The sequence below is a fragment of the Medicago truncatula genome, chromosome 4 (assembly GCF_003473485.1).
Source record: "Medicago truncatula cultivar Jemalong A17 chromosome 4, MtrunA17r5.0-ANR, whole genome shotgun sequence".
Lineage (NCBI taxonomy): Eukaryota > Viridiplantae > Streptophyta > Magnoliopsida > Fabales > Fabaceae > Medicago > Medicago truncatula.
This window is the reverse complement of record NC_053045.1, coordinates 30,384,385-30,672,742: the sequence shown is the minus strand read 5'-3', so window position 1 is coordinate 30,672,742 and position 288,358 is coordinate 30,384,385. Positions and strand designations below refer to the sequence as shown.

Genomic DNA, 288,358 nt, shown 5'->3' with positions numbered 1-288,358 from the left:
CACACTAATCTTTCATTTTTCCCACCAAGTTTTTGTTTGCATGCTATATCCTTATATTTCAATAGTTATATTTGTTTTTGTTTTTCGTATAGTCTAAAATACAGACTATAAGCAAATTAACCTTTTTTTTTTTTTATTTTCTTTTAGAGGAAATTAATTTTATTTTATGTTGAGGACAAATGAAACCAACTGTTATAATAAGTCAGATATTGATTTGTCTCCTGTATACAAGTATAAAGACAGATTTAATTATTATTTTTATTGATGAATAAATTGGACATTCAAAAATTGTGAGATATCAAATTGAATTTCACCGCTCTTTTCTATACTCAATTACTATTACCATTTACCAGCACATTACACATAGAGTGAGTATACCAGCACAGGGAGCTTTTTCTGCTCAAACTCTGCCGTTTGACTAAGACTCAAGAAAGCTAATGAAACCAAAACCTAAACGACAGAAGGCTAATGAAGAAAAAGACTGAAGAAAAGAAGCTAGATAAAGAAAAATTGGTGGGTGACATGCCATGGTTCACTAGAAAAAAGGAGCAAATGATGAAGCCAAATCAAGCCACTCTATCTTTTATCAAAGTACCTCATGTTGTACCTATGCGTTGGTAATATTGATTTGAATGCAAACAACGATCGCAACTTCAAATAACAATGAACCAGATTCTACAAGACGAACCAGAAAGTAAACTTGTAAAATTGAATACGTTAGTATTAACATGAGGCGTCACGAGGACTGTCTTTGGAATTTATCCGCCTCAGTGTGCGGAAACTCCCCAGGATTCAACAGGTCCTTCTCCTAATTATGGAGGTAACAAAACATCAAGAATTATAAATTTATCAAGCAGATGTTTATCTCAGGAAGAAAAATAAATGGAGGAGAAGAAAACAAATTTTCTTTTTTCTTTGTGAGGTATGTGTATTTTCTTTTCATGTATCTTGTATTATTGACTGCAAGAATATATAGTCATGACCATTTTATCTGAAGAGAAAATTAAGGATGACAAGTTACTTGATGAGTTAGTGGCAGTTTCTGCTTTTAAACATGAAAGGCATGTGTATAATATATTATAGACGTTAATAAATGCCACGCAATTCTTTGATCAAGTAAGCAAGTTAATCCTTGAGTTTAATAGTTTCATATGGTCACAAAAATACTTTTGAAATATAAATTATCTCAAAAATTACAACACCTCATCATATCATAACAAGAAAGATGAAACCCAATTTTTTTCTTCTTCCGGATATCTTAAAAAAACTTCCATTTAATTTTTCTTTTGCATAAGCTCTTGAGTAAGTTTCAGCTTACGTAAAGTCTTTGAAGAAGTGTATGAAAAAAGAAATTGAAATTGAAGGAAGAAATTGTTTCTTTGACAAATAAAGCTCTCACCTAAATTATTCTTCATGCCCTTGTCCATGAAGAATAATTTAGGGGTTTAATGTTTGAAACCTATTGGAATATGTCTTAAACTAGCTGATCGATACATGAAAATTCAGTATGGCATTGTTGAGGATGTTTTAGTGAAAGTGGGTAAATTGATCTTCCTCATTGATTTTGTGGTGCTTGATAAGTGACAAATTTATTTAATTTCTAATATACTTTTAGGTCCCTTATTAACTTGTATTGTTAAAAAATATATGAATCTCCCAAAGTTATTGTATATATTACGTATTTAAATTTTATAGATAAGAATGATTACATTACATCTTTTCCATTTTGATTTTTAGGTTTGGATGATAAAGCTTTTCAGTGTAGAATGAAATGGTTTTGTGAGATGGCATATAGGGTTCTCAAAACTAGGGTAAAATATGGAACTTAATGGATAAGTAAGAGTGTACTTTATAGTTATGAATTCCTCCTAGTTATGAATTTACGGTTTCAAACTGACACATCTCTAACATAAACCATCAAATCACTTCCAAAAACACTTAATTAAACACTTTTACTACCAAAGAATCCCTAAAAGTCTAATAATGATCAACTCAAAAAAGACTTTAGTCCAAGCTAATTTCTAAAGTTTAATAATATTATTCCTGTTTGATAGAAACTAACCAAACAAGTGTCAAGTAATTTCTATTTGGATTCCTATTAATTAAGGATAAAAAAGTTTGATTAACCATGACAAAACAAGCGTCCATAACACAATTAACCTAAATCCGAATTTTATCAAACATATAATTATGCATTATAGACTTCATCAATTTCTATTCAACTAACCTAAACAAACGATAAATCAGTTGAGCAATATCAGTTACAATTACACTAAACAAAATTATGTATGATCTAGCAATATCAAAGAAAGAAATAAAACATAAAACAAAATTGGCATTTAGAGTTAAACCTCAAAAATCCGTTACAAAGTACCCTCTCAACATAGTTTGATCATAGGTGTTTACCCTTCCATTACAAAGGATTGTCATATTTGAATTCGGTAAAATGGCGGCTCCAAGATCCTTCCGGCTCAAACAAACAACCTTATTTATACTGCTCAAATATGAAAACCTAATTTCGAATTTGTATGAACAAGAGTTGGCCCAATAGGCGTTAATCGGCCCATTGCAATAAAAGATCAAGTGGCCTAAACTCATATTTAACTTCAATCCTCTAGACAGTGGCGGAGCCACATGTGGACTGGGATTGGCCATAACCTACCCATTTATTTTGTGAAAAGACTATAATACCCATGAGTTAATTTTAATATTACTGTCATGCCATTTACCAACTATCCCACTCCCATTTTGTTTTTCTTTCTGAAACGCGTACATCTTCTCTCCGCCCCCATCACTGCTCGCAACTCCCTCCATCTTCAATCTCTTTGTCGACCCTCTCATTTGCAACTCTCGCGCACTTCACTCATCTTCTCTACGTGTCTATCTCTCTCTATGTTCATTACTACATAGCCATAAACCCTAACTGTAAGTTATATTTTCAATCTCCTCGTTAGATTTTCCTTTTTCCCTTAGGCTTTGTTTGAGAGTTGGATTTTGGAGGGGAGGGGAAGGGAAGGAAAGACTTATGGAGTGGTAACCCTTGTTTGCGAGTTTTAAAAAAACAAGGGAAAGGTTTTGGGGGGTTTTGAAGGGCTTCATTTGTCCAATTTTAAAGTTCCCCCAAATTGGGGGGTTTTGGGGGGTTAAACATACAAATTGACAATTTTGCCCTCTTAATAAATCTAAATTCCAATTTTAGACATTACTAAAATTATTACAATCTTTTTTCAAAACAACTTATTTATACAAAACAGCTTATTACGACCTCATTTACAAAAACCGCTTATTCAAAACAACTTATTTATACAAAACAGCTTATTACGACCTCATTTTCAAAAACGGCTTATTCAAAACAGCTTATTTATGCAAAACAATTTATTACGACCTCATTTTCAAAAACAGCTTATTTATGCAAAACAGCTTAATACGATCTCTTTTCCAAAAACAGCTTATTCAAAACACCTTATTTATGCAAAACAACTTAATACGATATCTTTTTCAAAAACAGCTTATTCAAAACAGCTTATTAATCCAAAACAGCTTATTACGACCTCATTTTCAAAAATCGCTTATTCAAAACAACTTATTTATACAAAACAGCTTATTACGACCACATTTTCAAAAACAGCTTATTCAAAACAACTTATTTATGCAAAATACAACTTATTCAAAACAGCTTATTTATGCAAAACAACTTAATACGATCTCTTTTTCAAAAACAGCTTATTCAAGACAGCTTATTTATACCAAACAGCTTATTACGACCTCATTTTCGAAAATCGCTTATTCAAAACAACTTATTTATACAAAACAGCTTAATATGACTTCATTTTAAAAAACTGCTTATTCAAAACAACTTATTTATGCAAAACAGCTTAATACGATCTCTTTTTCAAAAACAGCTTATTCAAAACAGCTTATTATGAGCTCATTTTCAAAAACCGCTTATTCAAAACAACTTATTTATACAAAACAGCTTATTATGACCTCATTTTCAAAAACCGCTTAGTCAAAAATCGCTTAATACAATCTATTTTTCAAAAACAACTTATTCTAAACAGCTTATTTATCCAAATCAGCTTATTATCCCCTCTTTTCAAAAAACAGCTTATTTATGCAAAACAACTTATTACGACCTCTTTTCAAAAAACAGCTTATTCAAAACAACTTATTTTTACAAAAAAGTTTTGGATAAATAAGTTGTTTTTGAAAAAGAGATCGTAATAAGTTGTTTTGCATAAATAAGTTTTTTTTTAAAAAAAGAGATCGTAATAAGCGGTTTTGCATAAATAAGCTGTTTTGAATAAGTTATTTTTTTGAAAAGAGGACATAATAAGTTGTTTTGCATAAATAAATTGTTTTGAATAAGAGGTTTTTGAAAATAAGGTCGTAGTAAACAGTTTTGTATAAATAAGTTGTTTTGAATAAGCGATTTTTGAAAATGAGGTCGTAATAAGCTGTTTTCTATAAATAAGTTGTTTTGAATAAGCGGTTTTTGAAAATGATGTCGTATTAAGCTTTTTTGTATAAATAAGTTGTTTTGAATAAGCTGTTTTTGAAAAAGAGATCGTATTAAGCTATTTTGTATAAATAAGCTGTTTTGAATAAGCTGTTTTTGAAAAAGAGATCGTATTAAGCTATTTTGCATAAATAAGTTGTTTTTGAAAAAGAGGTCGTAATAAGCTGTTTTGTATAAATAAGTTGTTTTGAATAAGCGGTTTTTGAAAATGAGATCATAATAAGCTGTTTTATATAAATAAGCTGTTTTGAATAAGTTGTTTTTGTAAAAGAGATTGTATTAAGCTGTTTTGCATAATAAGTTGTTTTGAATAAGCTGTATTTTGAAAATGAGGTCATATTAAGCTGTTTTGTATAAATAAGTTGTTTTGAATAAGCGATTTTTGAAAATGAGTTCATAATAAGCTGTTTTGTATAAATAAGTTGTTTTGAATAAGCGGTTTTTGAAAATGAGGTTGTAATAAGCTGTTTTGTATAAATAAGTTGTTTTGAATAAGCTGTTTTTGAAAATTCTGTCGTAATAAGCTGTTTTGTATAATAAGTTGTTTTGAATAAGCGGTTTTTGAAAATGAGGTCGTAATAAGCTGTTTTGCATAAATAAGCTGTTTTGAATAAGTTGTTTTTGAAAAAGAGATTGTAATAAGTTGTTTTGTGTAAATAAGCTATTTTGAACAAGTTGTTTTTTGAAAAGAGGTCGTAATAAGCTGTTTTGTATAGATAAATTGTTTTGGATAAGTTGTTTTTTAAAAAAAGATCGTAATAATTTGTTTTTCATAAGATAAGCTATTTTTTAAAAAGAGGCTGTAATAAGTTGTTTTGTATAAGTAAGTTGTTTTTAAAAAGTGATTGTAATAAGTTTTTTTTTTTTATAAATAAGTTGTTTTTTAAAAATAGATCTTAATAATTTGTTTTTCATGTGATAAGTTGTTTTGAATAAATTAGAAGTTAAATTACGAAGTATAACAATGTATTGATTTTAAGAGGAAAAAGGGTAAAATAGTAAAATTATAACATAAGTCCTCAATCTCCTTTCCTTATTGGCTTTTTAACTCCCAAACAAGGGGAAGGTTTTCCCTCCTTTCTCCCTTCCCTCCCTTTCCTTCCCTTCACCTCCTTAACCTTTCCTTTCCTTCCCCTCGAAACTCGCAAACAAAGCCTTAAGGTTCTTAGCTGTTATCATTGTTTGGTGATGAACTTGAGTGAGTTTTTGATTTGGTTTCACCTTCAATTTCTCCATAACCTAATCAAACCCTTTTGAAATAACCAAACCTGTTTTCCTCTGATTGAATTATTATTTGAGGTTGAAACTATATTGATTGAAGGAATATGACAAAAATGCAGGTCTATACATACAAGAGGGAGAAACTATGGTTGTTTGATTATGTGATAATTGATAAAAAAAAATAATATTATTGATTCAGTTAAAGAGAAGGCTTCTCGATAAAAATCAAAGAGAATAACATTTTGTAAATTTTTTAGGATTTATATATTTTCTTTTCCCATAGTTTGTTCATCAGAGCATTGATTTTATTGTTCAGCACTATGAAGAGGCTTTAGTACATCAAACATAATAAGAAGTGTCTTAATTACTCATCACTGTTGCTGAAATTGATTTTTCTAATAAAAATTCATTATCATCTCTATTTAAGATTATTTTCTCAATTACTTCTCGTTGTTACATGTTATTGAAGAGTCTCATTCATCATTTTAGCGGCCATTCCAAACTTTTTGGTCTAGCTCCGCCACTGCCTCTAGAGATATGTAATTTTGACCATAAGGACGTTCGAACTGGGCTTTAGGTTCAACATGAAAGTTGTAGCTATGTTCCTTAGATTTTAAACTCAAATTTGCACTCCTCAATTGCATAATTGCAACTAAAGTTATGATCGGTGTTGTGAACAGGGATCATTATACATTAAATATGAAAATTAATCAATATATGATAGGCACGAAAAGCTCTCAAAATGCAAGACTATAAAGGATGTGCCAAAATGACTGATCAATTGGGCAAGGCAGATTGATTTGTAAATTGAAGGAATCTTTTTATGGTCTAAAACAGTCCCCAAGGAAGTCGTACACACACTTTGATTCCTGCATGCTTCAGATTGGCTAGAACATATTTGAGTATTACTATTGTATTTATTTTAGGTGACTTGGTGATGGTTATTTTATATTTCTACTATTGTGTCAAATACATATTGATTGTTGCTAATAATTTAAATGACATAACTAAAATAAAAATCATATTTGGAAATGAATAAAAATCATATTGGGAAATGAATTTGACATGAAGGACTTAGGTGTTGTTAAGAAGATTTTCGAGATGGTTATTGATAAGGATACGAGTGTTAGAAAATTATGGCTCTCTCAGAAAATCTATTTTGAAAATGTGACAACATATTGACAAGAATAATGTTAAAGTCGTGAGTACTCCATTGGTGAATCACTTATTAAGCTCTTATTGAGGCAGTGTTTAAACATAGATACAAAAGTTTAGTATATGTCAAAGGTTCCTTATTTCAATGTTACAGATTGTTTAATGTCAAAAGTTCATTGTATAATATAAAATCTTAATCTTTCATTGATAAGATAATGAAATTGTAGTTGCTTTGGAGTCGAAGACAAAATTAGTCGTACTTTTTTTTTCTTTCAAAAAATTAGTCATACTTCGTCAACAAATAGCATGTGTTCTTTGTTTGTGCATATGTTTTTTTAATCTTTTAAACTAAATATTGTTGCTCTAACATATACATTAGGAGGGCCGACCCTAAGCAGGTGCAACATGACCATTTGCACAGGGCCTGATCTAAAAATTTGAAAAAAAAAAACTTAAATCTATAGATAAAATCCGTCATCAAATATCAATTTTTTGTAGATAAAAATCTAAAATACAATAATTTTATTGTCAATTATGCGTTATCTATAGATAAATATTTATTTATTTGTCTATAGGTAAAAGTCCTATTTAAACTATTGCTTATGTATTTAACGATAACTTAGTTGTCTATCAGTATTGATGATGATTGATTTTGTTTCCAATACTTTTTAAATGAGAACTGCTAAGATTTTAATGGGCCTCTGAATTCGATCTTGTAAGATTAGTTTTTTTTTTTTTTTTTTTACTGTGTAGTTTTATCATTCAAAAGGAGATACACAAATCAAAAGAATATGAATATTTGCTTGCTTTGCTTGTGAATTACTTTAATACGTTTATAAATTTCGATAGCGTTGATACATTCTCTTGTATTGTTGATGAAATGCAGTGAGATTATACCCGAAATGATTTAATATTTTATCCATCTGAATTTCGTACTCCTTTTCGCATGAATATCGTAAATTGATAATATCGACTCTGACACAAAAGTCTAATATTCATCAAGTCTCATTCAAACAACTTTTCCATTTACTATGCCATCGACCCGTTAACGCATGGGTCATATGGAAGGTAATATTTGACGGTAATAAGTAATAAAATAGTTTAAATGAATGTCATAATTGTCATATAGTATTTCATAACATTAAGAAGCATAGACGTTGGTACTGTACCATAACATAATTTTCCATGACAACGTCCTTGATATCGTAACATAACATTATAGGTTAAGTACAGGGACGGAGCTAGGTACTAATGAAAAGGGGCAGCCGCCACCCATAAAATATATAGGACCTCTATATGACTCATGTGCAGATTAACCGTTCGCCACCCATGCTTTCATATCTACTTGGTTCATTTATACTAAATTTTTTTTTTTTTAATTAAAGGTCCACTCATATTCTCTTTTTTCTTATCATCCACTCATATTTTTTATAATAATAAATATAGCATATTGAATTGATCAGTCTATTAAGTTTTATTCCCATTTCCAAGTAGAAGCCAACAACGTTTGGGAAATTAGGGGTGATAGAGATACCCTAAATCATACATTCAAGAACAATTATATTCTAAAGTTTCAATTTCTAAAAATTTCAAGTACCGCCACACCTCAAGATTTAGTAGTAGATATTTGTTATTGTTTATCTTATTTATCATGTCTTATATTTTAACCGCCCTCGATAAATTTTTCTGGCTCCGTCCCTGGTTAAGTATAGCAAGGCGGGTTATCATTTATAAGTAAGAGATTAGGTTAAGTATAGCGAGATGGGTTAACGGTTATTCCTTTCCAAAAAAAAAGCATATAATTAGGAACATAATTTTATTTTACTTTAGATAAACATTAAATGCAAAAGTGTGGGAAAAAAATTAGGTTAAGTATAGCAAGACGAATTAACATTTATAAGTAACGTAACATAATAGGTTAAGTATAGTGAGACATGTTAAGATTTATAAGTAAGAGATTAGGTTAAGTATAGCGAGACGAGTTAACGATTATTCATTTCCAAAAAAGCAGCTTATAATTAGGAACATAATTTTATTTTACTTTAGATAAACATTAAATGCAAAAGTGTGGAGGAAAAAATTAGATTAAAATTATAGATGACTTTTTGCATAAATTGAACCTAGGGTTAATATAGTAACGTTACGCGAAAAGATTAGGTTAAATTTAGGGTTAATATTGCATCACGGGTTAACATTTAGAAATAATAGATGACATTTTGCATAAATTAAATCTAGGGTTAATATATATTTTGCATAAATTAAATCTAGGGTTAATATAGTAAAATCATATTAAAAAATTAGGTTAAATCTAGGGTTAATGCGATGCGTTTATTTTGCTTTGCATGACAATAGGAGATTTCCTTAACAAAATAAGATTTTGATTAAATTAACTAAATTCAATAGGTTTAATTAAACAGGGGTAGTACAGTAAAAGTAAGCATAAAATTTAGGTTAAAATTAGGACAACAGTTAACGTTCGGTTAACTTTAATAAATAAGAGATGTTTGCGTTAGAGGTCGACAAAAAACTAAATAACGCATCTACGAAAAACTACTCTAAAATTACATTGATTGCATTTACTATAAAGTACGGTACCGTTTAGCATGCACCCATGGATGTATTGGTCCAGATTGGACCAAGATTTATGACCATTAGATTATACAAGTTTATAGATCCTATAATGCATTCACCACGCTACATTTTAATTAGTTCTACTAGTTAGAATAATTTTTTATTTCCCTTTCTCTCTCCTTTAGGAAATTTATTGCTGGAAACCCCTTCTCCTCCTCCACTTTCTCCCTCCATCCTTCTTGCTATTAATGGAGTTCCATACAGTGGGATAACCCTTGCTCTTTTCTTTTAGACTACTTAGCCAAACACAAATATATTTTCCTTTCTCATATCGTTATACCCTCCCTTTTCCTTTTCTTTTTAAATTCTAGATCTCAATTTCCATCTTTTAATTTTTGCATTATCTATGTACAAACAAATAATATCAATTCCTTAGGCTTTGTTTGTGAGTTGGGTTTTGGAGGGAAGGGAAAGGGAAGGGAAGAAAAGGTTTATGGAGTGGTAAATCCTTGTTTGCGAGTTTTAAAAAAACAAGGGGAAGGTTTTGGGGGGTTTTGAAGGGTTTCATTTGTCTAGTTTTAAAGTTTCCCCAAATTGGAGGGTTTTGGGGGGTTAAACATACAAATTGACAATTTTGTCCTCTTAATAATTCAAAATTCCAATTTTAGACATTACAAAAATTATTACAATCTTTTTTAAAAACAACTTCTTCAAAACAACTTATTTATACAAAACAGCTTATTACGATCTCATTTTCAAAAACTGCTTATTCAAAACAACTTATTTATACAAAACAGCTTATTACGACCTCATTTTCAAAAACCGCTTATTCTAAACAACTTATTTATACAAAACTGCTTAATACTACCTCATTTTCAAAAACCGCTTAGTCAAAACAGCTTATTTACACAAAACAACTTATTACGACCTCATTTTCAAAAACCGCTTATTCAAAACAACTTATTTATACAAAACAGCTTATTACGACCTCCTTTTCAAAAAATCGCTTATTCAAAACAACTTATTTATGCAAAACAGCTTAATACGATCTCTTTTTCAAAAACAGCTTATTCAAAACAGCTTATTTATACAAAACTGCTTATTACGACCTCATTTTCAAAAACCGCTTATTCAAAACAACTTATTTATGCAAAACAGCTTAATACTATCTCTTTTTCAAAAACAACTTATTTATACAAAACAACTTATTACAACCTCATTTTCAAAAACCGCTTATTCAAAACAACTTATTTATACAAAACAGCTTATTACGACCTCCTTTTCAAAAAATCGCTTATTCAAAACAACTTATTTATACAAAACTACTTATTACTACCTCATTTTCAAAAACCGCTTAGTCAAAAATCGCTTAATATAGTCTATTTTTCAAAAACAACATATTCAAAACAGCTTATTTATCCAAAACAGCTTATAATCACCTCTTTTCAAAAAACAACTTATTCAAAACAGCTTATTTATGCAAAACAACTTAGGGCTAATGGTATTTTACCCCCCAGTAAAATATATTTTTTGATTTACCCCCTGTAATTTTTTTTTTTAATACCCCCATAATAGGTCATAAAAAAACGACTTTATTTTTATTTTTTTGCAAAATTTTTTCGTTTTTTTATAACCTATTAGGGGGGTATTCCAAAAAAAAAAAAATTATTTTATAGGGGGTAAATAAAAAAAAATTATTTTACAGGGGGAAAACAAAAAATGACCTATATTACAGGGGGTAAAACACCATTAACCCAACAACTTATTACGACATCTTTTCAAAAAACAGCTTATTCAAAACAACTTATTTATAAAAAACAGTTTTGGATAAATAAGTTGTTTTTGAAAAAGAGGTCGTAATAAGTTGTTTTGCATAAATAAGTTGTTTTGAATAAGCGGTTTTTGAAAATGAGGTCGTAATAAGCTGTTTTGTATAAATAAGTTGTTTTGAATAAGCGGTTTTTGAAAATGAGGTTGTAATAAGCTGTTTTGTATAAATAAGCTGTTTTGAATAAGTTGTTTTTGAAATAGAGGTCCTATGAATCTGTTTTGCATAAATAAGTTGTTTTGAATAAGCAATTTTTGAAAATGAGGTCGTAATAAGCTGTTTTTTTGCATAAATAAGCTGTTTTGAATAAGTTGTTTTTGAAAAAGAGATTGTAAAAAGTTTTTTTGTATAAATAAGTTGTTTTGAACAAGTTGTTTTTTGAAAAGAGGTCGTAATAAGTTGTTTTGTATACATAAGCTGTTTTGGATAAGTTGTTTTTGAAAAAGAGATCGTATTAAGCTGTTTTGAATAAGCTGTTTTTTTAAAAGATGTCATAATAAGCTGTTTTGTATAAATAACCTGTTTTGAATAAGTTGTTTTTTAAAAGAAGATCGTAATAATTTGTTTTTCATAAGATAAGTTGTTTTTTAAAAAGAGATCGTAATAAGTTGTTTTTAAAAAGTGATTGTAATAAGTTTTTTTTTTTTTATAAATAAGTTGTTTTTTAAAAATAGATCGTAATAATTTATTTTTCATGAGATAAGTTGTTTTGAATAAATTAGAAGTTAAATTACAAAGTATAACAATGTATTGATTTTAATAGGAAAAAAGATAAAATAGTAAAATTATAACATAAGCCCTCCATCTCCTTTTCTTATTGGTTTTTTAACTCCCAAATAAGGGGAAGGTTTTCCCTCCTTTCTCCCTTCCCTCCCTTTCCTTTCCTTCCCTTCCCCTCCTTAGCCTTTTCTTTCTTTTCCCTCAAAACTCGCAAACAAAACCTTAGTAGACTGAAATCACAAGCAAAAGTAAGGAGTTTGACGACTGAATTTTTATTTATTTGAGATTTTGGTTATAGTAATGGTAGCTGAGATATATATTGTACTATTGTAGTAATGGTAGTGCTGTCTTGGCCTTCACTGTCCTTGTTACCGGTGCCACACTGGCTTTTTCAACACCCAAATGTTAATCATTTTGAAGAGTTGTGGTGACAACACCATGTCCGTTTCAACTGCCATTGTTTCTCGAAACAAGGAAGAGAATAAATAAAAATAGAAGGAGATGAAAATATATAGGGAAGAGGAACAAAGGATTAAAAAAGAATTTCAGAAGAAAATTGTGAGACCTATGGCCATAATAATTGCTCGGTTGAGAGCAGAGAACAATCAATTTTTTGTTTTGTTTAAGAGAGAGGTAAATTAATGAACATTGAGGATTATGTGGAACGATCAAATTGAAGAAAAGAAAACAAGGTAAGTGGGGGAGATAGTATATCGATGGTGCAAAGTATTATTGTGAGGGATAAAACAATCTATGAGTAAAAATTTATGGTCCATTATGGACCAATTTTCCCACAGGTCCATTTTATACGGAACCATAAAGTACTACACTCTATCTATCTTCAACTATGAGTAATACTTCATCTGGTCTCAAATATAAGAAAAAATTCTCTTTTTAGATTCATTAAATAATTAATATATTTATTTTACAATGTAGACCAGATACATTAACAACTTAATGAACCTAAAAAAAAGAATCTTTTCTTATTTTTAAGATCGGAGGAAGTGCACATTATTTACTATAAAATACTGCACTCTATCTTTAAAGATAATTTGTTGTACGTCACTCATTGTGGGTAAATTGGATAAATTAACTTTTTAATTATAAGATTATACCTTAATTGTTTTCAGTTTTAGAGGAACTACAATTGATTCTACAAATGTAACATGAGAACAAAAGCATGGGTAGCTACAATTTTATATATCAAAGATTCCTTACACATGAATAGAGGACAATCGAATAACAAACTGCGTCCTTAAATCTTTTTAGATGACAAAATCAATCTCGTAAACACAACATTCATGGATCTATAAGATATGACATTGCTATAAAATTTAAAGTTATGAATTATTGCTTTTGTACCTAAAAAAGATTTGATTTTAGATTAATTTTTAATTTAAATTTATTGTTGAACTCATTTTATCCAAACACATACTTTATATTTAACTCGCATATATATTTTTTATAAAAAAAAACATTCAACTAATTTTTAAACAAAATCATTTTATAAAATTAGTTCAATTAAATCAATATAATTTTCGTTAACACAAAACTAAACATAAACCTACAATATCACACCATCTAGGTTACAAAAATATAATTTTTTAAATGAGAAAAAAGTTATTTAAAAAAATATCTTTGAACCAACCAACCAAACCCGCCCCAAGTGACAGCAATTCAAAATCCAAAAACAAGGTTATTTAAGTCATTTCCTTAATTAAATAAACACAAAACTCTCTACGCGTTTACCAAGCTCCTAAATTAAGTAATCAATCAAAATAAATACAAACACCACCAACTCTTCATCTATAAATCTCAAGTCACATTCATCACTCAATCATAAACTCTAGCAAAAAAAAAAAAACTATAGCCAAAGAGATTCAGCTACCAAAAAAAAAAAAAATGAGAACAAGTAACCACTTAATTGGTGTACTTAACTTCTTAACCTTCTTACTATCAATCCCCATCCTAGGAGGTGGAATATGGCTAAGCAGTAGAGCAAACAACACAGACTGTCTCAAATTTCTTCAATGGCCATTAATCATAATAGGAGTTTCCATCATGGTTGTTTCGCTAGCCGGTTTTGCAGGGGCGTGTTACCGTAACACTTTCTTGTTACGTTTTTATCTTGTTGTCATGTTCTTTGTCATTGGTGTGCTTATTGGATTTATAATATTTGCATATGTTGTAACGGATAAAGGGTCTGGAAGAAGGGTTATGAATAGAGGGTATTTGGATTATTATTTGGAGGATTATTCTGGTTGGTTGGAAGAGAGAGTGGCTAGTGATGAGTATTGGGGGAAGATTAGTTCTTGTATAAGGGATTCTAAAGCTTGTAGGAAGTTGGCTAGAAATTTTAATGATGTTCCTGAGACTGCTGATATGTTCTTTGAAAGAAAACTCAATCCTATTCAGGTATGTTCTTATATCTGGATCTATTTCTTGTTTTTATGTTTAATCAATGATATTTTTTTTGTGATGGTTGAAGTTTGAACCTTGAATCTTGCATATATTACGCATTGTTCTTATCAATTGAGTTAAACTCACGAGAACAATATTTTTTTTTTTTATTTAGAAGAAACTAGGAAGTAATGAAGGTGTTTAGGAATTTTTGGGATTTTAGGAGAGTAGTTTTTCTAGGAACTAGTGTAATTAGGGTCTTTAGCATGTAGCAAACACTAAAAGTTATTTGCTACTAAATGAAATATAAGAAAAAACAAATTAGAAGTCTAACGTAATTGATCTTAATTTTATACTAAATACATTTTACTTTTTAAATTGCTTTTACTGTTATAATCAATATTTTAAAAATTAGATTAGATCAACCCGGTAAGATATATGAATTATGGTTTATTTGATTCATTAAGTTCAACCATGAACCATGGTTGAAATGATTGAACCATATGTTAAATTAAATAAAGAAAATTGAAAAGTAAAAAATAATAAATAAATAAAATGCCAAAAATAAAATCGATTGAACTAACAAACAATTCAAATGGTTTAACTCGACTCAATATAAGTTTAATCAAATTATAGTACAACGTCCGAGATCAAATCAACCGGTGAACTAAATTTTTTGCTCAACTAAACGATTGATTTAATCCCATTTTTTAAAATATTAATTTTAACCAATTGAGCTACACTACCAGCTAGGAATTTATGTCTTTATCAATGAGTTAGTTCAGTGAACATCTCAAAAACAAATTAGATTCTTTATACATAAAATTTCAAAAATATCTACTTGGCCACTTTAAGTCCTATAAGATTAAATTTATGTAGTTTCATACAAGTAAACAAGTGTACTATATCTATATTGGGTGATATGATTTTTTTTTTTAATTTGAAATATTATATATTAAAGTTTGTTTGAATTTTTTGTTACATCTAGTTTTTAAAGAAAAGTATGGGTTGTTGCTTTGGAGAGAAACAAATTGAATAGCATGAATTGCATTTGTTTCATTAAATTGGTAGATCTGACTCTTGCAGTATGGAACCCTGCAGCATGTGGGGATGATGGGTCTTGACTCATCAATCTCCTAAATTTGTGGTTCTTTATTTCTCTAATTTATTGCAACCCCCATGTTAACTTAACGGTGTATCAAATAAAACTAATAGAAAGAAAAAAGAAAAAAAAAACGACTTTGACAAAAATGGCATAACAAACAATAATGTAGGTTTGATAATTGAAAATTGATATTATGGTGGCATCACTGTTGATACCAAAGGTGTCATCATCATATATGTGATATGTCTTGCTATATATATGTCAATAGTTTACATCATAATGATAAAAAAGAATAATAAAAAAGAATGATATTTTAACGATGATATAATATAAGATATTATGGGAATTGCTTGAGACAATGAAAGTGATGGAATGAGGTAGGGCCATATGGGACGGTGGCCACGTTTCTACATATAATGAATTGTTATGAGATTTGAAGCTAGTGATAAAACATAACTATGATTGCAAATATTTTTTTCTATTACCTAAGATAGTAGAATTACTTTAACTTGAAACAAGAAGATATGGTGATGGAGGCATGCGATTATAATTAAAGTTTAATATTGTACAATTACTTTCTTAAATTTGATTTGAAATTATGTGTTTACGTATGGGATTAGAAAATACTAGTATAAGTTTTGAAACTTGATCCCAAAGTTTTATTTGAGACCGAATTTGAAACATCAATTGTAGAATTCGATAAACTTCTCTCTTTTCTAGCATTAAGTTTTATTTTAATATTCTTACAACAAAAATAAACAATTTATTTTCATATTGTTTTTATCCATAACACCGACCTTTTTTCTTTATTGGTAATTAACTATTGTGTTATCAACTTTACGTATGCAATTAGACTATTATTGACTTAATTTTAATTTTTTTGGTTTATGTTTTGGCATTTACACCTATCTTTATGATTTTGGTTGGCAAACATGATGTGTATATCTAACCTAAAAGTTTGTCTCCTTATGCTTTTTGCAAGCTCCCCCAACTCACATAACATAAGAATGTTCTATGTTCTATAGGATACAAATTATTTTCTGCCAGAATATTTTCTCCCTTTTTTGGTCTTCTAAAGTAGAAATAGTTATGAATGGGGCCGCAAGGACAAAATTATAAAGTTTGTTAAATTGTATAGTATCATGGTGAAAATAATGAAAATGTACATATTCATGATTTTAGTAAAAGTATTTAGTAGTAGTAACTATTTAGTAAAATTGATTTGCCTTCACACATCCTTCTTCTAACTGAAAGTGACAAAATAATATTTTTGTTTTAGTCTAAAAAAATTTGTACTAACTACTATCAATATATACTCTAATAGTCACTTTTTTGGACGTGTATCAATATTATATATATTTGTAAAATATTTGTAATAGCTAGATACGTAAATAAAACACTAAACTCTTGATTGACAATATGATCAATATATTTATGATGATGGCCCTGACTTATTAAATTGGTCATAATAATGCTTTAAGTCCTTCTTAAGGGATATCACACGTTTTCATATTTTGGATGACTTGAAAGTGTTCTTATCCTATAAAGTTTTCTGCCAATTTGGTCCTTTGATTATGTGAGTGGGCAGGCCATGTCGGCATGTAATCCATGCCACAAAACAAGGCCGCTTTTGATGGAGCGCCATAACATTTTTCTATAGTTATTGTCTAATAGTGACAGAGCACGTGAGATAAATACAAACACAAAAATCATTTATTTTTTTCCAAAGCAATTGCAGTTTAATAGTATATATTAACACACCCTATTTAATATAGGACTCTTAACACACCTCTCACGATGAGCGTTATTAGGTTTGGTTCGTGGATACAAACGGTGGGTGTTCCTATAGCAAAAATCTGATAGCAGGTGGTTCAATGGATCTTTTTTCAAAGCAATTGCAGTTTAATAGTATATATTAATAATACTAAAATAACACTATAGGAGCACTTAACACACTCTATTTGATGTGAGATTCTTCGCACACCCTCTCACGACGAGGACTATTGAGTTTGGTTCGTGGACATAAACGGTGGGTAGTCCGATAGTGTAATCCTAATAGTAGGTGGCTCAATGGATCTTGAAGAGGCTCTGATACCATCTTAGAATTTGTGGTTGGGTCTAACACAACCCCACAAAACCGACTTGTAGGGTGAGGATTGCCCCCCACTAATAAACACATTAATGTCAGATCATCTCCTATCAGATATGAGACTCTTAACATATACGTTTGTGAGAAATAGAAATAAAGAAGTTTTTTAATTCGTTGTTTGATTCTAAATTTAGGAGTGGAGCAAAATTTATTATTCAACTTTGCCAACATAGTGTAACATAAGTCGTAGATACTTGAGTCCTTTAATATTTGGTTTAAGATTGGATCTCTGACTTGTATGTATGAAAAATATTTGTTGAGTGATTTCAACTCTTTAAATGTATATTGTATACACATATGTAGGAAAAAACCATACATGTCTAATGTTGTCCTCTTTTTATTTATCTACAGTCTGGTTGTTGCAAACCTCCAACAGATTGTGGCTATTTGTATCAAAACGAGACAGTATGGATTCAAGGAGCAGGACTAGTGGGAACAAACCCTGACTGCAACAAATGGAACAATGACCAACAACAACTTTGTTATGACTGTGATTCTTGCAAAGCTGGTGTACTTGGTAGTCTCAAGAAGAGTTGGAGGAAAGTATCAGTGATCAATATTGTTGTTATGATCATCCTTGTAATTGTTTACATAGTTGCTTATTATGCTTATAGAAACAACAAAAAGATGGATAATGATGAACCTTATGGTGAAGCAAGGATGACAAAGTCACAACCTAGTGCTTTTCATCTTTAATTAATTAATTAATTAATTGTACTATGTAGCTTTAAGCTATTTATGTTAGGGTTTTGGAGATTGGCTTTGTTTTGTATCAAACCGTTGTAGTATGTATGACTTTGGATTTAATCTTGCAAGGTGAAAGGGTTGATGTATTTATTAAATTTGGTTACAGTTTGGAGTATTAGCCTTTTTGATTTTGGTTTGAAGATACTCATTTTGTATATTTATTGGAATTATGTATTGATATCTCTTTGTAAATTAATTAGAAGAAGTATCTTACATCTAATCAAAATAAATAAACGGTCGTGGTTAAATTCTAATCTCATCTATAAAACATTTAATTTAATAGGTTTCCATCCCAGATCTTATTTGAGCATTGTACACACTAAATGCGAACAACTCTACTAATCAAAATTTGAAACTTAACTCCCAAAGTTATGAAATTCTATTTGTATGGTTAAGGTTTCCATTCCAGATCTTTTTTCTCTTATATTTTCAAGACAAATATTCTATTTGTAGAATTCTTAATCATTGTCTTGAGGGTATTCGTTAGCGAGACTCATACTTTATTAATATTTTCAAAGTTGATTTTAATACTATACACACACACGCAGTTTTGTCAATAGTTTTTTTTCTTCTTTCTTTCAAGTAGTCTAGCGGCCAGAGAAAATGTGAATAAGTGGGATGTCCAGGTTCAAACCTCGGTCCTTAAAAGTGAGCTGAGGTCACATGGACATGTTATTAGTTTGGAGATATGTGTTAAGATGGTTCACATAAATTAAATTTTTAAAACCAAGCAATTCTCTCTCCCTCTCTCTAAGGGTCCGGTTGGTTCAACGAAGGGGAGGGGAGGGGAGGGGTTTTAATGGAGGGGAGGGAAAGGGAGGGAAGGGAAAGGGAGATATTTCAATTAAATATATGTTTGGTTCAAATGATGGAAGGGGAGGGGAGGGGAGGGATTTTAATCAAATATATGTTTGGTTCACGAGGGGAGGGGAGGGATTTTAAAACTAAATTACTTTTTTATCCCTATAATATTAAAATAGTATTACAATTTTTAAATTATTCACTTCATAAAAAATTAAACATAAAAACTCAGTAACCGAAAACTCCATAAATAATCATACACAAAACTTCTGACAAGATAGTGAGTATTCATAAATATTAGAGCACTGACTTATAAAATAATGTAGGAAAATATAAAAATATTTATAAAAAAATTATTGTTAGAACTGATTTATAAAATATATTTATAAAAAATCCAGCACAAAATTTGTTGATAAAGTTTTAATATATAATACTATTAAAAAAATATTAAATAAAAAAAATGAGAACAACGTTAGTACAAAAAAACTTCTCGTAAAAAAAAATATTAGAAGAGAAGAATATGTGGTTCTACTTAAAAAAAGAAGAAGAAAAGGATGAGATAGGCACAATAAGAAAAAAAGGGTAATAAGCAATATATTGAAAACACTAAATTTTTAATAAGGACGATTTTGTTATTTAAAAATAAATATGAGGATAATTATGTCAACGTAATTAAAATTGCATTAACTCATTTATCTTTCCCTCCCCTCCCCTCCAAAAAACTCCAATTTGAGGGGGAGCAATAAATGAGCTTTTGAGGGATTTTGCTCACCTTCCTCTCCCTCCCATCCCCTTCTAAAAATTGAACCAAACACAACAAATTTAAAATATTCCCTTCCCTCCCCTCCCCTCCCCATCAAAACCCCCGAACCAAACGGATAGTAAGACCCTCTTTGGGAGTCTGGAAGGGAGGGAAGGAGAGAGAAAAATAATTTTTATTTTTGTTATCCCTTCGATTCTTTGAAGAAAGGAACCATATATGATAATTGAAAGTGTGTTTTTGGTTAGAGTATTTTAACAGCATTTTAATAAAAAAATATGCACACTAAAGTTTGGTTGGATATGTACCATGTAGCTAAAATTAATTTAAAATTTAAATTTATTTTAAAATAACTATAAATAAAATAATGGGTTAAATAATTTTTTGATCCTTATAAAAAATATTACTTTCCTTTTTACCACTTTAAATTTTTTTTAGGAAGTTTCAATCTTCAAATGTTTTCCGTCATAACTTTTAACCCCTGCTTTTAAATAAACTCATGTGTATCCTTCAAATTTTTTATTTTGTTTTTACATTAATGTTTAGTACGTTAAAATCTTTCTTGCGAAAGTTTATATGTTTAGCACGGGATAATTAAATATGAATTTTATTAAATTTTTAGTGTTTAAAAATTCATATTTAAAAATTTTGTTAGAGATACTGTTATAATATTTTAAACATCTTGTAAAAAATGTCATTAAAGAACGGGAAAAGTACACATATTGAATTTTTTGTAAGAGATATTGTTACAATATTTTAAACATCTCTGTAAAAAAAAAAAAAAAAAAAGTCATTAAAAATGGGAAAAGTACACATGAGTTGTGGCTTAAAAACAAAAACCAAAGTTTGTGCATTTGAGATTTTTATGGGGACCTAAAAATATTGAATGAAACAAAACTCCATGGTATCACCTAAAAAAACTTACTACTTATTATTTGCCATAATAATTTTACACCTAACAATCAAATGGTGCAAATTGGACCACCTCCCCAATGCATCAATGTTAGTAGAATATCTTGAGAGAAGCCATTGGTATTTTGTGAAAAAGGCGATGAGAATATCTTAATCTAATCTAATCCATAATAACAACAATGTCTCTCAAAATATCAACACTTTATCTCCTTGCTTACAACTCTTTTCAAGCAATTGGATGGTTTGTTTCGTTAATCAACATTTTGTACAATCTTCTCTCCACTTCCTCCATCACTGGAACTTATGCTTCTGCTGGCACCTTAATTAGTCAGTACTATATGATTATGATAATTATTATTTACTATTCACCTTACTCATACACTCCTAATCATTAATTCAACAATATTTTGTTTGTTCAAGGTTTTCTGCAATGTGCTGCATTCTTGGAAGTTATACACGGTGCCATTGGTAGGTTTTACACTATCATTCATTGAATTACCTTCTAACTGTTATATGATTTATTTATTGTTGTTGAAATTTTTGTCACTACTCATGAAATGAATTTCAGGACTAGTGCCAAGCGGAGCGTTGCTTCCTTTGATGCAATGGGGAGGAAGGACTCACTTTGTCCTTGCCATTGTTAATGGAATTCATGAGGTTCTATTTTATTCTATGGATATTGCCATTAGTTTAGATTATTGAATTGATTGACGTTAATCTTGACACATCTCGATGACATAGGAAATAATTATAGATTAATGTCAAAATTTATAGATATGATTATTCATACGATAACGATAGTAATTTTGAATCCAAAATACTTATCTGGTAGGATATTACTGAATGAGTGTAATTGTTAGTGTAACTCCTCCGATGTAATTCGATCCCATCTCTAACTCAGGTCTTTGGCTGTGTGCTTTCTCCAGGTCCAGGAGTTACCTCCCGTTTTTATCACTTTTCTTGCGTGGAGCATAGGCGAGGTAATTTATTTACTTTTTATTCGATTGAATTAGATGTAGTTCATTTATGGTTGAGCATAGCATTGCATAATTGAAAACACGGCTTTGTACTCTATATCTCTAACCACTGGATAATTGAAAAACTACATCAGACACTATATTGTTGGAGACGTAGGCACAATTGGTCGAATTCCATGATCAATCGTTTATATTCCTGTCTGCGTTTTTTTATATCTGTGTTTTTAGAGTTGGAGTGTTCTTAGAATTTAGTTATTACCTTGACCTTGCTTTCTGTTTAAACTGTTATTAGTTATAAGAATACTTAAAGCAGTTTATGATAAGCAGTGTTGGTGTTAGGTACTCGTATTCATCAAGGAGAAAAAAGGACATTATTTTATCATCTAGATGATATGATTTGTTTTAGTAGACTAACAATAAGAAAATTAATTCATAACAACACGCGAAAAAATTGGTTTCTCTGTTAGTGATGTGCTTACAGATTTCTTTTCCTTTACAACCCCTTCCATTGTTTTTAGAGAATGTCAGGTGTTTAGCTCATGTTTTGTACTGTAGCCTTTTTCTTTTTCTTTTTTGCTTATACCCTATGAAACACGGATACAGACACGACATGGACACTGATACATCGACACCGTTAATAATTTGAGAAAATCACATAATTCAGTGTAATTATATGTGACGTGTCCGACACTAGGACACGCCTAATCCGAGGAGTGTCCGTGCTTCATTTATACCTAACTCATGTTCATGGTATACTATGTTTACAATCCAAATCCATAAATATTGTGTTATAGAGGAATATAACATGACTTCAATGATGATTTTGCTTCAATCTTTGGATATGCAGATCATTAGATATTCACATTATGCTTTCAGTTGCTTGGGAAACTGTCCTTCTTGGATCACCTATATCAGGCATTTTTCTATCTTACTATTCTATATTCTCCATAGGGATGAAGATATGAGGTTAACAAGTTAGATTACTACAATATTGTTTTGAAGTATATGCTTGCCTCTTTATCTTTTGATTATTAGGTACACCGCGTTTATTGTGATTTATCCTGTGGGAGTGTTTCCTGGAGAACGTGAGTTCATATAATTATATCTTCCTCTTATCGTTAAGTTTTGTTTATCAATGAATTTTAAATTGAGTTCTCGCTCATTTCATTCTTATGCAAGTATCATCAACATTTTCATAAACTAGTGCAACTGATTAGTCAATACAATGCAGTATGGTTGATGTACCAGTCGCTTCCAATTATAAAGGAGAAGAATATCTATGCTGATTCCTTTTCAAGCCTCCCATTTAGTTATTATGATTTCCTTAAGGTAAATTTTTATGTGTAACCTATAACCTCAAAAGGAGTTGATAGTTACCATCAATTAGTCATGGTGTTTTTTGGTCTTCAATAAGCTTAGTCTTGGAAATCGGCTCATATAGCGCGTAGAAATTCGTTCAGTTTCACTGTGATATGAAATGTTATTTTGTTCCCTTTCAATTTTGTTTGATTTTGTTCTGATCTGTACCTATAAATTGTTTATTCTTACAATGCTGCTTCATTTCTGTCAATCAGGTCGTAATCGTAGTTTATCCATTCCTTTGGTTCAAACTATACTTGCATCTGTTCAAGCAGCGGCGTTCAAAACTTTATAAACGCCGTGACAAGAAAAGAGCATAAGGAGCATTATTCTTGGTTTTTGTTAGAAGACTTGTAGACGACAACTTTCTGTTCCACCGGAGAACTGATTCTGAAATTTATTTGCATCTAAAATATTTCCTTTGATTGGATAACAATTGTACGAAATAATGGAATTGTTGTTGTCAGTAACGATTAAGATTTTAGGAACTGGAAGATTTGTAACAGTGCCTGCATTATTCTGCACAGATTTCTACCTTATGGATTTTGATAGGACTCTAGGGCCTAGTAACAATGTCACCCTAAGCCTGTATTTAAAGAGTTTATTTCATTGTAGTATATATGTATGCCTTTGGTTTTACTCTTGCAAGTTGAAAGGTTTAATGTATTTATTATATTTGTTTACAGTTTGTCAGCCTCTTGTTTTTGCTTTGAAGATACTACTCACTGTATTTTTGTTGGAATTAAGTATTAAAGTAGCTTTGAGAATTAGGAGAAATACCTTATATTTAGGGTAGCAATGGATTTGTTTGAGGAAGTGTTCTCCCCTCTCACAAGCATAACTAATCAGCTATGCTATTTGGACACACGATTTTCGACGTAGTATCTGGACACCGTATACTACTGAGTGTGTGGACATAGAACCCGAGGTGAGAGAACAAGCAACTGATGTGAGAGAGTAAATAATATAGAACTCGGAAACCCTTTAAACATATGGTGTCTGCTTCCGGAAAATATTTCTCATAATATGGTTGCAATTTCAGAACAAACGGAACAATTTTATGTTTGTATCTTTCATGTGTTTATATAGGGAAACAGAAGAGTAGATTGAAAGTTCCTCTTAACACTTTCATTTTGTGCTCATGAAAATATCAAAATACTCCGGAGGTGCTTGGTATTTTTGCAGTGCTTGTGAACAAAAATGACAGCGAGAAGAGCAATTTTCAAGTAGATTGACTTGGGATCCTATGGGCCCTCAATGACATTGGGTAGAAAATTGCTTTTTTGACAAAGGAATGTTCCTATTGACACAAGTAAAATACATAAATACCCCCAGCGGTAGTTAACTATCGTTAGGAAAGGCGCCGGCAGTTAACAACCGTTGGCCTTCCAGCGGCAGTTAACTGCGGTTGTGTTCGTGATATGAACAAGACAGCATAGAAGTTTCCAAAACTCCATTGTTACGTTTTTTGCTTCCATAGGTGCGAATTTCACAAACCATAAGCCATTCAAAGACAATTTCAAGCACAAAATCAAGTAAGTTTTTTGAATCCTATTGTGTTGCTATTTGTGATTGATTTGATAGTTTTTTTTGGTTAAATTGTGATTATAGAGGTTTATTGATTTTATGATGTTATGATAGTTTAGGTTGTTTGAATTGTTAGGTTTATGTTAGAATTGTTTAGATTGTTAGAATTGTAGAATTGTTATGAAATTATGGTAGAATTTTTAGGATTAGATGAATTGTTGTATAATCGTTGCGATTAGTTTAGGTTTGTTATGAAATTTTGTTGTTATGAATTTGTGATAGAATTGTTACGATTAATTACGGTATAATTTTTAGGATTAGTTTAGGTTTTGATGAATTATTGTAGAATTGTTCCGACATGATGTAGGTTTTGATCGCCGATTTTTTTTATGTAGATATGTCTCAGAATCAGGGAAACGTTGAGTTGAACAAGAAGAAGGAGGGTGACGGCAAGAAGAAAGAAAAATCGTCGATGACATGGCATGGAATCACATGTGATGGATCCGTCAAAAAGAAGGATTCGAAAAGTCGCGTTTTGAATAATTGCGTATTCGAATAAAAACTAATTAAATATAACGTGAATTCAACTAATTAAAATTGCGTAATGAATAAATAAATTCGAAAAGTGAATAAATAAGATAATTATTGTTCCATTCAAAACAAAATATATGTTATCACATTACATTACATTCCGGAATGTACCTTCCAACTGCAACAATTATCTTACCACTGAATGGAGCAAATTCAAACTTGCTAAACAGCAGGACTCCAGCCTCCGATGAGCATCTTGAATGATGGTATTCAAGTGTCAAAAGAATGAGGTGCATTCCTTGACACTTGAATACCATTGTTCAAGATGCTCATCGCATGCTGGATTCCTGTCGTTTAACAAGTTTGAATTACCCAATTCAGATGAAGACAATTGTTGCAGTTGGACGTTTGTACCTCCCAACTACAACAATTGTGTTACCTTTGAATGGGGTAAATTCAAACTTGCCAAGCAGCAGGACTCCAATATTCGACCGGCATTCCCATTGTTCCATTCAAAAGATTAAATTCTTGTTAGGCTGGGATTAAATGACGGTATTCAAATGACAAAAGAATGAGGTCCATTCGTTGACACTTCAATACCTTCATTTAAACCAGCCTAACAAGAATTTAATCTTTTGACAAGAACAATGGGAATGCCGGTCGAATATTGGAGACCTGCCGTTTGGCAAGTTTGAATTACCCCATTTGAAGGAAGACAATTGTTGTAGCTAAAAGGTGCATTCATTCCGTACCTAATGACGATCTTCCGGCGGAATCAAACTTTTGATGATATCTTCAGTTGATCTCAGCAACGTCACCCGCATATCGATCCACTGGAACATGTTGTGCTCCCAAAACATGCTCGTCACGTTTTCATCGTTCGTTAATTCCACCCAAGTGAATGATACTCTCCCCTCGTCGAGCGTTGGACGTTTATACCGAACGTGTTCCACCCTCCTTGTGTCTCTGGGGTTGACTCCTTGGTTGAATTCAGTCAGTTCATCCTTGAGACCTCTTAACGTTATACCAAGGCATCGAACCTTCAACATCTGAAGTTCTCCGCCGTTAAATTGTGCATGAACGTCACCCGACCATTATTTCAAATCTACACAATTAGAATTTAAAAATAATCAATGAAAAACTCATTCAAACACTTGTAGTGAAAATTTGACATAAACCCTAAAAATCCTAAACAAACCCTAAAAAGTTTATAAAAATTTGAAAAAAAATATAAATTTAAGCAATATAACTTCATTATAACAGTTATTCATAATATATGTTAATAGCATTTTAGATCTACAACATAACTATATTAAAAACAAAAATTCAAACCCTAAAAAATTTATAAAATTCGAAAAAAAAAATTATAAATTTAAGCAATATAACTTCATTATAACAGGTATTCATAATATATGTTAATAGCATTTCAGATCTACAACATAACTATATTAAAAACAAAAATTCAAAATTTAATAATTAAACAACAACTAAAATTATAAACATATAAACACATATACTAACTAAAATGTATGACAATAACATAAGTGATAACTTACTTGTGATTTAGTGGAAGAAATTATGGATGATTTGGTAGAGTTTTTTTAGAGAGAGTGAGTGAAAATTTGAGAGAAAGATGGTGAAGATGATGGAGTGAGTGAGTGTCTGGCTACTGACTTGAATATATCACGAACACAACGGCAGTTAACTGCCGCTTGAAGGTCAGCGATTGTTAACTGCCGGCGCATAGTCTAACGGCAGTTAACTGCCGCTGGAGGCATTTAAGTATTTTACTTGTGTCGATTGGAACTTTTCAATGTCAGAAAAGCAATTTTTCATTGGGTATTCATCTTACGAGGTCCCAACTTGCTATTGGGCCATGCATGCTGTGGCATGGTAATGCTTGAAAATTGTTGAGTGTACCCCCAACAATCTTTTATTACCCTACAGTTTTTAATTGTCAAAATACTACTATCAAATTTTATCCTTATTTTTTCTCTTCAATATTTTTGCTTTCATGTAAAGGTACAAATTACTGCAAAGATGACCTTTACAACATACAATTTTGTCTATATAAAAATCATTACCATAAAGATGACTTTTAACAGTTTATGGTGAACGAAAAATATGAACCATAAAGGCAACCTTTATTGTTGCCACTGTGAAGATAAATTTTAAGGTGAAGAAAAATATAAACCATAAAAATGACTTTTATGATACTGAAATGTAGATCAAATCAACAAAAATATAAAATATTTCATCTTCATTATATTCAAGGAACTCAACTTAAGAGCGTTCTCTTTTCCTCATTTTCTACTTTGAAGTTACTTGCTTACTCTAATGTTGATTGAGCGGGTAGCACTTGGGTGACATTGGGGTGCCAATGTTATGCGACATTGACCAACCACAATGTCACAAGTGTACAAAAAAAACAAAAAATCTTTGTGAGAGAGAGAAGAAAGCCACTTGTGACATTGTGGTTTGCCAATGTCACATGACATTGGCACCCCAATATCACCCAAGTGCTATCCTGATTGAACTGGTGACTCCACTAGTATTAGTTCTATCATATAATTTTCCTTTTTTTAGATTCTCTATTTTCTTGACAGAGTATAAAAAAGATGTTTTCTTTCTCTCTTCTATATAAGTTGAGTATTGTGCTATGACATTCACATACCTTACAATGGTTTGGTCATGTTGATTACTTTCTTATATGAGAGGCTCATTCTTTGACCAAAACCTATGTATTGTGGTAACATGCGTGATATTCTAATCAATCGCAATGCAATTCTTTACTACCACACAAAGTATGATGATATTGATCGTCATTTCAATGGCCATAACTTTCAACATGACACTATCACAATTTACCTTTTGTCTCTTCGTCCATATGCAAATTGCTAATTTGTTTACAAAGTGATATTCCACTTGATGTTTTATGCAGGATGTTAAGATGTGTAATTTATTTATTTGACTTGTTAAGGGGTAGTTAAATCCTTTTCATTGTGATATATGTATATACACACACATCCTTTACTCATCTTGTAAGGTTGATTAATGGTATAAACAACCTAACCACTATGGCTATGAAGGACATACTTTAAGACAGAAATCAGACACGACACAAACAATGACAGATCTAAAAAATTTAGGTTTAATTACATTTTTGGTCCTCGTGTTTTGGCCTACTCACGAAACTGGTCCTGCCATTTTAAACAGAACAAAACGGTCATTCAATTATCATTTTTGTTGCATTTTTCGTCCTACCCCCATTTTATTCTCCAAAAACGCAGAGAAATGACAGTTTTAGACCTACCCCCTATGCTCAACCATGAAATAAACAAGGAATAAAGCATGTGGGTACAAAGAATCCACTTTATTCAACATTAACAAAAAAAAAACCTAATTTCTAAGATATGTTTCAAATTAAGTTTTTTTTTGTTAGCGTGCTGAATATAATAGATTCCTCGTGCCCACATGTTTTATTCCTTGTTGATTTCATGGTTGAGCATAGGGGTAGGTCTAAAACCGCCTAAAACTGTCATTTCTCTGCGTTTCTGGAGTTTGAAAATAGGAGGTAGGACGAAAAATACAACAAAAATGATAATTGAAGGACCGTTTTGTTCTGTTTTAAAAGGGCAGGACCAGTTTCGTGAGTATGCCAAAACACGAGGACCAAAAGTGTAATTAAGCCAAAAATTTAATAAATGGGGTCAAGTTGTACCATAAAAATTTATATAAAACTTTAGTGCGAAAACTATACAATTTATATTTATAATTACCCTAAAATGTTGATTTGTTTAAAATATTTGTCCATTTCTAATAGAGTATAAAAAATGTAACCATAATTAATTATTTTTTTACCACCAACGTAGCGTAGTCACAACCTTTTTCAACAAATATAACAATAATTTATATTATAATGGTAGTTTTATGGTCTTGCCAACGATATGCTCGAAGATAATTGGTTAAAGATTTCATAAAAGAAAATTTTATCCTAAAAATAAGCGTTATATGTATCGATATAATAATTATAACAACTTTTTATTAAAAAAAACTATTTTTGATTTATTAACTAGTGCTCTTAGAACACTCATTAGAATCCTTCTTAGTTTTGTAATTTTTTGTAGTGTAATAAATAGACTAGGTGAAAACAATAATACTATTAAAGAGGGGTTAAACTATATATATATATATAATTTTGGGTTAAAAATACAATAAACAGGTGGAGGCAAGTGGGGTCGCTTGACCCCATTGCCCCCACATGGTATCCGTGCCTGGACACAAACCCTTACACGTGCTATTGTCAAAAATAGAGGAGATCAACACATATATTGATTACTAAATTAATTTAAAGATACTAATAGTGAAAATTTATTGTGCATCTAAAATGAACGATTTGTTTTGTTATAAAACTAGATATGCTATATTCTTGTCAGATTTGCTCAGTTGATAGGAACATTGCATAATATATGAAGGGGTCAGAGTTCGAACCTCAAACATTCCACTTATTCTTAAGAGACTTTCTAGTCATTAGGCTACATGATAAAAAAAAAAAAAAATGATATGCTATCCTTTCACCTTTTTTCTTTCATCTGCTACTAAAAAGCAAAAAATAATGTAATCAAACTTTAGATATTTAACCATCTTTGATCATCATCCTTAAGTACTTCAGAAGATACAGATATTTCTATGTAAAAAGATGTGCATACAAGAAGAAAAAAAAAAGTTTGTCGAAATAAAAAAAAAAATGTCTTTTTAGACACTTGACTGGATCGTTCAAAATATGTTAAACGAGCATCATACGATTTTCAAATACAAACGCATGTCTGATACCAAAACACACTCTTCCTACTTCATATAGCAATATGGTCTTCAATCCTATCTTCTTCTCTAACGATAGCGAATAGTCAAATATTATACATATATGAAGTACTTATCAAACAAAAGCTTGGAAATTTCGGTCAAGTCATGAGAATGTTTTTAATCACGGTCATCTTCCCACCTAGCTGAGTGCCCTATGCCACACGACTTAGATTTTCCCTCATAATTGATCAAAGAACAACCTAATAAACTCTATCTTGAACTTAATTTTCATTTATTAAGCCTACAACTGAACGCAGACCACATTTTCATTGTTGAATTTGCTAATTAATTGAACAAGAAAGGATGAGAATGACAACAATGCCATTAAGAATATGCTGACACATGTTATAATTTTATATATGGTACGACCATTCAACATGATTTCTAGATACATGGCAGGACAAGTGATTATGACCAAAAGCAAAATTAGTCTCAAGGGAATGGGACCCCTTCCTTCAATATGAAGTTTCAATTTTGACCGGTTAATTTCATATGCAACATTTTATTTAGAGAAAACTCAAACAATTTGATATCGAAATTCGACAATATTTTAGATGTGTGGTTAATCGTGTTTAGTAGATGATTAATGAATATCGTCTGCATCACAACTCATTAATCGTCCAATGGACATAACAAACTAAAATTTTGAACATTATTAATTATGATACCTTGTTTTATTCGTTAATCATATGCTGAATATAAGTAGCCATATATTTGAACCATGTTAACGATCTAAGTTGTTATTGTTGAATTTTAATGTCAATTTTATGTCAAAGTAACACAATTTTTTTATAGAAAATGTTAGCTTGTGTTCTTAGGACACATGTTAAGAAACCAAATATAAAAATATAATCTTAAAAATTGTGAATTCAATATTTTTGTTTGACAAAAATAAACTTTTTCATTTCATTTAAAATAATATTTTGGATACAAATAGACGAAGAAGTAATTAGTCGATAATCCCTTTGTTTCTGTAGAAGTTTCATATTTAAAATATTTTTCAATTTTAAATTATTTCTCACTTTAAAAGATCAATACAACATTTATTAACTTATTTAATAATATAAAAAAATTAGAAACATCCAGCCGCCTTTCTATCTCAATCAACCAAATATTCATCTCTTCGTTCTTCATCCATCGGAGGAGTTGGATTTTATTTTTTCCTTCTGTTGCCCAAATGCACCCCTCCACACTGTTTCTTCTTCTTTTTCTTTTATTTAAATAATCGGTTTCCACGTATACTTAATTTTTCTTTCTATTTTTTCATGATTTTGTCTAATGAGTATGATATTCTTTTGTTCGTCGTCCAAGTGCAACATTGTTTGATTTTCTATCTTGTTGCAGTATTTGTTTGATTCAAATTGATATATCAATTTCGATCCATTACATATTCAATCAACAACTTAGGCTCTGTTTGGTAAAAATAGCGGATAGCTTATAAGCTAGCTGATAGTTGATAGCTGATGACTTATAGCTGATAAGCTAGTTGAAGTGTTTGGTAAAATTAGTGGTTCAACTAACTTATAAATATAAAATGACATAAAAGAACATTCTTATTTCATAGTAATATTTATATTAATTAATATTTAAGTGTTATAATTTATTAATTTAATATATTTTTTATGCATTATCATTGGAAAAATATAAAAAGTATCTACTCAGAAAAAAATATAAAGAGTAAAAGATTTGGACAAAACAAAAAAAAGTATATTTCTTTAAAAAATAAAATAAGCATGTCAATAAAGTATAAAGAGTTTAGTGATTTAAGCCTAGAAAAAGTATTAAAATATGATTATTTTAACTAGGGTTTTAAATGATTTAGACGTAAAAAAATGTAGACGTGAAATGATATATGAAAAATAGCTTAAGCCTAACACCCTTCATAAAAACAATTTAAGCCTAACAAAAAGAATTTAAACGTAACCAAAAAAAATTAAATGTGTCCTTTTTATGAAAAAAAAAACTTAATTCATAAAAAATATTTATTTAAACTGAAGCCAATGGTCATTTTATGTATGAAAAAAAAAAAATATTGCACTGGAGCTATATTGCAGTTGCACCGAGAATACAAGAGAATGCAATAGATCAAAACGAGTAATTCTAAGGTAAGGCTATGGATGTTTATAAGGTAATTATATCTATTAGTTATATTATAATAAATTATAAAGGGTAAAAGGGGATTTTAGATAAAATAGTAAGGGCAAAAGTGGAAGAAAAAACAATAAGCTATAAGCTATAAGCTCAAACGCTACTTGGAATAGCATCTGAAAAATAGCTTATAAGCTCGTGAAATAAGCTATAAGCTCGTGGTGAAAAACCATTATCAAATAGAGCTTTTTTTATCGAACGAGCTTATAAGCTATAAGCTAACTGTGTGGCCTTACCAAACAGAGCCTTAGACGTCAATAATATTGATCTTGATATACTTCACAAATTTAAATAAATAAATATCGTTTCTTTTAGTAGAACAATGCATACAATCTCTTAAGTTAATATTTGATATCATAGCAAATTTAACAAAACTACGGTGATCCGATGTGATTGTGACAACTCGTTATGACGCAAAACATGTACTCAATTGACACTTATAATGAGAGACAGAGTAGTAGACTAGTTTTAATTATCTTGTGAGACCAATCCAAGACATTGATGAAAAGTCAAGCTTTCAAGGAGAATGATAGTACATCACTACTATCACATTTATTGGAGAACTCCATTGCATAAAGATCAATAAACCCTATAGCCCTATCTCCTTCCACACTCAATCAAGATATTTTACCTAGCAGCCTTCTATGAACTACAACCAAATTGTTCAGTGTCTACACTAGCCACTACTTCAATAACTATATGAAGTATGAACATGCCTATTTTAAAGTTAGGAAGACAAAAACATGACTTAGTTATAGTGGGAGTAAACCGTAAAGTAGAGTTGTCTAATGTTCTTCTTTTCTTAAGGTCCACACGCTAAGACTCTTTGAGAGGTTAGAGAGCACACAAGGAAGAAAAAATGTTATAAACAAATTACAAAGGTCTAACTGCTTCCACCTCAAAGTTGAAACTTAGGTTTAAAATTTTCTAAGCCGTGGAAAAATACAAAGTCACCACTTGAAGTCTTGAAGATAAGCTAGAATCTTACATTTTCAAATCATATACTTATTTAATTAAGAACTTCAAATCAAAAAATATTTGTATATTAGCATTGAAGAATGGAAAATTAAAACCATACTAGTAGTACTAACTTTATACAAATGTAGTAATTCTTGATATTTGGAATTGAATTTTTTAAGAAGCTAAATTATTCTACTCAAATTGACATCGAAGATAATCGAATCTGAAACTTTTTGAGAATGAGCACACTCTTAGGTCTCAAGTCAATACCACCAGATCAACTTAAATGAGTTAATATTTTGAATTGGTTAATTACAAAGATTCTCTTTTCTTATGAGAAGATGGTTGTGTCCAAAGAGAAAGAGGTGAACGACCATTCACCAACCTTGCCCCCCAACATTAATTTTGGCCAATTAAGTCCCTTGCACACACACACATGTAGACACATACTATAGTACACACGCACGCCCACATATTATGCAAAAAGACACTAGTTATAAGAGACTATTGTCTTTATTTTAATTAATTTTTAAATAATAAGAGACTAAATCTTTGATGATGGATGAATTAGTATAGTCTTGGTAGATAGGCTTGTCTCTGTCGTGGTAGCAATGTATCCTACTCCCAACTGATTTCTACTAAATGAGCCACTTGGCACAATAACATACTCACTTTATCTCATTATTATTATTATTATAATAAAATAATTAAATCTCATGTTTAGTCTCTACCCAAAAAAATCTCATGTTTAGAATATTTCAAAATTTAAAATTATTTGTCACTTTATATTAAGATTATTTTAGGAGATTTATAATAAGGTTGCATTTCATTTTCATCATAGGATGTGTTTTTGAGAGAAAAGTTTAGTTAATAGTATCAATTTGTTAATTAAATAGTTAATGAATTGATAAACCAAAGATTTTTCAAACAGGGAATAGGAGAACATATGTTTATTTTTTCTTTGTCCTCTGAGGCTGCTCTATCGTGTTGTCTACTTGATATGATTTAAGGGCAATTGAAAAAAAAATCAAAAACAAACAAAATTATGAAGAATAATGCCATGATATGTCTAATCTATCTAATGTACATTTGGAATAACATAACATGCTTCTTTTATACGTAAAATAATATTAGAGTATAATTTTTCTTTTTTGGACTATGAATTTTAGAGATGGAAATTTAAGCATGGTAATAGTATTTAAGCTTGTATTTATTTATTTATTTTTGTTTTTTTATGAAAGGAAATTTCCATGTTACCGGGCAAGTTAGGCAAACCACAAAGATATTTCTTGAAAATGCAAAATCTGTTTGTATATGGAAATAAATTACTTGTGGTGATTATTATAATTTTTTTTTTAATTGGTCATAAAAGTAGAAGTTGAAAGAAAAAAAAAACACAATGAGATTATTGTGGTGTATGGAAATGGTTTTCAAACATGTAGAAAGAGTTTTCATACAATGAGCCAAAATCCAAACACCTAACAAAGAAGTGGGAAACCAAGAGCAGCCACGTTGGTTAACTAATTTCAATTTTCAACAATGACATCACTTATTTAATTCATGACGTTTATGTTATCTTCAAATTTTCCTTTATAAATCCACAACCTTATTCCATTACTTCAAATACACATACAAACATATAGAAAAAAAACAAAGGGGAGTGTTATTAGTAACATGGAGAGTGCTACTAGTGACACTTTCACTGCTCCTACTTCTTCATCTACTCAAGCTGTTGTTATGAGTCCTTGTGCTGCTTGCAAGATTTTGAGGAGAAGATGTGCTGCTGATAAATGTGTTTTGGCACCTTATTTTCCTCCTACTGACCCTGCCAAGTTTACCATTGCTCATAGAGTTTTTGGTGCTAGCAACATCATCAAATTCTTACAGGTACTTAATTATACTTGAAAATGTTGAAATATTGGCGTAAATTTAGAGACGAGAAAATGAGAAAACTCTCTTTAATTTAGTCTGTGTTATTAGAGACACAAAATTGAATCAAAAGTTTTTATTTCCTGACTCTAATTTTCGTCGTTATTTCAAGTTTTTCTGATTCAATTATTTGTTTATAAGTTTTCAAAATCTTTGTTGAATTACTTATTTCATTGTCTTAATTCTACTTGAGAGTTTGTTTCTAAATGTTTGTGCTATTTAAGTGAACATTAGAGAAACAAAACTATGAAGTGAATCTTGAAGATGTGTTCAGATTTTTTGCACATATCTTTATATAAGCATTAAATTTGTGCAACTTTAGTATTGATTTGTAAGATTGTATAGAGTTCAACGTTTTTCTTTTATTTGAATCAATGATGAAAGATAAAATAACAATATATGTATTTTTTAAGAAATTGTTGTGATCTAAGTGGCAAGAGGATAGAGTCTTTTAATATGTAATCAGAAGTTTGATTTCTAACTCATACATATCAAGATTTACTTTTTTGAGGGACAAGCTCACATTCAACATTCTCAAAGGAATTTATCTTGAGTTAGATTTACAAGCCTCTAGAAAAGCATAAAATAATAACACAAAATAGAAACAAAACAAAAAAATTTAGGAGTGAAACTTGATAAGGAAGCACATGGTTGAGATTTTGTTGAGGTGCCCTTTTTTATTATGGTCCATGGATATGGAGCCCCCGTACTTTCCGTTATAATGTCTCAAATAAATGCATTGTCAACCATATAATAATTCTAACAAATACCTAATGGTGGGCCTCCTTATAGTCATACATAACACTTCAAAATTCCAAATCTTGACCTAAAAATAGAAGCTAAAGAATAGGAGAAATGAAAAAAAAAACATTTTCTTTAATGTGAATATCATCAATTAAAACAAAACTAAGTGCAAACGAAGTGGCTAATGAACTTTGATTAGAAACGAATCGATCAGAGTATTCAAGTTAAAATCTTGACAACGACCATTGATTAGATTTTACTTATCTTTTAACCGAATTCTGAATTATGGATTTTATCATCTAAACTTTTTGTTGTTTCAAAATAGGAACTTCCAGAAGATCAAAGAGCTGATGCAGTGACAAGCATGGTTTATGAGGCTAGTGCAAGAGTTAGAGACCCAGTTTATGGTTGTGCAGGAGCAATTTGCCAACTCCAAAAGCAAGTCAATGAGCTTCAAGCACAACTAGCCAAATCACAAGCTGAGGTTGTAAACATGAAACTCCAACAAACCAATCTTGTTGCTCTATTTTTGGAAATTTCACAAAGTCCTCAAGAATCACCACAACAAATATCAGTTGATGATTTCATTCAAAGTCCTTCCCATAGCGACGGACATCATATTGGTTTGAACTTTCTTGATGACAACACTGGCCTATGCTCAGGGTGGGATACACTTTGGACATGAACAAGGACAATTATATTAAATATGATAGCATTACAAATAGGAATTTAATCAAGTGTTTCCTTCACCGATTTGGTTTGTGTGCACCGGCAATCTGGCACATCGTCTGGTAAAGATTAAGCGGTTTAAATTTGAATGTAGATGTTTTAACTTCTTTTGGAGTTAAAATTTGCATTAAAATTTAAATTGTTTGATCTTGATCAACGACCATCGATGAGACTGACTGCGTGCAGTCACACAATTGTAAATGCACACAATTCAAATTTGATGACTATCTCCGAAGGAGAAATGGAAGAAATCAAGCAATTATATATAACTAATAAAAGTAAGGTAGTAGAGCTAGGATTAATTTCTTGTAGGTTATTTTTCTTTCTTGAGGAAAAATGGATGTACTACTAAAAAAGTTGGACTGCCCACATCAATTAGAAATGAAAAAAAATGAAATTAATCTTTAAATCATTGTTTAAGGAAAAAAAAATATTTTACATACTTTAATAACAGAAATGTTTGACTTATATTTTCACATGGATCCTCGTTTGTGAAATTGACATCCCTAGCTTGGTGAATGTTATTTCCTTTTCAAATTAGTAACAGCTTTTAAGTTTTGGTCCTTTTTTGGCTTTGGATTCTTTATAGGGTTCCATAAGACAAATGTTTGTGTCAATCAATAGGGAACACTAGGCAATGCTGGCCAATCCATACAGAAAACAGTACAACCACCGAGTAGTTAGCTAAGTTTCATTATAGTGCAGTTTAATGATGAGCAAAAGGCAAGAGTGGTTAATTTAATTGATTAATTAAACTCATATATAGGGATAAACTTTCTTCTAATTGATTTTGTCCACCCTCCCTGTTTGTATTTTTGGTGGCTTATGCTTTAATCAACGATCAAGAACATATTTGGTGAAGGAATAAGTCTCGTCATAGTGTCAATGGTGCTTGAGTCGTATGGACGATTGAGGTTTTAGTGTGTTTGTTGTTGAAGCGATAACTTTAAGAATGAAATAATGTTAAATCTTTTTGAGAGATTAAGTGATTGTGTTTGTCACTTATTGTGGTTATATCCAACTCAAAAGATCAGTTTCTGTATTTACCGCAAAGGATATCGATTCAAAATAAATAGATAAACGGAAACTATAATTTTGTTACACAGAAAAGGAAAAAAAAAAACTAAAACTTGGGGAAATATGTCTAGGCCCTAAAGAATTCGCACGACAAAAATGTTACACAAAAATTTGTTGTTTAGCCCCCCTAAGAGCATCCACAATAGTGAGGTCTTCACCATTTAAGACCTGATATCTAATAGGTACCCCCATTGTGGATTATTTTTTTTGAGGTCTTAAAAGATCCAAGGTCTAAGTTAGACCCCATTATTAAGTGGGCCCACATAACTTTTTATTAAAATAATAATTCTCATGGCTTTTAATCAATTTAATATTATAAAATAGATATAATGTTTTAAACAAATAATATTGTTAGAGGGTCTGTGTTGGAGTGGTTGAGTACCTATTAGGTACTATTATTAAAAAATTATCAAAAAGTGATGTGTCCATGTGGAACCTATTTAAGACCTCAAAGTTGAAGGTCTCCATTGTGGATGCTCTCTAATATGCTCATAGACCCTTTGGGATTTTCAAGAAAACCTTGTATCGTAGATATGCATCAGAAGTAGGGTTAGAAATGAGTCTCGTCAGAGCTCGACTCAATAAGAATTTGTTTAGTTTAAAACTCAACTCGAGTTTGATACAAATTATTTTTTTAGCTTGAGCTTGACTCGTATAAAGTTTATGAACAACTCGATTCAGTTCGTTAAGTTCAGCTCGTTTGTTTGAATCACATAATTTTTAAAAAAATGTCAAAAAAAGTTAAATTCCAATTTTTTAAACCTTTTTTAAAAAAGACGAAGATTGAATTAAATAAAAGTTATTTCAAACATAAAGTGTTTAATAGATATACAAAAATATAAAGTTTAGACCTACAAAAAGATGTATATAAATATAGAAAACAAAAATCATAAACGGCTACAAAGACTTCAAAAGAAGAATACAAAACTACATCAAAACTATTACAATCTCTAAAACCCTCCACCTCCTGCCAATTCTCAAACTCAATGGCTTTGTTCATATTTTTGTGGAAAATTTCTTGAAGCCATTTGAAGGTTGCATGATCCCCTTTCGGTCTGTCACACTCGACCATGGCATCATCCAGGTCTACTCTAAGGAACTTATCCATTAATTCAAACCTTCATCTTTGGCATTTGTAGGAGATGGTTAAGTAGCTTAGTATTGATAAATTTTGAAACATCATCAATACATCATCCAAGGAACCTATATATCAGTGCAAATAATTTTGAAATTTATCACTTTATAGAGTATCGTGGATCTTGCTAAAGTATAGTTTCTTGGTTTCTCCCATATACAATAGTGAAGTCTCTTTAAGGTTAAGGTTTATCCCTATCATAAACATCCTCACCTCATGGCTCATAGCCCATTACCAATCATTAATCATTATCTTGTTTTATAAAATTTTAAGATGAGGGAATGGTGGTGTCTCGGTCATGGCTGTTCCTATGAAATAGGAGTCTCGGTTCTATTTTTAAAATAGGTCTCAGTAAAATAAATTTTTTTTAGCTAAACTTCATCAAAAAAATCAGAATCAGAACTTTTAAACATGAAACAAAACAAAATAAAATTAAGTGAAACAGAGGTGAAATTTATCTAACGGTGTCGTTTGGAATGTCACTCCTATGTCGTATGAAATGGAAAAACGAATGATTTATGTGGAAAAAATAAATAATTGTTTTGATTCTTTCAATAAAATAGTTTTTCAAATTGATTGATTAAGTGATCATACAAATTGATGGTGGTTTGATAGCATCAAATTTATGTCCAGAAAGTAGAACTAGAGTCTAGAAAAAACTCATACGTGTACCAAAGAAAAAAAAGTAACATATAATTTTTTAATATAAGTGGGGGTGGGTATTATAATTTTTTTTCGGCCCATAGTTTTTAGAGCCCGGTTCGGTAGAGCTTTTTGTACTCCCCAAGGTCCGCCCCTGGTCCCGGTCCAAAGCAGGGAAGACCTTCGAACACAAAGAACACTTACAAAAGTATTTACATTTACCTCCCTCCAAAGGTACTAACCGGGCTCGAATCCGAGATCTCTCAGATTCATCTTTTTACCACTTGACCAAACATTTGGAGTTGCCACCAATTATTATCTAACTCAAGGAAATAAACCTAGTATAAAAACAAAAAACAATAAAATCAAAAATGATTTAAAAAAATTTCCTATAAATATACCAACTTTTCGTTTTAGTTCCTCTAAAATTTTCCTTTAACTTTTAATCTCTAAAAAAATTTCTATTTTCACTTTTGGTCCCTCTTGGTCTGTTTGGTTGAAGAGAAATAAGGAAGAGAGAAGAGAGAAAGAGGGAAGAGAGAACAACTTTCTCTTGTTTGGAATGAAGAGAAATAGGGAAGAGAGATTAAAAAGTAGTGGGAACCATCACTTTTTGGTTTCTCCTCACAATAGAGAAGAAAGGGGAGAGAGAAGACTATTCACTTTGTTGTTCCATTATTGCCCTTGCATTAAAATATTATATTCTCAATCTATTCACTTTATTGTATGGGCATCTTGGTACTTTTGTAAATAAACAACACTTCTTTCTCTTCTATTTCGCTCATCTCTCTCTTACAACAAACAATTCATCAAATCTACTCTATTTCTCACATATTTCTCTCTTCTCACTCTCTCTCTCTCACCTATTTCTCTCTTCACAACTTTTCTTCCAAACCAAACACACCCTTAAAGTAAACTCATATGTAGAATTCATATTTTTGAATAACAAAACATGAATTTTTTAACAAAACATGAATTTAATATGAATTTTTATATTTTTGATGGTTAAAAATTCATATTTAATTTATATTTTGTTAAAAAATTCTAACCGTTTTTTGGGAATTTTTTTTACAATATTCTACACATTAATGCACAATTTCGTTAAAAAATATAAAAATTAACTTAAATATAGGGACCAAAAGTAGTAATTGAAAATTTTAGAGGGACTAAAAGTTGAAGGAAAATTTTAGAGGAACTAAAGCAAAAAGGTTAATATATTTATAGGGACTAAAAACATGTTTAACCTTAAAACAAATAATTTTTTTTAGTCAACAAGAAAAAATAATTATAAAATCCATTTAGGAAAAGCTATATATATAGCATAACAACACACTCACTCCTTACGGGGGGAACAATTTCCATGGACTCAACCCAAGAACAAGAAGACTTTCACTTCTTGTTAACGGCGCAACGCCACGAACTCACGGTGGCGGAATCCATGGAATCCGATCTCGATTTCGCTTACAATCTCCAGCTCCAAGAAGCCCTCTCCGCTTCCCTCACCGACCAACCTTCCTCCTCCACCGCCGTCTTTCTCGAAGACCCATCCATCTCCGACTCCGTTTTCAACGCTAACTCTCTCCAGCTACAAGAGCTCGAAAAAATGGCAATCGAGATGAACGACAGATTACAAAGCGAGAGAGCAATGCGTGAAGCGAGAGACGATCTCAACCGTCGGATTCATGATCAGAAAATGGCGTCGGAGATTTTCAACATGCCGGTGAAGGATTGGGATGAATGGGGAGATAATTTCGAGAAACCGTTTGGTGAAGGGAGTTCTTCGGGTTCGACGATGCGGAACAATGAAGGTCCGGTTGTTAGGGTTTATTTTAAGGGTTTAGTGAGTGAGGAGAGTGTGAGAGGTGAGAGTGTTTCTTTGGCTGGGATTGGTGTTGCTGTTTGTGATGATGAGGATAATTTGATATTGGAAATTTCTAAGACTGTTGATGGGAATGAGAGTCGTAAAATTGCTGTGGAGCTTATGGCTTTGATTGAAGGTTTCAATGCTGTTATTGCTTTGGATTTGAAGCGTGTTATTTATTTTGGTGATTATTATACACTTTTTCAACATGTGAGTTCTTCTTACTCTCTCTAAATGGTTGTTGATTAAGATAATAGTACTTGATTTCATTATGCATGCACCCTTGTCTAATTGTAGAATATATTTTAGTGTTGTAGTTTAATACATTGGTATGCTAAACTAGGATAAGCTTAATGTCAGAGGTTTTCGTGCTTCGAATGCCCCTCTGTGTGTGTTTATTTGAGTATGTATGGTCATTTGGCCAATTGGAAAGAAAAAAAAAAATGTAATGTTTTGTTGTGTTTGGAAGAAGATTGGTATGTGAGTATTATGATAATTTATAATGCATGTTTAATCATAAGTCAGAGATGTAAACCATTGAATTCAAGCTGGGTGGTTGAAATGGAAAAGGGTATCGCTTTTTTTATATGATATGAAAGTACCACTAAAGTTGAAGGGTAATTTTTATCAGACAACTGTAAGACCGACGATGTTATATGGAACAAGAGTGTCGGGATGTCAAGATCCAACATGAAAATAAATTAAGCATAGTAGAGATAAGGATGTTGCGTTGGATGTGTAGAGAGACTAGACGAGATAATATTAGAAATGGTAGAGAGGGAGTTGGAGTAGCAACTGTAGTGGAAAAGATGGTGGAAGCTAGGCTTAGGTGATTTGGACATGTAGAGAGAAGATCTGAAGATTTTGTAATAAGAAGAGTAGATAAGATGGAGAATATTCAAATCACTAGAGGCAAGGGAAGATTTAGAAAAACTATAAGAAACTATAAGAAAGATCTAGAGATTAATGAGTTGGATAGAGATATGGTAAATGATAGAGCATTATGGCGTTGTTTGATCTATGTAGTTGACCCCACTTAGTGGGATAAGGCTTGGTTGTTGTTGTTTAATCATAAGTCGAGATTCAAATCATGAATTGGAAGACAATGTATTTTGAATTAGAATTGTGGATCGATCTTATTAATTATTATGAATCATAATATGTATGGTCATTCAAGCATGATATTTAAGTCAAAGCAAGTTGTGTGTATGCAAAAGCATAAGCTTTGTATGTTATATAAGAAACTCAATATATTTGATTATCAAAATGACAAAAGATAATTGGATGGTTATACAAAGTTGACAAAAAAATAAGTGATTGGCTACAGAAAGTTCAGGTGTGAAAGTTGGAGAAATCTGCAATTCGTGATAATGAATTGAGATTCATGTCTGAAAATAGTTATACACAGTGATTTGTGTTGATTGGGTTTAATTCTGTTTTGAATCGAGAAATGACTCACATCTATCATAAGATAATGATAACCATGTACATAATTCGAACCGGTAACTGCTATAATATGGAAATTTGACTTTTGTCACTTTTATTATGTCCATTTTATTTTTTAGGACGGTTTTTGTTTTAACTTTTAATGTGGCTTGCTTGATTTCATTCGAAACTTTATAATTCTTCTTGGAGAATTTGTTGTTAATAGAAACTGTAATTTTTGAAATTTATAACGCGTATTGATAAGTTAGGAGCATGTGTTCTTCGAATGCCACTTGGCTTGAATTGTACTTCGATTGATGCGTGTTTAAGATGATGGGAATGAATAACTATGTGATAATGTTGTCTTTTTTGTGGAGGATTTTAACATTTTGTTTTATTGGTCAGTTGAGTGGAAAATGGGCTTCGAAACAGCCGAAGGTCGCTGCACTACTTAATGAGGTGAATATGCTTCAAAGAAAATTTGCATACTGCAGTCCAAGGCTTGTGGCGAGGCATGATCTGAAATTTGCATTTAAGCTTGCAAGAGATGCAATTGTTTCTCAATCCATGAGGCCTGCTGAATCTAGCGGTGTAAAGAGTCTGAATGAAACTTGTGTCATTTGTTTGGAGGATAGTGATGTTAGTCAATTTTTTTCAGTTGATGGCTGTCAACACAGGTATTGCTTTTCTTGCATGAGGCAACATGTGGAGGTGAAGTTGCTCCATGGAATGGTGCCAATATGCCCTCATGAGGGATGCAAGAATGAACTTCTAGTTGACAGTTGCCGGAAATTCTTGACTTCTAAATTAGTTGAAACCATGCAGCAACGAAATTTGGAAGCATCAATTCCACATACTGAGAAAATTTACTGTCCTTATCCAAGATGCTCTGCATTGATGTCAAAAACTGAAGTTTTAGATTACTCCAAAAGTCTTATGGGCTCTGTACAATCAATGCCCAAGAAATGCGTAAAATGTCATGGTCTTTTCTGTTTCAGCTGCAAGGTCCCGTGGCATAGTGGTATGACATGTTATACCTACAAAAGGTTGAATCCTAACCCTCCATCAGAAGATGTGAAGTTGAAGTCTCTGGCATCAAGGAGTCTTTGGAAGCAGTGCGTGAAGTGTAACCATATGATTGAACTTGCTGAAGGTTGCTACCACATGACATGCAGGTACTCTAATATTTTTGCTTTGTATTAAATTGTGTTATAATCATTCTTTAGAAATCTCCTTTTTTATTTCTTTTTTCGTAAAAGTAAAAAGTCAGGGAGCGTGCATAGTTCTCTCTAGACATATTTTTTATCAAGTTATCTGGCACCGAGTCATGATGTGATGAGCAAGTATTGTTTGGAATTTAATTTGCTTACTGGAGCTTCTTATAAACAGGGGGAGCCAGGGAAGTCTCACGTTTTCTATTAACGATTATCATATATGCATATTATTATAGCATCCACGTTATGTTGTACATGTTCACTGTTTCATATATATTACCATAAACTCACAGAGCGACCCTTGCTCGATCATTTTTATGCAAGTCAGATCATGCGATTGGATCCTGAATGATATTTTTCTTTTGCATTTCCATTGCACACATAACTATAAGGAAAAGTTGCTCTCAAAATAACAAAACATCTCTTTTCGAAATGGAACACAGGATGCCTTGTTTCCAAGAAGATTTTTACCACCATGCCCAGTATTCAATGGTTAACAATCAACAATATGGCCTATACTTTATGTGTATATATTAGTTATTGCAATTGAAGGATTCTACGGTTGACCAACACTTAAAAATCACTCGAAATACCAATGATGATCAATTTCACCCTTGGAAGAAGTTCAATGTCACCCCTTGTTTTGATGAGTGAGACGGTGATTTGATTGGTGCCAATGCGAAAAAAGGAAAGCAAAACAAATGAGTCGAGTGTTGAGGCACTTGTGTTTATTTTCACTTATTTTTTCTAATTGATACTGATCAGGTCATCATCTCACTTATTAGGTCAAGGAGTACCGTGAGCTTTTACTTTTGGTGGGTACCTTGAATTGTCGTTGGAGTTTCAGGATATTTTAAAGTTCTGGCCCACCTATCAAAGTGGTCCGCCGCCGAAGAATTTGCTGCCAAAATCATGTATCCCTTTAAACTTTGAGTGTATTATTTAATTATTTTGGCCCCTTCAAAGAAATCGGTCCAGCTCCGCTAGTGTTTATACTATATAGAACTAAGATTTATGACAGTGTTAATGTTATTTTGAAATTTTATGTGCATTGTGAGAGGAAGAGGTTGCTATAGTTACGGATGGAAATTAAGGACATTATTTGACAAGGAAAATATGTCTAGTTGCCAGCCTTACGAATAATATTCTCTTCATTTACGGTAGTAGTTTACAGATTTTCATGAATGGCAAAGCAAATTACTGGTGTTTAATCACAACATTTGGCTTGTTGCTAATTTCATTTGTGGTCCATGTTATCATTATATATGGTTTACCTTGCTCATATGTTGATTGCAGATGCGGGTTCGAATTTTGCTATAAATGTGGAGCTGAGTGGAAGGATAAAAAAGCAACATGTTCTTGTCCACTTTGGGAAGAGGACAATATTTGGTTACAAGATCGTGATGATGAAGAGGACGACAGTTCTGATGATGATTTTTAGTATATGTAACTGGCAACTTGGCTAGCTTGACCTAGGTTTGGATCATTACTAGTAGATTTTTTTTTTTCACAATGGAAAAGTTTTATTTTTTGCAATGGAAAAGTTAGTTTATATGATGATTAATACTTTAATAGGCAAATGGTAATATGATAAAATATTTTATTAATAATTTTTTTCGAGGCAACACAAGTTTGAGGGATCGTGATTGCACAATGTACAAGTTGGTTAATAGGATTTTATAATTTTGAATCCAAGGGTCGGGATTTAGTTTTTTGCTACCAGTCAAAGAAATCTTGCATAGACACAGGCACAACATGTCATGTTTGGGCACAACAAAAATAGAATGATAGCACATGATGAAAAATAAAAATAAAAACAATTGTAAAATACAACTGAATCTCATCTTCCTCTCATCTTTGATTTTTCCTCTTCTGATTTTAACTTTATTTTGACGCCAAATGGTGAAAAAAAAAAAGACTTGGCAGCAGAACTGCTCTTGCCGAGAGAGAAAATTTGAGTAATGAAAGAATCTCATTGAGCTTGGCAGTCAAGACAGCGCAATCTATCATTGGTGCCTCCAGCATCACCGTGATTATTTGTGTCGTCGAGTGCACTTGATGGACCTTTTCTCAAACCGATACTCTCTCCAACGAGATCTTGAATGACATGTAGACCTTGCGAGCCGGGCCTTTTTGTCTCAGGTCTTTCTCTTCTTAGCGTGAACTGTGAAGGAATGAAATTGATTTGTTTGCATGTGCTTCTGGTAGCGTATTTTGACTAATTTCTGGTAAAATACACTACCTAGAAGCATGCTATCCTACGCTTTGAGGGGTAGACCGAGAAACTGGGAACAATTATGCTTACACCAAAAACCATTAGCCCTCTAACGCATTATCATACGAACAACCTCGTTTCAAAATCAAATGATAAACTTCAACAAATATCAAATAGCAAGACTACACGAAAATGAAGCATTGTAGCATATGACTGAACGAAAAATAACATAGCTAAATCAGATTGATGACAATCATATATCAATTCACACAACTTTTTGAATCATCTTCCACACCACCTTCCCTAACTTTACCAAAATTAAATTCTCAAACACTCGCCCACAGAATGAAACCTTATTTCTCTTCTTCCACAGAACGCATGCTAGCAAACCAAATAATTTGAACCTTTCCATCATTAACCGCCCCCGCAGCAAGTCCTTATAATTGGTTAGAACTTTCCCGAACCTTGTTATTACTACTCCAAGTTAAACTCTTAGAAAATAATGTCATGATCATGATTTAGAAAAATAAAGTTGACAGCGATCACAGTCTTGGCACAAAGACATGAATGGAGGCCAAAAATCGCTCGTCCCAAAATGCTCATTACCCAGAAACAACATCATACAAGTTTAACATGCGTATCTTCTCTCACGCTAGAGATTAATACAAAAGCTGTCATTATCATAAATTACTTAAGTTGTAAACACAAAAGGTTGGACTTGCAACAAATTATCGAGCTGCAATGCCAAAAAAGCTCCTCACTAACTATGCACTTTCTTGAGTTAATGTCTTCCATTCATCACACATCAATAATCCTTCCTGTAATTCAAAGTGTATTAGCATAACATTGTAATTAAAACACATGCATTAATCATATTGAAGAACATGCAATTTCTTGAAAAAGATGCATTATCAACATAAATACATGGTGTACATTACATTATAAAGTTAAATACAGACCTTCCCATTGTTTCTGATCCCCTCTTGCGTTTATTTTATGAGTTTTCCACCATTAACTGTATTCCCTCTTGCAAAGTTGCTCTCCTGTTCTCATCATAGTTCCATATATGGTGCTTTACCAATGCTTCTTTTAAGCTCATTCAGTCTTTTATCCCCATCATCAATAATTTCCTAGTATGAAAAATGCATATATCTAAGTGCAAGCACTAAAAGTTTAAAACTGAATTTCAAACCGTTTTACAAATATTTACATTAGAAATAAATTGACACAAAAGTATTGTGTTTGTATAAAAGGAAGATAAGTTAAATAAAAACACACTCTCGTTTCACCAATGGATGCCATGTTGAGTCCTTTATATAGTGTTCCCACAATGAACACATATTTGCAGCTTTTACTTCAGCTTCATTCTCCTTGTATTTTTTCTTCATAGAAACAGCCCACCATCAAATTCCCCTATTCTCTTCACAGCAACGTGGCTTGAAACTGATATCTCTTCAATGCCATAGGAAAATAACATTGTTATTAAATCTTCCATACAAGAAATGTTGTACACTAAAATGTACAACAATGCTTTAATCATTAGACAAAATTTCAAAAAATGATGTACATGACAAAATCAATTAGGCAAGATAGATATGATGAGATTTTGATTTTACTATAGACGCCTTTTTAACCTATGAATGATGAGATATGATGAGAGTGTTGCCTCTCAATCCGAGATTGGTTAATATTCAAACCTACGACATACCGACTAATTTTTTATTTTAAGGTTGCTAACTAACTTTTATGAAAGTTTTTTTTTAAATGGCAATTGTTAGTATTTTATCTTATGTCAGGATTTGAACTCCAAATATTTAACTTTTAACTCCTTTAAACTTTTAACTCAACCAAGTGAATCCCCCAACTTTTATAAAAGCTAACCTAGAACCCCGTCACCAATTCGAATAAACAAACATAAAAGACATGAATCTCATTAAATCAACCAATGTCTCATTCACAATATTTGTGTGTCCAAGTCATGTCATTTCAAATGATCATACAAGTGCAAGTTAACACGGTAGTAGGTGATGGGTAAAAAAAACACAGATATAAAATGAAGTGCTTTGGAGTTAATCGTATACCATACTTACATAACAAATTAAATCTATAGAAAACATAATTATGAAGAAAACAACTTATGTTATTGTCTTTGTAGTTGTTATGCTTATGGCAATTCATGTTTCTGCTACAGGAAGAGGTCTTCTTGACCAACCTGTGAAACCAGACACATGTTTGCTATGTTGTATTTTTGGTGATTGTACCAAAAACTAACAAGTTGGTGCTAATGTTGCCTCTCCTCCTACTACTCTGCCTGCTTCTCATACAACTCCAGATCGGTAGATCTAGTAGGATGCAAAAATGTTAAGTTATGCAATATCTATCTATATAATGTTCGACACTGTTTAAATAAAACTTATATTATAAATCATATTAATTAAATACAACTTTATGTTTTGTGGCACTTTTTCTATATCTTCATTATTATGTCCTCAAATTAATATTATCATCTACCATGTTTCTTATCATATAATCACACCAACGTTTCAATACAAATTTCTAAGAGTTTCAACTCTACGTGACAAATATTGAAATCACTTGTATTTTATTTATAAAAAAGAAAGGAAAAATGAAAAAGTTTAACATACGACTCTTCATTCTTTTTGTTATTGATAAAGATTTGATTATTCTTTCTAATCGCAACCATGAACCCATATTCAATAATATGACACTTTTGGTTGGTTGATTGATTAATTAATAAAACTGGCATATCATAGTTAATAGATTAATTAATTTAATCGGTGTAAATCAATTTCACAATGACATCTAATATTCCAATAGAACTTCATTAACATGACATGCAACCAAATTAGAATTTCATAGTATAAAATTCAAACACTGATTGTATCATCGATGTATTGCAGTTGAACAGACTCCAAAGACTTATATGCCTATAAAAAAATAGGAAGTTTTTACGGTACATCCTTAAATTAAGATGTACCGGTACACCTATTTCATAAATCAATAAGTTAATGATTATTTTTATGTAATAAAGAGATATTTGTTGACTTTTATATTTTAAAAAATATTATTTCATAAGAAAAAACATCATTTCAATCTTTTTAAGAATCATACAATTTTTTTAAAATTTTATCGAAAAAATAATCAATATTCACTATATTATGAGTAATAAAAATAAAAAAAAATTGAATTTTGATTTGCGGACACTTTTGAGAAATAAAATATAATTATTATAATTATAATTGATAGAAAATATATATTTTTTCTAATAAATAATTCATTAAACTATTAATTTAATATGTAGGTGTACCGGTGCACTCAATTTTGTTGAGTGTACCGTAGAAATTGTCAAAAAAATAAGTCATTTAATAGATTTAAATTATAAAACAGGTATAAGTACAAAAAAAAAAAATTATAATTTGAAAGAGTTATTTCAAATAATTATCATATAAAACTAAAGTCTCAAATATTTGTTTACCTCTTGATCATCTTCCATCAAGAGATCACTGAGACTGAGATTTCCCAAAAACTACACAATAATAAATTAAAAAAATAAAAGTAAAAAAACAAATTACAAAACCCAAATAGAAAATAAAAGTTAAAATCATAAACTTCAACAGAAGATAGACTGACAACATATAACAAAAAAAAAATGATATTTTTCTTCTTTTCATCTTTGTTATCCTTGGACAACTCAAAACGATGCATGTTAAAATCAATCTTAGTCGTCGTCTCAACATCTATCTCCTTTTTATTTGCCTAAAACAGTAATTATCATAATTAAATTAAATAAAAAAACCTAAACACTTGTTGATGATAAACTCATTGCTCATATACATACCACTGTTATGGCATTCTAAACAAATTGCTCAGTCTGTTTGATTTGTTATAACTCATGTTCCTTTTGTTATAGTTTCCATGATCTATATAAAAAATAAAAAAATAAACATATAAAAATATAAAAAATAACCAGAAAGTTGCAACACAGAGGAAATTCAATAAAAAGATTGCAGTTGTTTCAATATTGTGATTTTATCAAAAAGATAAAAAGAATCGAAAATGAAGAAGCATTATGAGTTTCAATCAATTATAAGATTGACATACCTCGTCAGGGTTCACCGTGCTTACGAAAAAATCCCTTTGCGGCAAGTTTCTACACAAAAGTCAATGATATTAGCTAAACACATATATGTTCCTTTAAGCAATATATTGCTTCAGTTACAGTTAACATAGAAATTAAAAATTTAATTCATATGATTAAATTAAAGTTCCCACACAATATATTATTTCCTGCAGTTTAATTATTTTTGTATGCACTAATTATAGAAACAAACATGAAATCAAATATAATAGTTGAATATCGGGAACATAGAAAATTAAAAAAACAGATCTAACATGAAATTAAAAAAAATGATGTAGAAGGGGGCAAAGACAAACATGCAAATCGATTTTTAAGAATTAATACAAAGAAGTTATTATTCTTTGGGTACTAGCGGTGGCCATGATTGTTTGTGGTCCCAAATCGCACATTGTAGAAGAGGAAAGAAGAAACACGTTTGGATGAGTGAATGAGATGTGGGTTCAAAGTGATAGATAGAGGATTTGGTAACGACTTATGGTGGTTTAATCTCAGCCACACATGTGTATTGTCATGATAAAACATCAGCCACACATTTGGGTCTTATTGTTTGGGCTCGAAACATAGTAGAAACAAATCAGGCCCAACAATTATATTATAGACTTTGAAATTCTGAATTGTATTTTGTGATTATTACTACTATAAGTCTACATAAATCTGAATTATAATAATTCATTATATGATAAATTGGAATATTTTATATAAATGATCAATAATATATTAGTTACATGATTTTTGTTTACTTTTACGTTTATTTGAAATATACTAAATTATTATGTTGGTCAATTTTCATATTAAGTACCATCATAAGCCTAACTTTGATCTTAGAAAGTTATTTGTTCATGAAAGCAAAGAATTATTGTAGGTTGCCCAATATTTTGTTTAAAAGAATACTACCATATTTGTAATCATTTATAATGTAATAATTCTTTTTTGGTGGTGGCTAGAGTTTGAACCCCGAACCTTACATATATTATGCATTGTCCATACCAACTGAGCTATGCTCATGAGGAGGACATAATTATAATAATGGGGAAAACAATCAATTAATATACTTTAAGTCATAGAGTGTCGTAGAATAATGACTATTATTTATTAAAAAATAAATGACATTTACAAAGAACTTGATTACTTTACAACCTTTGTACAATAAAACTATGTAACCTAGTTGACTACAACAATAAAACCATTAAGGTTGATGTAGATTGACTTGAAGTAGCCTGAGGTCTCCATTTCTTTGTATATTCTTCCCAATAATCAAGTCTCTCATCAAGTAATTAAACTAATGGTCATTATCAATTCAAAAAAAATAAAATAATGTCTCAAACAAAAAACATATAACACAAATAAATAGACTTGAACATCCATACCTTGTGCAGAATCCAAGTTATTGCATATCTCCTTTAGCAATAAGTCCAGCTATAGTTCCTTGGAAAATCTGAAAAAACATGGAATCTCTGTTAGTATAAGTATAAAAGTCCAATATCCAAATAAATATATATAAAATAATGAGCAATACATTATTAAATAATATTTCTATCCCTACTAATGATAATAAAATGCAACTTAATGAAAAATAACAATAAACATAATGAATGATTAAGATAGATAAAGTCAAAGTGATATTTAATATTACATCCCCATTACAATACCAAAATAAAATATTGCTAAAGTGCCGAAGCATTACAACTTAACCAAAAAACATCAAGACTTTTGTCACTTAAGATATATTAGACCAATAGTTCTTGAATTCAAAATACAACACCTAAAGGGAACTAATTATTTATTGAGAAGATCTTCTAAATCTTCTCAATCTTGATACTCCTCCTAAGCAGCTTCTTAAAAGGAACATTCATGTCATCATCCTCATTGGTGAGAGATGCCCTTTTGTTGGATGAAGTTGTAGCAGCTGAGGGGGTTATCTCTTGGCAATCAGACAATTAGGTCTAAATTTAACTCTAAAAAAGACTACAAAATGCACATGTTTGACAACATCGGAAGCAGATTCAACAACCTTAGCAAGCTTTAGTTGGATCTTCTGAACAAGTTCAGTTAATTGGATTGAATCCTAAGGTATATTAGGTATACAGGACATCAGAACATCAATCAAGTGCTTATAATGTAAAAGAAGAACAATTTTCAAACCCTCACCTGAGATAAAAGACTGAATTCTCCAATGTGCATCTTTTACTTGCCCTTATCCATCAACACACTTGATGAGACACTTTCCTGATCAATACAAACACATAAAATCATCTATAAGAGTAGGAAACCAATTTATTTACTACAAATAAAAAAAATTAGTGAAAATATGTCCTGGTATGGGAAAAAGCATATATCATCGTACATTAGTTAGTTTGGAGAATGAATCATCTTCCTTGTCCCACTTTGAGCTGAATTCGTTGATGATAGCGGGGTCAATGCATATTTTACGCACACGAAAAGACTACTCAAAATGTGGACTAAACTCTGCCTTGGTTTCCACTTTGAATAGAAATGTTTTCCCCATAAGTGCAGCAAGTTCATGTGCCATTTGACCCTCCTGGATAGCCTACCAAACAAACATACCATATAATTATAAAGCAGTCATGCATAATTAATAACAAAACTACAACTGTAAAGTCCATTAAAACTTAATAATTATCATTCCATGCTCAGCAAGGAGATCAACACAACTCTTATTAAAGAGTGAAGAGCATTCTCTGTTAAAGATTATCAGGTTGCACAATCGCTATGGTCAATTTCTCTGACACTCAAGCAGTACCTAAAACCTAAAACAAAATTTTAAAATGAGTTATAGATTATGCCTACATTATGCATATCTAATGTGAAACAAAATTAAACACAAAAAATTAAGATTATGCAAAATTACCTAGGAAACACCTTTTTAACGTGCTTATCACTTTTCACAGAAGAACATAGATAAATCTGATATGACAGCCTTGGAACACACACATGCAGTGTACCAAAAGTTTTCCTTGTTGACAACTCTCTTGATGGTACCAAGAACAACAAAGACAGAATCCTACTAATAAAAAATTATTACTTATTAATTTTAAATGGGACTTGACTATGATTTAAACATAAAAGTCATTCACTTATAACCAAATAATGAAACTGGTTAAAGTCTTAAATAAAATGCTCATTTGAAGTTCAGTTGTTTATAAACAAAAACACAATAAGAAATGGCAGATATCATTGTTAAACCACATATGATTGTCTATAAATTATATTTTAAAAACTAAACTGATAGCAATAAGTTAAGGGAAATGTTAACTTGTGCCCTTAGGGCACATGTTAAGAATTCTACTAATAGAAATCATGTATTGGAAATTGTGTTAATTTATTGCTTAAAATGTTTAATATTAATTTTTTTCATTAAATTCTTACCATTAATGGAATGAAATTAATGTTTAACATGTGCATTAAGGGCACAAGTTAACATGACCTATAAGTTTATAACTCACAATAGAGTCATCCTTAAGGCTTTGCATGTTAGTTCTAGGAGTATTATATAAAAACCCGTCATTTGGGTCAACTTAGGGTTATGTAGCAGCTGTGTTAGAGTTAGTGGTAAGGATGTGTCATCTATTTCAGCCAGCCTAAGACAAAACATTAAATCTTATTAAAAATTACATCAATAAATGTAACTTATCGCAAACAACAAACAGATTTAATGAAATAAAAATTCACAGTCAAACTTAAGTATCATCATGCTTACACCATCAGCACATGTTGGGTTGAACATAACTCGTGTACAATTCAAACAATTCTGGACATGAAGCTTATCTATAATGATAAGGAAATGAATGATATCAACTTAAAGTGTTCATATTAAAAGTTTAAAAAAAAAAAAACATTGACAAAAATACATTGTTAGCTTTAACAATGAAATAACATTTATATTATGACTCTTACCTTGAAAGTGTTTAGCTTTAACAAGTAGAATAATGACAATGGCATTCTGGATATCCCCACTTGCAATGAAATTGTTCAAATCATCGACATAATTATCAAACAAAGTACATTGAACCTTATTCCTTATATAAAAAAACATCTTATATAAGTAACATAACCATAACTTCAACAAAAAAAAAAAAAAAAAGAGTTAGAACATTACCCTAGTAATTCCAACTCAATGACATTGAGCATGCAAGTGTTACACCCCTTTTGTATTTCCCTTCACTACCAACACCAGTCAAGATTCCACATAGATCTGAAATAAACATCAACCAAACAGTACTTAAAAAAACATAAAACACTATAAAATCAAAACACTCGTGATACTTCATAGAAATAGTGATGAAAAACTCATTGCTCATATACATAGCCCTGTTATGGTATTCTAAACAAATTGCTCAGATTGTTCGATTTGGTTATAACTCATGTTCCTTTTGTTATAGACGTCATGATCTATATAAAAAATAAAAAAAACATATAAAAAATAACCAGAAAATGCCAACACAGAGGAAATTCAATAAAAAGATTGTAGTTGTTTCAATAAAAAGATAAAGAGAATCGAAAATGAAGAAGCACCACCAATCAAAAACAAAAATATAAAAAGAATTAAAATTTTGGATATATATTGTTTTGTTACAACTTACAAAACATTAGTCCAAACAAATGGAAAAGTTTCTCGATCGGAAAACAACTTCATTGTTTTGTTTTGTTACGAATAAATGGAAATGTTTTGATTTATCTTAGAAAAATTGTTTCATTTAAATGTTATAAACTACAAAATCTTCACAATAAATTCATACAGATTAAAGTCACATTCAACCAAGGGTCCCATTTTTCCCAAATTTTTTTATTTCTAAAGGTTCAATTTAACTATAATAATTCAAGCAAATATATAGAAACTATAACAATGTTAAATAAAATAATATTTCAATTCAATTTCAATGTAATTTAGATGTATATTGATTTGTTACAACTTACGAAACATTATTTCAAACAAATGGACAGTTTCTCAATTATAAAACAACTTTATTGTTTTGTTTTGTTACATTTTATGAAAACTTTAAAGTTGATGAAGATCTTGAAGAAATCTAAACAAATTGAAAAAGTTTCTCAATTAAAAAACAACTTTGAAGTTTGGTTTCTCTCTTTTTTAGTATCCATTCTCTTCTGATTTTACATGTATATATAGTCTAAATTTAAGGCTAAGGATGGAAAAATACCAATTGTGTGATTAATACAGCTAACCAAACTTGTTGGTGTAATGGAGAACTTGTGTTTGTTTTGTAACATAAATGGATAAAAAAAATTTGTAAAGTAAGGTGGATTGATGCATCTACGTTCATCCATGTATCATTTTACGCAATCATATATCTTTCATTACGTCTTAAAGCAAAATCAATATCAAGGATTTGCTCCATATTTGTTACAATGCGGTTTTTCTACTATGTGTATGAGAAGTTACCTCACGGATAGAAATGAGGAGAAAGAGACGCGTGACGTGTTATTTATTACTCTCATAATAGTAGAGAAAGACAAAAAAAAATTGAATTACAATGAATTCATTATTGATAGATTTATCTGTACAAGAGTGAAGAAACTCAACTATGCTATTATTTAACACTAGTGTGTTTACCCCGCACGGGAAGAATTCTTTTTGAATCAAATTAAAAAACTATTGTATATTTCATATTTTTAAAATGTGTAAAATTTGACGTAAAATTTTAAGAGTATACAATATACATGATAAAGAAGACATAAAAACTAATGTTCATACTAATCTCCTCTTTTTACTTGTTACAACTTACGAAACACTATCTCAAACAAATGGAAAGTTTCTCAATTAAAAAACAACCTTATTGTTTTATTTTGTTACATTTTATGAAAACTTTAAAGTTTGAGGTTGATGAAGATCTTGGAGAAATCTACATAAATTAGAAAAGTTTCTCAATTAAAAAACAACTTTAAAGTCTGATTTCTCTCTTTTTCAGTATCCATTCTCTTATGATTTTACTTTTATATATAGTCCAAACTTAAGGTTAAGGATCGAAAAAAATATCAATTGTGTGATTAACACAGCTAACCAAATTTGTTGGTGTAATGGAGAACTTGTGTTTGTTTTGTAACATTAATGGATTAAAAAAATATAAGAAGTTGGAAAATAAGGTGGATTGATGCATCTACGTTCATCCATGTATCATTTTACGCAATCATATATCTTTCATTACGTCTTAAAGCAAATATTTTCAAAATTGTAGACAATTAATACATCATATATATATATATATATATATATATATATATATATATGATGTATCAAGATTTAGAGGACTTTTATTGTGAGAGATGAGAGGGTTAAATCTTGTCCATTAGATTAATATCAACGGTCAGTAGGAATTTATAACATTTGTGGTCCTTTTGTATGTGAGCATTTTTCTTCCCCCCTTATTCCAGTTCCCCTTCGTCTCTTTTCACGACAGAACACTTTCCCCTTCTTCTTCTTCTTCTCTCTGTAAGAGAAAATACACAATTTAATGAAGAACCCAAAATTATTTTACTCTCACAAATGATCCAACTACCTTTGTTTTTCAAATAATTTTATGTCTCATTTGCTCTCTACTTGTTTCATGTTTTGATTGATGATAATTTGATAATGAATGGTGAATTTTAAAGTTAAATAATGAACAATAAAAAAACATCATCACATCTTCTCTGGATTGATTGAAAACGAGTGGTTCATTCTTAAATACTGAAAAATTAGAGAAAGATTATAGTATGTATCATTTCTCAAGAACTGGAAAAATCTAATTGAAAAGAAAAAAAAAAAAGACTACATTAAATCATCACGGGAGGTAGAAGAAGAAAGACATATTTTTTATTTTATTTTTTTACATAATGAAGAAAGGAAACGACACAAAAGAAAGAGGGCCAGAAAAGATTAAGCTGCAGTTATTAAAATTAAATATCATGGAAAGGATTTATCCAATGGTCAAGATTTAACCCTCTCATCTCTTATTATTAAAATGTCCTCTCACTTGATACACCATATATATAGTGAGAATGAGTTTGTTATATGAGAATGTGAGAATGATTTATCAACTCTTCGATTAAAATGAATGGTCAAGATTAAAATTTCTAATCTAAATAACACATGTATCTTTTCACACTCAATCACCGAAACCTATCGTGTTGGTGGGTTGGGGAAGAAGGTTTGTTGGAGAAGAAGAGACATTGGACAAGTTTAGGAGATAGGGTATGAAGAAGCACATTGTTATTTTAATTAAGACATTTAATCTGGACCATTCAGTTTAATCTAATAGTTGATAAATCATTCTCACATAATAAACTCATTTTCACTAGATATGTCATATATATATATATATATATATATAGAGAGAGAGAGAGAGAGAGAGAGAGAGAGAGAGAGAGAGAGATCCATTGACTTCAAGAGTAAGTCTAAATACTTACTCCAAATCTTGACCATTCATTTTAATAATAATTAATGGTTGTGATTAATTCATAATAATTGTTATAGTGGGATGTTTTTAACTCATTTCAAGTCCACTGCAATCCTGACAAATTACAATAATCGTTTCTTTATTCTTCTCTCTCTCAACCCTAATATATTATTAATGTGGTTCCATTCCATTGGATACACTCCAAATTGGGTGGAATGGAAAATTGAAGGAATGATTGGTATTGGATGGAATGAGTTCCATCACACTCCATTCCATTCCATCCTTTTTTTACAAAACCAAACAATGGAATGTGGCTCCATCCCACTGCATTCTATTTCATTCCATTCCACCATTCACCACCAATCCAAATATAGCCTAAAGATTAAGGACAATGACAACGTGGAAATTGTAGGTAATGACAAAACGGTTGAGAAAAAGAATAGACTATTCCTCAATGGTAGAAGGTCTCCATCACCAAAACCCATTCTTATTCTCATTTTTTCTTCACTCACTCACCACCTTTTCTACTACTCCATTTTCTTTTGGTCCCATTTCTTAATTTCTTTGTCCCTATTTCAAATTTACACCCCAACACACAACCACTCAATTTTCAAAACAAAAACACAATTTTCTCTTTCTCCAACTCATAAAATAAAAATCACAACTTTCCTCAACCTAAATCTACACTTGTCTCTTTCTACTTCTTCACATTCTTCAATCATTCCTCATTAAAAAAATGTGTACTATATTTCTGTGATCCCAACAAGTTCCAGAAAATTCAACTTCATCATGAATCAAAGAGAGTTGATACGTTTCAAGATATGTGTAAGAGAGTTCATGATTGGGGTTTCGGAATTAACTGTGGAATTCTTAAAAGGTTGCAGAGACATAGTGAAACAAAGCTTAGTCAATGAAGATTCAATCATTGTTAAGAAATTTGGAAAGATTGGGAAGAGAGTAAGAAAACCTTGTGAGAAATTGTTGAACAAATTGAGTTACTTTAATGAGTATTTGCCAGAAGATAAAGACCCACTTCATGCTTGGTTTGTCATTTTGTTCGTTTCTTTACTTGCTTTCTCAGGTTAATTTCAATGACCCATGTTTCTTTTTTTGGGTGTTTATAGTTAAATATCATAAAAATTTAATCTTTTTACTTTTTTTCAAGTTGTGGATTCTTAATTTATGTTATAATTGAGTTCAATTTGCATTTCTTGATGATGGGTTTTTGTGTTAGGAATAGGTTAATGTATGTATGGTTTTAAATTGTGGTTGTTGTTATGCTGCATATCTTGATATTGTCACAAAATGGGGTTGCGATTGCGGTTGCGTTGTGGCTGCAATTGCAGACTGTAGTGTAGAACTAAGAATGTAGGTTATAAATTGACGTCGTAATCGTATTCCTATGTTTAACTTCAATGCCACACATGTTTCCTTTTTAGAGGGGTTTATGAATAAATTTCATAAAAAATTAATCTTTTAATTTTTTTAAAGTTGTGGATTTGTAATTAATGTTATGCTTGAATTCAATTTACCTACCCTGATGTTGAGGGATTGTACTAGGAATAGGTCAATGTAGGCATGGTTCTAAATTGCGGCCGTGGTTGCAATTATGCTGCAAATTAGAGCAAAATGCAGATAAATGAGGCCCAAATTGTAGTTGTGATGCCGTAGTGAAGACCTCCAAAAAATTTATATTGCAGCCACAGTTGCAGTCGCAGACTGTAATTTAAAACTGTGAATGTACGTTTTAAATTGAGGCTGCCCCGCCCCTGTCTGACTTTAGTGGTTGATCTAGCTTCAATTGCATTCACGTTGTGGTCGTGGAGACATTACAAATAGAGTCAGTCTAGGTTGTCGTAGACCATTTTCTGAAAGCCTAACTCTCAGTGTTTTATGCTGGAATGCTAGAAAGATTTCTTGTATTGTAGTTTTTAGGTGGTTTGATCGTTTATGTTGTATGTGTTATAGTTGGTCTGCTCAATACCTGGTTGATATGATTTGATTGATTTATTTGCAGCTTTGTATGTAAACTTTGAGCATGATCAATCTGCCCCACTTGAGAAGAAAGTATTTTTACATCCTGTTAGTGCTACCCGCATTATGCTTCCGGATGGAAGATACATGGCATACAAGGAGCAAGGTGTTTCGGCTGACAGAGCTAGATTTTCGATTATTGCTCCTCATACTTTCCTTTCCTCTCGGCTTGCAGGTTGTTTGAACTTTAAAGCTTCAATTGTATGCTTTAAAGTTTTTGTTTTCACTCTTACTTTGAACTTTGAAGCATTGTTGAATATTTTGATTTTGAATTTGTGTTTGAAATTAGGAATTCCTGGTGTTAAAGATTCACTGATGGAAGAGTTTGGCATTCACTTGATTACTTATGATCTGCCTGGTTTTGGTGAGAGCGATCCTCATCCCAAACGAAATCTGGAATCGTCAGCAGTAGATATGTCGTTTTTAGCTGATGCTCTTGGTGTTGACAAGTTTTGGATCATTGGTTACTCAAGTGGAAGCAAGCATGCTTGGGCTGCACTTAGATACATACCTGATAGACTTGCAGGTATTAATAGTTCTTTTTTCGTCTTATAACTATATTTTGTTTTTTATTTACTTACATGCAACTTTTAACTTGACAAAATTTGGAACTTTCATAGTCACTCTTCTGTTCACTTACCTTTTGAATAACATCTATAATGCTCATATGTTTTAGTGTACTTCATTAAATTTAGTTTAGGACTTCTGCTCTTTTTTCGTAACTAAAACACACGTATAACATGTTTAGAGTGTGTTAACGGTAAGTATGTATATAAATGTTGAATAGTATATATGTCTCACATCAATAGAACAGGTTTTTTCAGTGAGAATAAGCATGTGTCTGGTGTTTGACACATGCCAGTGTCTGACACTAACACGACACCGACACATGTGGTTACATTCAATCACTTCTATTTTCTCAATTTATTACCGGTCTCTACATGTCAGTATCGTGTCGTGTCTGGTGTCCGTGTATATTTCAGTGCTTCATACATGCTAGTGTGCCAAACAACATATAATTGATCTGTCAGATGTTGTGCATTAACTTTCAGGTGCTGCCATGTTTGCCCCCATGGTGAACCCATATGATCCTTTGATGACAAACGAAGAGAGACGAAGAACCTGGAACAAATGGACGCGAAAAAGAAAATTGATGTACTTCTTAGCTCGAAGCTTTCCTAGACTTCTTGCTTTCTTCTATCAGCAAAGTTTCTTATCAGGGAAGCATGGTCAGATTGACAGGTGGCTGTCTTTATCTCTTGGAAAGAGGGTAAGGAAGCCTTGCTTATCTCTTTATTGTCTTAGTCAACACGTCCATATATGGCTTCTACCATTCTGCATTTCTATCTATGTACACTTCATGTCTATCGCGATTAACCCTGGTTAGATGGATGCTGATAAGAATATATGGAAGATAAATGCCTAATGCCGAACAATTTTTTTGGCATACTCAGATATGATTCATCTCTGCTCCGGCTTTGCTCAAATATCAAATTTAAAAGCATAAATTATTGTTACTATTATTGAACTTATTGTTATCAGCAATAAGACATTTTAAACATGCATTGAAATTACAGAACCCAACTCACTGGTTTAGCTAATTACGAGTAATGTAAAATCTGTGTTTCCAAAAGTTGGTTCGAAGGGCATAGGCTATCCCAAGAGTTTTAAATATTTTACTTGTACATCGTCTCATGGAAGATCCCGTTGCCTTTTTCAGGACAAAGCACTGATGGAAGATCCAATCTATGAGGATTTCTGGCAAAGGGATGTGGAAGAATCAATTAGGCAAGGAAATGCAAAACCCTTTGTGGAGGAAGCTGCTTTGCAGGTCTCGAATTGGGGTTTCAGCCTTTTAGACCTCAAGTTGCAGAAACGAAAATACAAAAGGAATGTGCTTAATTGGCTTAAGGCAATGTTCACTGAAACTCAGGAGTATACAGGCTTTCTCGGTCCAATACACATATGGCAAGTGAGTGCATCTCTGTTTTGATCCTTCTGCATGCATTTTCATAACCTAACCAATTTTAACACAAATCAGCAATGACAATGTGCTAAATTGCAAATATGAAAATATTAGCTTTTATAGGGTATACTGTAAGTAATTTGCATAAAATCGTTACTGATATACATATAGAACTTACTAGACAAATACTACACTACATTCCTTGAGTTACTTTTTTGCAACTCCAATTTTTAAACTCGTTTTAGACCTATCATATTTCTCTCTTCTTATTCCATAAATTCGCTCATTACCATCTCCTTCCCCTTCCCTCAGCGGTGTAAAATTATTTTAAGTTCTCGTAGGTAAGTAAGAAGCATACAGCTCAATTGAGGATCTCGATTCTCTGCTGTCAGGGAATCCCTGGTCACGCCGTTAGCAAGCCTGGACAGTCCTATTAAGATTGGACGGTTAAAATTTTGACTTAATTCTTTATTAAATATCTTCAAATCTGATTTACCGAGCTTAAATCAGACGGTCTACATTTGGTGTCAACGTGACTATTAAGATTTCTTTACTACAAAGAATCTGGAACCCTCTATAGCTCACGCACATGAAAGAAAACATCGAGCAGTTGAATACAGTTAAACCAATAAACAAGATGGTCTAGATTTGCTGTCTACGTGACTATACAGATTTCGTGATCGTAAAGAATCTGGATCCCTCTATGTTTGTTTGTATGCTCTAATTCAATTTGCTTTCTGGGATTGAAAATATAAACTTATTGCAGTACAATTGTTGACAGGGAATGGACGACAAAGTGGTTCCCCCATCAATGACTGATTTTGTGCATCGCGTACTACCTGGAGCTGCAGTACACAAACTCCCATATGAAGGCCACTTCACATATATCTACTTTTGTGATGAATGCCACAGACAGATATTTACTACACTTTTCGGAACCCCGCAAGGCCCTCTCAGCCTCGACATTTCTTTAGAAGTAGATCCAATTACCCTAGAAGCCAATGTTGAACTTGAACAGCAAGAAGTAGTAGCAAGTAGTGGTGATTATGCCACTGATTAGAAGTACACACAACATGATAAAATGCTATTTGTTTTTCCCGTTTTTCTGGCCAACATCATCACAAATTATATGATGTGTATATACAAATATAGTCAAAGCTTCATCTCTAACGGAGCCTCAAATGAAAGAAAATAAAATTGATGTTTCTTCCCCTATTTTTGGGCTTTTGAACTAGTCTGATATGATACAACAATTGGGGTTCATATGAGATTCTGAACCATTTGATTAAAAAATGATTTAGTGCATATATTTTTGTTTTCTTTGTTATGATGAGAATTGAGAGAAATTGTGTAGTTAATGTAGGATTTTTGTTCTTGGAGCTATGACTGTAGCAATTGTTACAGCAGAGTTATCATTATGACTGCAATGAATAATATCATGATACCCCCCATGCTTGTTTTGTTGCACACATTTTCTCTGGTTTGCTCTTGGAGTATTGACCACTTGCAAGTATCATGATGGACTTGTCATCATTTTTCTTCACACACCTGAGAGCAGAATAATTGCCTTAATAACTCCTCTTATCTATTTGAATGGTAAGAAAAGAAGGCTTGAAATGTAGAGAAAGTCTGCCTCCATTCTCTTATTTTTACTAAATTCTTGTAGGAAATGCTTACAAAAATGCTTACAAGCGCCTTTAGGGCACTGTCTAAGGAATAAAATAAAAGTAATTTTTGCATTGAAAATGATGTTCTTATTACTTTAAAACGTATTTTCAAGACAACATTTTCATTTATGTATTCTTTAAAAAATGTCTTTTGAGCATTTGTTAGCATGATGAAAGAACTGACTAATTTTACAACAACAATGAAAGTCTACCTTCATTCTAAAACCTAGCAGTTAATTTTTTTTTATCTGATGCTACAAGTTCTTCACATTAGTTTAGCTATCGCTCGATAGTGTTGGCGAACAAGCCATATTTTAATCGAAGAAAGAGATAACTAACACAAAATATAATAGATGTATGTGTGATTGAAAATTTAGAACACGTAGTATATTTTTGTGTTGGCAAGGTCATGTGGAAAGGTACTGCTATGGTGCTCGTGTTGAGTTTTGACCAAGCTCACGTATATGCAAACTTGAATTTTTCTGTATGAGGCAGAAAATCATAGGGATTGAACAAAATTTCAGATAAAAAATGGGAGGATTAACTTTACTTTGAAAGAAATTATGTGAGGATTTACTTTTAGAGGTAAAGGGGTATCATAAAAACAACTAAATTTAGGATAACACTGACATTTATTTTTTCCACAATGATCAAGCCTCAGTCCAAATAAACAATTTTTTGGTTGATATGAAAATACATTTTTTTTAAAGAATGAAAAACATAAAAAGGATACAATTTGCTTCAATAATGTTGCTGTGAATTGATTCAATACTTGCTTACAATAATTCACAGAGAAAATTTTCATCAAATTATACACATTCAAGCATAAATAACTCCCCATTAGAGTGAAGGACATTGGAAGAAACGAACCCTCAACTCATAAACCCGTTTCATTTTTCCTTGGATTTTTTTTCACTCTTTTGTTTCTATTTCAAATTAACTGACAAGTCTTATCAAAAAAAAAATAAAAATTAACTGACAAGCTTGACATAAATTCTCATGAAAAAAACTTATCACTCCAATTTTCAGGGGAAAAAGCTTGGGTGATCCTGACATTCGCTAGGAGGTAAGAAAAACATGCAAAGCAGTATTATTCAAAATAGATACCAAACTTGTGATCGATAATTTAATTTTGAACTTTTTTTAAAATTGGTGATTTTAAGTTATAAATTTAAGTGTTACAAATATTAATTAATTAAATAGAATATAAAAACAGAATTGATGTATTATTAATTTTAAATTAAAAATTCAATTTTGAAAATTAGATAAATCACACACCATTGATTTTCTCTCATTCTCATTAATTAAATATGATTTTTGAACTCATGCATTTCAATCATAAAGAGCAACACCAATTACATACACTATGCCACCAATATATTTCGCAAAAAATATCTATTGTTTATATTCTTCATGTATTAAATATGTCTCTTGAAGTCATGTTTATTGTGTGAGAATGAATATTATATATGTTAAAAATATAAAGTGAGCGTAAATTTTAACCCTGTTATATATATCAAATAACTAACATTTTGAAATAATTGCATAAATATTTTATTTGTAACACTATATTATATATATTATATGATGGATGAATTATAAATTATATTAGTTACCATTTTGAACGTAGACGAAGAGCGTCATCAATATTATTTATTTGTTTGATCTTTTATTTGTCTTCATGTATTCTTTAAAAAAAAAAGTATTCTTTTGTATTTTTTCTTTTCATTTTTTTATTCTTCTTACATACCACTACTACGTAAAAATAAAAGATACTTTTAAGAATGCCTAGTTACCACAAATTATAAGCTATCTAAATATTAATATTTATTGAAGCTAATTACAGTTTTAGTTCCCCTATTTTGACGCACCTACGTAATTTTTCCCTCCATTTTAAAATCATTCGGTTTTAGTCCTCTATTAAATTTTTGAACTTAAAAATAGTGGTATATCATATTTAATTTGAAGTTTTTATGGACTTTTCAGGCAATTTCTTGGGTATTGATCACTTCACATCATCATATTGTATGTCATGTCATTTAAAATATGTCATATTATCTTTTTTTTAGTCAAATAATAATAGGATAAATGGACCAAAATTAAGTGATTTTGTAACGGGAGGCCAATTTCGTGAGTGAGTAAAATTATGGAGACCGAAACTGCAATCAAGTATATTATAAATTTTTTAGCACACCTCTAAATATATACATGTATTACTAAAAAAGAAGTTTAATGTCCATTAATTATGGACACCTAGGTGGTTGTTTATTAAGGGTCGTTTGAATTGATTTATTTTAGAGCTTATACAAATAAATAAATATTAATGTATTATTTATAAGTCTGTTAAGGTAGTTTATGAAAAAACAACTTATGAATATACAATTTTCGTTAGTAAGATCTTATGAATTAACTTAAAAGCTTAATTATTTGCGTAAACTCTTTTTCATAAGTTCAATCCGAACATTTATGAAACTTGTGTGTCGCAAAGGTAACTTTATTTGCGATTGATTGTGATAACATGTACGCTATATTTATTCATATTTTTTATCTTAAACATGGTACATTGGTTTTGCACGACAAAATAAATATATATATCATCTAGGTGTTAATAAAATATACCAATAGCATCAATTGACAATCATATTATAAAGTATATTATTTCAAAAAAATAATATTTATAAAATATATATTTTTGTTATTTTAATACGGAAAGAGTTTTTCAACAAAAATCATCACATGATATTAAATATATAGCATGAATAACAAAATTTAATTACATCAATTGTGTGGATTACAAATGAAAATGTGATTTTGAGTTGATAAAATGTAAATGAATTAAAAAATAATAAATTGCATTAAAAATAATATTTCCAATCATAATTTTTACATTTACCAGCAACGAATTCTTATCTTGTATTTCTTTTTCTATATTTATTGGTGATAAATATTTCTCTCTGTTTTTTCTTTCTTACAAAAAACACGCAAAATTGTTACAACTTGAATTCTAAACTCAGATAGATTCACAATACAATTGAATGATTTTAATGATCAAATTTCAACAATAATGAACAAAACAAAAAGAACAAAAATACAAAAATGAAAATAACAACAAAATTTAAATTTGACAAACTTGGTTCAAGGATACTCTTAAAACAAACATTTTAATTCCTGATATCTACTTTTTTTTTTTCATCTTTATCATCATCACCGATTCTTCTTTCGATGACCCTTATGATTGTTTTCCTTTATATTTGTTGCCGACAATGATGTTCCAAATTGAGAAATATTTTCTTTTGTGGTGTGGGTGGAATCAGTGGTGTTTTTCTCTCTCCTTATAGTCATTCTCTAATTCTTATTCTATCTCTTTAGAAACTAATGATACCTAAATAAAACAACGAAGATAACAACTCTCAAGATGTTCCCACAACAACAGTCGTGAACGTGCGACTTCGACGGTTAGATAAATGAGGCGATCAACCTAACAATCAGCCATCACACATGTGATCGGAATCAAGCGGGGAGGAAAGTATGGATGCTTTAGATAAAACAAAAGACTTCGATTCAAAGGGTGTAGGTGTAGACTTTTGAAATAAGAAGAAATTCCGAAATCAAACTCTAGAAGCATGCCCGTTGCGACTCCCATATCAACAAAAAATCATGAATCTTTGAATTCATGTTACCTAAAATCATATAATTGAAAAATAATAAATTGAAATAATTAATGTTGTTTTTCTATTATACTCATAACTATTTATTACTTTATCTTCTTTCAATCCTTTAATTTATCTTTCTTATATTATTTTCACAAATGAGCAACTTTTACCCTTGCTAGATCATCCTGATTTTTCCTGCAAATGAGTAAATCTACCTTTGCTTTTATACACTTGTTATCAACAAGCTTTACAACCCAATAAGAAATAACTTTTTACTTGGATCAAAATAAAATAATTGTGTTTTACTAAAAGAGCTCAAAACAAAAGAGCAATTTTAGTATTCTAAAATGAAGAACAAAAAGAGAGCTTTTGGAGTATTTGATATTGTATGCTTTGCTTGTCTAAAAATGTGGTGATGGGTTGAAGTGTGCTTGATATGAAGAGACAAATATGCTTCCACAAAAAAAGTGGGTTATGTTGAAAAATAGTCTCTTGAGATCTTTGCTTGCAGAAACTCAAATCTAGTTTGAGAAGCAAAGTAAAATCAACTCAACTTACTCAAGAATGTAGTAATTCAGTTATGAGATTTATAAGAGCTTGAGTGTGAGTGATGAAAGAAGAGTTTTGAGACTTGTAGAGAAAAACAAGTGATTGTTGATTTTTTAGCTTGAACTCTTGTGTCTTCTTTGTTGTTGGAGCCTTGTATTTATAGAAGCAAATGTCTTCATAATTGCATAAAAATAATATTATCTTCTCTGTTAAACTTGGAGTGCAAGACATTATGTAGAAATCAAGTTCAAGTTGGTTTCTGTTTGATGAGATCAATCTCTACTTGAAGCTGATGCCTTTTCCTTTTGCCTTTGTAAATGTCACGTGTGGTATTGGTTATAGACAACCCATAAAGATATATTCTTGCTGTAATATTGAAGCTTGTACACAAAGTAATCCCGTTTTTGTTGTACTTTCGTATTTTAGTGATGGGACTAAGAGTGGATTTGTTTCCTAAAGCTTTGCCAAAACCGTGGGCAGCTTTCTTCTCATGTGTAGAAAGACTTTTGCTGCCATTAGAAGCTTGCACACAAAGTAAACCATTTTGGCAAAATTGTAAGTACTTTTTGTCTTGTAGTGATATGACAAAAAGTAAAATATATCTAAAAAAAACATTTCCAAAAACGTGGACCATTTCCATCCTTCTTCTCATGTGTTGTTATCTTCCTATTGGTTCAAAACTTATGTAGAAAACTATTGGCACATAGCTAGATTATGCCAAGCCTTTGTTTTATTGTAGGAAGTCAATCTCTTAATTTTGAGATCATTCTCTAACTAAATGTATATCGTTTTTCTTTAATTAAAAGTGAGTTGCTTGATTCCTTTTGATCCAAAATTAATATTGAAATGTGTTGCAACTCCTTGGATCATGATATGAAATATTCTTTGATCATTGTCTAACTGAATGTATATCGTTTTTCTTTAATTAAAAGTGAGTTGCTTGATTCCTTTTGATCCAAAACTAATATTGAAATGTGTTGCAACTCCTTGGATCATGATATGAAATATTCTTTGATCATTGTCCAAACATTTTGCCACCAGTAAATAAATCATCAAAAGATTTATTCTTTAAAGTTGATTCTTCTCACTTTGGTGAATATATATATATATATATATATATATATATATATATATATATATATATATGAATATACTTTTGAGTGCAATGAATATTCTCATCATGGTGTATGCACTATTTTCTTTGTTGATCAAACAATCTTTAAATACTTGTCGCTAACCTTATGATAATGTGAAAGACTCCATTAATTATGAAGTTCATCTTTTTGCTTGAACCTTCGACCAAACCTCTATTGATTAAAACAATAGTCTTTCAATATCTTCACGAAGCTTGTGATATACAAATGTGGTAGTACTTTGAAGCTACTTCGATATTTTCATCCTTGAGTATAAATAATGCACTTGTTGATGTAAGTGGAATCCAGTTTGTCCACCTCTTGATTTTTATCCTTTCAGCAAAAGCTCAAGTGCAAACATCAGTAGATTAACATTCATAAAACTTATCAGTTTATTTCACAAGGTTTGTTATCATCAAAACATCAATTAAGGATTTTTAGATTTTATCTCAACATGTTGTCTATAATATGAATCACATACATCATTAATTAAATGAACATAAAAAGCCAAATTTGCTTAAAATTAGCAACGGAGAGAATAAACGTCTTATAATTTAGACATAGGGAGTATCATATAGTCGTATGTCTCTAAAATCTAAACAACCGGAAGAATGGCTGCCAGGGTTTCCTAGTGGCTGCCGCTTCATAATTCCAATCCAAACAACAACGTGAATCATTTGGATTGAATTCTTGTTATCAATTTTAATTGTTCCTGAACGTGCATCAATCGCTGTTGTTTTCTCTCTTATTCTTTGTTGCTAGAAGCATTCAATTCAACGTGTTTCTTTCAATTAATCAACTAGTAATTCAACAGTCTGCTTGCCTGGTCATGTTTGACTGGCAGGCGGAGCTTGCACCTCCTGCCATACCTGCTGTGATCGTGATATCCGGTAACAGTACTGCTGTTGCGATTGTCTCTGACTTGACACATAGTGTTTCATCTGCACCAATTGCTACTCATGTGCCGACTGCTGTTGTAAAACCAACTGTTGAATCTCTTCCATTGCCCTTTATTCGCAGAGATACGCTGTCCATCTCTGTCTCCACTACTGCTTACTCCCGAGGGTTGGATTACTGTAAAGCTAACCTTCGAGGTCGATTGGTACTGAACAAAGGGGACAAACCCTATGCAACCAAAGATATCACCGCCAAATTACATCAATTATGGAAAACCAAAGGACCATGGCAAATGGCATCCCTTGGCCGAGGTTTTTACGAATTCTTCTTTGCCTCATAAGAAGACATGCACACTATTTGGGCAGCTGGTACCATAAACTTGAAACCAGGTGTGCTCCGACTGTTTGAATGGACAAAGGATTTTAATTTGCACACCAGCGTCAAACTCACACACAAGTTTGGATTAGGTTGTGGGAACTCCCGCAAGAATATTGGATGGAGAGGACATTGTATGAAATTGCAGGTGCGGTTGGGACGCCGTTAACGATCGACAATGTCACAAGGAATCGATTGTATGGACATTATGCACGGATACTTGTGGATTTGGATCTTTCAAGGAATATTTTTTATGAGGCGATGGTCGAATGGGAGGGTTTTGCATTCCCCGTCGCTATTGAATACGAGGGTCTTCCAGATTTATGCACTCACTATCATAGTATCGGTCACACTATTAATTTTTGTCGTCGATTACATCCCCGACGAGAGAAGACTATGCAGCCAAATGACTACGAAAAGCAGCCTACTGATAAAGGAAAGCAGCCAGTCCATTCACAAAAATCAAAACAAACTTGGAAGCCGAAGGATAACCCGGAGGGAATTGGCTCCTCAAAGGATTTTGCTACTGTCGAAACCACTCAACAGGAGGAATCCATGCCTGTGCCTGACTTGTTGGCTAATGCTAATGTTGTTCCCACGCAGCAACATGTTAGACGCACAAAATCTCCAGACTTGGCAGTTCAACATCATGAAGACAGTGAGGTATTGGCACATGCTACAGATGTCACAATTCAGAACCAGGAAATGCCAGATGACGCGATATCGTTGGCTACATCACGACTAGTTGACAAGGATATAAATGATGTACCTTTCACAATTGAGGTACAAACTGATGTTGCTACAGTTCGCAATGACCGGCTGCCTCACAATTCAACACATGTGCTTGAAGAGATCACTGCTGCAGCGTACGGTGACATGCAATCTGTTGAACATGATGACAAGTAAGATACCAATGCTTTTGATTTGGAACAGGTTGCTCCTTCAATAGTACTAATAGCACACCACGCAGCAAACCATGATGCTTCACATGTGACAATTACTTCTCAGCCACACACTAGCAAGAACGTACATAATGATTTGGATTTATGAGCCAGAATCAAGGAATACGATCAACGGACCTCAAATGAAGGATTTACGCAAGTTCTCTAAAAAAAGCAGCAGCTAAATATGAAAAAGCAAGTCCTCGAAAAGCCGCATTATCAGACCCGTGCAAAGGGTCCTCCTCCTCCATCTTCCAAATGATGGTTTATTGGAATGTCCGAGGGTCAGGATATTCAGGGTACTGTTTGGTTAGACACGCTTCCTGCTAAGTTGCATTTCGACTTCTACCGAGACAGAATTGGCTCACCCAATTATAGATTTTTGTAGGCTTTATTTTTTATTGTTTCCTTTGGTTTTTTCAGTGAGGGTTTTGGTCTGGTCTCTCCTCTCCTTGTATATATATATTTTCTTTTTCCATTTTTTAATAAAATTTAGAGATTGGCTGGCATAGGACGGAGGCGTCCCAGGGTGCCAACCTGGTTGGAATTTCGGTATTGCTTCCTGATGTCTGTCTGTCTCCATGCTTAGAAAAAAAATCTAAACAACCACACACAACACTTATCTCTCAGCGATTTCATTTTCCAAATAGAGAGAGAACAAATATAATTTTTCTTTTATTACAAAAAGTCAAGTGAACTGGTCTATAAATTCACTGAAACACTTATAAATCACTAACAAAAACTCCTTATGCTAACACCAAGAGTCAAAAACCTTGCAGACATATCAACATTCTATCCTTTAAACTAACAACTATGATTAAAAAAGATAGTGAGTTTTCATATTTGTTTTATTTTTCACTCAATGGTAAGATTAATCGAATGGTTGACATTCAACGCTGCAGAGTGAAGAAGAGGATCGACATTCCATCATACACATCATATCACATGACATTTAATTTAAGTCAATATTCCCATATCATGACATCAACATCTCATAAAACAAACAACTAGTCACCATTTACCAGGTCACCTTTGTGCAACACAGCACAGTGGACACACACTCGCCGTGTGCGTGCTCTCTCTATTTATAACCGTCTATCACCCCTTGAATGTCTACACCGCATCGATTTCTCTTCAATCTCACTACCTTCAATTCCAGAACCTTCTTTTTCCTTCCATTTTCGCACTCTCACTTCACCCTAACAATGCCTCGCAATCAGGTACACTCTTTCTTTTTCTTCAATCCGATTATTGTTCATCATAGATTTTGTTTCAACTGATTTTTTGTGTGAATTCGTTCTCCATAACCGTTCATCGGTGCTACTTTTGCAATTCAAAATGCGATACTGTTCAAATTGATGATGAATGCTGAATTCGTTCAAATTGTTTTGTGATTTTCATTACTATTTCATCATTCTCTTAGGAATTAATATTGTTGGAACTGGGATTTCAGAATTTGTTTACGATGTAATTGTTATATTCCAATGATCGATGCTACTTTTGCAATTCAAAATGCTATATTGTTCCATTTCATGAATACATAATATTAGACATATAATAGTTGGTTAGAAATTAGTTACACTTGTTAGGTTAGGAGTTAGTTTTAGTGCATTCCATTCCCTAAATTTATTTTCAGTTTGAGTAGTTTTTCTCTTCCATGGCCTCATCAAGATTCCTAACACATAATATTTTTTCTTTGTTTTGCAGCGAAGCAGCGGCCTTCATGGAGAACAAAGATGGAAAGAGAAACCAAAAACCGAACCACAAGTATCAGCTATTGGAGATGCTGAAACGGTTACTAACAAGCTTTCTGCACTTCATATCGGTGAAAATAGTGCGCAAACGAAGGTTCAAAATGTTAATAAGGTGGTTAATTCTCAAGGTTCAACGGCGATTTGGAAACCTAAATCGTACGGAACTGTTAGTGGAGGAGCCAATGTAACTGAAGTTGAAAGTACACCGGTTAGTAAAGCGAAGGTTGATGGTTTAGGTGGTGTTGCTGTGGCTTCGACTCAGAAAATTAGTAGTGGTAGTGTTGCTTTGAGCAAGTTATTTAGCGGTAATTTGTTGGAGAATTTTACTGTGGATAGCTCAACTTACGCTCAAGCGCGAATCAGAGCAACTTTCTATCCTAAATTTGAAAATGAAAAGTCAGATCAAGAGGTATATGATTCTTGTCTTGGTTTTTTCTGTTTTGGTTTCGTGATTTGAGGTTATATTGTTGAATTTTGCCATGTAAATATTTGAAGAATTTTTCAACTTTATAGCTTTTTTCTTTTATTTGTGTTGGATATTATCTTAGACAATCAAACACAATTTTTATGGAAGTTTATGTAGTGTAATAGTCTAGAGTGTTGTGACGTGTATAAAGTCATGATACTGAAGATTGTTTGTGAGAAAATTGTGATAAACGATTCTGAATCGCTTTTGCATTCACAGTTAGTTCTACAAGTATTTATAGAGTTTGGCATGGGTTAACTAACCGAGTCCCAGATATGGCCAACTAGCTGAAGTGTATAACTTTCTACTATAACTGTAATGACTAACTAATAGCTGTCAGGAGGTAAACAACTAGGACTTAACATCGATGCTATGCTACTGCATATAGGGTAATAGTAGGACGAAATCAACAATTCTAGAAAGGAACATTTATCTCTTGAAGTTGACATCATTAGTAATTTATGAAAATGGAAGCAATTGAATGTAATCAGATGTGTCAGTGCTTGACACGGACATGTGTCTGACATTGAACTCGACTTCCATCCGAAGTGTTGGTGCTACGTGTTGAAAGGAGTTATTTTTGTCATCAAGGATGTTAGCTGCAAAATATCCTTCCAAAATCTTTGCACATTAGCTAGCACCGGAAGTTCTCTCATGGATGAAGGAATTAGAGTTTTCAAGTGAAGACTCGAAGAGAATGATTCAGTAGACTCTAAGTGAATGATCTCAACAACTGCTTGGTCTATTGTTATACAAGATCTTAACTTCTTATATACAATATTAGAGTATATATATTTTTTTTACTTGGATGTATGAATTTGCTTTGTAGGGTTTTTGACTGAGAATTGCATTCTTCTGGATAAAGAAATCATTTTCTCTTTCCCGCATTTACCTATGTTTTGTAGTTTTGAAACATTACTTATCAGTATTCTATGTTTCTGCAGACAAGGTCAAGGATGATTGAGCTGGTATCAAAAGGTTTACTTACTTTAGAGGTATGGTGGTTGTAGTGTTGTATTTGCATACAATTTTGTAAGTTTTTTTTTTTTTTTTTTTGTGCTTAATAGATTACTAGTTGGATGATATTTGATTGGACCGATTTTCTGTGGTGGACTTGATTTTATTGACTTGTGTGTGCAGGTTTCACTTAAACACTCTGGTTCTCTTTTTATGTATGCGGGTCATGAGGGTGGAGCTTATGCAAAAAACAGCTTTGGAAATATGTATGCTCACAAGAGATTACGTCTTTCCTTATGTTCCCCCTTTTTATTTAGTGTGCACATGTTTTCTTTCCCCACTTTGTTGCAATTGATTGGTCAAGAGCAAATGGCAAATAGAATAAAATTATCAGAATGTTTTTTTGCTAGGAATATGATTGTTTTAGTGATCCATTTCTGAATGCATTTACTTTGTTATTCAAGTTAACTACTTTTTGTTGAATGCTGATCATACCATTTTTTTTCTGTGTAGATATACTGCTGTTGGCGTATTTGTTCTTGGGCGGATGTTTCATGAGGCTTGGGGAACCGAAGCTTCAAAAAAGCAGGCTGAATTTAATGATTTTCTTGAGGTGAAATTTAATAGCATCTTAGGTTCTGTGGTAGTGTAATCAAATGCATCTTACACTCGATTTAGTTCATGTGGCTGTTATTTGCATTCAATGTATAACTATAAATTGATATACTATAGTATTCTGTTGCTATTTTCATTTAACTTTGTTATTAGTTTTGTTCAAGCTGAAGAAATGAATATTAATAATATCTTTTATTTCAGAAAAACCATATGTGCATATCAATGGAATTAGTAACTGCTGTTCTTGGAGACCATGGACAGCGTCCCCTTGAAGATTATGGTAAAATTGTTTTACTTTTTGGTTCAGAAAAGTTCTTGTTATTTTAAACAGTATAATGTTTTTAGATTCAGTTGAAAACATGGCCCAAGGTGGAAAATATAATTCAAATTATTATCTTCGAAAGGATGCATTTACTTTATTACAACATAATTAGCCCAAACTTAGGTATAAAATAGACTTAAATATGTTTCTGGTCTCTATAATATACCTCTTTTTTTGTAGTCCTTTTGATTTTCTTGAACACACACCTATTATATATATTTTACTCATTTTGATCCTTGTCTTTAGCATTATGCCTGTGTCTGATGCATCATAAAACATCACTTTATACAACTTTTATTTTAGTCCTTGTCTCACTATTTCCTTCTCCCTTTGCCTTTCCCTTCCCATTCCGGCAGCCTCCCCCTCGCCCTTCCTAGATACAATGAAGTAAGACCGGCACAATAATGAAACACATAATAAAATAATAATTCCCCTATATTTCTTAAACAACGCCCTAACATTCCAAAACTGCTAGAAGCAGCAGCAAAAGTGACTAGGGCTAAAGAGAGAAAGAGGAAGGTATTGAGGGTGAGAAGGAAGAAGGGTTACCGTAAGGGGAACGGGATGCATAACTTCTGGTTCCACCCTAAACAGAGGGGAAATTGAGGGGATTTTTATGGTGGAAGAAAAAGAGAAACAGGTAGGAGACGAGAGAAGCGCACACTTAGCGTGTTTCTGCAAAACAGAGGTGGTTGAGAGCAAAAAAGAGGAAGGGCAGCCTGTGGTGATGGTGGTGCCATGATATCTAGAAGAAGCACACAGAGGGGAAGGTAGGTCAACCATGTGTTACCCTGGAAGATTGGTTAGTGGCTGCTGCAGTGGGCCATTTCAACCGCAATGGTTGTTTGCAAGTACCTATAATTTTGATGGTGTTGAAATGGGGTTTTAGTGGTGGTGAGGTCCGTAGTGGTCAAGAGCACGAAGCAACAAAAGAAGAAAGGGAGAGGGAGGAGAAAGATTGGGAAGGGGGTTGGGGGCCGACGTGGAAAAAATTAAGTGTCAATTGACATGTCATTTAGCTATCGGCCATGGGCCGTGATGATTTGGCCTTCCATGAGCCACCTCAGCAGTTAACAATATCATGCTAATGATAAGGACCAAAAGGAATAAAAAAAATATAACAGGGACAAGTTTGAAAAAAATGTTTGAAAATGACTAAAACGAAAAATGAGGAATGTTATAGGGACCAAGAACATTTTTAAGCCTATAAAATATTTAATAAAGGTCAAAGTATCTGCTTTTGGCTATTTTACATTTTAGTTTTGAATTGTAAGGAATATTATACAGATGTAAATTCCAGGTGTATGTGTGTTGTTATAGCTATGACTACGGATTTGTCATGTAGCGTGTCTTTGCTATAGTGTCTACATCTGCCTTAGATATTTCAGCAAATGCTGTATCTTATTCTTTCTGATGCACAATGTTCAATGTTAGAGTAATTGATAGAGCCATGGTTCACAGTTTTCTTCAGGACAGTGAGTTTAAAGTGGAATGGGTTTTTACCTAACCGTCCGAGTTATTTCTGATATATACTTATCTACTGATGTAGGAAGCCAAGAATGCTTCCAACTTCCTGTTATTTCTGTTCAAAGAGTGTTTCATTTAGAGTTTTGCATAGCATTATTTCCTATCATATATTCATTGGTATTTCTTGCTCTGAGCAGTGGTGGTTACAGCAGTCACTGAATTAGGCAATGGAAAGCCAAAGTTCTATTCAACTCCTGAGATAATCGCTTTTTGCAGAAAATGGCGATTACCAACAAATCATGTGTGGTTGTTCTCAACAAGGTGAACATTTAGTATATTTGTATGATATAAAAAAAAAATAGATGATATTTATCACTCAAGTCTCAACTTATAATAAATAACTCAAATATGATATTATTTCTTTTAGATCTGGTTTTTTCAGAGAATGTTGCTATACTGAAATGATCAGTGTTGTATTTGAAGCACTGGATGCTTATGATGCAGCACTAGTTTTGCTTTCAATATGAATACGTTTGGTTTATGAAATGTGGAATTTTATGTGATTAAAATCTGATGTGTTGGTATTATATTTCTTAAGTTCTTAGAGATTTGTGGTCTGTGACATCAGCTTTTCTTTTTATAATATATAAATATCATAGCGAAACTTTTTTACTGACAGTTTTTGGTTCAATTATTTGGTTGGTCTAGCCATCATACAAACCTGAGGCTTATTGCTATAAGGAATGTCAGTAACATGCTTCAATTAGATTTCCAATGACCATATAATAAATTTCTTTTGAGCTAGTTATTTATTATTTTATTGAAAGTGTTTGTCTTTGGCTATTTTATTTCAACGTTAACATTTTGACTTGGACTTTTATCATAGAGATCATCTGCTTAAAGTCTTAAGAATGTAAACTAAATTTGGTTTCATTTTCGCACCCTTATGTAAATGCAGAAAATCAGCCTCTTCCTTCTTTGCTGCCTATGACGCCTTATGCGAGGAAGGTACTGCAACTTCTGTATGCAAGACTCTAGATGAAATAGCAGACATATCTGTCCCAGGTATGAATGTTAAGGTAGCATTATTCATTTAATTTTACTTTGTGTCACATGCCCCATATATCTGAAGAAATGGTATTCGACAGAAAATGTTTTATTTTCTATTTTTATATAAGAAAATAGGGAGGGGGAATATTATTATTTATTTAGGGAGAGTGTGGAGGCACTTTACCATGCAGTCCCCAGTGGGTATTGAACTTTGTCCCTATGGGTTTCAAAGCTAGGCAGCTCTAACACCCACGGGATGATCGAAAATGGTTTAAAATGATGAATACGAGAAGAATATGTTATGAAAGACTCTAAAATGCATGTAGGGATATGGTGAATTTATATTACTTTTAGTAGTTTTATGCCTAGAGTCAAATCGTTTCGTAGGTCTTCTGCTCTCACTCCCACTTTCACTGCCACTGGGGGCTCAAGGGGATTGAGAGGGCAACTCGTGATTCGTGAACCTGATCAACATAAATTTAGCTGAACTGAAATGGGTTTGGTCTGTGTAGTTGATTCAGATGGAAAGGAAATGAAACTGGTCTAGGGTGGGTCAGGTGTTAGCTTAGGAAAGTTGAAATGTAATCAACTATCAACATGACCCAGTACATCTTTATTTTCAATAAGATTTTTTGTTTTACATTCTCTTTATATATCTTTTTGAAATTGAAGTTTTTGAATAAAATATAACCTGATGATTTGACCGGAATGAACTCAAACATGACCAAGTCTCCCTCCCCAAAAATAAAAAACCACTGAACTGAAGCTGGTCCAAACTGAAGGTTCTTGATTGGTTTTGATACATTCCCTCAAACCCGACCTGATTTTACTACTAACTTCCACCATGGACAAGCAATATTTTTCTGAAGTCGACTTCTGATTGTCTGGATATAATGCATTGTTTTGAAATTAAGTAGGTTTGTAGTTGTTGATTTCTTCTAGTTTTAGTTTCGTCTCACATGTTATAGTTTCAAATTTCAAAATTTAATTTGTGTCTATTTCTTGTCTCATTTATGCATTTAATTATCTTTGCATGCACTTTTTGTCAAATTCACGGCATATTTACATGTATTTTCATAACTGCAGGTTCAAAAGATCATGTGAAAGCCCAAGGTGAAATTTTAGAGGGTCTCGTGGCTCGTTTAGTGAACCACGAGAGTTCAAAGCAGATAGAGAAAATTTTAATGGAATTTCCCCCTCCACCTGCTGATGGAGGTATGCTTATTGATTCTCTAAATACTATGTTCTAGGCTCTGCTGTCTACTCTGATTTTCTTAGTTGATGCTTTGATGTTCATTACTATTTATTTATCAACATATTCATTTTATTATATGCTATGTCATCTGTACAAATATGTAAACTCCGTGTGTCTATGATGAGACCACACACCTTGTATTTATAATGGTTGTAGAATAAATACATTGAATGCTTAATTAATAAGCACAAGCTTAGGAAATTGTATACTATAGGAATAATAACAATCAATCTAAGAAGTTGTACAAGGAATATCTAAAGATTCTTAATTTTAACACTATGTTAGTTATCTTAGATAAGATTAGGTATGCCAAACCTTGGCATCTTTGAACAATTGTTTAGTTCAATGTTCCTGAAAATCCAACTTAAATTATAATTGCAAGTTGCAACCCATTATTTAGTTTAAGGTTCCTGAAAATCCAATTATAATTACACATAAATAGGACTATACTTTCCTGATACTCTGAAATGGTAGTCAAGATGCATATTGCAATTTAAATTTAAAATAATATACAATTTTTCCTTTCTATTTCAGCTGCCCTTGATTTTGGATCAAGTCTAAGGGAAATTTGTGCTGCAAATAGATCTGATGAAAAACAGGTACTGGGTGAACTATATTACCATGATCTAGAGTTGCGATATTGCAATTCTTGATGTGGATATGGACTCTCAATTTAGCTTATATTGCCATCTTGTCAAAATCTAGGAGAGACAGTGACTTAGAGACAACAGTGAAACCCTTTATAGCAGGAAGTTTGGGTCGCCCAATCCCTCTGTCTAGGGTGTTGTGTCTATCTGTTTCTCCAGTACAATGAAAAGATCATTTAGAAACAAAATTGGGTGGATCTGAATCCAGATGAACTTAAAGTAATTCAATATTGTGATTTGGAATGTTTCTGCAGCAAATGAAAGCACTTCTTGAGGGCGTTGGTAGCTCTTTTTGTCCTGATTATGCAGATTGGTTTGGGACTGATGCTGCTGATATACAATCAAGAAATGCGGACAAATCTGTTCTTTCAAAATTTTTACAAGCCCATCCCGCAGATTATTCGACCAAAAAATTGCAGGTTAGTCTAGACCATCATATATATAACCTTAATCATGGAAATATTTTAAATTCAAATCCTGTGTACTAAATTTTATTCATGTTTAAGTTTGTAATGTCCTTGGCTGGCATTTATTATATGACCAAATTACATATTTCATTTCTTCCTTTCCGATGAATTATTTCCCTGTAATATGAAATAGTATACTGGTAGTCTTTTCTTTCTAGATATTGATAGCTTCGAGTTACTATTATTTTCCTCATCACATGATTCAAAGGGTCTCCCAATTCTCAAGAAGCATCAGCAGTTTCATTTAAATTTACCTTGCATTTTAGTGTCCACTTCTTTTTTCCAAATGCTTTACTGTCTTTTAATCAGTTCATAGTTATAGCTTTGATTTGGTTTTGGATCAGGAACTCGTTCGGTTGGTGAGGGAAAAGCGCTACCCTGCGGCATTCAAATGTTATCATAACTTCCACAAAGTTGATGCCATATCAAATGACGACCTTTTCTATAAAATGGTCATTCATGTGCACAGTGATTCCACTTTCCGGAGATACCAAAAAGAGATGAGGTTTACTTTCCATATCATTTTTAACCTGAATAATCAGCTTGTTTAATTTTTTGAAGAAATCTTTAAGAACATATTCATTATTTTACATCATGCATTTCTTTGATACCATTTGAGTTATGACGTGTTTGGTACTTTCAGGAATAGACCAGGATTATGGCCACTTTATCGAGGTAAATATTATATCTCCTTCAATTTTATAGTATCCAGTTCCTTAGGCTGAAAATTGTAAGCTAGTGTTGTTTTTTTTTTTCCCTAGGTGACCATATATGTTGTTATCTACATGTAGTGGTCTCCCTTGCTATGTTTTCAGGGGTTAAGTAATTGAATTTGAGAGATGTAAATGGTTGTAGTTGTATTCAAAATGTGATTAAACAATTTAAACCTCTTCATGGAATACAGAGCACGTGTTTAAAAATTGAGGTTACATAGTGAGCAGGGAAATATTTTTTGACAATTAAAAAGTTCTTTAGACTAGGCAAGTTTCATATATTTCTTTGTCTGTGTGTGTGTGTTGTGGGGGTGGGGTGGGATCAGAGAAAAAGAATGTAACATATTTCTAAACCAGAAACAATCAACCTCTTGTTTAGTCCATATAGCTTGATACCTGAGTCATGGGTTTTGACTAGCCCAAAGTTTATTGGAAGTTACTCTGAGCTCAACTTGTGCAAATGTAATGAATACCTTAGTAATTTGCTCTTTGAAGCTCCAACAGAAAAGCGGGAATATGAGTTATTAATCCTGTGGATAATTTTCATAAACATAGGCATATTATATCCTTGGATGCTTGATTTGCAAGAACACTTAAAATTTTTGTTTCGAAGTTAAATTCCGAGGAATTTTGGGGACATGGAGTCTGTTATGTTTCATCCAACTATTACTCAAGTAGTTGTTTACGGTATGCTAGCTTGTGAAGTTGATTAGAATAATTTTTTTTAAACATGGCCAACTCATACAGTTATGTTGATAATACTGTATGCAAAACATATATGTTCTGCTCATTATTCTTTTTGATTCATACAAGTTTCTGTTACCTTAATACATTTCCAGGATTTTTCGTTGATATCAATTTATTCAAGGCAGACAAAGAGAAAGTCGCAGAAATTTCTAAGAACAGTGTAAATGAACGTGGTAGCAGTGGTACTGAAAAAGATGACTTTGCTGACGAAGATGCAAATTTAATGGTCAAATTGAAGTTTCTTACATATAAGGTATAATACATCCATGTTTGAAATCTCTAAGAAATTGCATTGTTAAAGTAGTTATGTATTTGTATGGCAATATACTACCTGTAGTGCATATATCACTTGTACTTTTTGTGATTATTCTGTCTTTGTTCTTTTCTGTGATTTTGAGTCACTTTTCCCAATACTTTTGTATCAAGTAAATCACCATTTTGATCCTCAAATTATAGTAAGGATCTGATAATTTAGTCCCATAAATATATGAAATGGAAAATCATCCCTAATTTTAAAAATTGCGAGTTAGTCAATTTAGTCATTTCTAGATTTTCATCAGCAGGATTATCAGTTGGGTTTGGGTGCAAGAGTGATGCTTTTCATGACGGGGGGACTAAATTGACCAACGATTTTCAATTTAAGGGATGATATTTCCATCTCATAAATTTAGGGAACTGAATCACTTGATCCTTACAATTTCGATGTGAAGTTATAGAATTGCTTTGAAATGTTTTAAAATGCCATCTTATTTCTCTTTTGTTACTAGGAAAGACTCTTGAATCAGTAATTATGTCAAATATTTGATACGGTTTATTTGTTCTTATTAATTTAATTCTTAGTGTTGTTCTTAATTGGATGTTTGTCCCAGTTGCGAACCTTTCTCATTCGAAATGGCTTGTCAGTTCTGTTTAAAGAAGGTCCAGGTGCTTACAAGGCTTATTACCTGAGGTAAGTTTCCTGTCTTGCACTTGATATCTGAAGTCTAGTTTCTAGAGGATGAGGTGTGTTATAGTTATAGAGTATTGGTTAGCTGCATATAATAATTTCATATATATTTTCCAGTTACAATTTCATGGTTGTTAGAATTTAAGAATGCAACAAAGTGAGAGAATTTGAGAGAAAACTAACTGTCCGAATATTCTCATTCTCATTATAATTGTTAAATGAATTCACGGATAGTTAACTGTAATTATACTTGATATATTTCCAGCCAGATTTGGCAAGCTGCTGTCAGAAGCTATCTACGTCTAACAGAAAGACGAGCTGTCATTTGACAGCTGTTATGACTAACAGAAGCTAAGTTGTAACTAACTAAAGCCATCTCTAACAACTGTTAATATGTAAGCAATTTATTCATTAACAGTTGTGCTGGATGGGTATGTTTGCCACAAAGCTTTTCAATTAGGTTTACAAAAGTTGTTAGTCTTGAATAGTGGTTACATCAAGAAAGAATGATTATTTTTTGATAGAAAGGCTTCTTGAATTTTGAACATTCCACAACTCTACCAAATTCATATGAAGAATATTAGAAGTCTATTTCTTAATTTGATTTGGCATTATTTTTGGTCTTAATTATTCAAAAGACATCACTAAAACACTAACCCTATATGATATTCCTAGACCCTTAATTACACAAGGAAACTAATCATGATAATTACTAGACTTCTAATCCTATCATCCTAATTAAATAAGAAAACAAATTATGAAATATGAAAACTAATTATAAGAGATAAAAAGCTGGTTCATTGAACCTGGCTCCCACCAGGGGTGGGTGGGTAGATGTACGTAGCTTTACCCTCACAAATGGAGAGTCTAATTCTAGGATTTGAGCCCAGGACCCCCAGATGACAAGGCGGGAACTTTACTGTTGCACCAAGGCTTGCCCTTATAAAATTAGTTTTAAGAGATAGTATAATATATTCAAAAGTTTTCTAAGATACAACCCAAATATTTTAAGATGTTTATATATTTTAAGAACATTGAAGTACTTTATGATGTACTCCAGTCCCTACTTTTGATAACAGTTTTATAAGTCATAAAAGTCAAGCCTACATTAATCTTAAATCTATGGCATATGGTAGGTATGTCCAATGGGATGGTTTCTGTTAGTTGAGGGAGTTAGTTACTGTTAGTTAGAGAAAAGGCTGTCAATAGCGGTAGCGGGACACAGAGCATGTAGTGGCATCCCACAATGTGCTATACCACTATCCAAGTTTTGGGGTCGGCCACACTGCTATCTAGGATTGAGAATCTAGGTTAGACATTGAACGGAAGTGCCTAGACAAGTCACAAAGTGAAAGGGAGAATATTAGGGGTATTTTGTCGCAACGTGAAAGGGAGAGAGTAATAGGGATATTTTGTCTAGCTGGTGAATGATTTTGGTGGAAAGTCTTAGGCTTTTGAAAAGCCGAGAGGAACAGCAACTTCTTGTATTAATTCTTCTTAACCTGGGTTCATCATTGATCCAAGGCTAATGTAAGGGAAGACTCACTCGTAAAGTTCCTTTTCTTGTTTCATTCTTTGATCTCTGAACCAGTATCTATCAGCATAATTTAGTATTTAGCGGCATAACTTGTTCTTGGCGTTGCCAATTTCGATATATTTGAAATTGCAATATATACTTATATGTGCTTGTCATCCAAGGTTGTAATCCAAACTATTTTTTCTTGCTTTGTTTCAATGTCACAGACAAATGAAAATATGGGGAACCTCTCCAGGAAAGCAGAAAGAACTTAGCAAGATGCTTGATGAATGGTAGTTCCTGAATCATTCTTCTGGATGTCTGCTAATTATTGTTTACTTCTCTGCTTATAGTCCTTGTTCTTCCTCCTCTCCGCTTGCAGGGCTGTGTATATAAGAAGAAAGTGTGGAAATAAGCAACTTTCATCATCAATATATCTTAGTGAAGCTGAACCTTTCCTTGAACAGTTTGCAAAACGTAGTCCACAGAACCAAGCTCTAATAGGTTCTGCGGGTAGTTTAGTTAGGACTGAAGATTTCTTGGCCATTGTTGAGGGAGGCCAGGATGAAGAAGGTGACCTTGCATCAGAGCGGGTAGCACCATCAGAGCCTAATATCTCAGTCAAAGACACAGTTCCAAAAGATGAAGGGATGATTGTATTCTTTCCCGGTAATTCTTTCACCCTTCTTTTGACATTCTCAACATTTATATTTGCTGGATCGTCATCTTAAAAAAAAAATAATGATCAAGAAATGTTCAATTACGTAAGTAGAATAGGAGAAATTGAAGCAAAATAGCTATTAAACGATTTTTTTAGTTTACTAGAAACATCAACATATTTATTAAGCTCGACGGAAATTTTATTCTTTTCCTAAAGATTCTCTCAAATAGAAATAGAGAACGAAGTAACTAGAAAAAAGCAGATTGTTCTAATACTCCTCTTCTAGAGGGATCATCTAAAAAGCAACGTGTTTTAAATGTATTCATACCGAAAGGCTGACATAGATGTTATGGGTCATTTTTTTTTTCATGTATTCCATCTATCTCTTAAATTATTCTGTAAAGGAGCTGAATGAAACAAAAGTTTCACGTTCAGTTTTGAATTAGAGACGTTCATTCATGAACGTCGACTATAAGTATAGACAATATATTAAGTGTGATCGTTAAGAATAGGTTTCCACTTATAACGTGGCAGGTGAAGCATTATCGAATATGCCTGCAAATTGATTGCTTGACTGCCTTTGTCTCTTGTGATGTTCAAGTGAACTGGAAACAATTTCCAGTTACTGTTTGATGAAATTAATTGAGTCAGGACTGGAGTAATTGATTGTCTCAGTCAAATGGGTCATTTTTTCCCTTCATGTATTCCATATATCTCTTAAATTATTCTGTAAAGGAGCTGACTGAAACAAATGTTTCATGTTCGGTTTTGAATTAGAGACGTTCATTCATGGACGTCGACTATAACCCTTAGCCTTCCAAGCTAATGATGCGGGTTTGATTCCTGCTACTCGCTTATAAGTTATATCCTATTTCTCTATATATTCTATTCGAATATATCTTTTTCTATTATAATATAGAATTCATTTTCTTACTAAATTAGTTCATTTTTTTATTTAGTTTTCGTTATTATAGAATTCCTATTTCTCTATTAGTTTTTGTTTGAGCAAAAAAGAGGTGCAACACGGGTACTTCCAGGAGGTCACCCATCCTAGTACTACCTATTTCTCTATTAGTTCATTTTAGTTTACTAGAGACATCAACATATTTATTAAGCTCGACGGAAATTTTATTCTTTTCTCCTTCCCGTGCCCCATGTGGAACAAGGTTTTGTAGTTAATTTACAGTTTCCAGCTGATTAGGTGACTATGTTTGTATCAATCAAATTTAAAGCTAGAACATATACTAATAGAAAATATAAGGGCTGTAAGTAGGTTATTGTGTTTGTAACAATCAAATTTAAGGAAGAACATATACTAATAGAAATTATGACTTGCTGGTGTCGCCTCATGTTTTAATGAGGCTTATGAAGGAGGTTTTGCATTAGTCTTTTTGGTGAACGATTGTTGGTGTGATTTAGTCATAGTTCTTTGTTTTTGATGTGAGCATTTCCTTTTCGGATGTTTTGTTTAGCTTTTATTGTGTGTGTCTAAAACTCATATCGAAGGGATTTTACCTTCTTCCAGGAATACCGGGTTGTGCAAAGTCTGCCCTTTGTAAAGAACTGCTAAATGCACAAGGTGGACTACTAGGAGATGATCGACCAGTTCATAGTCTCATGGGTGATCTGATTAAAGGTAAAATTTCTACCAACAAAGTTATAAATTGTTAAAGGACCCTAAATTGATCCAAATCAATATTATGCATCTCATTCTCCATTGTTCTTATGTACGAAAGTTGTAAAGATTGCTTGAATTATTATCTGTTGGTTTAATTTTTAAGCAGGGAAACCTTAAAATTGGGTTTCATAATGCCAATATTCTTGAATGAATATATATGTATACCAATAACTAATGTGTCGTTGTGTGGAATATCGACAGGAAAATATTGGCAGAAAGTTGCTGAAGAGCGCAAAAAGAAACCGAAGTCTATAATGCTCGCTGACAAGAATGCCCCAAATGAAGAAGTATGGAGACAGGTCAGTGCTCTAAATAATTTTTCTATGGCCTTTGGAATTTATTTTTTCCATCCCCCTCCGTTTTCCTTCTGTCTTGTTCCCCTTTCTTTTCATTTATGTATATTTTTCCCTGATTCATTTTACATAAAGTTTTTTAAAATAAAAATTTTTGTAAATTTTTGACTAGTAAATACTGATTATTAATTAATAATAGGGAAATGCTAAAGAGTGCCCTTAGGGCATTGGTTAAGAGAATTAAAATAGAAAAAATGTATTGGGAAATGGTGAAAAGTTGCGAATTTATCTTTTTAAAAGTAAAAAAATTGTTGATTGTAAACCTACTATTTTTGGTTTCCTTAACAAGTGCCCTTAGGGCGCATTTTAAGGGCACTTGTTAGCATAACCCATAATAATAATACTATATAAATAAATAATAATAATAATAATAATAATAGTCGTGTCAAAAAAAAAAAATTACTAATGATAAAGTCTATTATAAGTGATTATAACAATACTACGTAGTATAGTAGACAACCTGGGATAGCAGTGTGGAGCAGGGGCGAATGCTTGTTAAAGAGAGGGGTAGCTATGGCTACCCCAAAAAAAAAAAATTATTGAATTTGTAGGTATATTTTTATGTTTAGCTACCCCTAATAATATATATTTGGCTACCCCAGGTTCGATTTTAGATGTAGTCATTTTTTTATGACTTTGGTTACTTTCGGGTGGCCACCTCATAAAATTATTGCTAGCTTCGCCGCTGGTGTGGAGTGACGAGTGACAGACACAAAAAAGGAAGAAACCACTACCGAAGATAATAGATACAAAACGACTCGCATAAAAACTAAAGAAACTTAGGCATATCCATCCGTCCTTAATAATAATATATTGTAGTCATAACTCACAGAGGATGGGGCGCACAGAAGAACGAGGTACTGCAGCAGGAAAAGGGAAAGAAATTACAGTAATGAAAATTAAATAAGAACAGCAGCAGAACATAACACAACCATAGATGAGAAGATCAAACTGGAGAGGGTGAAATAGCGGGATTGGCTGGAATACCCCTAGGTTGCCTAAAAACAGCAGGGTTTATCAACAAAATGGCGGACTGCCTAAAACTGGAGCATTCTCTGTGAAGCTCTCAAAAGGGACTTTCACTGAAATTTGCAAAGTGTGATGGTTACTAAACCGTAATGGCCTTTTGATGTCAAAAGAATAGGGAATCACAAGGTTATCCCCCAAAAAATGTGGGAGAACACACCAATGGGAAAATGTAGGTTTTTGTACCATACTAAAGTACAGCTGTGGTTTCAAGCCATGTGACCTCATCAGCAAACAAGTACATGACTAAATTTCTGTATAAGGAATTGTCAATTCATTTTCCAAGTGTCCAGTATGAATAGATTAGTTTTAGTGTGCGTGCACGCATGTGCATGGTAGAGTGAAAAAGAATTGGGGAAAGGAAGATTGTGCCATTTCAAGGTCAGGGCATGTTCCTGTTACAGCGTATGGTGGTGTTAGGAATTTTCCTTCAGAAATAATAAGATCCTAACGAATGTACTGATGGAGCAGGAAAAGGAGAGAAAAGAAGAGATATCTGGAATATTTAATTGTCAACGGAAAAAACAGCAGGAAAGAACAATGGTAACCGAGTAAGGAAGGGAATATGCCAAAGAAACACTCCTTTTTATACTAGAGAAATCTCTAGTCAATACAATGATTTCTCCACCCACTTTGTACAAAAGAGCCTCTCTATTTATAAGCTGCTAACTAACTATTAACAGAAAACTAACTTACTAGGGTGTGTTTTCGGCCCCAGTAGTATTCCTCTTTTTTCTATAATATTCCCTCACAAAACACAAATCCAGCATGTGGCTCCACCTGCCTAACCGGTGGTATTTATGAAACTTAAATTATACTCTGATTTAAGAGAAATCACTTGCTTTTTTGTATTTGGTTTATTAATCTACTGTAAAATCTTTCTTGTCTCTCTATTATCTTCGGTTCATCTACTTATTAAAATTGTTATACATTAAAAATACTTGTTATATATGCAGATAGAAGACATGTGTCGCAGAACCAGGGCATCTGCTGTCCCAGTTGTGCCTGAATCTGAAGGTTAACTTTGTTACCAATCCTGAAAATGTTTTGTCTTAAGTATATAGTTTATGTCATTGTTTTATTAGCTAAGGAGTCTTTTCTTCACTACATTAAAATCAAATTCGAAGAATCTGAATTTCTGAATGCACTGTTTGCTTAACTCGAGTGAATTTAGTGTTTATTTTGTTTAGAAGCGTGAAGCAGATCTTGCTTGGGTTACACTAAGAAGTGACAGCTGTAGCATGCTATCTTTTTTTTCAAGGAAGGAATTGTCTAATTTTAGCTTCATTATCATCTCAAGTTTTCCTCTTTTTTGTTTTATTGTGCAGGAACTGATTCAAATCCATTTTCCCTTGATGCATTAGCTGTTTTCGTGTATCGTGTGCTTCAACGAGTCAATCATCCAGTATATATACTTTGTTTTTCTTAAACATGATCCCCAATCTTGAATTTTTTTTTTATTACTTTTCACTAACTTCATTTGAACTTGTCAATATTTTGAAGGGGAGTCTTGACAAGGCATCTCCAAATGCTGGCTATGTGCTGCTAATGTTTTATCATCTTTATGATGGCAAGGTATTATGCTTCCTTTTTTGCTACTTAATTTTTTATTTTATTATTTTCTAAACTAGTTTTTCCAATGCTTTTCAGAGCCGCAAAGAGTTCGAGGGTGAATTAATTGACCGTTTTGGGTCACTTGTGAAGATGCCCTTGTTGAAAAATGATAGGTACTTTCATCATTTCATGCCATCACCAGCTCAGTGTTTTCATTTTATTTTATTTTCTTTCGTTTAATGTTTGAAAAACAGCCTGGTAGTATTTACACTGTATTTATCTATATTTTAGTATTGTTTCATTCACCATAAGTATCCAATGGAATTTATCCCTCCCAGATCCAAATGTTTTTTTTTGGAACACCCAGATCCAAATGTTATCCTTGTACAATATGGACAATCCTCATTACTTGAGCTAACTTTTTGGGTAATATTACTTACTTTTTTGTGCTTCTTCCACTGTGCAGGAATCCTCTTCCTGAGGCAGTGCAGTGCATTTTGGAGGAAGGAATTGATCTATATAAGCTTCACACTAAGAGACATGGAAGGTCAGTTTTATGGAATTTACTCGTGCAAAGTGAATATTATTATGTTATATTTTTTGTTTTGAATTGTATTTACTGTTCAGTGTGTAGCGAACTTTTAACTGTTATGACTACAACTGCAGCAATAGGATTTGTGATTTTTGCATCTCTATCTCTATTTATTACATATAAAGCATATGCTGTCCCACCATATACTGCACCCTTGACTGACAATGAGAGAGAGTCTTGAACATACAGTTACAACTTGAAGACAGCAAAATGCCACCAAATAAAACTGATAGTAAAAGTGCCAGAACCTAGCTGCAGATCACCCACCAGTACTTCAGAAATTTCAAACGAGTTCTGACAACTGTCTTTCAAACTTCAGTGTGTGATATATTCTTCCTTATGTTTTTAAGTCAGAAAGGCAGCCGTATATAATTCAATTATTGGTCAAATCTTGTTTTGAAGTGTTGAGATTTCCTCTGTCGATTATGAGAAAGTCCAAATCTCTGATGCTGTATGAAGTATAGCTTTACCCACCCCAAAACACTGCTTACAATCCACTAAAATATTCCATCCAATGGTGGTCATGTATTCATAATTGTTGTATGAGTGACATGTAATATCTATTGTATGGATGACAACTACATGGAAACTAGCTTTGTTTATTTTAGCCTCCTTGCCTTTGAGATTTTTGGTGTGAAGTGAAAACTAAGAAGTTGACAATCTTAAATTTGGCATTATTGTTATAGGTTGGAATCTACCAAGGGTACATACGCAAAGGAATGGATGAAATGGGAGAAACAATTGCGGGATATTCTTTCTGGAAATGCTGATTATTTTAATTCAGTTCAGGTTAATATATCTAGCATTGTTTTTCACCATAGTTTTCCCCCCTCTCTTTTATCAGCCATGTTCATTTAACAATTGAATAACATAGGTTTTGGCTAGGTAATGCTAGTGATTATTTTTAAAATCCTCAATTATGTTATTGACTTCTTTTCTTTGGTCTCAAAACATCTTCAGGTTCCATTTGAGTTCGCTGTCAAGCAAGTGTTGGAGCAATTGAGAAACATTGCTAAGGGAGATTACACGCCTCCAGATACTGAAAAGAGGACGTTTGGTACCATTGTTTTTGCTGCTCTCAGTATTCCAGTTATAGACATTCAAGGTGTCCTAAACAATGTAAGTGAAAGTTATGCTTTTGCGCTTGCATTCTGTTCTCTATTACTCAATATGGTAGTTGAAAACCTTACTATTGCCCAGATGTAATTGACTAGTTTTTAGTTACGGACAGTCATAATGGCTTGGCGAAACAAATTAAAAGTAGACAAGCATATATAATCCAAATTTTTAGAGAAGCTTTCAAATAAAATGTTATGCTAAGTGGTTTAGTGGTTTCACAAGCCTATAACCGGTCATGTCTTTGAGAGACTTGTCTGTATGAGCAATTTTGCTATGTAAAAGTTGGTTGAGTTATGCAGTGTAGGCTGCAGGATGGAAGCAATGAGAATGCTTCTTAATTAGTGTTGCCTTTCAGCAAACATTTTATTGTCTTTTACTACTATTGTTTTGGGAAGAGGCTTTGTTACTCTGTTCAGTACTTTCGAAACATGCCATGAGATTACCCGTGCACACGAGGTGCGCACACACACACACACACACAAGAAGGGTTCTACACGTACATCACCCTTGATTTTCCTTGTTCACAACTCCCCCAAATATCTTTTTTCCCACTTGTATATCCAAAATGGGTTTTCATATCCGTATAGCCTAGGATTTATTTAACAGTATGTAATGCAATATTATGTTTACAGTTGGCCAAGAATAATCCGAAGATTGATGAATTTTTTAAAGACAAGAATTTAGATAAGCTTAATCGAGCTCACTTGACTCTTGCACACAAGAGAAGTCATGGCATAAAAGCTGTCGCTGATTATGGTCTGTGGCTGCATAAAAAGGCACCAGTGGAGTTGACGGCACTGCTCTTCTCAGATAAAATGGCTGCATTTGAAGCTTTTCCTGGCTCAGTGGAAGGAGAGAAGATAGTTCCAAAAAATGCGTTTCCCCATATCACCTTGTGGACTAGTCAAGGGGTTTCAGCCAAGGACGCCAACATGTTAACACAGTTGTTTGCAGAGGGAAAAGCAAATCGGATTGACTTCAATCCTCCTATCAATGTATCTGGCACAGTTGAATTTTATTGAGTTACTTTGGCTGCTCATCCTTCTAAAATATTACAAGATTGCATGCTTTACTCATAAAGATTAGTGTAGTAACAAGAGAAAATAATGGCGAAAGTTTTTTTTAGGAGCCAACATTTTCTCCTGAGGAGGAATATTGTATATAAGCTGTTTAGAAAGCCGAGTATGATTTAACACCTATCATGACCTGGTTTTTACCATGAGGTCCATATGTTCACAAACATTAAATAAAATCATTAGATATTATAGTTTTCAATGAAACAATTCAAATTCCTTACCGATAACTGGCTAACAAGTAACAAATAGTCCTTCTGAAAGACTAACCATGTAACTAAAATTGGTTGGAATTGTTTTGCATAATCATCAATTTATTTCACTTTAAATTGAACCAAACTAACTCATTCTATCTTAATCTATATCTGTTGGTTTTATCTTTCACATTCTCATTCTGAATTATATTGAATAGCAGAATGTGGTTGTGGTACGTAACATTTTTCTTTTTTTGAAAAGGTACACAATTCGTTCTATCTCAACTACAGAATGTTCTCTGTTTGCTTTTTAATGTGACAGATATGTGTTGGGGTGCAAGTTTGACATGTCATTCCCCACATTTAAAACGTGCTGTGGTGTGGATTTGAACATGTCATTTCCTCCACAGTTAAAATGTGTGATTTTCGCCATTAGGCTATTTAAATTGTAATATTCTCTTATTCGTTTATTTATGATTTTACTTAATCGGTGTAAAAGAAAGCTTACAAGACTCTATTCTAATCAACTGGTTTTAACTAATGCGAAGGATCTCCTTGAAAATAATCAAAATTGTTAAAAATTGATTATAATTGAGATGGGAAGAGAGGAGTATGTTGTTACTTTTCCATAAAAATATTGTAACATGAGTATGGTATTGATGGTTGCTGCTGATAGCTCTCCCTGGTCCCTGAGATGTGAAAATCAGCACATAACATTATACGTGCCCGTTTCTTATGGATTTTTTTGGAAAAATAATCTATTTTTTTTAACAGTGTTTGTTTTAGACTTTTAGAAATGTAACCTCACTTTATTATTATATTTCGATTTTACATTCGTACAACAAATTCTTGTTCCACTTATTTTTGCACGTGCTTTGTTCTTATGTACAAGTCTGTGTAGGCATGATCTCTAATTATCACCTGCTACTTTTTCATGCGAGATTTTATTTGAATTTTGATTCTCCATCTAAGTACCACTCATCACAACCATCTTTGCCTGTACCTTTGATAGTATTTAATACAAATTTTACACTGATGACCCAAAAACGAACTTTATACATGATGATAATAGAATATCTAATAACAATTGGCATGCGGCTACAACAACAATGCATTGGATAAATGAATAAAACAATGCTTACAGTAAACCTAATAGGCCTATAAGTTATAACAAGCAAGATCTTGCGGTCTTGCATGGATCTGGAAGAAACGGCGGGAAAAGAGATGTGAAATTTCACCGCTTGTCATCAGAAGACTCTTTATTCTTTATTGGAATAAATAGACAATCTGGTTGAAAGGTCATGCTTTTTCTTGTTTTAGCCGTTATTGAGACAGTTAACGGTGGCTAAAGTGAATCAGCATTCCGATATCTAGACTTCTTTGGCTTTTGAATCATTGCTTGTATTGGCATCTATTCCCTTACTTTCAGTGTATGCAGGACAGACGGGTGCATATTGACAGAATCGACATTTCCAGCGCTCCTCCTCGTGAACATAAGCGGCTTCTCGCTCTCCAAGCCAAAACTCAATACAAGAACGGATTTGATTCTTTAGCCACACAGCATCATATGCAAATTTATCTTCACAAAGCAATGAATGATCTTTCTGATACTCATATCTGTCAACAAAGCAAACAAAACCATGTTTTCAGTGAAAGCTCGATAAGAGAAAATTAATTAAAAATTACAATTTTGCACGGAAAATTCTGAGCTTACCTCAGCAAAAGCTGATCATTAGCAGGGGACAACATCATGTATGTATTTCTGTAATATCTCACCACATCATCAAGGGTCTGGATTTGCAAATAAAGAAAAATAAAAACGTTTAGAAGGTATGCTTCAGTAATTAATCAACAAAATATTGTCAGAAGAATATTTTCATATCTTAAAGTTCTACACTGATTGTAGATAAAATTAAATCCTCCATGAATGCATTTAAGAGAAACACCATAGTAAACGAAATACATTAAAATCATGCAGAAAATTGTGTAATGCAACATCTTGTGTAATGCAAAATCACATAATTCCAGAAACAGAAAAGAATTTGATGACAACAACAAAGAGGAAGAAACACAGTCTCCTCTACTTACCGTAGCAGAAAATCCAGAGTCAGCACTTAGCACTCTCAGATCTTCACAGAGAATACTTTGAGGGTTTAAGCCAAAATAAGTAAAAAAGTCTTTAGAAGGAAAGTTATCAGCAACTAAATTGTCCCACATATACTTGTAGCACATCAATTGAAGCCTGCCAAAAGGAAGAGCACCAGAAGAATTCAATTGAACGCATTAACATGCAATTCCACATCAGCAGAATGAAATAGATGGCAAAAGAATAAGTATACCTTCCGTTTCTTCGTTGTGGTTCAGCGGGGAGCGTGTCTCGAGCACGAGTCTTTGTGTCAATTAGTATAGGATTATGATCATTTTCGGTTAATGGCATCCGAACCTCATCAATTATTCCCACCATCCATATATCTTCTGCAAAGCCTATTCTGATATCAGAAGAATAGTTCATCATGATATAAAACTACCCCAAATCCCACCATCATAGACATGTAAATTTCAACTTGAGTCTATGATTTTTCTGAAATCTAGTATGTTACTAGTAAAATCAAAAGCTTAATCACTACATGATATTAGACTTTTACCATAAATCAATAACTAAAAAATTTCAATTAAGAACTTATTTTTTGTCGCTTATGCTACATTTGAACTACACTTTCACAACCTGATTTCTAGCGTTATGTTATCAAAACCTATATAACTCATGCCAAGCTGAGGATTGGCTAATGAGATGTCATAACTTACATCGGCAGTTCCCGAGTTAATCCTTCAAATAACAATTGATTCACACCAGCTATAAAATTAAGAAACTTCAGGGCCATGCGATCTTCTTGTGATTGGACCTTCACTTCCATTCGTGTTATAACCTGCATATCAGCACTATCATCACTCATTTGAACAACAACTTAAATGATAGAAAACTTGATAAAATAGGATGCAGAAACCTTCAAATGATCATAAAAGCATACAATCTGTTATCAAGAGAACAAGAAAACAAATAAAGATAATCTGCAACTATCTAACCAACAACGAGAAACTTCTATCAGCAAGCTATATTGTGCTATCACTTAAGAGATTTTAATTCATTGGACGATTTATTGCAGCTCTGAATGTGGCCATGTTCGACACTTAAAAGAAGGAAAATCAAGTAATCAGGAATTAAGTAGTACCTCTGCTTCAAGTTTTGCATGTCGAGCAATGCCAGCTTTCATAAATTGATTGACCTTTCTGCCTCCAAGAAGGAGTGTAAATTCCATTTGTTTTGGGCACCATTCCTATCATAAAATTTGACAAATAGAGTTAAGTTGGTTGTGATCTTATTCCCACAAAATGGAAACATAACATGTTTGGTTGAGGGGAAAAGTTTTAGTGCGTTTGGAAAATATCATAATCACACAGAAGCTACATATTGCAGCTTCTAAAAATCATGGTAAGAAAGGTCTTAAGTTTAAATTCACGGAGGCGGCCGGCCACCGGTCAACCAAAGACATGGAAGCAAAATGTATTTTGAAGTTTAAACCCTTATCTAACATTTAATGTAAGGATATTTTAGTTGACTCCTCTAAGGTTTTATAACACATCTTTGCTTCCTCTGAAGAATCATAGGATCATAGTGCCATAGATACTCGCAGGAGAGAAAAGGAGCATAGGAATACTCATGAGGTAAAAACTCATAAGATATCATATTTGGCTGATAAAAGATAGTAATTTGTGTACATGAAAGTCTTATTTACAGACTCCAACTAAACTAACTAATTAACTAACTCATAACTAGTTCTAACTAACTCTAACTGTCTTAAGTCTTAACAATTCCCTTCAAATCCGTCTATTTTTAAAGGGCTGCTAAAATTGATTCTGTAGTGAATAGTGATTTTACTCCCTTCTCTTCTCTCAATTCCCACCCAATCATACCGAAAAAATAGCACTAATGGAGCTTTGTCTCTCTAAATGAATCCATTCAAATCAACAACTAAACCGAGGTTAGTAAAATGCAACACAGATATCAGAACTCAAAAGCCTTGAGCAATTTTTTTTTTATTGAATGTTCATAATTGATGAGATGTTATGGAATAAAATGAACAATGTGTTGTTTCCATTCCATCTCAATCGCAAGGGGTCGGCTTGGGACCTTGGAGTGTGAGCTTTCCTCTGATTACAATTGGACCCCGTTAATAGACTGTGAAATTGATCCCCATATTAGTCATCTTTGGCCGGATATCGAGTTTAAAAAAGAAAATGAAAATTGGATCCCAAAAAATTGTTATTTCACCAAAAAATTTAATCTTTCCAGCAAATAAAAAAAGTGATTTTATTTCATTCTACTTAATTTCATACAAATAACTCATCCATTTCTCAGCCTAACAAATAAATAAAGAAGATTAAAAAAAGAGAATGATATGTACCGTGGATGTAAGATCAGTGACGGACAAAGCACGTTTTTTTCTAAAACGACGGAGAAATGAATCAGAAATATTGGGTTTCTTCTGTGAAGAAGAATTAACAACAGTATCTTCAATGTCACCAGCACATGATGATGAAGATGAAGATGAAGATAGTCTTCGTTTAGATACAAGAGTAATTGAGTTAATGGAAATTGCATTGTTGTGAAGAAGACGAGTAGGAGAAGAAGAAGAAGAACAACGAGAGAGAATAGAAGAAGAAGAAGATGAAGAGACAGAAGCATAAGCTGCTTCTATGAACGCCATTTCTTCTTCGCTAACAATTTCAATTGGAATATTATTAACGTTGTTGGATGAGGATGTTTCGGCCATGTTTGTGTTCTTTCCTTTGACCAAAACAAAAAATACAATCTTGTTGAAGTAAAAAATGACCGTTGAAAATGGCGTGTATTTTTGGGTTTCAAATTGATTGTTATTCACTTCACCGCACGGAAGGGACACTCAATGCTTCAACCTTTTTCTTTGTTCAAGTAAAAAGAAGAAAGAACCAAGCTTCTCCTGTAAACAATCAAACATGGCCACGAGTTATTGATTTTTTAGAGGGTTAAATATGCTTTTCATCTCTATAAATATACAACTTTTCTAATTTTTCAGGACTTTATCTCTGTCTACATAGAAAAATGATCCATTTTTATTTATTTCAGTCTCTCAATTAATGTTATTTAAAAAATTGAGCAAAAACATTGCCACATCATAAAAAATATCACGCGGCAGTAACCATATGGCAAGATTCACTACCGCGTGAGCTTCTCATTTGAGTTTGGGTTGCTTCAAGATGAAAATAAGAAAAATCTTAAATTAAAGGTGTTAAATCTGTAAATTATTTTTACATGAATATTTTTCATACTTTATGTATATTTCAGAGGCAATTTAAAAAATTAACCCAAAAAAAGAAAAATTAAGAGTTGTTAAAATTTGTTTATACTCCACAAAAGTTATCTTTGTTTTTGGAGAAATCAAAGTTTATTTTTTTGTTGTTTATATGTAAGATTGAATAAAATACTTTCATCAAACATCTTAAGTTTTTACTTCTAATCTTAATAATTTTAAGAAGACTAGAGATCTATGGTGTTCAAGTGAAGTAAATGTTATAACATACACCATTTTATTTTCACTCACGTAGAAAATGAACAAATTTATCATTGAATTAAATAAAATATGACGAAACTTATTAATCTAATGATATATCATATAAGTGCAATACTGTTTACTATTTACATGTGTAACATATTAATTAGTCATGAAGAAGGGCTACTTTTATATATATATAAAGTCGTCTTCCATCCTTTGGAGCACTCCAAGAATGAGACTTGAAAAATCCATTAAATCAAATCTTCTTAAAATATTTTTTGTTCAAAGATTAATGATGTGTCATATTTTTAATGACATGAAAATCATTTTGATGATGTGGTACATCCATGTGGGAAATTGTAATATTTTATAATGTTAAATTATAAATAAAATATCAATTATTTAATAAAAAAAAAACTTTTTCGGTATTAATTAACATTGATACCAAGTTAGTCCTAAGAGTTTTAATGTTGTTACATGTCCAAAAATGCATTTGAATACATAATTTTAATTAAATTAGAAGAGATCTATGTTATCTCAACTAAATTAGAAGAGATCCATTTGAATCCAAAAATGCATTTTAATGTTGTATGAATTTTATTGGTGTTTGCTATTTCATCTAAAAAAAATGGTTGAAATTCAACTGCTTTATCATTCCATCGTTCAACTTTTCCACGACAGCCACCAAACCATCTTTACATCACAATATTTTTTTTCTTCCTCTTTTGCAATGAGTAGTGATACATAAATCAACTTAGGTGGCATATACCACTTATACACCCATATACAATTGTGATATGTGTCCATGTGGTCCCCTAACACACAAGAAACTCACTTTTATACACTCTCACATGGGAGTGGTACATAATATGTATGGAGAAAAGGGTGTTCATGAAACATTATCCTTTGCAATAGATTGATTTCACAATTCACATGCAACCACTTTCGAAACACCGCATATAATCATTTAATTATTATATTTTTTTTTTCTTCATATTTATCCATCTACACTTGCTATTTTCATAACACCAATGAGACATAAACATCTATAAATTTCATACGTTAATTTTACACTTCATTTTATCTTCTTATCATGTCATTTTACTTATGATATTCATTATTTGGACAACAATTTACATGATAATTTACAAGACAATTGTAAATTTACAAAGAAAATAAGTATTAACCCACATGCAAACTAAAACAGTGAAAATAAAATAAAATAAAATAAAAATATAATATAAATATGAGAGAGAAAATGTTCAGAAAATGATCTTAAAAATTTCATTTTTCTTTCATCAATCGTATCATTTGAATTTACTCCTTTTTCAATATATAAATATACACCAAACATTATTCATTTCATAAATCCTTCCAACTAAATATCATTGTTTTTGAACGGATAAGACAATGTGTGTGTAAGTGTGTCATTGAAACATGTTTTCTCATTTCTCACTAACAAACTTGTCTACAAACTACATCGCCAGCAAAACCTCCCATGTTCTACATGCACGACACGTGCCACACTATACTCTCTTCACATTCCCTTCATAAACCACCTTCATCATCACACCGCTCAAATCATCAAACACCATGGCAAAAACCATAACCACCCTTTTGTTCTTCCTCCTTCTTGGAGGAGTGACCATAACAATGTGTGAAGATGAAGAAAGAGAAGAAGGGTCATCATCAAACTTATTCTTGATGCAAAACTCAAAGAGTGTTGTCAAAACTCATGCAGGAGAATTGAGGTTGTTTAAAAACAATGATGATAGGTTTTTGGATAGGCACATGCACATTGGTTTGCTTAATATGGAACCAAGATCCTTGTTCATTCCTCAGTATCTTGACTCCAATTTGATCATATTTGTCCGTAGAGGTATTAGATTACTATCTTTCATAACTAAGCTTTTCCTCTCTTTGTTTATATTAGTTAATCATGCCTATGAAACACTGACACAACAAGCCGACACAACTAATTTGAGAAAATTACATTAAAGTGTTGGTGTTGTGTCGGTGCCTGGACACACTTAATCCGAGGAGTCTCTGTTCTTCATAGAACTAGAGAATACAAGGAACTAGGCCTAAAGTATGAAGAGTTAATATGCATTTTTGTGTGACTCAATTTAGGCCCTTAAATTGAATAGTGTGACTCAATTTAGTATTTTTTTACTTCTCAAAATTTAACATCACAATTTTAAAGCTTCTATTGCCTTGAAGCAACAAGTGAACATCAAGTCATTAGAGAAATTTAGAGTGAAATTTTCAACTTGGATGCAGGGGTAGCAAAGTTGGGATTCATATATGGAGATGAACTAGAGGAAAGGAGAATAAAGACAGGGGATTTGTATGTAATTCCAGCAGGTACTGTATTTTATTTAGTGAATATAGGTGAAGGTCAGAGACTTCATGTCATATGCAGTTTTGACCCCTCTACAAGTTTAGGTGATACTTTTCAGGTACATATATGCTTCTATAATTTCACATGTTTCACTCACATATTATCCACTTTATGTTATCTTGTTACCATGTTTTTCTAACATTCTTCAATTTTATGTAGCCTTTCTATATTGGTGGAGGAGATAATCAACAATCTGTGCTTGCTGGATTCGGACCGACAATTCTTGAAACTGCATTTAATGTAAGCTATTGCCTAATGTAGCAATATTACAATATATCAAGTGGGTCTAAATTGTGTATTATTGTTAATTACCACTTATAGGAATCAAGAACAAAGATAGAGAGAATCTTCACCAAGAAACAAGATGGTCCAATTGTGTTCATTGATGATGATTCTCATTCTCCTAGTCTATGGACCAAATTCCTTGAACTGAAGAAGAATGACAAAGTGCAACACCTTAAGACATTGGTACAAAGACAAGAAGAAGAGGAAGAGGAGAAGCAAACAAGTTGGTCATGGAGGAAGCTCATGAAAAATGTATTAGGAAAAGAGAAGAAGAAGATAGAGAATAAAGACAGAGCTGATTCCCCTGACTCTTACAATCTCTATGATAGAAAACCTGATTTCCGAAATGCATATGGTTGGAGCAGTGCATTGGATGGTGGCGATTATTCTCCGCTCAAAATACCTGATATCGGTGTTTTTCACGTCAATCTCACCGCGGTATGCAAACAAACAAGACCTTACATATTTTAACCATGATATTGCTGCTGGGTTCTTATTCATCTTTTCTATTTCATGCATTGTGTATGTTAGGGATCAATGATGGCACCACATGTGAATCCAAGTGCAACAGAGTATACCATAGTATTAAGAGGTTATGGAAGAATTCAGATACTATTTCCAAACGGAAGCAATGCAATGGAAGCAGAAATCAAAGTAGGAGACATATTCTACATACCAAGATACTTTCCTTTCTGTCAAATAGCTGCAAGAAATGGACCCTTAGAGTTCTTTGGATTCACAACCTCATCAAAAAAGAGCTATCCACAGTTTCTAGCAGGTGCTGCATCACTTCTTAAGACCATTTTGGGACCTGAACTTGCAGCTGCATTTGGTGTGAGTGAGGGCACTATGAAGGACGTCGTCGATGCTCAACGTGAAGCTGTAATACTTCCTTCAACATGGGCTGCTCCTGGTGGTGGTGGTGGAGGGAAAAAGGATGAAGATGTTCAAACAAAGGGTGTTAAAGGGTTTGTTAATGATGTGATTATGGATGTTTTTGAATAGGTTGTTTAATTGTGGTGGAACAGTTACTAGAGTTGTTGGTAGTGTTTGTACCATGTTTATTTTTTGTCTTTTCTTTGGTTCTTATGTCTTGTGTTATTTAGTTGTGAACAAAATGTAATTTTCTTGTTCATGGAATTCTGTTGAGAATCCCACAATGTGACCTAATTCACCTTGCAAGTCAGTTTTCACTGTAAGCCATTTTTGTAGGTTCAGGTATGTCTTGATTGACTTGCTAAATTTGTTTACTGCCATTAATACTGATGTCGTTGTTTTGGGAGGTGTCTTAAACATTTTAATTGTTAGTAAAATTGGGATCCAAATTTACGAAAAACCAATGTTTCCAAAAATGTCTAACTTCAATTTAATTACTCCATCCATTAAGTGGTACTGTTAGAATCGTTTGTGTCACACTTGATGCCTGCCAAACTCAACAAGGACATAAGATTTTTTCAAGAAGGGACCAACACAACTGTGTTTATTGAACTTCTAACCTCTGCGGATGTTAAAAGGGGTCCTTATGCTGTCTCTTTTCCATATCTCGTCGGTAGTCCAGTCCCCTTCAACATGGCGGGGTGGCTAGCTTGTCCAGTAAAAGATCCAATTAAGTTATGGGTCGAATCAAACTTTCTCTAATATCATAAAAAGATTCAATTGAGGAAGTGTCTAACTCAATCACTTCATTTGAATTATATTGACTAAATATAAAGAATGTGGTTTTTATGTTGTAGTAATTTTAGAGTTTCATCTGGATGAACCAAACACGTTCATCTGAGTTAATCGACAGATTACAATTCTCAATATTATTCATCCTTCTTGCCTCTCCATGGTTGAGACAACCTTTTGTATCATCGCAAATCGGGTCAGTTTCCCTTCATGTTTATAGGTGTAGTGTGTTTCGAATATGAGTTCATTATTATTCTTATCCCATTTAGGGGTTGCTTGCCACACTTCTGCCCGCTCATATGATTCAACCTTCGCCTTTTCTGGTTTGACTTTTGATTGTTTTGAGAAACTGGGTTTTGGTCAGTTATGGTTGAACGACCAAAAGGTAGAAAAAAGATGGAGAAGTAGAAAAGGTAGAAGGCAGATGGAATGACTTTGTGCCTTCAATGACGACAACATGGAGGCGACGATAGGGAAAGACGTGGATATGTGACGACAACACCGACATCCCACTAACCTGCAATGACATCGATGTTGGTAGTGGCACTCTCATTCATCATCATTTGGAGTGGTCATCTATCACTGTTTCTGACTTGTTGGTTACACCCCAAAAACAACGGAATATGGAGTAAATTAATGCTTTTTTGGACAATACTACTGCTAGAAATATTTTTAATACTTTGTTATTCTCTTCGATAACTCAAGATGTGCCTGTTTGGAAGTTCGAGAGGGATGGTGCTTATTCAGTTAAAAATGCTTACAAGGATATTCTAAATCATGAGGTGGAAGTTGTACAACACGTGTGTCGGGTAACTGGAATTATATTTGGAGTTTAAAATTGCCCCCGAAGGTCAAGAATTTCTTATGGAGAGCTTGTCATAATTGTTAACCCATAAGAATATGATTGCAATCAAAAGGAGTTCAGAGTACTGATAGGTGTGCAGTGTGTGATGATTTTGGTGAGGATAGTACCCATATGTTCTTTATGTGTGATAAAAGCAAGATTTGTTGGCAACGGAGTGGATTATGGAGTCTTTTGATGGCAACTTTTGATATTGATGCAACCTTTCCAACCAATGTGTTTGCTATCTTACAACACCGAGACCAGTAACAAAAGCAAGTTTTCAGTGTGATCCTCTGGAGTATATGGAAGCATCGAAACAATAAAGTATGAAACAATGTTACTGAAACAACTCAAGCTATTTGTGCTCATGCAAGATCTCTTCCTACTAATGCTCAGTCTATTCGTCATCCTATCCCTCAACATCCCGCTACGCCGAATGACTTGAAGTGGATTAAACAAAGTCCCGACAGATTTAAATGTAATGTTGATGCCTCCTTTTCTCAAGCTCGGAATCAGGTTGGCATTGGTGTGTGCATTCGAGATGATAAAGATTGTTATGTTTTGGCCAAGAATGAATGGATGTCTCGCTCCTTTATGTGGGTCTGGGTGAGACTTTAGGTTTATTATCAGCCATGTACTGGATTCGTGATTTGTAACTAGGTATTGTGGACTTTGAGTTTGATTTCAAAACTGTGGTATATAGTCTTTATAACAGTAAAAGTGACGTCTCTAATTTTAGCACAGTAATCAATTATTGTCGATGCCTGTTAGCTTCTGATTTAGTAATCTCTGATGTTTGTTTATTCGAATACAAGCCAACGAAGTCACTCATAGTTTTGCTTTAGTGGCTTTGTGTCATGCTAGTTTCCATATTCATATTAAGATTCCATCTTGTATCTCTACTATTATTATGAATGAAATGCAATAAGTTTGTTCTTTGTAAAAAAAAAAGAGTAAAATCATTGGGTCTCAAGCAACCTCTTCATATCATTTATGATGGCCTTGAAATATTTCATGCTTTCTTTGCGGATGATGTTCTCCTGTTGCGAAGGCTAAAACTTCTCAAGCACACTTCATTGCTAACCTTTTGTATAGTCTCTGCTTTTCTTTAGGTATCAAAGTCAGCCTAGATAAATCAAGAGATTGTGCCTCTAAAGGTGTTAGCATAGCCACTAAAGATGAGCTTGAACAACTCACCAATATCAAATTTACCAATCAATTAGAGAAATATTTGTCATTTAAAATTAAGTATGGGCACACAAGGAAAGATGACTTAATGGAAATATGTGTTAATGTATATCAGGATTATGGTTCTGACTGTCACTGGAATTGGATATGGAAGCTACCTCTTGCGGCCCATGTTCAATTTTTTATTTGGAAGATTTGTTATAAATCACTTTAAACTAAGTCTATTCTGCAACATCAAGGTGTCAACATTTCTCCTATGTTCCCTTATTGTGTTGAGAAAATCGAAACTATTAATCACTGCTCACTAATTTGCCTATGAGTCGTGTCTATTTGGCGTGCATGCGGATTTTCGGATATCTCCACAAGGTTTCTTGAAGATTACAATGTGAGATTTTTAAATGTTATGCTAAATATGGTTATCAAGGTAGGAACCACAGTTCCTTTGATCATGTGGAACATTTGGTGTACAAGGGAATAAACTTCTCTTTGAAGGGGCATATATAGTTCGTGACTACGTCTACTATTGATTCTGTTTCTTTCCCAATTCAACATATCACATCGAGTGTTTGATAGCTTGAATTCCCCTTCCTCAACATAGACATTGAGGGCAGTGTGTTGGTAGCATGGCGACAATGATATTTTGGTCCTAAATGTTGGTGGTATTATGCCTAACTCTGATGACCAATTTTTGTTTTGTTTCTATGGTAGTGTAGGCGTGTCAAACATTTTACATGCATAAATCAAAGCTATATATATTTATAGGAATCACTCTTTGTTAGGAAGCGAGCTTGAAGAAAATTATGTGTTTTTCTGACTCCCTCCATGTAATTCAGTTAGTGGCGAAGGAGAAATTGAGATTTCATCATTATGCCAACCTTCTGGAGTTAATTCCAAGTTATCTTGTTTAAGGATTGTGACATCTCCATCCATTACATTCTCAGAGAAGGAAACTCTTGCGTATATATTCTTGTCAAGATAGAAGCTAATCATAGGGGACATCTTGTGAGGGTGCATTAGCAATTTTCTTGTCTCTATATAGTTGCTTTCTTTTTTCTCTCATGTGACAAAAAAAAAGTACAGTCACCCACCAATGAAAGTTACACGGAAGGCTAAATGAATGGACTTCCACCGATCATTATATTCATAACATAACATCTATTGAACTCAAGATATCTGTTTCAATTCCAGAAGCTTCAACTGCTGATATTCCACTGAGATTGACAAGGGGAGACTTTTATTAATTAAAGTGCCTCTAACACTCCTTGTACGACAGTCGCTCCCGAAAATATTTGAACTTTATAGCTTGAGATTATAAGCTAAACTCTTACCATTGATATAATGATGGTCAGATTAGGTAAGTGTACTAAATCATTTACCAAGTAATAAAGTGATAAGTAAAGTACTATCGTATCCACATGGATTGTCGTTTCATTTAAACAGTTCGTGTTACTTATTTAAAGTTGACGATATAAAAAATAAGAGATAAGAGTTAGAGATTGCAATTTTTATTTGTTTGCAATATAGCAAGTTACTTGTTTTTGATTGCAGAAAAGGAAGCATCGTTTAGGACTTTTTGAATCCCCCCTATTTATTTTGTTGGATAATAAATAAAATCCATGTCGCGTTTAGTTATCTTAAATAGAATATACAAGTGATGAGATTGTTGAGACATTCTAACCTAGTCGGTTGTCAAGCTGCACCTGTTGATCGCACGGTGATCCTTACGTGCGGGGTCTATACTATCTCGACTGGTCTAGGTCTATCCCTCTGATGGCTAAATCCACTGTTGATCGCATGATGATCCTTACGTGCGGGGTCTTTGTAATTCAAAGGTAATTGACACATAGAATTAAATTGGCGTTCCAAGATTTCCAAAACCAATGAAGGTCAATGTTCTTGTAGGTCGGCCCATCTATGAATCTTGGGACACTCATAGCACACTCTGTAACGCTCCTATTTCTATTAAAGCAATTAAACATGCGAATAGTACATTTATTCAAGAAATAGAGGTTACGTCTTATTCAAAATTCAAAAACCGATAGACATGTATGTAAACCTCAACAGTTTTAGCGGAATACAAATCAGAGTGATCAAATATATACATGCCATGAGCAAATAAATCATGTCTCAAAGATAAATCTCAAAACCCAAACATACGGGTAGTCATCAACAAAATCATAATCCAACGGAAGATACAAATAACCTAATCTAGACCGACACGACAAGCCTAGATCAGAGCCGACAAGACCCGATATCGGAGAAAGCTCCCGATATCCCACGCAAAGACTCACCGAGCACTACTCCTGCACAACGTCTACTCACCCATACAGGCAAGTAGGCGGTCCATAACAGATCCACTGGGGGTAAGTATTACATTATCATAATCCAAATAACAGTTAACAATAATATTTCAATTAACATCATGCATTTGATCAATAAAAATACTCACATAACAATACTTGCATCAAGACCCCAATATCTCACATCAATAATCACCAATCATATGTGTCATGAACAAATATCAATTCACAGTTATTCATACACGATCACCAATCATATACATCATGAACAATCACCAATCATAAGCCATGAACAATCATTAATCATATTTCATGAACAATCATTAATCACATTTCATGAACAATCACCGATCATGTTCCATGAACATTCATTAATCACATTTCATGGACAATCATCAATCACATGTGTCAAACATCAATTCACAATTATTCACACATAATCACCAATCACCAATCACATTTTCAAATATGACTCATGTCATGATATGCACTTATTGACAAATAAATGCATGTGGTACCAAATCTCAACAAGGTCGTCACCTTTCGATGCCACTTGCACATCGAATGTAAGGGCTCACACCTGCCTTACAATAATCTCGAAGTAAAAGAGTCATCCCTTTTACAGCAACAACGACTATGATGCATGGACATGTATAAGGACTCGATAATGCGACAACAGTTCACAATCTCAACTCAATATATAGGACAACACCCAATTATATTGGTTATCTCCACAACATTGCATTATCAAGAAAACATGCCCATACACAATTAAATCATAGTATTCACCATCACACTTCAACATGATTATCAATATTCAACAATGTCATTCAACATCAACTATATCATATAGTTTCACCATTTCAAGCATTCTCATATTCCAAGTAATAGAGAAAACAACATCTCATGATAAATATCATATTCAACATATAACCATTAAACATCAACTATCACATATAGTTTCACCATCTAAGCATTCCTTACATTCTAAGTAAGATAACATACATATCTCGTGATAAACATCATATCCAAAATATAATCACTCATTCATACAACTTCACTTAATCATACAAGAATAATCACAATAACTCACAAGGCAATTTGCTAAAGAAACATTTCCGACAAAAATCCAAATCCTGTGGCAAACGGCCAACATTGATAATTTTCAAGCTAGGCAACTTATTCAAGTGTGAAATCCTACAATTCAATCTTAATCAATCATGTAGTCAAGGACTTAAGCCACTTGCAAATATTAGAAATTAGTTCAAAGGATAACTTAAGTTCGTATGAGAAATTCCAAGACAAAACAACATTTAGCTCAAAACCCGTTTTCACCGATTCAAATCCGCCCAAAATATTTCTTAAACCATCGACACATTCACATTCCCAAATACATAAATGAATACTCAATTATTCACTCTAAGTACTTCATTAAACCCAATATCAAGTTTGGAAAGGTTCCACGGCTCAAAGAAAAAGTTATGATAAGTTTTCACAAAAATTCACATGACCCATGTGTAGTAATTTAATCATATCTCAAGTTCTAAAAATCATTTGGACGTCAAACCAAAGCCATTAGAAAGCTAACAAAATTATCTACAACTTTCATGTTTACACCAAAGTCAAAATCAAAACAGAAATATGCGAAAACTGTGACGCCCTCTTTGAATTATTTGATTTATTTGAATTTATTAAGAAGAGTTTAGAATATATTATATGATTATATGATTTATTAGGTGGTTTATTATATTATTTAATAGAATAAGATTTAAAAATAAAATAAATATTGAGATGTGGGGCTGTTTAGGAATTTAGAAGAGTTTAGTGGAAATAGAGGAAATAAGATAAAGTGGATTGAGGAGAGATAAATAGGAGAAACTAGGTTTAGAATTATTTTCACGTACGATCAGTTTTGGAGAAAAAGCCAAGAGAAGGGAGACTCACCGAGAGGGCTGCGATTTCACTTTATAAGGTAAGGGTGGGACTAACATTCAATCTTCTTAAGCCTATGATTCTGAAATTGGATTTAACATGTAGTTTTGGGAATTTGGGAAATTAGGGTTAGAGGTTGTAATTCGTTGATTAGATGTTGGAGACCCGTTGAATTAATGAAGAAATAGTGTTCATACCTTAGATTGTTCATAGTACAATGATTAGAACCAGTTTTGGATTTGGGTTGATGAAAACTGGAATTTTCGCTTGAAGATTCGGTGTCTAAACGTTTTGCAAATAAGTGATTATGTGAGGTTTTGGAAACCGATTTTTGGGTGGTTTAAACTTGAATTTTTCTATAGATTATGATAGGGCTAAGTGTCAGGAGCGTTTAGGCGAAAACGGCATCGAAAACGGGTTAACGGTTTGGTTTTTAAGAGCGAAAACGTGAAGGTTGAAAATCTGAAGTCGTCTGTCGAATCTGGAAAAATCGTGCCACGATGGGAGACCAACGTGCCACGATTTTGTCATCCAAGAAACCCTAAAATGCAATTTTCTTCACTCCAAATGCTTCCAAACTTCTTCCTAAGTGTGGGGACTTTATCCTAACCATCTAGAGATGTTTTTAGGAAGGAAATAACCTTGTATAAAGGGTCTAATGAGTTTATGAGTTGAACCTTGGGGTAGTTACGAATATTATATATAATATTAATGATGATCTGTGAAACTGATTTATGATGATTTATTGTTGTTATATTGTGATATAATTGTATATGCATTACTTGAATTATATGTGAATAATTGAGACGTTGTTGAATTGTAATTGATATTGTTATGTCATGTTGTTGCTACAATCTGCCTATGCTGCTGTTGTTATTTACCTAAGCTGCATGAGTCGGTCTAAGATGTTGAATATGATGATATTCCCAAATTATTCGATTAATATAAGAGGGTCAAATTAAGATGTTTTAAGAGGTCGAGTCCATGCATTAGCATTCAGTGATTGGGGCTTGATGCTTCGGAAGTATAATAATACTCAAATAGCGATTGGGGCTTGATGCTCCGGAAGTATAATAATACTCAAATAGTGATTGGGGCTTGATGCTCTGGAAGTATAATAATACTCAAATAGCGATTGGGGCTTGATGCTCCGTATTGGTACCACATGCATGATTAAGAGGTTGTAGTTGCATTTTTGTCAAGATGGTCTAAGATGAATAAGAGGTCTAAGATGCATTGTTAAGTTGAAGTTGTGTCGTTGTGATTAAGTTGTTATTTAACCTTGAGTTGTTGATGAAAGATTATTTGATGTTGTGATGATTATGATGTTTTATGATAATTAAGTATGATGTTGTATATGAGGTTGTTATGATGTGTTGTTATATTATTATAAGATGTTAAATACGTGTTGTCATATTATGATGAGATGATGAATTATATGCCTATTAAGATGATGTTACGTTGTTTATGATAATGATTAAGATGATGTTATGATGCTTTATGATAATGATTAAGATGATGTTATGTGGTTATGATATAGTTATATGTAATGTGATATGTTGTTGTTTATGTTATTGAAAAAGGTGAATATGTGTTAAATATGTTACTATAGGATATGATGATCAAGTTGTTGCTATATTATTATATATGATGAAATGTTATGTTGTTAAATATAATTGTTGAATTATATGCTTAATATTATTGTTTTGTGAAATCTCACCCCTTCTGCTTGGAAATGTTGCTCTTCCTATGAGTAACTTGCAGGTGATCGTTAGTAGGTTGCTGCTATTGCTGTCGTGAGTGACTTATTCCTCACTGAGTCTTAGGATGCTCTGATACGTAACGGGATGGGATCTTTTGTGGCTATTTTCTATTCCTTTACGTATTGCTTACGCTTTAATAAGGCCTGCGTGCCAAGAACTTGTCTATGTTAAAGAATTTAATCCGCTGCAAAGTTTGAATTAATATGTTGATGAATTTTTGGAAAGATAATTAGTTAATTATCTCATTTATTATATTTTAGCAATGTGACATTCCGTTATGTGTTGATTACTCTGATAATATGTTTGAAATTTTTAAGTTGGGAAAACGGGGTGTTACAAAAACGATGCAAGAGCGCGAAACAGGGGAAGCTGTCACTGGGATGCTCGCCTCGCGAGTAGGGTTACTCGCCATGGCGAGCAATTCCAGTGGCTACTCGCCACCAACTCGCCTCCAGCTAGCCTCGCGAGTGACGACAGTTTGCAGAAAATTCTGTTTTCGTGAAAAATCCATTTTCACCCCAAAATCCCAATTTTTGACCTCCCAATACCCAAATTGATTCCAAAGGTTTACCCAAATGTTTTTAGACATGAAAAGATACTCAAATTCATATACAAACTTGAATCAAACATCATTTTAAACAAACTCACCATTTGACCCATTTTCTCAAAACAACAACAACATCTCATTTCTCATCATCAATCCATAATTAAGTATACCCAAGTTATAATTCACTCACAACAACATGTTTTGTCAACAACAACATCCATTGAAACTTGTTTCTCACCTCAATTCAACACAACTTAGGCAAAATTTCACAACTTGACATTTATACATACATTGAACCATGTAATTTCATCCACAAACATACCATAATCATCAATTCATGTATAAGAAACAGCAACATAACAAGAGCATGAATTTGACATGAATTGTTCATCAACCCATTTTCATACAACATGAGAAGATGTAAAATTTGAAATTGATTATGATAATAACTAACCCCCTTACCTTAGAAGAAGATTAACCCAAACTCTTGCTTCAATTCAGCTCCTAAGTCACCCACTTGATTCCTAAAGCTCTTCTCTCCAAAACCCTTTTGCTCTTCTCTTCACCTCTTTCTCTCTCTACCTCTCTCTAGAAATATTTTTGTGAAATGAATGAATTGATCCTTCTAACACAACCCTAGTGTTATCTCCACTAATGGGCTTAACTTAGTTTCTAGTGGGCTTAACCCATTTCTATTCAAACCAAAAATATTACTACACTCCAAACGATATTTTAATTAATAACGGTAAAATGTAACCAACGGTCACTAACGGTAAAAACTAATCACTACACTAGTAACTTAGTAAAATAAGGGTTCTCACCAATTATTAAAATAATTCTCACCAAAATTACCATTTTACCCTTACCCGCCAAATGACTAAAATACCCTTCTAATACGGTAATCCACGTAAATGCACCCGATGACAATTAAATACACACAAGCACAAATAATCACACACAAACACATAATAAAAGTAATTAAAATAAATCTAGCTAAAAATCGGGCTGTTACACACTCTCCTTCCCCCCTAAGTAATTCTACAAACGGACAACCTTATCAACATCTACCTTACCTAGAGGTTGAGGATAATGGTCTACCTAGGTTTATTCCCTTGGTGATTGTTTCCCTAAGTAATAAACTAGTTACATCATAGGTTCAACTTATTTTAATAAATATTAGTAATGTCACCTCCTAAGTACTTACTATTAGGGTCAACTCGCTTTTGATATCTTTCGTCTAGTTTACTAATCACGTACTTCTTAGACAAGTAGTTACTAGTATAAGGATATAAATATCAAGATATAAGCATCCAAATAAAAATAACAATATTATGTTCTGTCGCAACCTAAGTACCTAATCTAAGGTTGCACTTCACCACAATAAACTAATCCTAATAAAATTTAATCACGAACAGAAAATAAACTAAAATATAAATAACATTAAATTAATTAATTATCCAACAAAAATAAACAGACGTTCATCTTAGAACCCTAACCTATGGATATCTAGTTACACATGATAACTAAGACAAAAATACTAAAAGATAAAAACATACCCTAGAAAAGATAGGAGAAGATATAACTCCTCCTTGGCTTCCTAGAATCTCCTTCCTCTTGAACTGCTCCAGTTCTGAACGAGAAAGTGTGAATGAGGAAGATTGGTATTTATAGGGAAAGTTTCCACCTAACTTGGGCAAAAAAGTCACAAAAAGTGACCTTTTCGCAAGTCACGGGGCGCCTTGCGCCAGAGGGCATGCGCCATGCGCTTTAGTGTATCACTTAGGGGCGCCTCGCGCCTCCTGTTGTGCGTCAGACGCTTTAGTTTATTACTTTCTTGTTTTCCTGTATTCTTCGTCTATTGAGGTGTTTTTTTCGTAGTTAAGTTGTCTTGGAACTTGGGAACAAAGTTCCTCCCTTTGTAAAGTATTATGAGGCCTCTTGAACGTTCATTCTTCGTCTTCCCAAGGCCCAATAATCTTCGGAGGCCTTGCTTTGCCTGATTTACTTGATTTGTTCGCTAATTACTTCAAGAACCCATAAAATTGCTATGTTTCGGAAAAAATAGAATTACAGACTCAAATATAAAATAAATTACAAATGTCCCGAAATGATAGACAATTGATCTAATACTCTTCTGGTTTGCTGGTAAAACCTACTAAAATAAACTGAAAAACATGCTAAGAATAATGTAAGATGATTTGTCATCACATAACACCCCACATATAATTTTTTAATATATAATAATATAGAATAAAATAATTTAATTAAATTTAAAACTACTCACACACTACCTCATGTACACTTGTATACCAGTTAAAATCCTACCTTCGACAATCTTTGCTTAATTTTTAACACTGTTTTTGCCACAGATCGTAGGTCTTGCCTTTGTGTATGTGGTGTGTAGGGTTATATGGATGAGAATAGTTCAGGTCGGCCTACTGGGGCCTACGATTCAACCTACAACAGGTCCGGTTAAGCCAGACTTTTTTTTAAATAGAGAAGGCCTGAGCTTTTTTTTTACAAGCCTAGCTTAAAAGACAGGGTCACAAGCCATTCAAAAAACCTCTTATAAGCCTTATAACCCTTGCAAAGTCTAACTCGATCTAACCTATTCCGACGGTTATGAAGGAATTGAATGAGATTAAGGCTGACTAGTTAACCCCATATATAAAAGATATTTTGTCTCCTTGCTTCCTCATAAGATTTAGGTTTTCTTAATCCTCATTATTCTCCTAGGGAAGGCCCTTCCTTGATCATTGAGTTATGAGTTGATAGGGCTCATACACTGGATTGTGTGGCTCGTCTATTGGTATTGAGTGACAATTAGGATATATCAAACTGCTATTCGAGTCCAAACACAAACAATTTTTTATATACTCCATCCATTCTTTTTTAAATGTCATTTTAAAATATTGACACCAGATTATCGAAGTGTATTTTTGCCTTTATGTTTTATTATACCCTTATTTTAATCTACCAATATATTTCTATTTGTTCACACATTTTCTCTTTTCAATAAATTAAATATGTTATCTTTCTCTCGTAAAAACAATTGTTAGTTACTATCTATTTCCACATTTCATATGTTATAACATTAATTAAAATTTTGTTAACAAAAAAAATCCTATGATATATTTCATATGTTCCAACATTCATTACTATTAGTTCTCTTTTGGGGTTTTTCCCCATATCTATTACGCATGTTTTTTTTTTTTACTAAATCAAGAGATATGTGATGCATTAAGGTGAGTCTGAAGGTTATATACCTCTATCTTATACCGTCTATTCTTAATATATTATTAAAAAAAGGGAAAAAAAAAATATACCTGGAGCAAACCAAAACCATCAAAAAATATATTACCAATGGCTAAAAGATAAAAAAATAAATAAAAAATAATGAACTTTCATGATCATCAAAGATTTTTATATGAGATCTTAACTAAGATTAAGGTATCAATCAAATGAGGTCAAGAGATAAACACAACATATTGATTAGAGTCGTTTTATGTAATTTTATAAATGGCTTCTTGCAACTCCTAAATGTTAAAATAATTTAATCCAAGTTAATAAAATATAAAATTTTTAATTATAAAAGGATCAAATATTTGTTTATTTATTACATGTAAATGAGAAAAGATATGGCTCGAATTTCCTTGTTTGTTTATGCTTTGATCATCTTTTTTTCTTTATTTTTTGTTTTAACCAATGGTGGTATGTCATTTGTCATACTATTTCGTAATTTTTCTAATTTATCTTATACACAGTATTTTATCATGTTTTAATAACATTCTTTTTTCTTATTTGACATTGCAGAACTTGAAATTCGATGTGTCAGTGACGCTGATTGTCCTTTGTTTCCTCTCCCTCTACATAATAGGTGCATTGACGATGTTTGTCATTTGTTTACCTCATAATATTATTTGTATATCATAATATTTTTATTTTCATAATTTACCTTAAAGTTTGAGATTTATGTTTTTCTTGTATCAAAAACAACAATGTCCTTGCTTGATTATAGCTACTAATAAATAAAGATAATATATGGTTATGTAAATTATCTATTTATTTTAGTTCTATATTGACTGTTTTTTTACTAGAGCATTTTTTTCAATGTCAATAAAATGAGCTCGACTTAAACTTTTATGTAATAAATTTTTAAAAATACTTTTATACTCATTAAATAATGTTACAGTAGACATAAGATGTCATAATATATTAAAAACTAATATATAATTAGTTTTATATTAAAATTTATACTTATTTTACACATGCATTCAATGATATGTTGTTACACAACTGATGAATATGACAACTCATATGTTTTCATATTCATTAACTGATGTGGAAAGACTTCATTAAATACAGGTACAAAGTAATTGTACATACCAATTAAGTTTCTTTATATTACCCTAAAAACATAAGTATTTCAATAAGCGAAATATAACAAATATCATCTCTAAGGACACTTGTTAAAAAGTCCAAAAAAAAAACTTTATCTTAAAAATTATGTATTTAATACATTGAAACTTTAAAAATAATTTTTTTTTTTACATAAAATTTTAAATTTTTCCTCTTTTAAATCTTTAACAAATAACTAATTAGCATGATGCTTTAATATAGTGGTCAAAATATATCATCCATACCGTAACAAAAAAAAAAAAAATCATCTATATGTTTTGGTGTTGTCAGAATACCTTTATTACTTTTAAAGTATAATAATGACTATATTGATGATCATAACATTTTTGTTTAAAAAACAATTGGCGAAATGTAGTGGTATTGCCGTTAGATTATAAAAATAAATAAATAAATAATTGGCTAAATGTAGTGTTGCCATTAGATTATTGTGAGAAAAGAAATATAATGAGTTCTAATTTTAAAAAGAGCCAAGTTATTTGACTAGAAAACACTTGTTTGGTAATAGTTGTTTTCTCATCAGTTTATAACTTTTTGTTTTAGTTTATGATATTTTTTAATAAGTTAATCCAAGTAGCTTGTAGCTTAAAACTTATAACTTATCATATTTTATTTTAATAATACTCATGTGATATTATGTCATTTTATATTTATAAGTTAGTTTAACTGTTTCCTTCAAAAAAAAAAGTTAGTTTAACTGTTAATTTTATTAAATACTACAAATTCAATCAGTTAACTTATCTACTGTAAGATGGTTTATCAACTATCCATTATTTTTTACTTAACAAAGCCAAAAATACGATTTTATTTGTATTTGGAGTGTAGAAGATTCTAAGTTTGTGATTAGCAGCGATGTTACCTTTGACAAAAAAGTTATGATGCCTAATGATGATGATGTTGAAATTTAAAATAATCAAGTAGTTAAGATAGAATCTAAAGACCAACCAGATTCTAGTCTTGTTTAGGTGGAGCATCACTCAACATGATGACGAGAATGAGGTTGATCATGAGGATGTTCAACATGGAAAATGCACATACATTACAACAACATCAACATGAATTTTTAGATGCCACAACCCAAAAAAGAATTATAAAATAGTTCGGAAGTTTGGGTCAGACAAACCTTTGACGCATTATGGGTTTGTAAATTTAGTTGAATATGCATTCTCAATAGAAGATGATGAGCCAATTACCTTCAAGAAAACTATCAGATGCAAATATGGAGACATACAACTAGGCTAATGGCTAAGGGGTTCACACATAAGAAACCATGCAAAGAAGATAAAACCATGCAAAAGTACGGGTCAACACAAGAAAAATTGAAAGAAGAAAAAAATTAAGAACTAAAAACATAAAAAAAATTGGTCTCTTAAAAAATATGTATCTATCTCGAAAAATGAATGATAAATAGTTCTACTTAATACTCGTCTTGTTTTGTTTTATTAGCTTACTTTTTTAAATATATCTCACCTTAACTTAAGCCATGTTATAATCTTGAAAGACCTCAAAATGTGTATATAGTATGATCTTGAATGTTTGTTTATATTTGTCTCAAATTTACAGCAAGGTACATTCATGTGACAACCAGAGTGGACAAATGTCGTGACCAGCACTATTGCTTTAGGTGATACATACATATATCCTAGAAAAGATTGTGTATGAGAGTATGAGCTATCTTTTGTAAAATTGTACCGGTTGCATGGAAGTGGTAAGTTAGTCAAGTATGTAAATGGGACGAGATGATGATCCGAGCAACCTCTTCGAAACTGTATGTTTTCGTAAAAAATATGCAAATATTGAAATTTATATTCTTTCATTACTTGAGGATAAGCAACAATTTAAGTTTCGGGTTGTGATGACAAGTCATCTTACGTTATTCTTAGCATATTTTTTTTTAGTAGTTTTTATTTAGTTTTGATCCAAAATAGAGAAGTTTTAAAACTACTGTTCATGGTTTTCAGGATATTTTTTAATGTTTCTATTTGAGTCATGTAATTCTAGTTTCCCTAAAATATAGCAAATTCAAGGTGTTATGATGTAATTCAAGAAGAAATCATGCAAATTGGCAATACAAAACATCTTGAAGACTTGTGAAGATCTTAGGAAGACCATGCATGAAGATTCAAGAGGCCTCATAAGACATTACAAAGGGAGGAATTTTGTTCCCATGTTCCAAGATATATTATAAGGAAGAAAGAACCTAAAGGATGAAGAAATAGGCGATTATGCGCGGGAAAATAGCACCCATGCGCCCCAGACATGATCAATGCGCCTAAGGCATGATGAGTGCGGGTCAGAGCTGCTTTTTACTGCTTTTTACTACTTTTAAGTGGAAAAAGCTCAGTTTTCAAGCCCAAACCCATGTGGAAACAAAACCTATAAATACAAATCACTCAGAACGAGGGAACCTTTAAGACCATTGAGAATTTCAGAAACCTAATTTAAATCTTTGTTTCAATTACCTCTGAGAGAGTAAGAACCACATGTACCACTACTCGCGAAGGTGTGTCGCCTATAGGATTGAGGACCCTAAGCATTGACCCACGTAGAAACTCATGTGTAAGGTTGCAACTCAACATCTAGAGGGGAATAAACCCAAACCTTTGAGAAAGTAAGGCCCCACACTACAAACGAATGTGATCAGCAGGTGCAACTCAATAGCTGGTAAGAAATAAAACTCCATGAACTCATCACTTAAATAGAAGACGTAAATCCAATATCTGAGCTATCCCTGACCATTAATTTATTGCAACAAATAAATAGTGGGGATTGGAAGAACTCTAACCGCCGCGAACTTTCGTCAATCAATACATGTTGCTCCTAAACTCTTGCACTGTGCAAATAAAATAAATTGCAAAACCCCCTTTAGCTTTTATTTTATTTTATTGTTTTAATTTACTACTTTCTGTTCCCAAATAAGTAACACGAATTTCCATTGGAACGACAATCCATGTGGATACGATACTCTACATACTCTTTATTACTTGATAAATGATTAGGTGCATTTGCCTAAATCCGACCTTCAGGCGCCAAAAACTTGATGGACAAATTGGCAAGTGTACCAATCGTAACAAGTAATAAAGTAAGTTATCGTTTCCACAGAGATTTTCGTTCAACTTAGAAATTTACTAAACTTATTGATTAAGCGGAAAAGAGTTAATGGTTTTTCAAGTTTGAATTGTTTGCACAATAAGAATAGTTGTTTGATTACAGAAAATTAAAGAATTTGATTCTAATGTTTAACGGCAATTAAGATTCTACTAATCCGCTCTATATTCTTTTGTTGGACTAATCAAATTACCCATTAATTAACACCTAAGAATTACATGAACAATGGTTCGTTCGTAGGTTTTTTCAAAAAAACATTCATAGGAAGAATATTCTCATCCCTACAAATATCAGATTGCTCCATAACCTCCATAACAAAATTATGAAAGTCATGGACATATCATTCGACCTCAACATCTCATGCGCCTCCTGAATTGTTATCTAAAGGACTTACACTCCAAGAAGGTCTCTAACCCTCATACCCTAATGATCCGTAATAAATGAAAGACTCTTGACCAAAAGTTATATGTAACCATTCGGTTAAAGCATAAGACTTAGTCTATGACCTCTAACCTATATTGTAAGAGAATTAAGGGAGAAACACATGAAAAATACATGTTACTCAAATAATAATGATTGAATAAACAAATAGAGGTTCATCTTAGAACTCTAGTCTCAAATGTTTAGTTACTCATGGTAACCAACATCATAAGAAAACAAAGGAAAAACATTCCCTAGAGAATAAAAGGAGGAAACCCTTCCTTGAAGCTCTGGATGCTTGACCCTTGCCTTATATACCGCCAAATTTCTGAATGAAAATAACTGTATGCAAGAGTCTCTATTTATAGACATCATTACTTATAGTTTAAGAGACGAGAACTTGTTTTTTCCTCCGATCCAGGTTGTAAAACAAGCTGAAAGTGCAATTTACCAGCAGAAAAGCGGAAGGGTCCATGTGAGCATGCATAGGGGTACATGAGGCAGTCCCTGGATTATAAAAAAACGCATGAGCACTTTTTCCGTGTGTAGGGGCGCATTGGAAAGCTCCCAAGGTGCAAATTATATGCAGTTTTTCATCCTTTTTTAGCATTCTTCCGTCTTGAAATGGATTGGAACTTGAGATGAATTTTTCCCTACTTGTATTTTCTTCAAAAAACTTATAAGTACCATTGGTCTTCATTCTTTAAATCCCTTAGTTCTCCATGAAATGTCTTATTTTATCGAATTAAATGATTTATCATGAAAATGACTCAATAAAAAATGTTCTACAAACCATGAATAACCTCTTTTTTATTTTTTTTATTTTTTTGTGTGAATACCATGAATAACCTCTTATTTATCTTCAAATAGTATCTAAAAAAATAGCCTAAACATTATATAATGTTGCATCATCACGGTCTTTTTTATAGCTTGTTGGGTCAAATACCCCCTATACTTATCCCCATTTTGGTGAGTCAAGTACTAATTGTACGGATATCACCTGTGTACCATAATGGTATATATCATTGTTCAATTAGAATGTGTCATGTGGCACATCCTTTAAAATAATATATCAAATAAAGCATTTATAAAGTAACATTGATAGATGACACACTCTAATTGGTCAATGATATATACCATTGATACCTTAATGGTACACAAGTGGAATTTAATTGTACCTTTCTCATTACAATCTATGTAGTTCGTAATTCCGTTAAAAATAGAAAAATGAGTGTATTTTGGTGTAGCGTCTTGATGCATTATACCATATTTGTTAGGAAGTTGTACAACCTTTAATAGAAAGCGAGTAAATTCTAATTTTGTCCGACTCCCGCTAATAAAATAAAATTGCTTATAAAAAAATACTACTTGTAAATTTATTTTGTCATAAAATAATTTCTTTATTGGGAAGGAGGTTGGGTAACTCAACTAATTTGAGTTAGGAGAAGAAAAACAATATTTAATTAAAAAAATCATAAGTTATAGTTTTTCTTTTTCTTTTAAGTAGCTATAGTTATGAAGTACATTGTTATTTTTTATATAACACTCTATGACCAAACAATGTAAGAATACATTCATGTATAAATGTTCTTATTTCGATACATTTTTTTAGTCCATAGATTTTGATACATTCTAATAAAAGTACAAACAAATAAAAGTATATGCTTAGTCGAAAATGGATTTTGGATTGATCCTAAACAAAAAAAATTGGATTGAGTGTAGTTGACTGCATCCATTCAGTTACATAGATTTGGACAGTCAGATCAAGATATGGCAGACAAGATTTTAAGTTCGGATTTTCATTATTTTTAAATTTGAAATTCAAGCTTAAAATACGGGTTGTCCGATTAAGATTAGACATATCATATTTGCCTAACCGCAAGTCAACTATATCCTCTCGACTGCACACAAATTCGGTCCATCGAAAAACAACTCACATGAATAGGTAATGCACCTCATATATAGAGGAAGACGCATAACTGGACAATCACCGTTAGTAACGCATGGAATGCGATCTGCAATATTGTCAAAAAAAAGAAAAGAAATGTAACTATAGTTATAAATGTTGTGTTTGAGTTAAATTAAAAAATGGTGTGAATAATGAAATGACATACCACCATTGGTTATAACAGGAAATAGAGAGAAAAAGATGATCAAAGTGTAACCAAACATTGGAATTTGATTCATAGTTTCCCTCTTTTGAATGTACTAAATAAATAAATAATTATTTGATCCCTTTATAAGCTAAAATTTCATATTTTATTAACTGCAATAGATCTATTTTAGCCGTTTCGAGATGCAAGAAGTCATTTATAAAATTGGAATTAATGTTAAATGTCTTAGTAATTCACTCAATTGGTCACTTAAATTTAGTAAAGATCTCAAACAAAAGTATTTGGAGATCATGAAAATTCATTATTTATTTTTATTAAACTTCATTCTATTTGTTTATTCATCTTTTGGCCTTTCATAATAGATAAAGATATTAGAGCTAAAATAAAAATATATCGATAACGGTATAGAGAGTGTGAGTTTAGGTTCCCATGAACTTAAATCATTTGGTAAAAGATAATGCACAATATGTGTAGGGGTTGGGGTTCAAATCCCAAACACCCCACTTGTTCATCTTAAAGGTGAATTTCTCTAACCGCTAGGCTACTTGACAAAAAAAAAAAGTGTGAGTTTAGTTAGTATAATTACTGCAGCAACCCAATTTTCGATAAACTGAATTTTTATAATTTAGTACGTCAGTCGTCTCATATTTGGTGTTCCATTTGAGTTTTACATAGTTATTTAAAAAATATTAATAATATTGATTTTAATGGAAAGTTATATTTTATTTACTAAAATGTATTTATTAATGAGGGGAATATTTTGACTCCAAGAGTAAGTGTAATAACTTACTCCAAATTTTGACCTTTAATTGCAATATTGATTAATGACTTAGATTAATTTATATGGTAGATTTTAATTTTATTTTCTATTGTAATCAACACTTATCATCACAAAATAACAAAACAATAAATATTATTCAATTGATTGATTTTTTTTTTTTTTTTCACGTTAAAAGAATTTGTGAGAGTTAATGGTAAAATAAGCATCAAAGTTTTTTTTTTTGGGTCAAGAGCATCAAAGTTTTTTATTTGACCACAATTTTTTTATGTAGAAAAAGAAGGATTGTAACGACAAATTAAAATGCTTATTTTACCATTGATCCTCAAAAACTCTTTTAAGGTGAAAACCATTGGAGGGAGAGTGCGGTTTGGTGAGGGAGTAGGGTCGATTTGGTGGCGTCAGTTAAACCATATTAGAGCTGGTGTGGGTTTGGCGGAGCCTACTTGGTTGGTTGATAACATAGTTAGGAAGGTAGGAGATGGGAGTAATACCTTGTTTTGGGAGGATGCTTGGTTGTTAGATGTTCCGTTAGCAGTGTCGTTTTCTAGACTTTTTGAGTTGTCGGAAAACAAAAATGTCACAGTAAGGGAGATGTGTCTGTTGGGGTGGGAAGCCGATGGGGGTGCGTGGAGGTGGAGGCGGAGATTATTTGCTTGGGAGGAGGAATTGGTGGGGGAGTGTGTGGAGAGGCTGGCTAACTTTGTTTTGCAGGTAGACATATCTGATCGGTGGGTATGGAGACTCCATTCGTCACAATTATATACGGTGCATTCAACTTATTCTTATTTAACAACGGTGGACATCAATATCACTGCAGTGTTTGATCAATTTTTATGGCTTAAAGCGGTTCCCTTAAAAGTTAACATTTTTGTTTGGCGTCTCTTTCTAAATAGACTTGCTACAAAGGACAACCTTCGCAAGAGGAATGTCCTTCAGGCTACAGATACTTCTTGTGTGGCCTTGTGTGGTAAGGAGGAGGAAAGAGATCATTTGTTTTTTCAATGTGATTATTATGGTCGATTATGGCTCTTGGTTTCGAATTGGTTTGGTTTTGTTACGGTGTTTCATGGCAATTTATATCCTCATGCTAATCAGTTTTGTGCTCTTGGAGGTTTTTCAAAGAATTCTATGAAAGCTTTGTCTATTATTTGGATTTTGGTTTTATTTGTTATATGGAAAGATCGCAATTTGAAGATTTTCCAAAACAATATGGATCATCTTGAAGCTCTTCTTGAAAAGGTTAAACTTCAAACTTTTTGGTGGATGAAAGCAAACTTCATCACATTCAGTTTTGATTATCCCTTTTGGAGACAAAATCCTTTATGTTGTTTACAGACTGCCATGTAATGTATGTTGTTGTTTTTGTTTTTTGGCTGTTCTAGCCTTACTGTATTGTAACTAACTGTTTTCAGTCCCTTTTGACACACCTTGTGCTTTGAGGGACTGTTTGCGTTTTAATATATTATTCTTAGTTTCTTAAAAAAAAAAAAAAAAGTGAAAACCAAAAACAAACAATGGGAAAAGAACCAAAAAAAAAAATCAATGAATTAAATGACATTTATTGTTTTGTTATCTTGTAGTGATAAGTGTTGACTACAATAGAAAATGGAATTAAAGTCTACCATAACAATTAATCTAAATCATTAATCCAAATTGTAATTAAAGATCAAGATTTGGAGTGAGTTATTACACTTACTCTTGGAGTCAAAATATCCCCCCTCTTTATTAATTATAGTTAGTGAAATAATTATAGATGATTGAAATGCAATAAATAAGGATATGTAAAGGAAAAAAATAATAATAAATATTTTATTGATATTACAAAAAAGATAAATAATTTGAGACAAGAAAAAATAGAAAAGCGAACACCTAATATGAGACGGGAGTATATATTATTTTAAATGAATTTACATGTATAAGTGTGTTTTTAGATAAAGCAAGGGTATGAACTTGCATCAAAATGGTGATAACACTTAAGATGTATTACCATTTTAGCTCGATTTACACATGTTTTGATCTCGATTTTATAGATCCTTGCAAAGTTATGCTGATTTTGTATGTCTATTTGATGAAAAAGTGCGAAAAAAAGGAAGAAAATACAAATCCCAGCTTGTCTTGACGCGGCCACCCCCACCTCCACCCCAGCACGACGGGCGTCATGCTCCCTGCCGACAGCACCAAGTGAACAAATCAGAGAAGCAAGTCAACAACAGGCTGACGGGCAGACCGTCACCCCTTGACGCCCGTTATGCGTCCGTCAACTCAACTATCCAGCTTTCCCTTAACCTTAACAGATTAATTGTGATCCAACTGCCTTGCACACATATTCTCCATGATTTTGGGAGTTTTCTGCTGACAATTTAAGCTATAAAATGCAACCAAACACTCAGTTTGGTGTACCCTAGCTACAACAATACATTATAAGTTTCATATTATTTTCTTTTAAGTTCCATCAATGTTTTTTTGCTTGTACCAATCAATTTATCCTACTTAATTTTCTGCTATACGGTTGCTGCCTCAATCTATTCTGATTAATATTATGCACGTGCTGTTCTTTTTACTTAAAGTCACCGTCAATTGCCAGGTTTAATTCTCTTTACTCCTTTTTAATATAAATTCATCTTCAAAAGCGCTTGTGCTTAGCATTCCTCTTCATCAAAAGCATGTTTAGAGTATTATTTTACATTGCTTGAGTAGTTTTCATTTAGTCTGGAATGTGATGACTGTGGTACCAATGATACATTAATGAATTGTATGTTATATAATTGAAACAAGATGTATACTTTTAGTACGAAAATTCTACTTTTCAAATTAAAAGTTTACTATGAAAGTAAAAACACCGTGATACCTGTTTCGCATCGAAAGAGTGAAAAACAAAAGAAAAGTATCAGATTCTAGAAAATTCGGAAATAAATATAGCGAAAGAGCTTTTTAAATTAATTTAGAAAATACACATTTTCAAAAAGAGATTTTAGAATTATAATCGTACACGCGAAAACCGGCTTTACTTTCTACTAAAAATGACCTTGTCCAAGTAAGAATCAATTATTTTTCAAAACAGGATTTCGAAGTTGTAATTCCTACCACACAAAGGTAGACAATTACAAGGTTCAACTTCTAGCACCGCGTGCGTTAGAATAAGCAGTGTCTTTAACTCATATTTTTTCCGCAAAGAAAATTATCTTGTTTTGATTGTAAAAATACTATTTTGTTTTCTTTGAAATAATATTTTCATAAAAAATTAGGGTTGTAATTTATTTTATTAATTCAGGTGGCACTAAGTCATTTTCCGGTTGCCCCCAACAAGATTCTAACTCAACACCTTGAGATTAGCTTACAACTTAACTAGCACCTCAAATGTAAAATATGAACATTGTAATTCATCTCTTGAAAGAATGGATGAGATAAGTTACAATGAATCTCCATTCTCCAAGCCTCCCTCTTAAGCAATGGCAAGTTAGGGGTTAGCAAGACTTTGCAAAATGGGGACCTGCTTTGGGATCTTCTTTGTTTGTGTTTGGAAAAAAAAAATTTAATTTAGAAGCATAATTTTTTTCCAGAAGGTTTAAATTAAACTCATCGACAATAAGAAAGTAAGAAACTGAAGAGTTGATTAATTTGGATTTAATAAAGGTTCCTGGTTGGGTAATTATTAAACTTACGAATATTGATTTTGGAAGATCAATTGTTGATTCTTGACTTTTTCTACTCATACCAATTTTGTGGAGCTGCTAATTTTGCTTTTAAAGGAACATAAGCATTGTGCAATGCTGGACATCTACGTAGCTATGAACTTGTATCAGAGGTAATAGTAAATTCCATGGCCTTGACTATTACAAAAGAGTAAATCAAATTTTTCAAAGATAATATGTTATATTAGGTGGTCTTTAGCATGTTAAAGTAATAAACTCCCCACTATTGTCAAGTTGATTTTTAACATGAACATAGTTTTATCAGAGACTTTTAAATGCTAGATTTTTTTGCCACAACTGAAATATATAACTTATGTATTATAAATATATTAGAGATTTAAATTATATACATTATTGTTGGATTATGAGAGGAGCTTTGAAGGGACGATTCACTTTTATCCAAAACTTTAAAGACAATGAATTTATAGGTCATCTCAGTTATAAAGTGTTCAACCTCTATTACTTTTTGAAGTCATGTTGAACTTCTAATTCACAGTTGCTACACAACAATCATATGTGCATTGTCATGTTGAGGAGAAAGTATAAGAGAGTTAATGTGGTTGATGAGAGGTCAAAGGATATTGTGTAACTTATTGCAAGGGTATGGGAGTCTTGGTCTCCTCTCAAGGTAAATGTCTTCTCCTGGCAGCTGCTTGAGGATAGGATTCCAACTCGTCAAAATCTCTTTTCAAGGAGAATTATAGTTGATCCTGGTGGTATTTCTTGTGCTTTTTGTAATGAGAATGTAGAGTCGGCTTGTCACATTTTTGTTAGATGTCTTTTTTTAGTCCAGGTTTAGTAATCATGTGTTTAGATGGTTGGGATGGGAGTTAGTTTTACCTTCAGATCTAGCAAGTCTTCTTAGTTTTATGTTCGATTTAGGTAGGAAAAAGGAGAGGTTAGGGTACATATTAATCTGGCAATTTGTCATCTGGTCTATGTGGAGATCCTGAAATGCTCGCATTTTTTCGAGAAAGGAGATGTATGTGCTCCAGTTGGTGGATATGGTTAAGTTCACCTATTGGAAGTGGATTTTAGAAAAACATTATAATCACGTCTGTTCCTTCTATGAGCGGGATCATGAACCCACTCTATGTTGGCATCATTAGTGTCTTGTGGCAGATTTGTCTACGGGTTGGTTGACTGAGGGGTTCTGCTCATGGTCTTTCTCATGTTCGCCTGTCCTTGGGTGTTCCTGTTAGGAGTTATGTGTTTTTCTTGTGGTTTTAGTTTTTGCTCTTCTTTTATGTGGATGGTTTCTTTGATTTTGTTATCGCTTGACTTGAATACTTCTTGTACTCAAATTTGTATCTATGTTTGGACTTTTGTAGGAGATTTCTTCCTTTTATATTTTATATATAATATATATATTTGCCATTAAAAAAAAAAAGACTTCAAAGAACCGACACCTGGGAAAAAATGCATATCAAATGTTACGGTAAAAAAAATTACACAAGGACATTGTTGTATTATTTATTAAAGTAGCTATAATTATGCAAGGTTGTTTTTGATACATGAGAAACATAAATCAGTAGTTCAGGTAAAGTATAAAAATACAAACATTAGGACGCAGAAATAAAATTATATATATACTTAGGACAAAAACAACGTACAAAATCCATCAATGCACCTCGCATAAAGAGATGGACTATAATATGGACATTCAGCGTCACTCTCACAAGGAGTTTCAGGAATTTCAACTGCAATGTCAAATAAGAAAATAAATGTTACTAAAACCAAAAGATGATAAAATATCGTGAATAAGATTAATTAGAAAATGGTGTGAAAAATAACATACCACTATTAGTTACAATAAGAAGTAGAGAAAGAAAGCTAATCAAAACATGAACAAATAAGAGAATTTGAGTCATATTTTTTCGCCTTTACATGTTATAAATTTGATCCCTATATAACTAAATATTTCATGTTTTATTAATTTCAATTAAATTTATTTTAACTCTTAGGATTTACTACCAGCCATTTATAAAATTGAAATTAATGTTAAATGTCTCTAATATATTGTGTTTATCTCTTTACCTTACTGATAACTCAATCTTCCTAAAGATCTCAATTAAAATCTTTGATAATTATGAAAACATATCTAGTTGTGTTATACAACGCATCTAAGATGTGAAAAATCATTTATTATAAATTAAACTAATATCAGAGAATGATTCTTTTTAGGTAAAATTACACGATTCGTCTATTAATTTAATTTTAGGTAACAATTTCGTGATTTATATAGTTATCCTTTTTTATCAAAAAATAATCAAAAACTCCAAAAAAAATCATTAAACTCACAAACAAACCCAAATCTTCATCATACAAACCTAGAAAATCAGATTTCATTGAAAAAATTCATAAAAAATGAGAAGATATTGTCATTTTATAACGTAAAGGAATAAATCGGAACACAAAAAGATAAAAGACGAAAGTGTTACCTGAAATTAAGTTAAGGGAGAACTGTGTAATTTTGCCTACTAAGAATTGAAATCCCCACAACTCGGAACTCTGGAGTAAATAGCCACCACAAGATCGAAATCCAAATCTAGATCTACCACCACAAACCATCCGGCCAGCACCATTAAAACCACCACGAACCACCATGAACTACCCCAAGAACCACCACAAAAAACTAGCACCAGCACCACCACAAAACCCCTTTGAAAACAATCACAAACCCCCACAAAAAAATGCAGCAAAGCAACACCATCATGAACGCTAGCGATGAAGAAAACGATTGTCAAGAGAAAATGGTGGTCGAGTGATGCGGACGGCCAAAGCATGTCGTCACACCACCAACGATTATATCTACATCACGGAGGATATAGGTTGGATTGGGAGGGAGGAGGGCGACGGTGGAGATCTAGAGAGAGGTCAGATAAATGTTTTTATTGGTAATTTCGTAATAAACTTTGACGTGGGAACATCAATTTTCAAGCTAATTTGGTAAAACCCTAATAAAATAGAAGCCCAGCCCAATTGTCATTAAAAACCCTAATATTCCTATACTCCCTCCCTCCCACACCTTGTCTTATTTTCTTTTTCTTTTTCTCTACCAGCGTATTCCTTCTATCTTTCTGTCCCGTTTCTTGTTTCCTTTTTTTGTTTTCTCCATCAAACAACACCAACCGACTTCTCTCTAAGATTTAATTAACTCCGACCACCACAAACCAATTATAAAATCACCATTCCACTACAAGAAATATTGGATTTTCCTAGGGAAATATTCCTCGGAAAACACACTTTTTTCGTAGGAAAACACGGATTTTCGAGAAATTACCGAGGAAACAAGTTGTAGGAAATTTTAGATCTATTCCTACGAGAGTTCCTAGGAACTTCCGAGGAAATACTTTTTTCGACAGAATTACCGAGGAAATTTTAGTAGGAAAGCATTTTGCAGTCTGCCACCACTGACACACGCTTTCCGACGAAAATTTCGTAGGAAACAATAATAATTAAAAATTGCAGACTGACACACGCTTTCCTACGAAACTTTCCTAGGAAACAATTATATTTAAAAAATAGAAATTAGATCCAAATTTTGATATCGAAAAAGGCGCCAAATAATTCAAATGAGGTGCCAAAATATTTGGCGCCAAAATTTCATAAAAAATCAAATTTAAATAAAAAAAAACGAAAAATAAAAAAAGTGCGCCAAAATTTGAAAATAACCCAAATTTTTTGATAATTTGTTTCCTACAAAACATGTCATGTTGATAAATAATTACATAAAACAAAATTCATAAATGCAATTTAAATTTTCTTTGACAGTAACCACTTAAAACACCCCAAAAGTTCCCAAAACCAGTCCCTAACCAAAAAACAGCAACTGAAACTTGGTAAAAACAACATTGAAATACACAACAAGAATATAAATTACTCGTTATGATCATCATCCCTCTCCTCGTCCTCGTCCTCATCATCATCATCATCATCATTGTCGTCGTCATGTGTTCGGTCTTCTTGAACCGACGGTGATGATTGACTCGATGGCGACGATGATTCCGATGTTTTCCTACTCTTCATGCCACCCATCCTTTTTGTAACCATCCTTTTGAGTTTTCTCATTTCCTCTGCCTGTTTGGCCAGCAATTCCCTTAACTCATTCTCCGATTCTTCTTTCTTTGCCAACACCTCCTTTTGAGATTGCAACTCCTGGTTCATTCGTTGTATCATTGCTTGCCTCTCAAGAGGCAGCTCTATAGAACGAGATGAGGACTCTGGTGGAGGAGGAACATAGAACAAATCTCCATGTACCACATTGCCGGCTAATGGCCCAAGACCGTACATTCTACCCTTTCTTTCTTTTCCTCCATCCGGTCTTCCTTTTTCTGCAGCCTTCGCCCATAATTGAAGTTTAACGGGGAAGGGAATTTCTGGATATGATGGAATCTCAAGATTCTCCTTCAAAAACTCCGCTGCATTCGTGCGATAAGCTGCCTATAAAGTAAAGTAATCAATAATAAAGTCAAAAAAAAAAAAAAAAACAAACAAACACACAGCAGCAGCAAGCTATCAACACCAAAACAGAAAAGCCACATACAGAAAATGGATCACCTAAAAAACTCACTCCCTAACCATTGTCAGTAACAGAACAGCATGCCATTGATATCGTGTTCGTCTTTCGGCTAGTACACGTAATAACAGTCATTTCCTTTTTTCATAAACCATTGATATCGGCATGAAATGCAAATAATTTTGATAACTAACATACTTGTAGGCTCTTCTTAGCAAGTAGGTACTTTGGCATCGTTAGCATGATACTATATATGTAACAGAAGCTGTAGAAAACCTTTTGATGTATAAACTAAAGCCTTTTGATGTATAAACTAAAGATCCAGCTAGTACAATTCAATTTACTAAAGATCAAGCTATAAACTATTGATATCGTGTTCGTCTTTCGGCTAGTACACGTAATAATAGTCATTTCCTTTTGGTTGAAATCTTTGTAAGCCTTTCATGCCTTTCATGTAGTTTCAAATATATTGTTGATGCATTCTTTGATTGTAGGTGAAAATGTGAAATGTATCATAAGATATAAATTGTCTATAATTTCTTATGTTTTCAAGATTCACTTACAGAATTAGATAATTTTTATTTTTGCTGAAAAGTAAATTGATTGTATTACAAAGCCATTTATCTCTTTGATGACTATTCCAAAACTAAAGACTTTATCATAATTCAGTTTCTTATTTATACGGAATTCCAAGTACTCTCATATAGTCTAACATGTTAAGTTAAATATCAATTGTTAAAATATATTAGAGTCTTCAACTCTAAAACACCCGCGTGATAGCGCGGGTCAAGAGTCTAGTTACACTCAAATCAACATAAACACAAACAACCAATCAAGAGTAAAACTCTATTAAGGTGCTGGTATAGCAAACAGAGTTAGCAAACAGAAATGTGTAAAACCCCACTACAACTAAAAGAGTAAAACCCCACTACAGGGATTGCAGATTTCCCCATTTCAAAAGCTCAATAACCCACAACTATTGAAATGTCGCATAAACACACAAAGTTGGGGTTTTTTTTTTTATTTAAAAAAAAAACTTATATGTCAAAACGTATATGTCGCATAAACACACAAAAAAAATTGGGGTTTTTTTTTTTCTTTTGTCAAGCAAGATGCTATGAATAATCACAAACCCTAAAAATTAAGAAAAGAAACAGAAAAACCCAACAAAGAGAGAAAAATAAGGATTCAGATACGATACCATTAGAGAAGATGATAGAGGAGTTGAGAGAGAAAAGAAAGATACCGATTGGTGCATCAAACGATGGAAGTAGCGATTGGTGATGGAAGCAGCAAACGGAAAGAAGATGATGAACAATGAAGGTGCTTCGATTTATGCCATGAGTGAGGAACCGATTGAGTGAATATTTGGTTAGTGAGATTGAGCCATTAGGGTTAGTGAGATTGAAATTTAGGTTTCAGATTTGGGGGGAAAGTGAGATTGAGGAAGTATTTTCGTTTTAGGGTTTTGGAGATGATGGAGGGAGATTGAAATTCGGGAAAAGAGGTGGGAGGGAGAAGAATGAAATTGGTAAAGAGGGAGTGTGAAAACCGATCCTTTCCTCTCATTTTGACAGTATTTAATTTTCTTTTATTTTACAATATCTTATACATAATTTTTTAATATATTAGTTAGATAATAAATGATATAAAAATACATTAGATAGATAACTAATATGATAAAATCATTATATTAAACATAAATATTTCATTATTATAATAAAATAATTACATTAAAGACATCATGTGTTTTATGAACGGTTATTCATCATCGTCATAATAAAAATCATCCACATTGTTGTCAGGGTTATTTGCATCTTCCCCATTGTCTCTAGAGTTACTTGACTCCTCCCCACTATCAGTGTCAATAAGTAACATTCGAGCTAACGTTTCAGCATCAAGTTGTTGACCGTCAACATCTCTGTCAACCAAATTTGTAACATGATCGACTTCAATCACATCTGGAACATGTGATATTTCATCATCTTGGTAAGGTATTTCTTTATCTGGAACTTCTGTCTCAAATTAACCTCTTGGTTTACACTTGATAGCAGCACACCATCCATGTTTGCGCCGGTGATGAGAAGGATAGGGTACATAATACACTTGACTAACTTTACTTGCCAAAATGAAAGGGTCAAATGCATTATACATCCGGTTCATTCGCACATCAACAGTTTTATGCTTTGGATCAATTTTCATCCCATTTGCAGGGTCAAACCAGTCACAATAAAACAATACAACTTTGTTAGGTTCATCCACATATAGGTAAGTTACTTCAAATATGTGTTTGATCACACCATAGAAGTCATCTTCACCTCCATCACTGATTCCTTTGACGTAAACACCACTGTTAATTGTTTTTTTGCCCACTGACCGTGATTGAGTATGAAATTTAAACCCATTGACAAAGTAAGTGTCCCATTGTTTGAATTTTCTTCCCGGACCTTCGGCTAATCCCCTCAAATGATATATTTGTGTAGTCGGATGAGAATTTAACAATTGATGCTTAAACCATCCTTGAAAACTTGTATATATGTTACTGATATTTAATCCTTGAAATATCTCAATGTATGGTCCAACTTCGCTACAATTAATCATCACATGAATTGTCGCTGACTGCAACTCTGCGTCGTTCATCCAAGAATATTTCCCTGGATGACAAGGACGTCCTTGGTGACGAAAAAACTGATAAGGCAGACTGAAACCCTTCACTTTCAACAATAACTTCATTTCGTATATTTCTTGGGTTCAACATCAACGGGTTGAAGTAATGAGAGATGAAATAGTTTGTTTCCCGACGCACATAAGCTGCAACTATTGATCCCTCAACCCTTGCTTTATTTCTCACCATTCGCTTTGCATAACCCATGAACCTTTCAAAAGGATACATCCACCTTTATTGAACAGGTCCACCGAGCCAAGCTTCGTATGTGAGATGCACAGGAAGATGTTCCATAGAATCAAAGAAACTCGGGGGAAAAACTTGCTCTAGTTTACAAAGAGTGATAGGCATATTTTGATCCATTTTAACAAGTTCATCCATCCTCAAGGTTGAAGCGCACAAGTCTTTAAAAAAAAGGCTAACTTCAGTCAAGGGGTTTAAGACATTATTTGGCAATGAACTAAACGCAATTGGAAGTAAGCGTTCCAGGAAAATGTGGGAATCATGACTTTTCATTCTATGCAATCTTCCTGAGTTGACGTCGGCACACCTTGACAAGTTAGAACAATATCCGTCTGACATCCTCAATTCTTTCAACCATTGACAAACAGATTTTGCTTCATCAGCAGTAAGACTATAAATAGCCTTGGGTTTTAGATATTTTCCATTTTGAAGAAGTTGTAGCTCCATTTCTGGTCTCTTACATTGCAATGACAAGTCCATTCTAGCCTTCTCATTATCTTTTGATTTACCAGAGACATTCATCACCGTGTGAATTATATTGTCACAAAAGTTCTTTTCAATGTGCATAACATCAAGATTATGTCTCAATAAATTATCTTTCTAGTAAGGGAGATCCCAGAAAATACTTCTTTTGGTCCAATGGTGCTCATTACCGTATTGTAGGTGTCTGACTCTTTTGCCAACATTTGTGAATTTCAAAAGTCCTAGTTCATTGACTCTACGGTATACTTCCTCTGATGATGTCCTAGGAGGCGGGCCATCTTTTTATGTTTTTCCTTTAGTAAACAAATTCCTCTTACAAAATTCATGTGTCTTTGGTAAAAACGGACGATGACAGTCAAACCACGAATGCTTTCTTCCGTGATGCAACCATATGGCCTTTGTGTGTTCCATGCAATGTGGACAAGCCAATCTTCCATGAGTCGACCATCCAGACAACATTCCATATGCAGGAAAGTCGTTAATAGTCCACATCAAAGCTGCCCTCATTCTAAAATTCTTCTTCCTTGCAATATCATATGTCGATGCACCGTTCCACAATCTATTCAAATCATGAATTAAGGGTTGTAGATACACATCTATACCATCTAAGGGGCTCGTAGGTCCTGGTACAATACAACTCAAAAATAAATAAGGCTTTGACATGCACATCTCAGGAGGAAGATTATACGGGGTAAGAAGAATTGGCCAACAAGAATAAGGCGTTGCTGATGCTTGGATATACGGAATAAATCCATCAGAGCATAATCCAATCCTCACATTACGTGGATCTTCTGCAAAATCACGATGTACTTGATCAAAGTGCTTCCATGCCACCCCGTCACAAGGATGTCGCATCACACCTGAATTTGTTTTATTGTAATAATGCCACGTCATTTTTTCGGCCGTGTGAGTTGATGCAAACAATCTCTGCAATCTTGGTATTATTGGCAGATAAAACATTGACTTGACTGAGACTCGTTTCTTCTTCTGAGAATCAGCATCATCACATACTTCATACCTCGGTGCATTGCAAAATTTACACGCCACCAACGCCCCATCATTTTTACCAAATTCGTTGTCGTAAAACAACATGCACCCATTAACGCAACAGTCAATAGTTTTAACTTCCAATCCCAACTTCTCCACCAACTTTTGAGCCTCATAAAAACTCAAGGGCAAATTGTCCTTTACAGGAGTTGCGTCCCTCATGATATCTGTATAACACTCTGAGCCTTCTTCGGCTACACTCCAATCTGACGCGGCAGCTAAAAGCCTCACACTCATGGATAACTTAGAATCAGACGACCCTTCAAACAATGGCTTGTTTACTTCTTGCATCATCTTGTAAAACTTCAACGCTTTCTCATTCGGGATTGTTTCCTCTTCACCACCCTCGGTGTAAGACAGGTTCACCCCAAGAGCATCACCGACCATATCTTCCATCACACCAAAGTTTTAACACTCCATACGCGCCTCACTGCTTGAAGCGTGCATATTAACATTAGACTCGGTATTATTTGTCGGCTCTTGTTCACCGTGATAAATCCACAAATAATAATTCTCCATAAAACCAATGTCCTTTAAATGGTTTAGAACATCTTTTGGGCTCCGAATCAACCTACACGTACATTTAACACACGGACATCTTATCCCTCCCTCCAATTGAAAGGCATCTTGCGCCATGGCGTAAGCAACAAAATCACGAACTCCATCCACAAAAGCCGCCTTAAGTTTCCTTTTCCCCGGATATTTTCTATCGTACATCCAACTACGATGGAAAATATGTTGATCCATTTTTCGCGCCGCTGCAGTTGACTGAAATTAGTTCCATTTTTTATACGTAAATATTTCTTTTAATATAAATAACAATTTTTTTCTAATCACCTAAATATTTAGAAATTTGTACAAAATGAACATGCTATCGCATAAAAATTATATAATATTTTATATTTTATGACTAAAATATATAACATTTTCTAATCTATATCACATTTTCTAAAATTTGTATGAAATAAACATTGTGTGCACATACAAAATACGAACCACAAATAAATGTTAAGTGCGGACGCCAAAATTGATTCCCACAAAATAATTCACATATGTCATATTAATTAACTTCATAATTTTTTTTACTAATTTACATTATTTTTCTAACAAACTTAATTATACATATTTCTTTACTAACTTAATGTTTTTTTAAAGAACTACGATAACATATTCACTAACTACATTTATTTTAAGTAAAACAAATTTGATCTAAATAACATATTTACTACAATTTAATTTTACTAACTATGTTTCTAATATCTAATATTTTTAATATTAATCCATTGAATAAATTTTAAATAAATAAAAGATACTAACCTCAAATAACAAGCCAACGAACAAGTGGATCCAAAAAGAAAAGAAGCAATAACCAGCCAGCAGCAACACCAACCTTAAAATGGATCGAAAACAAGGAAACTACAAAAAATAATACAACATATTTTAATAACTAAATTAACAATATATATAAATACACACATTTTTAAAAGTAAAATTTTTTAACTAAACTACAAGTTTTTCTACAAGCTAACACTTTTTTTATTATACTCTCTCTAACACTAATAAGTGGAAATTTAATTTAATCCCACTAAATATTTTTTTAAAGAAGTTAATCCGACTAACATTTTTTTATAGAAAAATCCCGCTAACGTTTTTATTAATTACAATATAATAATTTTAGTAACTATTTTTCTAATAATTAATATTTAGTACTAATACCATTGTAGCAATAGTTAGAAATGTACCAACCTCAAATAATAAGTCAACGAACTAAGCGGAGGCAGCAAAATCAACGGCAACGAACAACAACACCAACCTCAAAATGAATCAGAACCAACATAACTATATAAAAAAAAATGTAACTTATTTTAAAATATAACGATATTAAATATTTATAAATTCAAACACATGTAAAATTGAAATCAATTATAAGAAAATATCAATAATTACCTTTGTTAGAAACTTCAACAATGATAATAACATTATGGAGAATAAAATTTGAGTGAGAATAGAGTGAAAATTGTAAGGAAGAAAATAGAGTGAAGAAAATGTGAGTGAAGAGTTGTATATTTATAATGCTGCAACGGTAACAAACGGCTAGTTAGAATGTGGGTCCCGTGTTTTTCTAGGAAATTTTCGTAGGTAATGTCCACCTATATCCATCGGCTTCCTGCATGTGGGGGGATCGCAGCTTTTCTAGGAAAATATTCGTCGGTAACGTAGGCCAATCACATGCTCCCATGCGCCCTTTTTCTGCATGTGGGGCCGCCGCTTTCCTAGGAAAGTATTCCTCGGTAAAAGCAGCCAATCACAAGCTGCCACGCCCCACTTTTCTGGTCCTTTTTTACTGACATGTGCTTTCCTACGAAAATTTCGTCGGAAATCTTTGTAGGAAAATTCAATATTTCTTGTAGTGAAATTCTTATCCTTCCAATCTCCCTTACAGCATCACGGCGGCCGCAGCCCTCTCGTTCACCAGGTTGCCAATATAATTGGGGTTTTTTTTTTTATCTGTTGCTGAATTCTATGCGAATCTGCGACTATATGATCTATTTATATAACATTCTTTAGTGTTTTTATTCAATGTTTTTGTAAAACTAAACACTGTTTTTTGTATTTCTTTAGAGAAAGAACTGGAAAGAAAAACAATGGCCTATCTTGTCAAATCAGTGGGTTACCTTGCTCAATGGAAATTGAATGTCAACAACTTGGATCAGAATGAACCCAAACACATATCCGATACATTCAAAATTGATATGTGGCAGTGGTATATATTATCTCTCTCTCTCTGTCTCTTTTTATCTGTGTTTTTATTTTGCATGCATCAACTAATCAGCCAATTTTGTTTTCTTTTTTTTTATTCCACCAGGAGAATAATGATATCTCGCTCGTGGGGTGCTTCTAATATCTCATTGTATCCCAATTATAAAATTGTGGGTGGTTTAAATCCCCCCATTGCATCTTTTCAAATTAGGGTTTTGGACAATATCGGAAAACAAAGTCGAATTCTAGCCATGTCAGGTGATTAAATTAATTATAAATAATAGTGCAAAACAACTTGTTTGTAATTTACAAGTTTGTTTAAAGATTTTAAATTCCGATATAAGTGGGACGGGTTTGGGTAGGGACCAATTTCCCCATTAACCGCCCCCACCCCGTCTTTTGAAATTATGGAAAATCCTAATCCAATCAACTCTGATTTTCCCCATCAAATTGGGGCGGGTTGGAATGTGTACCCGCGGTTATGGGCCATGCCTACCTTAACAGTTGTCCTATCATGTGTTTTTTGTCTAGTATTTTGCATATCAAATAGATCCATAAAATATACTAATATATCTTGTCTTTTCTACATTAATGTAGAAGAAGTTAGAGACTGGCAATTCAACTTAAGCTTAGAACGAGGCACTTTTACTTGGATGTGTGATATTGAGCTGCCTGAAGCATACTACATTGAGGTATAGTTCTCAAGTTTGCAATCTCCAAACACAGCTGTAAGTACACATATTTATATTGTTTCAACTGATGGAGACATAACATAACTTAGTTACATACTGAGTTGTTATTTACTATTTTCGTTTAAAATTTTGAATGAAGAATGGAGAATCTTTCCGCGCTAATGGATTTAAGCGATATAAATTATCATCCGATGATCCATTGATTCGAGGAGATAAAGACACAAAAATCTATATTGATGCATCTAAACAAACTATTATGGCCCATAAGTATGCTCTTGGTTCAAAGTCAAGTGCTTTTAACCAAATGTTCAAGGAGGATTCTGTTGATAGTATTACCATCTCAGATATGACAACTATACCATGTCAAATATTTATAGATTACTTCTACGATATCGTGAGAGACGAGGATCTTCTGAATTATAGTCAAGAGTTATTAGAAGCTGCAAAGAAATATGATGTAATTGATTTGATAAAGGATATTGAGAAAAGGCTCATAAGAGATATCACTACACAGAATGTAGTTGAGAGGATGAAGATAACATACCGCTATGACTTGAAGACTTTGAGGAATCAGTGTGCTCGTTTACTTGTGGAGTTTAAAAAATTGCACACCCTTCGGACAGAAATTCGTGCTTACCGTAGAACTGTTGATATGGATACAATTAGCAAAATGTTTTCTGATTTTTGTACCTTTGCTACCGAGTGATTTTAATACATTTTTCTAATCATGCTACTTAGAAAACTTTTACTATAATTCTTATGATCATTTTTGTTTATAGGGTTAATAGTGTTTTTTACTCTTGTAATATATGTCATTTTCGGTTTTCGCCCTTATAAAATTTTTGGTTTGATTTGCACCCTCGTAATTTTTTTCTTTCCGGAAAACACCCTTAATAGGCCATTCAAAAACCAAAATTTCTTGAAAAAAAAATTCTGAAAATGGCCTATTAGGGGTGTTTTCCAAAAAATAAATTTTTTTCGAGGATGCAAATCAAACCGAAAATTTTATAGGAACGAAAACCGAAAATGACATATATTACAGGGGTGAAAAGCACTATTAACCCTTGTTTATATGATCTTGGTAATAAAAAAAAAAAAGAAACAAAAAGAACCAAGTGTCCTTGGAGCATTTTTAGCATTATCCAAAAAATAATGTTTTATTGGCTTTTACAATTTTTTTTTTAAGTAATAATTGGCTTTTTACATCTTACACTAAAATATAGTAACATTCATTCATTTAAATTAGAAGAGTGGATCGAACAACACAAAATAAATATTGCTAAAATAAAAAAGATAAATTTACAAACAAAATCGTAGACACTTATATTAACATCATAAAAGTCAAAAATCCAATAAATATGATGAAATTAAAGTGTTTGGGATATCTATGATTTATGATCTACTGTTAGCGGCGCCAATAAATCGTCTATTGAACAATATTGGATAGAATCGAACAAAACCACAATGAGACACAACAAAAAAGTGCTGCATTAAGAAGAAGAAGAACGACAAAACAATGTCTCAATCAAACGACGAAATTATGAAAGAAAAACAATCACTTATTTAAAGAAAAAGGAAGGAATGATGATTTAGATGAGCAATTTTGAATGAAAAATTAGTCTTAAATCATCTTTCTCACGTGGATGAAGTAGAAAAGATGAAAAGAAAACAGACGAGGGGTTAGGTTAGAGAGAGGATTTTCTTTATTTTTTACTACCTTTTTTATAATTTCTTTAGTATTCATTCTACTTGCTATCTCACAATAATCTACCAGCTACACCATTTTAACGGGTATATCTTTACATTCAGCCCACCGTAATAGATAAAAACATTCAATCAATTATAAATAAGGAAAATGTTAACGAGATATCTGAGACACTCTTTAAATAAATGTTTTTTTTTTCACCCACAATAAAAGTTATAACAATATTGAACAATATTAAGGAAGGAGGTAGGTGGTCGTATTAAGGAAGGGGGTAGAAATGCGTCTAGGTGGTGGAGGATGATATGCAACGTAAGGGAAGGGAGCGGATCGGCAGTAGTAAGTTGGTTTGATAACAATATTAGGCGGGCGGTAGGTAATGAGTGTAACACTTTCTTTTGGACTGATATTTGGTTGGGTGGAGTTCCCTTAAAACTTCAGTTCAGTCGCCTTTATGAGTTATTAGTGCATAAGGATTGTTTGGTGGAGGAAATGGCGAGAGTGGGGTGGGAGGAAGGCGGGAATGGGTGGGTTTGGAGGCGTCGTTTGATGGCGTGGGAGGAAGATAGTGTGAGGGAGTGTGCTACTCTTTAAATAACGTTGTTTTGCAGGAAAGCATTCAGGACCATTGGCGGTGGTTGCTTGATCTGATTCATGGCTATTAGGTTAGTGGGACTTATCGTTTCCTAACCACTATAGATGAACAGGTGGCTGATGGTTTGGTTAATAATGTGTGGCACAAACTAGTTCCTACAAAAGTATCTTTGTTTGATTGGCGTCTCCTTCAAGATAGAATTCCAACAAGATCAAATTTGGTGCGTCGACATGTTTTCCAACCTATCGACAACTTATGTGTTGGTGGATGTGATTTCTCTGAGACGGCGGATCATCTCTTCATTGGGTGCGACTTGTTTACGAGCGCCTGGAATTTAGTCTGTCATTGGCTTGGTGTCCCTTGTGTCTTTCCAGACTCGGTAACGAACCATTACTTTCAGTTTATTCATTTGGCGGGACTCTCGCGACCTTTTCATTTTTATCTTAAAGTTATTTGGCTTGCTTGTATTTGGGCAATTTGGAAGGAGAGAAACAATTATGTCTTCAAAAATGCGGTTATTGATCCTCTCGGTATTGTTGAAAAAGTGAAGTTGAATTCCTTTTTATGGCTCTCTTCGAATTTTGTACCAATTTCGTTTGGTTTTCACGATTGGTGGAGACACCCACTCCTTTGTATGGGTATCATGTAATTTTCCTTATTTATTTCTTTGGTGGTGGCATCTTTGTTAGGTGCATGTTGTTTGTAACCGACTTTGAGTGATTCATCATTTTTAGCACACCTTATGCGGGATGAATCACTTTGCTTTTGAACAATTTATTCCATTTTGATTTGTTAAAAAAAATATAGTCATCATTACTTTTTCTTTTTTCTTTTCGGTGATTCATCATTTTGTTGAAAGCAAAGAATGTATTCTTTCAAAACTCAAAACCAAAACCTATTTTTTAAGGACAAAACCAAAACAAATGGATAGATATATTAAAATTAATTTACTAAATATTATATTCTACAATAATTAAAATATTAGACATAAATTAACTTTTTAATAGAATCATTAACATATTAGACAAAGTTGTTTTTGATACGAGAGAAACATAAATCAAACTTTGAGATAAATTATAAAAATACAAACATTATGAAATACAAATAAAATTATATACTTAGATGGAAAGCATCTTACAAAATCCATCAACACACTTCGAATATAGAGGGCAAGGCAAAGTTGGACAATCAGTGTCTTTAACACACGGAATTTTTACTGCAATGTCAAATAAGAAAAATGAATGTTATTAAAAAGTATAGTATATAGGATGAATTAACAAATTAGAAAATGGTATGAAAAATGACATACCACCATTGGTTACAACAAGAAATAAAGAAATAGAGATGATGAAAACATAAGCAAACAAGAGAATTTGAGCCATATTTTTTCTCCTTTGCATGTAATAAGATAGTCAAAATTTGATCCCTTTATAAGTGAAAATTTCATGTCTTATTGACTTCATTTAAATTCATTTTAGAATTTAGGGGTTCCAAGAAGCCATTTATAAAATTTGAATTAATTTTAAATTTCTCTATAAACATGCCGTCTTTATCTATTTACCTCACTCAATTGACTACTTAATCTTAGTAATGATCTCAAATAAATATATGCGGCGATCATGAAAGTGAAATATATTCTACCTTTTAGCCTTTCTTAATAGATACTCCTTCCGTTTCAAAATACATGTCCATTTTGGAGAAATTGCACTAACCAAGAAACCAAATAAATTTTGTTATTTTTTATGAAAATATGTGTGTGTTTTCTATAATACCCTTAATCATTTATTATTTCATTTTATTTTTTCTCTCTCTACAATAAATATGCAAGGGTATTATTGACAAGACAATAATTAATGTTGCATTGAAACTTGAAAGTGACAAGTATTGTGAAACAAAATTATTCTCTAAAATAGACAAGTATTATGAAACGGAGGGAGTATTGATTTGAGAAAAATCTCAAAACAGAACCAAATTAAGAGTAATGAATGAGAAAATTATTAGTTGTATAAATAACTCCGCAAAGATGTGAAAAATTATTTATTATAGTTTAAAAGTATCATATGATGATTTTTTTTTTTAAATTATGATTTCTTATTTTTAAACAAAATTTTAGATTAAAATTATAAGATTCGAAACTAGGAGAAAGTCCAAACACACTAAAAAATTATAAGATTAAAAATTTTGAACTTTTGTAAACAAAGGTGGTATTTTTAAAATTATGATTTCTTATTTTTAAACAAAATTTTAGATTAAATTACACAAGTTTTACTTATCTTGTCAAAGAAAAGAAAATGATTTGAAACAAAAATAAAAGAATCTCTTAGAATTTATTTTTTATGAATCAAAGCATAAAGGTTGAATCTCATTGGGTCCTTACTTCTAGGAGAAACTTCTACTCCCTCCGTTCCGAATTGTATAACATTTTGACCATTTCACACGTATTAAAAAATGTAATTAATATTGTGTGGGGAAGAGAAATTATGAATTGTTTTACAAAATTATCCATAATAAATGGTATGGAAAAGATAAATGAAATAATTGAAAGAAGAGAGAGTAATTAATAGTTAAGGATATAATAGGAAAAGTAACATTAATATTTCATTGGTATTGTAAAGCGACATATAATTTGGGACAAATTTTTTTTTCCAAAGCGACATACAATTTGGGACAGAGGGAGTAAAATTGAAGCAACGACTTCAAATTCAAGAATAACAATAACAACCACAACAACATCAGCAACAATAGCTACAACAACCAACACTAGTAGCCAGGGATGGGAATAGACCAGGTCGGCTTATAGGGGCCTATGGCCTAGCCTACGACAGGTCAGGCCAGGCCAGACTTTTTTTTAAATAGAGAAGGCCTAGGCTTTTTTCGAAGCTTATTTAGCTTAAAAGGCTAGGCCGGAGGCCATTCAAAAAGTCTCTTAGGCCTATTAGGCCGGCCTATTTAAGTAAATACGGATAATTATATTTATTATTATATTATATTTTGTACTTTGAATTAAAATAAAAATATGTTAATTGTTTCAGTAATTTAAGCATATTAGTCTACATTAATTTTTTGCATATTTATATATATTACTATAAACTAGAATTGAAATCTGATACAATATATAGTCAAATTTTCTAAAAATTCATGTTGATTATCAAAAAAGAGTTTAATCAAATTGATATATTAGTTTGCTAGTCTATTTAAACTTATATCACGTTGTTTATTTAAACATATTCATATGAAATATGCTTTTAAACAGGTTAGCAGGCCGTATCAGGCTTTCAGAAGGTCAGACTCAGGCCTAAAAAGTAAGCCTATGACAGGCAACATGCCAGACTTAGGCCTTCAAAAAAATTGACAAACTAAACTCAGACCTTGCAAAGCCTAACTCAACCTAACCTATTCCCATCCCTACTAGCAGCAACGACAACAATAACAACACCACAACAACAATAAATGAGCTTCATTATACTCCAAAGATGTTATTGGAAAATAAAAGAGGTTTTCCAAAACTTGTACGGCCAGACAAATAAATAAAAGAAAATAAAATAGTGCAGTATTTGAGAATGCCTCTCAAACACCGTAATGGAAAATCTCATAATTTGTGAGTCTAAACTAGCCCAATTAGGAGGAACAAATATAGCATCATTGTGCCATCTTCTCCATCCCTTATCTTGTGTCATATTCACTATCCCTTATCTTCATTATTTGATAGTTCATAAACAAACACATTCATCAAAACTCTTCAAGTACAAATTCATTTTGATGCATTCTTTAGATTAGTAAATCTAGATCGCTTCTCAAAGTTGAGAAGTATCCAAAATTTTAAAGGTTGCAATTTAACACACACCCGTGATTGATATCTTTATGTCATTATTATGAAAGGTAGGTATATATATATATATAAAATTTAATATAAAAATAATGGGTCGCAAAAAAATATGTTTTGTGATGGTTTTACTTGATTAAGTTATCTATTGAGTTAACTAAACGGGTACACGCAACATAATGCTTAGAGAAATTTAATATTATTTCTAATTTTATAAATGTCTTCTTGTTAGTCTAAAGTTCTAAAAACCATTTAATTGAAGTTAACAAAGAATGAAATTTTCACATATAAAGAAATAAAAAAAAATACATTTATTACATTCAGAGTAACAAAATTATGGCTAAAGTTTACATGTTTGTTTATGCTTTGATTATCTTTGTTTCTCCGTTTCTTCTTGCAACCTTCAGAAGTATGTCATTTTTTTTAGCATTCTCAAATTTTCCTTTCCAACTTAAACACACATCACCTTTTAATAACAATATTTTTTTTCTCTTTTTTAACAATACAGCTCGCCTTCCTTGTGAAAAAGATGATGATTGTCCAGAGGCATTTTTACCTCCAGTTATGAAGTGTGTTAATCGTTTTTGTCAGTACGAGATACTTGAATAATTAAGTTTAAAAATAATTGTATTACCACTAAAAGTATCGTTTTAATTTGTATTTATATGTCATAATGTTTGTACCTTTACTATATACCTCAAAATTTAATCTATGTTTTTCTGCCCTTCAATTTTTATGACAAGCTCAGAAGTGTATTATTATATAGGTCATGTTAACTTGTGCCTTAAGGGTACGTTTGGTTTGCAAAACAGTAAGTACTGGACAGAAGAGTACAATGCAGAACAGCACAACACAAGACATAACAACACATGACAAATTTTTATGATATTGAATAATTTCTTGTTTTATATGATTTTTGGATGACAAAATGTTATTTTGGTGTTTTAGACAACTTCTACGTAAGACAAAAAGTTGTGTTGTGGTTTGGTGAGGGACAAAAATTTCAAATTTTGTCCTGTCTCTTGCCTTCAGTTTGTTCTGTCCCTAAAACAGTTTTACAAATCAAACACTAGACAGCTGGGGTTGTTCTGTCATGTCCTTCATTTTTTAACAAATCAAACGCACCCTAAGAATATAAGTTAAGGAACTTAAAATAGAATTAACAAATAAATTTTATATTTAAATGATAACTTTTGAAACTTTCAAAGCATTAAATGCACAACTTTTAAAAAAAAGTTTCTACATTTGGTTCCTTAACTTATGCCCCAAGAGCACAAATTAACATTTCCCATAATGCAAATATTTTTACCTTAATTTGATCATAGAGAATATTGAAAACAACAATTAAATAGTACTTTAGATTAAATTTATATATTTCATGCCCCTAAAAAAATCAAGGGTTATCACGACTCTAATGTGGTGTTACAGAACCATATAAAATGATGCTTTTAAAGTTATGAAGACGGTTTTTGGTGTTGTAATCATACATCTAATGTGTTTTGTCTTTATTTTTCACTATTCTTTTATTGAAGATGTCTCCTACTCTTTCAACCTTGATCAACGATACTGCAACAATTGAGACTTTTTTACGAAGATTCCACTATTTTTTCCTCATTCTCTTGGTTTATCCTATTTATTTGAAATAAAATAAAAAAACATAGAAAATTCTTCTAATAACATAAATAAAAATACTAATTTATTTAATAAATCTAAACAAAATATGGGGTAAAATGTCATGTCATCAAACTGCTCCATACTTGAACCATAACTGAAAGTGAGAAAAACATAAGAATGGGGTTTAATTATGTTGCCTTTTTATGTTTTTTTTTCTGAGTGTTAAGACTTGATCAGAATATGAGGTATACAGATTTTGATATAGAGTCTGAATGCAGCGGATTAAGTACAGAACACAAAGATAAAGAGACGAAACGAGAGAAAGTAGACACAAAACAATTTTATACTGGTTCCTCCTACAATCCAGGAGTAGTCCAGTCTCATTGCACTTCCAAGGGATTTCACTATAATCACTCTGGATTACAAATTGCTCAAGGACACTTCCAGGACACTTCTCTTTGCTCAAGTACAGTTGTAAGAGACTTCTATGCTTAAGCACAACTTCTTAAGAATTCCTGCTCTAGGACACTATCCAAAGTCTTCTGCTCAAGGACAACTCCAAGAGACTTCCCTTTGCGTAAGCGCAACTACTTAAGACTTTCTCTTGCTCAAGGACAACTCCAAGAGACTTCCAAGGTGCTCAAGGTTTGCACAACTGCAAAACAAGTTAATTTGTTATTACACTTGATTTAATAATGGTAGTGTAAACTAAACAAATGAATAGACTCCTTAGGATTTCTAAGATATAAACTTGAAAAATAAAACCTAAGTATTTTGTGCTATTTGATTTGACAGAGTATTGACACAGAAAAATAGCAGAGTCTTTTTACTTCTTCTTCATGTCTTCAGCTCCTTTATAGGCAGTGATTTGAGAGACGTTAGAGAAAAGTGCTAGCGTAAATAGAGTTGTTGAGAAGCTTTGATAAAGAATGTCGACCCTTTGTTTGATATGGATAATCCCGTTTGAATTTCTTTTGTTGAAAGAAGAATTATATGTTGCATTCTCTTTGTTCTTGAGGTCTTTTGTCTGGTTGCACACGTACATAGAAGAAGACAAAAGAACTGCTCTATCAGTTACTATGATAGAGACAACTCACAGAATAAGACAAAAGCTTACGTGGATTCTGGGTCTCTCATATTCAAGTAAGCTTGTCGCCTTATGTGTCTGATGTCCTACACGTAATCTATTGAGATAACTCTCCAGGTTCTGCAAGGCATCCTTCTTCTAAGGACGTTGACTTCTGGTTGACCTTCCTTTAGATCTTTTAACATAGTCTTCTAAGCTTCTCTTGTTCCTTCTGATGCTCTTCATATGTTCTTTCTTCAAGATAGATATATTCTTAGATCTGCACACTTGAACATATGTTAGTATTCCAATTGTTCTTCAATACTTTGTTATCATCAAAATCCTAGAGGACTTGTACGAACCATTCTTGTTCTAACAATTTCTTGACCTAAAGCAATTTTCTTAGGTAGGAAGTAGTAGAACCAGCAAACATCAAGATCAATAAGAAAAGTTCAAAAATCAAGGGTTCATCAACCGAAGTTACAAGTTAGAATCTTCGGCTCCATAAGTTGCAAGTCCTCAATAAATTGGGAACTCACATCACAAGGTCACTCATTTGTGTACAAGGTGATTTAGTTCCACTCAATTATTTCTCAAACTCCAAATAATACCATAAACTTGACTTTAAACACATAAGTAAGTATAAATAAGAATACTTTTCAAGTTCAATCCCACTTATGTTTCCAAAACCCCCAAGAAAATATGTCACATCAGCTAGTTGCAGTCGAGGTAAGACATCATGTATCATAAATGTTGTATATCAACCTCATAGCTGATACAATTAAGAGGTATTTTGGGATACAACTGAAACATGTGGATATGACTATATGCAGGCTCGGCCCTTAGGGGGTGCAAACAGCTCAATGGAGCTGGACCTCCCCAAGGTATGAGCCTCATAAAAAAAATTATAGCCCAGTTAACAAATATTAAATATATAGAGCGAGTGTTAAACATCATATTTGTGGAAGTGGCCTAGTGGTATAGTTGCAAGTTGGTATTGCCTAGGTCTCTAGTTCAACATTCAGGTTCTATGTTTTCTTATTTACTTTTCCTTTTTGCTTCTTTAATTAATATTTTTAGTATGAGAGAGCTTTGATTTAGACATCATTTTTTTTTATAGATTTGAGGTTCATCTATCCTCTCATCAATTTAGCCAAATTCTCTTCAACATATTGGATTATATATTTACAAATGAAAACATAATACAAATTTTTTTCTTCTTATTTTGTTAGAACACTTGTAATTTTTAGCTCATACTTATTCTATAAGATAGTTAAACTCAACAAATATTATACAATAAATTATTCGCTTAAATTGTATTTTTATTTTATTGATTAGAATATTGATCTTTTATGTGTTAATTGCAATAAACACTTTTTTCTTAATCTTGATGGATTTTATTTTCAATTTAAATAGATAATTACTCTTTTAAAAAAAATATCTTTTTTATTTTGTTAGGGGCCTTTTTTTATATGAGAGCCGAGCCTCCAATTATCTAGGGACGGCCCTAACTATGTGTATGAAGCCATGTCCAAAATGAACCAAAAAATTGGTGCATTTGCCAATAGGTTATCAAACTCTATGCTTTGCTTCATTCTTAAGGGAAGATGGAAAATCAACTATGGAGCACATCAGAAGGTTTACTGAACAGTGCGGTAAGGGAAACCATAATGAGCTCCACAAGTTATAGATGTTCATTTTTGTGTTATAGGAACAACATTCTTGTGGTATTAATTCCTTCCACCAAACTCAACCCAAACATGGGAAAACATGGAAAGGTGTTTCATGACAAGTTCTATAGGTTCTACAAGCTCTCGTATTTGTTCCCACGTACTTCAGTTGCTTCTTCTTTTCTTCTTTTTTTCCATTTGTTCTACAAGTTTTTGTCACTCAAAAATTTCTTGTCGTGATTTTCAACAATTCTTCTTGAAAATCATTTTGCTAACAAGGTGCTCCAGCCACAACGATTTTGTGTTACGTCTTGCTTAACGCGGTGACAATAGAGAAGAGGAAGAGCGACAATGTCTAGTTAATGGTTAAATCCAACATCAGCATATCATTACAAGTTCCTCTCTGGTTGATCATACTCACGTCATCCATTACATCTAAATCTTGTCGCTACATTAATTTGCAACCTCAATTACTGAATCAACTTCCAAGTGAGACCCCTCCAAAGTCACCATGGCATCTTTGTGTTTTGGCCACTCCAACATTGTTTGGTTTTAGATTTGATGTCTTTGTTGGTGGTTTTATGATATTATTGTTATGTTTATTTTCTTTTCTTTTTTATGTTATTTTTAGTTTGTTTTAGGTTTGTACCGTAAGTGTTCACTGAAATGCCTTAGAATGACCTGTTTTGTTGATTCTATATTTTGAGTAAGGAGCTTACGACGACCATCACCAAATTCAGTATCATGCTAACCTCACAAATAGTTTGTCAAGATAAACCTTAACTTGTCATGTCAGAGACACCTATAGTCGATCTGAGCGAACACTAGCAAACATATTTTTTCTCCAATAAGTGAGATTAAAAAATGTGAATCTTGACCATTTGCCATATGTGGGAAACATTTGTTTGGTTTTTAGGATTAAGGTTTTGGTTTTTTTATTTTGTATTTACTTTTAAAATGTTGATGTGTATTTCCTTTAAACGAATAGTTACTCTAAGGACATAACTACAATTTATCCCGAGTTTTATCATAATTTGCATACTATGTTTTATCCCGAATTTAGGAATTCATTGAGATCATAGTATCTCATCCCACTCTGTTGAATATTTTTCAGGTATAACTTATAAAGTATATTGGAGTCAATTGGATATCGGATCACAAGTGTTTATAGTCTAGATTCCCAGTTATAGTTTTAACTTTTCCCTCTTTGTAAAATGTGGCTGATTTTGTATTTAAAGTTCTATTTTAGTTCTCAAACTTTGTATTTCATACGTCTGTTGTGTAAGGATTTTAATGAAAAAATATTACAATTATTTTCATTTTCCGCTGTGAAAGAATTTTATTGGACACTTTACAATTTCTTATATATTTAAAATTTCTTATAATTTTGGATATCTATTAATTTTGAATATATCTTATAATTTCTTAAATATCTTATATATATTATACATCTGAAAATTTATTTTTTCTTCACTAACTTCAGGGATGGCAATGGGTAGGGTACTACAATGCCCATCCCCATATCCGCATTTTAAAAAATTACCTGTACCCGTGCCCGTACCCTCATGGGAAACAACTTTAGTGTCCTTCCCCATATCCTATGGGTATCTAAGTGTCCATACCCGCACTCATTATCCGCACTTTAACTATGAAAAAACAATAAAAACATCACAATTGAAATAAAATTATGATCAAAATCTTTTAAAATTAACTAATAAAATAATATGAATCGTAGTATTTAGTCAAATTCAAAAATTCAAAATATCTCTAAAAAATTGTACACCGGCAGAATGGAGTTGTTACTGTATCAAGTAGTTTATTGGTTTATGTTTTAGTTTAGGCTTAAATAGCTAAATTAATTATTTAATTATACACTAAAAATAAATAAATTACTTATGATATTAAATAAATATGTATATGCGGGGTTGCGGGGCTGGACGGTATAGTACCCTTACCCGTGTCCATACCCATTTAAATTCGTGGGTATTACCCAGACCCATGATAGCGGAATTTTACCCTACCCATTGTGGATATTTTATGCGGGTATCCATTAGGCCTGGATCCAATTATCATCCCTAAGTAACTTATACTTTCAACTTGGTCCTCATAAGCTAAATTTCTGACTTCATCCTTGGTCATAACACTTAATAAAAATCATTTAGATACATACGAAAATATATATCATTCTATTATTTAATTCTTATATCATTTTATTATTTATTTATTTATTTGTGCGTCTAAATAATTTAACAAAATATAATAGAAAAGGAAAGGAAAGCACCAATAATTTCCCGGTCCCCAAAAATAAAAATAAAGAAATGACATATTTTACCCTAAATAATTTTACTACATGACTTGACTTTATCACCCTTATGGCATAAATGCTCAGTGGATAGGACAATAGAAAGAAAGAACAGTACTATCTACTATCTCTTTTTCCTCCTTTATTTCCCATTCTTTTTTCCTTTACCTAGAAAAAACAAAACAAACCAAAATGCAGTCCATGTTAAACCTTCGTGCTACTCATGGAGTTCCTCTCTGTCTTTCTGGAATCACCAACCCTCTTGCTCTTTCCAAAGAGTAAATTAATTAATTTATTATTTAACACCTCTTTTGATCTATGATCTCACTTGTTCTCTTCTTTTTCTATTTTTTTTTAATTTATTGATAATTATATACTCTTATTTTGATATATGTTTGAATTTGATGGTGTAGGATGGCAGATCATGACCGTAGAAGAAAAGATATGAGAAAGCAAAGATCAGTGCATGCAAATCAAGAAAAAGGTGCACAAAGTCAAAGAAAGAATGATTTTGTGGAGATGAAAGGTGATGATGATCTTGAAGATCTGGATGAAATCTTGCATCAACTTTCCTTTACTTATCTTACAGGTTTATCAGCAAAAGCTGCTTAGTTAGATTTGGTTAGATTCTTATCATCTAAATCACTTTCATTTTCTGGATTATGTTGTTGATCTTCTGTTATATTGTTATTAATTAAAAGTTGTTGTAACATGTAAAAACAAGATCTTATAGATTAACATTACAGTAAGTTTAGATGGTAAAAGACTGATGTGACCAATTAATATGGTGAAACTTCGAACCCGCTATCAAAATTTGTAGTTCCTCTCTGAGCCTATATCAGATATACATATTTTGGAGAAATGATTTTTTTAGGTGATGGAGAAATAGCACAAGCAAAGATAAAATGCATTAAAACGCAAATAAATGTACTTATAATTTAATAAAGGTTAGATATGTATCTCTTCGTCAACTTATCTTAGTTGGTAAGAATATTAAAGGATACATGTAAGACTCGGGGTTTAGACCACAAACATCACACCTATTTATCTTAAAAATGTGAATTTCTAGCAACTACATTACTCGATTAAAAAGATGTTATATATGTTTTTATTTTTATAAAATTTTCAAATTTCATTTTTAATTACTCAAAGTTTTCTTCATATTTTAGTCACCAAATAAATTTCGTCACCACCTTTGTTACCCTTTTAAGTCAACTTGTGTGTATTATTCAAAGAAATATAATTTATTTTTGCAATCATGTATAATTAATTATATAATCCTCTTTTGCAAAAGTTTAGAATTTTTTAACAAGACCGCGCTGCCTACGTTTTGATTCCTCTCTCTCACTAAAAAGTACTCTCTCTGACTTCTCTCTAGGTTTGCACTGCGCCGCCTTCCTTCTCAATCCAAATCTTCGTTGTTCAAGATGTAGATGACGGTGGATGGTGGTGTGACGATGGTTTAGCTGTCCACACCGCCTCTCAGCCCCGATCCTTCGTCGGTGGTTTGTCGGAAGTTTGGGGTTCTCTGGTTCGTTCTTAGAATTCAGTTTCAATCTGAATATGTTTTCTAGAAACCACTGTCGGCACCGCTGCGGTGGTCGGATTATTTTGATTTTTCAAATTGTCGCTACCTGCCTTCTGGTGGTGGTGGTGGTGATCTTTTCGCACATGTAGCTTTTGAACTGTCGTCACGGTTCTACGGTGGTTGTGATGGTTGCTGTAAAAATGGCCGCTACTCTTCTGTAGGTGGTGACAGTTCTGGTGGTTCTAGAAAAGTTGGTTGTGTCTTGTTGTTCTATTGCTCCATATTGCATTCACTTCGCTGGTCTTGTTTTAGCTCGAAAGAGCATGGCCTTTCTTCTGGATGGTTAATTTAGGCGGCCGTTGAGAGTTAATGTTGTCGCGGTGAGTGGTGGACTGATGAATCTGAAACCGTGTTGGCGGGCGGATTTAATGTCCAGTTTCAAAGCTTGGGATCAGTTTTAATGAAGATATTTCTTGCTTGGTTTGGACTCGAAAGCGTCAGTATAGCTGCTGCTTTCGTTGCAGGGGATTTTGGTTCTTGAATCTCTCTGTGTTGACAGTCGATTCATACACCATTCTCGGGTATACCAGTCTTCTTGTTGACTGACATGGGACTATATGGACTCGAAAGAGTTGCCAATGCTTGATGTCGCTGTTGCGAGAGTTGATGGTACGTGATCCGATTCATGTTAACGATTGATTCATTCGCTAAACTTTAGACCCGCGCTTAATTGTTAGAATTTTTTAGGGTTGAATCCACTTTGTGGATCTTTTTTTTTTGTTTTGCCCGTTAAGGTTATTGACTGGGTCAGGTTTTATGTCCCCCTGTTTTTATGTAATTATAATATTTATGAGCAATTGACAACAAATAAGAGTATAGTTCCAACTTAGTTGGACACTATTCATTTCTATGTCATTTTGCTATTGGCTTATAAAAAAGTGCTTATGTTTTTTTTCCTAATTAACTTGTATTTTAGTCCCCAAGAGCTTATTATTTCTTAATTAAATTTTTTTTATATAGATTCTTATAAAATTTTAAATTTTCATGCAAATGTTCATTTAAAAATCTGAAGGGAACACATGATTTGACTTCAAAGAAAAGACCAAAAGTAGCGAGGAAAAATATTTGAATCATCAAAAAAATATTGAAAATTTTTAAAGGGACAAAATATAAAGTTTGAAAATTTTGTAGGGATCAAAAACTTATTTAAACCTATTTAAAATAACATATTATGTAAGTTTTTTTTTCTTTTACCTTTTATCATTTGTGTGTGTGTCAAAATAAAAATTATTTGGAGTTGTGACCATGTAAATGTTCCTCCACCTCCACATGTAAGGTTGATACCCACAGGCGGACCCAAGACTAAACTTTTGGTGTGTCGAAAATAACAGTGTTAAAATTTGTCTAGTAAATTAAAGGTTAAATAAGTTTTTAATCATTATAAATACAGTAAATTTCATTTCTATAGTCCTCATAATTTTTTTTACATGTTTTGGTTCCTATAAAAAATTTCATCATGTAGTTTTAGTCATTGTTAAATTAAAATTTGTTTAATTATGTTTAAACTTTTACTTTTTTGAATGATTTTTAAAGACTTGTTCAAATCATTATAAAAAGTTTCTCCGCAAAAAATTAACTCAAAATTTGATTTTTAGGTTAAAGTTTTTATTAGTTTTAGGCTTAAATGTTCTTTTGGTCTCTTAACTATTTCATTGGTATCGTTTTGGTCCCTTAACTAAAAAAAAGATTGTTTGAAGATTTTAAGTTTTTTTTTAGTCTCGTTTTGGTCCCTTCTGTTAGGTTTCTGTTAGTTTTAATAAAAAAAAACGTTGAGTGTGGACACGTGTCATCTTGTCATTGGCTCTGAGATTTTTTTTTTTTTTTTGTAAAAAAAAATATATTTTTTAATATATATATATTTAATTTTTTTGTAAAAAAATCCCAGAATTAATGACAAGGTGACACGTGTCACTTTGTCATTGGCTTTGGGATTTTTTTTTTTTAAATTTAAATATGTAAATGGTCCCTGTAAGTTCGCGTGTTTTTGGTTTTAGTCCCTGTATCTTTTTTTATTCTAAAACAACCCCTGTAAGTTATAAGCATTTTGGTTTTAGTCCGTGCCGTCATAATCAGTTACAAAAACGTCTATGTGGCAAACGGAGGATGACATGGCGACGTGTGACGTGGCAGATGTCGCTGATGTATCATTCCATTTGCTGAGTCGCAAATTTAGAGGGACCAAAATCAAAAAACAAAATTTGCAGAGGGACCAAATCCAAAAATTCATAGAAAACTTCATCTTCTTCCTTCCTTTCCTCTTCTTCATCATCTTCAACACATCTTCATCAAAGTTCATAGAAACCCATAAATTTATCAACAAACATCAACATCACTACACTAGAAATTCAACAAAAATTTCTTTGAAAACCCCCTTTAACTTAACTAAAAGTAAAATCAATCAACATCTTCATCAAAACAGAGGATAACAAAATATAGTTTCATAATAGAATGTAACAGAATTTAGTTTCATCTATAACAGATTATGTTTCTGATTTCCTTGAATATATAGGCACAACAATTACAAAGGGATATGAACCTCTACAAACATGAAAATGTCTTGTATACTAAAATTTGCTGAAGATTTCTATGATACAGACATATGGATCTTTCTGAAACAACAATCCAATATCTTTCAAAGCATCAAACGAAAGGTGCTAAAATCAGTGGCCACAAATCTGTCATCTTAATATAAGATCTAACTTGTTAGAAGCCACCGAAAATGATACAAATGAGAAAAAAATATCAAACAATAGATGTAATAATTAGGTTGGACAAAGTGACCCATCAACATAGAAAATGATAGTATTGTTCTGCACAAAGTGTGATACTATATGCTTTAATTTCTTCCTTTTGTAAAACCAAGTATGAAATTACCATTCCATAACGGGGACTAAGGTGTGTTTTTGAAAGGACCACATGAAAGTATGGCTCTCTTGATAGCGGCTTAATTCCACCCAATTGCATAGAATTTTTTGATGAAGTTTGATTGATTTCATGTAGTTTGATGAATATTTTGATTGATTTTACTTTTAGTTAACCTAAAAAGGGTTTTCAAATAAATTTTTGATGGATTTCCAGTGCAGTGATGTTGACGTTTGTTAATGAATTTATGGGCTTTCTATGAAGTTTGATAATGGTGTGTTGAAGATGATGAAGAAGAGGAAGGAAGGAAGAAGATGAAGTTTTATATGAATTTTTGGGTTTGGTCCCTTTGCGAATTTGGTTTTTTTATTTAGGTCCTTTTAACTTTGTGACTCAGCATATAGAACGACACATCAGTGTTATTTGCCACGTCACACGTCGTTAAGTCATCCTCTGTTTGCCACATAGACGTTTTTGTAACAGATTATGACGGCAGGGACTAAAACCAAAATGCTTATAACTTACAAGGGTTGTTTTAGAACAAAAAACGATACAGGGACTAAAACCAAAAACATGCGAACTTACAGGGACCTTTTGCATATTTAAGCCTATATATTTTAAAATAATAATAATTTTTTTTTGTAAAAAAAAAACTCAGAGCCAATGACAAGGTGACACGTGTTCAGGAGTTAAATTTTTTTTAAAACCCTAACAGAAACCTAACAGAAGGGACCAAAACGAGACTAAAAAAAACTTAAAATCCTCAAACAATCTTTTTTTTAGTTAAAGGACCAAAGCAATACCAATTAAATAGTTAATGGACCAAAATAACATTTAAGCCTTAGTTTTATCTAACACAACAGATCTCACAAATCTGAAAAGGATCATAATCTAGAGGCAAGAAACAACCAAACAGAGGATATCGAACAACCATGTCCTCTCGGGTTTCAACCAAACCAATAGATTGTGGTGAAGACATCACTAAACTGAACGACCCCACTGAAACCAACTACCGGAGAAATATCAAAGCACCAATTTTGTTTGAAAAGCAACACGTCAACCCGTGAGGGTGAAGGTGACAAAACACCATCAACGGCAGCTCAACACCGACGGCTAAGAAAAAGCGGTATGACCTTGAAAGGAGTCACACCACCCACACCAAAGTTACATCCTGCATCTGCCCCATTCTTAAGTTTCAAAACTACCATATTAAATTATGAATTCAATATAATAGTCGAAGTTGATGTCTTGCGGTTGACTATCTTTGTTGATATGGAGTTAGGGATGGCAATGTGTAGGGTACTATAGTACTCATTCTCATACCCGCGTTTGTAAAAAATATCCGTATTCGAACCCGTACCCTCGTGGGCAACAACTTTAGTGCCCTTCCTCATACCTTATGGGCACTTAGGTGCCCATACCCGCACCAATTACCCGCATTTTAACTATGAAAAGATAATAAAAAAAAACCCACAATTGAAATAAAATTATGATCCAAAAAATTTCAAATCAACCCATAAAATAATGAGTCGTAGTATTTAGCCAAATAAAAAACAATATGTATCATAGTATTTTGCAGGTACCCATCAGACTTGGATCAAATTGTCATCCCTTTAGAAGTATAAGATTCAAGAAATAGTTACCTGGAAGCAGAAGAGATGGATAACAAAAAACAACGAAATGCAGGCAGGCGGAAGAGATTCAACGCAGCAGAAGGCTAGGTTTAGGTTACTATAATAAGCAATTTTTAGGTTTAGATTTAAGCTTAAATAGTTAAGTAAGTTAATTAATTAATATATAAATTATTTATTATATTATATAAATACATATGTGCGGGTTGCGGGGATGGGTAGTATAGTGTCCATACCCGTGTCCGTACCCTTTTAAGTTTGCGGGTAATTACTCGGACTCATGCCCATACCCATGAAAGCGGGGATTTACCCTACCCATTGCAGGTAATTTTTGCGGATACCCATCGGGCCTGGGTCTAATTGTCATCCCTATATGGAGTATATATCATCTTCATTTCTTTATAAAAGATATGATATCTAAATTACTATAGTTTTGGTCTTTTGGATATAAACTTTGTCTAAGTTGGTGCTCTTGGGGCACTAGTTAATAAGTCAAATATAGTAACATTTGCATTAAATACTTAAATGATCTAAAAGAGTAATATTTACATTCAAAGTTGAAATCAATGCATTAAATACTTAAAAAATATTATTTTTTACTTAAAATTTTTTCTTTTGGCTTCCTTAACCAATGCTCAGGACACCGGTTAGCATTATCCATATATTAAAAATCTAAATTACAAACATCCTATGTGTAATAAATTATTTGTAAGAACTTTTGACATTTTAGTTTAACCATGACTATATACCATTCTTGACTAGTCTAGTGAGAGAAACTATATTTTCTCTTTAAGTTCTCTTTTTCCTTCACTCATTAAAGAGATGTGGTTTTAAGTTATTTTCTGAGCTAGAATCACCTATTTGCACTTCTTTTTTCCCCCATTTTTTACAATCTAAATAAGTGGTTTCTAAATATAACAAGTTTTTTCTTGTCTTTTTTCGTTATTTCATAGTTGAGTATGACATTGCGTTGTTCGTCATCTTATGTGGTGTTATTTGATTTCGTTTCTTGTTGCTATGTTCGATCAATCATTTGAGTATCAACGTTGCAAATTGTAAAATATGAGTATTTTGATGACTTAGATTTTATCATATTATTTGTAGGTATTTTGTCGTTGTATGCTATTAACTTGAATGTCTTGAGTTTTGTTTGAATATTCATCATCTACGTTTTAGCAATGTTATACATGTTATTGTATCTAACGTACTATATCAATTTAAATAAATGAATATCATTTTATTTTTATAAAAAGAAAAATTTTAACTCGGCTCTTTCAATGGATCTCTCGATTCATACAAAACGTAAAAGCACAAAAAATATTTATTAAACTAGCATATACAATGACTTTAAAAAAAAAAAAAAAACTAACATATACAATGATGTTATCATGAAAATTGAAAGGTAGGAGAATATAAATCGAATCTTGAACTAAGCTATAAGTGTTAAAAAAAAATATTGACACATAGTTCCATGATAACATCATTATATAAATTAACTAATACAATAATTATCAATTTAAATAAATGAATGATTAAACAAGTTTGATTTTGGCAGAAACTAAAACTACAGGTATAAATTTACTTAACAAATTGAGAAAACTATTAATATTAAAGATTAAACTTAGAAAGTCTCCATTTTATAGAAACAAAAACATATTTGACCTTTATTTTCTTTTCGAATAGTATTAGCAACACTCTCTTTTTTGAATATTCTTTTTAATATTCACTCGGTTAAATTATTATGAGTCTACACTTTGAAAATAGAACCAATATAAAGTGTTAGTACATTAAGAAAGTATTCAAAAGTGAGTGACACTAACATTCTTCTTTTCAAAATTAACTAATACAATATCCGGTATGCACATAAACCTTCGATGCACTCGCGATAATGATGTGCAACCCACGGACAATCATCGAAAGAATGACATGAAGTATCAGCTTCTGCATCTTCATATAAGAAAGAAGAAATGTTAATTAACAAGTGATAAAATATTATGTAAGATAAGTTTAAAAGGAACCAATTTTAATGGGTAAGTTTGATTTTTTCAAAAAAGTAAATAAATTAAAAGAAATAAAAAAAAAATTTGTAAAATGACATACTTATGCCGGTTACAACAAGAATTAGAGAAATAAAAAGGATCAAATCATAAACAAACATGATAACTTGAGCCTTATTTTTATTTTTCTTCCTATGAATGTAATAAACAAAATGTTTTTATCCTTTTATAAGTAAAAATTTCATACTTTGTTAATTTCAACTAAATAGTTTTTAACATTTAGGAGTTACAAGAAGTCATAAAAAAATAAAAATAAATGTTAAATGTCTCTAATAAATATACACTATATATCCTTTAGCGTACTCAATTGATCCCTTTAGCCTTTGTAAAATATCAAACATAAAAATCTTGATAATCATCAAAAAAAAAAAAAAAAAATTTTTTTATAGTTTAGCCTTTCATTATATACAAGGGTCAATGTCAATACCTTTGTAAGTGCTCTTTGAGCCCGAAGGTCTTCCCTACCTTGGACTGGGGCACCATCCTCTCACCCTAAAATTTTGTAAACAAAAAAAAATATACAAGGGTCAAAACTCAGGAGGAACAGCCGTTATGAATGATGAAAAATAATGAACCGAAACATTAGAGCCATTGAAAGCCAATAATAGATTGCACATTTTGCCTATTAATTTAACCATTATTTTTCATCAAGTCATTAGTTTTAAAGAGTCCAAAATCACGGTTCCAATACCATAAGCAATTCAAACAAAGTCTTGGTTGATAAGCCATCAAATACACATTTTTATCACGAAATAAAAATATTGATTCTAGGTAGACTTTGTATATATTGAGTACAAATTCCTTTCAATAAAAAAAATAAAATAAAAAAAAAAAGCTAAAGGGATAATTGTTGGAAGAATATATTTCTTGTTTCCATTATAATTTAGTGGTTATATGGTTTAGCTTGAAAAGAAAATGGATCTCCCTCTTGAAGCCTACTTTTTATTATGAATGGATTTTTTTTCCATTTTCCTCCTTATTAATATTTTAGATCGGGTTTAAGTAATAATATATCCTAAAGAAAAATTTGATTCTGAGTATTTTCAAAATTTTGATGATCTTGGAAAAGTGTCAAAGTGTTATTTTATTTACATGGATATTCTTATATTGAGAAGATCTACTAATGTATTGATTTGGTTTTTTTGACAAAAAATAATAATTTTGGTGTAGTTTTCGTATTAGCCGAACCAAAAAGGGTAAAATGGTTAGTTTTTGTGTGTCTTCATGCTGATATGATCTGATCAATGGATTCACCTCATTGAAATCTTCGAAATGGCCCTATGGTACATGGTATTTAGACGTGAATTCATTAAGTTATGATTTTTGCTTAAAGGTTTTAAACCTCGTTTGATTTGAGCTTATGTAAATATATAAGTTTTTATTTTAATTTATAAACTTTCACTAATGAAAATTGTATCTTCATAAATGGTTTTTTCATAAACTACGTAAAAAATTTATAAATAATACATAAAAACTTATTTATTTGCATAAACTGTTTTATAAAAGCTCTAAAATAAGCTAATTCAAACAGGCCCTTAGAATCGAACTCGAAATGTGACTGACGACAAAATTTATGTTAATTGTCTTGAGTTATTGAATGCACTAATTAATTTTAAATCAAATTTGTACATGGTGACCGAGTCTATAGCTCTTTTAAATGTTGTATGAACAATGGAAACTTTCTCAAATTTTTGAGAGAAACAAATTATATGTTGTCGTTTTGAACATGTTTTTAGAAAATTATGAAAACATTTTGAAAACAAGAATATTCATATGAACATCATTTGTTCTAGAAGTGTTTTAAGATCATTTCTACCTTTAAAATGTCTTGAGAACAGTATGTTCTAAGGAAAAATTTCTTGGCTAAATGTCAGAAAATGTTTTGAGCAGAAAAATTGTTAGAAAGAAAAGTCTCTAATGAATAAGAATTTCTTCAGAGTTACTTTTGTCGTGTTTAAGGTCATTAGAGGACTTAACACATTTTGAAAGATGTTAAGATGAAATTCTAGAGGAGTCACATTTTGTCCGGGATACCCTTATGTAGAGAGCTACCCCAATTTTGTACGACTCTCTACATAGTGGTTAATTCATGAACCATATGCATGTGAAATACCTAGGATTGGCGTCACTCTCATGTGAAAAACCTTCTATTTACCATGTCATCTATGCTTGCATGCATGTTGTGTTTTTGTACGTATGTTGTTTTTAGATCATGACCATCTATTTTACATGTGAAAATCTGGATGCTCTAGACTTTCTTAGTATCTTAGTTGTGGAAATAGTGATGATGTTGAACACATGGAAGGGAGGTGACTGCATTGGTGGTTGGAGAAAGTTTGTCTTGATGCCATTGGTGGATCTCACACCCTGTTATCTCAATTTAGGGTTTAAAATCAGCTTTGAAGTTTTGGTTGTAGAGTCTTACTTGTTTATTTTCTCTACTTTATAATGTGTACTACTGTAAATGATATTGCCCTAAGAAATGAATGCTTGTACATTGTTTCATGTTTTACAAAGTGTATGATTTGATTAGAAAACTCATTATAGGAAAGTAATTTATAAAATGAGGCATTGATTCAGATCCTTATTTTTGGAAAATGCTTTCAAAACATAATATATATACTCTAATTTTAGAATAAAGACGATCGTCAATATTTTAATTCAAAATCTTTGGTTGTTTAAAAGAAGAAAAAAAAATACACTTTCACCGTTGAAAATCGACAAATCCAATCAATATAGATTGACTAGTGAGTTTTTCTAATCACACCCTGTTTAATCCTGGTTGCACCCCAAAATAACAAAATTACCCTTTCATAAAATTTAATTTTAAAAAGCCTCTTCCTTCTTCTCGGTACACCCCAAAACCCCTCTTCAGTTTAAGTAAGTCATGTTAGGTCATGTAAACTGAGTTTAAGTGTACATACTTAAACTTAGTTTAAGTAGGTCATGTAAACTTAGTTTAACTAGGTCATGTAAACTTAGTTTAAGTGTACATACTTAAACTCGGTTTAAGTAGGTCATGTAAAATCAGTTTAAGTAGGTCATGTAAACTTAGTTTAAGTATATCATGTAAACTGAGTTTAAGTGTACTTACTTAAACTTAGTTTAAATATGTCATGTAAACTCAGTTTAAGTAAGTCATGTAAACTGAGTTTAAGTGTACATCTAAAAGTTCAACCTTGTTCAATGATTCTGCGTAATCTCAGTTAAAGTATGTACATGTAAACTTAGTTTAAGTCGGTTATGTAAACTAAGTTTAAGTAAGTTACGTAAACTAAGTTTACATGAACCTACTTAAACTGAATTTAAGTTAACCTCAACAATGTAAAATTGAAATTGTCGTATAGTGCAGTTGAACAAGAAGAAGAAAATTGAAACTAGCATTATTGAAAAAGAAGAAGAAATTCACAGTCGATTATGGATGAAAGATGTTTTGATTCACTCTTTAATGAGATTGATTGAACATCATGATTGTTTGATCATTACACTGTCGTAAAGGATGAATCTGCGAACAAACTCACAACATCCAAGTTAATAGCATATAGCGGCAAAATACCTATGAAAAAATATAATGAAATCTAAATCACCAAAATACTCATGATTTCGGATCTGCAACGTCGGCGTCCAAATCATCGATTGAATCTGTGATTGACTAAAGCTGATCTTTCAAGATGAGCTAAACAAACACCGCAACAGGACGCGAAATCAAACAACGCCGCACAAGACGACGAACAACACAACGTCGCACACAGACGACGAAATCACGAAAAAAGTACAAAAGAAAGCACTTGATATACGTGAAAATCACTTATTTAAATTGAAAGAAAAGAGAAAAAGGATGCAAAGGGGTGATTTTAGGTCAAAAAATGACCTAAAACCACTCCTCCTCGACGAGTGAAAGAGAAATAAAATTTAGAGAGAAGTTGGAGTTTCTCTCTCTAAAAAACTAGGGCCGGATATGACCCAACAAACATTATGATGTAAAAATAAAAAAAAATTCACTTGGAGGTAACATATTTATTTTTTAGAATTAATTAAGTAAATAGTCCTTATAAATATCTAAAAATTTGTTTTTAGTCCTTACGAAAAAATCATAATTTATTGTCCTTCAAAAAGTCAGCATTTATAGTTCATGTACAAAATTTCATCGGCATTTTGAGTCCATTTAAAAACTTCTATTAGCATTTTTTATCCCTACAAATACTATAGCAAAATGTTATAGGGACTAAAAGTAAGATTCTTTTTATAAGAACTAAAAATAGAATTTTACATATTTTTAGAGTTCATTTACTTAATTAACCCTTATTTTTAAAATTTACTAATTCAATCTTATGTATGCGCAAAAATCTTCAATGCACTCACAGAAATGATATTCAAGTCGCGGACAATCATAGTAAAAACGGCAGCGAATATCAGTTTCTGCATTGTAAAAAAAAATAAAAAATGTTACTAATAGGTGATAAAATATTCTATAAAATAAATTAGGAAAGTTAAAAAATGGTGTAAAATGTGACATACTTCTAGTGGTTATAACAATAAATAGATAAATACAGATAATCAAATCATGAACAAACATGACAACTTGAGCCTTTTTTTTCCTCCTTTGCATGTTTTAAACAAAATGTTTTTCTTCCTTTTATAAATAAAAATGTCATGTTTTATTAACTTCAATTAAATAATTTTTAGAACTTAAGAGTTGCAAGAAGCCATTTAAAAAGTTGAAATTAATGTTAAATATCTCTAATCAACATGTCATGTGAGCATTCCACCTTAGTAAATATTCTCACATCAAAATCTCGATGACCATCAAAGTTTATATTATTATTTATATTTTATGCTTTCGTTATATATAAGGGACAAATCCCAAAAGACGAATTATAGTTCTGAATGATGAAAAATTATGAAACGAATAAGAAGCATTATATCCATTATTTTGCAAACCAATAACAGGTTGCACATTTTTCCTATTAGGAGAACCATTATTTTTTCACCAAGTTATGATGTGGTAATTCCTCAACATTAGTTTCTAGTCCTTGTTTAGTTGGTTTTGCGGTTTGATTTCCAACAAAATCCCCTTGAATATTTTTTTGTCCAATTTTATTTCTTGACAACCTCTTGATGTTGGTAGAATGACAAATTGACTTGTAAGGATCACAAAATGCAGGTAGTTTCTCATAAACAACCCTTAACATAAAAAGCAAAGGGAAAGGATCTTCTCATCATATGACAAAAAAATTCAACTCAATGTACCAAATATGCAATTTTATACAGTCAGCGTGTCATCCCAAGTTATGTGCACAGTCATATTAGTTCAAGGTTGAAAAGGAGAGAATCTTGAAATGATAAGGGAAACCTCTGAAGAAGAAAACAAACAATTTTCGCTCAAATGGTAAAAAGGAGGGCGTATGAGGATCGAACACACACCCTCGGCTACCAAGGAAGATATGTCGCTGCCCATATATAAGCTTTAGTTTTGTCTTTGTGAATTCGGGTTGATATGATCTTTCTTCAATGTTGCCACGAAGGGAATTGTTACTTCTACATCTTTCAAGAGGTCGAGGAGTAGTTTCAATTGGCATTTCAGATGTGTTTGTTATCCTTGGTGTCTCTTGGTTTGCTTCCATTTTTCAAGTATTGTTAACCTATTCCACACAATGATACAACTCGAGGAAACTCTCAGGAAGGTGGAAAAAATATCATAATATTCTTATTTTATACTGTCCTAAATAACTTACAATAAAATTAAAATATATAGGAATTCTAAAATATCATAATAGTACAATTTTAGAAATGAAAATATATTGTTCTATTTTACTGTCCTAATTACAGATAAAATTAAGGTCAAATGCATCTAAATGTCCTTTAAGTTTTTCGTTTTTCCCAAAGTGGTCCTTTAAGTTTCAAAAGTCTCAAACAAGTCCTTTTAGTTTTTGAATCGTTTCAAACAAGCCCTATTGTAGATAGCATAATTGGTAATTGTTTCCTTAAACTCATCTTTGATATCAAATCTGGCTCCTAACACCCACTTAAAATTAGTCATCTTTTTTAGGCATAGCAAATGGTGGATAATGCTCTTTGTTGCTATCATCTGATCTTCATCATCATCCTCTAAAAGGATTTGTTTGAAACGATTCAAAAACTAAAAGGACTTGTTGGGACTTTTGAAACTTAAAGGACTTGTTTGGGACTTTTGAAACTTAAAGGAACACTTTGGAAAAAACGAAAAACTTAAAGGACCTTTAGATGCATTTGACCTAAAATTAACTAAAGGAAAGTCCAATCTATAAAATCTACCCTAAAAAGATATAAAAAAAAAAAAAAAAAAAAACAAATTGAATAACAACTATCCTGATAAAAAGGATAGTTTTAAAACTAGCTTATTGCTAACAAAAATTTAAACTACCTCTGATACTAGAAAATAGGAAAGTTAAAAGCTAACTTATTCCTAACAAATACTTAAATTAATAAGTAAAGTAAATTACCTCGTCGAAAATATCAACAATTTTCGGCAACGATGCCAAAAATTTGATGATTAAATTTGACAAGTACACCATACTGTTTTGAAGTAATAAAGTTGTGAGTAAGATCGTCGGCATGGGATTGTCGTTTCAAATAGGCAACTAACTAGACTTGTTAAAATAGATAATTAAAAAGCAAATAAAATTAGGGGAGTTTGCATGTTTGATTTGATTATGCAAAACAGTTGAGTTTGTTGCTGAAAATAAAAGGTTTTTGATTGTATAGTTTAACGACGATTAAGATTCTTCAAATCTCATTGTTACTTTGTTGGGATTAACGCAAAAAGCTATCAGTTATGATGAAAGGGTTTTATTTAAGTGATTGATTCACATGATTTAACATCCCTCCAGATATATCATGTTGCTCCTCAATCACCTTATAGGCTATGCATGCTATATGGTAAAGGGTCCTCAATTCTCAAGGTTTCCATATGCTCTACAAATTTATTTAAGGCGGAGACTTACACTCTCACATGTAATCTAAACGAACCACTTTTACCTATGAATCTTAAAATTTCACAATACACTCTAACTTGTCCTTGGTAGATTAAAAGAATAGGCATTACCATATCTTACTAAGTGGAAAGAGTAAAATTCACGTGTAACAATTCTCATGTAATCCAGACACCAATTTGTGCCCATTTTAAGTTGAGTCGCACTTCCTAGGCATGTCAAACTCCCTAGAGTTGTAAAAGCATTAAGTCTGATGCATACAAAGATTAAATAGATCTTACAATATAACTGAAGAAAATACTTGTATTAATAAAATCCAAAAATTGAACAGTGGTTCATCTTAGAACCATAATCAATGGATGTTTAGTTACACATTGCAACTAAATATAAATTACAAAAGAAATTAAACATACTCTAAGAGCACAGGTTAAGGTGAGAGACTTCTCCTTTGATGCTCCTAACGATTGCCGTCCTCTTGAACCACCAAGCTCTAAATGAGAAATTGTGAATGAAAGCTCTTGTATTTATAGGCAAGTTTCCAACTGAGTTTGTGTTGAAAAAATAGGCTTTACCCACAAACCCGCGGTGAAAAATCAATATTTTGTTGATTTTTCCCCTAACTTGTTATGTCTTCAGAGGCCTTTTGAATTTTAATTTCATGTCTTATATTCGTTCATGAGGTGTTTTACTTTGCCGAATTACATGATTTTTCAATAGAATACTACAAAAACTCCTAGGAATTACTTGGTTTAGGGAAGAACTAAAAATAAATGACTCGATATTAAAATATTACGAAATGTCTCGTAAACCATGAGCAACTTCTCTAAAACTCCTCTTTATTAACTCAAGTCACTACTAAAATGACTGGAAAACATACTGAAAATAACGTAACATAACATACCATCACTTGTTGGGTTGTAACTTTCTATTACTTGTAAGCCTTTATTTTTAAAAAGTCAATTTATTAACCACTCTTTTCCGCTACCTTTAGAGGTGTACAAAATCATGTTTAAACTTATCTAATCCAATTTCCAGTACGTACAAAAACCTTTCACGCACTCAATATGATGTGATGAAACCCGAGGACATGCATCGTCTGATTTGCAAGGAATATCAGTTTCTACATTGTCAAATAAAAAAATAAATGAATGTTATTAAAAGGTGATAAAATATTTTTCATAAAAATAAATAAGAAAATTATGTGAAAAATGGCATACGTCTACTGATTACAACCAGAAATAAAGAAGTAAATATGATCAAAGCATAAACAAGCATGAGTGTTTGGGCCATTTTTTTTTTCTCCTCTGCATTTGCATGTAATAAATAAAAGAATGTATCAATTTATAAGAAAAAATTTCATGATTATTAAATTCAATTAAATAGTTTCTAGCATTTAGAAATTGCAAGAAGCCATTTATAAAGCTTGGTTTAATTTTTAATGTCTCTCATCATAATGTAGTGTATATCCCTTTAGCCCATTCAATTGATCATTTAACTTTAATAAAGACTTCACATAAAAATCTTATGATCATCAAAGTTCATTATTTATTTATATTTAGCCTATCGTAATATATAGAGGACAAATCCAAAAGAGGAAAAACAACAATGAATGATGAGAAAAATTAGATGAGTAAATAGCGTATGAAAGTGGTGATAACACATTTGTTTATAAATTAAAAGTATTGTAGACTTATATTTTTTACAACATGCTACATCTTGTCTAATATATGAGAAAAGATTTTTTTTTAGATTCATTGAATATTTAATGTATCTGATTTAAAATCAAGATTAAAAACATTAATTATTCAATAAACCTAAAAAAAAGAAGGGAAAAAAATCATATATGAAACTGGAGGGATTATAATATCAAAGTTGATACATATCAGATGCAGAAATTGTATTTAGGCAAATGTTGTGTTATCTTGCGCAATGAAAGAAAGAGAACTAATTAGTCATTGGATGTATAATTGTCTTTGTTGTGAATTCGTTAAAAAATCACACCAATAAAATACTTGATGTCTAGAGCAAAATAATCAAGTAACCAATATCAGTGTGGGAACAATTATAAACACAAGCAAAGGTAGAAAACAGCGAGAGAAAGGAAGAGAGAACACATGAAATTTGTTTACCCAGTTCAGTCCAATACTGCCCTAGTGTGGGGGAGAGAGCAATTCTCCATTCCACTATAATGATGAGTAACTTTACAAAATCCTAATTCTACTCAAAGGGTTACAGGAATAAGTCTTCAACCCTAATTATACTCAAAGTTTCAATCTCTTTCCGTGACCAAGAGACTAAATCCTAACAATGTTTACTAAGGTGAATCACTCACAACCCTAGTGTCTCCCACTTAGAGATATCTCTCTAAAACCCTAGCTTGTTGTTTGTTCCTAAACCCTTGTTATCAACCCCCCTCTCTCTATCTCTCTCAAGATTTCATCTGATACAAGGTTTATATTTATAGTAAAAGCTCAAAAAAATTGGAACAAATCTCATCCCAAAATACGATTCTGTTTTATTTTCTGTTTGGCAAAATCGGGCCCCAATTTTTGCTCTTCGGCTGCCGAAAAATGTCGTACCAAAAAGATGAAAAACACAGTCAAAATCGGGCACCAATTTCTCCAAATTCAAAACTCCAATTTTGAGTCACTTCTAACAGTCTTTGTATGGACATAAATAAAAAAATTTGATCGTGGATTCAAATTTTATTTATTTATTTAGGCCATATTTTGTAAAACTAATTTTGTGAATTTACGTCATATATCTATAAATATTAAAATTAAATTCTTTTTTTTTTTTAAGATGCTAAAATAAATTATATTACCACATCAAAAAGGGCTTCCTAGCACAAGGTGTGCTAAAGAAAAAGCACTAAAGTATACACAAAGTCGAAACAATAATTACAAGGCTTAAAACGCCCACCAAAAAATCAAAGAACTACAATTAACCAATGCCTAGGATAGTAAATAACGGGTTATGCCACCAACCATAGTCGTTAAGCGGAAGACTGACAAATTTCCCCTTCAACTAGATGAATTTTAGCACCTTAATTTTGTCCACCATATTACTGAGGTGTAATCAACTCCTACATATTACTACTTTCTTCACTAAGAATCTTTTGAAAATTTGTTTTGTCCTTTTTTACAAGACTTATTTGGTATTTCAACTACATTCATTATTATTTTTACCAATATACCCCTATTTATTTATTTTATATTTTCTTCTTCAATCAACAATAAATACTACAATTTTAAAAACATAAACTAACTCTCTCTTAAAGGGCAAAATAGTAAAAACAATATTAAATACAAACAAATTTAGTACTGCTAACAAATTTAATTAGATAAATCACTTAAGCAATGTGAACAAGGAAACTTTTTTTTGAAAGGAAAAAGAAAACTTTATGTTAATCATAAAATCACTTATATATATATTGTAAATAAGAAACAAAGTTTTGCTATCCATATTTTGGTGAAAGTCCAAAAAAAATTCAATCATCTGGATCACTGAAGTAAGAAAGCTTTCATGAAATTCATAGATCATCTAGTGAACGAACTCAATCCTTGGATCGTCCAGTCATTCTTTCTGATACAAACATTTTGGTTGCCTAGCTCTAACGTCTCTTTTCTCAATGAAAACTTGTGATTTCTTCACTGGTATAAAAGTTGAACTATTCAAGTTAAAGAGAGTGTCTCTTGTTGAAGAGAACCAGTCTAAGACCAGCAGGTTGATGGCCAAGTCAGTGTGTCAAGATTCAGGAAGTCAAGGACTAAGAGTCGAAGAAAAATCTTGTAATATTCCAACACTATTAATGTATTATTAAGAATATTAGTGGTTTAGAATAAAATAAATTTATGCTAACTAGATTTTTTTACCCGTGCTCCAATTGGATTTATTGTAAAGGGATTGACATACGAATAATAAAATGCAATATATAATTGGTAACGGTGAAAAACATAAGTTGTAAGATCACGTTTTTCCATTTGCAAAGCTCTAAATATCAAAATATATGATTTTTGTGTTGTGTGAAATTTTTACACGGTTTAGGGGTTTTTTTTTTTTTGACACAAACACGTTTAGGGCTTGGTATATATAACCAAGTTTACATGGAAATTAGGATAGCCGAGTTTGCATAGAAATTAGGGTATTCTGTTTGTAAACGTATTAAATAAGTGTAGATAAAGTATTGTAAAAAATAAAGACAACAGGATAAGAATGAAATAAAGGCATGAAATTGGTTAAAAAAAAAGTGTACAAAATATTGTAAAAAAATAGCATGAAATTAGTGTGATAAATTTTTCTAGTATTATGTACAAAATATTGTCAAAAAAGAAAAAGGCAAGAGGATAGCAAAAAAAAGGGTAAGAGGATAGGAATGAAATTGTTGCGATCCATTTTTTTAGTATTAAATAAGTGTACAAAATATTTCCTTAAAGAAGAAAGTGTACAAAAAATTGTCAAAAAAATCCAAAAAAAAAGTATAAAATAGAAGCCATCAAAAGTGATCGTTGATTTGCTCATAGTTTCTAGAACAAACGTGCAGGATCAAATAAGTGTAGAAAATATTTTCTTCAAAAAAAAGGCAAGAGGATAGGAATAAAATTGGTGCGATGCATTTTTTTTATTGAATTTGTTAGGTTAAATAATTGCAAACCTAATAAAGCAAATGAGCGGAAAAAAATTAGGTTAAATTGCTGCAGACCTAGCAAAATTAATAAATAAGGATATGCTCATAGTTTCTAGAACAAACGTGCATCATCAAATAAGTGTAGAATATATTTCCTTAAAAAAAAAGGCAAGGAATGAAATTGATACCATGCATTTTTCTAGATGGTATTTGTTAGGTTAAATAATTGCAAACCTAATAAAGCAAATGAGCGGAAAAAAATTAGGTTAAATTATTGCAGACCTAACAAAATCTTTATATCTAATCCAAAGGTACATTTGCAAACAATACTAACAAAACCCTAAAACAATCTTATTTGGCGCTAAACACATTTTGCCCCACCTAACCACATTTAATGCGGGGCTACTTGAAATTCAAATTTCAGCTGTACGTTTATTAACTTCTCATTGGAAAGTGCTCAAACTCTTTCCATTCCATCTGTTACAATGTCTCAGCGTGTTTCCAATGCAGTAAATAAACCAATGGCTTAGGTTTCAATCAGGTCTCATACTTTTGTCAAAACAAAAAAAAACTCTCTCTCTCTCTCTCTCTCTCTCTCTCTCTCTCATGCCAGAAACATGCTCTCCGGAAAAAGAGAAATAAGCCATGGAAATTTGCAATCTCAAGTGGAGGCTCCCATCGTTGCTCTCTCCGTTCATCAACAAAGCTTCTCCCGTTGCTGAATCTAAGACATCCATTATGCTTAATGCTCCCTTCCACCACTGTTCAGATTTGCTAATTTTGCGAAGTTTCTCTCAAGGTAATCGCTTTTCCCTTTCTATGTATTGAATTGTGTTTTTAGTCTAATTACTCTCCACCTCTCAGTTGTTTCTTCAATTGCATTCATTAATTTTGTAAATTTGCAATTAGATTCACAACACAATCACATTTGGGGCTCTGATGAGAACAGGGTAATAGTTGATTGAATCGGATCCACTAATTTTGTTGTTGTATTTGACTTCAAGAATTCACCAGAAGCCTCACCCTTCACATCAAAGCCAAATGAATGAAAACCATTCGGTTTCATTCTCAGTTTCTTCTCTTATTTCTCACCTTTCATTATTTCCAAGTTTATATGCTTTTTTGGAGTTTTCTGTTTTGCAATCGATTTAGATTTGTGGGTTCTTTGTTTTTGTTTTTCATTTTTGTGTAGTGGTGCTAAAAGTCTGGTGTCGATGCCATTGTTGCGGTGGTTCGAGCTGCTTGCACCTAAGGTATTATCTCCGATGAAAGTTTCTGATAAGTTGTTGCAATTGTATGGTTTCATCTGTTTTATAATATCGTGTATATTTTCTATTGAAGCTTACCTATCTTCCTTATTTTTTCAATCTTTGAAATGGTTTGAATTTAAGATGTATACTATTCTATTATTAGGAATTGGTCCCTCAAGCTTGCAAGTATTTGAACTTTTTATTCAATATATCTCTGGACTCTTAGATAGGTAATATAGATTTTGATATATTCAAAACCAATTGTTGAAGAAGCTACATTGCAAATTATTCATTTCTTACGTTTGATTTTAAATGTGACTGCTTTTATCCATTTTTTGTATCAAAGTGAGCTTAAAATCTAATGAAAGATAATAAAGGAACATTGAATTCACTTTCTTTTTGATTTTTTCTTTGAAATTTCATGCTTTTATGTTAATTTTTTTAAAACGATGCTTTTATGTTAATAAACTTTAAGAAATTTTTTATTATATTATTTTGCTTTTGAATTAAAACAGGTGATTCAATCCCAGTTGTATAAGATTGCTCTGGCATATGTAAGGATGGGATTTATGGATGTTCCGATGGTAACAGAACTGGAATTGATCCCAGACACAATGAGCTTGGATGTAAACAAATTCTTTGCTATTAGGACCTACGAGCATGGCAGTGAGGAGAACAACATTAGTGAAATCAAAGTTTTGCAATAGTGTTACGATATTGTTTTCTGTTGCGAGGGTGGAAGTTCTGCAACGGAGGGGCTGTCTTGCTGCTGCAGTTTTTTTATGGTCTAGATGTGGTATTTGGAGGCCGACTAAGATGATTTTTGTGTTAAAGATCAGTCTTTAGGCTTTAGGTTTGACTGGAGAAGGTTTTTTTTTTTTTTGTTCTGCCTTAGCTGTGTTGTGTTAGTATCTCCTCTTAAGCCTTTCTATTTTTGCTAACGGACTTTCCATGTTTTGGTGGCACTATCTCCTCTTAAGCAACCATCAAATATTACACTCCAATTAGGTGCCTATATTTTTGTGGCACTATCTCCATAATTTCAGTAGCTCTGTCAATGCATCTATTGTCTGGGATGGAAACAAATATTGCATCTCGAATTGCTGTCTTTATTCCATTAACGGTCTCTTTTATGATGAACATAAATCGTGTGACATTCAGACTGTCTTGTTAATGTGTTGAACATATTCAAGCCCATCGACACATTCGCATTTGAATGGCAATGTACATATATATGTATAGATATATATAAAGTGTAATATACCAAAGTAAATGGCAACGTGTGTCTATAAAGTGTTATAATCCAAAGTAAATGGTTAACATTCATACAGTCTTCTTAATGTGTTAATCAAATTCAATCATGTTGATAACTTTGTGTGGCTGATCTGCATAACTTTTTTGATGATTTTATTAATATGCACATCTTTAACATATAGCGTATAAGGTCAAACTCATTCATTGTGTTTTCTTTTCAAGTGTTCAAATTGGATGATGTATAGGTTGAAACGGCTTCCACAACCTGTGTTATTGTATGTTGTAATATGAAGAGTTACATCTGAGTGGTCTGAAACCTGCTAACAAGTGCGATGGTTTTTGCATTGATAGTACTTCAGATGTAGTTTTCAAAGAAACTTTCCACAATGTGTAGACATAAAAAAATACAAATATAATTGTATTTATTAGTATAATGTTAAGATTTTAAGATGGTATGCAATATGTCATTTTGTTTTTGCCTTCTACATTTTCAATGTATATGACTCGTGCGGCAGCACGGGTGCAAGGTCTAGTTAATAAATAAGAATAACCATGGAAAGAAAATGAGAATACACATATCAATAGTTTTGAATCAAGGAAAGAAATCACAATTTGATTATCTCATTGTATCCATGCAAATGAGATTTATACACATCGTAAAGAAATCAGAATGAAAATTGAACCGAACGGAACCATTTGATAAATTTATAATAATTGTTAGTATTTCAAACCGAATCGTGAGTAGATGTTTACTCGAAATAAAATTGCAATTTTGCATATTTTGATTGAAAAATTAAAATAAATTAAAGCGTCGTCGTCGAATATGAAACTTTGCAGATCCTCTCTATACATTTTTATATAGGTGGCTGCAAAAAAAAATATAAAACTTAAAATTTGGTTTTTACGTCGAGAATTTTCTTATTTTGTTTGAGATTTTGGCAATTTAAAATTTCATAATTAAATTCTCCCTTTTTGGAGAATTCTAATTTTATGTGCAAAGTCATATTTTAATGTCCTATATATACTTTAAAAAAATGATGGAAAAATTCAATCTCTATATCACTTTTATGGACTTTATGTCTATTGAAAAAAAAAATGAAGTCAAAAATAAGAAAAATCTCAAATTACATGAATAAAATCTGTGTATTTTTTGTTATATAGTCATTTTCCAGACTTCATGTATATTACACGGTTAATTTAAACAATTAACCAAATATTTAATCATATATAAAAAATAATGGCATTAATTAGAGTGTCACATCATCAAAAATGATGGGGGACCAAATAATTTCCCAGAGACTTTATTTATTTCATCTTTAAGAGTACCAAAAAGTTTAGCCAGTCTAGAGGCACCACCCTCAGTAAATGAATTTTCACTAGCAATACATTGTAGACATCATCCTTCATTAGAAGAAGGGAAAGGTTAGACTTTTTCCTAATGTGGCACAGAACACAAATTAAGAACCACCCTCCAGCTTTCATCTAAAAATCATTACAAGGACACTTTTCCATATTGGCCAGGAAGGCAACTTTCAAGCATTATGGAAAGAATTTCTAATTTCTATCAAGGTTGATAATCAATCTAATCTGACACGGCAGATATATCTTATTCAACCAAGTATCACCATTATTCCAGAATTATGTTGCAACCAAAAGCATATTGCAAAGTCAATTGTATATATTGATCAAGAAACAGTGTGACTTCTTCCGCAATTTGGGAGGATCTACTTTCAAGCCATAATGAACGTGATAATCCGGGTTCATTACAATGAGCTCATACACGCACACATGCTCAGGTTAGAAGCAGAAAGTATCTTCGAAATTGAGATAATGGAAACATACTAGATCCAAGGTTCATCCTTTAAGTCAACTACTGCAATGTTTGGTTTAGAAGTCGAGTTGTTATTCTTGAGAGCTAATGCAAAAACCACCGTGATCTTTAGAAGCTACTATTTGGAGCTTCATAGTTGGTGTCCGGTCGCAATGCAGAATTGAAATTTTCCAAACACAAATGTTACAATTCTGCATCTTATGAGTGCTGAGGACTTCGTGCCAAACAGATCCACGAATTTCAAGGTGAGATTAAAGCTGAACCTGAAATATATATACAAATAGATACAGTTGTTATTTATCAAAGACACCACATATCTCACTTAAAGCAATTAGCAACGAAAGGAAAACAAAATTCTCTACTGATATTTTACGACAGTATGATGGTGTATTGTCTTCAAACTTAAAAGTACTATATCCAGTTATAAACCCCTAGTCACACACGACATGCAAAATTTCAAATATAACTCTTGGCCTGCAAACTATAGCAAAAACTAATTAAAATGATAAAAGATTTAAGATTGCAGTACCTGAATCAATTCTGGTTTCTGAATCTCCATAATCATCTTCAAGCACATAAAGAAGCTTCCTGTAAGTATGCCCATCAACAAGGTCCTTTTCTTGCAACTCTTGCAGAAACCTCATTGCCTCCTGAACTCTTCCGCGTCTACATATCTCATCAAGTACAGTCCTGTATGTAATAAAATCAACTGATTTTTGCTTTTCAGTCATCTCCCATAGATAATTTACAGCCTCCTCAACATCTCCAACAAGTGCCAAAGAATTGACAAGCGAATTATAAGATTTACTACTCGGAACAAAACCTTTGGCCTTCATTTCATGATACAATTCTTTGGCATTCTCTGTTCTTCCTTTGGCACACAACCCATGAATCAAGTAATCATAAGTTAAAGAATTGGGTTTACAATCATAAACCACACCCATCTGATGAAATATCCTCAACGCATCGTTAACATGAAGAGAAAGCACGTAACCTTTTATCATCGAATTCAACGAAAAAATATCAGGTTCTATATGTTCGTTTACCATTTGCCTGAACAAACATCTCATAGTCTCCATATACACTAGGTTTATATGGGTATTATATCCTCTACTCAAAAACGCACCAAAAAGAATATTATACGTTCTAATCGAAGGCCTAAACCCAAAATTCGGATTTCTACTACACTTCATATGCTTAAACACAATAACGGCTCTAGTCAACTTCCGCGCCTCAGTAAAATAATATATAATCATATTAAACAACGCCTCATTACCAATCGAACGAACAGCAAGCAACTGATTCACAACATCATCCATTTCTTGATACATTTTAGCATCACCAAGCTTCTTAATGGTAACATGAAAACTCGACTCATTATGGCGAAACCTCGGCTGGTGAGACGCCCAATGAAAAAGCTCTAAACAAACTAACGGGTCGCGTTGATTCGCAATAACATTGCGTAATTCCTCCGGTGTAAACCGTGGGAGGAGTTGGGATTGTGCAAATTGAAACTTTTCTTGGTCTAAAACAGGTTTGTTGGCTTTTAAAAACCGGTTTCGAGCTCGTCTTCTGTAAGATCTTGAAGGGGTTTTGGTTGAATAATAATGATAAGAATTAAAGCTAATAAGTGAATTTATCTGAATTGGGTCATTGAGATGAAATAGTGTAGGAAATTTGTGGAAGCATGGATTTTGATTTGAGGTGTTTCTTCTATTGAAGTGGGTACAATATTTCAAGCAATTTCTACGAAAAGATAACATTTTGTGATGTGTAAGATTGAAAATTTGAATTTTGGATGTGTCTTAGAAGATTGATTTATGCGCACCTTTATCGACGGCGGTAGCAGAGACGGAGGAATGAGATGTCGAGCTACAAAAGAACGGCGGAGCGCGGGGGTCTGATGTCGGCGGGAGATTCGGGATTCGCGGTGGTGATCGCAGGAGGCTCAAGTGAAGAATATTTCATTCTACTTCTCCTAAAATTAATTGAAACAAAACTGATATGAGCCACCACTACTCCAAGTTAAACTGAGATGATGTCACAACACTAGATGGAGGTGTATGGTTCGAACCTCGGTTATAACATTCGACCAAACAAGTTGATAGCTATCTCGAATAATTTACATAGGGGTCGGATTCTAACCTCCACTTCTCTGTATATAATGTGTCAATCTAGCCACTAAACTGTAAAAAAAAAAAATTGCATTTTGTAAGTTGAAATACTTAAAGAAATATATCAAAGTTTAATCAAGATAATGTCAAAGTAATGATATTTTGGCCACGGTCGCATGAAATACTTAAAAAGGAAATATACGACCACCAGAAAATTACGTTATTTATTCAAAAAAAAATTACGTTATGATTTCCCAAGAGCTCATTATGATCCGTTGCATTGCGTTTCTAAGATTTTAAAACAATAAGTGCATGAAATCATCATCATCATTTATAATTATAATCTTACAAGTTCTCCTTAAAAAAATTTCCTCCAAAACTCTAATTTCTATTAATTAATCATTAAATTAAAAAATATATAAATTCAAATTAAAAAAATAAAAAAATAACTTATGTCTCCACACTAACTCACATCATCACTCACACTTGCAACACATAAACAAAACACTCCTAATATCCCACTAACCCACCATTCTCAAAAATTAAATTGTCCAAGAACAATACACTCATAAGTGCACGGTATACATGAGTAAATTTATAACCAACAAACTATTCAAACCACACCTATTACATGAAGTTGTTACCACAATTGCATGTAATTTCTCATTTTCTTTTAATATGGGGGCTCATGAGCATCAAGGCTTTCTTTCCCCAGCTAGACCGCCTATGCAAGATTTTCAAAACTGGTCTGACACTTTTGATCTCCTCCATCTTCCAACTAGAGGTGCTCAGTTTGCATGGGACAATAGAAGAGGTGGAACAAGACATATTAAAAGGAGACTTGACAGATCAATTTGTAATCAGAAAATGGTGGATTTTTGCTCTTCAATTACTTGCTCAACTTTACTCAAAAATAACTCTGACCACTATCCTCTCTTACTTGACATTAAAACTGACAACTTGCAGTTTGTTTCAAGTTTTAAGTTTCTAAAAGCCTGGACCCTCCACAATGACTGCAAAAATATTGTTATGGATACTTGGAATGAACATGTTATTGGATGTCCACTGTTTGTCCTCAGTAGCAAGCTCAAAGCCCTAAAAACCAAGCTGAAGATTTGGAATAAGGAAGTATTTGGAAACATTCACACCTTTGTCAGTGAGGCTGAAAAAAATCTTAGTCAGATTCAAGGCCAAATCAATCTTCAGGGTCACAATGATAATCTCATGAATGAAGAGAAGCAAGCATAGATCACCTTAAATGAAGCTTTACACAGACAAGACATTTTCTGGCAAGAGAAAGCCAGGGTTAGCTGGCACTTGAATGATGATAGGAATTCAAAATATTTTCACAGAGTCACACAAATCAAAAACAAAACCAAACTTATTACTAATATTAGACACAATGATGAAATCATTTCAGATCCTTTGAGGGTTTCTAATCACATAGTTTCCTACTATAATAATTTGTTTTTTTCCACTAACTCTGTTTCGCAGGATTTTTTGCTGGTGGACGAAGTAATTCCTCAAATGATTGATGAAACAACCAACAATCTTCTTATTCCAACTGAATTAGAAGTGAAGAATGTTGTTTTCAATCTTAATCAAGATGGTGCTCCAGGGCCAGATGGTTTTGGTGCAAGTTTCTTCCAAACCTATTGGAAAATCATTAAGAATGATGTCTATGCAGCAGTTGTTCAATTCTTCCAATCTGGATGGTTACCCCCCAATTATAATGCTAATACTCTTATTCTCATTCCAAAGGTTTCTAATGCAGATAGCATGGATCAGTATAGACCAATTGCCTTAGCAAATTTCAAGTTCAAGATCATTTCTAAAGTGCTGGCAGATAGGCTTTCTCAAATTCTTCCAAACTTAATTTCCAAAGAGCAGAGAGGTTTTGTCAAAGGAAGGAATATCAAAGATTGTATAGCCCTCACCTCAGAGGCTATCAATGTTCTAGATAAGAGATGCTTTGGAGGTAACTTAGCAATGAAGATTGATGTGTCTAAAGCATTTGACACAATTAACTGGGAGTTTCTGATGAAGGTTTTAAGTTCTTTTGGATTTCATCAAAAATTTTGTAGCTGGATTCATTCTATTCTCAAATCATCAATTATGTCAGTGTCAATTAATGGCTCTCAACAGGGTTTCTTCAAGTGTAATAGGGGTGTCAAGCAAGGGGACCCCCTATCCCCTCTTCTTTTTGTTATTGCTGAGGAAGTGCTAAGTAGAGGAATTAATAAATTGGTGAATGATGGCAAAGTTGATTTAATTAAAGCTTCTAGATCTGAATCCATTCCATCTCATTGTTTTTATGCTGATGACTTAATGGTTTTTTTGTAAAGGAAGGAATGCAAGTATTGATGCCCTAAAAGATTTATTTACTAGATATGCTGCATGCTCTGGTCAAGTTATTAATATAAGTAAATCATCTATTTTTGCTGGTGGTATTTCTGATTCAAGGTTAAATCATATGGTGCAGCTTCTTGGTTTCACCATTGGTTCTCTGCCTTTTACCTATCTTGGTGCTCCTATCTTCAAAGGGAAACCAAAGAGATTTCACTTTCAGCCTATTGCAGATAGAATCAAGTTGAAGCTAGCTAATTGGAAAGCATCCCTCCTATCTATTGCAGGAAGAATTGAACTGGTGAAATCAGTCATTCATGGTATGCTTGTTCATACTATGAGTATTTACTCTTGGCCTGTAAGTTTACTCAGAGAGTTAGAAAGATGGATCAAGAACTTCATTTGGAGTGAGGATATAACCAAGAGAAAAATGGTGACTGTGGCTTGGAAGAAGGTCTGTGCTAGATTAGATGAGGGAGGTTTGGGCATTAGATCTTTAATTTGTTTAAATAATGCCACTAATCTTAAATGTTGTTGGGATATGTTTCAGTCTGATGAGCAATGGGCCTCTATTCTAAGAAGCAGAGTGTTGAGAGATTCTTCATGTATCCAACATCATATCTTCTCCTCTATATGGAGTGGTGCTAAATCAGAGTTTCAAACTTTGATTGATAACTCAAAATGGTTAGTTGGAGATGGTGGTGGTATTAATTTTTGGCATGACAACTGGTGTGGAACTATCTTAGCAGAATCCTCCAACATAAATCAACTGCATCTTGATCAGTATCCTAATAATTTGAATGCCTATATTTATGACCATAGATGGCGGTTCCCAGATGACCTGTCTGATCTCATCCCAAATTTGAGAAATCTTGCTACACATGTAACTCTTCCTATTGTTTGTATGAGGGATAAATTGGTCTGGAAGCACAACTCCAAAGGGAATCTGTCTGTTAAAGATGTTTATCTGTTTAAACAAACTCATTTTCCTAAAGTTAAGTGGGCTAAGTTGATCTGGTCTGCTGATATTCCTCCCTCCAAATCGCTGCTTGTTTGGAGGTTTATGTTGGATAAGCTCCCAACTGATGAGAACCTCACTGCCAGGGGATGTTACATTCCTTCCATGTGCTCTCTTTTTCGGGTTAGCTCTGAATCCTCCTCTCATTTATTTTTAGAATGTTCTTATGCCTTACACATTTGGAGGTGGTTTGACATTACTTTCAACTGCTCTTTAAATTTTCAAACAAAAGATGATATTTGGAACATTTGTAATGGATCTTGGAATCCTTAATGTAAGACAGTGGTTACCTCTGCCTTGATTAATATCTGTAATAGCATTTGGTTTGCAAGAAACCAAATAAGATTTCAAAGCAAGAAGATTCCATGGAGATCCTCAATTGCTTCTATCATTTCAAATGCTGCACTCTCTGGAAATCTATCTAAGAAGGTTGCCTCTCCCAGCATTGCCAATTTTATCATTTTGTAGAAGTTTAATGTTTCCCTTCATCCTCCTAGAGCTCCAAAAATCATAGAGGTTCTTTGGCAACCTCCTCCTAGAGCTTGGGTAAAATGTAATACTGATGGATCCACAAATGGGACCTTATCATCTTGTGGAGGAATATTCAGAAACTACAAAGCGGAATTCATGATCTGTTTTGGAGAAAATACTGGACCTGGAGATTCCTTGCATGTTGAGCTTTCAGGAGCCATGCGTGCTATTGAGCAAGCCAACACTCACCAATGGACAAACCTCTGGCTGGAAACTGATTCAGAGTTGGTAGTTAAGGCTTTCAAAAACAATGCTATTATTCCTTGGCATTTACGTAATAGATGGTTGAATTGTATGCAAGTAATTAGTAGAATGAATTTTTTGGTATCTCATATATTTAGATAAGGTAATGAATGTGCAGACTCTTTGGCTAGTCTAGGTGCTAATGTTGCTAATCCCACTGTTTGGTATGAACCTCCTTTGTGTATAAGGTCATATCTTGGTAGGAATAGATTAGGCTTGCCTAATTTTAGGTTTGTGTCCCATTAGAGAGGTTTGGTTTGGCCCCCCTCTCTTTTTTGTTGTTACTGGTTCACACTCCTATTTATATATATTTTTGGTAGGTTAGCACTTTGCTACCTACTTTTCAAAAAAAAAAAAATATGTGTATCATCTCATCATTTCCTCTTCCATATATTAAAGTTGTTTTTTTGTTGATTCTCATTTGTTATTTATTTTTCCAAGGCAACACATTTGATGCATCCACACAATATTGGATGGGAAAGTTCAACAACTTCTTTATTCATTCTTATCGTATGTGATTAGTTTGTCTAATAATATGCCAAAAATAATAAAAATAAGCAATATTTGGTTTTCATTTTGCAATGTTTAATATAATCTTAGTCCATCTTTTTCTTTTTGAGGATTTCATTTTTATTTTTCCATATTCCTTTTTATTAGATTTTAATTTGTTTGATAGAGTCTTAATCTTACTCTTTTGCATAATTATGAAACTCTTTTTTCTATTGTTCTTATTTTTTTCTAACTATACTTTAATTACGATGAGAATTTACAAATGTGTCATTTTTTTAAGTAAAAAAAAGCTAGAGATGTCCGAGAAGGCAAACCATCCCAATTATATTGGCATCCTACAAGTTCAACATTAACTTTTCCCTCCCATTCTCTCATTTTATTAATTAAATTACAAAACACTTATAGTCACGGCTTCCACTTAAATTACAAAACATTAACTTTTCCCTCCCTTACTCTCATTTTCCCTCCCTTACTCTCATTTTATAATCACATAGCTACATGGCTTCCACAACTCTATTTTTATAATCCTACAAGTTCTACCATCACTTTTTCCTTCAAAACTCACATTTATCATTAAATTAATAAAAAAAATCCACCGCCACAATAATCCTAACCATCCACTCGCCACAACTCTATTTACCTTTTTTTATTAATTAAATAAAAAATAGAAATTAAAATAAAAATTAGGAATTAAATTAAGAAATATGAAAAAAAAATGGAGAGAAAACAACTCAATTTCCCACGTTTTTTTTTTAGTTTTACAATCCTACAAATTCTCTCATAAATAGAAAATCATTTGTCTTGATGTACTATTTAGTCATGTGCGTAATTTTTTTTATTAAAGTCATATGTTCAATAAAGTTATGATATATTAAAAGATTATTATAATTTATGATTTATTGTATGATATAAATAATATATTCTTATTTTCTCATAAGGTATAAACTATTAAAATGTTGCATGTTTTTTATTATAAAATTTTTGTATGCATGACAATAACAATTCGAAAGAGTTCAACAAATTTATTTATCTTCTACCATTTAAAAAGTTTTGTTTTTAATATGTTTTCATATCGTTATTCTACCTCTCTTATATTTCATTTGAGAGTGTGATAGACATTACATGTAAGTAGTTTATTTCACTTATTTGTTAATTTTATACCATTTTTATTTTTAAGTATTCAAATAATGCTTTTTTTTTTTAGAAGTATTCACATAATGCTAAACAATATTAAAACAATTAATTTACATTCTTGCTTAAAAAAACTTATATTCTAAATTGAAAACAAAATCAATACAAACATTCATATCAATATAACGTATAATGATTCTTCAAACTAGTACAATAATAAAACTTACTCGTACAACGTATAGTGCATGTATATACATTGGAAGTTGGGAAGCAGGTAATGGAGTAGTCATTCCAATGAAAGTATTGTTGAATAAAGGATCTTGTTAATCGGTGTCCTTTCAAAAGTAAACAAATTGTCTTACTTTTGACCAACTAATTATTACACCACATTTTAATAAAATCTTACTTCTTTTGTCTACTTAACCAATGCCTAGGGGCACTGATTAACATTCTACTTAAACAAACTATGTAGTTAACGGGCTAGCATGCGCTCAACATTATATGGTTTCCTCCTCCATTTGGGCTAAGCATGCGAACAACCGCTAACAATCTCGAAGATATCATATGTTATTAATGGATAAGGGGCGAACAACCGCTAAAATCTCAACGATACCATATGTTGTTGACAGGCTAAGCATGCGCCTCAGTTTCCTCATCCGTTTAGGTGAACAACTGCTAAAATGGGCAATCTTGATTTGATTTGTGAGTGGCATACTTGTTTGACTTGTGAGTGGTACACTTCCGACGCGGTGAAGAACGAGGTTCCGATTTAGTAGAATGGTACATGTAACGTTCGTAACATCGTAACTAACACATCAATTGTTACAAATACAATTTTGATTATTTTAAAATAAAGTTAATTCTTTGTTTTAAACATAATTTGCACGATTATATCCATGATAGGTAAGATTACAATTATACAAATCAATAATGTTTATCCTTAAAAGAATACGATAAAATAAAACAATATCATGCATAAACAATTTATTTAATTTACTCCACATGATAACGAAAAGGAAAAATAAATGCACACTTGTAGTTTTATAGTATTTGAGATCACTTTTTAATTTAAATTGTGTGGAAAAAAAATATTTGATAATATATGTTACTTTTTTTTTAAGTGATAAATATATGTTACTAAAATATTCTTCACCTTGCATCAAATGATTCTTAACGAGTCTCCATGAGCTTAGCTCAGTTGGTAAGGACAATGCATAATATATGCAAGACAAGATAAAACTGAATATACTCTCTTTACTCAAAAAAACCCACCAGTCTTTGTTGTGGGTAGGGATGGCAAAAAAATTCGCACCCGTGGATTTCCGCGGATAAAATCCGCCATGGACACGAAACGGATCCCTTAAAGGATATCCATGGATAAAATAAATGGATTTTTAACTACCCGTTAATTAATGGATACAGATGCAGATTTAATAGTATCCACACCCGCGGATATCCAAATCCGCTATTAAACCGAGTAAATTACATGATCAGTTATGATAACTGAACAAAACATTTCAAACACAAAAAACACACCATCGTATAAAATACAAAATACGTATAATTTTTTCTCTCTCTCTCTCTTTTCTCTTACTCCCATCCATGTTGTTTCATGTTGATCTCATCTCCCACCCACCCACCCAGCAAGCAGCAACCAACAACTGACTCCTCTCTCTGGCAGCGGCAACACCACCACCAACACCATCCTCCAACATTCCCCTTAGATCCATCTCTCATCGACCGCCACCACTGTCATCGCCATCTCTCTCTACAACCACCACCACCTGAACTTTCACTCACAACCACTGTCGTCGTCAATAGCGGTCAGCCTTTTAACTTCCGTTCAGATATGGACCTCCACTGTCGCGACATCATCACCACCACGAGACTGAGATACGACAACGAAGAAACAGACACAAGAGTTGATGGTGGCGACGGGAAGAGTTTGGCGATGACGAAGTCGGTGGATAAGGTGGTGGTCGCTGTTGATAGCGGTTGTAACGAGGACGGTGGGGGATAATGGTGAAGGAAAACACACGTAGAGAAGAAAGGAAGAAGAGGGTTGTGGTGTATTTACAAAACTGTCCATGCTTTAAGAGTGAAATATCCAAATTACCCATGGTGTCTGTATTGTGTCAAAAAAATTGTGTCTATTTATCACTTCTCATTACATAAATAAATAACCTTAACACCATTTAATTTCCTAAGAAAAAACTCTAGGTATTGTGAGTGTTATTAGTTATTACGCTCTTTTAAAAGGAAGTGAAAGTGGTTGAGATTTTTGATGCAAGAGCTTTGTTTTTGTCAAATATTATGAACTTTACTTATGTTTTTGTTAAATCAAAGAATTTTATTTTTATTAAATGTAAGGGACTTTATTTATGTTTTTGTTAAGTCAATGATCTTTGTTGTTACCGTGATGCATGGATATTATGTTTTGCCAAAAAGAAAAGAAAATGCATGTTAAGAACATTTGTTTCTAAATTTTAGCTAAAAAAATTTAAACAAATTTTTTATTTTATTTTTATAAATGTTATCCATGGATATGATATCTGTATAAACCCGCAAATACCTCAAAATCCGTGGATACCCGATAAACGGATATCCGCATAGATATTGATAGGGTACGGATTTCATATTTATCCAACGGAACGGACACGGATATCATAATATCTACATCCATGGATATCCATTTACATCCCTAGTTGTGGGGAAAAAAAACATAATATAACTTTTTTTAAGAACACAATAAACTAATAACCGTTGTGTCAAATGAATCCAAACGCAATTTTGGTAGATCAACAAAACATGTACTATAGTGATGTCATTCAATTAAGGAGATGATAAAAGGAAAATGGCAATGTCGACTATCATTCAAGAATAAGTAAAATTAAAATGGTGGTAGATTTTTAACTCTTAAGTTGAACTACCATTGCTGAAAAATAAATAATAATAGTCAAGTTTTAGGAAAAATACAAACTCGCATCAGCTATTTGATGCAGTATCCATTTAATACAATGAAGTAATTGAAAGTCATTTCATATATCGTTTCAAACTCCAGTTTCATTTAATTTCATATTCAAACAGCTACCATGAACCTTCAGCACCAACTGTGGGATTCTTGAAAGCAGAGAACTCCCAGTATGTTTTTAATGAGAATGGCGGGAACATAGTCGCACCTTCTTCAGTCATTTTAGCTATCTGTAAATTTAACATAATAGATTCGTTAAATATGAAAGTCAATAAATAAGAATTAGTTGACTTCAGTTGAAAATTATAATAAAAGTCTAACAATTTATTTATAAAGGAAGAAAAATCATGATCTAGAATCACCACCAAGATTGTACTAATGGAAAAGGTTAAGAAATGAACTAGATGAGAAATTTAGAAACAAATTGATATACTTGACATTTCAATAAACTGATAAGCATCTAGCTTTTTCTCATCTTCTGATAGGAACCAGAATAGGGTGAGGAAAATATTTGTATATTTTTAATTGTAAATGTAAACTGGAAAACAAAAACTGAATTGAAACAGAAAAAGATATGGTTAGAGTGGTGCTCCTTGCAAGATGAAATTAAGAAACCTAGAGGATAAAACCTGCTGACCTGTGTTCCTTACCAGGCTTTCCGGCCTAATATCCCTCAAATCTAGATGCTCTCCTTCCATTCACTTTCTCCATCTCTGTCCTTCCAAAATACGTGTCTATCTCTCTCCTTATCTTCTCTCTTGATCTTGCCTTCCTATCCAAGTCTGTTACGCGCCCTTATACTTCCCTTCCCTCTCACCGCCAAATAAATTCCCACCACTCTCCTAAGGCCATGCGTGTCCCATTCTGTTATATTATAGTCCCTTTAGAGAGTATTTTCATTATTTCCCATTCTACCCTCTTAACAATCGTGAATCTAACAATACTCCTTAAAAAAGGTTCCCTTATCCTCAAGGTGATGGTTAAGGGACACTGTAACAGCCATTAAACTCCCATCGGGGTCCCATAGCTTGAAGCCCAATGGTTTAATTCCGAATTTCTCAAAAGCCTCCATGACACCTAATGGTCCTATGCAGTAAAAATATGGGCATATGTCGGTTCAAGACTACGAGCAGTAACATTAGTGGCAACCAAAATTGGAGACTTCCCAGTCCGGAGTGGATTCAAAATCCAATCCTTCTCATCTTCCAGTTAGTTTTGCAAATAGCCTACTATAACTCTTAGGGCTTTAAAGTTCCATGATTAGGTAATAAGTAAGTGTACTACAATTACTTTTTGAACATTGACTCCGATCTCTTAGTTAAGTTCCATGAGCATCCACTGAAAGGAAGCAACCAAAACACTATCATGAACCAATAGCGACATTTTTTTTCATACCATATTTATTTTCCCTTCTTCACTCCAGTACAGGGTTCTAAGGTAAACCCTTGAATCCTTGTACACTAAGGATTCTATATTGTGTTATGTTGACCAACACAAACTGGCTGAAGTTATTATACCAATGCAAAAGGAAAGGAAAGCATACTCACTAAGTGAGAAATTTCACATAGCATAATGAAGCTATCCAGCCTCAAATTTTTGCTTAATGGAAAGGAAAGAATGCCAGTGTTTGCTTAAAACAAGTTATCCATCCTCAAAAATCCTCCATCATTTTGTGCCATGTGGGGATTAGAAAAAACCCATAAGGATTCAATCCCAAATAAAGAAAAGGTGCTGTGTGGGTTACTGCTTACCGGTCCTCACTAGTTAAACTGCTTTTAAATGCAATATACGTCTGAATGAGACAAATTTGAAATCTAAAATTTCAAAATGAAAAATAAATTGGTTTTCTAATGAAGGAAGCGACACAAAAGAAATCAAGAGAAATATGGAAGAAAAAAAGTCGTAGCAGAAACCAAGAAATAAACAATCATATCAGTTACTCTCCAAATTTCGTTGACAATCCAAAAGTGAAAAACTGATGAAAATTTAATGCAGTATCTTCAAAAACATAAGTAAATTGCAAAGTAGACGAGAGGTGTAACAACCAACAGAGAAAGGGAGATGTGCATGTAGTGCTAATGAAATTGTGACCCAAACAATTGTAAATTTAAGACGATGTTTTGAGAATATTACAACTTTGTGAAGTTTTAAAATACTTTCATACATGATATTCCGATTCCTTTCTGTTATTTAATTTAGACCAAAATTGAGTGTATATTTCGACAACCTCCATAGGATTATGATCCCTTACAGCTTATTAAAGAATTAGCAAGACAGTCATTTTCTATGCAATTGGGGGACCTGTGTTGGGGTAAGTAAGATGGATGCAAAAACAGAGAAAAACAAACCTGTATCTTGTTGACAGCAGACCTATCACGATATAAAAGCACACGCATGCATTTTTCCAGTAACTTAACACCTTCCTCAAAGCTCAAATTTTCATGCCACTCATCACGAAGAATCGGCCTAGCAAGATGATTTCCTAGCCCAGTAGCTATGTGATCATCTTCATAATTAATTCCGATCATGTTAACCTGAACAAGATTCATAATACAACAACTGAATAAACTTGCACACTACTCAATGTTGAGCAAAATAAAAAGAAAAGCAAAGGCCTACCGTGCCGAGGTACTTTTGCCCGTTCTTCACACCGCCAAGTACAAGGGAGTTCCACAGAGGGTTGAACTTGTTACGCCTATTATACATCACTCGAGTTAAATAGTTGTGCACCTCCTTAGGTCCTAGAGAATTCCCGTCATCCCACATGTTGTCAGTGAGGCTACAACAGTCAAAGTTCAAAATCAACAGTTTTCAACACTTACATGGTATTAATGAAGTAATCAAATCTGAAATAATTGAGATGGAGAGGAATTCATTTTTGTGAAGTTTGAAGTGAAATAAAATAAAAAAGACCAAATGCAAATCAATTGACTATGCAAATTCTATTGTCTTTATCTTATGAGAAATTACAAGACTTACATAAGCTCATCGAGGTAACGTTGAATCTCTTGAAAATCGCTTATTTCTCCACTGGCACCGATAAGGGAATGTTTCCCAATAGGCTTCACCCGCTCAACACTCTTGTATCGCAGAGTAGACCCATAGGAACCTAAGACACAAAATGAGCCCATTATTTTCCGAGAGATGGGGTTTCAACTTCATATTTCTAACACAATTATGATTCATAAATTATTGCTATTTAATAGTTTACTACTAAAACCAGCACTTCCGAGGAATCACAATTTACCAAGAGTGTAATATCCAACATAAAAGAAGGAAAACATTTGCTTTACAACAAAATAATTGAAAAGAAAAGAAAACACTTGTAGCGTTCAATTCTAACAAATAAGCTAAAAAAAGATTCAAATTAACAACTATTTTTGGGTCTTAATACTCTGATTCCTAGGGAAAAAAGTCCCAAGTAATCCATAGTTCGACAGAGAGACAACTAAAATCTAACCAAGAATTTCCAGCCAGATATCAAACTCAGATTCTCTCCATCAAACCGACCTTAACTAAAGTCATTAACCACTAAGGCTCAAGCACTTCATTAACTGACACAACAATTTAGTACTAAATATTAAATAATAAAAAGAAACATTTGGTTTCACCTATGCTGATCGAGAGCATCTAAGTTCAATATCTGGTTCCAAGAATTGTTCCACCCAGATATTGAACTCAAATGCTCTCGATCAATTCAACCTTAACTAAGACTCATTAACCACTAAAGTTCAACCACATTAACTAACACAGAAATTTAGTACTAAATATTAAAAAATAAAAATTATAAAAATTGGTTTCATATATGCTGAATAAGTGAAATGTGCAAAGGGCCCGTTTGGATTAGCTTATTTTTTTAGCTTACGAAAAATAGATTATGCAAATAAATAAACTTTTATGTTAATTCATAACTTCTCACTAACAAAAATTGTATCTTCATAAGCTGTTTTTTCATAAACTACCTAAACTTATTTAAAAGCTTATTTATTTGCATAAGCTATTATGCATAAGCTCAAAAATAAGTCAATCCAAAGATGCCCAAAGTAGGGTTTAAAATTGCATTATCATTTGATTCTAACCTCCCATATCAGAAGCCATGAGAATCCCATCTTTGTATTTAATAGCAACCACGGAGGATCCAGTCACATAAGGATACCTAAAAATCAAACCAACATTTAGGTCAATTTCAAAACAAAATCGATGAACAAACAAAATAAACTATCTCAATTTTCGCGTTGCACAAAACCTTAAACTGAGTAAATTGAAAAACACACACACCAACGAATGAATTCACTAGAGAGAGAAAGAAGGGACATACAAGGTTCTCTGTGATTCTGCAATAGAGTCCATTGTTTGATTTGTCGAATGATCAACTTCAAAGAACTAATGAGAAGGTTTTTGAGGTACGGATCGAAGTGGTGTACTGCAAACAAATAAAATAGTTATGTTTTGGTTTTAAATATGAGATTTTTTGTTTGCCCTTTGTTCAAGAAAACTATTTTTATTTTATTTTATTTTCAGATAAAATAATTAATAAAAAATGAAGAATGAGATATATATATTCCCCAAAAAAATACTTTTTCTAAATTCCACCCCTCCCCCTTCACACAAGCCTTATTTTATTTAAAAAAAAGGTTAATAGGTCTTTACCCCCTTGCAATATATGTCATTGGTTTTTTACCTCCTTAATAGGCCAAACAAAAACCAATTTTATTTTTTTTTCAAGAAATTTTCGTTTTTGTTTGGCCTATTATGGGGTAAATCAAAACAAAAATATTTTACAGGGGGTGAATCAAAATAAAAAATTTACAGGAGGGAAAACCGAAAATGACCTATATTACAGGGGGTAAAAACCTATTAACCCTTTCAAAAATATCTTGTTTAAATTGTATGATGATCTAAATGTTTTTTTTATATGATCTAAAACCCCTAAAATTTTAAAGGAAAAAAGTTTCGTTTTAGTTTGTCTAAAACTTGAAAATATACGATTCAAAAAATACAATATAAAAACCTTCATAACAATTTAAAAAATATAATTTAAAATGTTTATAATTCAAAATGTGACAAACCTCTTAGATGATACGAGTTTTAAGTAAAAGCTGAATATGTGTTGATTAGCTAACACACTTGTTTTTCGTAAATTGAATAATAAGGTTTAAATGCATCAAAACAAATAATCCCTACAAAATGTTTAAGAGAATCATATGTAACAACATAAATGAAGCATATATTAAGAAAGTATCATCAATATCAATAGGTTACAACGCATGATTCAAACATAAAATTAAAAACACAAATTATCCATATTATACAACATAGTTTAAAAAAAAAAAAAAACTATTGGTTAGCACGGCCACCCGTGCCACCCTTACGTTTATAGTTCATCTCTCCTTGAACCTCATTTAGAATCTTTTGCATTCTCTACCAAGTCACACTTTTCTGCTCCATCTGACCACCGCTCATAATACTTCTGACATGTTCTCTGATGTGCATGTTAGCTTCTATTTTCGACATGCTACAATAAATGCAGTCAACTAAGTTTGACTTAGATTTTGAAGAAATTTAATCGAGTTTGACTCACAAGTTGAATCAGGTTTATGGACTTAGAGAGATTTCGTTGTTCGATGGAGAGGCTTCGACGAGCAAGCAAGACATCGAAGAGAAGTTGGTACTAGATAGACGAGCTAAAAACAGTTATTGTCGAAGAAGATATCATTTGAAATTCAAAAGATGTCTAGGGTAGTTTTTAGCGGTTATGCCCGACGGTTTCTATATAGGCAGTTACTTAGTATAAATAAGAGTTTTTCATAGGAAAAACGGGTCACAATTCACATACACATAAAACTTACACACTTCAAACTATCCGCACTATAGGAGAAACGAGTAAACAAGTTGCAAATGTATGAATATATGTACCACTTTACATTTATTTATGCAATTTAACCTTTTCCTTTAAATTTCTTGCAATTTACCCTTTTTTCTGAACAATTTGCTTTTCGGATTCGACGCGTGTTCGGTCCCAACTTTTATACTTTTTGGTTCACTTCAAGAACATTCATACTTTCTGTCAAACATAAGCACAATATGCCTAAAGATTTACTGGTTGATTTATCAAGTTAACCGTTTTCGGAAACCAATGTTTGTTTACCAAGAACCAGGGTAAACAGTGCCTTAAATGTTTGCTTGTGTCTAGGAACTATCTGTCTCCCTGCTCCTCAAAATCAAGCTCATCAAGGGCCTCTTAATCAGGTGGCATTTGGACATGTATATTCTCCAACAAAGGTATGACATATGAATGTGACATGATAATATATTATCTCATGTATCCAACCATCGTCTCTAAACTGGACACAGTGTAAGCAAGTATGCCAACTCATACATAGACAACACATAATTCAGATATTATATGTAGTGTTGACACACCTCATACCGGTCATCTTGGGAGAATCAGACTCATGTGGATATCAGAGAATGGTATGCATGATAACCGACAAATTAGTCGGTTATTACATTGCACTTAGCTCTCGTGATGGACAAGAAATTAAGTGATTGCACTGTCTAAGACATATAATCAGTGACTATTTTAGGATTTTATAGTTTTAGTTATTTTTAGTGTTATTTAATCATTTTGAACTAATAATGTTTGTTATGGATGTTTGATGATGTAGGTTGAGGAATGACTTTGAAGATGTGGGAAGTTGTAGTGTGGACATAGGTTGTTTCACTAAAGATTTGGAAAGTTGCAGCGCCCTGGATCGCTAGCTGGGTCGTATATAGTACGAACACATGGGACCAAGTTTGGCCATTGCTTAATGAGGAAAAATATGAGTTATCCTCAACAATCAGAATCCTAGGAATAATAAAGGAACATGCCAGGGGGTAGGTAGGATATGATAAGGACACCACATGTATGAAATAACTAAAGGATGCAACTTGAAGGGGTTGGACTTGTACTACTGCACATATCCAAATTGGCGCAACACGCGCTTCATCAAATAGTATACCAAGTGAGGTTCGTATCTGAGCCATCTTGGATAAAAATTGATTTGCTTGAACTAACATGTGTCGCAGTGCTAATGATACGGGTATAAGACAATGTCACTAAGATCAATGTGATTTGATCTTGTAGGATTTATGACAACCACTCCTTTTGTTGGAACAAACAGCATGGCATGTTGGTGTCGATCCTCTTTGTATCCACCCCACAAATCCCTACCCCTACTTCTGATTGAAATATTCAAGTTTGTATAAACATCAACATATATGTATCAGTAGGGGTGGGAATAGGTCAGGTCAGACAAGGCTTTGATAGGCCTGAGCCTAGCCTACTAAAATTTTTACAAGCTTGAGCCTGGCCTATGGCATATCATAGGTCATTTTTCTTTGTCTGGCCTATTTAAAAGTCTGGGCTGGTCTGAGAGCCTACTTTATATTAAGGCCATCAAATAGTTCATTTGACCTACTAAATAGGCTAAACAGGCCTTAAAGTCTGCTTAAAAGCCTATTTCACTACAAGTAAATTTTAACTAGATTAAAACATACTTAAAAGCCTATAACAATAAAGCCTATTAAGGAACTAATAAATAGAGAAAAAGGTGTTTATACTTTTAATTTATGCAATTATTTTATTATAAAAATATTATTTTTTAATAAATAGGTATTATTAGGCCGGCCTATTAGGCTTAACAGGCTTTTCTGGAAGCCTAAGCCTGACCTATTTAACTAATCATACTTTCTAAAAAGCCTAAGCCTAGGCCTATCTACTAAGCAGGCCAAGCCGTAGGCCGGCCTGACCTATTCCCAACTCTATGTATCAGTAGACGACACGTGAACAAAAAATATGTTTAATAGTTAACTAAATAAGAATTTTATTATTATACCTGAAACAATGTCGCATATTTAGGCAACTACAAAGTCCGACAATGGCATCAATTGTTAAGTTCCTTGTACAAATGAGTAAGGGCAGTTGCTCTCCATATATAATCGTTGACCATCTCAAAGTCACAAAACTACTTGAGGTATGTCACATCGACATAAGTGGTATGCTTTTGCCAGTAAATACCACTGGTTTGTATAACATCTCTGAATCATTGCTCTTTCATCCTCGCCTTATTCAGATCATGTAAAAGCTTCAACTTTTCTCCGTTGTTCACACACTTTGAATGATAAGACTCATTTTACATAAATAAATAAAATATAGCCTTCGGTTTAAATAAATAAATAAAATATAATTGAAGAATTTTACCACTCCATCAACACATGCGACTGGCCATGTAATGATGGAATTGGGTGAGCACAAACACGTCATGCGACTGGCCTGAAGTGGTTTCTCATCATCGTTGTCATTCCCTGCCTCCTCTGAATTGTCTGAATCAACCTCATCCTCCACATGGTGTTGGTGTTGCTAGGTCCCTCGTCCGTTCATCGTCGTTTAGTGCTTTTTGTATGTCTACAAATATCTATGAATCAATATAGGTCTCAACTGACTATCAACCCTAACTTTTGCGACTCGACCTAATATTAATTGTTCAATCTATAATAACTTTAGACATATTTTATTACTATCTTTATGCTAATAGTTTTAACGTACAATCAAACCTTCAATGATCATGAACTCACCTAAGACATTAGGGGGTTGTGATTAACGAAGAGGGTTATGAGCCAAAACATTAGCTGTAACCATTTTGTTAAAACATCATGTATCAAAGTAAGCAGTTGCAGTCTTGGGAGACATTTACCAAGTAGCGAAAGAGAATCAAATAAAAAAAGTCCTAATCATTTTTTTTATCAGTTTTTACTCTTCATCTGCGAACCAACCTTATACCATATGCATCCCCTCAACTTATACATCCTAATTATAATCGTTATGTTTAAGTATAAATTTCATAATCCTTGCTAATTAGACTTCCTTCACTATATTTCACAATTGTAGTACTCGAGGTATCCACCATAAGATTTCATGAGCATCAGTCTTTTCTACGTCCATTACTAAATATATTTTTCATTTTTATTTAAAAAAATACAATATATAATATTTATTTTTTATTTTTATATAATTTGGTTTTATACCTAAACATTGTTGAATTACCTCAAATAATCATACTTTTTCTTCTTTTTTAATTTTAAAAAATTATTTAAATATTTGACACCAACTTATTTCATTTTAAAATTATCTTCATTTCGTGAAGGGGGGCGAAAACTGCTATTAAACCTTTAAAAAATTATAATAAAATAAACTATTTTTTGACTGATTCATATAATTAACATGTACAGTAAAGCGAAAAAAGCGTAAAATAAAAAAATAAAGTTATTATTTTAACAAACTCGATTTGGTAATTAGGAATCTCCGCTTTAAAGAAGTCGACCGAATTCAATTAAAAATAGAATAAAATTTAAAACATTTCTTTATATTTTATTCCGTATAATTATTAACTTAACCACTCAAGAGTTAGATAACATAATCCGATTGAAACCTGACCAAGTCCAAAAGAAAAAATATATTTTTTATTATTTGATTATATTTAATTTTTTGACAACAAAAGTTTTAGGTGAGGGGATATATTTTTCTTTATAAAAATAGTTTGACTATTACATTTATTTTATTTGTTCTAGTCAAAAAACAATAGTAATAAAATCTGTTTATTAAAAAAAATGAAAAAAAAGAAGAAAGGGGTGCGTGCGTTTTGCATGAGGTGGTGGGGCTTGGCACACCGAAACTTAACCCGGACGTGTTGCCGTAAACTAACCGTATTGGATAATCGTGGATAGGTCCGATTGCTTCTTCTGGTTTTTTGGGTTTCGGTTTGGTCAATTACAATAATTTACAACAACAACAAAGTTACACACGCAATCCCATCAATACTCTCTGCCGCGTGATTTCAACAAACCCTAATCTCCAAACCCTAATCACCTCCGATTCATTCTTATTACGGTATCTTCTCTTCCAATTCTAGCTCAATTTTCTCTAATCTCATCGATTAATTCCGTTCATTTTCATTTGATTTGATCAGATTGGTTACTTCTGCGGCGTCACCATGTGTTGATTATTCGCTTCTTGATTGAGTCTGTTGATTCAGTTTTTGCTGAATTCTTCTTAGGTTTTGTGGAAATGGATTTGGTAGCCGGTATCAAGGTATATCATCGTCAGTCATAATCTGATATATTTATGAATTCATTAATTTTTTGCTTATGTTGTAATATATGAAGACACCGATAATAATTACATATGCCTTCGATCAGTAGTGTCGGTACTACTTATTTATTTTATTTTATTTAGATAATGAACAATTTGTAGTAATGGAATTCTGTTTTTGATATTGAATTTATATGGATAGTGGAGGAGGATGTTTTTACTTGGAATATATATGCATTTTTGATTGATTGGACTTGTAGGTGTTATTTAGTTTCTAGTCATAGTCATCTGGTTTGCAATTCGCTTTGCTATGTGGTACGGGTTTTGGTTACGCGGGGTATATATAGTTGGTTCACTGTTTAGGTTCGTGGTACGTTTTAATGCTAATAATAATTTTTTAATCTTGTCTAGTGAAAAAATAATTATGTATGTGCTATAATTAATAAGAAATATCTCCAAGAGCTAAGAATAATAAGATAAGAGTAGTCCAATTTTTTATGAAATAGTCCCGCATTGATTGTTGACAGATTGACCTTGTAGTTTATGTTCTTACATTAATGTTATATTAGTCCCACATCGGAAGCGTTTAAACAATAGAGAAGAGGATTAATATATAAAAGGCAACATGTATCACGCAGTTCATTGTACTGTGGAGTCCAAATTAGTGCACTATTGCAAAATTGGGTGTGCGGGTTCCCATGTCCTGTTAATGGTTACAAACCAGTTTTACTACGGTTGTTTCCATGCCTAATAAAACTGGTCGTGAATTATTTTATTGGTTCGTCATTTCTATGAATTGGGTACAGATTTGTGCAAACCAATTTGTAGAAGTACCTCGAATTGGTACATATGACTTGGTTCGCAGTTCTCATGGCACTCTAGCAAATTATGTAACTATTGTTTAGTTAAGCATGGAAGCATTGTACTAAGGTGTTCAGCACATATTTTTACCTTGACAGTCTTTTAAATCAATAACTATTTTTTACATTACTTAGTTTTTGTGCAAGTTTGGGTCACTTTGTGGATTTCATAGTTGGATGCCTTTCAAGTTTATTTTATTACGAATTATGATGCTATTAAAGAATTGAAAAGCAATATAAGTACCTCGAATTGGTACATATGACTTGGTTCGCAGTTCTCATGGCACTCTAGCAAATTATGTAACTATTGTTTAGTTAAGCATGGAAGCATTGTACTAAGGTGTTCAGCACATATTTTTACCTTGACAGTCTTTTAAATCAATAACTATTTTTTACATTACTTAGTTTTTGTGCAAGTTTGGGTCACTTTGTGGATTTCATAGTTGGATGCCTTTCAAGTTTATTTTATTACGAATTATGATGCTATTAAAGAATTGAAAAGCAATATAAGTAAAATGGTAGTATATATTTACACTAGAATTTCAGTTGTATTTTTTCTGGAAACTGTTTCATATGTGACTTCTTGCTCTTATTAGTTTTTATGTCAGTACTGAGTTTTTATGCGGTGATATATTAATTGGGTATGCTATTATACTTCTGACCTCTCTTATAGGAAAAATTAACATATTTCCGTATAAAAGAGCTCAAGGATGTGCTGACTCAGTTAGGACTTTCAAAACAGGGAAAGAAGCAGGTGAGACAATCAAACTATTACCAAATCTGTCAATGTTATTTGTTTAGCTTTTCTGCAAAACCTTGAATGCTAACGACTTCATTTTGTAGTCCATGTGCTATTTCCTTTTTAATTCCAAATTTAATATGCTGTTTCGGTGTTTTTAATATGACGTCTTGGAGTTTTTGGATGATGTGATAATGCCCGTGCTTTGTCTTCTGTAGGATCTCGTCGATCGGATATTATCCATTCTCTCAGATGAGCAAGGTAAAGTTATGCACGGGTTCAACCATAGAGTCTAATTCTATCCTTATACTTCTCTGCTGTGCTTTTACTGGGGTTGTGATATTAATACCAATGTATTGGAAGTTTCAACAATACCTGCATATGGAAATGTAGATGTTATGAATCATTTACTGAATAGGCCATATCTTCAATGTTATGTATATCTCTTCCATTATCCTATTGAAATTAGCAATTATAGTTTTTGTCATAATTGTCTTTGGTTAAACTTTAGATGGAATCTTAGGCCAAGGCCCTTATTTTTTTTCTTCTTATTTCTCTCACCCCAATGGTAAACCCTCCTTGTTGATCAGTTAGTTCTAGCTGTTTGCTTTCATACAGGCTTCGATTCGACTCCAAATTTTATCCATTTCCCCCTTCTCTTGCAGATGTAAATCTTAATTGACATAGTCTAATATTTTGAAATGACTGTCTACTTCGTGAGTTATATTCGATTATATAATATTTGTTTTATCGTGCATCTAATTAATTGTGATTTTATCATGTGGGATCAATTTCCTTGTGTTCCTTCATCCTTTCTCCTGTAAACTTAGAAACCTTTTGCTTTTGTCCCAGTTTCCAAAATATGGGCCAAGAAGAATGCTGTTGGGAAAGAGCAGGTGGCAAAATTGGTGGATGACACATATAGGTCAGTTTTAGCACCTAGCAGCTATTGTTGATGCTACTATTTTGCTTTCGCTATGCTTCAAATGCATGTCATAACTCATAACAAAAAATGATTGGATGTATTCACAGAAATGATGTGGTACTATGCCATTAGGCCTGGTTTGGGTTGATTATGCTGCTTCTTATATTCTTTAATCCATTCGCTTGGCCTTCTTATTTCTTATTGGAGTTTTTGTATTATGCTTTTACTCAGGAAAATGCAGATATCGGGAGCCACTGATCTAGCATCAAAGGGTCAGGTTGTGTCAGATAGTAGTAATGTGAAGGTTAAAGCTGAAGTTGAAGATTCCTTTCAAATTCAAACTACTACAACTACAAAGATTCGCTGTCTCTGTGGAAGTACATTGGAAACAGGGGATTTGATCAAGGTGAAACATTCAATATATTTCTTCTTTCTCTATGGTCCATAAAATTATATGCCACTGTACATGCATATATTTCTTTATTGATAATAATCATCTAACTTATAACTTCATGTCCATTTTTTTGTGATCACACATAATTTTCATGGATACCTCCTGCATGTTGCACATTTGATAATTTTTGGACATAAATTTTTATCATCTTACTGCAGTGTGATGATGCCAGATGCCAAGTGTGGCAACACATCAGCTGTGTTATTATTCCAGAGAAACCTATGGAAGGCATCCCACCAGTTCCTGATAAATTTTATTGTGAACTATGTCGACTCAGCCGTGCAGACCCGTAAGTCATGTTCCCTTTGAATTTTTTCCTTCATGGATTAGGGCAAATTTTTTATTTTTAAATTTTGTATATCAAGTGTTTTACTGAAACTGTTTTAGTGTGAGGCTGTTATTGTTGAAGGATTGTGTTGATTGACACAACTTGATTATGATTTTCAATTTTTGCAATGTAGTATTCTCAGTTGGTGTAGTGAACTGGTCTTTGTAGTTGTGACATGCTACCATGTTGCCATCTTATAATTTTATTATTATTGACATGATGATATTGTTTCCCTATTGTGACCCATTTTTAGTTGTGGAGTTGGTCAATATGTTTATGCTTACTCTTCTACAATAACACAGTTATATCTTAATATGGTAGTTATGTATACATATACTTATTGCGGTAAATTTATGGCTCATGAAGTTGGTTTTGAATTATAGATTACTTTTTTTGCTTCAACGATTAAATTCTTTTGTTCTGTTGTATTCTTCGGGCCTATTTGGTTTGCGGCTTTCAATTTTCATTTCCTATTTTCATGTTTTGTTAAAAAATGGCACTTGTTTTCACTCTTATTTTCTGTTTTCAAATATTTGTATGGGAAACAATACAAACTGGTTATTTTATCAAAGATTCTGTCCTTTATATTATTTAGCATTTTTTACTTTGTTGCCACTAATTTCATATTTTCTGCTGTTCTCTTTCTTATAGGTTTTGGGTTTCAGTATCTCATCCTTTGTTACCTGTAAAGTTGGCCACAACCAGTATTCCAACTGATGGGTGAGTACATGTTGTAGATTTATTGAAAATTAGACATAGTTGGTGCGGTCGTGTTCCTTCGTTTTGCTGTAAAATAATTGTCTTGTTTAATATATGGCTTCATTCTGACTTGAATACTACATTTTGGGGGGTTGGGTCATATTGCTAATAATTACTGGCAATTAGTGCAAATTCCTTTGCTGGATTAAATTTTGACTACTTTGCAGAGACCGTAATGGTATTTACCACTTATATTTTGTTGATTGAAATTCTATGGTAGTTGAATTTTCTTTTTTGAGGTGAAATTATCTCTGGACAATACATTAAGATTTTCTCCTTTTCTTTTATTTAATGGGTCTAGGCTAGTAAACTTCATTGTCTTCCCAAGGCACAATCAAATGACCGTGTGCGAACAATTATCTGCGTTTATTGTTTCAACCTAATCTTCATTGCAGTTTTTTGCTTGGTTGGCCTAAATCATATTCCTGTTTGAATTGTTCAGTACCAACCCAGTGCAGTGCGTGGAGAGAACATTTCAACTCACAAGAGCAGACAAGGACATGGTATCAAAACAAGAATTTGATGTTGAGGTTGGTTTGGATTTTCAGTGCTTGTAGGTTAATCCATATCTTTCTTGTTTCGTTTGCTTATTTCGACAAATTACGTGCAGGCTTGGTGTATGCTTCTGAACGACAAGGTTCCATTCAGGATTCAATGGCCACAGTATACAGACCTTGCAGTTAATGGTACTTTCATATTTTTCGATATCTTCTTGCTGATTTTCTGTATCATGTTGTCGTATCAGTTTTAATTTTTCTTGCATGTGATGCAATAAAAAGCCAAATATTTTCCTGTGATTGCATTATAATATGTTCTTATTAACTTTGACTATATAGGTCTTCCTATTCGAACAACTACTAGACCCGGTTCACAGTTGCTTGGAGCTAACGGTCGTGATGATGGTCCAATTGTAAGTTGCCATTTATTTTAACTTGTATAGGTCTATAAATATTCTGACTGCGGATTCATTCACCATTTAAGTTTTGTTTATTGTTAAATTTTATTTAACTTATTATATTTTTCCTTTTTCAGATCACGCCGCATACAAAAGACGGAATTAATAAGATTTCCTTAACAGTATGTGATGCTCGCATTTTCTGTTTAGGTGTTCGAATTGTTAGAAGGCGCAGTTTGCAACAGGTAGATTGTACTCTAAACTTGATTTTTTAGCAAGCTATTTTGAATGACTCTTGATTCCTTTATTCCCTCCTTGTGGTTCTGAACAATAAGTTTGATGTCAAGCATTTCCCTGTACAGTGTCAGTCTGAAATGCCTGATATTGATCCCTATTGGTTGGTTTCTTTAAATTTGAAATTTAAAAACTTACTATGCTTTTGTGTATTTACTTATTTTCTTTGTCAATTTTGAATAACAATGTCGGAAAGCGCAACTGCGCATGGACCTCAAGTGTTGCTTCTACTCTAAAATTGAAATAGTTTGATTTTTTCTAAATTCCTAATTCTAAGACATACAATTTAGACTTGTGTTGTTTCACACGATAATATTTGTTGTAAATATATTTGCATGCAACTGCTTTCTTTGCATTACTCCCATACAATTGTGTTAAATAGTTGAGTCTCTGTTATCTAGATCCTAAACTTAATTCCAAAGGAGTCTGACGGTGAGCCTTTTGAAGATGCTCTTGCACGCGTCTGTCGTTGTGTTGGGGGTGGAAATGCAGCTGACAATGCTGATAGCGACAGTGATTTGGAAGTGGTTTCAGATACTTTCAGTATAAGCCTTCGTTGTCCGGTAAGGCTTTTGCTCTTTCTTTGATTATATTTGTAAATTTGTAATGCACGAAGTCCTATTTATCAGTTTTTTTTACCATTTATAGATGAGTGGTTCAAGAATGAAGATTGCCGGAAGATTCAAACCTTGCATTCACATGGGTTGTTTTGATCTTGATGTTTTTGTGGAAATGAATCAACGGTCAAGAAAGGTAAGATTGTAACAAGTGAAACATGATTTGTCTGATCCCCTCCGTTGTGATTTTTTACCTTATGAAGAATTGAATTGTTTCTGCAGTGGCAATGTCCTATATGTCTCAAAAACTATGCATTAGAGAATATCATCATTGACCCTTATTTCAATCGCATCACTTCTATGGTAATTTTTTTATTAACCATTTATATTTATATGTTCATAAATCTTATATTTGAAGACTATAAGTTGTCATTTATTTCGTTTTCTGGTACAGATGATTAATTGCGGTGAAGATGTTACAGAGGTTGAGGTGAAGCCTGATGGCTCTTGGCGTGTTAAGGCAAAGAGTGAAAGTGAACGTCTGGATTTAGGGATTCTTGGCCAATGGCATCTTCCTAATGGATCTCTTTGTACTTCTACTGCTGGAGATATCAAGAGAGTAGAAACACTGAAGCAAGTAAAACAGGAAGGTTTTTCAGATGGACCTGCTGGTTTAAAACTTGGCATTAGGAGGAATCGCAATGGGAATTGGGAAGTCAGTAAGCCAGAGACAACCAACACCTCTTCTGGTCATATATTAAAAGAGGTTTTTGGAAATCCTGAACAAGTTGTTATTCCAATGAGCAGCAGTGGCTCCGAAAGTGGTCGGGATGGTGATGATCCCAGTGTTAACCAGGGTGGTGGTGGGCATATTGATTATTCTACTACCAATGGAATTGAGATGGATTCTCAGTCTCGCAATAATGTTGATTTAGCTCGTGGATATACTGTGCATAACACATCTGCTCAGGTGGGTGGGGCAGAGATAATTGTTCTTAGCGACTCTGAAGAAGACAATGACATATTGGTGTCTCCTCCAATTGCAAATAACAACCACCAAAATGATACTGCAGATGGTTACTCCATGCCACCTCCTGGAATTGTTGACCCATACGTTGAAGATCAGAATCTTGGTGGAAGTTCATGCTTGGGGCTTTTTCCTAATGAAGATGATTTTGGAATATCTTCCCTGTGGTCATTGCCTTCTGCATCTCAGGCTGGTCCAGGATTCCAATTGTTTGGTTCTGATGCAGATGCCTCTGATGCATTGGTTCATTTGCAGCATGTCCCTATTAATTGCACCTCATCACTGAACGGTTATGCATTGGCTCCCGAAACTGCTTTGGGATCTGGCAGTCTCTTACAAGATTCCTCTGCTGGACGGTCAGATGCTGACTTAAACGGTGGTTTGGTTGACAACCCATTGGCATTTGCTGGAGATGATCCCTCTCTTCAGATTTTTCTCCCCACAAGACCAGCTGAGTCGTCTATGCAGAATGAATTGAGAGATCAAGCAAATGTCTCTAATGGTGTTTCTACCGAAGATTGGACATCCCTTACTCTCGGAGGTGGTGCTGGCGGTAGTAATGGCGATGCTTCCACTCAAAATGGATTGAATTCTAGACACCAAGTCCCATCCAGAGACAATGGCACAAATACTTTGGCTGATTCTGGTTTGTTGCACTCCGACCCTTCTAATTCATAAATGTTCTCCTTTAAAAAAAATAAATTCATAAATGTTCTTTACCGCTTGCTTTTTTAGTCCTTTGTTATAACTAGCGTGTGAGTTTGGTCCTTCAATTAGAAGGGGATTATGATTTCTAAACACATCTCCATGCCAACAAAACCTTTTGTTGTTAAAATATTCTTTTTTTATCTTGTAAATTAATCCCTATTTATGATTCACTTAGTGGAATTAATTTATTTTTTTGCCATTAAATGCAAACTTTATTACTCTGCTCATTACAATTTCTGCCCATTAAATTGTATGATTTCAAACCACTAGATCAATATGAAATCAAACGTTGGAAAATTGACCAAGATTTTTACTCTTTCATGGGGCCATCAATTAGTGAGCCTGTTCAAAAATTGAGATTGAACAATAATTGTCATGACATTGGATGATTCATTGGGTTCAAAATAACAGATGATTGGTTGGATTGGGTTAAAAAATAGCCAATCCAATCTATTTGGCTATATTATAATGTCATCTGATGAATGATTGGGTTCAAACTAAATTCCAATTCACTGCACATCAGTTTTGGTAAACTTTCATTGTGTACAAGTTAATCAGAACTAAAAAGTTAATACCATCCAAATACATAAAATTTCAGTTTATACTTGTTCGTTAAATTGCTACATGTGAATTTTTCAAACAATTTTTACAACACAAGTTCAGATCAATTATCAACATAAAAATGTAAGTTCAGATCCAGAAGGGGAGTCAAGTTTTTCCTTACATATTGGAAATGTAGATATATCTGAAGTAAAATGTTTTTAAGTAAGATGTTTGGAGTTACCTACGTGACTACAAGAGTTTTGGCTCAGTAGTTGGAGTTACCTTTGTGCGACTAGGTCACCAGTTTGAGTGGTGGAATTAGTCTGTTTGAAATGTGAGATAAGACCGCGTACATTAGGTCACAGTGCGACTTTTATAGCACCAAGTTGCAATTTATTTTTCATTTGATGGGTTTTCAAATTTGAACTTAAAAACTGATCCAATTTCAACAACTGTTTCTGGTTTAGGTCGTTTTATTGTGGAAAGTTAGTATTCTCAGAATTTTGAAGAGGATAGAGTTCTTAATTCTTTGATTTTTGGTAGATTCCTAAGCTTGAAATAAAAGTTCAATTTTAAAGGTGTAAGAAAGTTGCCGGGTTTTTTGTTTTGAGCACTGCTATGCAAATGGTTAGATAGAAATTTTAGATTTTGTCGTGGATTTGTCAAGTACCCTGTGTTGCTGTGTTTAGTCTTCCTCATCATATGAATCTTAGTGTGAGCAAAAAGCGTTTAATTCTACTACCAGTATTAACAAAGTGAGTCAAAATGCCCATATTTTGTTTACTTAGTTAGAAAGCATTAATGGCTATTTTGATATTTTGAAAAATGTGGAGGATGCTAATCTCCTTTACACAAAGTCGACAAGGTTAATGTTTCCAATATATGTACATGTGTATCCAGCAACTTCTCACCTTCTGCATTGTTTATGGTTCCCTTTGTTCTTGATCAGATAATTGCATTTTGATTGAGTTTGTAAATATTTTCTTGATTAGCCATATCTCCTTGTGCAGCTTCTTTGCTTCTTGGTATGAATGATGTAAGATCTGACAGAGCAAGTAGACCAAGGTCAGGTAGTCCTTTCACATTTCCTCGCCAAAAACGTTCTGTAAGGCCCCGCTTGTACCTTTCTATTGATTCGGAATCGGAATAAAGGTGTCAGAACTTGTGTCTCAAGAACTTTAGGAACTCTTAGCACCAGATATTGTATTTAGAAATTGAAAGAAGTTGGGAGGCATTTTTGGTCCTCGTAATGTGGCAGTATGTGTTGAGGCATCTCTGGTGGAAGATATAAATTGGCCCTAACGCTTGCACCTGCCCCCTTTGGCAAATGATATTGGCCGCAAAGATTCTTGTTTCTCCATGCTTGATATTGAAATTGACGGGTTGTGGTCAATCTATCATTCCTTTATTTTTCAATTATCTACCGAGGGTATAGTGCTGGTTTACTGTATAGTTGGTCATTCAATCTGGTAGTTTAAACTTCCTAATTTGGTGGGGAAAGTTTCCCATTAGGAATATTTTATCTGCATTTTTGGCTCTGCGCCTGAGAGCAAATAACCTGTAAATGTTTAGCCTTCGGATTCAACAAGAGAATTCAAATAGTTTTTCTATTTCAAGGGCATAACTTTTCCTGACTTGTGCCCATTTTTACATCTGGATTTAAATATTTATTTGTAAATAATTTAGTCACAAAAGTGCGTCTAGAATTGTACTTTTTCTTTGATGATTAATTCTTCCTGTTTGTCTATTTTGTTTTAGCTGATCCTGAATCCTGATGTTGTTCTCTCTGTTCTGTTGTCCTTTACACAGTAGTTTTGCAAGAGAGCCCTCTAGAACTTCGGGATCCGATTGTTATTCTTTCCTAAATGAATTATTTCAGTGTCTGTTTGGTAAATGGAGATTGACAGCTTTGGTAAATGGAGATTGACAGCAGATGTGTAACTTAACAAACATAATAACAAGATTTGGAGCATCATGATTTGCTCAAGGTCTTCACATCAATGCTATATTTTGTTTTGAAGTTGTATGAAATCAGCAAGAAAGGAGGAAGCATGATCATGATAAAAACGTGAGTTTGTGATTTATACCTAATCAGTTGGTCACATGGTGTCTTGATTGTTTTAACGACGGAAATGGCTTATTTGGTTGCTTATAAATTCACCACAACTCTTAAATAATCTACAAGGGTGAAGGTGTGAAATGGCTTATTTGGTTGCTTATAAATTCACAACAACTCTTAAATAAGCTACAAGAGTGAAGGTGTGAAAAAACAAAGCTATCGGAGTGAATGGTTGCTTATGATTTAGAGAAATGATATTTGAACAACTACTTTGTGACAACTTTTTGACAATTTCCTCTATCATACTCACATTATCATCTTATTCTCTCTCTTCCTTTTTCTCTCTCTATTGTTTTTAACCAATGAAAAGAGAGAGAAAAAAGTTGTCACCAAAAGTTGTATGAAATGGTTGTTCAAATATCACTACTCTATGATTTATAAATATTTCTCCGACTCAACTAAAGTGAAAAACATATGAGAAAAAACTGAATTGAACATTTTAGGGGGCATTTCAGAGACATGTGAATAAAAAAAAAATCATCATTACATTTCTTATTATCTTTCATCATATTTATACATTTCTTTATTGAAAAAAAAAAAAAAAAAGACATCCCTCATAGCTGTTGAATAATAAGCTAATAAGTCACCACTACCAATAAAAAAAGCTAATGTCACTGGATAGCATGACACTATTTTTTGAGAAATCTGATTTTTATGGGGATTAACAATTTTTTCATTTGAAGTTTTAGTTTTTTTAAACAATTTAGAAAATTGTTTTTTCTCCAAGCCAAAAATTGCTAAGGCCACATTGCAAAAAATACGTGCAGTGGTGAAAATGAAGTAGAGGTGCAGGTGTGTGCCACATGGGGATGAAATTTCGTTAAAGCGGTGTGTGCTACGGTAAATTTTAATATATCCGTGAAATTTCGTATAGATATATTCGTACAATTAAGCATTTCCCATAGATAAAATAATAAGATTTAATTTACATCTGAATCTTCACACTATATAACTTGTTAGTTACATAGGAAAAGAATTTCCTATGATAATAGGAAAGATACTTTTATACTTTCATAGTCTCTCAACATTAGATTCTTTTTCTATTATCTTCCATCATCCTTCTCTCTCCCCTCCATCCATGTCTCTACTCACTCACCACCAACAACAACAACAACAACCTCTCAAATCCATTTGTTCCTCCCAACACTATATTTTTTTACACTATCTTTCACCATCTTTGTTTCTCCTATGTGTCCTCCCTTCCCCCACCACCATCACTACCGCCACCAGCAACCTCAAAAGTTAAATTTCACCTGGTTACCACCGTAGTTCCTAATACAATAGCTTTAATCACCATTTTAAAAAACAAAAATATCTCAGGTTCACAATTTCTAGCATTTTTGTAAAATGACCCAAATCCAAATTAACAACAGTTCACATTCTCCATCCAAGATCCGAAGAAAATCAAAAGATCCGTTCATCATAAATGAGGCACGTTTATATTTGTTCCCCTTTGCTGGATTAAGCAACTTTAAAGAATATTAAACAACATATAAAAGAATCAATTGAAAGAATCAATGAGTTTTTAAAAATTAATGGGTTTTTACTTTTTAGAAATTTAACAGTTAATTATATTCATTTTCGTTTTTGTTTTCAAAATCAGAAATTAATAGATTTGTTCTAATTCAAGAGAGGCTCAAATTGGACATGCAATAGAGGTTAAAGTTATTGATGGTGGTGTAGGTTAATTGCAGGTTTTAAAATCTGAGGTTGAAGACAATGCAAAGAAATAATATAATAATGACAGACCATCATAAAATATGTGCTCCTCTTTAATCTAATGACCAAAAAAAACTTTCCCATGGTGGAAAAAGCTTTCCCTCACCCACCCTAAATTCCACCGTTAGTTTATTATACTATTCAATTCAACTTGACACATTAGCGAAAATGAGTTCCGAAATTTTTTCAAATATGGATAATGTTAACTAGTGCTCCGGAATACCAGTTAAGGAAGCAAATATAGTAATATTACGTTGAAACTTGTGCAGCCAACTCATTAAAAATCTAAAAGGTATTTCTCTTTTAATTTAAAACTTTCTTTTTTTGGATTCCATAATCAATGTCCCGAGGGCACCAGTTAACATAACCCTTATAATATTATATTGTTGGATGGCAATGAGTATCCTTTGGGTAGGATACTATAGCGTTCACCCTCATACCAACGTTCATAAAAAATTCTCATACCTGAGTCTATACGATTGTGAGTGATAAGTTTGGTATCTGTCCCCATATCCTAGGAGTATTTAAGTGTTCGTACCCGTGCACCTTTCCCACGCTTTAACGAAGAAAAAAATAAATAACAAAAAATGTCACACCTAATTAAAATATATCTAAAACCTCTTAAATCAACATATAAAATGCTACACATTGTATTATTTAACCAAATAAAAAGCTTCTAAAATATATAAAAAAAAAAAGTTCATATTACAATAAATATCAAAGACTTAGGAATATTAATTAATTTTAGTTTTACATAAACTTATAGTTATAGTCTATAATGTGCAGGTGTGGAACTGTCTAGACACTAGAGTGTCTGTATCTGCACCGATACCCATTCAAATTTACGGATAATTACCCGAGCTCAGACCCCATATCGAATAATACAAATATTTACCCTTCCGTCATTGCTATCCCTACTATCATATTAAAAAATTGCGGAGTTTAAAATCATCAATAAAAAAAAAAAAAAAAAAAGTGGATTTAAGTTGAGTGTAATAAAAAAAAAAGTAGAAAAATGCGGTTGCTTGTTTTTACGATTGAAAATTGACAAGTCGTGACATTAAAGGAATCACTTGATAGTAGTTTTAGTACACAAAAAAGATTCATCGGAGATCCTATTATTGGTGTCTTCATATTTTTTTTTTAAGAAGCCAAATAAATATATTAAAGTCATTCATGCATAAAGTGTGCCTAAAATAAGAAATTACAAGAGTTTCAAGTACAATAAAACAAATACATATGATATAACCAACCAAAACCAACAAACAATTAAAGAGGTTGAATAACCACCAAAGGTTCAAATCAAAAGACATTTTAGTTTCCTAGCTTTTAACTACCACTATGCCAACACTTGAATTTTGTCAAGCAAATGCAAGTTGATTATCTTCGTCGCTAAAAATCAGTGAATTTATCTCTTTTTACAGAGCATAATATAGTTGGTGTCTTTTAACAAATGCCAATAGAATAACTTGCTAAAAGACACCTTCATAAAAAATGTCTTCTAGCAAAACCCATATAAGTTTTGTTCTTATGGTCTTGGCAGCCTATGTTTGTTGACACCTTTAGTTGCATGTACAAGTTTCCATAGGTTTGGCTGTGGCTGTGGTGCCAATCTAGTTGAAATTACATTTTCATCTTGCCTTTGCTGACATTTTTTTCCTTAGAAACAAGTGATAAATTTGAAGAGACCAGCAGCAATATGTTTCAAAATCTATTATACGAAAAAGGTCTGATGGGTGTCTGTGAGCTATTTAAATTTGTTTTTTCTAGTACAAATTAGGTCATGATCGATCTGAATTAGATATTTGACAAAGTACAAGAACCCAGATTATCACGCCGGACATTGTGACGGCCTCCAGAAACATTACATGATAACTTCAACCGAGATGATACAATTCTATCAACTTGCAATTGTCGAATTCGCCTCCAGCAAGTTCTTGCTTCAAAGCATGACTCTGAGAAATGTGATTTACTGCTTTAGTTTGAGCCGTCATGTCGAATGTTAGCGGAAGGGTTATAGTTTGTTAACTATACACGTCTCAATCTTCAGATTCTGTCTCCATAACAGGTAGAATGCTTAAAGCTGAAGCACCTAGATGCATACCCCTAACGATACCTCCATACCCAACTTTAATCTTATGACACAGAATCAAGATGGAATCCCAAAGTGCTGTTCTTCCCTGAAAAATAATTCTCAGAGCTGTTAGCAAACCAAGATAATAAATTATAAATACATAAAATAGGTATTGGTAAAAAACAGTATTGAAAGGTTTAATAGGTTGTCGGTTCATAGTAAATAGGTTGTTGGTTCATATAGTAACATTGGGGCTACAGAGGCTTCACCCACCTGAAGAGAAAGCTGCAGCTTCTTATCCCAGTACAAGGCAAAAATTGGGGGACCCTGCTTTCCAACAACTAGTATACATGCTCCTGGATGCAGCACAGAAGGGACTGAAGACACTACGGAGATGTATTTCTCTGGAAACCTATCCTTTGGAGGAAGGACTCCCAAGAATAAGGGGTTTTTGCTAGACTGAGCTCCAGCATAAGACGTTGCATCCACATGTAGCATCCACTTTGGATGTTCTAGGAAAGCACAAAACAGATACAAGAGCAAGTGAGAATCTGATGGCAGCTCAAGTGTCCACTTCTTATTCTTTTTATCATAAACTTCCCCGCTACCAAGATACTCATAATTCTTCAAGCAGGTTCCTTCTGCAAGCTCTGAAAATTTAGACAAGGTAAATGCAAGCATTAAAACCAATATCAGAAAAATGAACTCCTGCTGCAGAAAATCTGATGAATCTAATGACTAATAGGAACAAAATTCCATAATTATATGCCTACCTCGGATCCTTTGCACAGTGTAATCAGCTCGAACACTGCTTTGAGGTAGCAAACCTTTGACCCACTCCCCTTTAACCAAGGCCTGAAGTCTTTGGTGTTCAATGATAGCATCGACACAGTCCTGCATGACAGGAACTAAAGGACCCTGCTGTGGGGACTGTTGCATATTAGGTACAAACGAGTTGGCTGCATGCAAACATGAACCAGTAGAAGAATATCAGAAATCAGAAGCTATCAGCAAATATAATCAAACTGGGAAACATAATATTACGTTTAATTGACCAATATGCATATGAAAATGAATCAACATACATTTGGAAGCCTCTATGGCCTGCACAAGAGTAGAATGCAACTGATGAAGCAATCCATCTTCGCTAAGGGTAACTGATGGTTGCCAGTCTTGAGTCTTATCAATGGATGAACTTGTAGAGGGGGTTCCTGTAGACAGCGTATCATTGCCCACTTGATTGACTGTAATTGATATACCAAGTTTGGCAGCTGTGTTCATAACCTATGAATACAAAAATTTTATTAGTTGGTGCTCAATCATATATGATGCTTTATGTATCTAACTTGAGCTATCTGGACCTCTATAAATACCATAGAACTTCAACCGTAATAATGGAGCACAAGCTTCAGCATTGTAAAACAAGCACAAGCTTGATTGGAAACAACCAAAATGAGGTTTTTTTACTGGTTTTCTTAGTTTGGGTGGTCATCCAAAACCTAACTTTGGGTTCTTTAAGCCTTTGTGAGCTGAAGATTCAACAGAAGTAAAACATACTTTTCAATGTTCAGCCTTTTGGGGTAGTATTAACCATTATCATGACCAATCATAGATTCATAATCATAACAACCAAATAATAACATAAAGTATATTTCATACTCTTCTTTTTGGTACTGCACACCATACCTAGAGTAATTTTTCCAAGTAACCAAATAAGACTCATTCTTGTAATACTTTTGGATTAACACATCCAAATGTAAAAGTCATTCTCTAAAAAATAACTAAACCCAAAAATAATTCCTTCAAACACAATCTTATTTCAGTTATCTATACACACAAATAAAGATAACTGAAAATAACATCGCTTTTCAAGGAATTAAAATTGCTAAGCAGTAATTCAATTTTAACAACACACTGTCAATATTTTCTTGGTTTGCTTGACATTCCTTTTGCCAGGGAAGGGTGTGGTGCAATCTTAGAAATATGCAAGCAACATTACTTTGACCATGTATCCTAAAAAACATTACTTTGACCATAAAACAAAAAATGATTAGGATGTAAATGAACCTGAACATGACTTGTTTCAATCTTGTGAAGCAAAGGATTAAGCAAAACTGAAGAGAACCATTGTCTTAGTCCATCACACCACTGCTCAATTTGAGGATAGACACCCAAATGGTCAAAAGCTTCAACTGCTTCTTCCATGGACATAGGTGGAGGAAGGTCACCACCTTCTCCCTTCTTAGGGGGAGTCTTAAACTTTTGGGAGCCTGGAGACATCCTCACAGGCCTCAATGGTGTATGTCTTTTAATTCCAGAGTTACTAGCCGATCCTGTAACTGTACTAGGGCTTGCTATTCCAAAACCAGGAACCGAAGGTGGTGGAGTAGACAGCTTCCCTGCAGATTCACTTATTCTTTCGTCTACTTCAGCTAAAAACTGTTCCAGCTCTTCCTCTGATGTTATCTTATTTGCAGAAGATGCCCTCCTATTAGACCAAGGACTTGAAACTACCGATTCCCGTCCTGCTGTACTCTGTGCAGGTGATACTACTCCGGGAGAAAGATAAAAAGTCGCAGAACCAGGCGACCTCGACAAGTTGCCAATAGAACGACCGGAAGCACTCCTATTCAAATTCGAACCATCACCATCAACACGACGACTAGGGCTTGAAAGCGGCTGATGAAGTGGAACAAGTAATTCAGAAGAACCTGGTTGCGGTTTAGACTTTGGCGGCTTCTTCAATGACTCCGGTTGTACCAAATCAACCTTCGGCTTCACTCCTAAAAGCTCTAACTGATGCTTAGTAAGACACATTTGATTCTTATCAACTTTATTAGAACTCGACGCAACCATAGGAGCAACAACGCCTCCACCATATCTAGTTTTACGTAAAAACACAACTTTGAAGAGTGCCAACATAGTTCCAATGCAGACGATCCCCAGCAAAATTTGCAGTGTCTTGACAACCCAATCTGAAGTTCAATAAATCAACAACAAAATATAAATCACACCCACATTTTTAAAAACAAAATAATCACTTAGTCATCATCAGTTTGTTACAAATTTTTAAAAAAATGAGAATCTGGAAAGAATCTAAAAACTGCTTGAAATCAGAAGCGGGTTGTAGTGGCTTCTTCAGAAAATCATTTTTCCACAGGGACTAGCTTCTTAAAAAAAAGGGTTTTTCATTCTAGTAAACAAACACAAAACACCTACTTTTTCTAAAAATCTGTGTATGTTTGGCACTACTTTGACAACAATTGATTTTGAGGGAATTGATTCTGTAAAATTGATTATGACTAAAAGCGAGTTGAATGTGAAGTGATTTACATTTGGATACATTCATGTAAAAGTGAATCGAACAATAAATTTGAGTATTAAAAGCAATTTCAGAATCAAAAGCTTCAATTTCTTGCTTCAAGTAGAACCAATCCTAGATGCAAAATCAATTCTAATTGAGAACAACCAAACATGTCAGAATGAATTCTACTCTTTTAGAATCAATTACGACTCCTCGTATCAAAATCATTTTTTTTTTAGGCTTAAATATGTCTTTCGTCCCTGCAAATATAGGCCATTTGAATTTTCGTCCCTGAAATTACTAATTCTTCCAATATGCCCCTGCAAATATTAATCATTTGACTTTTAGTCCTAATTACATCTGATTAGTAACTTCAGGGATGAAAATTCAAATGACCTATATTTGCAGGGATGAAAGACTTATTTAAGCAAACCACCTCACCCAATCATCACTTGCCACATGGGCACCACGCCGCTAATGACAGCCCACCTCAACAAAAAAACCTAATTAGGACCAAAAGTCAAATGATTAATATTTGCAGGGGCAGATTGAAAGGATTAGTAACTTCATGGACGAAAATTCAAATGATCTATATTTGCAGGGACGAAAAACATATTTAAGCCTTTTTTTTATATATAATCCGTAACAAACCAGCTCAAACTTGTTCAAAAAAAAACAAACCAGCTCAAAACAAAAACAAGTTAAAGTTGAGAACTTTACAAGCTGTATAAGAGGAAACCCATTGAAATTTGAAGATATCAACAAACCCATTTTCCCTACAACAACAAAACATGAAAGTTAGGTTACTGAATAACGAAATTGAATGAATGGTGCTGAATGTGAATGATGAATGGTGAAAAAAGTGGTTACCTGAGGATAATGGCGAGAAAGGCGAAAGCAGAAGCGGAGAAGAAGGAGAGGATGGAGATGAGAGTGTGATTGGAAGGTTGAAGACTGTTGGAGGTGAGGACTGCGGAGAGATTAGGGTTTTGGTAGACGGAGAATTTGGATTTGGATTGTGGAGGTGAAGAAGAAGAAGCCATGGTTTCGCTCGCTAGGGTTTTTGCAATGAGGTTTGAGGTTTATATTTCAAGCTCGAAGTTCAAACCATGATATATTGGCTAAGCTACCCACCCAGTTCTGTTCACTGTAGTAGTGTAGTTTTCAGTTTTTACACTATCGTGCAAAGTCACTATTTAATTTTAAAAAAAAAAAAAATCCTTCTATTTTAAATGTGATCCAATGTGACGTGGGTTAAACTCAATCGATACGGACATTGCATATTATATACATGGGTCGAGTTTGAACATCGGACACCTCACTTATTCATTTGTTTTAAAGGTGAATTTTCAGCCACCGAACTACTTCACAAAAAAAAAGTGATTTGAACTCTTTAAACAAACTACCAGTTAAATTTTGATTGCGAATAAATTTTGGTTAAGAGAAAAGAGTCCATTCTATATACCTCCATGGAGATTAGCCGTCGATTAATGTCGATGGAAAACTTCTTCCCTATACCTCTAACTTAGTAATTCAATAAAAAAATTATGTTAAAAAATCACCTTCTTGAGATCCATTTTTTACGAGTCACCCTTACCCCATGAAGAAGAATCCAAGCTTCAACGGTGTGGATGTTTCAATTTCAATGTTACCTTTATCATTACGAATAGGACAACCATCATAATAAGTTAACTTTCAGATCAATTGTTGAAAATCACCATCAATATTAACTCTATGTGCCACGCAGAGGAGAAAACAGATCAATCTCCTTTAACTCAATCTTATTCTTTCACGTTGATGAGGTTAAAGAGTTTCCTTAAAAACAAGATGAAAATGATTATGAAATTTCGTCCGAAAATTCATATACAACTTAGAGGAATTAGAGAAAATTAAATTACTGATTTCTTTCTAAAACATCCCTATAATACGACCAAAGCAAGTACACCAAGACCATCACACATATGGATGGCAATTGGACCCAGACCCGATGGGCACCCGCAAAAATACCCACAATGGGTAGAGTAAAACCCCGCTTTCATGAGTATGGGTACGGATAGGGTAATTACCCGCAAATTTTAATGGGTATGGACACGGATAAGAGTACTATACTACCCAGCCCCGCAACCCGCATGTACATATTTATATAATATAATAAATATTTTATTTATTTTTGGTGTACAATTATTTAATTTATTTAGCTATTTAAGTCTAAACCTAAATCTAAAATCTAAGCTATTTAAGTTTAAACCTAAATACTACGATTATTTGAATGTTTTTATTTTAATTTTTGAGGGATATTTTGGATGTTTTTTTATTTGGCTAAATACTACAATTTGTATTATTTTATTAGTTGATTTAAATAATTTTGGATCATAGTTTTATTTCAATTGTGATGTTTTTTTATTGTCTTTTCATAGAGAAAGTGCGGATAATGGGTGCGGGTATGAGCACTTAAGTGCCTATAGGGTATGGGGAAGGGCACTAAAGTTGTTGCCCACAAGGGTACGTGCATTTTTTACAAATGAGGGTATGGGGATGGGTACTATAGTACCCTATCCATTGGATATCCATTGCCATCCCTAATCACACACACCGAATACCATCATTGTAATATTTCAATCCAACAAGTCACGAGTATCAAGGCTAAACAAATAACTCCATTAAGGTTGGTTAATAATTTCGTTCCAAAATTCACCTTGTTGGTGGCAAATTAACATTAATTTACTTGTTTATTTCAAGGCGCATACTAACTTATTTTGCAAGAAACCATTTAAAAATCCCTCATTTCATGTAAATATTGTATAATTAGGTCACCATTGCATTCCTTTTTCTAACACAATTTGTAGTGATTTAGACCAAAAGACTGAATGGCCCCAGACAAAGAGCTATAAAGAAGCAAATCAAGCTACTCGCTTGGCAAGCATAGTAGTAGTCTAGCGATTCAAGTAAGAGGCTCATGTTTTGAAGTAGGGCAAAATCGCAAAGCGAAGAAATGACTCAAGTGATGACAATTTAAGTCCCACATGACTGAGCTAACAAAAATATGTTGTTAAAGTAATTTCCATACGCTCAACGAACGAACCACTTACAAGACAAAAATGAACTTTTGAAAAAAAAATCTATAAATAAGAGCATCAACCTCATTTTAACTCATTATATGTTTTAACAAATTTAGAGAGAAAAATATAGTTATAATGAGTGAAAAATAGTGCAGAAATAAGGTGAAATAATTGGAGGCTTGTAGATCAAGTCGTTTGATGCAACACCTTGCAAAAGTTTTCCACCTTGAACCAATTTTTTTACACTGTCACTAAGTTAAAATCAATAATAAGCGCAATTTTAAAACTAATTATGATTAAAATTAAATTTTTTCAATGTTTTAATGATTACGATTGATTGTTGGTGTATAATATGAAGTCGCTATTAATATTAACAATAGTAAAAACCCGAGACTATCAATAAAAAAGAAGTAGAAACATGAGATTCTTTTTAAAGGAATAAAAACATCATAGTGATCATAAACTAAATAAAATTAAAGAAAATATTAACTTAGTGCATTGTTTTTTTTTTTAACAAGATTATTAGTGCATAAGTTAAAAAACTAAATATAGCAGTACTCATTCCGATCTCTATTATAAAATTTTTCTTTTCTTTCATTTTTTAGATTCATCAATTTATAAATTGATTTTATCCCAATTGAATGAAACGCAGATGCAATAATTTACTTTACAAGTGAGGTAATCTATTTATTGAAATATCTGTATAAAAATAGGCTAATAATACGAGTAAAACTATCATTTATTCAATTCAATAAATCTAAAAAGAATCAATAATAAAAAATATAGTATCACAATAAAACATGAAATCAAAATGTTTAGACAAAAGAAATGTTAAAAGGACAGTTTTTAGTACAAGACATATTTTTCAGCGCTACTCATTTGAAGTAAAGGTTCCGTGAACAAAAAAAAATCCTACTAATGTCTGATTCAGCTATGAAGATTATTATGAACCTTCGTCCTTATCTCAACTGCAAAAACACTACACCCCATTCCATACTAGTTTACTATTTAGTATTCTATTATTCTATCTTTTCAATCAAAGCATTAAACAATACACATGCATATCACATAAGCACCATACCTATATCATATACAACAGCTAATCTAAGTAATCAACAAACCGTTGCCAAAGATGATTAGAACAAGAATCAACACAGCACGCACCATTTTCTCAACTGTTTTTAGAACCAATTCTTCTCATTCTCACTATGCTTCTGCTGCTGCTTTTTCCACCACCTCCTTCCTCTTCGATGACACTCAGATACAGGTTTTCCCCCTTTACCGTTAGTGCTGGTCAAAATCATTGACCCCATTTTTATGTATTTTTATAAAAATTTGAACTTTTTTCATTTGGGTTATTTGGGTTTTTAGCTTGATCAAAATGATTGAACCCCATTTTTCTGTTTTTGTAAAAATTTGAACTTTTTCATTTGGGTTTTTAACTTGATCAAAATCATTGACCCTGTTTTTATGTATTTGTAACAATTTGAACTTTTTATACCTTGGTCAAAAATGAGATTGACCTCAGTCCGTAAGACTTGATTCAACAGGATTGTCAAAGTTGGACGCCTTCACCCAAGTTCAAACTCCGAAACTCACATTTGTGTAAGTGAGTTTCAGAGGTTGAAATTCGGTGACTTCGATGACAGGAAAGTCACCAAAACTTTAGGGAAAGAGAAATTTAGTTTGATAGATATGATGAGAGAGTAGACATAAAGTCATATTGACTTTCCCGCCTTAAATGTAGTGGATCTCGATCGAGTTTCGGATGGTTTTAGCCGCTTTGTTTATTGGCAAAAGAAAAATGATTGATCCCATTTACCTGTATTCATAAAAATTTGAACTTTTTTCATTTGGGTATTCTTCTATTTTCTATCAACTTGGTTGGTTTCATTGCATGTCATGCTTTTAATGGTTTCAAGTTTCTACTGCAGTTTAAAGAGAGTGTTGCTCAATTTGCAACTGAAAATATTGCCCCTCATGCTTCCAACATTGATCACACAAATTATTTCCCAAAGGTATGTATCATGAGATGATCTGTTTGCTTTGAGCAAACACCCAATTCGGTCACTGACAACTTTCTCGCCGCCCAATCTAGTTTCCAACAAAAAATAAATAATACCAAATTAGTTCCTGCCATTTTCAAATTGGGGACAAATTAGTCCCTCTGCTAAGTAGTTAAAGGGTCGGAGTTCAAGTCCCTCTGTTATAATGAATGAGTCGGGGACTAATTTGTCCTTCATATAAAAATGTTCGGGATTAATTTAGGTATTGTTTTAGTAAGAGACTAAATTGGGCCGCGAGAAAATTGTCAGGGACCAAATTGGGTCTCTACTCATTTGTTTTACAATCATCTCCATGAACATTATATAGCTAGTGTAATTGAATATGCTGGTTGTGTTTTTATCTAATATAGGAGGTTAACTTGTGGAAAAGTATGGGAGAATTTAATCTCCATGGGATTACTGCACCAGGTAATAATTTTTTTATTTTCCTTGAGTGAATACCCATCTTGGTCATGAAATTGCAGGACCGTATCAACCTAGTCTCCCGTATTATCAGTATTGTAAAATAAATAATTCCTAGAATCACAAACATATAATCAAGTTCATCCTTCTGTTTGGATATGTTATCAAATGCATAGTTGACATTATTCCCTCGTTTCAATTTCATCCTATGATTGTGTTTTTGCTACAACAAACTTTTTCCAATTCTATGTCTGCTTATTTGCAGAGGAGTATGGAGGGCTTGGTCTAGGTTACTTGTATCATTGTATAGCAATGGAAGAGATTAGCCGTGCTTCAGGATCTGTTGGTCTTTCTTATGGTGCTCATTCTAACCTATGTATCAATCAACTGGTAATTGAAGGGAACTTAAGTTTCTTTCGTTGTATGCTGGACAGTTTTCAAACGAGTCTTCAGGTTTTCTGCCTTCTTTTTTGTTTAGGTGAGGAATGGAAGCCATGAACAGAAACAGAAATACTTGCCAAAGGTTCGACACTCTAGTCCTGCCTAATTTATTCTCATGCAATTCTACCTTTTTTCGATGCAATAATTGCTGCCTTGCCCTATTACTGATATGTGTAATGTTTGGCTTATCAGCCAAAAATGCTCATAACTAGTTGTAGCTTTCGGGTGGTTGGGTAGCGCAATTGGTTTGAGCTACGGGTTTGAGCTACTGGTGAAGGAGAAAATACCGACACAACAACTACTAAACTAACTTTTGTCTATTAAAAAAAAACAGTTGCTGCTTTCCAACCATTTCTTGTGCTAATTAATAATCTTTCTCAACTTTTATGTGTCCATTTGTTTGTCTACAACTAAGGCTGACACCTTTTTTTTTTCTTTCTTTTTTCGCTCTTCAACTCTGAAGCTCATCTCTGGGGATCATGTGGGAGCTTTGGCAATGAGTGAACCAAATTGTAAGATATGTGAAATTCAATAGAAGTATCTTAAATATTTAGATATTCCAAGGACATTACCTAGTGAATTCATCTTTTCTGCAGCTGGATCTGATGTTGTCAGCATGAAATGTAAGGCTGATCGTGTAGACGGGGGATATGTACTTAACGGGAACAAGATGTGGTGTACTAATGGGCCAACTGCTCAAACATTAGTATGTTTCTTTAATTTTTTATTTTTATTTTCCATGCTATTTCCATGCTAAGCATGTTTATTACACACACATATATAGTATAAAACCGGATGTAATAATGTAGGCATATAACCTATGCTGAGAATGCATAGCACACATTTGATTGTGTTGAATTGCATCAGGTTGTCTATGCAAAAACAGACGCAACAGCAGGGTCAAAAGGAATCACTGCATTTATCATCGAGAAGGGAATGCCTGGGTAACCGTACTGAACTTTGACAACGAGTTTTGCGATATTGACCATCAAGTAGCGAAATCTTTTAGCATCACATAGTTCATAGTTGATTACTTAGTTTATAGCTGGAAAATATCCTTCTATGAAAGTGAACTTGAAAAGAGAGAGTCGTGATTACTGATAAATCATTTTATTACAGTTAGAAAATTAAAAGTGAAAGATGAAAATCTGACAATCAATGATGTTTGTCTACAGATTCAGTACTGCCCAGAAATTGGATAAACTAGGGATGCGAGGAAGTGATACGTATGTATACATATTCCATTTTAATTTTCTTTGTTTAATCCATTTCCAACCACTTGATTTTACTGACAAGATAGAATTTTGTGGGCAGATGTGAGCTAGTCTTTGAGAATTGCTTTGTTCCAGAGGAAAATGTTCTTGGGAAAGAAGGGAAAGGTCTTGCAATCTCTTTTAAAGTATTTATTATTTTTAAAAGGAAATAATCTTTTTATTATTTGGTAGTGCTCGTTTGGATAGTCTTGAGAAAAATTAGCTTATATCTAAGATCTGGTTTAAAGGACTTTTTTAAGAGAGTAATTTTGCATCTGGACACAATCTTTAGCAATTACTCATTAATTAACTCAAATTTTGAAAACCTCTTAATCTTCCACTTATTTTTGAAGCTTTACTCTACTCTTTTCCTCCCAAATTAAGGGTTTATTTTATTTGTTTTTTCAAGTGAATCCAAAAGTTTTATGTGACACTATGATTATTCTTACAAAGTATGCTTCTCCTGCATTATATCATCTTCTGCCTCTCTCTCTCTCTCCCTCTCACACACACACACACACACACACATTTGAAAGAAAAAAAAAATCAAGAAAAGAGCACATTTCTTGTGTTCTTATCTTTGTTACTATGGACAAGAATTTCCTTTCCAGTGGCATAAATTTTTCCAAAATCAGTAGATTGACACAGAATTAGTTTTTCTGTTGCTTTTTGACGATGTAAACTCTGATGAAAAAACCACTTTTGCTTTGTCAGGTGTCAATAATATTTTGTTAATACCATTATTTTCTTTTTGTTCAGGAGTCTATGTCATGATGTCTGGGCTGGATTTGGAAAGGCTTGTTTTAGCAGCCGGTCCCCTTGGTATTATGCAGTCATGTCTTGATGTTGTCCTTCCTTATGTTCGACAAAGAGAGCAGTTTGGTCGTCCTATTGGGGAGTTTCAGTTTATACAGGTTCATTTCATCGGCAACGTATTTTATTTTCTTCAGTTTCCGTGCCCTCTGTATTGTATGTGAATCTTTGTTCATTGTCAATTGATCTTTTGGTTACAGGGGAAAGTTGCTGACATGTATACATCTTTACAGTCTTCAAGGTAGGAGATTCTAATGTCATGGTGCTATTTTCTCCTGCTAAATAAGTTTGCACAGCGATCGATAATGTTTTTCATTTCAGGTCTTATGTGTATTCTGTAGCTCGGGACTGTGACAACGGAAAAGTTGACCCAAAGGTGCCTCCACATATCTGTTTCTTGTTAATACGGTGTTATGTTATCAAACTATTGTTTTCTTTTTTTCATGAAAATTTAAAAATCATTCTTGGGTCCTATAATTGAATTTTTTTCAATTAATGAAACTCTTCCCCTATTACTAGACAAGATAAGGTTAGGAATGGTAGCATTACAGAGAGTAGCACAAAGAGAAGTAGATCAGATGGAGGGTATCCTAATCACTAGAGGCCGATGAATACAAAGAAAACTATAGGAAGAATGAATGTTGTCAAGATCGAGATCTTGCTTAGGATTGGGAAGAGGGTATCATGATTGTAAAACGTAAGATCCTACCCAAAAATTAGTATTAGGAGGGGGTAGCAAGATTGTAAAACGAATAATCATACCAAGGATTCTTCAAAAAAATAAAATAAAAAAAGGATTGTAACAAGTAACAAGGATCATAAAATCAGACAATTTCGAGATTAAGGTAGCAGTTTCAATTGTGGTCTTTAAAAAAAAAACAATCTTACTCGTTCCATGGGAGTGGGATTGTAAAATCGTGTGATTTTGCGGTTAAAATTGCAATTTTGATAACATCGGGGAGAACTATTAAGAAAGACTTAGAAATCAATGGTTTGGCTAGAAGTATGATTTATGATAGAGAATTATGGTGTCGTTTGAACCATGTAGCCGACTCCACCTAGTGGGACAAAACTTGATTGTTGTGGTTGTAGTGAATCTCATTCCATATTTCTTATGCATTATGTCATTACGTGAAAAGATTAAACTTTATTATTTTACTTTTGTGTTTTTCCCCTTTTGGCTTGTTGGTTTTGTTTCTGGTCCAATTTGCATGATGTAACACAAGTACAGTGTGCAGTGGCATTTGTGAATTAAAATATTATAATGTTGTTTTTGTCATGGTATATTATAAAAAGAATAAATCATCATTCTTGAAGTGTTATTATTTCTAAAATGTCTCATGAACTTGAGCTAAGATCATGTTGGTTCATTGTAATTGTAGTGGGCTAGTGGCTATCCAATGCAACAACTCTACTATTTTCCTTTTTGCATCATTCTATTCATTGTAAAACATATTCTCATCTGCTACTAATTTCAGGATTGTGCTGGAGTTATACTTTGTGCAGCTGAAAGAGCAACACAAGTTGCTTTGCAGGCGATACAATGTTTAGGTGGAAACGGCTATGTCAACGAGTATCCAACCGGTCGTCTCCTTAGAGATGCGAAACTCTACGAGATCGGGGCCGGAACAAGTGAGATCAGAAGAATGATTATTGGACGCGATCTCTTCAAGGAGCAATGACATGCTAGTCCCCTTGGATTTTGACTGGAACTGAGCGCCTCGGAGATGATTCCTTTGTAAAAGTAATTTTCATTTATCAAATGAGAGCAATGAATAAAAGCTGCCATATTAGATCTGTATGTGCTTTTTTGCTGTGAAAAATCTTTGAAGCAATTCATTCCTCTTGGAAAATGATGACGGAAGAAAAAAAGTTCAGGTCTGAGATTCAATAATTTGGTGCCAAAAGTAAATGTAATAGATTCCTCCAGTACAGTTATTTATGTCTTTCAAAGAAACCTTTTGAATAATATTAAATATTCCTCTACATTCATTTTTTTCTAAAATGTAAACCAAATTCCACCCCAAACCAAACACATTCATAACAATATTGGTAATATTACACCACCATGACATGAAATATGAAAACCACCACCATAATTCTAGAGTACACAATTCTCAAGAGATATTGGCTTATATTACATTATGCCAACTTCCAAGACTAGCACTTATTTAGTGCACTTAATTGTCAATCTTTCTGGCACTGACCATGCAATTTTTGCTGAGCTAACAAGCTCAAAAGGATAGTAACCAAAATGCAACATCAAATTATACGTAGATAATTATATTTGTACAAAAGCAAGACCAACACAAACTCAAGACAACCCTGAAACTTTAGACTCTTACTACTGTTGGAGAATAATCTGGCTGACCAACTGAGGAAGACTTTGAAGGTTCAATAATAACTGGTGCCTGATCCAAACAGCTATGAGTATCATCATTGGTCATCATCCCAAATGTCATCTTCTCCACTTCTTCTTTGGTATATATATGGATCTTCGACACCACATCACAAAACTCACTGCAACCAAAACAAAACACTAGAAAACTTAAATACCATGTTTGGATAAACAACTTAATTCAATGTTTATGTATAAGCAATTTTTATCCCACTAAGCGGAGTTGACTACATGGATCGAACGATATCATAATGTAATATCATATGTCATATCCCTCTGCAGATCATTTATATAACAATAGATAAAATAAAATCAAACTATTCTAATATAAACTGTTTGCATAAGCTATCCTGGAGAGCTTAAAGACATTTCATAAGCTGTTTATCTACACTCTTTCAAATAGTCTCACAAGTGCTTGTGTCAGTAGATAAGTTCGAATAATTCAATCCTAACATACAATAAAAAAGTGATATCACTTAACAAGTTTTTATATTATACCAGTACATGTTGAAACAGTTAATGTTCATTGATAACTTATTTAAAGATTCAAAAGCAGCATCCATAAAGAAGAATACTTACTGCCATGGATCATCCCCCACAACCATTATGTCATTCTCACTGTCAGTGTAGAGGATCCTCCATCCCTTATCAGAATCTCTAAGAAGTCCTTCCATGCCAAATAGTTTCTCCAGTTCACTCAGAAGATCATTGTAGCCGCTCAACCTAGAGAGATCAATGGCTCTTCCAACTAAGCTTCCTTGCTTGTGAACCTTCATTTAGTGTATATTATATAGTTTGTAAAACATCAAACATTAAAAAGAAGCAGCATATCATAATATCTTTTTGTTGTTATCATCCCTCACCTTTGTGCAACTCCTTTTTGCCGTGTTCTGTAAATTTTGGCTACTAGGTTCGCCAGACAAAGGAAAGCCGAATAGTTTGCAGGAATTTGCCTTTCCCTTGACATTGTTATCATTTGGAGCATTTCTATTAGTATCCACTAATGAAGCAGAAGCAGAAACATTGTCCTGCAGCTTATGCTCATTTGGAAGGAGATTAGATCCAGATCTTCCAACTTCTTTTCTAATGTCCCCTGCCACTATCGATGGCGTGTTAAACGGGACATTATCACTCATGAAACTGGTGTGTTTTGAGCTAAACATGCTAGCTTGATTGGATTTGTCAATATCTCCATAAGGAAAACATGCAGATTGAAAACTGGGCTTGGTTCCCCAAGCTCCAATGTTGAAATCAACTTTTCCTGAAAGGGATTTCAGTTTACATATTTCTTGACCTTGCAAGACCCTTGGAAAGTTGTTACTTTCCATAAAGCCTGCATAACTGAAAGGATGAACACTCATAAGCTCAGAAGAGGTAACTACTTTTCCTATTCCAGTTGATGCAAGGTTTTGATGATGACTTGAAGTGCTCAACTCAAAACCTGGCTGGTTGGTTACTTTGTCACATCCATAGTATAGTGACATAAAACCTGTATTTTCTTGACCTTGCAAGACCTTTGGTGATCTTACTGACTCCTCAAAACCCATCATTCCACTGATTCCTGCTGCCATAAATGAAACAAAGAATGAACATGATTAGGATCAGGACTGTGTTTATAAATTTTGGGGTCTTGGAAAATAATTAGATATATCTACTATAAAGTAAATCATCAATTTTCAATTTTCACATTAGATTTTAAGATGAAAAATCATCTTATATTAAAGTAGTTCTAGCATTTCACTTTCAATAGATAATCCTAATAATACTTTCAATCTATTTAATAACATTAAGATCTAAAATAAGATCCAAAGAGGGCCTGATACATGAAGTTAAGCAGAAGTAAGCATTCCATCTCACCATTAGGATTCATACCAGTGATGAGGTGATTGGGTGAGGCAACCAGTAGACCGGTCCGCGGTTTCTTCAGTCTTGGGGAAGACTGAATGCTTAGGGGAGGCTGAGGAGAAGAAGGATCGATCTCCCATGGAGATACTCGGTCTTGATGATTAGTCTCAGTATCATCATCCCATCTTACCTGTTGAATGCACAGAAAGCTTACAAATTATAACCGTTTCATCATTAAAATATTTGACTTTAATCATATCTACCTTAAAAGTCATATAATTGATGAGTTATGATTGGTTGACAGTGTAATAAAATGTTTTACACTGACAGTGCATTAAAATTATTCTCGATGTATATATATAGTCAAAATATATTACATAGTAATAAAGCAAAATTTCAAATGTACCATCAAGCACCTCCATTTTGATTTAGGCCATCTATAGGGATCCAAGTCATTTATTCCAATCAACATACCACTACTACACCTGCAAGATAGGAAGATAATATCATCTCAAGAAACTTTTTCGAAGGAAGACATTGCGGTAAAGATTTATAATTATATTGTAAGTTACCTTCTTTCAGGCGATTCGTCCATTTCAATTCTCATTTTGAATCTTGTCCCTATGGTCATTGGATTCTTGATGCTTTTAACATATTTTTGGTAGGGAACAACAAATTCGGCATGGCTTGCTCTGTAACATGAGAAAACCAATGATTTTATTGATTTATATTTCCACAACAAAATCAAAATCTAAGGATAAATAATTGCAGTGTGAACTTCTTGCATCTTGCAATGCAAAAAGAAGTGATTAGTTAGTTAGCACTCTTACCTTGGACTATAGAAAACATGAAACATGCTTTTGGTGGATATAGCATTTGCAACAGATGAAAGGAAATTGGGATAACAATTCTGATTACCAACGATTGATTCAGGAAGACCGTTTCTAGGTCTAACAGCTCTTCTGATTCCCAATCTCAGCTCTCCATTTTGACCCCTACAAAGTCATTTATAAAAGCTGTAATGATTTGAAAGATACTAGAATGGTACAAAAAGGACTCTTCTTTGTTTGACAGTATAGTTGGAATCTCAAGTTTGATTCCATCGGTATTCAAAGATAATTATAACTCATTTTTCCTGCTTTTGAAATTTGACTATACAAATAATCTTGATTCTCATTCGCAAGAAGTCATGGATCTTGAAGTATGTTCTTTCCTAGTTTGGTACTTGACATTCACCAAGACAATAAGCTCCTTGACATTAGCACCAAATCAAAAAAATTCATTACTCAGATAAAAAAACATAGTGTAAGGCTGTCTAGTGCGCGAGGCTTCCACCAGGTGAGGTCTGGAGAAGATAGATGTACGCAGTCTTGCCCCCTGCAAGCCGAGAGGGCACTTCTAGGATATAAAGTGACAAAAGGTACAGTTACTTTGTACTAAATTATTGGAAGAATATTATTTGAAATTATCAGCTAGAATGTTAAAAATATGGTTAAAGTGGTAAACAATCAAGGTTCACTAGGGTAATAGAGATTTAACACATAAATAGGAATTTCTCCATGCACAAACAAACATACCTTAGAAAGAGCACAGCATCACCAGAAACAAGATTCTTTTGGTTCACAAAAATGCTCCAGCCAGTAGTGAGTAGATGCCGCCTTGGCTGACCTGACAAATTAGTACCATATTATTTTGTGTATCGATTAGTCAGCTTATGAAACTACACATTTTTAGTTTTCTTATTACATTACCTCTATAAATATGGCGAAATTTCCACTCCACACCATGCAGGTCTTTGGCAACAAGCTCTTGAGAGGGTCTCTGCAGCTTATAGTCCTGCAGTAAAAAGTGTAATATAGCTTAGGCCTTGTTTGGATTAAGCGCTAACAGCATAAACTCTTATGTATAAGTTATTTATATAAACTAGCCTGGAGAGCTTATGAAAATAAGCAGAAAACAGCTCATGAACATGTCACAAGCTGTTTTAATAGGCTCTCCCAAACAGTTTCGCAAGTGGTTATGTTAGTAAATGAACTCAAATAAGCCAATTCAAATATTCTCTTAAACTTATTATACTTCAAAAAGATCATCATTGAAAGATTTCATACCAAAGGAGGAAAACAATCTTCAGCAGCTCTACGAGGCACAGAGAATCCACCATGAGTGCTGGTATCAGAGACAGTTAGTGTCTTGCAGAACATGTGAGGGGTTGATTTTGTAGGCGACCCTCCATCTCCCTCTTCATCTCCTTCTAATTCCTCAACTTCTTTTCCTTCCATATGCATCCCTGCCAACTGAATAGCGAAAACAATCCAAGTATTTGAAGTTGCTCAAAAGGGAAGTGTAAAAACACAAATAATGTATATTTGAACTCTTCCTTCATCACTCCATTCATTAACTTTCACATCTCAACATTTCAGTCGAAAAACGAAAAGAACATGATACATGTTGACTGAGACATTCTTTTGAATTGCGTTACAAATTTGACATCAAAATTCGACAACAACTTAGATGGTTAACACTTTCAAATATGTGATTAACTACATTCAACTGATGGTTAATTAGTGTAATAAGACATCACAAATCATTAACCGTCCGCTTAACACAACTAACTAGGATTTTGAACTGCATAACCACTGTTGAGGGGATGGTTAATGAGTTGTGATATCTGTTATACTCCCTCCGGTCACTATTATAAGCAAAAAATCACATTTTAGATTCATTGAATAACTGATGTATCTGGTTTATATTAAAGATCAAATATATCAATTATTCAAAGAACCTAAAAAGTTGTTTTTTCTTTGCTTATAACAGTGACTGCAGGGAGTATTCATTAACCATCTACTGAAAGTAGTTAATCAAATAATTTTGATGTCAAATTGTGTGTCAAAATATGGTTTCTCTTCATTTATCAATAGTAAATAAACATGTTTGGAAACACAGACCAAACATAAAGAACATAAAAAAGAAAAAACCAACCTCAGCCTGAGGTAGCAGAGTAACTTGCGTATAAACCTCATCATTCTCCTTGTTGGCCTGTTAAAATAAACATGAATTTAAGCAAAACCAAAATATGTTACATGAATTCAGTAAAGACCTATGAAGCACGGATACGGACACGGACACGCCGACACCGCTAAAAATTTGAAAAAAATCACATAATTCAGTGTAATTCTATGTGTCGGTGTCGTGTCGGTGTCTGACACGACACGTGTCCGACACCAGGACACAGCTAATCCGAGAAGTGTTCGTGCTTCATAGGTAAACACTAATAGTTAATTCAAAGAGTATAATTGAGTACTTACAAGTAGTTGGACATTGACAACCCTGCAAAAGATCTGAGGCTGAAGATCATAGTTTGGTATCTCCAATTGCTTAAAAGGAGAAAAAGAAGCAAATTGTTCCAAGTGACCTTGTGGAAAATACACCACAACATTTCCTTTCTTAGGAAGTGAGGTAAGAGGACCAGCACAAGCATGCCATAATTCAAGATAAGAAGAAGAAACAAGTGGTGAAGTTGAACTTGAAGATGAACAAGTTGAAGGAGACAAACAAGAAACACAGAAACAAAAACCTTTTTCACATTCCTTATGGCACAATGCATTCTTCTCAACCTCAATCACTTCATTGTTTAGATCAATTTCCATGAACACTGTCTTTGTTTCTTGAAGAGAGTCTCAAATGGAATTAAGAACACCACAATTGAAAAAAATGATCAAACTTTATTTAAAGATAGAAAAAAGGGTGTGACCAAGTGGATTCTAAAAAGTGAAATTCAAAAAGTTAAGGCTAAGGTATAGTACCATGAAAAATGAAGTCATTTTAATGATGAAAAAAATTTCATATTGCAAACAAGACTTAAAGATAAGAAAAAGGAAGGTAAAAGAGAAGAGTATATATTTATTTGTTTATCAAATAATAACAAGAAATTCAAAGTATGATTCCATTATCTCCATTTGTAGGTACATAGAAGAGGGAGCAGAAGACAGAGACAATTGCATAGGAAGCACAGAAACAAAAGGCAAGTAAAGCCAATGTGGTTGTGACTTTTGGTCTTAAACTGTTAGAGTCTTGGAGATAGAGTGAGAAATAGTGTATGTGTGTTGGGTGGAGGGGACAGGCAAAGACAGTAGAGAACCAACCCTTCCCCACATTCACTCTCCTTTGCTTTTTCCCATTTACATTGTTTACTTACACAGACAAAGATATCAAACACGATGCTGACACTTATACGTCAATATCGATAATAATTTGAGGAAATATTTATTTTAAAAGTAAACAATGTGTTGGTGTCAAAGACTGTTACATGTTAGACATTGGATACACATTCGATCCAAAGTATAAGTACTTCATAATGCAGTGTCGGCTAAGTGGTGAAACTTTGACATTATAACTACAAAGAATAAAGTTCAATTAGAAACAATTATAAAGCCCGTTACTATTAAATTATTGAGATTTGGTGTAAAAGACAAGTGAAATTTGCTACTACTCTATCCGTCCCAAATTACAAATCGTTTTGAAAAAAAATTAGTCTAAATTATAAGTCGCTTTACAATACTAATGTAGCAATAAATGCTAGTTTTTCCTACTATACCCTCGACTATTTATTACTTTCATTTTTTTTTTTCAATTCTTTAATTTATCTTTTCCATACAACATTAATTAAGTTTTTTAATTTGTGTGAAATGATCAAAACGTCGTATAATTTGGGACGGAGGGAGTTGCATCCTTGTTGGTATTGAATGATCACTCAATTACCTGCATTAAATTTTTTTGAATTAAATTATATATTAAGAATACTAACACTAAATAGTTGAAAAATAGTTAACTTTTGTATATATAGTTACCGAAATTTAAGTTTTTTTTTTCTTCTTCTTATAACAAGTGACCGGGTGGAATAATCATTAATGTCACTTTAATTAAAAATAGTATTGGTATTTCTTTGTTGATAATTTCTTTCATCATGATTGTGGGGTGAGTGATTAAGGATTTAAGGTCCTACCCTAGACAACATAAGTTTATGTATAAAGATAAATAAACAAACAAACAATCAGTGACAAGTTCTTCTTTGTCTGTCTTTTTTCCTTTTGTGAATTTGGAAATAATTTTATGAAAGATGACAATTTCAAAGGAAACATAATATGTAGACTCAATCCATAATGTAGGTTGGTGAATTTTAAGACATGAATAATTGAGATGTTACCATTTAAATATTGATATTTGTACAAGGAATATTATGATGATTCTACAATGAAATATAATTGAAAATACACAATTTAAGGTTTGAATCCTAACCAATAGATGTGTCCATATTTAGCATCCAATAATACATCAAATATGATTATTTCTAGTGAAGAAAAATTAGGGAAACCAAAACAAATTATATAATTGAAAATTTGTAAATACTATGAAAGATTGTGTGTATGATTGGATGATTCCATACACTTAAAATTGATTGAGACACGATTGAGTGATATCTATTGTAATTGATTTTGTCTTTAAAATCAACTATAACTTTTTTTTTTTTTGATAAATGTTAGTTTGTTAATTGTTATGTTAGTTTTTGTTTATCAAGACTTGAATATCGAATTTTTAACTCCTCAACTCTTTTAATTAATTAGTTTTCCGTGAACACAACTATATATAAATAATTTCACATTCAATTTTAACTAAAATTAATTTATTTAAAATGAAGTTTTCTTACCCTAGAATCAAATTCAATCTCAATTTCTTATCATTTCTTTTCATTGCACCTCTCACACACTACAATGTTTATCCTGCCATAATAAACTGTCCATAAATAAGTTAGTAATAGTTTTCTGTTGATATGATATCTTTTTTTTTGACACAAATTGATATGATATCATATCATATGAAGGCTTGTAATATGAATATCCGACAAACATAGTAACATATACAGTTGCTCATTTAATATGTGAGACAACTTGGAAAATGCAGTGTGGTTTGTGTTTTGGCAGCAACTGTTTTATTTTAATTTAATTTTTTATTTTAACTTTTCTTTTTCTAATTTTTAAAAGAACATCGCATATTATTATTACAAAAGATGAAAAGAAAATCTATTTTCCACCAAATTAAACAAAAATTCAGATTGAAGGATTCCTGACAAGCCCCCTCACCACTCAGCAGTGCACCCATTTACAACACATTGGTCCTCCCAAACATTGATGACTTATCACTATTCCCTTCTTTGAACTACTTGTTTGAAGTGCTTTCTCTCTCTCACACAAATAAGTTGCTTCTCTAGCTAATGGCAAGTTGCAACATCATCTCTTGAAAATGAAAAGAATAAGGAAAATAAGAATACAAATGTATTTTTATAGTTTACAACATTTTATTTCAAGTCCTCCTCCTATAAAGAGATTTTGCCTACTTCACTCGAAGGACTTAATTCATTATAACCATCGACAAATAAATATTATTTGCTCTCGCTGTAAGGAGAAAATGATTTGTTATTCATTCAAGTAAACTATCCAACACTAGTGAGTTAGCTTGCTTTACAAGTAATAAGCAACACGAAGCTCTAAAATTCTCTAAGTATCCAAAAACCATATTCTCTAATACCTAACACTCACTAGACTCTACCACTAGAGACCTTCTAGTTTTCTCAACATTTATGATATCTGTCTTGCTGAGTGTTAAGAGTCCTACATCGGATATGATATGACCTGAGAATATATTTATAAGTGGGGGCAATCCTCACCTCACAAGCCGGTTTTGTGGGGTTGTGTTAGGCCCAACCACGATTTCTAAGATGGTATCAGAGCCTCTCCAAAATCCATTGGGCCACCTGCTATCAGGTTTCCGCTATCGGGCCACCTACCATTTATGTCCACGAACCAAGCCCAATAGTGCTCATCATGAGGGGATGTGTTAAGAGTCCTACATCGGATAGGATATGGCCTGACAATGTGTTTATAAGTGGGGACAATCCTCACCTCACAAGCCGGTTTTGTGGGGTTGTATTAGGTCCAACCACGATTTCTAAGACTGAGGAATTGAGTATAATCCGTCTATCCATATATTTCTTTTGAACAAAGGTTGTTGTCACTAATGTCAAGTTACAAAAACTTGAGTTTGTGTTTGAATTATTTTAGGATTATAACTTTCGTTTGAGAGAATATTACAGCATGATCTTATATCAATTCAAGTTTATAAAACTCTTATAGAGTTGATTAGACCAAGACCTACTTGGTTGATTTACAATAAGTTCTAATCACTCCCCTAAATTTTTTTCCTTCCATTTCACATAACTTGTTCAAGACTTTTTTATGAAATATTCTCTTTTATAATTACATTCGCAAAACTATTACCAATCTTATATAAAATTTCAAAATTATCCTTATTGAAAATTTTAAAGGTAGGTTATCCCTTTTTTTTTTTACATGTAAGTAACTTTATACCTGTCAAAGAACCTCTAGGAAAGAGGGTCTCATCTCATGTTGTGGGTAGAGAGCCATAGTCAAAGACAAAGGAGAGATGACCTTGCGGCAACAACCGCAACTCAGTCCAGTTTTGGAACCCCAAATTGATCGTGATAAAAGAATATCTTCAATCCCGTGAGCTTAGCTCAGTTGGTAGGGATATTGCATATTATATGCAGGAGCCGGGGTTCGAACCCCGGACACTCCACTTCTCAACAATTAAATTGTGTGAGCTTTAACCACTAGGTTACTTGACAAAAAAAAAAAAAAAGAATATCTCCAATACATTAATGAGTGACCTACTTGATAAATTCACTATTTAACTATTCGATAAATGATGTATATGTGGTTTATAATGTAGAACACATACATCATTTACTACATAACATATCAAATGTAACCATAATATTTTACTATTTGAGTTACACTTACAAACAAATAAACTTGGTTTTTTTTTTTTAACGCATGATTCATGTAAAAATATTCACTCAATAATGAATTCCATATAAATAACAAAACTTAGGTGTTAGGTAACCAATTATAGGACGACAAAACATAGATGTTAGTACCTATAAAATAAAAATAAAAACTTAGATGTTAGTCCACCAATTATAAGATGACAACACTTAGGTGTTAGTTCACCAATTATAGGATGCTTTATGGATTAATTTTAATTTATAATAGTTCTATTTATATTGTTGGATATATTTGTCATGTATTTGTGTTTTTTTTTTTTTTTGACAAGCTATTTGTCATGTATTGAACTGTGATCATGATTGAAAAATAGAAAAAACTAACAAACTGTACCTAAATTATATGGTCATGAAAAATAATGTGACATACTCTTCAAAAAGACATTGATCATTTTTCGACTCTCACGATCGGTTAGAATTTATGCTAGTCTAACCACTAAATAGATAATGGGATTTACTAAATTAGTAACATCTACAGTACTATTTCGATATTATAGAATTTTGATTTATTTTACAAAAGTCATATATATGTGTTATTGTTTACATTAAAAACACAATACACTTTTTTTATTTATTATAATTTCTAGGATAAGCTTTTTTTAGGGATAAGCTATAGAAGATAGATTGTATCGCAAGTCAAACTTCCTCTTTATTTAATCATCACTAATTGCTATCATTAAAGCAATGTGATTAGTGTAAGTTTAAGGAATCTGATGTCTTATTGCATCTGATTATGTTAATACAGAACATAACAATGATGAGTTCGTCTATTTACCAAGTTAAAAAGTCACCTCAATTGTTAAGAGAATTTTTTTTGGGTGTTTCAGCACTTATCTCTTTCAACTATTTTGTAGATCACACTTAATAAATTAATTTTAATAAATGAGTTTTTATTGAAATAAATGCGTTTTATTTGTGACACTCATTTAGTAATTTTTTGAAATGCTAGTTTGAAGAGATTTAATGCTTACTTAGTAACAGAATTTTATAAAATTTATAAAATAATATATATGCATGCGAAATTACCCACTTAAAACCTCAAAATGGAAGCTCTATTGTGAATGCTATAAAGTATTAAAATAACATTCTCTTACCTTTTCATAAAAGAAAAACACTATATATTTAACGATATTTCTACCTCATTTTAATTCCCAATTTTACAAGTTCTTGATGTATTTTCATAGTAAACAACATTAATGAGTCTCACAACGTTGATAGGGTGGTGCCTCTTCCACTCTGTTTTGGAAGGACCCGTGGTTAGAAGGAGTTCCGTTGTTAACTAGGTTCCATAGACTGTTTGATCTGGTAGAGAATAAATTTGTTTCAGTAGCTGACATGTTCTACTTAGGTTGCGGGGGTGAATGAGGAAGCTTGGAAGTTGAGACGTAGGCTTGGGAGGAGAAGTTGGTGAGGGAGTGTGGTGATTTGTTATCTGTTGTTGTTTACAAGTTGATGTGGAGGATATGTGGAGTGTGAGATTTCATTCATCTTTTAGATACACTATGAGTAGCGCCTCTAAGCTATTGATCCAAACGTTAGACCATGATGCAGTGGACAATGGTTACAGGTTACAGCGATTTCCATCATATTCTGTGGATAAAGGAGGTCCCGTTAAAGGTCTCTATGTTTGCTTGGCGGATCTTGAACTTTTTTTTCTCGGGGTGCCAAATATTATTAGAATATATATAAATCCGTTTTAAGATATTAATAAAATTATGAATTAGCCTAGTGGTTTATTTTCAAAACGCACGCCCTTAGGGTTTTTCAAAACTCATCAATCCACTGCAACAACAATGTTTCGTTGGATATATCATGCAGAATATGATAATTATAGTAGAGTTAGGGGATGCAGTGGCACCTGCAGGTACCACTAAGATCCGCCACTGTGTATCGAGGATAAAGATCATCCGTTTGTTACTTGTGTTTTTTTATGTTAATATTTGGCATTAGATTTGTGGCTAGTTAGGGATTTGTTCGATATCATCTCACAACATTTTATCGCATCTTCATCACTTCTGTGGCTTGGGAGATTTTTTGAAAAACATTTGTTTAGCTTTCAAGATGATTTGGTTAACAGATGTTTATGTCATATGGAAAGAGAGAAACATGCATTTTTTTTCAACATGAGGAGGAGACTATTCATTCCATCATTGAGCATGTTAAAATTCTAGTGTTTTTTCCTTAAAAAAAATAAAAAAAATTCTAGTGTTTTGGTGGTTTAAATCGAAGATTGTCTCATTCGATTTTCAATACAATGTTTGAAGGCAAAATCCTTTAATGTGTCTCACTAGTGTAATTTAATTTTTCGCCTTCTCTTTGGTTGATCCTTGTGTTTTTTTTATCTCTTTTTGACATGTTTCTTGGATCTTTTGATGTCTTCCTAAACACTTCTTGTGCTAATTGACTCTTTTTTTTTGTAATAATATATTCCTTTCTTTTTTAGCAAGATAATATATTCCATTTTAACTTCTTAAAAAAATAATATTATTTACTAATCAATGAATAAAAATGTCAAGATAAACAATTAGATATCACATAAACTTCTTTGAGAAAAAGAGACATCACATAGTACTATATAGAATAAAGTTATCCAATAGTGGTAATGTAATAATTGATTTGTGAAGTATTTTATTCATTAGAGTCATCGGTGGAGAAAATTAAGTTGAGATTATTCTTTAAACTCTTTTGATCATCCACACACTACAAACATCCATAATTGCAAAGTTGATTCATGATTTGTGCACTTATTTTATTTTTCACGAAAATTAAGGATGTTTCTTTCACTCATCTTGGGTTGGGACTGCACGTGGGCAGTAAAATTCCTTTGTTTTTCCCCCCACGTCTCCCGTGGTTTTTTTCTGATCTCTTTTTCAGGTTAAAACTAAAAAGCTTGTTTCATTATGGTAAAGACAATGACATATGTATAATGACTTTATTAAAGTCATAGTACAAAGTGTCTGTCTATATATCTATTGAATTCTGAACATAGAGGTTGATAGAAGAAGAGATACCGTTTTAATTTGTCTCTATGAAGTAAGTTTGCACAACCCTAGATAAAATTTATTTGAATACACACTTGATTGATAAAATATAAATGAGAAATGATATTAATTTATGTGACTAAATTATTTCTCTTTTAAATTTTATCATTTATATGTGTGCCTAAATACTTTTGATTTAGGGTTGTGTTCAACTAAGTATTTCTTATCTCTATGTCTGTTTATTTTTTCTTTTAAAAACTCGACTATATCTCCCTAATTATGTTTTTTGTTTAAGGGATGTCCAATTATAAGTTATGTGTTATAAAACAACCATTTTTATGACTACAAAATTGCATTCATCAAGTGATTGACAAATTTTAGTTAAAAGACAAATTGTTAAAAATAATCTAAGTACTTCTGTAAGCTCTCTCTGGACCTTTAGTTAAAGATAAATTGGTAAAAAGTTAATCGGTTCAATTTTTGTTGCCGATGTATAATGTCTTTGATCGATGATTTATAAATATCTCTGCAAGCGCTCTCTGAACCTTAAGATCTATCATGACTCTGATGAACCTTTAAAATTCAACTTGCCTAAACTTTTTCTCAGCGACAAAAATATGAAGGTCATGTTGGATGAAAGGACACTGAGTCACTATTAATAGTCTTGATCATGAGTGTAAAAAAAAGAGCACACCACAATCGAGATTCCTGCTGGTCACTTTCCTTTTTCTTGCTAGACATGAACACAACACAAAAATCCATTATCTTTCTTTTTCTCTCTACTTTAATCAATACGACTTTGCTGGGTTGATTTTGTCTTTGCTTTGTAATGTGAAGCTTTTCTCTGTTCTTTTATTAGTCTTATTAATCGCCCGCATTCATCGTACCCCTCATCATACGTCTTTGTCTTTTTTATGCGTGACAATCATACGTCTTTGTCTTGGCACATTTTGGTATTTGTATATTGTTTCTATTTCATTTTTCATGTAAGAAAGAGAGTTAGAAAGGCATTTGTACAGTATTTTCTTTTATAACTACCTATGGTACCATGTGTTTGATATGTGATGGAATAAAAGGCAGATAATAATAATATTAGTATTATTATTGTTATTAGTATTGATTGTTTGATATTATTAATTAAATTATGGGTAATGCTATCCAGTGCCCGTTAAGGAGCATTAAATTAACATGTTTCATTTGTTTTACCTCAATTAAAACGAAAAATAAGTCAACTAATTAAATTAAAAAAAGCGAAATGCTAACCGGTGCCCCCGGGACACTGGTTAAGGATAATAAAAAGGGAAACTATATGTTAATTATTGCATTAAAAATTGTTTAATTAATCCATAAATAAGTCAACAAAACTTCCTTTTATGATAAAAATTTCCTTTTTTTTTTTGTATGCTTAACCAGTGCCCCGAGGGAAAGGAGGCGAGTGTGTTGTATAACCGTGTAAAGGAAAATAAATTACAAGTATTAAATACAACTGTTTCTAATTATTCTCATTAATTGATTTATTTTTAACTTTAGTTGAGGGAATCCATTTATTTATTGCTCCTTAACTAGTGCCCCGGGGGCATCAGTTAGGAACACCCTTAAATTATTCACAATCATTGAGGAAGTAGATGAGTTAACTGGTTGGTTAAGGAATGGAAAGAAATCATTTTTAAGAAGAAAATAGTGCTTTTGACGAGAATAAGAAAAGTAGAGTGCAATTAGAGGTGCATTAGTAAAACTAGGTAGAAAAGGGGTGTAAGTAGTAAGCCATGTAGTGTTTTAGTGATTTGGATAGAGGGAGGTGTAAACAGCAAGATTGTGTAGTTACAGAGAGAATAGTAACCAAGTTGGGGGTGTAGGTAGTAAATCTGTCTAAGATTAGGTGAGGAAACAAAACTCAAATAGTGCTTAATAGAGAAGGGCATTAGAAAGATTAGGGTTAAAATAGAAAGAAAGAAAATAGAAAGATAAAGAGAAAACCAGGGTTTGAAGGAAAATGAGGCAAAAAGAGAAAACGTAGGGAGAGATTCAGCAGTAGGATTCACTAATTTTGGAAAACATCGAGGTAAGGGGGAGTTTTATTCCACTAAGGGTAGCATATTCATGTGGGTAGCAAGTAGCACTTAACCTCCTGTGTTTCTTTAATTCTTTTAATGAATTATTTGTTAAATTTATATTCTTTTATATTGTTGTAATTATGCGTTAGATTTACGTTTCTAAATTGTGATGTTTTCATGTTGAATTCGTGATTGAATTATGGTTATGTTGTGTTTTGGAAGATATAAGCAAAAGTGAGTAAAAACCATGAAATTAGATGTATAATTGATGTTTTAAGGTGTAGTAAGTGTTAAATCGAAGCATATCAATCCTAGGTAATGTTTTCTATCGTTCTGGGATCATAAGGATTTGAAAACGGAGATTTTTAGACAAATTTAGAAGCAATTCCCAGGCTTAAAAATATAACAATCGAAAACATCGCAGCGCTGCTGCAGGGGAACCCACTTACAGAGAGATGGCACTTCTGGATGTTGTTCCTAGTGCCTAGCGCCCACTGTAATAACAATGAAACGATGTTTTGCTCGTTAGGTGCAAGGGTCGTGTTTGGACGTTTCAAAGCACTCTTTTGGCGTCCAATTACTTAAGTTTTGAGCTTTAATTGTTAAGGAATGAGTAATCAAGAGACTTAGTTTTTAGGGTTAAATATGTTTATGGTCCCTATAAATATACCAACTTTTCGTTTTAGTCCCTCTAAAATATTCCTTCAACTTTTAGTCCTTAAAATATTTTCCATCTTCACTTTTGGTCCCTCCTTTAAAGTAAAATCATATGTAGATTTCATATTTTTGAATGAAATTTTTCAGAAAAATTTATAATATTATAAGAACCTCTCCCAAAAAAATTTAGAATTTTTTAACAAAACATGAATTTAATATGAATTTTTATATGTATTATGGTTAAAAATTCATATTAAATTTATGTTTTATTAAACAATTCTAATTTTTCTTGGGAAATATTTTTACAATATTATACACATTTATGCGCAATTTCATTAAAAAAATACTAATATTAACTTCAAAATAGGGACCAAAAATAGTGATTAAAAATTTTATATGGACTAAAAGTTGAAGGAAAATTTTATAGGGACTAAAACAAAAAGTTGGTAAATTTATAGGGACCAAAAAGATATTTAACCTAGTTTTTATTATGTTAAATTGGGATAGAATTATAATGGATAAAGGGATTTAAAAGAACTTAAATTAGTAAATTGAATCGGTTTAGGTGATGATTATTTGAGGAGTGTACTAGGATAATAAGAGGTTTAAAATAAATATGATGATGACCTTAAAAAATTAAGTCACAATATTAGTTAAGTAAGGATGAGCGTCAAACTTGACATGTTTGAAATAATATGTTTTAAATGATGAATTAAATTGATGAAATATTAATGATTGGTAAAGATGAGTTATTTGATGACGTGTAATGATGAGTTCTTAATTGAAGGTGAGAAAAATACCAGGGGGGTTCGATTGTTTTCTTTTTCTAGGTGTTACGAACTGTTCATAATTTGATGAGTACAAATTCTTATACAGAGTCTGAGTGCAGTGGAATACAAAACATAAAGATAAAATATAGAGAGAGAAAGAGCACACAAAAACAATTTTATACTGGTTCCTCCCACAACACAGGAGTAGTCAAGTCCTCTTGCACTTCCAAGGGATTTCACTATAATCTCACATATTACAATTGCTGAAGGACTCTTCCACGAGACTTCCCAATGCTCAAGCACCCTTGCAAGAGACTTCTTTTCTCAATGTTACTAACAAGAGACTTCCACTGCTCAAGGACAACTCCAAGAGACTTCTATTGCTCAAGAGCGCAGGAAAAAGACTTCTAATGCTCTAAGGGCAACCCTAAGAGACTTCTAGTGCTCAATCACAACTGACTAAGACTTCTGGTGCTCAAAGTTTCACCAAGAAACTTATGATGCTCAAGCTTCACAAGCAAGAGAATTCTTGTTTGTTTACAGCAAATACAAACAAATTTGTTCACAGCAAATACAAACAAATTTGTTCTTACACCGGATATATAAATTGATTGGTGTAAACTGGACAAATTTGAACAAACTCTTTAAAACTTCTAGGATTTCTAAGATACAAAAGTTGAAGCGAAAATCCTAAGTGTTTATGCGCTATTTGATTTGGTAGAGTAATGACACAGTTAAAATAACAGAGTCTTGTTGATCTTCTTGATGGTATTCAGATCCTTGTATAGGTTGAGATTTGAGAGTTGGAGAAGAATGCCAACGTATAAAGAGTCATTGAGAAGCTTCATATCAAGAACGTTGAGCAATTGCTGGATATGGATAATTCCGTTGGATAGTCATTCGAAAATCCTTTGCTGAAACAAGAAGTATCTGTTCATTGTTATTTCTCTTGAAGTTCTTTGTCTATTTCTACATGTGGACATAAGAAGACAAAACTGTGCTCAGATCCTTTGATGTGGACAACTACAAAAGACAACAAATCTGACGTGGAGTCTGAGTCCCTCATATGCTTATGAAGTCTGAAGGTCTTCTAAGTCTGATGGGTTCTTCTGAGTTTGGCTAGGTCTTCTGAGTCTGATGATCTCTTCAGATTCTGAGAGGTGTTCTTTTCTTTTGGTCGAATGTGTTGACTTCTGGTTGACCTTACTTTAGATATTCTACCGTAGTCTATGAGCTTCTCTTGTGCTTTTGATGATTTAATACATATTCAATACTTGATGGATATATTATATGATCCTACACACTTGAACATATATTAGTATGTCCACTTGTTCTTCAATACTTTGTTATCATCAAAACCTTAGAGGAATTGTACAAGACCTTTCTTGTTCCGACAATCTTCCATTTTTTGATGAAGACAAACACAAATATTTGAAACAATTGTTGTTAATCTAATTAACAGGTAGACTTCTTGGTATGAGGTTTGCAAACTCCCCATAAGTCTGACAGTCTTAGGGTTTGAGGTTTGTAAGCTTTCCTTGAATATGTGATGGTCCATTAAGGTGGGGTTTGCAAGCTCCCTGTAAGTCCCATCTGATAGTTCATAAGATGAAGTTTGTAAGCTCCCCTTAAGGATGGTGATACGACATTACATGGAATTATGAAATCTAAGGATGGTGATACCTTGATGCTACCCTTTGGTCGAGAAACTATTATTTTCGGTGGTGATTTTCAAAAACTTTTAAGTGTAGTTGTTAAAGGAAGTGGTGTTGATATTTTTCATGCAACATATTGATTTGAAAATGTTTCAACCAACAAATAGACTCGATAGATCAATCTAGAATTCAAGTGTCATCCTTAAGAGAGTTTTTAGTTGATAGATTTAAAGTACAAGCACGTGGTCGTGAATGGAAGAAACATATGGGTTTTTGAATAATGTAAAAAGGAAAAACGATAAAGAAAAATAAAGGCACACATGCGTGAAAAGGAAAAAATATATATTAATCTAAGTGAAGTTTCATACATCGCTCATTCAATGTTGCCAATAAGAGTAACATACGAGGACACATATGTTTCTAGTAGGTGTAGTTTTGTCGAACGGAAATGAACTTCTATGCTTTGAGTTTGATTTTATAATATATAGACAAACAATAAACTAACTCATTTTGTTCGTAAAAAAAAAAAAAAACTAACTCATATGTTGCATGAATTTTGTATGTCTTATAACTTTCAAGGAACTTTTTTCACAAGTTTCTTCTTTAAATTTGAATCTTTGACGTTGAAGAATCAGTAACTCTTTGTTTTGAAATACTTCTTGAACACTCTTTGTATGACAAATTGTCGTAGATTTACAATTTTCTTCAAATAAACTTGTTTATATCAACCAATTATTAATTACAACAAACCTTTTTCGCATCAACCAATTTTTATTTATTGCATATTCTTAAAAACTTTTTCATATTTTTATTTATTTATTAATTGTAATCGAGTTCAACTAATCAAAATTGACTGAATCATGATTTGAAGGCACACAGATTCGATCTCCGATTCGAATAATTTAAAAGAATTGGGTCGAAGTCATACTTTTACTTGATTAACATGTACCCTTTTCATAATCAATGTTCATGCAATATCCTTTTCCAAAAATATGTGCATGCAATATGACGTATCGATCTTTAATTGGCTACCTGAATAATTAACTCGTTAAATATTATGCAAAAAGAAAAAGAAAACTAATCTTGGCAAGAATTGAATCATTTTATGTACCTTATGCTTTGCTTAGTTCCAAAAAAACAAAGCTAGTGGGTCCATGAGAGGAGACAAAGGGTATCCCATGATAACTGACCTGCGATTGGGGCATCACAGCTACAAACAGGAGCTTTATGAAAGTTGAGTTTGGACAAAACATCATGTTGAAATAAAGGATGTGCCTATGGTCATTATCTTTTTGGATATCAATACTAGTTTCAGGAAGCACAATTATGGATGAAATTGATTCTAAAGCATTGAAACATTAAGATCTGTGTCAAGATCTTTCATTATCATTAAATCGTGTTAATTAAGGCTGCTTACTCAAATCGGCCTTGTCTCATGCGGTTATTTTGAGCTTAAACATATAGGGTAACATACGATAAAAAAATACTCCCTCCGTTTTGAAATGAGTGTCACTTTAGCAAAAAAAAATTGTTTCAAAATAAATGTCATTTTCAATTTTCAATGCAATAATAACTTTTTCTTTTCAATTGTACCCTCCAATTAATACTATGCACACTACTTCCAAAATATTACTTTTAAAACTAACCAATAGCTAATAAGGATAATTTGGTAAAATAACCATTCTCATTCTTTTAATCATTGCATTTCTTAATATGTGTGTAAAGACCTAAAACGACACTCATTTTGAAACGGATGAAGTATTTTTTACCAAGCAATGCGAACCTAGCTAGTTTAAAAAAAAAACATCCGATCACATTTATAAGCAACTTACTTCTTTTTAGGTTCATTAAATAATTGATAAATATGAAATATAATATTGTCTAAATACATCACTTACATAATGAATTTGAAAAAACAAAAGTTATTTATAAATGTGACCGGTGATAGTGTCTTCTACAGACACATGTGTCCTAAGCAATGCGAACCTAGCTAGTTTTTTTTTTAATTTTTTTTTATTTAATTTTTACGATGGGTCATGATGGACGAAATTGACAAGTGCACTAAATCATAACAAGTAATAAAGTAGTAAGTTTATCGTTCTCCGCAAAGATTGTCGTTCAACTTAGTAATTAATAAAACTTATTTCAAAGAGTGAAAGTAAGATAAAATTGAATAGAATTGCAGAGTTGAATTGCCCTGCCAAATGCAAGATTTGGTTTGTGATTCAAATTATTAACGATGATTAGGGAATCCTTGAATCCCCCCTTCGTCTTTGTTGGAATTAAACTTTAAGAAACAAACAACTATGTGGTGCCTACTTATGATTTAATGAAACCAACAGATAAACACATATGAAGCTTCTCACAACAACTATGTGTTGGACAAACCTAGATTATGTACGACGTTATCTAAAGAAGAGAATAGTAATGGTTAGATTTCAAACTTGAATTTCGTTAACCTCTTTAAGAAACAAGTAACTCGAAAAGCCAATGAACTGATATATTTCGGGTTGTCAGTGCATACTTTTATCATACAGATCATTCTTCAAGATTACAATTCAGATTAACGAATTAAAAAAACATTATAAAATGCAATAACTAATTTATGCCCGGCACAATAAAAGCATAAATTGAATGAAAAACTTTATTAATAATATCCAACAAATAAGAAGGGTTCATCTTGGAACCCTAATCAAGAGATTTTTATTTGTTCATGGCAACATAAATAGTAAAAAAGCAATAGAAAAACATACTCTATATAGAACAAGGGAAGAAAGAAATCCTGTCTTAAAGCTCTGATGCTTGACCTTTTTCTTAAACCATCAATGTTTCGAATGAAAAATAATGAATAATTAATTAGGATTTATGAGAAGAAAATTGGACTTTTTGCAACGATTCAACTTGGAAAACAAGTTGCAAACAATTTCTTCCTGCAGTCAAGCACAAATGGAGCCTACAGGGGCGCATATAGCGCATGAGGCAGTAGCAACAGTGCCTCCTGCGCAAATAGTGCATGTCCAAATACAAATGACGCATGCGGCAGATCCCGAGGTGCGAAATCTCGCGTTTTCTCTCGTTTTCGAATTAAAACGATTTTGATGCAAAATATATCATTAGTGATAATAGGATAAGGATGAATCTGTATGAAATTCCTTGAACATGACGATTTTTTTATTTTTTTTTTGCCAAAGTATGAAGTAACAAAAAAGAAGTGTCTTCGAATTAAAAACGTCCAAACTGAAAAAAGAAGTGTTTAGAAAGGAGTTATATGTCACGTCAATAAATGATTAAACCACAAAGTAAATTTGGTAAAATAAAATAAAAGGGAGACTAATAGTTAGATTTAGGTAACTGTACAAAATTGTTTATCAAGTAATAAAGTGTAAGTAGAGTATCGTATCCATAAAGATTGTTGTTCCAACTAGAAAATTTGCATTATTTATTTGGGAACAAGAAACAACAAAATAAAAGATAAATTGGCATTTTGCAATTTCGTCTGTTTGCAACAGAGCAAGAGTTTAGAAGTTAACCTATTTTAATTGTTGAAAGTTAGAAGCAGTTAGGATTATTAGAATCCTCTATATTCATATTTCGGAATTAATAAATGGTTAAACATTATTCGTATTCATTTAACGAGTTCTATCTAAGTGATGAGTTCATGTGGTTTTATTTCCTACCAATTGTTAACTTGCACCTACTGATCACACGGGTTTGTACGTGTGGAGCCTTACTCTCTCAAAGGTATGAGTTTATTCCCCTCCAGATATGGAGTTGCAACCTTACACCGAAGTTTCTACACTGGTTAGTCTTTATGATTGTCAAACCTGTAGGAAGATACACTTTCGCGCGTAGAGGTATGTATGAGTTCTAACTCTCTCAGAGATATTTGAAACAATGACGAGTATTAGTATTTCTAAATTCTCTATGTCCAAAAGGTTCCCTCGTCTATTGGATCTTAGAAGAACATCAATATATTCTTCCACTTCATAGTTTGAGAAACGGGAAACCCTATCTCGTCTACCTAACCAAGGCCCAAAGATTGTAAGAAAAATAAAGTTACTATGGTGATTGAAACCTTGAGCTATTTTCCCTAATTACCATATTAGTTATCTTAGTTACTTCCTGATTCGAGTAGGTTTTCACCAATAAAGTATGACACCTTCCTAAGTACCGTTATCTCAGGGTGGTTCGCTTCATAAAAAACAAAGTCTTACGCAATAGTAAAATTAAATAGGATTCAGAAAATAACTGAATAAAGAACTTAAATTAAATAATCCAACAAGTAAAATAGATGTTCATCTTAGAACCATACCCTAAAAAGGTTTAGTTACCCATGGCAACTAAAGACAAATTATAAAAAAAATAAAAAAATACCCTAGAGACTTAGAGTGAGGAGAGACTCCTCCCTTTAAGCTCATAGTGCTTACCTTCCTCTTGAACCACTTTGTTTTGAATGAAAAATTATGAATGAGAGGAGTTGTATTTATAGGCAAAGTTTCCACGTGGGTTTGGGCTGAAAACTGTACTTTTTCCACCTAAAAGGTGGAAAAAGTGGTTCTTACCCACACCCAGCATTTCCTAGGCGCATGGCTAGGGGAATAGTGCATTTTTGCCATAGGTGCATAATGCATGGCCCATTAGCATGGATCACGCCCTAGGCACATGAGTGTATTTTCTGCGTGTAAACGTCGATTTCTTTGTCTTTTTATCTATTTGCTTCCATCTAAGTTGTCTTGGGACTTGGGAAAAAAATTCCTTCCTTTGTAATGTCTTACGAGGCCTATTGAATCTTCATTCGAGGTCTTCACAAGATCTTCAAAAATCTTCAAAATATTTGCTTTATCGATTTGCATGATATCTTCTTGAATTACATCAAAACACCCTAGAACTGATATGTTTCGGGAAAAACTAGAATTTCATGACTCAAATAGAAAACATACAAAATGTCATGAAATCATAGGCAATTGTTCTAATGCTCCTTTATTTTGGATTAAAACTGAATAAAAATAAATGAAAAAGATGCTAAAAATAAAGTAAAATGGCCTGTGATACTCTTAGCGGGACATACTTAGAGAAGGTTGCTCATAATCTCAGCCACACTGTTTTCCAAGATACACTTATGTATCTCCTAAATACTGTATGCTGGTCACGAAATTTTCCCACTTCAATCGTCACATGAATCTACCTTGCTGTAAATTTGAAACCATTCTAAATTGACAGTCAAGCTCATACTATATACATACTTTGAGGTCTTTCAGAGTTATAACATGACTTAGACTAATGTGGGATATATTTAAGAAAGTAGGCTAACAGATGAACTTGAGTTATATTATCAACCTAATGATTCTTACTAAAAATTGAAGCACTATCTATCTTTCTTCCTTAAACCAAACAAGATGGGTACTAAGAAGAACTATTTATCTTTCATATTTCAAGATAGATACATTTTTTGTAAGAGACCAAATTTTTGATGTTTTTGGCTCTTTTTCTTCTTTTCTTTCTATTTTTGTGTGTGTAGATTCATGTTGATCTAATTTTTTTTCTTTCATTTTTAATAAATAAGTTCTCTTGGTACCCTACCCCAAACTTAAAATGTTGCTAATTCCACAGAGCAACCTCAAACTTAGTTTTAAATCATACCAAATTATTATAAATATTCTATCCAACTCCAAGAGAAATCAAATAGATGATGACGTTTAGGTTCAAAACTTGTGACATAATTCGCCACTTAGTAACAACAAAAGAAATTACTGCTGGAGGCTTAAAGTGGTTTCACAAAAGATAATAATAATGTAAATAGTGGCTTGAAAGGCTCAATGCACCCAAAAAAAAAAAAAAATTGCCTTATGTGTAGTATAACATGTCTGAGTCCATAAAGAACGACGGAAAATTCGAGCAAAAATAGCATTCATATGAAACACTCAATATATAAGGAATTATAGTAGAAGAGTGGATTGAATATTTGGCTCAAATTCTCACCGGTTATGCTATATAGAAAAGAGATGGTGATTGTGATGACTACCTTCCACAACAAACCCTAATAATTATTGTGCTCTTGGATTTTAGGGGTAATTAAGCTAGCCCTTTCCTGTAAATATTTGAAATAAATTTATGAGACTAAAACAATTTAAGCTTGGAATGAAAAGATTATATAAGTAATTCAAAAATTAAAATTAAAAATAATAATGAGGATTAGAAACAATAAAAGAAAGAAATTGTTTCAGACAGGAAATCTTAGCCTAGCTTATTTGGAAGGGAAATTGCAGAAAATAAAACTATGAGTTGCCTCCCATTCATAGCGTGTTTAGTGTCTCAATCCTAACAGATATGTCTACATTATGCTTGGGAAACCCTGTCCTTCAGGCTCATTGTCTTCATACCACCAAACCTGATCATATTCTTCAACTGTCAGGTTCTCCATTTCTTCTTCAAGCATATCATACTTACTGAGGTAACGGTGCTGCCTGGAGACTTGTAGGCAAGATAGTCTTCTTTCCACCCGACGAAGATTTCCCCTTGATCCACTTCAATTATAGCCCTGGTTGTGGCGAGAAAAGGTCTCCTAGATCATCTGAAACTTCTCAGTGCCTTGCATCTCCATGACAACTACTTCGATAGGAAAAGTGATTCTATCCACATTCTCTACCACACCTTCAACACATTTGCTTGAACCAATAACAAGTCATATTCTTATTTCACATGGATTAAGTTCTAACCCTCAAATTTTCTTAAAAAGTGACAGTGACATCATGTTTGCGCTTGATACGAGGTCGCACATCACTTCTCCCAGATAAAATTCCTTGATCGTAACAGGTATGTTAAACCATCCTGGATCTTCCTTCTTTTGTGGAGGTTTTTCTTTAAAAACTGTACGACACCCTTTGATAACATCGACCATTACATCTTCTAATGGATTACCATATGGTAGTAAGAGGTATGTCATAAATTTATAGGTTTGCTTAAGTGGTTGTTGGTAATGTATATGTATGTTAGCTTATTTGTACTTGTTTTTCATTTAATATATTTCCCTTTGCTTAAAAAAAGGAACCCATCATCTACAATTAGAGCTTACACAAAAATTCTCCTAATTTTATTCCCCCTCATATTTGATACTTTTAAGATTTCCCTTGCCATTTTTCTACTAAAAAACATATATGAAAATTTATCACCACCAAAAAAAATGTAAACTTCGTAATTTGTGCAGCATCGATGAGCTGTGTGTTATTTTTCTGAATTTGTGGAAAATGGTAAATTAATATATATATATATATATATATATATATATATATATATATATATATATATATATATATTTAAACATATTTATTGAAGGGAGTATGCAATTTATATATTTAAACATTGACTTATCTACACCTGAATATAAATGCGTTATATATGATGCCCTAGAGATTTTAAAGATAGATGACTAAATATATATAGATTTATGACTTAAATTCCCAAAATTAGTTTAAAAACAAGACATAAAGATATATATTTTTTCACTCTGAACCCGAATTTTTATTTATTTATGTTGATACAAAGACAATGCTGCATCTCAAAACTAACTAATTTTCTTTCTTTCCTTCAGCAAGATAACACAACCTTTACTCAACTCATACTTTTTTTTGTGTCAAAAAAAAAAAAGTGTAATACTTTTAATTTATAAATAAATGTGATGTCATTTCTTTGATGCGCTATTTATACTTCTAACTTGTTTTATCATTCATAAATGTTGTTTCTCATCTCTTGGTATTTTCATTATCTCTTACGAAAGGGTAAATGATAAATTAAAAAAAAAAATGAAGTATAATAAAACAATAATGTACTTTGATGAACACTAATATTGTTATATGAGATCATGACAAAGGTTAAGTGATCAATTGAATGAGATTAAAGAACACATTGATTAATGAAATTTAACATTGATTCCGATTCTATAATTAAGTGGCTTCTTGAAACTTCTAAGTACTAAAAACTATTTAATTGTTAACAAAGCATGCATTTTTTTTACTTATAAAGCGAACATAAATAGTCTATTTATTACATGAAACATAAGAAAAATATGGCTCAAACTCTCATATCTGTTTTTGCTTTGATCTTAATTCTTTCTCCATTTCTTGTTGTAACCGATCGGGGTATGTCGTTTTACACACCATTTTCAAGTTTTCTAATTATCTTATACACATATTAGATTTTTTATAATATTCATTTCTTTCTTTCTTATTTGATAAAGCAGATCCCATTTACTGCAAATCTGATGCAGATTGTCCAAAAGAGTCATATCCTTTGTTTGTGAAGTGCGTTGATAACTTTTGCGACTTCATAATTGTATAAAAATTAAGATTAAAAATAATTATATCACCTTTAAATGTATAATTCTATGTGTACTTCATAATGTTATAATTTTATAATTTACTTTAAATTTTTATTAAATTTTTTGGCCTTTAATATTTTATGAACAAGATTAAAAGTGCATAATTAAATTATATATGCAACTATAATATTATACTTTAGAAATAAATGTAATATATTATTATGTATATTTATTATTTATTCTACTTATACATTTAGCATGCATTTAAAAATTATTGAAAAATTCTAAACCTAAAAAATTATAGAAATTATTTTTCCTTGGAAAAAAAAACTTCTTGTCATAAGTGCGTATAAGTAATATATTTATGATACTTATTAAATAAAGTAACAATACACACATGATATAGGTATATTTAGACCCTTAGTATGTATATTATACATAAACTAGTATGGAGCCCGGGCCACACACATGTGTAAATATTTTCATTTTTCATATAGTTTTTGAATGTTATGTTATTAGAATGTAAGGTTATACATAGTTAGGTAGCCCATTTGATTTGAGTTAAGAGATAAAAAATTGGAGGATCAGAGTTTTAACTCAACAAATGAGTAAATATTTTAATTTAGCAATTAATTACTAATATTTATCGTTTAATATTTTAATCTAACTAGTAATTATTAATATTTGTCATTTTAAAAAAGCATATAACATTGTAATGGGTTGGAGTTAAAAGAGTTGGGAGGTCCTAGGCATGACAATGGGACGAGGTGAGGACGAGTTTTACCTTTCCCGTTTCAGTCCCCAACTTCCTTACACTTATTTGTTACCCTACCCATATACCCAACATGAATGAGCTAATCAATATCTAAGTGGGAGTGAACGGGGCATAGTGTATATGAGGTATCTAGCTGGGAATAATGATATTCAACCTAGCTAGGGGGATTCACCACCTACGACATGACATGTGTTTACAAGAGTTAATCTATCTCCGCCTAATTAATTAATTTAGGTTATCTGAAAATTTAATTAGATGTTGTTTGTAAATTCTTACTTTATGTTTATGTCTTTATTTAGAAACCTTGTTCAATGGCAAGATCGTGTTTTATCTCACATGGGAAGCAGATTGAGATAATCAATATCTCACCCCACGTTGGTTATATTTTTTTAGGCATTACTCCATCCGTTTTAAAATGGGTGTCGCTTTAGCCAATTGAACACATATTAAGGAATGAAATGAAATAATCATTAGACATAACACTTTTACAAAACTGCCTTTGTTTTATATAAAAAACTCAAACTTAAAGTTGTATTGAAAATTGTGTGAGAAAAATGTTGGAGTATTTATTGAGGGTAAAGTTGGAAGAAAAAAATTAAAGTTATATTGGAAATGTAAGGTGACATTCATTTTAAAACAATTTTTTTGGCTAAAGCGACATTTATTTTGAAACGAAGGGAATAACTTCCATGTGTATTAGAAGCCAGATCACAGTCAAAGTCTAGCTTATTTCTTTATTATATCTTCCAAAAGTATCATTTTGCAGTTGTAATTAATTTAGAAAATTTTCTTGAAATGTAAAAGTTAGTCTAAATTATTTTATTTTAACTTAAAATTTTAAAGTATTTTACCAAAGTCATTTTACATTTGAAAAGAGAATGTTTAAACTCTTATATTCAATATCAAGATGTTGCATTTTGGTATTAGAGCAAGCCGTTTCATGCTGCCCTATGAGTCGAGTCTAGATGTGATACGGTTAAGAAGTTATTTTAGAGAAATGATATTTGCACCATTATTATAGGATAAATTTTTGGACAACCATTTTCTTCCTTCTATTTTGAGACAAAAACAATAGAGAGAGTGAGTAAAAATAAAATAAAAGTACGAAGGAGAAAATTGTTTAAAAAGTTGGCTCATATTGACTCCACAAATATCATTTCCATATTTTTATGCCCATGCATGTCCATTTGATTAAAAATGATAAATAAAGTAAATAAAATCATTTTTTATAGGTAAACGTTAGTAATACACTATTTTGGTCTCTTGTTTTTTTCCCCTCTATTTTTTGACTCTTATCATACAAATTGAATATATGACTTCTCTTCTACTAAAAAAATATTACCAACCGAAAAGATAAAAACAAATTGTGGATTTGATTAGAGACTAAAAGAGGTTGTCAATATGTTTGATTGATTCCTCTATATATTGTCACAAATTTTCCCTGCACTAAAAATTTGTTGAAATTGCGGTAAAGTCATCTCAGGTTCTGAAATTACGTATTGCATTTGATAATTATCACCTCAAAAAAAAAAAAAAAATGAAACACAAACACAAACACGAACATTAAGAAAATAATAGATAAAATAAAACTATGTTTGTTAAAATGCGCAAAATAAAAATGAAAAATGCTATATCAAGCGAATTGTTGTCTCGCAAAAATATCAGGAAGTGCAAACTCGATGGACAATTTCTCTGACTTCCACCTTTTCCCGTGGCTTCCCTTAAATTCCGCTCCACTCTAATTTATAATTGATTGATTCCTTTTTTGCTATACTTTCGTTATGTTTTTTCTTGATTGATATAGCTATGCTCAGTAAAAAAAAGTTTAACATGGTGTTATTATGAACACTCATCTTCACATAATGCTCAGTAAAAAAATAGTTTAAGATGGTGTAATTATGAACACTCATCTTCACATGACTATGCATTATCCAACTACTTGGACTTGGAACAATTTACATTAATGATTAATTGATACTGTAAAATAATATATAATTTAGGAGATGGACTTTTTTTAGATATCTTTTTTTTTAATATAAAATTAATGCATACTTCCCCTGATTCTTATTATAAGAAACAATTTATTTTTTAGGTTCATTGTGTAGTCTATATTTACAACAAGATATATTAATTATTCAATGAATTTAAAAAGTCAATTGTTTCTTATAATAATAACCAAATGAAATATTTAAAAAAAATTGATTGATAAACCAAGGAGATAAGGTGTACTATGGAGCAAAAAGAGTATTCAAACGAAGAATATGTTGTATAACAAACTCACACCCATTACATATACAATGAAATATAACCCAAAATACAAGCAAACATATGCATTAAAAATAGATATCTATAATGATAATAAAAAAACATGTTGGATAGATATGAACCTACTATTCTTCCCCTTCTCCCCATTCATTTGCTTTTCTAAGCATAAAGAATAAACAAAAAACATTAGAATCAAGTTGCATCCCCTTCACATGATACATCAGTTGAAAAATAATTCAAAAGATAAACAAATAAGGATTCATCAAATGATTAATAACAAGGCTTGTAACTATGAAATGTTTCATTTTTAGCCTTAACTAAAGAGATTTGAGATCTTTTTCTTTTAAGCGAGAAAAGGAAATAGATTAAAAAAAACCAGGAAGTACAACAATATAGTACATCAGTGGTATAAAAAAACACAGCTCTAAACATTCACTAACACGGACAATCCAGCGAATCCACGTGTGAGCGCGAAACCGAATTGTAAAAAAGACGTGGAGATTTGAGATCGATCGTCAGTAATAATATATTTAACACAACAATAAGCTTTGTGAATCTTTTTGATACCTAACTCTATATATGATGAAACAAAAAAAAAAAAACAACCAACACAACAACAATGGTACATTAATTTGTACGATAATAATAAAGAAATAAAAAATATAAAGAGGTGGTGATTTTTAACATAAAAAGGTTAGAAGTTGTGATTTTCTAGGTTTTTGAATAAGAGTGGATCTTTAGGTTTTTGAATGACATTGAATGCTGATATATTCTTATTGAATGTTTAATTTTTTTTCAATGCAGAAATAATATTTGCATTTGAAATATCCAATGAATGTTTCATCTTAACAACGTGATTAATATTTGAGTTTGAATTAAGAATTACACGGAATGCAGAGATATTTGAAAGAACTGGACTCTAACCCGTACGATGTACGGGTTTTGTTGAGTTCCATATGTAAGTATCAAAATATCAAAGTGTTAAAGTGGCTATATTATTAATTTTAGAGTTATATTTAAAGTGATAAAAACAATCAAACTAAGTGATGATTGAGAGTGGTCGACATGCAAAATCTCAAAAAAGCAAATTAAAAATATTAGTTTGCATCAACAAAAATGAATATCGAATCAAATTCATAAATTAAATTATGTGAAAGTAATCAAACATGAAAATAAACACAATAAAAATGAGTGTTATGGCTTAAAAAAAGGCATTTAGGATTCCATATCCATTTTAGAAGCAACCATATTTCAATAAAAATGTTAGTGGTCTATTGGTAAAAACTCTATAGTGTTGATTGGAGACTGTCTAACATTTATATATACTAGACTCTTGACCCGTGCGGTAGCACGGGTCATACCACATAGAAGTTAATCGAATCAGTCGCAAAAATGTAAACATATATAGTTAATAGAAGTTTTATAACAATTTAAAAATATGTTCCCTTCTAAGACAACAATAGCAACAAAATGAAATGGAACATACAATAATTAGGTAATTAAATTGGTCAAATCACTCTTAATTAGTAGTAGCAAGGTGACGCCATAGATGAGAAAATGAGAAAGATTAGTAATTTATTTGGTTGTAGATAGGCAAGTAACACTTATGGCAGGAATCATAGGGATTTTGGAGGTTCAAGACAGAACAATTCCATTGACCAAAAGGAATTCATATATAAAAATTAAAGACTTTGTCACTTAATGATTTTTGATTAGAAATGATAATTATTAATTTGTTGCAGATTTTTGGATTATTCACAATGACATTCATTAAGTTGAATTTTCGCATATCATTAAGCTCCATAAATATTAAGTTGAATTTTCGTATATCATTAAGTTTCATTAAATTCTATTGTGATTATTCATAATGACATATAATTAAGTTTTAACCTGAAGTTTCGATTAGCAATAATAAGTATTAATGTTTGGATTATTCACAATGACATATCATTAAGTTCTATAAATATTTGATATATTGACTGGTTATATGGATGACGTGATTGAAGAAGGTTTAGTACTTGCAACATATATTTTAAAAATGTTATACTTGATGAACAACTAATGTATGAAAATAAACTTATTATTTTATGTTGACAGTAAAATTTTGACATGCTAATAATATGACATTATATTTATTTGAAAAACTTTAGACTTCAGTAACTTCTAAAAAGTGACAGTACCTACAAATCTTTACTCGTCGAGTCGAAACAACTACTTAATTTTGTGTCGAATAATATATATTTTCAGAGATTTAGCCTAATTGTAAAATTCAAATTGGATTATTGCCATTGTTGACTTCTGAACAAATCACACATATTACTACATAAAATTATCAAATAGAACTTAAAACAGAATACTTGATTCTTGAAGTGGAGAATAATAATTATACTCCATAGATGTTGTTTGGATTACAAAACCATCAACAAAAAAGATAAATTTTCAAACTAAATAGAAAAACGAAGAAAAGAAAGCAATTAAAAAAGGTTCGTTGATGAATATCACATCTGCAACATAAATGTCAATAACCCCTTGATAGCATTTACGGAGAATTCATTGACTGCAAACTCATTATTTTTCTGGAGGTTCAACTTTCACACGAACCATTTTAGTTGGTTTGGTATTAGATTCCTCCCCGATTTCTATGACACCACGTCCAGCTGAAGTATTACCATCAGAAGATCTTTTTGTTCCAAATTTGGCTGACGGAGTTCCAAGTTTGTTAGAGTTGCTGCAAGAATCATCTAACTCAACCAAATCCTAAAAAAAGAATAAAGGCATGTTATAATTCTGCTTGCAATATGTTTAAAGGGCATAAAATCAATTACTTTGCTTATAAATTTCTCACCAAATTATTAGCATCACTACCAAGCGTGGTCATCTCCAATTCCTTCTCAACATCATCACCATCATTAGAACCCTATTAGAAAGATAGTTTCTTCTGTGTCAAAATTTTTATACATAGCGGCACACGTAAAACTCGATACTGATATGATTTTATCAAAACAATATGCACAAAAAACACCTTGAGATTATATTTGTTGATGAATTCATTGATGACTTCAACCTCATCAGTAGTCCCTTTTCACTAACTTCCACCTTAAAGAGCAGTTTTTTGGAACCTTGTTCATTTTTGAACTCAAATTTTGGACATTCCTTTCAATAATCTGGGTGACAAAACGATCAAAGAGAACAATTGTTGTCGAGCTAGTCTCATCCATCACAATGAGATGCAGCTTGAACCTATAATGGATTGAAAAATGATATTAGTTATAAACGAGTTTGATTATTAGCGTTGCTATGTTTCACGCAAAAAAGCGAGATATTTACCTTGGAACGACGCTTTTGCATTCCTTGCATCTTTTGCAAGATAGTTTTCCATCAACCACGGTAACCAACGATGCACACTGTGTACATGAACGGAAAAACCATTCCACACCAGTCTCAATCTCGCATATGGTAGCAAGTACTGTCCCATGATATGCCTAATATAATGAGAGATTACAAACTATTAGATTTCAAAACTTTATTTTGTTTGTTGACTGCATTTTTCTAAAATTATATTATATAATATATTGCAAGTTAATTGACAGTACCAATCTCGCCTCAATAAAATCCTCAATAGTCATTATGGAGGTATCAACCAACTCCTCAACAATGGGACGTGCACTATATGAGGACATGAGAGGATATTGGGAATGCAATCGTTAATATACATGGAAGGTTATGAGATATACGGCTGAGATGTAAGGGGTGGTTGACTGGGTTGATTAACATTAATACACGAAAGGTTATGAGTTCTATGGCTGAGATGAAGGGAGCGGTTGACTGAGTTGATTAACATTAATATGTGTTTTCAATTGCCATTATGAGGATAATTAGCACTGTTTTCAATTGCCATTATGACATTTCTGTATGAGAGAGAAAGCGAGGAGTTTGAAAATAAAGTTTGAATCAACGGTTGTGATTAAGTGTGTGATTGGGAGATTAGATTAGCAATAATTACATGCTTAAGAGGGAAAATGCAAGGGATTAGGACAAGCATGCTAGCTCATCAAGTCTAGCTTTTATAATAAAGGAAGGATGAGATCTACGGCTGAGACGTAGGGGGTTGTTGACCGACTTGATTAGCATTAATTAACTACGTCTTCAATTGCATTAAAAGTGTGTTATTCGTTTTCAATTAGCATTAACTAAGTTATATGAGAGAAAATGAGGAGTTTAAAAATAGAGTTTGAATCAACGAGTGTGATCAAATGTGAAAATAAAGTTTGAATCAACGGGTGAGATTAGATTAACAATAAGTACATGTTTAGGAGGGAAAAATGCTAGTGATTAGGGCAAATTAGGGCGAATTAGGGAAAACATGTTTGCTAACCAAGTCTAACTTTTATAATAAAGGATTAGACTCTTGACCCGTGCTACCGCACGGGTCATACCACGTAGAAATTAATCGAATCAATCGCAATAATGTAAACATATATAGTTGATAGAAGTTTCATATCAGTTTTAAAAATATGTTCACTTCTAATACTACAATAGCAACAAAATGAAATGGTAGCATACATAACAAAAAGGTTTCAACATTAACCATCAAGATACATTACGAAAGACTTCGTGATAAACAACATTTGAGGTCTTATTAGTGTTCTCTCCATCTCCATCAACGATTAGTATTTTCAAACCTTGTTTTGAGATCGTATCACGTATCCTTTCAACCATAACCTCAAACTGGTTGTTGTTAGGGTCGATAAAAGTTGCGTAATCACCTAGCGATGCACCAAATCAGAGACAGATGTTTTTGGCAACATAAGTGCACCCTGGAAAACATATATATTCGAAATTAGTAAGCGACAAAAATGATCAAATGAACTTTTAACTTGGATATATATTTTCATATTAGTAATCTTGCACTCACATCTGTTACATGGAACTCAAGTCGAAGAGTTTTATATTGAACTCACAATCTGTTAACAAACTTGTCCAAATCAGTTATAGGATTTGGATATAATGGAGCTGAAAAAGATCAAAGATTCAAAGAAATTAGTGCAAGTTGAAAAATATAAACGACACAAAACATAAGAGATCAAGAAAGAAGATGAAAGATTGTACACTTCAAGCATTGCAATGCTAAGAGAGTTAGTGATGTAAAAATGATGGTAGGAGATGATAATGGGTATGCAATCGTTAATATAAAAAGTTTCTCAAGTTAACATCATGAGAGGATATGGTTTAAGAGCCCGTTTGGTGTGCAGGATAGGATAGAGGCAGGATATGATAAGAAGCTGGATAAAGAAAGGAAATGACAGTGAGAGGATAAACATTTATCCTATCATGCGTTTGGTGCACACTTGATAAAAAAGATGATAGCATTATTTTATCGTATCATGCAATTGGTGCACATTTGCTATCGACATGATAAAAATTATATGGCTAAAATATGCTTTTAGTCCCTGCAAATATAGAGAGTGTAAGTTTTGGTCCCTGGTAAAAAAAAAATTTGTTTTTCATCCTCGCAAAATTTTTTGTTTTTTAAAAAAGTTCCTGGGCCCATTGAAGCAGCCATCTGTCACTATGATGTCGACGTGGCACACGCTGACTGTGCATAAGTAGCCATGTGGCATCTGATGTGGTTTTTATCAATTAAAAAACAAATTTTAAAATTTCAAAAATCATTTTCAGTATTTAAAAATAAATAACTTTATTTTAATTGAATTAAAAAAAGACATAAAAGAGAAAGGGGGAAAATCTGAAACTCCCAAATTGCGTCCTCTCTTCTCATCTCTCCTAAATGGGTTTGTTGTTCCTTCGAAGTGTAATCAGGACAAGTTTTTTGTAGAGGATATTGTTGAATTTGGTTGGCAGTTTAGGTTGGGGTTGGAAGCTGGATCGAAGCCTGAATTGCTTTTGGCTTTGAGCTGTTTGTGTAAAGGTAACAGAGAAGCTTTTCTGGTTTGTAATGGATTCAAAGACAATTTGGTTGGGAGGAAGCTTGCTTTGAACGGTGTTATTGCTCTTGAGCAAGAGGAAGAGCTTAATATGGTGGTTGAGATTAGCAACAAGCTTTATATTCGTCTTGAATTGCTTGCTGATGGTGTTGGGGAAGCTGCACAAATTTATCTATTGCTTATGGGTTAGAAGAGTATGTTGCAGAGCTATTGTTCATGCTGTGTAGTTTTTTTACGAAAAAAAAAAAAAAATAATTGAATCTAAAGCAAAAGAAAAATGTCGTTGTTGTCCTCCACCTGCTTTTTTCTCTCTTGAATCTTGATTCCTTTCGAGTTTCAATCCCACAAAGCAAATGTTGCTGTTGTTCATTCAGATTTGCTCTATACTGATTAATTTTCGAAATTTAATTACATTTCAATTAAATTAAAGCTTTTTATGTATTTTAAATTTCAGAAAATCAATTTTCGAAATTAAAAAACCCTTTTTCTAATTTTAAAAATTGTAATTGCCACGTCAGATGTCATATGGCCTCTTATGCACAGTCAGCGTGCGCCACGTCAGCATCAGTGTGACAGATGGCTGCTTCAATGGGTCTAGGGACTTTTTTAAAAAACAAAAAATTTTGCGAGGATGAAAACCAATTTTTTTTTTTACCAGGGACTAAAACCCAAACTCGCTATATTTGCAGGGACCAAAAACATATTTTAGCCAAATTATATTTTATTTAAATTACAATGTTATCCTTGTGAAACAAATTCATAATTTTTATGAAGAAAAAAATAATAATATTCATATTTTTATTTGACAATAAAAAAAGACAAGTAATTAAATAATATCATATAATTGCAACAAAAAAAAAATCAGTGCTGCTAAAAATTAAAATACTCAAACACAAAAGTACCACTTAAATAAGTAAAAAACAATAAAGAAATATATCAAAAAAATGAAATTTGTATCGACTTTAAATTGCCATACAGATAAGTAGCAATAAAACAACGAAGCAACAGTACAATGATAAAACAACAAAATATTGTCAAACATATCATAAATTATTCCATAAAGTGTCCTTAGCCTCTTCATAGTCGACTCAATATGCGTTTTTACCTTAATTCCACATCCAGGAAACTTCTCCTCCATCTTTGTCTCAGATGTTTTTAGGGTATGTGATTTGAATTGTCCGTTGTCACATCTTTGACCGTTGTTCACAGCTTCAATTACTATATCAAGTAATGCTTCATCCTCCAGTTCAGACCAATGTCTACGATCTCTCTTTCGCTTCACAAAAACACAACTGACTATCAAAAAATATGCAATATTAAAACAATAGGCAATCATATTTCATCTCAACCTCAAATAACTATGTAAAAGTGGAAAGAAATCAAATCAGGAAAATAGGTAATCAAACCAAAAAAATATGCAATAAAACCATAACAATAGATCACTTCCAAATATTCAATTTTTTTTTTTTTTTATCAATAATTACAAATTTTCACAAGAATAGAAACAATCAGAAGAAGAATAAAGTGATAAGTGATTCATGGGAAAACCATACCTGAAGGTTTTGTGTGTGTGTGTGAGAGAGGAAAAGAGGACTGACCTGAGAGTGAGAGAGAGATGGGATCGCGGGAGAGATGAGACGAGAGAGAGAGGAGAAACGTGAAACCGTTGGAAGGTGAAAACCTGAAGCGTGAAAACGGCTGAAGCGTGAAAGCGGTTTCTAATCCTATCAGGTTTGTAACCCACCAAAAGTAAAGGATTAAAATAACAAAAGAGGGGTAGGATAGGATTAAAAATAGGTTAAACTTATCATTTCATATGGTCGCAACAAACAACGGATTGGGACACGATAGGATATTCTGATCATATCCTGTCTCCTTATCCTGCGCACCAAACGGGCTCTAAAATCTTGTTGTGAGATCTACGGCTGAGACGTAGGGGTTGTTGACCGACTTGATTAGCATTAACTACATATTCAATTGCATTAAAAGTGTGTTATTCGTTTTCATTTAGCATTAACTAAGGGGGGTGTATTGGATTAGGATTTTAAAGGACAATTTTTGTTTAAAAAAGTCTTGAGGATTTTAAAAGACTTTGCAAGATTTTGATGACTTTGATGATTTTAAAAGACTATTAAGGATTTCAATGGATTTAATTCATAAGATTTTAAAGGATTTGAAATGATTTTATGGATTTCAAGAGATTTCAACAGATTTTATAAATTTTAAGAAATAATTGAAAAAAATATCATAACACACTCTCTTTCACAAAATCTCAATAAAGATTCTTTTATTTATTTTATTTTATTTTTTACGGGAGAGTTAGAGCTACAAAATCTCAATAAAGACTCTTTGATTTATTTTATTTTATTTTTTACGGGAGAGCTAGAGCTAGAGAGAGAGAGTGAAGGAATCAGAGAGAGAGAGGTTTTTTACGGGAGAGCTAGAGAGAGGTTTTTTACGGGAGAGAGAGAGAGAGAGAGAGAGAGAGAGAGAGAGAGAGAGAAGGGAGGAGAGAGAGATAGTAAAATTTTAAAAGAAAAAAACAATGCTAAGAAATCTAATGTTTTCATGAAAGACTTTTTCATGCTAAAATTTCACTAGAAAATCCCACAAAATCCATCAAAATCTTATTTATTAAACAATCCTTCGAAATTTGAATGATTTTGAATACCACTAGACTTTTTTTAAGTGATTAAGAGTCTTGATTGAATACCACAAGACTTTTTTTAAATGACAAAGAATCTTGATTGAATAACACAAGACTTTTTTTAAATTGGAAAGAGTCTTGATTGAATATCACAAGACTTTTTCATGATAAAAAAGTCTTTTAAAATCCCTTAGAATCATGATCCAATACACCCCCTAAATTATATGAGAGAAAATGAGGAGTTTGAAAACATAATTTGAATCAACGGGTGTGATCAAGTGTAAAAATAGAGTTTGAATCAACAGTGAGATTAAATTAGCAATAAGTACATGTTTAGGAGGGAAAAATGCTGGGGATTAAAAAAAATTAGGGCGAATTAGGGCAAACATGTTTGTGAACCAAGTATAACTTTTATAATAAAGGATTAAGATTAAGATCTCTCAAAGATGCTTGAGCCTAGAGTCCCTTTTTTTTTTTGTTGACAAAAACATTTGAACAAGCCTATCATTAGTTACAATGAAATCATAAACAAAAATATTAAAACATATCATTCTAACATGAATAAAAGGATGAATCTTCTTGTACAAAAGAAAAGGTTGGATCTTCAACGTCAAATCCCAAAACAATTTTATTTCCATTATTCAAGTTACTAGCATTGCAGTATCAAAATTCATGATAAAGTTATAAAAAAAAATTCCTGTACAAATTCATTCTTTATATTTAATTATACTAATTTAGGTTTTTGAATTAAGTTTTTTAACCTTAAAAAGAGTTGATAATCTGGTAGGTTAACGAAGAATTAGTGTTTAAATGATAGGGTAGTCATGAGATGAATTTTAGGGTCAAGTTTGGAGAGTATATAATCGAAAACGGAGTCGAAAAGGGTCCCCTAAGGCAAAATCACAGCAAAACCGCGATTTTGTTGTCACTGTGCAAATAGTCAATCAAAAGCATGTTTTGGGAACCCTACCTTATAGCTACTCACGCCACACTCACAATCAGAAACACCCTTTCTAGTCAAGAAAACTATGCTCGTCATAATTGTTCAAGATTGTACAACCAGTTATCAATTGAGATGAACCAAATTGTGCAGACAACTGATCATATACTAACCAAATATTAACCATCTCTTCATACTTAGGTCCTTGATATAGTTAATAATTTACAAAATTTGTCACACTATACAAAAATCAAGGCATCCATCATTGGGACAATTTAGAAACTAACAAAAAAACTACGTTCAATTATTCCTTTTTTTAAACTCCACAAATACCGTCAATTGCCAAATGATCCAACTACTGTCAATTGCCATATCAATATATAAATATTGTATAGTTATTCCAACTAATGATCCTCATCTCTCATTATAATTATTCCTCACACTTGATATGTCTCCCATATATATATATATAATTTTTTTTATCAAGGTAGCTATAAATATACAAGAATATTGTTGTTTTTGATACGAGAGAAACATAAATCAATATATAAAAAAAGAGAAACATTACTCAAACTTTGAGGTAAATTATAAAAATACAAATACTATGACATACATATGAAATTATATAATTATTTGATAAACTCCACACAAAGGCCATGGATGAACCTCATATAAATAGCGGATCAGTTCTGATAAACTCCACACAAAGGCTGTGAATGCACCTCATAAGAATAGCAGGACACTCATTTGGACATTGATCATCAGAATAACAGCCATGATACACAACTGCAATGTCATATAAGCAAAAAGAATGTCACTAAAAGGTGATAATATTTTGATAATAAAATAAATTAGAAAATGGTGTGACATACTACGGTCATTTGTTAAAGCAAGAAATGGAGAAAGAAAGATAATCAAAGCATAAACACATAAGTGAATTTGAGCCATAAGTTTCTTCCTTTGCATGTTATAAAAAAAAAGTTTGATCCATTTTATAACTAAAAATTTAATGGTTAACTAGCTTCAATTAAATTTTATTTAACATTTAGGAGTTCCTCGTAGTCATTTATAAAATTGAAATTAATATTAAACATTTCTAATCAATATATCATATTTATCCCTTTATATCACTCAATTGATGACTTAACCTTAGGAATCATCTCAAATAAAAATCTTTGATAGGCATGAAAGTGTGATGAATATATTATGGATGGATGCCCATTAGTCATTGGATCAAACAGATGGCCTATTAATTCATTCCCGAACTCTTGTATTTCTCTATAATTAAATTTGGTTCATTCGTAATAGAATCATATACATAAAAAATACTATTTCTTTCACTTTTCTCTTCATCATCTATATTTTTATAATACGTTAGTGGCACGATCTAAACCAACCGAGAAGGTACACAAATCTTAGGACGATTTGTTTGATATTATACAAAGATATTACATAAATCTTAGGATGTTTAAATATGCAATAAAATCTAAATTCAAATCAAACATATTTTTATATACAAATCTCTCTTTCTCTTTACATCACGGAATCAATAACTTAACCTCAGGAAACATCTCAAATAAAAATCTTTGATAATCATGAAAGTTCATTATAAGTTTTATTTATCTTCTAACCTTTTTAATATATAAAAGGAAAATGCTAGATATCAAGAATGATTTTATAAGAAAGATCCAAGAATGACATGGCACAATAATCACCTTTAGATTTCAGTCTCATTTATTAATCTTTCATAAAAAAAAATACATAACACCCACCACCCATGATTTCTGGCCAGGCTGAGATTTTATTGGCTAACATTAGTTTCAAGACTATTTCTTGATAAAATCTAAGGCTGATTATTCTGCCATGTCATTCTTGAAATTTTCTTGATAAAATCTTTCTTGATATATAGCATTGCTCATATATAAAATCTTAAAAAGAGAACAAAAACGATGAATGATAAATAAACAAATGTTTGTATATATTACACATCGAAGATGTGACAACATTAATTATAAATTAAAATGAAGCTCAAATATTCTAAAATGGAAACGTATCTGTATCAGATACCTATCAGATACCGGTACTCCGCGAATACGTAGTCATTGATTATTGAAATTAATTATTTTAATTTAAAATGTATTTTTTATCGGATACTTATAAGATACTTTACAGAGACGTATCGAAAAAAAAACTAAAGGGTAAAAAAGTGAGGTTGTGTTGTAAAAATTAAATGAAGATGTATATGATTCAATTTAAGACACGAATCACTATAATTGTTTTTCGATTAACCAATTAAAAATCATATTTTTGGTGGACAAAAGTAATGAGATCAGGAGATTCAGTCAATCAACATTAAACAAACTTTGTTTTGAGTTCTTTAACACATTTGTTGATATCCTAACATATAAATGAAAATACGATATGATTTATACGAAAATTTTACATGTTTTTATTTTGATTACACGTATTGTCTTTTGTAAATAGTGATTTTTTATGATTATATAGTATTGAAGAGTAATAAATGCTTATTTTTTTCAAGTATTTTACATGTATATAAGTTTTAGTATAAATATTTTGTTAACGCATCTTAGCCGTATCTTGTCCTGAATTTTAAAAACTTCGCGTATTCGTGTAGCCGCATTATATCGTACCCGCAACTGTTATATGTATCCGGGTTTCATACTATGTTATAACGATGTTAACAAAATTTTATATTACAGTTATAGCATATCAATGTGAAAATTGTATGTAATACCCTCAAATTTTAAAATATGATTTTTGAATCGAAACAAATGTATTTACAATTTATTTTTATAAGAGGATATTTATGAAATTTATAAAGATCTTTTTAAAACTTAAGTTCTAGATAAAGTTACAATTACTTACCTATCGTTTGGTCTGACTTATTTTCTGCTCTCTCCGTCCTTATATTTAAACACCCTTTTATTAGATGTAAAGGGTGTTTACATGCTGGGACGGAGGGGGTACTTCTCAACATTTTTAGGGAGGGCCAAACACAATATGAATTAGGTTGGATTGCAAAAAACTGAATAGAAGGAGCTTTGACCTAAAGGAGTTGAATGGTACTATGAAACAACTTATTTGGTGCTATATGTTCACGCTAGCTACTATTTATTTTATTTTATAATACTTTTTCCTTTTTAAAATATAATATATGTGGCAGTTAACCACTTCACACATGTTAATAAACAACTTTGATCATTAATATCTTATATTTTTTATGATAAAAAATTATAAAAATTTGATATTTTGAAAATATTCATTGAGACAAACCAAACAACATCTTACATGCTAAATGTTTTACTTATATATTAGTTCAAAAATAAAGTCAAAAATGTAATATGAATAATGCACATTATAAAACTGCGATATATATATATATATATATATATATATATATATATATATATATATATATATATATATATTTTTGAACAAGCCAAAAAGAATTTTATAACCAGAAGTGATTCATCTCGCACAAGGTGTGCAAAAGAGAATCACTTAAAAACGATACAAAAGTCAGTTCACTGGTGCCATAAATACAGACACCATACTTTCACAACCAAAACAAAGAAGATTACATGAAAATACCCATACAAGACATAGGTGTTGCCACCAGTCATGGTAACTGAAGGCAAAAGAATGCAACCTAGCTTTAAGCCACTGGAATGAGAGTAATTTCACTCTGTCAGATAGAATGCTAATTGATGTAGCCTTCTGAGTAAAAAAGCGATTGTTCCTCTCCTTCCATGTAGTCCATACACAAGCGAGCCAAATTAACTGTAAAAAAGAATGTGAAAAATGGGGTAAATCCGCCATATGTCCAAACTGAAGACAATGGTCTCTACATCCGACCGGAGCAACATATGATAAACCAAGCCAAAGTAACACCTGTGTCCACACCCGACCAAAGAAATCACAACCAAGGAAGAGGTGCTCGACATTCTCAAGTGAGCCACACCCTCCCCCACAATTTACGTTGTTTAAGTGCAATACATGTCGACGTAACAAATTATCTTTGGTAGATAATCTATTTCGAAAAAGTCTCCAAGCAAACAACGACACCTTAAGTGGAACTTGCTTAAGCAACACATCATCCACCAATTCCCTTTCAGGAGACTCGTCCACCGACGTTAGATATTGATAAGCTCCCTTCACTGAATAGCCGTGAGCGGGATCAAGAAGCCACCTCCACCTGTTATGAACATTAGCCTGCAAAACAACATCATGTAATAGGATAGAACATTCAGTGACACTCTCCTCCTCCCAAGCATGCAGGCGCCTACGCCATCCCCACGCATCACCCCCTCCTCCCACCCGCGCCGCTCCATATCCTCCACCTTCGCCCACTTGTTTTCAGCCAACTCAAAAAGGCGGGGGAAGCGCACCCGTAGGGGAACTTCACCCACCCAATTGTCAGTCCAAAAATAAGTATCTCTTCCTCCGCCAACCATCCTACGGACGTTATCTTCAAACCAACTCCCCACTCCCACCCTGACACCATTGCAGACACCACAAATCATCCTCCACCACGAAGAGCTCTCCCGACCACCCTCCTGCAACTTCCCTCCCTCCTCCCCGTACCTAGCCTTTAAGACTCGATACCATAATCTATCCTTTTCTCCTAACATCCGCCAACACCATTTTTCTAATAATGAAATATTAAATTCACATAACCGCCACACCCCCAAACCTCCTTCCTCCTTTGGAAGACAAACTGAGTTCCAATCTACCCATGCAATTTTCCTAGATTCCTCACAACCTCCCCATATTTTTTTTTTTAAATATAGATTCAATAAAAGAAATTATACCTGTGGGTGCCTTGAAGAAGGAAAGAAAGTAAACCGGAAGAGACGACATGACAAATTTCAGGAGAATCAAGCGGCCCCCCAATGATAAAAATTTGCTACTCCAGTTCGACAGTCTGTTTACAATGCGGTCAACAACAGGTTTCCAAAATTCTAATCTCCGAGCATCCCCACCAACAGGCAGCCCCAAATACACAAAAGGGAACGTGCCCACACGACAATTCATAACCATGGCAGCCTCCGTTAACCACGAGTCTGGTACATTAACTCCTGTCAACATACTTTTACGGAAATTGACTTTCAAACCCGATACTTGTTCAAAAATGACTAAAACCGCCCTCATGGATCGAACATTGGCCCAACTCTTCTCGACTAACAACAATGTGTCATCAGCAAACTGCAAGTTAGAAACAGATACTCCATCACCGCCACCAACCGTATAATGTAACGCCCACTTTCGTTTAATCGTTATTTAATCGAGATTAGGCAATTATATGATAATTATATAGTATATGCATGATTTTGGTATGTTTTGATGATTTGATCGATGACGTGTTAAGTTATGAGTATTGAAGGATTTGATTATGATATGGGAATTATTTTATTGTTAAATAAAATAAAGATTTGAAAATAATATAAAATATTTAGTTGAGGGCTGTTTTGATATTTTAGATAGTTTTGGGGGAGAAAGTGAGATAAGATAAGTAATTAGAAAAAGATATAAATAGGAGAAGACCTAATATTTTAGAAACTCATTGTACGTGAAAACTTTTGGAAGAAGGGAGAAAAGCCAAGTCTAGAGGAATCAAGGTAGAGTGCTGCGATTTTCTTCATTCAAGGTAAGTGTGAGACTAATAATTCAATAATGTTAATTACTGTAATTCTGATGATTAGTTGACAAAGTTAGGATTGATTTAGAGAAGTTTTGGAATTAGGTTAAAACCCTAAAAATTGATGATCAAACGGTAAAACTTGTTTAGATTGATGTAGAAACCGTCCTTTAACCTTAGAATATGTTTAGGATGAATTCTGGAATCAAAATTAGGCTTTGAACCATGTTGTGTGATGGATTTTTGAGAAAAACCCTAGTCTGCCCGTGCTTCTGTTCATCGCTCGCCACGGCGAGTGATGATCCTCGCCTCGCGAGTGATGAACTTCATCGCTCGCCACGCGAGCCCCTGTCCTTCGCCTCGCGAGTTGTTTGGTCCAACTCGCCATGGCGAGCAACCCTTTCTCGCCTCGCGAGCTCAGGCAGAGAGCATGTCATGTTTCGTGTTTCGACCTTTTTAGTTGAACCTTGTATATCCTTGAGTACCTGAACATACCTAGTATTGATTAGGAATGAATGTAGGATCAGAGGGAACCCAGAACGACCTTAGTTTGGGAGTTGAGTGGTACTCGCCATGGCGAGTAAGAGCTCTCGCCTCGCGAGTACAACCAGGATGAACTTGATTTTGTGTTTGTGCGATCTGTGTCGCACTTGTTGATCAAGAGTGAACCCCTAGCTGGTAATGAGACCTAGGGATGTTGTTTAATGCAGACTGTAGAGTTGTTTAAGTTATATTAATATTAATTGGATAAGAACTATTGTATTGTATATTCATGCAAAATGAGAAGATGTGATAATAATGCAATTTATGTGCTATTGATATAATGATATCATCTTGATATGTGACTTGTTTATGCTGCTTCCGTTGTTTAACTAAGTGCATAAGTATATGATGAAGTTTAGCTCCAAATTATTGGATGCATGTTGATAAGTCGATTACGTTGTTTTGTTCATATGTGTCCATGCATAGCATATCATTGAGCTTTGTCCTCACCACGAAAATTAGGAGCTTTGTCCTCCGCACGTTTTATAGGAGCTTTGTCCTCCGCACGATTAAAGTATATTAATACTTATGATGACGATTGGTACCACATGCATATAAGGAGTCTAGGAGCATTGTCACATTGTCATGATTAAGATGCCTTGTTGATGATGAGTGGATATGTGATTACGTGATAAGTGTTCATTGATTATGTTATGTTGTTTATAATGATTGGATATATGATTACGTGACAACTGTTTAGCATTTATGCAAAGTTAATAATGGGATGATTATGATGTTAATTTATGATTCGCAATTACATTGATTAATGTTATTTTATTATGAAATCTCACCCCTTCTGCTTGAAAATGTTGCCCTTCGTATGGGTAACTTGCAGGTGATCGTGCTTAGTGTGCAGTTGCTTCTGTGAGTGGCCTTGCCTCTCTGTGTCGTCTAGGTCGCTCTGATACGTAACGGGATGGGGTTAATGCTATAACATGCTTCATTCTTTTACGTGAACTGCCATGATAATTTATGCTTTGATAAACTCTTTTGAGATACTTGTTGGGGCCTGCGTGCCAAACTGATTTATGATTTCTGAACTAATACTCCGCTGCTATGTTAAGATATTATGTGGAAGTTAAATTATTATTTAACTGTTTTTGGATTACGTTTCTATGTGATATCCCGTTATGGTTTTTACTCTGATAAATGTTTAAGAAATTTGTATATTGGGAAAACGGGGTGTTACATATAACCACGGTACTGCGATATATATTTTAAAATGGAGAGAGTATTATTTACAAAGAAAATGTATGAGCGCCGTCCCTATAAGTATCTTTATGCTAAAGTCATCTCATGTATATATATATATATATATATATATATATATTAGAAAATCTTATACAATGGAAAACTAAATTTTACCCCTAACTCCCCATTTTACTCCACTTTATCAAACTTCCCTTAGAGCCTGCATATCACCTTAGGCTAAGAGAAATCATAGAAATAAGATTGGCACTACATGCATATTGGTCCAAAATCCTTAGGCATATGTATATAGGACATTCACTTATATGTTATTTCACATCTACTCTTTCTTCTATTGTAGAACTTTAACTCATATTTAATATATTAACACCTCTCCTTTAAGAGTTTGACTGTTCACATCCCTAATTATGACATAGCCATATATATAAGGTCAAACAGAGAGACAACATTGTCAAAAAGATGGGTTGATGGTAATTTATAAGATATTGTTTCTTTCTTTCATGAAACAAAAGAAAATTAGAAAAAGAAAGAAGATGAAAAAACTTGCGATCGAGAGAAATTATACGGGTACAAATAAAAGAATTATCTGTTTTTTCAAGAATGGAGTCGGTTCTTGATAATGTTTTGATTTTGTTGAAGGGGTTGGAGATTTTTGGATGATTAATTTACCAAAAAAAACTAGACTTAATTTAGAAAAAACGTCACAACATTTAAAAATGTCTAATAAACACATATTTTTTCAACTCAACATAATACAACAACGTTTTTCTTTTTTAACTCCACCAAAAATCAAAAGTGAAGGAATTTGAAATAATATAGATTGATTCAAAAATATTGCATGAAAGTTAACGACATCCAAACACTTAAATTTAATATAAAAATTAAACAAATGATATCAAAAAACTAACAAAGCAGCTCATCATAATATTTAGAGTTCCAAGAGCTCCGACAATGGGTTGAACCGTCACATTACGTTAAGAGCAACTACATAAGTGAGATTGACATCATATCTTAATCAAAATCCTTTCTTTATACATTGGGTATATTGGTTATCTCACTTATATGTTTTTCAACAACTAACTTTAATTTACAATTGAAATACTTACATATCCCCTTTAAGAGAGAGACTATTTGCATATGTGATATGTTGGCATAGCATAGTGAATTGAGGGTAATTTTATAGCATAGTCCAAACACATACATACTACAGTGCTCTTCTCTTGGAATAGACCAGGGCGAGCTGCTTCTATTACCTTCAAACCCAGGAAAAGGGGAAAACATTAGACATGAACGATTCGCTTTGCTTCCTAAGCAAGTTACCCTAAATAGTGCACGATAACCATATATTTAAAGAAACAAAAGGAAATACCATCAGTTTCTGAAGAAAGGAGGGTGAGAAAAGCAATAGAAAAAAGTAGAAGATATCTTCACTTACTAACAAAAAATGGAATCCCGTGACATTGTTGAAGATGGTAATGATGCGTCAAAACTATATACAAAACAATTGTTTACACTAAAGCCGATTTCTCGACATCGCCATTCTTTCGTCATTGGAGTTGGAGAGTGTAAATGGTATGCAAATTTCTTAATTTTCTATTTTATATATTCAAGAGTGAATAATTGTAAAGATATAAGTAAAGATTGATATGCCAATTAATGCAGGAATTTCATAGTTCGTCGGAGGGGAACCAGGTTCCAATTTCAGTTATTTGTTGACAGAGACAGCATTCCAAGGTCCTTGACTACCGGCTAACTGAATGTCATGGTAGGTTTTCAAATAAAGCTATTATTATTTAAAAAAAATTACGACTACTAACTATTTCATCTGAGTTTATTCAGATCGATTCCACTCAGTTTGTAAGATTCACCTAGGGTATGATTTTCATCTTGAGCATGCTTGTGAAAAAGGTTTTCTTGACGCTGAGGATAATGTTAAAGTAGAATTGCAGATTCAAATGTTTGGGTAAGTCGTTATGTATGCATAAGAAATCTCAATCTCATTTTACTGTTGTTGGTCAATATACTCATAGAATTTTTACAATATTACTAAGTATATTGACCAATAACATGCATTCGGTGTCACTGAATTCCATGCAACTCATTGTATGATTGTTGTTAATGCACAGAGAAAATATCTTCCCGCCTCTCTTTGTAAAGAGGTATCAAACTGAGCTTCTTTTGACGTATAAGCATATTGTGCACAAAATTTGTTCGAGATTTATTAAGAACATGAAAGAAAATCTGAAGCGCTTGATTCAAAATGAAAATAAGTGGTCAAGATATTTTTTACTTTATTTCTACGTATAAGTTGAAAATGATATTTTATTTATTATTATGGAGTTGACAAATAAGTCACAAACTTACGTGATATTGTTAATTTAATATATGTATATGGTTTAGCATTTTGAATTTTACTAATATATGTTGAAACAAAATTTGTTTAACAATAATAACCTTTAAGAGTTTTGATGATAACAAAGTATTAAAAATTGTCAACTGGATAAGCTAATATTTGTTCAAGTGTACAGGACTATAGACAAAATTTGACATCTTAAATTGGTCTTGAAAGAACAAATAAAGAGCTAGTACATCAACAAAAAGGGAAGCTTAAAGCGTCTGAAGAAAACTGCTCCTGAAGTTTGAAGTGCTCCTAAAGACAAAGTGCTCATGAAGTGATGACGTCATCAGAAGCAAGTTCATCAGAAGCTGTGTATCACCAGAAGCTGCAGTTCATCAAGAGGTGGAACTTAAAGTTTTCAAAAGCTGTTTCAAGGACTCTAACTTGCTTAGAAATTGCAGAAGACTGGAAAAGTATGGCAACAACTATTTTGAAATGCATTGGATGCTGATTCTTCAAAGAGCGTTGACATAGTACGTTTGTACGAAGTGTACAACCACTACTTCCACTACTCTGTTTTTGTCTCTGCTACAAGACAAAGATAACAGCTCTGCCTGCAACAATGTTTATTCACATTGGGAACGCATTTGAAATTGATCTTTCATAGGACAATAACCATATCAGGCAAAGGATCATTGGTGATAGATCAAAAGCTTCAAACGACTCTATTTTGAATGTGATGACATTTCAACGTCTATTTCACACCTCTATATAAAGGAGTGAAGACTCAGAGTTACATAAGAACAATACTACGCATCAGCTAAGCCAAAACTCTGTTGAAATTGTTCTCCACTTCAAAGTTCACTTAGAATTTCTTAACAAAGCTTATATCTTAGGAATTCTAGAGTCTTTAGAGTCTGTATCTGATTTGTTTTGTGAACACCACTGATTGTATATCAAGTGTTCAACCTCAAACATTTTTCTTTGTAATTCTGTTTGAATTAAGAAGTCTCTTGCAGTTGTGCTTGAGCAATAGAAGTCTCTTGATTGTGTTTAGGAGCATAGGAAGTCTCTTGTAGTTGTGCTTGAGCAATTTGAAGTCTCTTACTAAGTTTAGTAGTGAGCATTTGTAATCAGATATTACATAGTGAACTCCCCTTGGAAGTGCAACGGGAACATGACTGACTTCCGGTTTGTGGAAGGAACCTGTATAAATTGCTTGTGTCTTTCTTCTCTCTTTCTCTTTGTTTTATCCGCTGCATTTAGTTATGAACATCTCTTCAGAAGTAGAACTCTATCTCCTTCTGAACTACAATTTTCAGTTAGGAAAAAAAGAAAGAAAAAGAAAACACAATTCAACCCCTCTTCTTATGTTTTTCTCACCTTCAATATATGTTATGAACATATGTTATTGTATGTTTATAATGTCTTAGTTAATGTTTTTTTGAAGGTATGTCATAGTTAATTAGATATAAGTTGGGAAGGGACTAATTATTTAAGGATTGGGTTCAAAGTCATATCACAACAACTTTGTCACCCATTTTTTGTTGTTCACCATCCAACAATCTCTTTACCTGCAAATACTTTAGACTTTTATGGTCATTGCGTATGATAAAAATAGCTCCCCAACAAGTAATTCCTTCACTTTTGTACTTCTAGGACAATCGCCATCAATTCCCTCTCATACACAGGCTTTAATTTGCCTCGGTCTGACAGTGCTTGGCTAATGAAGGCCAACGGTTTTCCCTGTTGCATCAGCATTGCACCCAATCCGATCCCTGATGCGTCAGTTTCTATCTCAAAGGGCTAGTTAAAATTAGGCGTAGCTAATGATGATAATTCATCCATCTTCTGTTTGTAAGTCTTGTAATCCTACTCAAGAGCACTTAGATGAGATGACATGAGTCTCTTCTAGCTTAACCAAGGTCCAGAGTTCGAATCCAACCTTGTGCATGCAGCAACATTAAAACTCTTAGGTAGAGATTGCCGCCTATATGGGTCCCACAAGGCTCGAGGAATTAGTCTCTGTAGTTACACGGGCAAACGATACGCGGTTTACACACAAAAAAAGCCTCGTAATCCTTGAGATCTTCCTCATTCCATTTAAAGCGGTCTTTCTATAATACCGGTTAAACCGAGAAACCCACATAACTCTTTAGGATCTTTGAGACAAGGCCACTCTTGCATTACTTTAATTTTCACAAGATCAACATAGATTACTTTAAATCTCGTCATTCCAACTGAGTCATGCTGAAACAACACTTCTTTGCATTCACCCTCAGGACATTGCGGAACTTTTTTTTTTAGGTATTAGGGAGGGGAGGACACCACTCAGCACCTAAGGTGGGGTTCAATGCCGGCCAAAAGAAAAAAAAGAGATGTATGGCTGAGGGGAGGAGAGAAAGAACGCATGCATGGGGATTCTGTCGGAGGTTCGATAATCTATGATAGGACATCATAGGCTAAGGAAGAATGAAAGGAAGTCCATTACTGATTTTCTCGCTGACCCATCATGCAAAAGGTACGCCGTTAGAGTGAGTGCGCTTTACTAATAGAATCTCAACACATCGTGTACTACCAAAACATGATCAATGTACTATCAAAAGATGAGCTTGAGGGTCCCCACTATAAACTAATATATAATCAAAGAAGAGCAAACCGAATTTTCTTAGGAAAGGATTAAAAATATCATTCATCAATGCTTGAAACGCAGACGGTGTATTTGTTAACACAAAGGGCATTACGAGATATTCATAACGGCCTTCATGAGTCCTATAATTCGTACAAAACCGCCAACTACCATCTTTTTTCTTAACATGAATTAAAGGGCTAACATATGGAGGCTTGATGATGAGTCATGACATTAACATGTTTGTAGCCAAAGCTTCAATTGCTTCTTTTGACGGTGTGGGTATCTGTAGGGACGGATGTTGGGAATTCGAGCCCCTCCTTGATTACAATAGCATGATCATACGGTCTGTGTGGTGGCAATTCAGATACCTCTGCAAACATTTCAACATACTCTCCTAACACCTCTAACCCTACTACTTCCATTTTCATCTCCTTTGATAATGGACATATTATACAATGGTTATCAATCAATAAATGCTAACAATACTACGTCTAAGGTTGTTAGAATTGAGGAAAATAGGTTTGGGTTGGTTGGTGATGTTCCATCCCTATTTAATAGCATTGTTGGTACAGAGTATCAACCTATAAAGGTTAATACACCTACTGAAGAGGATTATGAAAGCAGTGTAATAAAGTGGGGTTGCATGATTGTGGAAATATTTGTTCTTGACTATCTATTCAGGTACCATATATATATGATTTATTTAATGACATGGGATCTTGTATTTTTATATTAAGTATTCATATGATTGTTCAATTTTAAAAACTAGTTAATAATAAAAAGTGTGATACAATAGTGTTGCTAGGCTTTTGGCTTGATATCCAGTAGACTGTGCAGGCTGATCATATTCTAATTATCTATTTAATGGATGCAGGAATAAAATTGAGGTAAACTTTACTTAAAGTGAGCTCGAAAAGAAAAGTCGAACAAAAATGGAAAGAAAAAGGTGTCGCCTTCAAATTGAATCGATTGCGGCAGAATTAGAAGAGGATCCGTCTGTATGTGGAGAAGTTAATTATCAGTAAAAATACAATTATGCTTCGTTATAATCTTCCCCACTTCAACATTTTTTATCTTGTCTTTTGTAACAAAAAATCACTTTTACACGAGAGAGAAGCTAATCGTTATCAAGAGTCCCTTGCATATCAGAGTTTGTTCACATACTCATGAGGACATGCTTTCTTGGTCGTATTGAAATATGTTGATATACTAATGTAAATGTTTCCATATGAAGGATCTTGCAATACTCAAATATTTCTTAGGTTTAGAACTAGCTCGCGGACCATTTGGCATGTTCATATGTCACTGAAAATATACTCTTGATATCTTAAGTTAAGTGAGTGCAAAATGCTAGACTGCAAACCACCTACATTTCCGATGGAAGAAAATAAAAAAACTTGCTCTTGATTCAAGCCCTCCATATCCTGATCCTCCACGCTATCGTAGGCTTATTGGTCGCTTAATTTACCTCACCATAACTCGGCCAGAGAAATAAAGAGACACACACTCAATTAATTAATCCAATCAAAGGAATAGGGAAATAGACACAACACACTCTTTTGTTTCTCCCAAAGCCTGGCTCATATCCGAAAAGTTCAATCAGATTAGGAATTTCTCGAAGGTAGTCCTATAGTGCAAAATATATAAAAAAGAAATTAGATCATAAAATTCATTGAAATATATCTGATAATACAAATTATTCAATTTTTCTTGGAGTGGTTTTTAACACAATACCATGTACTGATAAAAAGAACAAGATATATTTGAAAAACCATGTAAGCCTGCAACAAGAGCAACATCAGTTACAATGAGAATAAACTCTTTGTAGCCTCCTCATTTAAAGTGTGTTTGGATGGAGGGTTTAAAAGGGGAGGACTCACTTTTCTTTTTTAAATTACGGACATTATAAAATGATTTTTAGAAAATTGAATTAACAACATGATAAATGATTATATAATACTTCAAAAACACTTTATTTATTTTAAAAAAACATTTTACGTTGTTTGTAATTTAAAAATTAAAAGTGAACTCTGCCCTCCCTTCCCTTCCTAAACCCTCAATCCAAATACACCCTAAATATATCATTCCTGTCTTTGCATTGAATAACTCAAAGCAACATAATTTCTCATAAGTTTTTCTCATATATTTAGCTTTACTATGGTGTAATTTCATATTATATTTAAATAAATTCAATACATGCCAATATTTTTTTTATATCAATGAAAACCAAAATAGTAAATGGTATCATTTGCTTTTGAGCAGGAACAAATATTTCTCAGGCAAAAGATCAATAGATTAGAGTAGGAACCATACATTTAATATATGGTTCGCTTACAATCATTTATGTTAGTTAATCTCCTAATCAAATCTTCATACCAATTTACTAAATCACCTCAAATGTAGAAAGTAACACTAGCTGCAACTATTATTTAGGAAGAAGCTCTTTCGGTTAAAACAGTAATTAAGTATTTTCAAACGAGGAAACCATGTTACTATGAGTGGTGGTGGAACATGTACTCTGCTGGAGCCGATAGCCTTCTGTGCAGTGGCCTCTTTTGGATACATTTTAGTGCGGTCTATAGGGGTTTATTACCTGGTTCTCTTTTTGGTGTAGACTTAGTTAATCGTTCCTTGTGATGGGTATTTGGTGGTGTGGTAGGGGTTTTCTTTTCTTGTCTATTGTTTTAGGTTGGCCATTCGGAGCCAACTTTGTGGGTGCTATTGCTCTATGGAGTATTTTTAAAATGAACTTTAATTTTTATATATTTAATTTAAAAATATTAGTTTTGAACAAATTAGGGATTTTTGTCACAGTAGAACAAGGATAAAAGAGGTAAACATATACAGAAGCAACTTGATGTTTTTAGAGATCACGATCTTTAATCTTCTTTCACAATACCTGCAACACTAAAATCCAACACCAACACTAACACAATTTTAAATCAGTACCCTACGACCTAACTTGAGAAATCCATCATCATCGCTTTGGTCGCTGTAAAAACATCTCGTCGCTTCTATGATTTAAAGTTTGCGGCCGCTGAATACCTCGTTTTGATCTTCATCGTTCGGTGGTTGAAAGTGGCAAGGTCAAATTTCATAGGTTTCTCGTGTCATGTCATTTGAGTGAGAGGAATATCAAGCATAGAAGTAGAATAAATAATTAATCTTCATAATAATTTTTTTTATTAAAGTAGTTATAATTATACAAGAATACGAGAGAAACATAAATCATTATGTATATAAAAAAATGAGAATTATTAATCAAACTTTGAGGTGAATTATAAAAATACAAATACTATGACGTACAAATGAAATTATATAAATTTGATAATAAACGGCTCACACTGGCCATCAATGCACCTCATATAACAGGCGGGACAACCACCTTGACAATCAGTGTAACTAACACATTCGGCAATTTTAACTGCAATGTCAGATAGCAAAAAGAATGTTACTAAAAATGATAAAATTTTATTAATATGAAAATGGTGTAAAAAACGACATACCAGCATTTCGAGGTGTGTAACGTGGCTTATCACCATTTGTTACAACAAGAAATAAAGACAGAAATATGATCAAAACATAAACACAAAATTGAATTTTAGTCGTATGTTCCATCCTTTGCATGTTATAAATAAACAAAAGCTTGATCCCTTTTATAACTAAAAATTTAATGTTTAAATAGCTTCAACTAAATTTTATTTAGCATTTAGTAGTTACAAGAAGTCATTTATAAAATTTCTTTCAAAAAAAAGTCATTTATGAAATTCAAATAAATATTAAATTTTTTTACTTATCTTTTAACCTTTTTTTAATACATAAAATCCCAAGGGACACCAAATAGAATGAATGATAAAAAAAAATATTGGTATATATATTACAAATCAAAGATGTGACAACATTTATTATAAATAAAAAATAAGATAGGACGATCTTTCTTGTTAACAAAAATTTATATTACAATTATAGCATATCATTATGGAAATTGTATTTAATACCCTCAAATTTTAAAATATGATTTTTGAATTAAAACAGATGTATTTACAATTTCTTTTTATAAGAGGATTTAAAACAAAATGTATTCACTATGGATGAGAATGCATGTGTTATCATCACACTTCTTTTAATGATTTTGTTATCAGTTCTCATTAGGGCTGGCAATGAACCGAACCAACTCGACAATAGTTTGGGACTCGATTCGACAATTAACTCGTTGAACTTGGTTCATGAACCAAACGAGCTGAACTTGAGCTGAAAATTAAGTTCGTTAAACAAATGAGCTGAACTTGAACTTTATATAGTTCGACTCAGTTGGTTCATAAGTTGGCTCGATAATATTATATATATATATATATATATATATATATAAGTTTAGTAAAAATTTATAAAGTACAGGCATTAATATTAAAATACAACACATGTAATCTATTACAAACTTTCTATGATATTTATGTACTTGTTTTTAGAGAAATTATTTTTTTTTTTTATCAAAGAGAGGAGGAAGATTTATTTCTAATTTAATTAACAATTTAATAAAACAGAGAAAGAATATCACCCAAAAAAAAAGAACCAAAGAAACAATAAAAAGCAAATAACACAATTGTGCTAAACTTTGTCCCAAATCGGGGAGTTTAGTAACAGCACAGCAGAAGAGTAGTTATAAAAGAGAAGTGCATTTGAGAATTTATATGGATTGCACTATAGTTGTTACTACTACTTTTTTACTTAATAGTCAACATGGTCTATAGTTTTTTGTTTTAGTTCAATTTTTGTATACTTTTTAAAATAAATTAAGAGGTCAAAATATAAATTTTTGACAAAAACAAAAAAAACTTTTGAATTATATTTCTCGAGCAACGAATTGAACCTAACGAGCGGAACCGAACTGTTCGTGAACTTTAAACGAGTCAAATTCGAGCTGAAAAAAGAGTTCGTGTCGAACTCGAGTCGAGTTTTGAGCCGAGCAAATTCTTATCAAGTCGATCCGAGCTCAGACAGGTTCGGTTCGACTCGATTCATTTCTAGCCCTAGTTCTCATTTAATAAATTAAACTAGTTATCAGGAATGAATTGGTTCAAGTGGTAAAAGATTTAGACCCCTTTAGTATGTGGTCGGAGGTTCAATTTATGGCTCATTCGTATGGAATAAAATCTAGATGGAAAGGAAAAACCTACCTTGTGTGTCTCACAAGTTCCTCGACGAAGATTAATCACTGCTAACCTGCGGTGAAAACTTCGTACAAATATCATGATATATGAAATAAATAAACTTGTTTCTTAACAGGGCAATTTTGGGGTTAGACAGACTTTGCAAAATGGAACCTGATTTGGGATATTCCCGTGTTTGTGTTTAGACAAATTAATGTTGTTGTGTGCAAGTGTGAGTTATATATCCCACATCGGATAAAAGAGTAAATGTTGAACAATTTATAAGTAAAAGGACCCATAAACCCATTGCCTTAAGGTTTTGGATAAGAGTGTGGCGTCTCTCTCACTTGTACGGTTGTTCTAGCCTCGATGTGGACGGTCCCCCAGACTCCCATTGATCCAACAATTAAAAGGTATTAATTTAGAAGTCAAGTTGTTATTGTTTTTATTTTTGAGAAAGTTATTTCATTGGCAATAAAAGGAACGTAAGAGTTGATTAAGTTGTATTCATGGTGAATGGTAGGGCATTACCACACTAACGTATATGCATTTAGTATTGATATTTGGTTTGCAGACTACTAGCAATTGCTGTTTTTTTTTTAATCAACAAATATTATTATCAACAAGCTCGTGCAAGGAGCACTAGAAAAGCTAGTGAAAAGGAAACAGATACAAAAGTAACATATATATGCGGAACACTTAAACCAAAAAGACAGTATTAATCCCCCAAAAACCGAAAGGACCACACCAGCCAACTCCCTACAGACCCAAAAATTGTGAAACAGGCTCTTAATAAAAGCCATGAAGCAGCACAGGAACCTAGATAGTCCCAGCCAAACACTAAGTTCCGCAAAACAAAAGTGACACCCATAACGCGCTAACCCAACACGGTTAGCCTATCACACCCAAAACACATCCCTCATAGAAAAATGATTTAGCTAAACTATCCATTGAATTCCAACACCATTCATAAAATAAACAAATATAAAATTTTTATCCTATTCATACTAAGAAACCACCTTAATTTGCTCCACTGTTTCATTAATCTCTACCACCTTGTTTGTAAATACCGATACTTGAGTGCCAAATTAGCCAAACATCCCGCCTTAGATTTTTGGCCCGCACCTCATTCGTCCAACAATTGAGATGAACGAACAAATTCAACGGTGTAATGAAATTTAATTTCAACCAATTCATCACCCTACGACAAACTGACAGAGGATGCTATTAGACTTAAATACATAATTTAGATGTAAAATTATAGAATTCTGCTCTTCTCCGAACCATTTTGAACTGAAAAGACGTTATTGTCCCTGCGTATTACTGTTTTTGTTTAAAACCCAGCAGTTCATATTTCAAGCACCATTTTCTTTCCCTCCACCTCCAAAAACCCAAAAAGTGCAATTTTTTAGGTCAAAATCTTCATTCCAAATCATTGCAAATCGTTAAGAAGCAAGTTTCTACGCTCATCAAGCATCAAATATCAGGTAATGTGTCACGGATTCTCATTCGTTTTTGCTGGTTTTGTTGATTGGTTCGTCATTTTTTTGAAGAAGACGATAGTGCTAGCGTGGCTTAAGTCACACAAAATTAATGCTCAGTTTTTTAATTTTTGCGCCACCATTTTTCCTTTCTTAGCTTGCTGCACAAGTTATTTATTTATTGTCCTTGCTATTTTGTTATTCAATAGACATAGAGTGATGTGGTTGAAAATGTGGCGGATGAAGGCGTTGAACCGAAACCGGCCAAAATTGAAGCTTCCGACGAAGCTTCCAGCGTAGACGTAGGTTCCGGCGTAGCTTCCGGTGATGTCAAACTAACCGTAGATGTGAAGTTTAAAGTTAAAATTCCCTTTCAAGCTCACATTGAAGAAAAACCTAAATTGGTACCTACCGGTCACATAAAAAAAAAAACTAAACCTAAATCGGTACCTACCGGTGTTTGTGGTATTGAAGTAAACATCGGCTCATTTTTTACAACAAATGAAAGATGGAGAGATCGAGAAGATTAACTTGTTTGGGTTCATCGACAAGCGGCAAGGGCCGGATTTACTATTTCTATAGATAAATCTAGTTTAAAAAGGTCGTACGTGACGATACAATGTGAAAGGTAATGAGTCATTAATTAGTGTTTTTAATAGATTATTTGAGTGTGTTTTATTTAGATTTTATGTTTTTATTTCCTTTTTAGAACTATTTTATTTCAAGTGGAAGTTATTTAATTTCAGGAACAAATATTTCAAAGATTGAGTCTTGGAGCAAAAGAAAGGAGATTCGGAGCTGATTCGGGCCAAAAATACGAAGATTTGGTGCAAAAATATGAAGCCAACCACCAAGGAAAAAGTTATGGTGCATAAGGAAATCCTTATGCACCGTGCATAAAAACTTCACAACCATCAGATTTAGTGTACACGTGTAATAATCCTAGGTTTCTCAAACTACACCAAATCAAACTTCATTTGCCTCAAACATTTCTCTCACTAAAACATAAAGCTTTTCCTCTCTCTCTACAATTTCAACATTCTGGAAAAGAAAACGAAGAACTCAAATGAGTTTTCATCTCTTCCGGCCACACATGATGATTCTGGCGCGGTGGTCGCCGGCCAGAGGCGGCGGCACCACCGTACTGGAGAACCAAACTCACCCTTTTTAAAAACTAAAGCCATTTTTCAACATCCATTTTCGTTTTAAAGCCAAATCCGAACTCGGATCGCGCAAAAACACAACGAGAAGGAGTAGATCTAAAGATTAAAACACAAACGAAATTTTCTTTGCTTCACTTGCTGTTGAGCCGGTTCGCTCCTCTTCTTCCCTCGTGTTTTCTTCTTCTTCTTCTTCGATCCAGTGGCGCTGTGTTGATTGCTATATGTTATTGTTTCGTCACTGTTTGTGTTCACGGTTTCAGATCTGAAGTTGTTACTGGATTCGAAATCTTTGTGATGTTAGGGATTTATGGCTGGGAAACTACTGGAAACCATTAAGTACATCTAATGGTTTTGGAGTACAGCTGTTGGAAACCATTAAGTACATCTAATGGTTTTGGAGTACAACTCACAGAAACCATTTCTTTCCTCCTCCTCCAATTGTGTCAGTCCAAAACTGAATGATGGTAATGGCTCTAGGTCCTTTGTTTTTTTCACCTGCTAGAAACCATTAAGTACATCTAATGGTTTTGGAGTACAACTCACATAAACCATTTCCACAGCAAAATGGTTTTATACAAAACATACTATAATAAGGACATTTGTGACTGTCATTGAACCAAACCAACACTCTGAAATCATCATTGAACTAAAATGATGATTTCCACGGTTGTAGTGTTGTTTCGTTCTGTTTCGTTTGGTTTCGCTTAGGGGTGTAGGAAACAATTATGTTGGCCTACCGATTAATGGGCTGGGATTTATGCACGGTGCATAAGGATTTCCTTATGCACCATAACCGCTCCCAACCACCAGAAGGCTTGGCATGGCCCGTGCCTCCAGTGGCCTAATCCCCCTCTTGTATAGTCTTTCCTTTTTGAATAAAGTTTCATTGCAAGTGATAGAGGATGAGAGCAGTTATGGAACCTAGTTGGAATTTCTAGTTTACCCCTTGATGCCTTCCTTGCTCTCTTGATTCATTAAAAAAAAGTGACTTAGAATTGTACTTCCTGAACGTAGCTGTCACTTTCTTGTTTAATTCTTTCTAGTTGTGGTGGTGCTAGTGCTACTGTATGTCAAGTAAAACCTATTTAGTAATTTTGATTAGCCACTCAAAGTTCATATCTGTCACCAACCAGTTTCTTGCATATAGCAGTTAGGTCTTGTATCGGAATATTAGGAGTTAGTAATCTTACATTATAGTGAACTTTTATATATATATATATATATATATATATATATATATATATATATATATATATATATATATATATATATCAAACTCAACTTTAAAAATACAATATGCTTCTAGGAAAACAGCTCTTGCATTGCATTTGACTGTAGAGGCACAAAAGCTAGGAGATATCCTTTATATTCAAATTTTTGAAGCGATAATTGTATTGCTTATTATTGCATAATGAAGAGTACACAGCAGATATTACATAGTATTCTAGCTTAGCTGTAACTTGAAGTAGTTAGTTATTCTCTAGAATACACTTACATTACCTTATCCTGTTACTTCAATATTTGTATATATACCTTCTGTAACAATAATTCCAGTAATGAGAATTCAGTTTTACTATTCTACTGTTTTTCATATTATGGTATCATGCGCCTTCTCCCATGGGGGAAAGGTAGTTACGATCCTCAACGGCCTCTAACCGTTTTTCTCCGCTGTGCTTTCTTCTCCGATCACCTTCGTTGATCGTTTCTCTGCTTGATTCTTGGTGCTAGATCCTTTCTTCTGCACTTTGAACTCTGTTTTTCTGGTTCGATTGAATTCATGTTCAATCTCAATTTTCTTCTTGTTCTTTCTTCTTGATTCTTCTTGTTTGTTGTGATTGATTCATTCAATCTCAATTTTCTTCTCGTTCTTTCTTCTTGTTGTGATTGATTCAATAGTTCTTTACTGTGATTTCAATCCTCTTCTTTTTTTTTTTTGATTCCTTGAATTTCTTCATCTTTTTCGCAATTTTTCACCATTTTCATGGCTCCTCGTAACAATTCTCCTGATACTGAATCAGTTTTCTTTGTTCATCCAAGTGAAGGTCCTAATTCACTTTCTATTACTCCTAAGCTTACTGGTTCTAATTATATTGCATGGAATCGTACGGTTCAACGTTCATTGGGAACGAAGAACAAATTAGGGTTTATAAATGGTGCTATTCCAATTCCGGATGCTGATGATTTGAATCGCGCGGCTTGGGAACGATGCAACCATTTGGTACAATCTTGGCTCATTAATTCAGTCTCTGATTCAATTGCTCAAACTATCGTATTCTATGATACTGCTTTTGAAGTTTGGCATGATTTGCAAGAAAGATTTTCTAAAGTTGATCGCATTCGCATTGCCAATCTTCGTTCCACCATTAACAACCTCAAGCAAGGTTCTAAGTCTGTGTTAGACTATTTTACTGAAATGAAGGCTCTCTGGGAAGAGTTAGCTTCTCACAGACCTATCCCTAATTGTTCTTGCATTCATCCTTGTCGTTGTGAAGCTTCAAAGGTTGCTAAAATTCATAGAAATGAGGACCAAATTATGCAGTTTCTCACAGGTCTCAATGATCAATTTTCCATTGTAAGGACACAAGTGTTACTTCTTGATCCTCTTCCTTCGTTGAACAAAGTGTATTCACTGGTTGTTCAAGAAGAGAGCAATAATGCTTCTCTTTCCTCTTTGAGCGTATCTGATGATTCCTCTATTCAAATCAATGCCTCTGATGTCAGAAAATTTCAAGGTCGTGGCAAGAATCCATCACAACCTAAACCTACTAGATTATGCACTTTCTGTAACAGAACTAATCACACTGTGGATTTCTGTTATTTGAAGCATGGTTATCCAAATGTTAACAAAGCTCAACCTAGAGTTAATGCTGTTACTCATGAGGATGTTGATGCTGGTACCTCCTCCTCTATTGGTCAAGGTTCATCTACAAGTTTCAATGCTGGTTTTTCTCAAGAACAATTGGTTCAACTTGCATCATTGTTACAACAAGCAAACTTGGTTGTTCCTGCATCATCATCCTCCCAAGCTTCTTCTAATCACATTTCAGCTAACCCCTTGATATCCACTACCATCTCTGCACCTGAGTCATCTTCAGCAGGTATAATACCTAAACCCTCTTATTGGTTACTTGACTCAGGGGCTAATGAACATATTTCATGCAATCTCTCTTTTTTTAGTTCATTCTATAGAATTCCACCTGTTTATGTTTCCTTACCAAACAAAACTTGTGTTCTTGTTCAATATGCTGGTACTGTCTCTTTCACTTCCAATTTTTATCTCAGTCATGTTTTATATTCACCAGCTTTTACTCATAATCTCATTTCTGTTGCTAAGCTGTGTGAATCATTGTCATACTCTTTACACTTCACTTCTGCTCATTGCATCATACAGGACACAATGTCTTTGAAGATGATTGGTTTGGCTAAGCAACTGGATGGCTTATACAAATACACTCCATCTTCCTGCTCTTCAAATTCTGTTTTTAGTAGTGTTTCCCATAAATCTTGTAATGCTGTTGCAACTATTTCCTGTAATTCTAGCAGTAGCATTCCTTCCAATGCCTTATGGCACTTTAGACTTGGCCATCTGTCTCATCAAAGACTTCATTCTATGTCTCTCTTGTATCCCAACATTATCAGTAGCAATAATAAAGATGTTTGTGATTTGTGCCATTTTGCTAAACATAAACATTTACCTTTCAATTCCAGTATTTCTCATGCTTCTACCAATTTTGAATTACTTCATCTTGATATTTGGGGTCCATTATCTATTGCATCTGTACATGGTCACAGATACTTTCTTACTATTGTAGATGATCATAGCAGATTTCTTTGGGTGATTTTACTTAAATCCAAAGCAGAAGTTTCTACACATGTCATCAATTTCATCACTATGATTCAAACACAATTTCACATTACCCCTAAGTTCATTAGAACTGATAATGGACCTGAGTTTATGCTTTCCACATTTTATGCTTCACATGGTATAATTCATCAAAAATCTTGTGTTGAAACTCCCCAACAAAATGGTAGAGTAGAAAGGAAACACCAACATATTCTCAATGTAGGTAGAGCTTTATTATTTCAATCCAAACTCCCACCTTCCTTTTGGTCATATGCTATTCTTCATGCTGTGTTCCTAATCAACAGAGTTCCTACTCCTATTCTTCATAATCAGTCACCTTATTTTGTCTTGCATCACCAGTTACCTGCTCTCAATTTGTTTAAAGTGTTTGGTTGCTTGTGTTATGCTTCTACTCTCCAATCTCACAGAACAAAATTGCAACCTAGAGCTCGTAAATCTATTTTTTTAGGTTACAAATCAGATTTTAAAGGTTTTACTCTATATGATATTCAATCTAGAGAGATATTTGCATTAGATTTACCATTTAACATTAGCATTTAAACTTGTCTTGTCTATGGTCCATATGACCATAACAACAATGTTTCAATTAGTCAGAAAATGTTCTTGTTCAGAATTCTATTTGAAATTTACACTATTTCTTGTGTTTCATGTGGTTATTTTAAGCATGCTTGAACTAATAACCTCTCAAGTTGTGACAATCTTAAACTTATAATATTATACTACTTGAGTTTCAACGCAAAAGGCAGCAACTATATGTATATGTTAGTTGGTGCATTGTGGATTGATTGCTTCAATTCATTAAAATCAATTCTTTGTGTTTTACGGTAAATATATTTGTAGCTTATGGCTTGTAGATGTTGGAACTTGGAATGTCTCTTGGAGTTCTTAATTCAAGACCGGAGATAAATCAAAGACCTATCAGGAGGGTAAATGAGTCAGGTGTTGTCTGTCAGGGGAGAATGGCAGTAATCTGATGTCTACTTCCTCGTGGTGGAGAGGCGTCTTGTTGTTTGGTCTATAGCTAGATGCTACCACATATTGGTTCATCGGATATGTGTTAATGGACAGAATAGGCAAGTGTACCAAATCGTTTATCAAGTAATAAAGTGATAAGTAGAGTATTGTATCCATAGAGATTGTCATTTTCTCCAAACAATTCGCGTAATTATTTTGAGTTGATGATATAAAATAAAAGAGTTAAGGGTTAGAGATTGCAATTTTTATTTGTTTGTGTCATACCCCAATTTTTGACCTAAGGCCCCACTGACACGTGTCACTTGACCCTGATCGGACTTTAACATTTCAAGAAAAATTCGGCAGAGAGGTATTTTAAAATACCTCATCTTTGTACCAATTCCGGCCATCTTCTCACTTTATTGTTAGTCTTTTTATTTCTTGGTTTCCATCTTTTTATATTTTATTTAGCCTTGATTTTATTTTTTCTTTTTTTTATTTTCCATTTTTTTGTTCAAATCACTTCTATTAGTTTTTTTTATAACCTTTTTTTAATATGTACAAAAATATGTTCATGGGTCCAAAGTTAATTCATCAGCGCCTCAATTACAGGCTTCAAGCTCAAAGTCAGAACTTTTTTCTTTCCTTTCTCAACACCAAACGCGTACCACACCATCATGCCCATTCAAGCCATTAAATTCACCATTCAATTCCAATTCAAAACTCATTAAACTATTTCTTATTTCATCAACCTCTGATTCTTTAAAAGGAGGCCGATTTCACACTAACAAAGGAGGCCGAAATTCACAAAGAGCCCTGCATCATAAACCTGCACAATCTCACAACATCAAGAAACCATCACGATAAAGAACCAGCAAGAGACAGAAACACGCATAAACCATCTCAACCAAAACCTCCAACAACAATAAACCACACACCACATCAACAAATTCGCACCAAATCACCATCGAACCAATCCATTACCACCGATACAACAACATTCGAAACCACTCAACAGCAGCAAACCTCGTTCCGTGATTTTTAAAGCAAATCGGCCATACAACAATCTTTTCAACCGAACCTGAGAACAAAGAAGTGACGGAAACCAGACGCAAACGAAACCACAACGGAATCGCACACGAATCCGGTCATTTGAAGTCAGCTGCGTTTCAATCACAACCGATCCAGAATCCACGAATCCGAAAAACAAAGGAGAAACAGGTAGTCTTTCTTTTGTTTTGCTGTTTGTGTAGATCTAGAGGGTTAAGGTTCGATTTTGTAGGATTTAAGGCTAGAAACGAGTGTAGAAAGAGGAGTAGAAGAGAAAGAGCTAAAAAGAACAAAGAAAGGCAGACTTTAAAGTCCGGTACGGCGGCGCGGCCACCCT

The 288,358-nt window shown here is 32.6% G+C and overlaps 17 protein-coding genes and 7 long non-coding RNA genes across 35 annotated transcripts; 15 read left to right on the top strand and 9 right to left on the bottom strand.

The window, feature by feature from the left end:
* Nucleotides 1-13,804: 13,804 nt before the first annotated feature.
* On the top strand, nucleotides 13,805-18,595 carry LOC11406473 (tetraspanin-3). The gene is made up of 2 exons (XM_003606450.4): nucleotides 13,805-14,429; nucleotides 18,020-18,595. The coding sequence occupies exons 1-2, from the start codon at nucleotides 13,917-13,919 to the stop codon at nucleotides 18,362-18,364; spliced, it is 858 nt and encodes a 285-aa protein (XP_003606498.1). The 5' UTR covers nucleotides 13,805-13,916; the 3' UTR covers nucleotides 18,365-18,595.
* Nucleotides 18,596-20,929: 2,334 nt separating this feature from the next.
* Nucleotides 20,930-23,899, top strand: LOC11406472 (very-long-chain (3R)-3-hydroxyacyl-CoA dehydratase 2). The gene is made up of 8 exons (XM_003606449.4): nucleotides 20,930-21,215; nucleotides 21,309-21,356; nucleotides 21,457-21,545; nucleotides 21,815-21,868; nucleotides 22,713-22,780; nucleotides 22,901-22,950; nucleotides 23,097-23,194; nucleotides 23,440-23,899. The coding sequence occupies exons 1-8, from the start codon at nucleotides 21,068-21,070 to the stop codon at nucleotides 23,542-23,544; spliced, it is 660 nt and encodes a 219-aa protein (XP_003606497.2). The 5' UTR covers nucleotides 20,930-21,067; the 3' UTR covers nucleotides 23,545-23,899.
* A 10,847-nt stretch (nucleotides 23,900-34,746) lies between these two features.
* Nucleotides 34,747-37,064, top strand: LOC11410057 (LOB domain-containing protein 11). The gene is made up of 2 exons (XM_003606445.4): nucleotides 34,747-35,140; nucleotides 36,252-37,064. Exons 1-2 carry the CDS (start codon nucleotides 34,928-34,930, stop codon nucleotides 36,609-36,611), a joined length of 573 nt encoding a protein of 190 aa, XP_003606493.1. The 5' UTR covers nucleotides 34,747-34,927; the 3' UTR covers nucleotides 36,612-37,064.
* Nucleotides 37,065-40,855: 3,791 nt separating this feature from the next.
* On the top strand, nucleotides 40,856-45,566 carry LOC112420731 (uncharacterized). 2 transcript variants are annotated; one of them, XR_003010824.2, is made up of 4 exons: nucleotides 40,856-41,580; nucleotides 43,201-43,970; nucleotides 44,795-44,923; nucleotides 45,306-45,444. XR_003010824.2 is itself a non-coding variant. In XM_024780319.2 (3 exons), the coding sequence occupies exons 1-3, from the start codon at nucleotides 40,870-40,872 to the stop codon at nucleotides 45,448-45,450; spliced, it is 1,626 nt and encodes a 541-aa protein (XP_024636087.1). In that variant the 5' UTR covers nucleotides 40,856-40,869; the 3' UTR covers nucleotides 45,451-45,566. The 2 variants fall into 2 exon arrangements, 1 of the variants encoding a protein (XP_024636087.1); XM_024780319.2 differs by lacking the exon at nucleotides 44,795-44,923 and having other exon boundaries at nucleotides 45,306-45,566.
* Nucleotides 45,567-46,295: 729 nt separating this feature from the next.
* Nucleotides 46,296-50,836, bottom strand: LOC11415676 (uncharacterized). 6 transcript variants are annotated; one of them, XR_003010809.2, is made up of 8 exons: nucleotides 50,680-50,836; nucleotides 50,347-50,395; nucleotides 50,084-50,165; nucleotides 49,721-49,771; nucleotides 48,437-48,566; nucleotides 47,503-47,676; nucleotides 47,184-47,354; nucleotides 46,297-47,042 (listed from the first exon to the last, which is right to left on the bottom strand). It is a non-coding gene; the product is annotated as an uncharacterized lncRNA (long non-coding RNA). The 6 variants fall into 6 exon arrangements; XR_003010813.2 differs by lacking the exon at nucleotides 48,437-48,566 and having other exon boundaries at nucleotides 46,296-47,042; nucleotides 50,680-50,835; XR_003010810.2 differs by lacking the exon at nucleotides 49,721-49,771 and having other exon boundaries at nucleotides 46,300-47,042; nucleotides 50,680-50,835.
* A 7,459-nt stretch (nucleotides 50,837-58,295) lies between these two features.
* LOC11426425 (uncharacterized) lies at nucleotides 58,296-63,246 on the top strand. Its single transcript, XM_003606440.4, has 6 exons — nucleotides 58,296-58,876; nucleotides 59,813-60,004; nucleotides 60,119-60,355; nucleotides 60,882-61,099; nucleotides 61,550-61,801; nucleotides 62,577-63,246. The coding sequence occupies exons 1-6, from the start codon at nucleotides 58,585-58,587 to the stop codon at nucleotides 62,853-62,855; spliced, it is 1,470 nt and encodes a 489-aa protein (XP_003606488.1). The 5' UTR covers nucleotides 58,296-58,584; the 3' UTR covers nucleotides 62,856-63,246.
* An 8,759-nt stretch (nucleotides 63,247-72,005) lies between these two features.
* Nucleotides 72,006-92,211, top strand: LOC25492457 (tRNA ligase 1). The gene is made up of 27 exons (XM_013600581.3): nucleotides 72,006-72,230; nucleotides 72,718-73,173; nucleotides 74,175-74,225; nucleotides 74,371-74,453; nucleotides 74,701-74,800; nucleotides 75,004-75,082; nucleotides 76,789-76,912; nucleotides 77,550-77,656; nucleotides 78,728-78,856; nucleotides 79,431-79,495; nucleotides 79,798-79,962; nucleotides 80,355-80,515; nucleotides 80,654-80,685; nucleotides 81,563-81,723; nucleotides 82,340-82,419; nucleotides 84,160-84,225; nucleotides 84,315-84,601; nucleotides 86,119-86,229; nucleotides 86,473-86,570; nucleotides 88,607-88,667; nucleotides 88,979-89,055; nucleotides 89,154-89,225; nucleotides 89,301-89,377; nucleotides 89,671-89,751; nucleotides 90,483-90,585; nucleotides 90,757-90,915; nucleotides 91,548-92,211. Exons 1-27 carry the CDS (start codon nucleotides 72,120-72,122, stop codon nucleotides 91,935-91,937), a joined length of 3,486 nt encoding a protein of 1,161 aa, XP_013456035.2. The 5' UTR covers nucleotides 72,006-72,119; the 3' UTR covers nucleotides 91,938-92,211.
* A 963-nt stretch (nucleotides 92,212-93,174) lies between these two features.
* On the bottom strand, nucleotides 93,175-97,256 carry LOC11410049 (exonuclease V, chloroplastic). Its single transcript, XM_003606429.4, has 7 exons — nucleotides 96,646-97,256; nucleotides 95,413-95,517; nucleotides 94,988-95,109; nucleotides 94,522-94,671; nucleotides 94,271-94,424; nucleotides 93,897-93,973; nucleotides 93,175-93,799 (listed from the first exon to the last, which is right to left on the bottom strand). Exons 1-7 carry the CDS (start codon nucleotides 97,012-97,014, stop codon nucleotides 93,553-93,555), a joined length of 1,224 nt encoding a protein of 407 aa, XP_003606477.1. The 5' UTR covers nucleotides 97,015-97,256; the 3' UTR covers nucleotides 93,175-93,552.
* A 2,081-nt stretch (nucleotides 97,257-99,337) lies between these two features.
* Nucleotides 99,338-101,670, top strand: LOC11412100 (vicilin-like seed storage protein At2g28490). Its single transcript, XM_003606428.4, has 5 exons — nucleotides 99,338-99,652; nucleotides 100,054-100,232; nucleotides 100,334-100,414; nucleotides 100,496-100,897; nucleotides 100,991-101,670. The coding sequence occupies exons 1-5, from the start codon at nucleotides 99,367-99,369 to the stop codon at nucleotides 101,462-101,464; spliced, it is 1,422 nt and encodes a 473-aa protein (XP_003606476.2). The 5' UTR covers nucleotides 99,338-99,366; the 3' UTR covers nucleotides 101,465-101,670.
* Nucleotides 101,671-114,307: 12,637 nt separating this feature from the next.
* On the top strand, nucleotides 114,308-114,777 carry LOC11426419 (uncharacterized). Its single transcript, XR_003011177.2, has 2 exons — nucleotides 114,308-114,412; nucleotides 114,515-114,777. It is a non-coding gene; the product is annotated as an uncharacterized lncRNA (long non-coding RNA).
* Nucleotides 114,778-128,900: 14,123 nt separating this feature from the next.
* On the bottom strand, nucleotides 128,901-141,308 carry LOC11413600 (uncharacterized). 2 transcript variants are annotated; one of them, XR_005645587.1, is made up of 7 exons: nucleotides 141,248-141,308; nucleotides 141,077-141,154; nucleotides 138,186-138,285; nucleotides 135,936-136,028; nucleotides 135,507-135,605; nucleotides 130,998-134,947; nucleotides 128,901-129,675 (listed from the first exon to the last, which is right to left on the bottom strand). XR_005645587.1 is itself a non-coding variant. In XM_003606419.3 (5 exons), the coding sequence occupies exon 5, from the start codon at nucleotides 134,583-134,585 to the stop codon at nucleotides 133,425-133,427; it is 1,161 nt and encodes a 386-aa protein (XP_003606467.2). In that variant the 5' UTR covers nucleotides 134,586-134,947; nucleotides 135,507-135,579; nucleotides 138,186-138,285; nucleotides 141,077-141,154; nucleotides 141,248-141,308; the 3' UTR covers nucleotides 131,447-133,424. The 2 variants fall into 2 exon arrangements, 1 of the variants encoding a protein (XP_003606467.2); XM_003606419.3 differs by lacking the exons at nucleotides 128,901-129,675; nucleotides 135,936-136,028 and having other exon boundaries at nucleotides 131,447-134,947; nucleotides 135,507-135,579.
* Nucleotides 137,775-138,347, top strand: LOC112420860 (BTB/POZ domain-containing protein At1g55760). Its single transcript, XM_024780607.2, has one exon. The coding sequence runs from the start codon at nucleotides 137,775-137,777 to the stop codon at nucleotides 138,345-138,347; it is 573 nt and encodes a 190-aa protein (XP_024636375.2).
* A 2,719-nt stretch (nucleotides 141,309-144,027) lies between the features above and the next one.
* LOC11406456 (uncharacterized) lies at nucleotides 144,028-144,708 on the top strand. The gene is made up of 2 exons (XR_003010826.2): nucleotides 144,028-144,170; nucleotides 144,270-144,708. It is a non-coding gene; the product is annotated as an uncharacterized lncRNA (long non-coding RNA).
* Nucleotides 144,709-150,497: 5,789 nt separating this feature from the next.
* On the top strand, nucleotides 150,498-152,896 carry LOC11405619 (uncharacterized). Of its 2 annotated transcripts, XM_024782710.2 has the most exons (3): nucleotides 150,498-150,691; nucleotides 150,827-151,034; nucleotides 151,792-152,896. In XM_024782710.2, exons 1-2 carry the CDS (start codon nucleotides 150,606-150,608, stop codon nucleotides 151,023-151,025), a joined length of 285 nt encoding a protein of 94 aa, XP_024638478.1. In that variant the 5' UTR covers nucleotides 150,498-150,605; the 3' UTR covers nucleotides 151,026-151,034; nucleotides 151,792-152,896. The 2 variants fall into 2 exon arrangements, with proteins under 2 accessions (XP_024638478.1, XP_003606464.1); XM_003606416.4 differs by lacking the exon at nucleotides 151,792-152,896 and having other exon boundaries at nucleotides 150,499-150,691; nucleotides 150,827-151,286.
* A 5,188-nt stretch (nucleotides 152,897-158,084) lies between these two features.
* Nucleotides 158,085-158,730, bottom strand: LOC11405618 (uncharacterized). Its single transcript, XR_003011122.2, has 2 exons — nucleotides 158,595-158,730; nucleotides 158,085-158,441 (listed from the first exon to the last, which is right to left on the bottom strand). It is a non-coding gene; the product is annotated as an uncharacterized lncRNA (long non-coding RNA).
* An 11,839-nt stretch (nucleotides 158,731-170,569) lies between these two features.
* On the top strand, nucleotides 170,570-172,559 carry LOC11412099 (uncharacterized). Its single transcript, XR_003011383.2, has 3 exons — nucleotides 170,570-170,948; nucleotides 171,342-171,402; nucleotides 171,915-172,559. It is a non-coding gene; the product is annotated as an uncharacterized lncRNA (long non-coding RNA).
* Nucleotides 172,560-173,913: 1,354 nt separating this feature from the next.
* LOC11408008 (pentatricopeptide repeat-containing protein At2g27800, mitochondrial) lies at nucleotides 173,914-176,512 on the bottom strand. The gene is made up of 2 exons (XM_003606411.4): nucleotides 175,014-176,512; nucleotides 173,914-174,747 (listed from the first exon to the last, which is right to left on the bottom strand). Exons 1-2 carry the CDS (start codon nucleotides 176,245-176,247, stop codon nucleotides 174,725-174,727), a joined length of 1,257 nt encoding a protein of 418 aa, XP_003606459.1. The 5' UTR covers nucleotides 176,248-176,512; the 3' UTR covers nucleotides 173,914-174,724.
* Nucleotides 176,513-185,245: 8,733 nt separating this feature from the next.
* Nucleotides 185,246-189,819, bottom strand: LOC11410764 (proteasome subunit beta type-4). Its single transcript, XM_003606409.4, has 6 exons — nucleotides 189,667-189,819; nucleotides 189,428-189,504; nucleotides 188,328-188,457; nucleotides 187,968-188,127; nucleotides 187,697-187,882; nucleotides 185,246-185,578 (listed from the first exon to the last, which is right to left on the bottom strand). Exons 1-6 carry the CDS (start codon nucleotides 189,696-189,698, stop codon nucleotides 185,465-185,467), a joined length of 699 nt encoding a protein of 232 aa, XP_003606457.2. The 5' UTR covers nucleotides 189,699-189,819; the 3' UTR covers nucleotides 185,246-185,464.
* Nucleotides 189,820-195,026: 5,207 nt separating this feature from the next.
* Nucleotides 195,027-205,299, top strand: LOC11410046 (E3 SUMO-protein ligase SIZ1). Of its 2 annotated transcripts, none has more exons than XM_039833913.1 (17): nucleotides 195,027-195,279; nucleotides 195,446-195,480; nucleotides 197,014-197,094; nucleotides 197,298-197,340; nucleotides 197,932-198,004; nucleotides 198,236-198,410; nucleotides 198,617-198,747; nucleotides 199,438-199,506; nucleotides 199,988-200,075; nucleotides 200,156-200,231; nucleotides 200,382-200,455; nucleotides 200,578-200,685; nucleotides 201,136-201,297; nucleotides 201,383-201,487; nucleotides 201,574-201,654; nucleotides 201,746-202,964; nucleotides 204,580-205,299. In XM_039833913.1, the coding sequence occupies exons 2-17, from the start codon at nucleotides 195,457-195,459 to the stop codon at nucleotides 204,717-204,719; spliced, it is 2,649 nt and encodes an 882-aa protein (XP_039689847.1). In that variant the 5' UTR covers nucleotides 195,027-195,279; nucleotides 195,446-195,456; the 3' UTR covers nucleotides 204,720-205,299. The 2 variants fall into 2 exon arrangements, with proteins under 2 accessions (XP_039689847.1, XP_003606454.1); XM_003606406.4 differs by having other exon boundaries at nucleotides 195,028-195,279; nucleotides 195,359-195,480.
* A 3,806-nt stretch (nucleotides 205,300-209,105) lies between these two features.
* Nucleotides 209,106-213,945, bottom strand: LOC11411071 (transmembrane protein 209). The gene is made up of 7 exons (XM_003606405.4): nucleotides 213,656-213,945; nucleotides 213,506-213,561; nucleotides 211,549-212,456; nucleotides 210,567-210,765; nucleotides 210,255-210,440; nucleotides 209,755-210,131; nucleotides 209,106-209,587 (listed from the first exon to the last, which is right to left on the bottom strand). The coding sequence occupies exons 1-7, from the start codon at nucleotides 213,826-213,828 to the stop codon at nucleotides 209,447-209,449; spliced, it is 2,040 nt and encodes a 679-aa protein (XP_003606453.1). The 5' UTR covers nucleotides 213,829-213,945; the 3' UTR covers nucleotides 209,106-209,446.
* Nucleotides 213,946-216,744: 2,799 nt separating this feature from the next.
* Nucleotides 216,745-222,807, top strand: LOC11412098 (isovaleryl-CoA dehydrogenase, mitochondrial). Its single transcript, XM_003606402.3, has 14 exons — nucleotides 216,745-217,111; nucleotides 217,779-217,862; nucleotides 218,261-218,318; nucleotides 218,578-218,702; nucleotides 218,791-218,835; nucleotides 219,217-219,265; nucleotides 219,350-219,459; nucleotides 219,621-219,697; nucleotides 219,929-219,979; nucleotides 220,068-220,132; nucleotides 220,766-220,920; nucleotides 221,020-221,060; nucleotides 221,141-221,195; nucleotides 222,298-222,807. The coding sequence occupies exons 1-14, from the start codon at nucleotides 216,977-216,979 to the stop codon at nucleotides 222,499-222,501; spliced, it is 1,254 nt and encodes a 417-aa protein (XP_003606450.1). The 5' UTR covers nucleotides 216,745-216,976; the 3' UTR covers nucleotides 222,502-222,807.
* A 49-nt stretch (nucleotides 222,808-222,856) lies between these two features.
* Nucleotides 222,857-229,213, bottom strand: LOC11406453 (auxin response factor 4). 3 transcript variants are annotated; one of them, XM_024780990.2, is made up of 12 exons: nucleotides 228,368-229,211; nucleotides 228,042-228,098; nucleotides 227,171-227,356; nucleotides 226,814-226,898; nucleotides 226,640-226,730; nucleotides 225,893-226,057; nucleotides 225,635-225,754; nucleotides 225,469-225,547; nucleotides 225,075-225,252; nucleotides 224,081-224,781; nucleotides 223,797-223,987; nucleotides 222,857-223,339 (listed from the first exon to the last, which is right to left on the bottom strand). In XM_024780990.2, the coding sequence occupies exons 1-12, from the start codon at nucleotides 228,707-228,709 to the stop codon at nucleotides 223,153-223,155; spliced, it is 2,382 nt and encodes a 793-aa protein (XP_024636758.1). In that variant the 5' UTR covers nucleotides 228,710-229,211; the 3' UTR covers nucleotides 222,857-223,152. The 3 variants fall into 3 exon arrangements, with proteins under 3 accessions (XP_024636758.1, XP_024636759.1, XP_013456030.1); XM_024780991.2 differs by having other exon boundaries at nucleotides 225,090-225,252; XM_013600576.3 differs by having other exon boundaries at nucleotides 223,153-223,339; nucleotides 224,081-224,778; nucleotides 225,090-225,252; nucleotides 228,368-229,213.
* Nucleotides 229,214-249,090: 19,877 nt separating this feature from the next.
* LOC25492454 (uncharacterized) lies at nucleotides 249,091-249,589 on the top strand. The gene is made up of 2 exons (XR_003010976.2): nucleotides 249,091-249,229; nucleotides 249,331-249,589. It is a non-coding gene; the product is annotated as an uncharacterized lncRNA (long non-coding RNA).
* A 12,914-nt stretch (nucleotides 249,590-262,503) lies between these two features.
* On the bottom strand, nucleotides 262,504-263,010 carry LOC112421412 (uncharacterized). The gene is made up of 2 exons (XR_003011740.2): nucleotides 262,853-263,010; nucleotides 262,504-262,766 (listed from the first exon to the last, which is right to left on the bottom strand). It is a non-coding gene; the product is annotated as an uncharacterized lncRNA (long non-coding RNA).
* Between the last annotated feature and the right edge of the window lie 25,348 nt (nucleotides 263,011-288,358).

What these genes read in the sequence shown, in the direction of transcription:
- LOC11406473 (XM_003606450.4), top strand. Translation starts at nt 13,917, where the DNA reads ATGAGAACAAGTAACCACTTAATTGGTGTACTTAACTTCTTAACCTTC. An exon ending in GAAAACTCAATCCTATTCAG is followed by an intron (nt 14,430 to 18,019) that starts GTATGTTCTTAT and finishes ATTTATCTACAG; the next exon opens with TCTGGTTGTTGCAAACCTCC.
- LOC11406472 (XM_003606449.4), top strand. Translation starts at nt 21,068, where the DNA reads ATGTCTCTCAAAATATCAACACTTTATCTCCTTGCTTACAACTCTTTT. An exon ending in TCTTGGATCACCTATATCAG is followed by an intron (nt 22,781 to 22,900) that starts GCATTTTTCTAT and finishes TTTGATTATTAG; the next exon opens with GTACACCGCGTTTATTGTGA. An exon ending in GTTATTATGATTTCCTTAAG is followed by an intron (nt 23,195 to 23,439) that starts GTAAATTTTTAT and finishes TCTGTCAATCAG; the next exon opens with GTCGTAATCGTAGTTTATCC.
- LOC11410057 (XM_003606445.4), top strand. Translation starts at nt 34,928, where the DNA reads ATGGAGAGTGCTACTAGTGACACTTTCACTGCTCCTACTTCTTCATCT. An exon ending in ACATCATCAAATTCTTACAG is followed by an intron (nt 35,141 to 36,251) that starts GTACTTAATTAT and finishes GTTTCAAAATAG; the next exon opens with GAACTTCCAGAAGATCAAAG.
- LOC112420731 (XM_024780319.2), top strand. Translation starts at nt 40,870, where the DNA reads ATGGACTCAACCCAAGAACAAGAAGACTTTCACTTCTTGTTAACGGCG. An exon ending in ATTATACACTTTTTCAACAT is followed by an intron (nt 41,581 to 43,200) that starts GTGAGTTCTTCT and finishes TTTATTGGTCAG; the next exon opens with TTGAGTGGAAAATGGGCTTC. An exon ending in TGCTACCACATGACATGCAG is followed by an intron (nt 43,971 to 45,305) that starts GTACTCTAATAT and finishes TGTTGATTGCAG; the next exon opens with ATGCGGGTTCGAATTTTGCT.
- LOC11426425 (XM_003606440.4), top strand. Translation starts at nt 58,585, where the DNA reads ATGAATCAAAGAGAGTTGATACGTTTCAAGATATGTGTAAGAGAGTTC. An exon ending in CCTTTCCTCTCGGCTTGCAG is followed by an intron (nt 60,005 to 60,118) that starts GTTGTTTGAACT and finishes GTTTGAAATTAG; the next exon opens with GAATTCCTGGTGTTAAAGAT. An exon ending in CTTTATCTCTTGGAAAGAGG is followed by an intron (nt 61,100 to 61,549) that starts GTAAGGAAGCCT and finishes TGCCTTTTTCAG; the next exon opens with GACAAAGCACTGATGGAAGA.
- LOC25492457 (XM_013600581.3), top strand. Translation starts at nt 72,120, where the DNA reads ATGTCTACACCGCATCGATTTCTCTTCAATCTCACTACCTTCAATTCC. An exon ending in ATGAAAAGTCAGATCAAGAG is followed by an intron (nt 73,174 to 74,174) that starts GTATATGATTCT and finishes ATGTTTCTGCAG; the next exon opens with ACAAGGTCAAGGATGATTGA. An exon ending in AAAAACAGCTTTGGAAATAT is followed by an intron (nt 74,454 to 74,700) that starts GTATGCTCACAA and finishes TTTTCTGTGTAG; the next exon opens with ATATACTGCTGTTGGCGTAT.
- LOC11410049 (XM_003606429.4), bottom strand. Translation starts at nt 97,014, where the DNA reads ATGGCCGAAACATCCTCATCCAACAACGTTAATAATATTCCAATTGAA. An exon ending in ATGCAAAACTTGAAGCAGAG is followed by an intron (nt 95,110 to 95,412) that starts GTACTACTTAAT and finishes GCTGATATGCAG; the next exon opens with GTTATAACACGAATGGAAGT. An exon ending in ACTCTGGATTTTCTGCTACG is followed by an intron (nt 93,974 to 94,270) that starts GTAAGTAGAGGA and finishes TTGCAAATCCAG; the next exon opens with ACCCTTGATGATGTGGTGAG.
- LOC11412100 (XM_003606428.4), top strand. Translation starts at nt 99,367, where the DNA reads ATGGCAAAAACCATAACCACCCTTTTGTTCTTCCTCCTTCTTGGAGGA. An exon ending in GTTTAGGTGATACTTTTCAG is followed by an intron (nt 100,233 to 100,333) that starts GTACATATATGC and finishes AATTTTATGTAG; the next exon opens with CCTTTCTATATTGGTGGAGG. An exon ending in TTCACGTCAATCTCACCGCG is followed by an intron (nt 100,898 to 100,990) that starts GTATGCAAACAA and finishes TGTGTATGTTAG; the next exon opens with GGATCAATGATGGCACCACA.
- LOC11413600 (XM_003606419.3), bottom strand. Translation starts at nt 134,585, where the DNA reads ATGGAAGATATGGTCGGTGATGCTCTTGGGGTGAACCTGTCTTACACC.
- LOC112420860 (XM_024780607.2), top strand. Translation starts at nt 137,775, where the DNA reads ATGAAGAATGGAGAATCTTTCCGCGCTAATGGATTTAAGCGATATAAA.
- LOC11405619 (XM_024782710.2), top strand. Translation starts at nt 150,606, where the DNA reads ATGCAGTCCATGTTAAACCTTCGTGCTACTCATGGAGTTCCTCTCTGT. An exon ending in CCTCTTGCTCTTTCCAAAGA is followed by an intron (nt 150,692 to 150,826) that starts GTAAATTAATTA and finishes TTGATGGTGTAG; the next exon opens with GATGGCAGATCATGACCGTA.
- LOC11408008 (XM_003606411.4), bottom strand. Translation starts at nt 176,247, where the DNA reads ATGTTATCTTTTCGTAGAAATTGCTTGAAATATTGTACCCACTTCAAT. An exon ending in AGAAACCAGAATTGATTCAG is followed by an intron (nt 174,748 to 175,013) that starts GTACTGCAATCT and finishes TATATATTTCAG; the next exon opens with GTTCAGCTTTAATCTCACCT.
- LOC11410764 (XM_003606409.4), bottom strand. Translation starts at nt 189,698, where the DNA reads ATGGACTCTATTGCAGAATCACAGAGAACCTT. An exon ending in CATGGCTTCTGATATGGGAG is followed by an intron (nt 188,458 to 189,427) that starts GTTAGAATCAAA and finishes TTTGTGTCTTAG; the next exon opens with GTTCCTATGGGTCTACTCTG. An exon ending in GGCAAAAGTACCTCGGCACG is followed by an intron (nt 187,883 to 187,967) that starts GTAGGCCTTTGC and finishes AATCTTGTTCAG; the next exon opens with GTTAACATGATCGGAATTAA.
- LOC11410046 (XM_039833913.1), top strand. Translation starts at nt 195,457, where the DNA reads ATGGATTTGGTAGCCGGTATCAAG. An exon ending in AACAAGAATTTGATGTTGAG is followed by an intron (nt 200,076 to 200,155) that starts GTTGGTTTGGAT and finishes AATTACGTGCAG; the next exon opens with GCTTGGTGTATGCTTCTGAA. An exon ending in TACAGACCTTGCAGTTAATG is followed by an intron (nt 200,232 to 200,381) that starts GTACTTTCATAT and finishes TTGACTATATAG; the next exon opens with GTCTTCCTATTCGAACAACT.
- LOC11411071 (XM_003606405.4), bottom strand. Translation starts at nt 213,828, where the DNA reads ATGGCTTCTTCTTCTTCACCTCCACAATCCAAATCCAAATTCTCCGTC. An exon ending in GGTTTCCTCTTATACAGCTT is followed by an intron (nt 212,457 to 213,505) that starts GTAAAGTTCTCA and finishes ATTGAACTTCAG; the next exon opens with ATTGGGTTGTCAAGACACTG. An exon ending in AGCTGCAGCTTTCTCTTCAG is followed by an intron (nt 209,588 to 209,754) that starts GTGGGTGAAGCC and finishes ATTATTTTTCAG; the next exon opens with GGAAGAACAGCACTTTGGGA.
- LOC11412098 (XM_003606402.3), top strand. Translation starts at nt 216,977, where the DNA reads ATGATTAGAACAAGAATCAACACAGCACGCACCATTTTCTCAACTGTT. An exon ending in AACAGAAATACTTGCCAAAG is followed by an intron (nt 218,836 to 219,216) that starts GTTCGACACTCT and finishes TCAACTCTGAAG; the next exon opens with CTCATCTCTGGGGATCATGT. An exon ending in ATCGAGAAGGGAATGCCTGG is followed by an intron (nt 219,698 to 219,928) that starts GTAACCGTACTG and finishes GTTTGTCTACAG; the next exon opens with ATTCAGTACTGCCCAGAAAT.
- LOC11406453 (XM_024780990.2), bottom strand. Translation starts at nt 228,709, where the DNA reads ATGGAAATTGATCTAAACAATGAAGTGATTGAGGTTGAGAAGAATGCA. An exon ending in GATGCTGTGCTCTTTCTAAG is followed by an intron (nt 226,058 to 226,639) that starts GTATGTTTGTTT and finishes ATGACTTTGTAG; the next exon opens with GGGTCAAAATGGAGAGCTGA. An exon ending in CACTGGTATGAATCCTAATG is followed by an intron (nt 224,782 to 225,074) that starts GTGAGATGGAAT and finishes CATTTATGGCAG; the next exon opens with CAGGAATCAGTGGAATGATG.